The 288,358-nt window shown below is 43.9% G+C and overlaps 7 protein-coding genes across 11 annotated transcripts; 3 read left to right on the forward strand and 4 right to left on the reverse strand.

The window, feature by feature from the left end:
• Nucleotides 1-560: 560 nt before the first annotated feature.
• On the reverse strand, nt 561-32,504 carry Galnt8 (polypeptide N-acetylgalactosaminyltransferase 8). Its single transcript, XM_059258641.1, has 11 exons — nt 32,174-32,504; nt 28,744-28,990; nt 23,006-23,172; nt 19,564-19,747; nt 18,121-18,318; nt 17,529-17,643; nt 13,070-13,255; nt 11,142-11,279; nt 10,645-10,740; nt 8,525-8,680; nt 561-2,341 (listed from the first exon to the last, which is right to left on the reverse strand). Exons 1-11 carry the CDS (start codon nt 32,361-32,363, stop codon nt 2,198-2,200), a joined length of 1,821 nt encoding a protein of 606 aa, XP_059114624.1. The 5' UTR covers nt 32,364-32,504; the 3' UTR covers nt 561-2,197.
• Nucleotides 32,505-49,940: 17,436 nt separating this feature from the next.
• Nucleotides 49,941-76,812, reverse strand: Ndufa9 (NADH:ubiquinone oxidoreductase subunit A9). The gene is made up of 11 exons (XM_059258643.1): nt 76,682-76,812; nt 73,777-73,947; nt 73,330-73,427; nt 71,299-71,390; nt 69,746-69,887; nt 65,967-66,069; nt 64,389-64,456; nt 62,390-62,466; nt 56,929-57,024; nt 53,588-53,654; nt 49,941-50,189 (listed from the first exon to the last, which is right to left on the reverse strand). The coding sequence occupies exons 1-11, from the start codon at nt 76,728-76,730 to the stop codon at nt 50,019-50,021; spliced, it is 1,134 nt and encodes a 377-aa protein (XP_059114626.1). The 5' UTR covers nt 76,731-76,812; the 3' UTR covers nt 49,941-50,018.
• Nucleotides 76,813-80,062: 3,250 nt separating this feature from the next.
• On the forward strand, nt 80,063-107,725 carry Akap3 (A-kinase anchoring protein 3). 2 transcript variants are annotated; one of them, XM_059258645.1, is made up of 6 exons: nt 80,063-80,210; nt 82,972-83,077; nt 83,831-83,941; nt 86,940-87,035; nt 91,272-93,572; nt 107,377-107,725. In XM_059258645.1, exons 4-6 carry the CDS (start codon nt 86,940-86,942, stop codon nt 107,530-107,532), a joined length of 2,553 nt encoding a protein of 850 aa, XP_059114628.1. In that variant the 5' UTR covers nt 80,063-80,210; nt 82,972-83,077; nt 83,831-83,941; the 3' UTR covers nt 107,533-107,725. The 2 variants fall into 2 exon arrangements, with proteins under 2 accessions (XP_059114628.1, XP_059114627.1); XM_059258644.1 differs by lacking the exon at nt 82,972-83,077.
• A 1,910-nt stretch (nt 107,726-109,635) lies between these two features.
• Nucleotides 109,636-149,685, reverse strand: Dyrk4 (dual specificity tyrosine phosphorylation regulated kinase 4). 2 transcript variants are annotated; one of them, XM_059258648.1, is made up of 16 exons: nt 149,581-149,685; nt 144,430-144,523; nt 143,450-143,479; nt 134,979-135,059; nt 134,154-134,270; nt 132,753-132,891; nt 130,573-130,736; nt 127,610-127,746; nt 127,171-127,311; nt 125,441-125,579; nt 122,174-122,255; nt 119,738-119,910; nt 118,486-118,546; nt 114,728-114,857; nt 110,753-110,931; nt 109,636-109,990 (listed from the first exon to the last, which is right to left on the reverse strand). In XM_059258648.1, the coding sequence occupies exons 1-16, from the start codon at nt 149,616-149,618 to the stop codon at nt 109,761-109,763; spliced, it is 1,935 nt and encodes a 644-aa protein (XP_059114631.1). In that variant the 5' UTR covers nt 149,619-149,685; the 3' UTR covers nt 109,636-109,760. The 2 variants fall into 2 exon arrangements, with proteins under 2 accessions (XP_059114631.1, XP_059114630.1); XM_059258647.1 differs by having other exon boundaries at nt 149,489-149,649.
• A 2,552-nt stretch (nt 149,686-152,237) lies between these two features.
• Nucleotides 152,238-167,560, reverse strand: Rad51ap1 (RAD51 associated protein 1). Of its 3 annotated transcripts, none has more exons than XM_059258651.1 (9): nt 167,374-167,560; nt 164,145-164,200; nt 162,407-162,545; nt 159,617-159,726; nt 157,944-158,030; nt 157,357-157,518; nt 156,166-156,327; nt 153,874-154,023; nt 152,238-153,276 (listed from the first exon to the last, which is right to left on the reverse strand). In XM_059258651.1, exons 1-9 carry the CDS (start codon nt 167,388-167,390, stop codon nt 153,131-153,133), a joined length of 1,029 nt encoding a protein of 342 aa, XP_059114634.1. In that variant the 5' UTR covers nt 167,391-167,560; the 3' UTR covers nt 152,238-153,130. The 3 variants fall into 3 exon arrangements, with proteins under 3 accessions (XP_059114634.1, XP_059114633.1, XP_059114635.1); XM_059258650.1 differs by having other exon boundaries at nt 157,357-157,521; nt 167,374-167,556; XM_059258652.1 differs by lacking the exon at nt 167,374-167,560 and adding an exon at nt 166,857-166,946 and having other exon boundaries at nt 157,357-157,521.
• Nucleotides 167,561-167,617: 57 nt separating this feature from the next.
• Nucleotides 167,618-202,766, forward strand: C3H12orf4 (chromosome 3 C12orf4 homolog). The gene is made up of 14 exons (XM_059258649.1): nt 167,618-167,912; nt 170,642-170,836; nt 173,852-173,997; nt 175,576-175,757; nt 179,449-179,548; nt 179,638-179,759; nt 183,518-183,624; nt 183,919-184,116; nt 184,827-184,955; nt 189,335-189,409; nt 192,706-192,908; nt 200,380-200,437; nt 201,325-201,392; nt 202,175-202,766. The coding sequence occupies exons 2-14, from the start codon at nt 170,659-170,661 to the stop codon at nt 202,265-202,267; spliced, it is 1,659 nt and encodes a 552-aa protein (XP_059114632.1). The 5' UTR covers nt 167,618-167,912; nt 170,642-170,658; the 3' UTR covers nt 202,268-202,766.
• Nucleotides 202,767-254,422: 51,656 nt separating this feature from the next.
• Fgf6 (fibroblast growth factor 6) lies at nt 254,423-264,740 on the forward strand. The gene is made up of 3 exons (XM_059256913.1): nt 254,423-254,768; nt 255,831-255,934; nt 264,564-264,740. The coding sequence occupies exons 1-3, from the start codon at nt 254,423-254,425 to the stop codon at nt 264,738-264,740; spliced, it is 627 nt and encodes a 208-aa protein (XP_059112896.1).
• Nucleotides 264,741-288,358: the final 23,618 nt, after the last annotated feature.

A 288,358-nucleotide genomic window follows, 5' to 3' on the forward strand; every position in this document is an offset into this window, starting at 1 on the left:
CAATTTTTTTTTTTTTTTTTTTTTTACTTTCAACACAGGAATGTGTCCTAGGACCAGCCAAAAGTTAACGATCTCCCCTAAGAAGCCCTAATTTCTTCATTCCTTCTATTGAAAAAATATTTAGAAACTAGATCTAAGCTGGGTGTCGTGGTCCACAGCTGGAGTTCTAGTACCTGGGAGTTTTAAGCAAGAAGACCAGCAGTTCAAGGCTATATAACGAGTTTGACTATATAACGAGTTTGACTATATAACGAGTTTGACTATATAACGAGTTTGAGGCCAGCGTAGACCACATGAGCCTTTGTCTTAGAACAAACAACAACCAACATGCATGCACGCGCACACGTAAGTTAAACGAACAATAAAAATAGAAAATATGTGAGATCATTTTTTGTTTACAATCCATTTGAGATTTTCGTCTCTGATTTTATGTGATTTAATTTTGAAAATTTAATTTTGAAACATTGCTCTAAATGTCAAAGCTACATAAACATCTATTTAGAGGAGTTGCCCTGGACACACATGCCTTCTACTACCCGGTCCTTTACACCGCATTCCCAGCCACCACCCATTACCACCATATCTCATTAGTTTCTCCCTCAGTCTTCTTAGTTTGTTTTTTCTCCCTATTCTCTTCTATATAAGACCTTGCTGCATAGCTCAAACTGGCTTCAAACTCACAATCCTCCTGCCTCACCCTCTCGGGTGCTGGGATTACAATTATGAGCCTCCACCTCCAGCTTTAGACTTTTTTGTTTTGTTTTTGTTGTGTAGAAATGAACATAGCATGTCCCCCTTCATTTTTACCAAAAGATATCTGCAGGACACACTTCTTTTTCTTTTGTTAACTTAACAAGATACACTGCTTCTCCCTCCGTATCAGCCACAGATGTGGCTTGCTGGTGTTTACAGCTGTACAGCCAGCCCCCTGCATGGATGCTTCTGACTACTCTGATGTTCAAGCATGTAGTTCACCCCCAACATTTTTTACTCAGAATCAATACTACAAGGGATTACTTTGTGCATGAACATTTTCTTACTCTTTTTCCTTTACATTTGTTCTAATATCTCACATATGTCTGCTGCATCTAGTATTTTTGTGTGTGCGCACATGTGTGGATGGGTCATAGGACAACTTTTAGAGATCGTTTCTCTCCTTCCACTGTGTAGCTTCCTGGAAACAAACAAAGTTGTCAGCTTGGCAGCAAATGCCTTTACCCTCTGAGCTGTCTTGGCAGTCCAAATTCATAATTTTGGAGGTAAATTTCTAGAGGTGGAATTCTTGGCACAAAGAGAAAATGCACATATACTATTTTTAGATCGTGCCAATTAGCCCACCGGGAAGCTGGCACCAGTTTGAAACCCTGGCGCGGATATGTGAGATGACCTGTTTCCCACATCCCTGCCCACAGAATGTGCTGTGTACTATTTGTCTTTTACCAACTTGAGTGGAAAGTTACCTCTGTGCACCTTCAGCCGGCTCTCCACTGGGAATGGAGTCACATGCTTTTCCATGCATCTGAGGCTACTCTGTCTTTGGCTGCTCTGCAGGAGACTCCAGGAGCCTACAGCACACACACAGGATCCTCCTCCTCCTATGTGACCTTGCCAAAGTGGGAGAGACGGGCCATCCAGAGGCACCTACACTGAGGATGTGGTAGAGGGATTTGAGAAAGTCTCTTTCGGGACAGTCCAGACAGGGAGGGAATTGAGGCCACCTGGGTAGCTGTCAGACTTATGAAGAGTATCTAGCCTGTCACGTGGCCCAGCCCACGACTGTCTAGGGAGGGGAGCAGATGACCAGGGGGGAGGTGTGGGACAGGTGGTGGTAGTAGCTGTCGGAATGAAGGCTAAACAGCGTTGGTGGAAATCAAAGATAAATGTTCATCCCTCTCACTGTCTTCACAGTGCAACCAGATGATGCTGGCTATTTTGAGAAGGTTCCCAGAATGGCACTTGATGCATATCACGATCTCTTGAGGCAAGCTGGGGACGAGGCTTCAGAGTTTCTGCCACTCTCCCCAGCAGACACTTTTGACATGTGCTCAAGCCTCCTCTCTGTGAGCTGCATGCTGAAGTCACAGTAGACAAACACACATCTGTCTCTCATCCTCTCCCAGTGTGAAAGCGCTGTGGCTAGACACCATTCCAGCCTGAGGAACGGGGCCCTCCAAATCCAAATCTCTGGGCTCACTGGCTATGAGTGGCCCCAGTTTCTGCCTATATGCTGTATTTTCCATGTTTGTTGGGTACAGGTCTCTAACACGAGCCTGTAGGTACCTGAAGGGTCTCTCTTGATCTCCAGACACCGTGCGGTATCCTTGTTTTTGATGGATTTTCCCTAGATGGAAGAGACAAAGGCAAGGTGTTTATGTGTCTTCCTGGGCAGCTCACCCCCTCACTCAGCTGGGTGCTCAGATTTACACTGCAGAGCTCCTCAGTCCTCTCTCGGAGGAGACAGAGAAAGCAAAGAGTAGAGTAAGCCTGCCTACAGCTGTATGTACAAGCTTTGAAGCGATGGCGTCTTACGGGGGTAAAAGGGCAGCCCTGCACTCCGCTGGGCATCATGGCTGCACCCTGCAGGGCATCCCTTTGCCACTTGCCCTTCTTTGAACTCCTCCACCCTGGAGCCCATCAAACCCCCCAGGACCACGCTTCCTTGTTGTCTCCCTCCATCTTCACAGAGGGAGGTATAGAGCAGAAACCACACAGGAACCTCAGCCCATTTACCTCACTCCTCTGAGTGGTACCCTCCCATCATGTCCTTGGGCCTTACTGCAGAAATGGAGGCAGAGTCCTCACTTCCCAGAGACACACCACAGGACCGTGGGCAACTTCCATAACCTTTCTGAGTCTGATTTCCATGTCTCTAAAACTGGGCTTAGAAGTAATGTGAATTAAGGCTGGAATTGGGGTCACTGGTCCTTGAGTGTCTATGCCAGATAGAAGAAAAATGTATGGTGGATCTAAGTCCACCTCTGTGTACCCCCTCCCTGTCCTGTCTGGGAGGAAAGAAGGGAACGGAGGAGGGAGGGAGAGAGGGAGGGAGGGAGCGAGGGAGGGAGGGGGTAAGGAGGGAAGCTGGTCCTTCTTTTTCTCATGTAGTCTCTCTCACCCCACCCAGTTCCTTCCTTCCTTCTCATGGCCACAGCTGAGCAATGGGGAACTTCACAGTCTGTAGGCATGATCTGCTCCCTGGACCCCACCCTTTGCATTCCTCATCTTCCCCAGGGAGTTCTCTCTTCCGCACTCCCACATCCCGTGGGTGCCGCCTCTGGCACTCCTCAGCCACTGGTGCCCTCCACTCCTCCTACTGCCTCCAGAAGCCCTCTCTGGGTCTTGTACTGTCACCTTGACCTTCACCCATCCTCCTCAGTTTACTCTGGATGCCAGGCTCCCCACAGGACTGTCCATGTGTATCAAGACCTAGCCTCTCCTGAAAGGTTCATTCTCAGTCACGGACACTGGCTCCCTTGCGCTGTTCAGAGGTCACAGCCTCCTCTGAAGGACTCAAGACTCAGAATCATGAGAGTGAAAGTAAACAGAGGGACTATCTAACTATATCTGCCTCTCAGTTCATTGGAACTTTTTAGTAGAATAATTTGTAAGTGGGGCCTACAAAATAAATAAGGTATAGTAGAGACTGGGCATCCAATCAAATACCATCTTTATATCTGAAAGTTTCTGCTTCTAGACCTAACATGGATAGGAAAGGATTGGAGAGAAGGAACTGATGCAAATGAATTTAGCATTACATAATAAGCCAGGAGCCACCCAATCACCTTCCCCTTTAACTTGTAGACTTCTTGGCAGAGAAGCCATATAAACAGACCTGGCCTCAGCCTCAGAGTGGCAGACAGAATGTCCTGTTGTTCTGCAGGCCAGGCCTCCCACTGAGATAAAAATATCTCTTCTTTCATCAACCTCAATGAGTAGGTGACTTGATGGCTTATCTTCCCATCGTCTACCTGAACTGGTTTTGGAATCACCTAGGAGACACACTCTTGGGTGTTACAAGTTAACTGAGGAAGGAAGACTCATGCTAAATTTGGATGGCACCATCCCATGAGTTGGGATCTGAGGCTGAATAAATAGGAAAAAAGGGAGAGAGCAGCACTCACCAGCTTCCTGCATTAGCATGCCTTCTCATGGAGGACTGTGTCCCCTCCAACCACGAGTCAAAACACACCCTTCCTGCCTTAAGTTGCATTTGTCAAACATTTTGTCACAATGCCGAGAAAAGTCACTAATACAGCCATCTTCCAAATTTCTCTTGGGAAGACCACTTTCCAAATGTTTGAATAATTATTTCTTCAGAATAAACAGTATCTTTAATTCCAGGAGCTTTGTCATAAAATATGGCATTAAGGAAACCAAACACATTCCCAAAGATTCTGTATCTATTTGCTACCAGGAGGAATTGTGCTATGTTTAAGACAAGTCAACATCTTTACTAATTAACATTGTGATGCCAATTTTAAGATGTGTCATAGAATAATTGAATTTGTGACTTCATGTTGAGATTGTACTTTGTAAACACTTAGGAAATTAAGGATCATTAAATTTAAAGTTAAATACTGGGAGTGATTTATGAACATAGTCTTCAGTGGGTAAGGAAATTCAATTTATTAAACCATAAAAAGACCTGATACAATTAATGGTTCAGCATTGTTAGGCTTGTACATGAAGTAACAAGTCCATTAAGATTTAAAATCCCATCAGTACACTCAACTTGCCACGTGCTGGGCCTGGTGACTGCCATTGACTAGAGAAGCCATGACAGTCTAAGGCAGCCTGCTCTTGCAGGGCAGGCAAAACCACTGGCCTGGTAGGTAGTCCTTCTCTGCTCCTGTGTTCCATCCTTGGTCTCAGAACCATTTCCCCAGCCACTCCTCAGTATCACTAGGGTCAGAAATGCCCCTCAAGGACCTGTGTGTTAAGGCCTTGTTCCTCAGCGTGGCACTATTGGGAGGTAGTGGAAACTACATATAGGTCTTCAGTTATTGGGACATGACCTCAAAGGGGATTATGAGAGCCCAAGCCCTTCCTCTTTCTCTTCTGATCCTTGGTTCATGATCTGAGTGTGTTTTGATTCACCATGTGCTCCCACTATGATGTGCTGACTCACTCCAGGCCTCAAACCATGAGGACAATTGATGGGAACTAGACTGTGCCAACGTAGGAACTGATTATCTCAGGGACTTGTCATAGTGATGGAGGCTTGATAAGACTCTTCCACTTAGAGAAGGCAGCAGAACACGGTCTCCTAGTTCACCTCTCCAAGCTGATACCCCAAGTGGGACAATCTTGCACTTGGTCCTCAACCACTTGTCAAATGCCTGCCATATTCCAGATGTTGTCACCACAGAATGACAGACAACAGAAAAAACCTAGCCATACAGGCCATAGCTCTGTGAGGCCAGGCATGGTAGAGCACACCTGTAATCCCAGCACTCTGGAGGCTGAGATTTGTAAGTCCTAAGTCCACAGAGTGAAATTCTGCCTCAAAAAAGCAAAGTTCAAGTAAACATTATTCTAAGAGACAATAAGACAAGGATTAAGGGAACCCTAAGAGGGGCTGGAGAGATGGCTCAGAGGTTAAGAGCATTGGCTCCTTTTCCAGAGGTCCTGAGTTCAATTCCCAGCATCCACATGATAGCTCATAACCACCTATAATGAGATCTGGTGCCTTCTTCTGGCCTGCATGCATACATGCAGGTAGAGCACTGTATACATAATAAAATAAATAAATCTTGAGGAAAAAAAAGGAACCCTGAGAAAGTACAGAAGTACTAACCTACTCTTATGGGTCATGGAAGGCTCCCTCAAGGAAAAACTGCCTGGACCCTGAGGAACACTTTCTGGTCCTGGTGAGGAGAGAGTGGGAGAGAATGATGCCCATATAGGGCTTATGAGAGTCTGGCCACTCACTGTCGTTAGAGCTGAGAGTGTTCCTCCTCACCACCCTCTTTTTTCCCGACTCCTCCTCCTTCCTTTCCTCTCCCTCCTCCTCATAATCAATATTGCATAGTTCAGGGAGACTGTAAAACCTCTGAACTTACTTTGCACATATTTTTCCCTGAAGGGGTCTCCATAGTGAACAGCAAATTCTTAAAAACAAAACAAAGCCAGTCGTGTTTGGTTCTATCCTAGGTCTCTGGGCCATCCAGCTTCTGGGTCCTGGTGCTCCAGGCAGTGTCAGGGGTGGGCTCACTCTCAAGGCATGGGTCTCAGGCTAGACCAGCCGTAGGTTGGCCACTCCCACAATCTCTGTATCATCCTACCCCAGCACATCTCATAGGCAGGACAGACTCAAACGTGACTGGAGAAAAAGTGTCAATGTAATGATGCCTAATGGTACTCTGCTAGACTCATAGATTGGTGCCTAGTCCAGTAGTGATCAGAGAGGCGTCATCCAGCAATTGATAGAAACAAATGCAGAGACCCACAGTCAAACATTAGGCTGAGCCTAGGGAATCCTGCTGAAGAGAAGGAGGAAGAATTGTAGGAGCTAGAGGGGTCAAGGATATCACAAGAAAACTCACAGAAACAACTAGCCTGAGTTCATAGGTGCACACAGAAACCAAACAGACAACCAGGAAGCCTGCACGGGACTGACCTATGCCCTTTGCATACATGTGATGGATGTATAGCTTGGTCTCCTTGCAGGATTCCTAACACTGGGAGCAGGAACTGTCACTGGCTCTTTTGCTGGGTTTTGGGACCCTATTCCTTACTGCAGAAACAGAGGCAGAGTCCTCACTTCCCAGAGACACACCACAGGACCGTGGGCAACTTCCATAACCTTTCTGAGTCTGATTTCCATGTCTCTAAAACTGGGGAGGTGCTTAGTCTTACTGCAACTTGAGATGCCATGTTTTGTTGATATCCATGGGAGGCCTGCCCTTTTCTGAATAGAAACGGAGGAGGAGTGGATGGGGTCAGGGGAGGAGGGTAGGGAGAGGGACTGGGAGGAGAGGAGGGAGGGGAAATGTCAGTCAGGATGTAAATAAATAAATACAAAAAATAAATAAATAAAACCACTTTGGCTTTAAGAAGTTATTTATGGAGCTGGAGAGATGCTCAGTTGTTAAGAGCTCCTGCTGCTCAGTCGTTAAGAGCTCCTGCTGCTCTTTGCAGAAATCCAGAATTTGGTCCCCAGCACCTCTATTGGGCAGTTCACAACCACTTGGACCTTCAGCTCCAGATGAGCTGAAACGTACTAATAAATTAAAATAAAATAAATGTAAACAAATAAGTTTTTAAAAGTTATTTGCTAGCTGGGCATGGAGGTTCATGCATATAACTCCAGCTCTCAGGACACTGAGACAAAAGGATCTTGAGTTCTGGGCTAGCCTGGGCTACAGAGTAAGAATGTCTAAATAAAAAAAAAAAGTCCATGTTCTTTCAAAATGTAGCTCCTGAGCCTGATGGAGTAGGCAGGTGTTCAGAGACATGATCACAGGCAGGTTGGTATCTTCCCCACAGGACATCGTGGTCCTACCCAAGTGGCCTAAGACACAAGCCTTTGAAGCATCCTGCACATAGAGAAACTTCACACATAGACTATGGTCAGTGAGGTTCCCCATGTTACTGTCACAGGCCTTCTGGCAAATTCTCTCCACCCTGTTCTGGTCATCCGATGCTGAAGTCAAAGGAGAAGCTTTATTTGTTCTTTGAGGCAGGGTCTCAGGGTGTAGGCATAGAACTCACCATGTAGACCAAGCTGGCCTTGAGCTCTTGGTGATCCTCCTGCTTCTGCCTCCTAAGTGCTAGCATCAAAGGTGTGCACTCAACTGAAGGAAGGGCTTTTATATGTTTCCACCCAGTGCTCCCAAGTCTGATATTAGTACTAATAAAATTAAAGGCAGCGACTCATATGCATCAAATGTTCCTGTTTGTTGGGCATGTGCCAAATGCCTGTCACATGCTATCCCATAAAGTAGATATTTATTGTCTCCATTTTATGTATAAGGGAAACTAGCTACAGAGAGGGAAGGGAACTTTCTAAAAGTAACGAGAGCAGGTTGGAACCACAGCAATCTGAAGGAGTTTTCTCTCTTAATCACTCCTCTGTATTCAGGAGACCCAGCTTCATAGCCAGTACCATTGATGCAAAATATTCAGTTGTCTTAAGGAAGTATCACAGCCATACAACCTTCGTGAAGTGCCACTCTGATGGATCAGAAACTATCAGCCTTGAGGCAACAACACACAGCAAGAAGATGGATCAGAAACTATCAACCATGAGGCAACAACACAACAAGAAGATGGATCAGAAACTATCAACCATGAGGCAACAACACAGCAAGAAGATAGTGGCACAACAAATCCTGAGATGATTGTTAGGGGTTTTGTTGGTGTGTGTGTGTGTGTGTGTGTGTGTGTGTGTGTGTGTGTGTGTGTGGTTTTCTCCCCACATACTAGCATAGAAATCATTTTCATAAAGCGCTGTAGATACAGCCACACCTGAACCTTTCATGCTGTGTCTGGATAACTGCCCTTTCAACCCCAAGCAACTCACCTGCTGAAAGTCCCAATAGATGTGTGCTCCTCTATTCTCTGCCTCAGAGCACAGCTCTAATGTGGGCTTTTCCCCACGGCCAGAGTCCGCCAGGCAGTATTGCTCATTGGTTAGTTCCCCCACGTAGAATTCTCCAGAAAGGAGGTAGTACACGTTCTACAAGAGAGCAAGGACACCATGCTGGGCCCAGCGAGCAGGGAGGCCTCAGCCATTAAACTGTATGCTAGAAAACCTGGCTACAGAGAGGGTTGAGAACATTCTAAAAGTGCCCAGGATAGGATTTGAGCTCAAGCCCTCTGAAGTCACTTAACAGTCTTAAGTATTTTTCCTTCTCAACCACCTTTCTGTGTTCAGGAGACCCAACTTCACAGTCAGTTCCAAGGTGGTAGTTTTCTCCCTAGACACTGCCATAGAAACTTCAGGAACTCGGGGAAGACATGAGGATGGGTGACCTAGGCATGGGGAGAGCATGAACATCCTGGGACATGGGTCTCACTGCCTTTCTCACCAGCCCTGGCACATTCTAGCAAGAAGGGCAGACAGGGACACTCAGCCCATCCTCCTTCCTACAAGGGCTCTATGATGAGCTATAACATATCCCCCAGAGGCTCATAGGTTGAATGGTTGGTGACCAGCTGGTGGATCCAATCACTGAGAGCTGACTGGGTCTTGGGCATGCTAATCAATGGATTCAGCATCTCCTTTGTGGATTCCTAATTTGATGATATTGTTGCGGGGGAGGACTAGTCAGAGGAGGCTACTAGGAACATGTTCTAAGGATTGCATCTTGTCCCTGATCTCTCCCCCACCCTTCCTATGCTTGCACCCCTGCTAACAACTTTGATATGATGTTCTGCCTCACCAGAGGCCCACAACTTGGAGCCATGCAACCATAGACTGGAACCTTGAGCCAAAATAAATCTTTTGACCCTAAGTTGTTGATCACAGGTATTCTACCATAGCAATGAATAGCTGATAAACAGGGTTCTAAAAGAATCATGGCTGGTATGGATGACGGATGGGACTTATCTTTGAAGAATGATCTCAACTGAAGTGAAGACACTATCAATAGAAGCACAAGTGATGTTGGTCATCCAAGTGATGCTGATCCCAGGGAAGCAGCTTGCCTTCAAATTCCCAACCTGACATAGCTTGGATGAGTCTTTGTGGCTCAGGTTTCCAATAGTTTCTGCGGCTATTACCTCTACCAGGTAACCCTGAAAGTTCTCTGCAAGGACAATGTACAAACTAAAAAGCTCACGGGTACAGTGCCTGACTAGCATGCAGGAAACTCTGGGTGTGATCACTGGCACTGCATAACTGGGTGGGTTGGCAAGTACCTGTTGACCCAGCACTTGGAATAAGGTGGATGGCAGCAGGCAAACCAAGATTTGGGGGTGGCAAAGCTGGAGATGTGGCTCAGCAGTTAGGATCTCTGGATATTCTTGTAAAGGACCTCAGTTCAGTTCCCAGCACCCACATGGTGGTTCATAACTGTCTGTAACTCCAGTTACACGGGATCCTATGCCCTCTTCTGTCCTCTGTGGGCACTGGGCACCAAGCACTCATGCAATGCACCTACATGTATCTAGGCAAAACACTCATACATATAAAGTAAATATATCTTTAAATACATTTTTAAAGCAAAGTAAGATAATATATGTCTGTAGTCTCAATAACAAAGTTCTCTAACACCCTCCGCTTGGCGCCACCATATCTATCCCAACCAGCACAGGGATCCCCCTTCTCCCTCTCTTCTCTAGCCAACTTCCTTCTGCAGGAGTGCAGATGGGCTTGCTTGTCCAATTTCCAAGGCACACATCAGAATGAATAGCAGAGCCACAAGTTTAGAGGATAAGAAATGATGGGGGGAGGCTGCCAATAAAACTGTCCCCTGGAGAATGAATGTCATCCCTAGAGCCCTCCTGCCTGTTCTCCCTGCCCCTGTGGGCCTGCCTGTCACTACTGTACTTTTTGAACAGTACATGCTTACACATTACCCAGAATGCTCATCTCCTGCCTTCCCCATCCTCTAACAGTAAGGAACTGCTAACTTGTGGCACAGGTTCTCTGAGCCAGTACAGACCTACTACCTTGGCAGGGATACCAGTGGGAAATACCTGTTCACTGAGCTCACGGCAAGGTTTCATTTTGGGAGAGTTGCCTGGAACAGGTCCTCGGTCCAGGCAAACACTTTCATCCAGTGAATTTTTAATCTAAAGGAGAAAACACAACCACACTGTTGGAAAGAATCATAGAAAGAAGACACCTCAGGCCCCGTGTTTTTTGGTTTGGGTTTTGGTTATACCACCGGATGACAGAAAACACTACCAGCAGAGGGTGATCTGCTCCTGCCCAGTTCAGAGGAGTGAAGTCAAATGTGGGATGGGGAGGTAAGGGCGTCAAGCAAAGGATGCAGAGGTGGAGGAGAAAAAGAACAAGGTATTGGGAAGAATGAGAAGAAAGGAAGCCTCTCAGGAGCAAGAAGAAAGAGAAGTAGTTGGAGGGGGCTTGGGCAGGATAGATTCAGGCCAACTCCTTGACTGCTTTGGGTTTCTAGCCTTGACTTTTTACAATGAAACCGTTCAAATCTGAGCTGTAGATTTCCAGTACATACTCTTCCATAGCAGATGATGTTGGGGACTGGCTTCAGGAGTGGGTAGATATTTTTCAGGTACCAGTCAAAGGATTTGCATTTCAGTTTCTCCTGGAGTGCCTTTCTGGAAGAAATGTCTCCATAGTCGATTCCAGAATTCTGAAGAGAAAATACGGGTGGTATGTGTTCATTAGACTTGAAAACACCCTTGACTCCATCGGTTCCTGTGGACTGTGTGGGCACTGGCTCTTTTCTTAGAACTCAGAGATGATGACTTTGATCTCTTTTATTGACAGAGGGAAAGCAGAAGCCTGGAGCCCTAGGCACCCTGGCTGGCTTTTTATCCTGACAGATCCTGTGTGGGGGCCACTCAAGCTTATTTCTCATGACTGATTTCTCCCGTTTTGAGATGCCACTGGAATCAAAAGGATATAAAATACAGTGGCCAGAAAATGCTTAAACAAAACTTCTGGTACTGTGATGGAACCTTGTGGAAGTGGTGCTTGTGAGGAACCACTGTGAAGGAAGACTAAGGAGGCAGGTAGAGAAGGAAATGCAGAAACTGTGTATCTATCATCTTCCCAGAATTCTTGTAAGGTCTGTTTCTGATGGTACTTAGTTCCTTGGTTTAGGGAACTTCCTTTATGGCTTCCTTTATGACACTACAACACTGCTGAGATAGAACGCTAAGGATGATGGAGGGGGTGCTCATTTGCCCGCCATGCCGCCGGCTACCCTGAATACCAGAAGACTTTCTCTCCCAACAGGGAGCTAACTGCAGGAGCCTGCTGAAACCCCTTTCATGACTTTGAACTCGGAAGGAGGTTCAGGAATTTCTGCTCATTTTTATCTTCTCCTGATCTACTGGTTCCTGAGTCCCACCTCGATCCTGATCTCTAGGCTTTTCCTTCTAGGCCAATTCCACAGCCTATCACTGCCCAGACTCCCCTGCTCTCTGGAGACTCCCTGAACGTATCCTGTGATGGAAGAGGAGTTTGTCAGTGAGGTGACTGGTCTCTGTGAGTCAAACATGCCTCAACAAACAGGATCCAGAGGTCAGGGAGAGGAGACAGCACAGCAGCCTGGGGAAAGTGGGCTCAGTTCAAAGCACCCCCATTCATGAGAATCCAGGAATGCTACAGTACCTCCTCCATTCATCCATGCCGCCTGTCCTACCTGCACCCTCTTAAGAGAACAAATGCCTGGCCTGGGTATGTTGCTCTGTTGGTAGAATGCTTGTCTAGAATGCATGAAGCCCTGGGTTTGATCCCCAGCACTGCATGAAACCAAGTATGGTGGCACACGCTTATAATCCCAGCCCTTAGGAAGTGGAAGTGAAGGGGTCAGAACCCAGGGTCATCCTCAGCTACAGAACAAGTTCAAAGCCATCCAGGGCTACATAAGTCCCTGTTGTAGAGGAGGATGGAGGACAAAAAGGCCCTGTGTTCCACCCCGCTCGGTATGAAATGAAGAACATGGAATCTGAAAGGCAGACATGTTTGAGTTTAGTCTCTGCTCCTCACTATCTGCACCAGTGTTATCTTCAAGAATTTCTTTCCAACTCGCTTTGTGCCTGGGCTTCCTCATCCATAAAACTACCCTGTAGGTGCACTCTGATGGTGAAGGAATTCACCTATGAGCCAGTACCTCTATTTCTCCACACTGAAGAAGCTGAGGCATGATTGCCATGAGCTCTAAACAGTCCTGAGATACTGTGAAGATGCCATCTTAAAAAAAAAAAACCCAAAGGAGAAAAATGGATACATCAAACAGTGTCTGGACACAGTGCTATACTTATATACATACAACTGGGAACTGCTGTCACACTGGGGACCGTGCCTTAATCCACTGAGCCCAGGACATTGTGTTTGTCCCACAGCTTCTCATTCTCCACCATCACTGCTACCTTCTCTTCCTTCCTTTTCCCTTCTATTCAATCCATGACCAACCTTGAGAGGAATGTTCCAGGCCAAGTAGACCATGTATTTGTGTTTGTCCATCCAGGTTTCAGCCACCCGCAGAGCATTCCGCCGCAAGGGAGTATCTAGGTTCATGGCATAGGGCTTGTAGTATCTCCCTAGGTGAGCGATCCGGGAGCAGGGTAAGATCTCAATCTTCCCTCCACACTGCCACACCTGCAGGAGAGAGACAATGCCACCTTCCCTCAATACCACAACCCTACAGCCAATGAACTGGCAAAGACCCTTCTTTCTTTTTGGCTTTTCGAGACAGAGTTTCTCTGTGTAACAGCTCTGGCTATCCTGGAACTCTCTTTGTAGACCAGGCTGGCCTTGAACTCACAGAGATCCTCCTGCCTCTGCTTCCCAAGTGCTGGGATTAAAGGTGTGTGCCATCACCGCCCAGAAAGACCCTCCCCTTTTGAGACAGGGTCTCACCCTGTAGCTCAAGTTGGCCTACTGGCCTCACTGCAGTCTTCCTGCCTTAGTTCCTTAAGTGCTGGGATTAGGAACATGAGCCACCACAATCAGCTTGGAAACCTTGATCTTCCCACTCCCACCACTATGGCACCTCCCAAACTTCTTATATAAATCGACCTAGCCTTTCAGACTGCTTCTCTCCCGGTGTCAAACAGCTCTGTCAATCCAACCTCCTTCCGGAAGTTCTCCTGAGAGGCTCGGAGAAGGGATTGCCTCTGTTACTCAGAACAAGGAGTCCAAGACACCTGAGACACCTTGTCAGGAGCCTCTCTCGTTAGCCAGCTTCCCAGAATCCTTTTCTACTAGCATGCCAGATACACATCTGTAAGGTGGGCAGATGCTGGTAGCCTCCTTGGTCCTTCCTCCTGGGGTCAGCACCCTCCCCCAACCCTTTTTTCTGGAGTATGGGCCTGCCACCTTCCCACCAACAAACCATGGCCGGGACAACAGGGCACTTTTGCATCTGTGTGTCATTGTGTGATAAAAGACAGCAATGCCCATCTTGCTAGAAGACAGAATCTTTTGTTAGCTTTGAAGAAGCAAGCCACGGTGGGATAAGCTACCAAACAGGGAGGGTCACATGACCAGAAACTAAGAGGGGCTTCCAAGTGCCAGGCAGGAAAAAACAAAACAAAACAAAAACAAAAACAAAACAAAGAAGCAAACAAAAACAAAACAAAGAAACACCGAATGTTGCCTCTGTTGGTGTTGAACACTATCAATGACCTGTGACCTTAAAGGCAAGTCCTTCTCCAGTTCAGCCTAAGTGAGAGCCTGCTCCTGACTGAGTATTGGTTTCCAGCCTTGCATAGACCCCTGATCACAGACACGATGAGTTTATAAGCACATCTTGCTAGATGTGATGATGCGCACCTATAAGCTCAGACCTCGGCAGACAGAAGCAGGAGTAGTGTATGTTCTAGAACACCCTGCCTGGTCTACACAGCAAGCTGTAAGCCAGCCAAGGCCACAAAGTGAGACCCTGTCTAGAGGGGGAAAAAGCATGAGAAGAGAAGAAAGGAAAGTGGGGGGGGGGACAAGGGGAGGAGAGACACAGTGAAAGACGTTCAGGACTTCTTGGCTCAGGTCTGTGTAGACTGAAGTTTCTCCGTCCTGCCTGCCCAGGCAGCAGCTGTTTTTAGAAAATAACCACTCAATGGCCATGGCATTACAGGTCTGTAGGCATGTTGCTCCTTGGGCGGCAGGCTGGCATCTCCCCTCAACTCCGTCCTTCTTTCTCCCTGTATTCAGTTCGGTTTTCCCACCTAGCTATATTCTGCTCTGCCATAGGCCCAAGCAGCTTTATTTATTAACCAATGTTAGCAACACATATTCATAGCATACAGAAGACTAGATAATTATAATTATAGTTCTCCTTAGTTATAATAAAAGGTAAATTAGATATAAAACTTTAGACTCACAAAGACAGGATAGATGATAGAATATTTTCTTTAATTTTGCTAAATACAAATAGACTAGATATCATAACTGTAATTCTTGCTTGATAACTATTTTGTTATATGTAATTTTACTATTCTAAAACGAAAACTCTCCTTGTTGATCAGACAGAAAAGGGGAAGTGCTGTGGGATGGTCTTTCTGTGTGCTGTGACTATGTGTTGCTACCATTGGTTAATAAAGAAGCTGCTCTGGCCTGTGGCAAGACAGGTTATAGCCAGGAGGGAGAAGAAAGGCAGAGTTGAGCAGATGCCAGCCCCCTGCCCAAGGAGCAACTTGTCAACAGACCTGTAACAACACAGTCACATGGCAATACATAGATTAATAGACATGGGTTAATTTAAGATGAAAGAGCTAGCTAGCAAGAAGTCTGAGCCATAGACCAAACAGTTTTTATTAATATTAAGCTTCTGAGTGATTATTTTATAAAAACGGATGCTGCCCAGGCAGGACCAGATGGGACCGAGAAACTTCAGGCTACAGGTCTGTCATTCCAGTTACCATAGAGGCTGAGGGAAAATTGGAAATTCAAAGCTTATCTGAACTACAGAGTCTATTCAAGGCCATCCTGAGCAATTTAGTGGATCACATCTCAAGGCCGAAAGTAAAGGGGGTCTGGGAATAGCTCGGTAGTAATGAGTCCTCAGTACTTAAGGAAAAAGGAAAGAATGTGTCTGGCCCTGACACCTGGTTTGAAATGATACATCACTAACTTGAGCAGTTCTTCCCCATATTCCCACGACTTGGGGTCTGAACCAACCTGACGGAGCACCAGCTCACTCGCTGATCGTATGTGCTGATATTTGGCTTTGAAAACATGGGTTTTTTAAAGATTTATTTTCTTGTTTAAATGATATGTGTGTGCCTGGGGTGGTGGTGGTATGTGTATGTGAATACAGATACCCACAGGATCTAGAAAAGGACATCAGACCCCCTGGAGGTGGAGTTAAAAGTTGCTGTGAGCTGCCCGCCATGGGTGCTGGGAATCAAACTCTGGTTGTCCGTAAGCATACCACATGCTCTTAACCACAGAGCCGTTTCTCCAACTCCCCAAAATATGGTTTTGGTGGCAGTAGATGAAAGAATTTTCTCATCCTACTGGGCCTCTATCATATTTCCTGTGTCTTTTCTTCACGGTGACCTCAAGGGGTGGCAATTTCTGGCAAAATTCTGGCAAGTTGCTCCAATTTAGGTTGTCAGCCTCCTGCACCCTTCCCTGACCCAAGAGCTGCTGGCCCACACCCTGCCAATTCAGCTAACATAGCAGAAGTGATAGAAGACTAAGCCTGAGGATTTAGTCTTATTAAGTGACGACATTCAAAATTGGTGACCCCCTCTCCTACCCCTTCAGCTCTTGACCCACAGAGGAGTTTCTCCTGAACAGTCAGGAGAAACTTGGAGTCAGGCCGGCCTGTGTTCACATACTGACTCCTCATCTGGCTGGTTAGACAAAACACCACCTTCCTCGAGCTTCAGCTTGCTCACGCACAGAAAGAGGCAGCCACCACCTGGGCTGTGGAGATCCAAGGTAACCCTCCCTGGGAGTCTCTCCAGGGTCTCTCCCTGAGCCTGAGGCTCATCCACTGAGCTAAGCTGGCTTACCGGACCCCGGGCTACCACTGCAATGAGTCTCGTTAAAGCAGGAAACAAAAACGTTTGTTGAAATCTACTCCTTCAGAGTTTATAAACTTTCCCATGATTGTATGACAGACAGACAGACAGACACCAAGAGCGACAGAGAGAGAGAGAGAGAGAGAGAGAGAGAGAGAGAGAGAGAGAGAGAGAGGAGGGAGAGAAATGAATAGATATAATAAAAGCCTTTTTTAAAAAGCCATCTTATTGAGCCAGGTGGTGGTGGAACACGCCTCTAATCCCAGCACTCAGGAGACAGAGGCAGGCAGATCTCTGTGAGTTTGAGGCCATCCCGGTCTACAGAGTAAGTTCCTGGACAGCCAGGGCTACACAGAGAAACCCTGTCTTGAAAAACAAAACAAACAAGCAAAGCCTTCTTACTTTAAAAAGCAGAATTCAACCTTAAAATTCCTGCTGGAGAGTCTGATTTGGGAAGCTCAGAGAAGCGGAGAAGAATGGCAACTTCAAAGCCAGCCTAGGCAACTGGGAAAGACCTTGCTCAAAACTAAAGGAGCTTGGACTGTACCTCAGTGGTAGAAGGCTTGTCCAGCAAGTCTTTGGACTTGTCTCCCCTAAAGATGGTGTACCCCAGAAATTAAAAATTCCTGGAATCCTCTGGAGAAAAAGGAACATCTTCACAGCCTCAACTCTACCACTGACCACCAAAACTCTCAGATCACATGATACAGGCCTATACCAGAAAGTTCTGCTCCACAGTCCCCTTGCCTACCACTTGCTCTTCAGTCTAGAGACCTGGAAATCCAACAATCTATCCATCTCTTGAGCAATCATTCAGCTGATTTCTAGGATTCCAGAATTCCTATGACTTTCCAATAATCCCCCTCTGCTTGGTCCCTTAGAGAAGAGAGCCAAGTACATACCCTTAAGCTAAGTTCCACATTCTCTCCTCCATAGACTAGCATCCCACCATCCAGAGCTCCAATCTCTGTCAAGAAGATCCTGTTGGCGGCCAGGATACCCATGATGGAAGGACTTCTGCAAAGTACGTGGTAAGAAGGTTACTAATCCCCCTTCAAAAAACAGGTCAGCATAGAGGGGAGGGCTGGGAAGCCCCACAGTGGTCTTCAGAATTCTGCCTAAGTCTTTTCTTATGCTGAAGGCTTTCTGAAATGATAAGGCTAGACTGAAAGTGTGCTCACTGTACCATCACCACCCTTCGCAAATGATACCGGAATGTCATCTTTCTTCATGGTCTGGTAATGCTAGAAGTTGCCTCAAGTACTTTCTAAAATGCTAAAAATTTGATTTTTGTCTGAAAACCTAGATAATGCCAAATGTCTATGATTTCTATTCTAGGCTCAGACCTTTAGGTTTTTTATTATTGTTATCCCTGTTACATGTTTCTCTTATCCCTTATCTGCTCCTCCACCTTGCCTCCATTACAGTCATCAGAGACAGACAAGTCCTGCACAGTTCATTCTGATTAAGCTCTCTCAGCACACGCATGCTTACGTCATTGGAGCAGTGACATCATCCAGCTGAAGCCAGGCTTGTGGTACATGATCATACTGGCACCACAGCTGCCAGTCAAACCCATCCACTGCCAGTTCCTGCTTTTCCAGTTCGAAGGTATTGAAATCAATGTTGTCAAACACAGGAGACACGACCACAGTGTGGTCTTCCTGAATCCGAGACAAAATGGGCTCAGCCCTAGAAGAGAACATAGTAAGAGCAGACGTGTGGCTATGTGGGTCAGCAGTGGGCTGCAGCAGACAGACACTGTGAACCTTGCCCTCACATGGAAGGCATTTTTATTTCAGTTGGGTGGAAACTAGAAAGGACTCTCCAGTGTCTGGAGAATTTCCTAGGTTCTGGATAGCTGGGGCTCCTAGCAGCTGAGCCAGGCCAAGAGCAGATTTGAAATTAGTGTCCAGCTGTCACACCCAGGCCCCTGTGAATGAGAACTGTAACTATCTAAGTTTGCATTATTTCTGTTTCCAAATGGTGTCTGTCTCCTGTGTGATTGTCCACATTTTTCATGTAATCTTTATTTCATGTCATTTAAGAGCTAGGAAAACAAGAGAAATTGCCAGTGCAATGTTTTAAAGATAAATATACAAATGTTTAGTGAAGTGGCTATTCAAAGTCACAAAATATTCAGCAAAGTCAGGGTCTGGCTGTCAATATTTTAAGCCCCTACCTGTTGCAAGATATTTGATTACACTGTGAACCCCAAGACCATGTTAATAAAATCAGCCTTGGCTCAGAGGGCAGAGCCAGCAACTAGTTGATAGGAATTAGCCATAGAGAGTCTGGAGGAGCCAGGAAGACAGATAGAGAGATGCACAGGAAGGAGGAGGGAGGGACTTGGAGTTTGGTGATCTTTTTGGTTTGGGACAGCTGGAGAGATGCTTCTCTTGCTGGGTCTCCAGCCAAAAAAAAAAGTTCAGCTGGTTGCTCCTCAGCCTCTCTGAGCTAGCAGGTTTTCACCCCAACATCTGACTCCCCAGCCTTTATTGGTAAGTAGAACGACAGAGACTTAGTTAAAAACTATATTTGGTGGCAGTTGAGGAGCACCGACTATGGGGGTAGGGGGTGGGGGGAATGAAGATGGTAGTTAAAATATCAGTAGATTCGGGGGTAGTCACTAAGCGGATGGAAAAACAACACACACACACACACACCTCTCTCGTGCATGCATGCAGTGTGGCCCAGACTAGCCTTGACTTTGTGACCCTCCTGCCTCTATATTCCAATCAAGAGATTATGGGCATGTGTCACACCAGGTTTACACTATTTCTTGTGTCCAACAAGACTCCCTGAATGAAAGCTTTACAACCTCCCTTTGTTCAAGGACTGGTGTCAGTATTTCCTGTCTCGACACCATCCTGACTTGCCATATACAATAACTTAGTTCTGTCTTTTCCTGAAAGCAGCAGCCTTCCAGAACCTTACCATCCAATGTTCACTTCAATGTGAGCATCCAAGATGGCAACCACATCAGCTGTAGCAGCTTCCAGGCCAGTGTTGCGGGCTTGAGCAAGACCTCTTCTCTTTGTGTGCCTTATAAGTTTCAGTAGGACTGGAAAGCTCTGGTTGTAAAGCATAATCGCCTCATCCAATCTTCCCTTCAGTTCTCCTACCAACCAGACACATAGAGACACTGAGTGAAAAAAAAGAATGTGATGCGGAAATTATACATTGTCCTGTAATAGCGTGTGGGGGATGCCACTGTAAGGTGAGCAACTCCAGAGCCTTGACCGAGGATGTAGATAACGTTTGCCCAGCATTTTCCCTCCAGACAATTACCATTCCTCATTTCCTTTCCCTGCCCTTGAATCTCCCTGTTTAGGAGATGTGAAGCACTGGTCAAAAGTACATCTTACATACCCAGAAACTCGTAGGCAAAGAAACAGGGCAGGTACTTAAAGTTGTAGCACTGGTGGACAGTTTGCAGAGACAGCCTGGGGAACCACCACAGCTTAACTGCAGGGCTTCCTAGAGAACCCGAATAAGCAGCTTTGCTTTGTTTTAGACATCCCTGTCTGTTCTGATTACGTCACAATGGGTACAAATGCTCAGACTGATCTATGCCAGCATCTAGCTGAATCTAGCTGAGGAGTTTATTCTCAATATTATGCAAGCAAGACTCACTCTTCCCAGACTGTTTACAGTGGTTTTTTTCCTTCCCCCATCCCCTCTCGTTCTGTAAAGCCTGTCTCTGCCTTTGTTAACTCAGGCTACCAGTTGCCTTCTTTGCATATTTGAAAGCAGCTTCAGCTTTTATGCAAATCACTCAGTAGTATGCAAAATAGCTAATCAAATGACCCAGTTATCCACTGATGACATACATTTTTTGGCTTGGTTGGTTTTTGAGACAATCTTACTCTGTAATCTAGACTAGCCTCAGACTCAAAGTAATCCTCCTTCCTTAGCCTCCTAAGGGCTGGTACTACAAGGCATCACTGATAATATTAATTCACGTAATCATTTATAGAACCCTGTGAATGATAGCACTAACATATTCCCACTGTACAGATGAAGGGAAACTTAGGCATGGGAAGAGAAGAAACTTTCCAAATCACACATCCATTTAGTGGCACAGCGGTACTGTCTTTAACCACACACTGGCTCAAGAACCACTGCACAGTTGCCTGAATTCATTAAGCTCCCCACCCCCACCACCAGCACCTCCTCTCTCCTTACATCCAAGGGATGGAATTCTTGTTGGTTCCTCTCTCAAAAGATGAATATATTTGTGAAGTCTCGGGTAGCCAGCTCCTAAAATCAACACTTACATGGCCATGGTACTAACATCAGCCTGGTCTTAGTTTTCATTTATCTTTTCTTTCTTTCTTTGCCTATTTATTCCGTAGTGGGGTTGCACACATACCACTGCACACATGTGGAAGACAGGGAACATCCCACAAAACCAGCTCATTCCTTCTACTGTGTAGTTCCTGGGGAATTAAGTCAGGTCATCCAGTCTGGAAGCAAGCCACTTTGTCTGCTGAGCCGTCTTGCAGGCTCTGGCCCCATTTTGTAACACTCCCGCCATACGTACACAGTGGCATGTGCATGCCCATACCCCCTCACACCATAACAATAAATAGGATAAGTTAACAAAAATGTAATTTGATTCCAGGCCCAAGAGAGAATGATGTGTCCCATGATGGTGGCAGTTAGGATAACAGGAAGCTTTGTCTGTATTCGTGGAAAGAGGGTGGATCTTTTGAGGTCTTCCTTCTCGACCCCTGCATCAGCTCCATGAAGAAACTGAATCCCAGAGATAGTGAGAGGTCTTGTCTAAGGTCACCTCAGACAGCACCAAGTGGGTCCTGGCCTTCAGCTGTCCAGGGTACATGTCTAGATCTCCTTTTTCTTACCATCAGAACCAGACTACAAGTTGGTACCCATCTCCATGACCAGAAACAAATGAAACTAGTTCTCATTCATGATTTCCAGTGAAATTCTGCTCTATCAATTTTATCTTCTCCCTTCTCATTGAATTAATCACACTGGTAGAATGGGGATCTGTGTAAATGAAGAGAAGTATTTTTTCAGAGGCTGAGTTTTCAGCCTCACCTCCTCTCTTTCTCTCCTTGCAATGACCTTCAGACTCGATAATTCTTCTCATCTCTCTCATCCTTAAAGATGCCCAGTGAGAGAACAAATGTCTACTACTTCCTAAGTCCACACGGTTTGAAAATCCTTCCTTATCATTAGCCCAAATCTCTGATTCTATAATTTAATTCTAGTTTCTTTTTATTCAATGTACAAAAGTGGTAGAACTAAGAAAAAATCATGTTAGCTATCCTTCTTAAGATGGTTCTGATAAACAACCACATTTTGCACACAAAGAAAGCAAGTCATGGAGATGCTACAATTCTTAAGGGTCTATCTCTTAGGGGAGGGAGCCAGGGTTATGAATTTAGAAGGCAAAGACTCAGATGCACTGCAGTAACAAAATTGGAGAGAAAGGACAGGGCAGCAAGGCAACCTAAGCTACACCTTCATGGTTGCCTAAGATGCAGGAAACCAGACTCCATCCTCAGTATTGCATGAACTCAATATAGTGGTATATGTCTATCATCCCAGTACTTAAGAGGGAAAACAGTGTAACCAACGTCACCCTTGACTGTATAGTGAGCTTTAGACCAGCCTAAGTTACATGAAGCCATGTCTAAAAAAAAAGAAAGAAGGAAGGAAGGAAGGAAGGAAGGAAGGAAAGAAAGAAAGAAAGAAAGGAAGGAAGGAAGGAAGGAAGGAAGGAAGGAAGGAAGGAAGAAAGGAAGGAAGGAAGGAAAAAAGGAAGAAAGAAAGAAAGAAAAAGAAAGTCCACAATCTGCCTCTTCCCCATGTATCCTACTTAGGTAGGCTAGACCTGGGACTGGGTGGCCAGGTGACAAAATTTGCTGCCACTGAGAGTAATCCCAGGTCCCTAAGCTTTCTCTCCTCCAGGCTTCCTTACCTGATAAATTTGGTTCTTGTGGTATAAGGGGAGGTTATGAATCCCTTCTTGGGGTCTGAGGGCCTGCTTGGGGTCTCATGCACCTCAACCCTCAGGTCTCCACCATAGTGTACACTTAGGGCATAGGTAATTTTGGAGTCACATGGTTCTGCACCTGACTCCAAACCCACACTGGCAGGCCACACAGTTGTGACACCCTGTGTTTTTCCTGTGTCTTACTTGTGCATTTGAGATGATGAACTGTACTCCCAGCATCGTGAAATTTAAATGTGTCCAGCACACAGAGACCCTCTCCAAATTATCCTTTACTTTCCCCTCTGGGAGACGCTCACCATGTCCCAAATGCCCAAGGGACAACCTCTTTCCTGCCAAGCTCAGATGACCAATGGTAATCCTGCTTGCTTATCCTTCCCTCAGGCTCCTCACCGTGGGAGCTAAAGTCATCCACCAGGATGATCTCCTTCAGCAACCGAGGAGGGGTCTGGTTGATGATGCTGGTGATAGCTCTCTGGATGACAGACAGAGCTTCATTCAGGAAGATGAGGATGACACTGAGGGATGGGAGCTGAGCAGGATATGTCTTCTGAAGACACCTGTAAGACATCATTCTTTGTAACACAGTATTCTTTAATTATTTAAACATTGCTGTTCAGTCTTCCTCCTCAGTGTCTATGGTATTCTCTTTATCAACTCACTAAACCTCAAACTGAACGGGTGAAGGAAAGTCTCAAGTCTTTGTCCAAGAAGCCAAAAGGGTTTTGGTTTTTTGTTTTATCTATTTGTCCAAAATGTTTCTGCTTACACGGAGGCAGCCCATCTCCTTTACATTCATCTACAGACATGTTGTCCAGCAGATGCCTAGAATTTAGTCATCTGTGCAACTATGGCTTTGTATCTATTGACCAAGCCCTCGTTTTAAAAACATTATCGAGAAATAATTTACATGCAATAGAATTCACCTATTTAAAAGCATGTGATCCCCTAACTTTGTCAGTCACAGAGTGGAGTAATGGTTAGCATTAATTTTAGGGGAGAGGGGATGTACGTGTAGGTCAGAGGTCAATGTCAAGTGCCTTCCTCAATTGCTTTCAACCTTATTTTGTTAGTATGGAAATTCTCACTAAACATGAATCTTTACAAGTTGGATGGCCATGGAAATTCCATCTACACCCACCTGCTGCCAGTACTGGGTGACATGTGCTGGAGCTCTGAGCCCAGGGCTCTGAACCCGGACTTTGTGAAGCAAGCACTTCACTCACCACACCATCTCCCCAGCCTCTCATTTTAGAAAGTTTCATCATGTATAAAGAAAGCCTAAAATATTAGCAGCTATTTGCTATTTCTTCCCAACCCATCTGTCCATGTTCCCTCAGCCATAGGCATACACTGATTGAATTTCTGTTTTTATAGACTTACCTGCCCTGGAGCTTTCATGTAAGTGAAAAACAAGTTAGATGTTCTCCTGAGCATAACATTGTCATCAGTGCCACAGCAGGTACCAATAGCTTTCCTATTGTGGTCAATAACATTGCATTGAAGAGATCTAGCATATACTGCTTATCCATTTGCCAGAACATAGATATCAAAGATATTCAGGGTTTTTTTTTTGCTTTGGGGCAATTATGAACAGTAATTAGAGGAACATTCTTAAGCAAGCTTCTTTTTTAAATTATTTATTTGTATTTTCTGTGTATGGATGTTTGCCTACATATATGTATGTGCACCATATGCACGTAGTACCTGTGGAGGCCAGAAGATGGCATCAGATCCTCTGGAAATGGAGTTACAAATGAGCCTCAGTATAGGTCTGAGAACAAAATCTGGGTCCTTTGCAAGAGCAACATGTACTCTTTACTGCTGAGCCATCTGTCCAGCCCTTGAGCAAGCTTCTTTACTAGCATGCTTTCATTTCTTTTATATAAAATGATATGCCACATGAAAGTGTTTCAGTCTATGACAGACCACATATACAAGCATGGTTCCTACAACATTATGTTGCCCAATGATGTCTCGGCTGTCTTAGTTGTGTAAACACACTCTATGATGTTTGTACTATGGCAAAAATGACTTCATGTCACATTCCCCCAAACTCAGCCTATCATTAGGTGATACACGACTTTAATTAGAATCTCCAAAGCAAACTGGAAATGTGGAAGAAGTTGGAGGGGTGAGTATAAAGATTTTAAAGGCACAATCTAGAGGAATTATGACATATGACTTTTCTTTTGAAGCCTGATATCCTAGAATTGGCCTGGATCAGAGTGGCTTACTGTTCACACTATGCGGAAGTTGGGACAATGGCCTGAGTGAAAGCGGGCTTCAGTTTAACTTGGATGGATCTGTGTGTAGGCTGAAGAATGGCTATCAGTCTTTCCCATGCTCATCTGATTCTTCCTGTGGGTCCAGTCCAGTGCTAGCACACAGGTATGGTTAGTCCACAGGCGGGAGTGTGGTCCCAGGAGGCTCTTTTTGGCTGTCTTCCCAGCTTCTGTTAGATTTCTGAATGTTCCACCCTCATGCAGGTCACTACCTATAACACAAGCTGTGAGCTTCCTCTTAAATATTCTCCAAGAATGCATGGTTAGCGGGGAGTGTGGCGCATGCTTTTAATCCCAGCCCTAGGGAAGCAAAGTCAAGTGGCTCTCCGTCAGTTCCAGGACAGAGCTACATAGTGAGACCACGACTTAAAAACTGTTCCAAATAAGGCCAGTCCCTTAAAACGAGCAGGGAAGGTTTTCACCCCGAATTTCATCCTAGACAGAGCTTCTGCATTGGTCCTCAGGGGCTAAGGGTACAGACATCAGCTCACTTGCCCTGAGCCAGTGGCCTGCTGTTCTGCAGGCAGACACAAAGCACAGGAAGGCGGTAGGAAGGAGGCAGCAGCCCCTGGGTTTCCTGACTACAGCACTCTAATACAGAGCTTCCTCTGTGTAAGCGAACTGGGGAAGGGACAGCTAGAACCAGTATTCTTGGTCTGAGGCAGGTGGAGTTGAAACTCTACTGTCAGAAACTCTACCATGAGGTGGAGGGTGTCAGTAGATAGAGGATGAGGTGGGGCTGAGGAGGGTGGGTGTCCAGAGTGGCTTCAGCCACCTCCATAGGCAGAGGGCTTGCATCTCAGTGATGGGGAGGAGGAAGGTGTGAAGTGTTTTTAGTTGGCTTGCCCTTCCCAGGGATGAAACGATAGCCCTGTGGGAAATGCAGTGGCAAGGCCCCCCCTGACCACTCCTACCCCAAGTAGAGAACTTGGCATAGAAGAATATCATTCTCCAGAACTGGGGGTGCGGTAGAGGGAGCAAGCAATGGCTCATATGCCACAGACTCCTACTGAGCCTTGTTGAGATTTAGAAAATGTCCTTGCCAGGATGATTCTCCATTTGCTGTGTCTCCTCGAGATGATTTCTGAAAATGTTGCCTGGTGTATATCGTTTTCTCCAGTCAGAGGGTTGTTTTGTTAGAAGGGAAAGATGTTTTAGCATTCTGGCACTCTGGAAGGAAATCTCAATGCACACTTAAAAAAAATGAAAGTGGTTGTCGGTTTCTTTTTAAGTAGCCACATTCGCGGAGCCTCTGATTGTGTTAAGAACTTTTCTCACTGGTGTGACCAAGTGGGGGCAGAGGTTCTACAGGAAGGAGGTTCTACAGGGTGCAGTCCATTGTGGCAGGGAAGGCCTGACAGCAAGGATAAGTGACTGAGACCCCCACATGCACAGATCAGGAAGAGGGGGCTACCAGCACTGCTGGCTTCCTCTCCCTTTTTACTCAGTCCTGGAAACCAGCTCAGGGAGGGAGGGAGGGAGGGAGGGAAGGAGGGAGGGGGAGGGAGGGAGGGAGGGAGGGAAGGAGGGAGGGGGAGGGAGGGAAGGAGGGAGGGAGGGAGGGAGGGAGGGGGAGGGAGGGAAGGAGGGAGGGAGGGAGGGAGGGAGGGAAGGAGGGAGGGAGGGAAGTTACAATTCACTAACAAAAAAAAGTGTCCGAACAGACACTTCTGAAAGAAAAAAAAGACATGCAAATGGAAAAGCACATAAAAAGATGTTCATCATTAGGCCTCAAAAATTTTTAATTAATTAATTAAAACACAATGAGATCCCATCTTACAACCAACAAAGTAACTAGTCAAACACACACACACACACACACACACACACACACACACACACAAACACAAGTTGGAGACTATTCAGACAAATTAAGACTCTTGGAGCTGGGGTTGCACTTCAGAGGTGTCATACTTGCTTACATTCACAAGAACCAAGGTTCAACCACAGCACCAGACCTGGCTTCTGCCAGGCAGGGGTGGTCCATCCCTGTGATCCCAGCACATCCCTGTGATCCCAGCACGTGGGAGGCAGAGATCTATGTAGCCCAGAACTCAAACTCCTTGAATTCCTGATCCCCCCTCAAAAATAATAAAACAAGCAACACAAAAATTGCTCAGCACTGCTGGACAGAACATAAACTAATTATTCGGCCTTTTAGGAAATAGTCAGGTAGACTCTCCCAAGGTTAAATACAGGGTTCCATATGCCCTAGCAACTCCACTACAGGCATCCACAAAATGAAGACGTTTGTTTGTTCTCATACAAACTTGCACATGAAACAACCTTTCTTTGAGAAGCCCACACCCACATTTCTGGTATGTTTCACTTCCTTCTGAGCACCTCTCTCTCCCTTCACTTTTGTGGTTATCTATTAGCATGTCTGTATCAAACCCCAACTCAGCTTCATTAAAAAAGCAAAATACAACAATATCATTCACAGTTGCCCAGACCTGGAAACAATGGAATGGTCATTAGCTAATGACTAAAACAAAATGCCACATATCAACATAAAGGGGAAGTACTGGTGCATGCTATTAGCTATTACATGGATGGTACTTCAGACACATTATAAAAAATGAAAAAAGATACACACACACACACACACACACACACACACACACACACACACACACACACATATACATGATTCTATCCTAAGAAAAGTCCAGACCAGGAAATCCATAGAGATGAGGAAGCTTGTAAATGGTAAAATGGACCATGAAGAGCACAGGGTTTCTTTATAAGATGATCAAAATGTTTTAAGACTGTGTGGCTCATGCACAACTCTGAACATATTAAGAACCATTGCTGGACACAGTGACTCATACCTGTAATACTAGCATGCTAATGGTAAGGGGATCTCCAAAAGTCGGAGATCAGCCTTGACTATATAATGAGATTTGTTTCAGTCAATTTATTAATTGGAATAGAAACCATTCATTTTTGTTTCTTTGTTTTGTTTTTTGTTTGTTTTTCAAGACAGGGTTTCTCCAAAGCTACACAGAAGCCATTCATCTTTTTTACCTGTCAACAAAGCTGTGCCAGGAATGATGGTAGACACCTGTAATCCCAGCACACAGAGGGCGAAGATGAGAAGATCAGGAGGTCAAAGGTATCCTCAGCCACATAGAATCTGCGGTCAGCCTGGGCTACGTAAGATCAAGTCTCAAAAAAACAAAAAGCTTGAGTGGTTTTTGTTTATTTGTTTTGGTGTTTTGTTTTGGGGTGTGTGTGTGTGTGTGTGTGTGTGTGTGTGTGTGTGTGTGTAATGGAAGTGTGTGTATATGAGGGGAGGGCAGAAAGAGCTAGAGCAATGGAGAGGGAAACTGGGAGGAAGGCTTCACCCAGAAAAGAAACTCTATGAGATTCAGTGAGGAACAGGATCCAAACAGAGAACTGAGGAAAAGCCAGAGCAGGAAGCTGAGTGAGGGGGGACTGAGTCAAGCCCTCATTCTCTAGGGTTTGGGGAGAGGATCAGCCCCACTACGTGGGATCTCTTCCTGAGTGCCCTCTCCCTCTCTCCAGGGAGCTAGAGCATTTGAATTAGTCCATTATCTTCTCTGATACGCCATCATAAAGTGAATTAAAAACAAGAACCCAGCTAGGCATGGTGGGAGAGCACGCTGTCTTCGAAGCACTCAGAAGGCTGAGGCAAGAGGGTTTCTAGTTTGAGGCCAGCCCTGGCGACATGCTAAGAACTTACCTCAAAACAACAAAACTAAACTAAATACGGCAGTTGTCTGCTCCCCTCACCCATCTTTCTACCCCTTTACCGGCACGGCTCCCGACGTTCATCACCAAACTACACTGAGGTCTGGCAAAGCCACCCCTGGTCCAGATCACCTGGCGTGGCGGGTGTCAGGGATGCTTCTGTTAAAAGGCAACTGGTTGCTGAGGAACTCGTTGTAACCGAATTTCAGGAACAAGTAATGAGCCTCTTTCTGACGAGCCTGAGAGAGTCCCTTCCCCCATTGCGGGAAGAATTTCTTGGGTGCCAACCTGGCTTTCGCTCCTTTCCAACCAGGGTGGAATTCAGCATTTCCCTGTCTCACATGGCTTTGTTGCTTCATAGCCCATTTCAGACTTTTTCCTGAAAATAAAGAGGATGGGAGTGGTGTGAAAACATTTCAGCCAATCCTTAGAAAGCTGGACACTGCTTTCCAACCTAACTTCCTCTGGACCGTTTTCTCTCTGCTACAGCTTGCACCTCAAATGTTCCTGCAAGAGACTCGTAGTCTGCGGCTTGGTCCTCTTCCCCAGTGCCATGAGGAGGGTAGAGACCTTAAGAGATAGGCCTAGTTAAGAGTCTTCCAATCATGTGGGGCTGCCCTTCAAAGGGGACACCAGAGACCTGGCCAATGTTTTCTTTGCTTCTCACTTCCATGCAGCGATCTGCTTCCACCATGGCACCATGCCATGGTGTCTGCTTCCTCTCAGGCTCAAAGCAACCGGGCCAATCAGCATTGCTGATCAACCGTGTGCTAGACTTTCCAAAGTGTTGAACAAATGTAAACCTTTTCTTTTTATAAGCAGATCGATAGTCTCAGGAATCTGTTACACTATAGGAAGTTGATTGGCAGATTCTCCAAATGTTAGACCTTACAAACTCTTGTCCCAGAGAAGATATTGGTAAAGAGTCCTTGTCAGAGCTGTGCAAGGCTGCTCTAGCAAGACATAGGTCTCTCTTCAGCACCATCAAAACCCACCCACACCTCACCCTAGGGCTCCTTTAGGAGCTGACTTTGATCTCAGAAATAATTTACAATAAGATAGTATTTCTCAGAATGAGACCTAAGAGTCACAAAAGAAATGTCAGCTATGTGTTTTCTTGTGTGTGTGTGTGTGTGTGTGTGTGTGTGTGTGTGTGTGTGTGTGTGTGTCTTAATGTAGATATCCCCCAAATCTACCAAATCAGAGTCTCAGGGCCAGGCAAGTGTACAGAAAGAAGAAGATACTAGAATCTTCATTTACTTTGCAAACATCACACTATTAGTGGCTAGCAAAAACTTTTTAGAGTGTCACACTGGCCACCCATCCCGTCACATCTCACACCGTTGATAGACCAGGAACTTCTAAGCTATGGACAAACCAGGCCTACATTTCAGTTTGTTTGATTACAAGATTGTCTTCAGGCTCTCATGAAAAATGCAGGATCCCAGGCCTTCCCTAGACATACTGATCCTCTGGGTCTGGGATAGAGTATAGAAACTGTTTAACTGGTTTAGCTTGGTTTGTTTTCCACAGTTGCTCCTGATGGAGCTAATAGCCACATTCATTTGAGAATCATGATCTTAACTCAAAATAATGACCAGGTGGTGATGGATACAGGTAGAGGAATCCCATGCAGAGGAGCCCTAAAGTGTCCAGTAGACCAATAGTAGCAATGATGCTTCCCATTCAGAAAGTGGCCTGCAGACATCACTGCTTCCCTCTACCCCTATTAACCTTCCCCTTGACAACCCTGTGAGATTGATTTACACTGCATCACTGCTTCCCTCTACCCCTATTAACCTTCCCCTTGACAACCCTGTGAGATTGATTTATGCTGCAAAATGTAGTCTTAACATAGGCACTTTGAAGACTCTCAAACTGAATCGAGAGAGAGAGAGAGACAGACAGACAGATAGACAGACAGACCTTCTGGCATTAGACCCCACAATAGTGATGAAGGCTTCCCACTACAGAACCACGTGCCCTTCCTCCAGCCCACTTTAAACTCCAACCAGACTGAGAGGACCCCTTTACCCCATCCAGAATCTCCTTGCATGTTAGACAAAGGTATAGTTCTTCTGGATGATTGCAGACCAGGCTTACCAGCCTGGCAAAGGGACCACCCCACTGCATGGCTCCTCTGAGAAATAAGCCCATCCCATGCACAGCACGTGGCTTGTTGAGCAGAACGTGTGTTTGAGTCCAGAGGCATGAACAGCCCTCCAAGATGGACGTAAGAAAGGCTACAACTGGGAGGCAAATGTGTGCAGGGGATGAGATAAGATTGATGTGGTGATATTGTCCCCCAATATATTGTGGACAGAACAGCCACTAGACAGACATAGAGGCCAGAAAATGGTGGCACACACACCTTTAATCCTAGCATTCAAGAGGCAGAGATCCATCTGGATCTCTGTGAGTTCAAAGCCACACTGGAAACAGCTAGGCATGGTGACACATGCCTTTAATCCTAGGAAGTGATGGCAGGAAGCAGAAAGGTATATAAGGTGTGAGGACCAGGAACTAGAGCTTTCTAAGCTTTTAGCTTTTAGCAGCAGTTCAGCTGAGATCCATTTGGGTGAGGACTCAGAGGCTTCCAGTTTGAGGAAACAGGATCAGCTGAGGAGTTGGCAAGGTGAGGATGTGGCTTGTTCCGTTTCTCTGATCTTTCAGCATTCACCCCAATACAGATTGGCCCAAGGAGAAGGAAAAAAGATTAAGAGAGGTGCTCAAGATAAAAGGGGAATGAGAAAAGCAAATTTGGGGAGAAAATAGTGTTTGGTCTTTCAAAGGAGACTGTGCAAACGTCCCGGATATTCGCTCAGGTGGGAAGGAAAAGTGAGAGCTTGGTGCAGAATATTGCACTCGAATTCCACTATTATTCATACTGGTTTTTATGTAGCAAGAATTCTAATTGGTCTTAATAATAAAAACCTGGAGCCAGATATTAGGAGAAATTCTGAAAGATCAGAGACAAGCCACAGACACTGATATCTGGCTACAGGTTTTCAAGACCAATTAGGATTCAAGCTACAGTTTTATACCAAGCACATGCTCACACAATGGTGCTTGTTTCCCCTGGCCCCAAAAACTGTCTCTGAATCTTTTTATTTGGTTAATGTATGTGTGTGTGTCTTTGAGAACACACATGTGCCACCCTTCTCCTTCACTCTGAATGATGATAAATGCTCATGTCTCAATTTATTTATTTGCTTGTTTGTGTGTTTATAGGGAGAGCCTCCTGTAGCCCTGGATGATCTCCACCACTAACCCACTCTTGTCTGGGCTCCAGTCTCATCATGTAATGGTGATATGACAAGTTGTTAAAATTGTGTGAAATCTTTCCCAAGTTCCCTCTCTGGCTGACACCTTTTCCAACTCTCAGCATGAGATTCCTGGGGAAATTCCCTTCTCTTTGGAGTCCATTGTTCCAACAGTGTGATTGTCAGATTGAAGACTTGGCCTCTCCCTTGATTTTTCCCTCCATGCCCTTTTTTCTTAAGTTCCTAAAGCTCCGTCAGCCTGCACACCCTAAGATTTCCCCTCCCAGTGTAGAACTTACTTGAGGGGTGCACATTCTTCTTCAGGTGCAAGGGTCTCTGGGCCACAGCAGCCCCCTCCTTGTGAAGGCTGCCCACAACCAAACTCTTTATGGTCCCCTTGGTGTAAAACACCACCAGCAAAATGTTGGCTGCTACCAGAGTGAGCACAGCACAGAGGACCTTGGAGCAGCTCCTCCGCCAGAGCCTCATCACGAGCCTGGGGAGCCTTGCTCCCTTCGGGCAGAGCCCACCAGACAGGCTGTGTGTCTCAGGTGGGTGGTAGCCTTACAAATGGCACTCTACCTGCTAAGCCTGATGTTCTCTGGCTGGGAAAGCTGTCACAGGCTGCCTGCCTTGTCTCTAAAGAGTGTCAGGCGTGGGCAATGGACCAGGACAGCCACTCAACAATCATAAGATCACCTGGACGCACTTGGCATCACCTCAGAAGTCAGGGACATGCCTGTGGCTCCTGTAACTACCTCAGACTGCCCAGGGGAAAACCTTTCTTCCACTGGATTTTGGAGTTCTGCCTATCATGTGCAAGGATTAGATAGTAAGCCATAATGTCTGGTTAATGTTTTGTTCATCACCATCTCTTCCTATGGAATAACGAGTAAGGGCTGGTCTAGGGTGGGGGGAGCCCAGAAGAGAAGGAGGATGTGAAAGGAACTGTTGCGTGAATCCAATTGGTCTTATAATAAAAACTCAGAACCAGATATCGGGGTAAATGCGGAAAGATCAGAGGAAACAAACCACAGCCACTTCTCACCTCACCAACTCCTCAGCCAAAAGGGGAAGATCCTGTCTCCATGAATCCTCAGACTGAATGCCCCTGAGTCCTCAGCCTAAAGGACTGAGTTTCTGTCTCTTCCAGCCTTATAGGCCTTTCTCTGCCCAGCCATATCACTTCCTGTCTCAACCTCCCTGGTGCTGGGATTGAAGGCGTGTGTGCTTCCCAAATACTGGGAGCAAAAGCATGAGATCCCAAGTGCTGGGATTAAAGGTGTGTGTCACCACTGCCTGGCCTCTATGTTTAATCTAGTGGCTGGCTTTGCCCTCTGATCTTCAGGCAAACTTTATTTGTTAGAGTACAAACAAAATATCCCCACAAGGAACCCATGAAGCAGTGAGAGCCACAATGGCTGCCTGTTCCTATGCCACTTCAGGTCAATGAACACAGCAGGTGTACAATGAACGCTTCTTCAGCTCATTTCAGGAGAAGCTTCAGTCCCTGATGGATCCCCAGGCGGCTCCTGTAAGCAGGTGCAGTGAGCTGGAGGTGGCCCTGGGGTGAGCCTCAGGGAAAGATCCTGCTTCAGTGTGTATGTCCTCCGTTCAACCCTGGAGTCTGGAGTTCTCCTCCACTTCAGTTCTTTAACTCCTTCGCCTCCACACCCCACACTTCCCATGTTTTAGACAACTCACCCAATTATCACTATAAATTCACCGTCTAAAACTGTCCTCCAGGTCAAAAGTATAAAATCCTCAGTCTGGTGTTGGTCCCCTGCATACTCTGTTCTCCATCGATGGGAAGCATGTCCACTTCCCACTTGCAAGTTCCAGTCAAACAAATCAAAAACGCATAACCCCTCTCATTTCTTGGATGAGCTGAGGTGGGCACATTGCTATTTCTTCCTAATCACTAAGGGCAACTAAACACTGTGTACAGCCAAGCACAAGAAGAGGAAGAGGAAAAGGGTGGGGGGTGGAGGGGGAGGAAGAGGGAGGAGCCGAGAATCCCATATCTGTGGGAGCCCGTTTTCAGGTTCCTCGTGGCTTTACCCAGCAGGTCCTCATAGAGAGGATGATTAGGACCACGGGCCTGAGTGCAGGTGTCTGAGATGGTCTGCACTTGGCTGTGCTGTAGGGATGTCTTTTGCTCCACTCCTTGGCATCTCTATAAATACCCTGGGGCAGAGATAGTCAGGGCCCATTGGAATAGGTTCCAGGCTCTCTGGAGGCTATCCTTTATTTCCCATCTGTTTATCTCCACAATCTAAATCCTTCTATCTAATATTTCCTGCTGCTCGAACTCAAGAAAACTCTGGGGAGCTGTGGGGTTGGTGGGTAAACACCCTGCACATATCCAGCAAAAATATCTCCAGGAATGAAGGGGAAACCAAGACAAGAAAAGCCATCACCTTGAAAAAAAGATAAATCCAAAGGTTTCTCCCAATGATGCAACAAGGAAAGAAGGAATCTCTGAACAGCAGAGGGGAAAAGGGACAAGCAGGAACTGAAAAAGTGAGCCAATAAAAGCACTTCCCTTCTGCTGCTTGAGTGTTCTGAGTTTGATGTACTTGTGAGTTGGAGACAGGCCAATGAGATGTTCAAGGTCATCTTTAGCTACATAGTGAGTTCAAGGCCTGCCTGGGCTAGGTGAGGCCATGCCTTAAGAAAACAATAAACAAACAAACAAACAATAAATAAATAAATATTTTAAAATAAGTATGTCCGATATAGGGAGCGGAAATATCACATTGTCTGATGTGGCTCTCAAAGGATGAGAATGAACTATTCAGGGCAATTAAACATGGGTCGGTTAGATTGACTTATAGGGTTTCTACTTGTCACCTGAATTGGCAAATTGAAGAAGCCAGTAGTCAGTCATCAATGAATTGTATGCATATTCTGTTGACAGATTCATGAAGTATCTTGATTGCAGGGTTGGTCACTGGAATCTGTAGGTGATAAAATGGCATACACACACACACACACACACACACACACTGCAGAAAACAGGGTAATAGGAGACCAAAATACGTCACATTATCTTTGCAAAATTTTGTGATCCTCTCTATACCTCAAATTTTAAAAGTTATTTCAGAAAGCAAGATCTGTCCTCTGCACAAACTGACCACTGAATCATGTAAGAATATAATTTTCTAAAATTACAAACCCTTTACTAAAAATACACAACTAAACATATGCTGATTACCTCTGGAGGTGGTGGGTGCTGGCAAGCTGAGGAATGGAGGTGGGAAAGAGAATGGCATTCACAGGACAATATGATCATTTTTTATCTTGTGCATGAATTATATATGAATAACAAAAAGAACTGATAAAAATTACTTAGAGCAGGAATTGCTTGTGGCCTCTGCAGTAGTTCAAGTTCACCTGGCTAGAACGATAAGCACATGTTTCTTTCTCTCGTTCTTTTTTTTAATTAAGAAAATTTTTGCATTCATTTTACACACCAATCAGAGATTCCCCTCTCCCTCCTCCCCCCCAGCCTCCCCCTTCCAATCCATCCCCCACTACCCCCCCCCACAAGAAGGCAAGGCCTCCCATGGGGGAGGCACATCCAGTAGAGGCAAGTCCAAGCCCTTCCCCCTGCCTCAAGGCTGCAGGAGGTGTCCCATCATAGGTAGTGGGCTCCAAAAAGCCCACTCATGCACCAGGGATGGATTTTGATCCTACCATTAGAGGGCCCCCCAAGCAGATCAAGCTACACAATTGTCTTGCATTGCAGAGGGCCTAGTCCATTCCCATGCAGGTTCCACAGCCATTGATCCAACTTTCATGAGTTCGCACTAGTTTGGTTTGGTCGTCTCTGCAGGTTTCTCCATCATGATCCTGATGCATCTGCTCAAGAATCCCTCTTCTCTCTCTTCGACTGGACTCCTGGAACTCTGCCTGGTGTTTGGCTGTGGATCTCTGCATCTGCTTCCATCAGTCACTGGAGGGAAGCTCTGTGATAACAGTTAGGGTATTCACTGGTCTGATCACTGGGGTAAGCCAGCTCAATTTGGAAATCCGCATGGCAGTTTCTCAGAAAATTGGGAATCAATCTACCTTGAGACCCAGCTATACCACTCTTGGGCACATACCCAAGGAATGCTCAGTCATACCACACAAGGACACATGCTCAACTATGTTCATAGCAGCATTATTCGTAATAGCCAGAACCTGGAGACAACCTAGACACTCCTCAACTGAAAAATGGATTAAGAAAATGTGGTACATATACACAATGGAGTACTACTCAGTAGAGAAAAACAATGACATCATGAAATTTGCAGATAAATGAATGGAACTAGAAAATATCATCCTGAGTGAGGTAACCTAGACTCAGAAGGACAAACATAGTATGTACTCACTCATAAGTGGACACTAGATAATCAGACAACAAACCACAACTCCAGAGAAGCTAGTTAACAAGGAAGACCCAAAGAGGGACACATGGACCACCCTGGGAAGGGGAAATAGATGAGATCTCCATGAATAAACTGGGCATGAGGGGTGGGCAATGGAGGGTAGAGGATAGGGGATGAGAACATAAGGGAAATGGATGGTTGAGCTGGAACAGGGAGGGAGGGGAATGCAATGAGAGAGATACCATGATAGAGGGAGGTATCATGGAGACAGAGAGAAATCCAGGGCTAGGGAAGGTGCCAGGAATCCCCAAGGATGACCCCAGCTTAGACTACTGGAAATGGTGGAGAGGGTGTCGTTCTTTTTTTTAATGGGTGTTTTGCTTTGTTTTCTAGACAGGACCTCACATAGCCCTGGCTGACCTTGAACTCACGATATAGCCAAGGATGACTTTGAACCTCACATCCTTCTGTCTCCAGCTCTCAAGGACTAGGATTACAGGTGTGTGCTACCACTGTCAGCACACATGATGCTTTCTCTGTAGCCCACAGTGAGAGTGGTGGGACTCCTCAGGAAGGAGAGGCATGGGTGACTTTCTGACAAAACTAGGTATTCTCATGTGCATCCTGTCCTGCCCAGAACACTCAGGCAGGGTTTCTCCAATGCTGAGGTGGCAGGAATCACCTGAAGAACTTGGCAAAAATGCAGACTTCCAGGTTCCTTCTGAAGAGTCTAACCCCACTGGTCTAGTGTGGGATTCTGACACCTTCATATTAACAAATGCCCCGTACCAATCTCTTCCCTGGCTGTGCTCACAAGTCCATGTAGACTGATTTTCATCAGTCAATGTGCTGACAAGCCTGTAAGGCCCCAGTGTGAGCCAAGGGCCACAGCGGGACAAGGGGGCATTCTGTCTGAGTGTGTGCTATCTTCAAAGACATGCAAGTTTCAGTTGCTCCAGCAAGAGAGAGAGAGAGAGAGAGAGAAAGAGAGAGAGAGAGAGAGAGAGAGAGAGAGAGAGAGAGAGAGAGAAATTAACCATGTGTAAGGAAAGTTACAAAGGGCGGGAGAATTCACATCATTTCATGAAGAATAAATGATCTGTGAAGATCAGAATGTCATGATGGAGACTGGGATAAAACTGAGATGTTTTCACCTCATATTCATTTATAATGCATGAGCATCACCATCACTACCGCCATTATCTCTCTCTTAGGTCCTTTTCTATTGCTGCCATAAAACACCATGACAAAGGTAACTAATAAAAGAAACCAATTAATTTTGGCTTTTGGTTTCAAAGAATTAGAGTCCATGATGGAGGGGCAAACAAAACAAAACAAAACAAAACAAAAACAAACAGAAAACAGCTGAGGACTCACATCCTGGCCACAGTCACTAACGAGGCAGAGAGAAAGCACTGGGAATCCCAGGAGTCATTTGAAACCTTAAAGCCCAACCCCAAAGACACACCTCCTCTAATAAGGCCACACCTCTCAATCCTTCCCAAACAGTTCACCAACTGGAAACAAGATATTCAAAATCCTATGGGAACTATTATCATTTAAATCGCTACATTCACCACCATCACCACCATCATCCCTATATGTCACAACCACAAGAGAATGATCAAATAATTTGTAGTGCTTGATGGGGAGAATGATCAAATAATTTGTAGTGCTTGATTGGTTAATTATGATCACTCTACTCCATAGATTAGATTACCACAGGCCCTGGGAAGAGAGTGCTGGGGAAAGTGGACTGTAGTTTAAGAGAGTGAGCCCTTTACTCACTAGTCAAGGAAACCAAGGCAAGTTAATTCACCTCGCTGAACTTTATTTTTCTTATCTACAAAATGAGGGTTGATAAGACAGTCTGGGGCTGTGGGGGTGTAGCTCATGTTTGCCAAGCATGGGCAAGGGCCTGGTTCTGATCCCCAGTGCTATAGCAAACAAACAGGCAAGCAAGCTAGGCATAATGAGTTTTTCCCTGAATTCACGCACACATGAGGCTGAAGCAGGAGAATTGCCATAAGTTTGGGTTTATCTTGGACTACACAGTGAAACCTTGTCTCAAAACAAACAAACAAACAAATCAACAGTCTTCTCTGTAATGTGGTTATGGGATGGCAGGCAGCCTTGTAAAGGGCTCAGCCTAGTCAGTAAATGTAAGATATTATCATCACCGTGGTTTTCATTTGTAAAAGGAAGAACTTTTGAAAGCTAAACTGTGATACAGAAAGCTGCTCATGGAAAAAGGCTGGCTAGGGATAAATACCTCAATGGTTGACTAAGCAGTCATGCACAAGGCCTTGGGTTCCCTCCCAGCACTGCACCAACTGAAAATTAAAAACAAAATTATAATCAGGGGAGATGAGGGAGGTTAGAATATGATTTGGAAACATCTGAGGTCTCTAAATGGGAGATCTAAATAATGTCACAGGCCACTAACAGCTCAAATAATGTGGTATTTTTTAATACTGTATTAAGGTATCTGTTAAAGGATTCCAAGCTATGCAAGATCTCCTTAAGTATTTCTAACTGTCCCTAGAGGTATCTCAGAACTAGTCCATACAGGCCGCATGTAGCATCACAGACTTTTGACTCTGCCCACATCCCCACGTGGGCAGCCTGTCCACAGCATAGCTTCTGTGTTCTACAGGAGACCTGGGCTCTGGTGCTCCCAGGGAATGTACTCAATGGATTCTTTGCAGTTTTGCTTTTTGACACAGGGTATCAGGAAACTTGGGCTGGCCTTGAACTTGGCATGTAATAGAAGATGATCTTGAGCTACAGAACTTCCTGTGACTACTTTTCTAATGCTCAGGTTATAGGTGCAAGCCACCATGCCCAGCTCTTAAGTTTTGTATTTTTTTGTTTTTGTTTTTTGTTGTTGTTTTGTTTTGTTTTTAGATAGGGGTTCATAGCTAGCTTAGAACTCACCTTGTAGCCCAGGCTGGCCCCAACCTTCTGACAATCCTCCTGCCTCAGCCTCCCAAATCCTGATGTCTTTTCCATTTTTTTCATCATGCTTTTTGGTGTTGCAGTTTGGAGGGTAGCAGACAGCCTGCAAACAGCTCTCCGTTTCAGACAGATCTTTCCTGCTCACAACTAGTTGTCTGTATAATTATCATAGTGTTGAATGCTGTGTATGACATAGACATAATTATTTTGACGGTAGTTTTAGCCAGGAGAGGCAACTGCAGACAGAATGACCCAAAAAAGAAATCCGAAGGTAAGTACAATTGCTGAGAAAAGAATTTCCAGGTTCAAAACAGCTTCACAATGCTCTCTCTGGCAAACACCAAGGGTCCCAGACACGTCTCCACCATGGCAACAAAAGGGAACGAATTGTTCTACAGAACTGGACTGTATCCTCACCAGATGTGTTCACAGACATCATGCAAATTAGGCAAACCAGTGGGGCAGGTGCCGCCGGTATGGCTGATCCACATTTAACTTTGGAAAGTGGCAGGGAAACAGAACTCTGCAGTTAATGTATCAGCCCTGAGTGCCTGTAAGGGAAGAAAATGGCCCAAAGAAAAACATTCATCTGGAAGACAGATCAATATAGACTACAAAATAAGGCAACAGAAGAGAACAGAACTAAAACACAGAGTTTTCATACATTTGTTTGTTTTGTTTTTGTTGTTGAGTATGTTGGTTGGGAGCTTCGCCCAGACACATGGGGGAGCCTTGACCACTACCATCTGAGATGCTCCAGTACATGCAGCTGTATATGGTCATGTGACTCATTTTTACAAGCCTTTAAACTCAGTTCTCAGAGTGTTACTGGAAAAGTGAGAATTTGAAAGATTGCCTTAGCTACCATCTGTCAGTGAATAGCTTCACTTCCATCTCATTCAGACATTCTATGGAGACTTTCAATAATTTAAGGAGAAACTATCAGTTTGTACCAAAATTGAATGATGTACTTAGGACAAGCCACTGTGGACTTTCGGGTAGGTAAAGGTTAGTTTGATGGGTTGGAGAGAAGGCTATCCCTGTACGGCATCACATCGAATCAGTGGATAATTATGAAGAGACAACACAGTACTTTTTTTTTTTTTAATGATCTGGCGTCATCTACTTCCAGCTAAGATGCAACACTTGAGACTGGATTGATTCTCCTGTCAAAACATCAGCAAAACTACACAAAATAGATGAGATAACTGTTTTCAGGTCACAGGAAGCAGAGGAATGTGATCTCTGAGAAGTAGGACACAAAAGGAGTGCTCTGTCGTTGCCCCAGGGGACAATTTCACAGTCATGACTTGGATGGCAAGCCCCAAGAGAGTCTCACTGAGAGGAGAGTCAAGGAGTGAAGTTGTGATCTGCTACAACAGGGCTTGCAGTAGAAAGAACCAAAGTTAAAAGAGCGGCATAAAAGGAAGGGGCCCAGGAGTCTGCCTGCTGTCCTTCCAGATTCCTGGACAAGTGACAGGCTGAACTTGTCCTGAGGGAAACTACATAAGGTCTAGCTTAGAGCTACCACTACAGGGTTAAAAGATAATGGTAACACTAGAGGTCTTAGAGTGCCTGATGATGGTGCCTGCTTCGTCTATTTCTTCCTGCAGTGCTTTTGTCTCATGGGTTTCAGTGCTGTGTTATTAGGTGCACATATGCGAACTTTATTACGCCTTCCTGAAGTAGGGACTCTTACTATGAAGTGGCTGTCACTACCCCTAAGAAGATCCCTTTCAAAACTGAAACTCTCACTTTCTTCAGATTAGTGTTTGCATGGAATGACTTTCTCCATACTTACCCTTTCAAGCTATACATGTCCATGTTCTCATACTTTAAGTGAATTTCCCACAGACAATATACAGCTGGGTCCTGGTTTTGTTCAAGTCTGATGCCTGATGATCTGTCTTTTTTCTAAATATTGGCTCGGGGTGTGTGTGTGTGTGTATGTGTGTATGTTTGTGTGTGCTTGGTGTGTGTGTGTGTGTGTGTCTGTGTAGGCCAGAAAGGAGCACTGGATCCCCTGGAGCTAGGGTTACAGGTAGATCCCACTATTTTGTTCAGTAATCAAGGTCCTTTGGTTTCATTTCCTGGTTTATAAACTGCTGATTGACCCCACTGACTTTAAAGTTTGCTGATACTTGACTGGCTACATAACGTTAAGGGCTTTTCAACCATTTGTTTGTTTGTGTGTGTGTGTGTGTGTGTGTGTGTGTGTGTGTGTGTGTGTGTAATTGTACTTATGTACATGTCAAAGGACAACTTTAGGAAGTTGATTCTCTCCCCCACTCCCACTCCAAGTGCTTTGACTGGCTGAGCCATTTTGCAGGCCCAGCACTTTTTTTCATTTAACTCTTTTAATGAGGCACATGGTAATACAATATTACAGGACACAGGTCCATGACCTCGGATTTCCTGTATTCTAAATGAAATTAGGGAACAGAAATTAGGGAATAAAATGGGTTTATTTGCAGTTTGGTCCAACCAGAGAGAAAGAATCTAATCTCTCTCTTTTGTGTTTGGGTCAGTCTTACAACTACAGAAATCCATGAGATAAAGGGCAGAAGACAGACCTGGCTATGGAATTGGTTCACCATTCTTTGGGGAAGGTGACTGGCCTCCAGTTGTCTTCAGTGTCTCTGTTCTCAGCCTGGAGAATGCTTTATAAATTATGCTATCATAGACAAGAGATTTTTATTTAATCCAGGCTTGAAGAAAATGGGGCAGACATTCCATCTTAAAAAGACACACACCTCTTCCAATTTTCAAAGGAGAAAAGAATCAAAGGATCTTATGGATCACGGGAGGAAGGTCCAGTCCATTATCTGCATGTGGCTGTGGTGTACTCCTGTAATCCAGCTAATTGGGAGGCTGAGGCAGGACGACTGCAGGTTTGAGGTCATACACATACATTCACACTGAAAGCCTAGTTGGTGGCTATTTTAACATACTAATTTGAAAATATTTCTCTATAAGAGAACTGTCTGTCTGTTGGTAACCTTCAAAGCAAATGTTCACTATGATAGAATTTTTGATGCTTACCTGGTTAAAGGCTGCTAACAGACTCTACAATGAGGGGCTTTTGTCCATCCCCATGTCCCCTTAATATTCCCTGTCTGTCTACCCTGCTTCAAAGTGATGGCAGCAAGAAGGACTTTTGGGGCCACCTTGCAGCCTTGGAGCTGTTACTGTTGGTTGCTGGCTCCCATTGTCTGCAGGTCCTTGACATCTTATTCAAAGGACTGAAGAGCTGCACAGACTGCAAAGTAGCAAGCAGGTTCATTCAGAAGCACAGTACTGGTAACAAAGGCAGCACAGGCCAGACATGCTGCCAGCCAGCAGTCAGCTCCTTGAGCTAAAGTACTCAAGGACATTGGTTATTGTTTGGGGCTAGTACAGGATGAGTTTGTTGCTTAGGGGTATCCTGTGGGTAATTGGCAGGCTTGGATGATGAGAGCCTTTGCTCAGCTCACTGTGCATGTCCTTTTTCATCATGCATCATCAAATTCTAATCATATGCATATCCAGTTATGCATAGTCCAAAGAGGTAGAGTCACCCAGCAGAGACTATTTGACTTACTGTGCTTGCACCCAAACTAGCTCCAGTCAGACCAGCCTCCTGTTCCCAGCTCCTAGCCATGTTCTGACCATATCGAAATGGAAAGTGGCCATAAAAGGAGTCACCAAGGGAGCTAGGGAACACTGCTTGGAGTAGGGTGTGTATGTGGCTCAATGCAAGGTCCTAGGTTGCTAGGTGCACTGTCAGATGAGTGTGGACAAAGCCCAAGCCAAGTGGAGTCCCAGGTTGCTAAGTCTTCCCCACACCTGCCTGTCTGCATGCTAAGGCTGATCAATTAGATGACTCTTTGACCAGGTTTGCTTCAGCAAGCACACCTACTGACCTTTGCCTTAATTCTTCTGTTTAAAGTTCATATCAGTGTGGTGATATTGTGTTCCCCAAAATACTATGCACCCTAATAAACTTATCTGGGGTCAGAGAACAGAACAGCCACTAGATATAGAGGCCAGAAAATGGTGGTGCACACGCCTTTAATCCTAGCATTCCGAAGGCAGAGATCTATCTGTATCTCTGTGAGTTCAAAGCCACACTGGGAACAGCCAGGCATGGTGACACACACCTTTAATCCCAGGAAGTGATGGCAGGAAGCAGAAAGGTATATAAGGCGTGAGGCAGGAACTAGAGCCTGGTTAGGCTGGTTAAACTTTTAGGCTTTTAGCAGCAGTTCAGCTGAGATTCATTCCAGATGAGGACTCAGAGGCTTCCAGTCTGAGGAAACAAGACCAGCTGAGGAATTGGCAAGGTGAGGTTAGCTGTGGCTGGTTCTGTCTCTCTGATCTTTCGGCATTCACCCCAATAACTGGCACTGGGTTTGTTTTTATTACTAAGACCTTCTAACAATTCGTTACATATCAGCACCTAAAAGATGACATGGGGGACTAGACTCCTTTATCTGTTTTCTGTATGTAGCCACATGGATGAAATCTGTTTCTCACCTTTAACTGGCATATGATGCGTGGTGAGCCTGGCCTGTTGGAGCTCAGCCTTTCACCCTAAAACTCCAGTTATACTTCCTCCAAATTTCCTCTGCTTCCATCCAGTTCCCCACTGTTCCCCACTCCAACCTCATCCATAAACTCCTCTAATTTACGGTAAGGTGTTAGTGGATAGATGTTTTGTTAATGCAGTATTCTGTCCTCAACATCTATTTCTATAGCTTCAGTTACCAGCTCAAATGATCATTTTACCAAAAGTATTCCCATGGTATCAACTTTTAATAGCCATTGCTTAAGGAGACAAGATATGTGCCTCAAAGATCCTCAACTCCTCTAACCTCCCACTCAGTCCCAGAGAGAGGACGCTTTAGGTTGGCAATCTGGAATGAAGAGAAATGAAAATGTAGGAAGTCAGGCAACCACGTTGCCTTCTTAACTCTCCAGCTGGAGTTCAGAGAGGAGACTCAAGGCTACCAAGCAAGGTTTTAATGACTACAGGAGTTAGGCATCCTAATTACCAAACTGAACCCATTGTAAATTTGAGGTTTTATTATAGAATTTAAATCATTACACTCAATCCTAGCTGAAAGTTTGAAAAGTAATTGCAATTTAAATTCTTGTTACTTGAACAAGATCAGAAAATCTGGGGGTTAGATGGAATTTTCATCTGTTAACTGAGAATAAAATTTAACTTGGTTGAGAACAAGGGAAAAATACATTTAATTGTAGATAATCTGGGAGACACAAATTCAAGCAGCTTTGAAATGTGGCCTAAGGCAGTAAGATTACTGAGCTCCAGGCCAGCTTAGGCACCATACTGAAGCTAGACCAAACCAAACAACCAAAAAAAAAAAAAAAAAAAGAAAAAAGAAAAAAGAAAAAAAAGGCAATGAGCTGTCATGCAAGGGTTTGGGTACAGCCTGGGTCTCTAGGTAGTGGGCAGAATGCAATTTAACAGACCAATGCCTCAGGAAACTTTGTCCTTGCTCACAGACCAGTGCACCTGGGAGAATGGCCGTCTGCAGTCCAAGTCTGAGTGGCTTTCCTAGGGACCTGTCAGAAACCCAGTACAACAATGGTCTCTTGGCTCCTCTTGCCATGCCCCAAACCCATTCTACTCCATTTTTATTCGCTTCCTTGATCCATTTAAATACAAGGAAAGAATCTCTCTGGCTCTCTGTCTTAGGGTTTTATTGCTGTGAAGAGACACCATGACTAAGGCAACTCTTTTTGTTTGGAAGGAAAACATTTAATTGTGGCTGGCTTATAGTTTCAGAGGTTTAGTTCATTACCATCATGGCAAGAAGCATGGTGGTGTGCAGGCAGACATGGTGCTGGAGAAGGAGCTGAGAGTTCTACATCTTGATCTACAGGCAACAGGAGACTTTCATAGGAGACCTAGCTTGAGGATATAAGACCCCAATGCCTGCCTCCACAGTGACACACTTCCTCCAGCTAGGCCACACCTCCAAATAGTGCGACTTCCTAAGGGCCAAGCATTCAAAGTCTATGGGGGTCATTCCTATTCAAACCACCACACTCATATATTTGTTCAATAGATGCCAGACATTCTTAACAAAACACAGACTTGCAGACCACTTTTTTGTGTGCCTTACATTCTGTATAAAGATTTTAAAGGAAGGTGGAGTGTTAAAAAGTAAAAGCACAGAGTAGGGATGTTGTTTAGTGGATAGAGTGCTTGCCTGGCATGCACAAGGCCCTGGGTTTGATATCCAGCTCCACATAAACTGTGTATGGTGGCACATATCTGTAATCCTAACACTCAGGAGATAGAAGCACTGAGGATCACAAATTCAAGGTCATTCTCAGTTAAGTTGTGAGTCCAAGACCAGCCTAGGCCATATGGGACCTTGTTTGTAAATGAATAAAGTCACACATTGCATCTTTGAGGGGCTTTGTTCTATCTGGACACTTGATTGTGACCCTCATGCCCTCTCCAGGACCAGACAAGTGGCAGTGACCATTGGTGACAGCTCACATTGATGGACTTAAAATTTTGCCTCCGCCAACCAAGGTGGTCATAAGCCTACAATTCCCCTCAGCCTAACCACCCAGACAAGCTTCTCCCAGACATGAGGTCCTAGACTCCCTACAGATAGCCATGGGGCTCCTGGACAGAACCTCAAGTGCCCGAAGACTTACCACCCAGCTCACCCAGCCCTTGAGAGTCCTGCCCACTGATCCAGCAGTGCTGAGTTCAGACTTCACTCTGCCCTCTCTCCTCTACCTGTCCCGTCCTCCTTTGCAGCATCTTCCCAGATAAAAGCCCTGGCTTCCTATGTCGGGATTTGTTTTTCATGGATGCCCTCAACCTTCCTGACTACTCACACTTCCCCCTCCCATTCTCTTGGACCTTTTCCTTCATGAGGAAGGTTTCTCCAAACACACTTTTGCTCCACCACACCTCCTGTGCACTTCTAGAATATAAATCCGACAAGCTTTGTCCATGCATCCTTCATGTTTTCCTGAGACAAAAGCCATCATTTTTACAATGAGATTCAGAAACCCAACTGAGCTACTGATGGATGAGGCCATTTGCCTTCTCTTAGTCCTTGTCATTATTCAGAAAACTGGCGTCTCTTCCTCCCTTTTAGAAACAGCCACTGTTGGTTTGTTCTTGTAGTTCTGGAGATAGAACTTGCACACCTAAGTAAGAACTCTAACATCCCAGGCCCTTTGGTTATTTTTATGTGTGTATAAATGTCGTAAGCTACCACGTGGGTGCCGAGGACTGAACCAGCGAGTGCTCGTAACCACTAAGACTTTTCTCTACAACCACCTGAGCTCTTTTTAAAGTGTAGCTTAAAACAAGGTCCCAGTCAGTTGCCCAAGCGGGCACTGAGCTTGAAATTGTCCTGCTTCGGCTTCCTGAGGCCTGCAACACCATACCTGGCATGGCAGCTGCTTTATTAAGTCAGGAAACAACTGTAAGGACAATCCTCGTACTGAAGACCAGAAGTTCATACTGACTTAGGGCATACCATGTGCTACTCTGACCAAGGTTGAGAGCACTCTAATTTATAGGTATAACATAAATATTTAGAAGACAGTTTGAAACATAAGCATTTAGCAAAACCACAGTAGTAGGTTCCCCCTACAGCCTCTGATCCATCCCTGGACTTTCGGCCAGGTTTATGGCATTAGCCATAAATCCTGTCCTGCAGAGTAGGCCTGAGATCCAACTAGAAAACAGTTGGTTATGACCATAACAGTCATACCACTGTTGCACCGGCAGGTACACCTTTTCTGGCGGGCCATCATTGTAGCATGCAGGTCCAGCACTGGGTAAGACTTGGATGGCCTTCCTCCCCACCCAGCAGCCTGAATAGCACCTTCCAGCACTATGAATGCAAGCCCATAGGGAAGAAGGGTCCCTGTCAGTTAAAGATTGATTTCTCTATTCCTACAACCAAGTGTGTGGTATCCTTACCATCTAGTTATGGTGGGCAAGCAAACAAGCTCAGTATTTCAAATGCATTATCTCATTCAGCTCCTCACCACAATCCCAGAATGTAGTTATGGTCATCACCTCATTTTACAGACAAGAAAACCAAGGCTGAGAAAAAAAAAAGACTGGTAGACTTACCCAACTTTTACAGCAAGGAAGTACTAAAAATGCCTACTTATTATTATTATTTTTTTGGGGGGGTGTTTTCAAAACAGGGTTTCTCTGTGTAGCTTTTGTGCCTTTCCTGGAACTCACTCTGTAGCCCAGGCTGGCCTCGAACTCACAAAGATCTGCCTGCCTCTGCTGTGTGCTGGGATTAAAGGCATGCGCCACCACCACCCAGCCGCCTACTTATCTTCTACATTAAAATTTATTATCTATAAAATAATGGACTGTTAGGTATGTGACATTTTCATATACATCCTTGTATCTTACTCATATTTCCCTTTGTCCCCCATTTCCTCCATCCCTGGCGGTCTCCCTCTGCCCTGCCCCCCAATAATAGTGGCTCATATTTGTAATCTTAGCATTTAGGAGACTGTGGCAGGAAAGCTGCTGCAAGTTCAAAGCTAGCCTGGACTACATAGTGAATTCTAGGCCATCCTGAACTAGACTGAGACTCTGCACAAAAGAAAGAAAAGGGTCCGGTGACATGGTGCAGCAGGTAAAAGCACTTTTTGCTAAGCCAGATGACCTGAGTTTGATCCCTGAGATCCATGTGGTGGAAGAGAATCAATTCCTTTAAGTTGTCCTCTGATCTCTAAATGTGTGCTGTGACACACATACACCATGACATGTGCATATGCACACACGCTCACACACTTAAAACTAGACTTGGCATGAGATAACATATGTAATATTATGTCTTTATCCCTGCCTATTATCTTTCTTATTCCCTCCTACCCTCCCATCCTCTCTCCAGCAGTTCCATCCTACTGTCATGTCCACGTATATTGAAGTCTAGAGTCCACATGAGAGAAGATATGATACTGTCTTCTTAAGTCTAGCTTTTCACCTAACGATCTCCAGTCTATTTTCCTACAAATGACATGATTTCATTCTTATTTTGGGCCCAAAGAGAAAAAACACAATCAAAAGCTATCAACTGTACATATGCACCATATTTCCTTTATCCATGTATCTGTTGACGGGCATCTAGAAGACTGTGTACCTTGATTATTGTGAACAGTGCTACTGTACACATGGATGTGCAGGTATCTCTATGGTATGCTGACGTAGGGTCCTTCAGTTGTATACTCTAGAGTGGCACAGCTTGGGCATATAGGTATTCTATATCAGTTTTTTGAGGATCCGTTGGGCCTCCATTTCCATAGTGGCTGCACTGGTTAACATTCCCACCAACAGTTTCTCTTAGAATTCATATTTGAAGCCAATCTGTATAGAGGTCACCTGCCCTGTCCCAGAACACAGTCTCCTCTTGAGAATTACCTTCCCGGTCACGCCACAGGTATCTGTGCATACTGTTCTCTTCACAGAGAATGGATGAGTGATCGGCATGCAAATGACACACACACAAACACCCCATACACATGTAAATACACATTTGCACCCCACATACATTTCCTGGTTAGACCCAATATTTAACTTAAAAAGTTCATTTTCTATAGATTTTTTTCCTGATCTGCCCAGAGATGGACTCTTCCTCATCCTCTCTGAGCTCTTAGCAGACAAGATAGAACTTAGGTTTGCTAATAGGATACAGTATGGGGGATGCTCTTAGGTTCTAAGCAAGGTTGAAGGACACATGAGGAGGGCACTGAATGAACATGGAAGGAATTCAGAATAACAGCAGAGGGTAATTTGTTAAATTACCCAGGTTGATGATAAGTACCAATGACTAATGAAAAGGAAATAATAATGGGGCTGAGGGTCCTGCAGGCTCAAGTCAGCTATGAAGATCAGGTGATGAGTAAGTTGAAGTGAGAGACTACAAGCTGTAAATTCACCTCCATGAGGGCACACCTGAAGTCCCCAGAGGAATAACTTCTATCTATGGAAACTCCACCAGCCCTCTTCCTCAAGAAAAGTCTCCCTAAGTAGCTATCCCAGATCTTAAGCCACTCACAGCCCCCGTATGTGTGATCTGCACTCAAGAGAGAAACCGAATGAGCTTTGGATGGTGAAACTCTTTCTTAACTGATGTGGTTTGAAAAGTGTGTATCCCTCCAAAGTTCATACGGAAGCTTAGTCCGAGTGCAGCAGGACCCCTGCCTGGATTTGGTTTAGGTGACTAGATTTTAAGAGTTCTGCCACCATAAGTGATCACTGTTGTCACAAAAGAGGCTGAGGGAAAGGGTGTAGCTCGGTCTTAGAATGCTTGCCTTACATGCACAAACCTCTGGGTTCCATCCCCAGCACTGCATAAAAGAAAAAAAAGAACGGTTGAGCTCCCTGCTCCCCTTCTACCCCTCTGCCTCTTTCTACCATTAGATGACACAATGTTCATTCCATCATGTGAGAACAACAGCCCAACAAACTCAGACCAGTTTTAAATGTGTATGTGCGCATTTATCCTGAATACTTCTACATAACCATGCATTCCCCGAGATCATAACAATATTTCTACTGTGAAGACAGGGTCTTGGTCTAAGAATTCCAAACCCTCCAACATTTCAGAGAACAGTGACATGTGTCAATATTATATATAGTTATTTAAAGAAAACTAGACTCAGCTCTGAATGCCTGAGAGTTCTCCTCTGACTAATCAAGAAAGAAACATGCAGCAGATTGAACCCTCGGACATTTAATGGTGTGACCCCGTTACTACGTAATGCGTTCTAAAGAACACGGGTGGCCTGGCTAACACTAATAGTTGACTGTCTTGGCAGGCTTTGTTTCCTCGATCTCAGAAGACAGCCAGCGGTAAGTGCGATGTCGCCGCAGCACCTCAATGGCCTTGAGTTCCAGTGGTGTGGCCTGAATGCCAAGATCTTCCAGGCCAGGCAGGTCAGGCATGTTCACATCTGAGATGTGTATCTGTGAACAAAGGACCACAGAGAATGCTGAAACCACCACCTCTAAAATATCCACACTCTCACGCTGGCCCGAGGCAAACACCTGCCGAGAAGCCATGGCAACCTTTGATTCTGGAACAAACATGAAGATCATCAAAGAGCAGAGGCAGGGCTCCCATCACCCAGGACCCAGGACAGACCCTGGACCAGCAGATCCACAGGCATGTGCGTGCAGAACTGAACCTAGTACAGAGAGGCAGGAGCTGTCTCTCCAGCCAGGATTCAGATAGGAGCTAGACTAGAACGAGCCCACCTCCGCTTTCTTATGCGGGGTCTCTGCGTTCCAGCTCTCTACTTAAGTTTTAACTTTTTATTCTGGTTTGGTTTTGGAGTTTTTTTGACAGTGTCTTGTTGGGGGATATTTGTACACTGTGTGAAGATACACTGCTGTGAAATAAAAAGCTGAATGGCCAATAGCTAGGCAGGAGAGTAGAGGTGGGACTTCTGGACACAGAGGGAACTCTGGGAAGAAGAAAGGTGGAGTCACCAGCCAGAAGTGGGAGAAGCAGGATGGGAAGGAAGGAGATGAGGTAATGAGCTTCATGGAAGAAGGTAGATTAAAAAATATGAGTTGCCGGATGGTGGTGGCGCACGCCTTTAATCCCAGTACTCGGGAAGCAGAGCCGGGTGGATCTCTGTGAGTTCGAGGCCAGCCTGGACTACCAAGTGAGTTCCAGGAAAGGCACAAAGCTACACAGAGAAACCCTGTCTCGGAAAAAAAAAAAAAAAAAAAAAAAAAAAGAGTTAATTTCAGTTATAAGAACTACTTAGAAACAAGCCAAAGCTAAGGCCAAGCTTTTACAATGTCTCTGTGTCATCATTTGCAGGCTGGTGGTCCCAACAAGAAAGTACTACTATATTTGGCACTCCATGGGGAGCATCAAATATTGTGGCTTCTTTTATTGTTTATCAAAAAATAATGCTCAGGAGTTAAATATTAGGGAATAACCTGATAGATCCATGGAGCAATGGAGAAATGATCACCTGACCCTCTTCTCCACCTTCCCAGATCAAAAAGGCCCTCACATCTCTTTAAGTCCCTCCTTACTCCCTCTGTGTGTCCCTCTATCTCTCTCTGAATCAGCCAGAAAACTCTATGGTCCACTCTGACCAGCTGAATGTGGACTTCACCCTCCAAAGCAAGGTCCCAATCCACTGGCCATCTCGGAGCAACAACACAAACGAATCTCCACAACAGCGTCTCACATTGTAACCCCTAGGAACCCTTTATGCAACCCAAGCGAACCTCAAACTTGTGATGCTTGTCTCAGCCTCCCAAGTGGTGGGACTGCAGGTTAGGACACGATGTCTGCCCCCATTGCCTTTTTCACTCCAATTATACTCAACCTGGGTTAAGGAATGCTCACTGCAAAGCCAGAAGCCAAACCCATCTTGTTTAGGGATGAACAAAAAGCACCAAAGCAAATAGACCCCCTGTACACGGAACTGGACCAGGTCCCATCCTGTGACCCCCAATGAACAACACGGAAGGACCACAGGGTGTTTACTGAGTGCTCTAGGGCTGTCTGCAAACCAAACCCAGAGACCCTGCCCACTATACTCATACTTTCTCAGTCACCAAGGTAAGAGCAAGTGTCAGACAACGGGGTTCACAAACACAGTAAGGACACCATGGAAATGTCTCTGCTTTCCAGGCAGTCTGTCAGAGGGAGGTTAACAGCTACTGGCTATCTGTTCTCTGGGACTGTTCTCAATTCTTTGCTATGCTTTGGCTTAGGGGACAGTTTGGCTGCATCCTGTCAATAGAAAGAAAATCCACAGTATTCCAGCTGAGATGCTGTCATATTTTTATTTTATTTGGCATCTTCCCAGCAAGATTTGGGCACACAGAGCAAATAATCAATGAGTCAGACAAGCGTGGTAAGGTGAGAAAGAAGAGCCAGGGCGTTGAAGCTCAGCATACTGCAGGCAGACAAGAGCGGCAGCAAGAGGCTCTCTGAGAGGAAGAGGACTGTTGCCTGGGTTACAGTAGGCAGGGACACAATCATGCACTCTGCCCTCAGTACATGGCAAACTTCCAGGATTACTAGAAGCATGTTCCCAATGAAACACTAGATGAACAGGCAGGAGTTAGGAGTGGCCCAACCTGTCATCTACTGAGGGTTGCTGAGGGTCTAGCCCTTTACCATCTAACACAGAAGCCTCTGGTCAAGTGTGATTCAAATCTCAGTTTCAGTGAACTAAAATTAGGTAGAGTTCAAATCTGCTGTCTGCAGCCACGGTAGCCACATATCAAGTCCTCCACATCACACACTGCTGCTGACAATGTGGTGGTACAGACAGGCCACTTTGAACACTGCGGGAAGTCCCATGGGCAATGCTGGATTAGGTCTAGAAGAGGCATCAAAACTGCAGGAGATTACTAGTTGTTTTACATGGACAACACAGAAAGGGCCATCATTGAAAGCCGAGGACAGAACACAAGTTTGCAACAGCTGGGCATGGTGGTGGCACATGCCGTAATCCTGGCACTTGGGAGGCCGAGAAAAGACGAGCTCAGAGTCAGCTCGGGCTGCATAGTGAGCACCAGGACAGCTGGGGCACATAGCAAGCAAGACCCCATCTCAAAACAACAAAAACACCTGATAACAGTAAAAAACAAACAAACAAACAACAAAAACTACACACACGGACACACAAGTTGCAGTTCTAGTTACAACATGTTACTATATCTGCATAGTTCAACAGGAGACTACAAATGGGAGAAAACCTGTAGCATGGCCTTTATCAGCAGCAGCTGTCAACTGGGATGAGCATAATTTACAAACAGAAATGAGAATGGCTGAGGCTGTGACCCCCGCATCAGAACAGACAGCAATCAGGATGAAGGGCAGTGGGAACAGATCCTCCAGCCCAATGTGAGAAGGGAAAGCCAGAGAATGCAGCCCGGGCCAGACAGATGCAAACACACCATTTCAAATAGAAGAAATGAGGTCCTTTAACAAATGCTGCCATAGTAGGAATACGATGAGATCAGGACACTGACTGCGAGGTGGCAGCATTGGGTTGTGGGTAGACTTGGTCACCTTCACCTACACAGTGAGTTTTGGAAACCAAAAGGACTGTAGGGGAACACAACCAATAGCAAAGAGACTAGAGGGCCCCGGGCAGGAGAGCCTGGCCTTCAGTAAGGGACAGGTGACCGTTATGCATGCTTGAATGCAGACAGGAAATGAGAATGAATACACATCAGCCAGAAGCAGAAGAGCTAGCCTTGGCCAGCAGAAATATCCCTGACAGGAGCCCTGCCACCATCCAAGCAAGTCAACCAAACTGAACTTGGCTTCCTCAGCTCTGCAGCGCTCTGCCTGCTGAGAGGCTTGCTATGCCCAAACTTACCCGCTCCACTTTGTCCCTCGATGTCCAGGGCTCAAAGGGACTCATTTCAAAGAGCCTGCCAATCCACCTGGAGTGGAGACATGTACGGCACAGGTGAAAGCGTCTCTGTGCTGGGTTTCAGGGGTCAGACCTCCAGGAGGTTCTGTCATTGCTGTTTTCTGAGAACATAACCAACTTCTTGGCTCTACTGTTGTGAAAGTATATCTAATTCATCCTTCCTCCCGCCCTTGCTTTCCTGGATTTTTAAATCAGGGTCTCATGTACCCCAGGCTGGCCTCAAAGTCACCATGCAGCTGATGATGACCTTGAACTCCTAAACCTTCTGCCTCCACCTCCCAAGTGCCGGGATTAAAGGCATGTGCCACCACACCTGTCTACATCTATAGCTTTTTTTGGGGGTGGGGGTGCTAGGGAGCAAACTTAGGGCCTCACATGTGCTAAGTACTCTACTACTGACAGCAATGATCCCAGCCCTCTTTTGAAAAGCTTGAAAGAACATTCTCACTGATAAAGACATCCATGAAAAAGGAAGCCTTGAGTCTGCTCAGAATTTCTTGGGTTTTTTGTTTGTTTGTTTTGTTTTGGTGTTGTTTTTTGTTTTTTGTTTTTGTTTGTTTGTTTTGTTGTTGTTGTTTTTGGTTTTTTCGAAACAGGGTTTCTCTGTGTAGCTTTGGAGCTTGTCCTGGATCTCACTCTATAGAACAGGCTGGCCTTGAACTCACAGAGATCCGCCTGCCTCTGCCAGCTGAGTGCTGGAGCAGCATATAAAATCCCAACTTAGGCACTCTTCCTAAAAGCAGCTCCCATGTCTGGGTCTATACTAACAGATCTTGTATGGCCTACACAACATCCTCAGTGGGCCATACCACCTGTGCCTACCAACCCTGACTTAATCCTCACCTTCATGTGCAACATGAAATGCCTCCCTGCCACCCGGTTTATAGTCCTCCACTGTACTAAAGCTGGTGTCCCAAATGACTTCACGTCCCTTTGTGGAGCTCTCTTGTTCTTTACATCACTAGCATGCCAGTCCACAAATATGAATGGAGGGGCCATCTGTGCACCAGGCAGGATGCTGAGGCAGACAAGCATAGGGGATAGTTCAGTAACCTCAGACTCTAACTGGACTTGGGTTCTGCACACCTGCCCATTCTCATAATGCACTTGGTCTAGCTCCTTCACCTGCATGTACTATGCATGCAGACACCTCTCCAAACATTGGACATAGCAACTAGGGACCCCTACCTGCATCTAGCTACCCATATACTCCTTTCTGAATGGATAAGTTTCTCCTCCCCTAATGACCATCAAACTTGGGGCAGTTTCTTGTCAAATGTATTCCCAGTGCACTTGGGAACGCAAACTCTGATCCAGCCTGAACTGGTTTTGGGTGCATACACAGTAAAGCAAAATTGTGTCCTCAAGTAAACTTTTAAGAAGAACCAATTTACCATCTCACATCTATGTAAAACTGGGCTTGCATGTGACTAAAATCAGTTGCATTATGGATATAGACATATAGAAAAATGATTATATGACCTAATCTGTTAATCAAAATAAAGAATTCCACTAGCTACTCTCCTTAGCAACCAAATTCCTCCTTCTCTTGAGCCTCCTAAGAGGAATCCCCAAACAATAATTGGTGTCCCTGGTACCTTCTCTGATGTGGCCTGTGTCAATGTTAACAGCATACCCCTCTCTAATCTGAACCACCACTGTGCTTTGAATAGTTGCGTTGCTACTTTTGCAAAGTGAGCCCTTATCTTCCACCCTTAGGATAAGAGGCCAACAAACACCTGCTCTGATTCCTCTGTAACTGCTCTAGATACTGGAGACAGGAGTGTGAACAAAAGGGCAGCATTCTCCTCCTCAGATGCTTGTGCTTTTAATCCCCACTTCCTAGGTGAGGGCTCAATTCAGCGGTGGAATGCTTGCCTAGCATGTAAGAGGTTCAGGGTCTGATCTAGCACCGCAAACCAACCAACCAACCCTTCAAAAAGACCAGATGTAGTGCTACACACCTGTGATTCAGAACTCCAGAGGCAGAAGCAGGACTGTTCCAAATTCAAAGCCAGCCTAGTCTGCCCAGCAAGTTCCAAGCTAGTGCGGTGTATAGATCCAGAAAATAAACGAAATGACTTTTCCTCTTGATCTCTCTTGATGTCTTAAGTATCCTCCACTCAGCAGCTCTCATTGTCTGCTACCTGTTTAGTGTGGCCAGTCTTCTGGTTTCTGGGGCCTTCCTCTGCTCCCTCTGTGCACACTCTATCCCTGTCTACTCTGTACAGTCACTATGAGTGTTAAAGAAGCCCAAGAAAAGTCTCTAAAGGAGAATGCTGTCAATAAACAACCACCAGCATGCTGTGCTGCAAAGTTTTTTGTTGTTGAAGTTCTTTTGTCTTGTTTTTGGTACTAGGGGTTGAAGGCAGGGCCTTGCAAGTGCTCAGCACATTGTACAACCACAGAGCTACATCTTACAGCCTATAGACCACAAGCTACTCAAGTATTTGCTGTAATGTCTTAGGTGCCTAGAACAGTACCTGAGAAATGGAAGGCAGTCAATGAATATTTGTTGAGTAAATGAAGAAATGATTTATAAATCCATCTCTGGCACATTAGATGTGAAAATCTTCCTGCCAAGACTACTAAGATGTGCCTTGATGGGTCCAGGATGAAGAACATAGTGGAAGAATGAACGTATGTGTTACCATGCTGGGGAATGAGTCCAGACCTTGCACATACTGAGCTACCATCCCCAGTAGGTCTAAAATTGTAGTCCCCAAAAAGAAGAAATGAAAGAAAGGAAGGAAGGAAGGAAGGAAGGAAGGAAGGAAGGAAGGAAGGAAGGAAGGACTAAAGATACACAGCCAGTTCTAGGTCAGCATTCTCCTCCCCAGCCTTAACAAAAGATGAGAGCCTTCCCTGGTGGGCATCTAGAAAGAAAGAACAAGAGAGCTGACTGTTCCCTCACACCAGCTCCCAAGCAAGATACTTCTCTAAATCAAAACCCAGTTTTTACTGTTGCTTATTTGTTCAAGACACCGGGGCCCAAACCCAGAGCCTCACACTGCCACAAATGCTCTGCCTCTCAGACAGATTCCCAGCTGTAGGGTTTTAAATTGGAGAATCTGAAGAACTACCCAACAAGTGCTGTCAAGGTCATCCTTGCTTGTTAAGGTCACCCACAGTTCCTTTCTTAGCCAGTATTAAAACAGGAGTAGCCTCATTAGAGGCGTGGAGACTGGCCTTCTGTAAAAGTACTTCTTGTCACCCTGGGAAGGGATTAGGAATAGCATCTCAAGTCAACCTTCTTGTGAGTAGACAGACAGCACTGTACTTACCTATAGGCAAATCGTGGCAAGGGGTAGGGGATGTAGGTCCTGTGGGCCATGCCAAAGATGTACTGCACCAGGTGAAAGAGCAGGTATCGATTAGGTCTGGAAACCAAAACACAGAACTTCACATTATTTGCCCCCTACAATTTTTTTTTAAACAATTAACACTTACAAAAAAGGAAGCACACTGCAACAAACACAATTAAGCAAAGAAAAATCACCTGTTAACCTTACTGCCAAAGACGACCTATTTTACATGCACTTCCCATTCTCGTACATATGTTTAAGATGCACCCTACGCATTTATCTTTTTGTTCCCTTTGACATTGGGTCTCACTATGTAGCCCTCCCTGGCTGGCCTCAAACTCACAGCAATCCTTTTGCCTCAGCCTAAGTCACCATGCCTGGCTTAACCAGAATTTCTTTAATATACAAGACTAATTTTTCTTCATATTTTGGTCATTTATACAACTTTCTTTCCTCTGATAGTTTCTGTCCCTTACAATGACCAAAACCAAGGCCGTCTTCTGACCTGTTGCCCTTTCCACACAGGTTTTCCACACATGACTCTGGGCCCAGGCTTTAGTAACTAACCGTCACTTACATTTCAGCTTCTGCCCATCCTCTTCCTAACGCCATTTGCCTCAGAAAGATCTATTACTGAGAGCAAAGTGAGGAGAATTTGCTACAAACCTTATTATTTCAACAGCTTACAAAAACAAACAAACAAACAAACAAACATAAAAACAAAACCACCACGCAAAAGGAAATGCTGATGTCAGCTAGAGGAAGTATCACACAGAACCCTACATCCCAGCAGGATTTTCAAGGCTCTTGGTTTGTACACTGTGGGCAACACTAGACCACGGCTAAGCTACCTGTGTGCAAGGAGCCTCCTCAAGAGGCTCCACAGCAACACGCTCCAGTAAGTGTGACCAGACTAAGCAAAGACCCCTTGCTCAGAGAAAGGGGCCATGGGAGCCTACATCCTTCCCGGCCTGCATTTCACAGTTCAGCGTTAAGAATCATTGTCAACAGACATCCTCAGCAAAGCCTGTGTCCGAAACTGTGGTGGTATTGTGTTCCCCAAAATATTGTGCACCCTAATAAACTTATCTGGGGTCAAAGAACAGAACAGCCACTAGATACAAAGGCTAGAAAATGTTGGCACTCACACCGTTAATCCTAGCATTCCATAGGCAGAAATCCCTCTGGATCTCTGTGAGTTCAAGGCCACATTGGGAACAGCCAGGCATGGTGACACACACCTTTAATCCCAGGGAGTGAGCCTGTAATCCCAGGGAGTGATGGTAGAAGGCAGAAGGATATATAAGGCGTGAGGACCAGAAACTAGAAGCATTTGGCTGGCTAAACTTTTAGGTTTTGAGCAGCACAGTTCAGCAGAGAGCCATCCGGATACAAGGACACAGAGGCTTCCAGTCTGAGGAAACAAGACCAGCTGAGAAGTTGGCCAGGTGAGGTTAGCTGTGGCTTGTTCTGTCTCTCTGATCTTCCAGTGTTCACCCCAACACTTGGCCTCAGGTTTGATTTTATTAATGAGAACTTTGAAGATCCCTGCTACACGAGACCCTGTCCACTATGTTTGTCAGCCAAATCCCTACACTGGTTAAGGTAAATACTACCTTCTCTATGAAAAAATACCAAAAGGAGAGAAGACCTCCCAACTAACTGGACTCACCTCTCATCTCTCTCAGTGATTTCAAAGGATATTCTCAGGTCTGCCCATTAATTGAGTTCTTTTGGGGAACTGACCTTTGACCTCAGCATTTCCGCTGGCTTTTCTGAGGCAAGCCATCCTGTCTACCGGCTGATATTCTCCTGTCTCTCACAGCGGTCTACATAGGCTCAATTTGTCCCTGGCAAGGTGAAGGAAGGATGGATGGCTTTTAAGGGTGGCTAAGCCGTCCTTTGCACTGTCCCAATGTGTCACTCCTGAAGCCTCCGCTCCCTTTACTCTCTGTCCCTGGAATCATCAACCGTTCACTCTTCGTTGGATCATTCTTCAACACACAAGCAATCGTTACAGTCTAAACCCTGCTGGGACCTCCCCTGATGTGTATCTTGTGTGTGGTCACAATGTCCGTCACGGTGAGCATGTGGGTGTCAGGACAACTTGCAGGAGGCAGTTGTATAAATGACCAAAAACATGAAGAAAAATTAGTCTTGTATATTAAAGAAATTCTGGTTAAGCCAGGCATGGTGACTTAGGCTGAGGCAAAAGGATTGCTGCGAGTTTGAGGCCAGCCATGTGGTGCCAAGTGCCCTTACCCTGTAAGCCATCTGGCCAGCCCCACCACCATCTCTTAACGACGTTCTTGTTGCTTCTCCTTGGAGCTGTTTGCCTACTGCCTCCACCTCCTGTCCTGCCAAGGAGACCCCCGAGTCCAACACAATCGGGTTCGAGTGCAGCAGGTGACCACAGGTCACCATGCTGCCACTCCCCTCTGCAGCGTCCAACGTCACTGTCACTCCCTCCCTCGCCGCCACCTTCTCTATTTACTGGGCTTTCCTTTTGGGGATTTATTATATATGGCTTTGCTTACTACTTATGGGTGTCATAACTAGTCTATCAGTGCCACAAAAACAGAAACCTTATCTGTGTAATTCATTATTTTATTATATTTCATATACTATAAATTTCACCCATTTTAAGTTATAATTCAATTTTTTAATTTATAAAATTGTGCACCCATAACTATAATCCAGCCTTAGACTATTCTCCCCCCACCCCACCTTCATGCCCATTACGCTAACTTTTTTACTTGTTTTTTTTGAGACAGGGTCTTACCATGTACCTCGGGCTGCCCTTAACTTTTGATTCTCCTGCCTTCGTCTCTAGAGTGCTAGGATCCTAGGTGCACCAGCAGGCCCACCTTATGTGGCTAGCTGTGCAATTTTACATTCCCACCAGCAGCAATCTGCAAGATTTCCTGGTTTTTTTTACACTGTCACTGTCATTTGCTATTATCTCTATGATATGCTCCCTCGATGCACTTTACATTTTCCCTAGAAACTACAAGACATCCACATCTCAGTATATGCTTTTTCAACATTCATATTACCGTCTTCACTCAAGTTTCTGTTGTTAATTTAATGTATATGAGCTGTTTGTGAGCATGCATATCTGCATACCATGTGCATGCCTGGTGACCACAGAGGCCAGACAAGGGCACTGTGAGCCACCATATGGGGGCTGGGGATGGAGCCCAGGGTCTCTGGAAAAGAGTGCTCTTAACCACTGAACCATCTCTCCAGTCCCAGTCTTTCCATTTTTACATGGTGTCATTTGAAATACAAAAGTTTCAAATTCTGATGAGTTGAACTTTTTTCCTTTTATGGATTAAGCTTCTGACAATATAGCTAAAAACATCTTGCTTAACCCAAGGTCTAGAATATGTTTCGTTCTAAATATTTATAACTTAAAGCTTACGTTTCTGTTCTTTTCTGCACAGAGTATGAAGTCCAAGTGTCTTTTCTTGTTGAAAAGACGACCCTCTCTCCACTCAGGTGCCACAGTACTTTTGCCCATAGTCAGTCAACAGTCCACAAATATGATTGGGAAGCTGGGCCCAGTGGTGTAGAGTTATAATCCCAGGAAGAGGAAAGAAGAGGATCTGGAGTATGATACTAGTCTTGATTACACAGTGAGTCCTAGAGCAGCCCGGGCTACCGAGGTGGCAAGACCCTGTCATAAACAAGCAAACAAAGGTTGTTTCTGCACGGCCAGTTCTGATTAACCGACCAATCTTACTAATTCAGCACAAACTGTCTTGATGATTACAGCTTTAGAGGAAGTTTTACAATTGGGAAGAGCAAGGGTTTAGTCTATTACCGATTTATATTATCTTTATATTACTGTTTAAATTTAAAGTTTGTCTCTTTCTGCAAAAGGCTGCTAGATTTTGACAAGATTCAATCTAGACAGCAATTTAAGGACAACTACCATTTTAACAATATTGACACGCCCAATTGAAGAATTTGGAAGGTCTTATCATTTATTCCTTACTTTCCTTTCATAGTGTTTTTTAGGTACATGTCTTACTAAATTTACCTTAGTATTCTATTTTTTATGCTATTGTGAACACGATTTTCTGTGGTGCATGTACACATTTAGGCTGACACATGTGTGTGAGTGCACCTGAGCACATACATGGAGGCCAGACGTCCTCCTCTACCACTCTATGCCTTGTTTTTTGAGGCAGTCTTTCACTGAACCTGGAGCTCACTGATTGAGCTAGGCTGACTAGCTAATGAACCCCAGGGATCCTGAGAGCTGGGGTCACAAGCCTTGCTTGGCTTTTTTACTTTTCACCATGTGCCTGGAGAACAAACTCAGGTCTTACTACATCATGACAAGCACTTAACTGCTGAGCCATTTCCCCAGCCTGTGAGTAAGATTTATCCAATTCTGTGTGCAGGTCGCTTTCTCGCTAGTCAATGAAAACTGATTTTTATATTGATCTACTTTGTGTCTTCACTAAGCTTGTTTATTAATTCTCATATGCATGTGTCCCTGTGTGTTTTATAGATCCTTAATTAATGGATGACAGAATAAAGCAATACAACTAATATTACCAGAAACCTAGGAGGAGCTGGGGAGATGGCTCCATTGGTAAGTGCTTGCTGCACAAGTATGAGGACTGAATTTCTATCCCCGGCACCCACATAAGGAAGCCGGGCACAGCAGAGCATGTCTGCAATCCCAATGCTGGGCAGGCAGAAACAGGCGGGTACCTTGGGCTTGATGCCCAGACTGTCTAGCTTAATCAGCAGCTTAGGAATTAAGAAAAAAGGCACATTTTCAGTGCAGACATTTCCCCCTGTGTTTTTTTTGTTATATTTTGCTTTTTGAGGCAGGGTCTTTCTATGTACTCAGGGTAGCCTTAAACTCACTATGTAACTGAGGCTGGCCTTAAACTTGTGGTGATCTCTGTCTCAGCCTTGCAAGCACTAGGGTTATAGGTGAGAGTCACCATCCCTGGATTCCTTGAATATTTTATCAAAAAAGTTGAATCTACAGACAGGAACCCACAGATACCAAGTGCTGACTGCTTTTGTAGTGTCTCAGACTGTTAACAGACTCATGCATGTTCAGGCAGAGTCCTGGGTTCTCCCAGCTGCTGAGTGTGGGCACCAGGTGTTCCGATCCTGTGAGTGACCTGTTCAGGAAGTACTGTTTTATTTTTTTTTATTTACTTATTTTTTAAATTTATTTTTATTTTACATGCATTGGTGTTTTGCTTGCGTGTATATCTGTGTGAGGGTGTCAGGTCCCCTAGAAATGAAGTTACAGACAATTATAAGCTGCCATGTGGGTGCTGGGAATCGAACCCAGGTCCTCTGGAAGAGCAGTCAGTGCTCTTAACCACTGAGCCATCTCTCCAGCCCGAAATACTGTTTTATAAACCCCATCATCTTTTCATAAAGGCCAACTATAGGCACTTACCCAGCGAAGGCAAAGGTTTTTCCTCTGGCATCTGGATCTTTAACCGCATTAACAATCCCTTTGGAAACATCTACAACCTATACAAATCATAAGACATGTTTAAGCAATTGTGGAACTAAGAGATCAGACCTGCAGAACCAGGCTCATAATCTTGGTTACCTGGGAAGATAAGGCCAAGAGAATCAAGTTCAAGGCCTGGCTGGGCTACACATTGGGTTCAAGGCTAGCTTGGGCAACTCGGAACAGCATGTCTCAATTTTTTAAAGTGGGGTGGTAGTACCGGGGTGGGAGTATAGCCCTCTGGTAGAGTGTTGCCTGACATTCTCGTTGTCCTGGGTTCACCCCCGAGATCACAAACGTGCATATGCAAATGTTTGGAAAGAGATGGAAGGACAGGAGGAAAGAGGAAGGCCAAGAGGACCACAGGTGCTGCAGTCACCGGGACGGGACTGAACAATGACACCTTCTCTTCTCAGACACCTTAAGAAACCCCTTATCTACTCGGGCGTTCAAATAATCATAGTCAAGGCTCATCCAGGTAGTGTCCTAGTCAGAAGTCTTATCTAGTTAGCCTAAGGCCTTCTTGACTTGGCCAGGCCACCATCTCAGCCATGTGATCTCTTACCACTTTTCCCCACTCTGTCCTAAACCACCATAACCTAGAGACTAAACCACATGGAGCTGCTGATGCTCTGCCATTCTGACTTTCAAAACAGGAACTATATACAGTTTAGACCCAGAGACCCAGAATCCACAACCAGAAATTGTTTTGGATTCTAGGACTCTTCTGACAACCGTACAGAAGTTTTTGTCATGGAGGGGGTGGGTATGGCTGCTCCTGGCATCTACTGACTAAGGGTCAGAGTGGCTGCTCAACCTCCCACAACGAAGTGAAGAATCATCTGGCTTCAGATACCAGGAGTGCCAGGTGGAAACTGCTAGTTTTCGTGCCAACATGACACGAGGTAGGGTCATCTGGAAAGAAGGGATCTTAATCGAGAAAATGCCTCCATAGGATTGGGCTGTGGGCAAATCTGTAGGGCATTTTCTTGACTAAAGGTTGATGTGAGTGGGGCCACCCCTAGGTAGGTGGTCCTGAGGTATACAAAACAGCAAGTGGTCCTAAGGTGAGCCATGGAGAACAAGCCAGCAAGCAGCACCCCTCCATGGAGTCTGCATCAGTTGCTGCCTGTAGACTCCTGACTTGCTTGAGTTCCTGTCCTGGCTTCCCTAAGTGAAGAACTTACAAGCTGTAAGGTGAAACAAACCCTTTCCTTCCCAACTCACTTTTGGTCATGGTGTTTTGTCACAGCAGTAGAAACTCTAAGACAGAAACCCTGGTCCAACCCAGCCCAACCAGTATGGAACCCAACCTTCTCCTTCCCCTCTGCACCCTAGTATATACTGTTCCCTGATTGTGAAACAGAGCCCCGGGACCATCAACTGACTCTAAACCACTCCAAAGCTGGATTTCATTGCCTTCTCATACAATGACATAAAACATTCTCCTTCTCCTAGCACTTATCACATTGGATGACAACTGTTTTATTTATCTCAGAAGAACCTGAGGACAAAACTGTGTGTCTGACTGGTTATCTTTTTTATGCGCCCAGAAACACAGGGTGCCAGCGCATTATATAAATCATAAGACATGTTTAAGCAATTACTGAACTAACACATCAGAACTGGAGAACCAGGCACACAACCTTGGTTACCTGGGAAGATGAGGCTGTAAGTATCAAGGCCTGGCTGAGCTACACCTTGGGTTCAAGGCTAGCTTGGGCAACTTGGCACAACCTGTTCCAATTAAGCTTTCTTAGGTGAATGGACAACTGAAGACACTGAGAAGACACGCACCTATTAGGTAAACTGAGGTAACCAGTTGAAGCAAGTTGACCAAGTTAAAAAAAGAAGTCAGTAGATGAGAATGAAACCAGAAAATTGAACGAAATCTGAATCAAGCTAACACCCATGCTAAGCCCTCATGCAGGGTACTTACATATACTGGTTGTTTCACTGTCTTAAAACCCAAAGAAATAAGAGGGACACCGATAAACCAACGAATATCTGGAAGAAGAAAAGAGAAACTGTCCTGAGAATGTCTAAGCTGTTTACATAATGAAAACAGTGTAACAAATCCAGCAGACCCTGAGATTCTAGACTGAATAAACAAACAACAAATAAATAAGTAGAAAGGGGGCTGGGTTGTGATGGCTCATAAACAAACAAACAAAAGCAAACAAACAAACAAGTAAAAAGAGGCTACGTTGTGATGGTGCAGGCTGCCTCCCCTCCCTACCGCCATGCCTTCCTCACCGTGGAGGACTGTAGTCCCTCAAGATGTCAGCCAAAAGAAACCTCTCTACGGCACTTCCTGCCAGGTATTCAGTCACAGCCATGAAAACATGGCCAGCACAGCTTCTCCCTGTCCACATGGCTCCCATGCTCTCAAAGCTCTTCTAGCCTACCCTACAGCCAGCTCCAACGCTGCCTTGACATCCTCAGATCCTGTTAGCATTTCACTTCTCCACACACAGATCTGTCTAGTCTGTTCAGACTGTCACAATAAAATACCACAGACTAGATGGCTTAAAAACCCAAATTGTACTTTCTCCTAGCTCTGGAGGCTGAAAAGTCCAAAGTCAAGGTGTCAGCAGGTTCCTGGTGAGGCTCTCTTTCTGGCTTGTAGGTGGTCATCTTCTTACCGTGTCCTCATCACAGCCTTTCTTTGGTGTGTGCACACAGAGACCTTCTTTTCTAGTACATCCACCAACCCCATCAACTAGTACCTAACTCTTACAATATCATGCAGCCTCAAGACCTCCAAATCCCTTTGTCCACATTGAGTTACATCAGGAGTTAAAGCTTTAACCTAAAGAACTAGCAGATGATACGTTTTATATTATATATAGTGTACCGTGAATTTAAAAACAAAGTGGAAGTCAATGCAGAATTCCAGACGGCACAACCAAGAGAGAGAAACAAGAAAACAGCAAAACTGCATCAACAAATGGGTATAGCCACACAAAGGAGTACTATTCAGCTACACAAAGAACAAGTCCGCAAGAGTCAGGGACAAGTCCTAAATGCATATAAGGAAAAGAAGTCAATTGGAAAAGCTTCAGAGTGTGTGACTATAATGTCCCAGTATTTTGCAAAAGATACAATCACCAAGCCAGTAAAAAGATCAGTGGTTGGCAGGCATCCAGGACAGAGATAAGGGAGAATTTGTAGAACTCAAGAGATTTGCTAGTACTCTGCCGAGGTCACAGAGTTACTGTAGTAACTTCAAGTCTCCAGCTCTGAAGCCAAGCTCTGAGCCAAGCATGACCACTGCCTTCAGTGGCTGTGGGGAGTAAAACTGTACCTCCCGAAATCCACACCACAACCTTGAACTAGACCCTCATCACCCAGGGCAGAAAGGACCACATGACGATGAAAACCAAACTCTGAGGGGAAAGGCAACCGCAGAGGAACTAGAACTCGGCCCCGCAGCTCGGGGAGGACGGTCAGCTGGTGCTCAGCTTGCCGCGCTAAGTCATCAGCACTCCTCTCCGCGGGGAAGAAAGACGCGTACTTGCAAAGTGATTGAGGAACCTGTCCTCCCTCCCGAAGATGTCAGATGGCCGTATGATGGTGGCTTCAGGAAACACACTTCTCACTTCCTTCTCTCCCACCGCCTAGACAACCAAAAACAAAAGCATTCTAAGTTCTGCGGCCAGTGCCCAGAGCTTTCCCGCTCCCCACCACCAGAGACTGCTGACATTTCCAAGGCCCAATTGTCATTAGGTAACCATAATTTTCAAGATAATTGTATTACTCATAAAACTCAATTAACACAATGTTAGAGAGAGAGAGAGAGAGAGAGAGAGAGAGAGAGAGAGAGAGAGAGAGAGAACAAACACCCCAGACCCAGAAATTCTGTTGAGGTTCTTCCTATTCTTATGCTAGGAAACCCCACAATGAAGGGGAAAATTGGAGTATGGTTTTTCCAGCCTTCACTTTCTTTGTCTTATTTAAGGACTCTGCTTTGTGTCAATAATCTAGCAGGCTGACAGAGAAAGGTCAGTGTGGTGGCAGTGACAGTGGCCTCCCTTCACTGTCTACAGAACCTGCCCACTTTCCTGACTGTCCACATCTGTCTCCCTCTCTCCACCAACACCTTCACTCCATGTATAAAGGTAGAGCCTCTACCCTTAAAAAAAATCCAGCTCCACCACAGACTCCTCTCTCCTGCCTTCTCTCCTGCCAAGCCAGACAGAACTAAGCCCACCCTTGCTGCGCCACCACCAAGCTCCAGCTCACATGTCACTCACTTTGACTCTGGATTCTGCTCCAACAACTTCAACATCTGATCTGAAACTATTTTTGATAGGATCATAGATGTCCACAGATTTGACACTGCAGTTCTGACTTGGATGACACCCACGGTGCCTCTTCCCTCCTGTGATGCAGGCTTCGGTAACACTGCTCTCTTCCGGCTTCCCGTCTACCACACATGTCCACGGGACTAGCTTTGGGACTTGCGAGTATCCCTCCTCCACCATACTGTAAGCACTGGCATGCCTCTGGCCCATTCAGAGCTCTCTTCTCGGTCAGCCTTCTTATGCCTTCCTGTTCTTCCACAAACAGATTCTGCTGACTTTGAACTTTTACCTCCAGCACAGATCTCTCTTTGGAGCCCCAGGGCCATAAACCCTGAACAAGTGGGACAGTACTGAAACCCAAGTCCAAAACTTGGCCCCCTTGCATTCTCTCAAGTAAAACAGTCCCTCTGACTCTGTGCTGAGTTTGAATGTCCTAGAGAGTAGAACGAGCATCACACTGGTCAAGTTTTGTGTTCTTCTGAGGCTGCTGAGAAGCTGGCTCTGGGAGCAGAGCTGACTCCCCAGCCCTCCCTGAGACACAACATGTTGATGTCAAGTACTTTCCAAACACCCCTTTCTATGTCAGGCTGGACCCTTGGTTCTGTAATGGGAGATGGGAAAACAGCAGCGCCTAAAGGTATTAAAGCATTGCATCCTTAAGAACAGCTAGAGGACAACCAGTTTCCAACAGAGACTACTACTGTTTCTCTCAAGATGTAACAATGTCCTGCAGTGGGAGAGAAGCCGGAAGCTCATGCATGGAGAATGCTCTGCTCAGGCTGGAACTCACCATCAGGAAGTCCCAAGCGACTCAGCAAGGCTTCCCCAGTCATTTCTGCTAGAGACTACCAGAGCTCAACCTGATGATGCTATCTGCTGCTGCCTGTCCTTTTATTTGGAACCTCCTTTCAGGGGATGTTCTGCTCTGCCTGGGTCTAGAGCGTGGTCAGAAATTCCAGCTGACTCTCAAGAGGGCTCCCCAAGTGGGTTTCTGCTGGATGTCTGTCTGTCGGCCCTAGTTTGGTGATGTTGCTTTTGTTTGCTCTCTCCTTTGGGCTACTCCAGCCATTCCAGCTAGACTTTGTGACCACCTGATTTGACGACATTCTGACATCCACCTGCTGCTTCCCTCTATCTGCGAAGTGCTACATAGTCTTGTACTTTTGCTTGCTATATGCTGAATAAACTCACTCATTCAAAACAGAAAGCACAGCTCCCATAGATCATTCTCTAGATCACACAAAACACAGAGCTGAAAAGTACTGACATCCAAGTTCTACCCCAAAAGGTTCTGCTTTAGTTGGTCGGGTTCAGAGCAGGCACTGGAGTTTTGAAAATCTCCCTCAGTGATTCCAATGTGTGACTAAGGCTAAGGATCACTGGCCTAAATCCTAGCCCCACTCAAGTGTTTCCATCTTACTCAACAGTCCCAGCAGCCTCAGGTGCCTTAAAGCAAATACAACATTCCCAACCCTCCAGCAGCTGTGATGTCAAGTGATTCAGTGAAAAGGAGCAGCCATGCTGTGTTTTCACTGCTCCTGTTTTTTCCTCCAGTGTAATGGGGTGTGTGGTCCAGATGAGCTGGAAGCCAGGCCTGCGGCTATGGGAGACAGTGCTTATAAAAAGAAAGTCAGAGCTGAGGAAAATCCCAGGAACAAGCTACAGGCTTGACAAGTGTTGTCACCAATCATGGTGAAGATTACCTAGTGCTGGTTTTACATATGTGAGCCTTTAAATTTCTTTTATGTTTACATCCCATTTTCCTTTTTTTAAAAAAAAATTATTATTTTTTAAATTACGTGAACATGTGTGTGTTGAGAGTGGAGGTTTAGGCACATGAATGCAGTGCCCGGGGAGGCCAGAAGACGATATGAGACCCCTTTGGAACTCGAGTCACAGGCAGTGGTAAGCGACCTCATGGGAACTCAGGTCCTCTGCAAGTGCAGTACATGCTTTTAACTGCCTGGCAATCTCTCCAGCCTCTTACACTGAATTTTCTGATGCTAGCAATTAAATGCTACTAGCCACAGGTGTGATTCTCTTCCACCACCTCAGTACTCCCTGCTCCTGTGGCACATTTGCTACTCTACAAAGCTTCATGCCGCTGGGATCGTTTTGCCTAGTGGACTAGAAACTTAATGGGGGCTAGAATCAGATCTGTTTGATAGGTAACTGCATGAATTTACAGCATAAAACTGGTGCTTAATAAATAGTTTTCTCAATATATACAATGGGTCAAAAGCCTGGAGTCATTATCAAGAACTCTGCTGTCCTTGTCAGGATGACACGAGACAAGCTCCCTGTGGCAGAAGACAAATGCTCACGGATGGGCCCAGACACTAATGAGCCCGGTCAAAGAAGACACTTTCGGTTCCAGATGGCCTGAGCCATGGTGGCCAATCCCAGACTCCAGTGGAGTTCGCAGGAGGAAGAGATGAACTATGCAAAGAGCATCTTCACTAGCACTGTCTATTCCTATCATTCCCAGCCTTCACACTGCCCAAGTGGGATTGGCAGAAACCTGTGACTACAGAAGGTTCAAGAAGGAAACAGGGTCCTGTAATCACAGGCTGTGACCCAGGCATGTCTCCTTTGGCAGGAACCATACTCTACGTTTCCTGGTGTTTGCTGAGTATCTCTTATCAGGTCTCCCCACCACCTCAAGCATCTGGAGGCAGGTAATACGATCCACCCACACTTGAAACTCTTCAACAGACCACTGAACCACAAGGTCACAACATGTATACAGAGGCTAGAGCCATGGTTCAGGGATAGAGCACTTGCCTAGCAAGGCCAAGGCCCTGGGTTCAGTTCTCAACACCAAAAACCAAACAAATTAAAACCACAACACAAGTGCACCTGGTTCTAGAAGGCCAACGAGAAACCCTCTGCCTTCTCAACACATGGTGGAGCTACACTTCTCACTCCCATCAGGTTCCAAAGCACTTCCGTTGGCCTGTGGAGCACCTGCTGAGCTCCCAGCACTAACCTTGCTTCTCAGGTACCTAGAAGAGCTCTTCATACTGGCATTCAGGTGTGAAACATGAATGAATCTCTCAACCCCAGCTTCCTTGGACAACTGAGCTATTACTTGAGGAATCTTCACGAAAACATCCTCAAAATCAAAGTTTCTGGAAGAAAGGGAAACAGTTAAGGATTCAAGAAGATTGAGGATTTCAAAGTGTTCTATACTCTTTGGTTTTCATGACAGTATTAGAATTTGTAACAATTAAACTTTCAAACAGTACTGCCTTAACTCTAAGCCAAAAGTAATTTCTCCCAAGGTTTCCAGCCCTGCTTATTGTCAATAAATTTAGCTAAAGGCTTACTCGAAGTTATAATCCAGCATAGGAAGTACTTTATATTCTCAAGGAGTCTTGAGGCCAAGGCATGTCAAGAAAACCTGACTATTCTAGCTAGAGGGAAGCAGGGATGTACGGGGTCTGAAAAGAGACTCACTTCTCATCAAACTTTGTTTCCCTAAAGAGAAAAAAAAAAACAAAAAACAGTCATGGCTGGGCCTGGTGGCAAGGACCTATATGTTGGCTACTTGGAAGCTGTGGCAGGGGGCTTACAAATTCAAAGCTTGCCTGGGCTACAGAGTGAGTCAAGATTAACCTGGGCAACTGGGCACCTTAGTTGAGATCTTATCTCAAAATTAAGAAGAAAAAGATCTAGCTCAGTGGTAGAACACATGCTTGGCATGAGTGAGGCCTGAAGTTCAGTCCTTAGTATTGGGAAAGAAGAAAGAAAGGAGGAAGGAAGGGAGAGATGGAATGAAGGAGGGAGGGAGGGAGCTGCGCCATGGTTCAATGTCTAACATTAGCTGAATTATTACTCTGTACAAGTCACTGTGCTAGTCCCTACCGGAGACATAAGGTTGAAAGAACCCTGTAAGTCATCAAAGAGTTTAAACTATTTAATGAAACTGGTGCACCAAAAAAAAAAAAAAAAAAAAAATCTAAGTCAGACATTTAATTAATGTTAAAGGGAAAAAAAAGTGTGAACAAAGGACTATGAAAGTATAAGATTAAAACATTATTTGGCCCAGTGTGGTAGCACACACCTATAATTCTAGCACTTGCAAGGTGTAAGAGGCTAACTATAAGTCTAAGGCCAGCCTGGGATACACAAGACCCTGTCTTTTAAGAAGAACAATAAATCATTATTGATAATCCCCATAAAAACTAAACAACATTCAAATTAATACTTACACCGTTTTCAATTAATGATGCAGAGGCAATCTAAAACATTGGTGAACAGTGGGTCAAGCAAATTCTACATCCTAACTCTACCCCAGATTGACAGGTTCAAGCAGAGTCAACACTGGTCACTGTCAAATTCCCAGCACCAACCACACTGACATGATGCATCACCCCCCAACCCCGCTAACATCCACAGGACATGCTGCCAATGGACCTAGTCACCATTACTGATGGTATGACTGAAACCGACACATAATCCCTAGCACACACAAGTCCCTGGTAAATGCCACTGAAGCCTAAGACTTACGCAAAGTACACAGGAGAGACTAAGACTCACCTGGTTTCCCAGTCCCGCCCAATAAGATTGATGACCACATTGCTGTGCTGCACCGCTCTCCGGATAGAATCTTTGTCTCTTGCATCCCATTCCTACAAGAGCAGGAACCAATCAGATTAAAAAACATGGGGTACACCTCAGCACTTGCGGCAGCTTTCAGAAAGGTCATCTGTGGTATGGTTCCATTTCAGAGACTCCATTGATTTTAACAGATGGAGCTGATGTCTCAAACTCCTTACTCACTCTCCCACTCTTCCTAGACAAGGCAGTAAAAGTACATGTCATTCATGAAATCAAACACTAGAAAGAGGAAGTTCATATCTAAGGGTGTATATTTAGTAGGGCATAATGGGTCTTATGAGGCTCAAGCTGACGTCCAGCTCACTGAGGCCAATGATGGAGGCATAATAATTTTTGTTCCCCAAGAGTGTAAAGAAGCATGATTTGGGATGTAAGCAAACCTTCTGGGCACCTACCACTGGAGATGGCCAAAAGGAGCAGCACAGAACTAGGGACAATTTCCTTATTTCTCTTCAATTCTTTCTCTCTTTCTTTTTTCATTCATTCATTCATTCATTCATTCATTCATTCATTCATTTTTATTGCAGTGCTGGAAATCCAACCTAGGACCTCATGCACGTAAGACAAGCATTCTACCAACTGAGCTATTTCTCCAGCCCCTAATACTCTTTATAATATAATATCAGATCTATTTTAAAGACATAAAAACAAGAATTAAAGAAATGAAGTGTCTAAAACTTCAAGTTTCTGTTGTTAATATTGCTTGGGTCTTCCATAGCCCAGGCTAACCTGGATCGCTTCCTGCTCTCCACTGCTTGGACTACAGGTGTGTGCCACCATGCCTAGCTCTTGCTTGTTTGTTAGGGTGGAACCTCACTCTATTCCTGAATGGCCTATACTCACTACGCAGTCCAGGCTGATCTCAAATTCACAATAATCCTCCTGTCTCAGACTCCTACTTTTCATTTTAGTATAGAAAATTCTGTTTTGTTTTGTTTTTTTTCCCCAAGATTACTTAATCCACTAGTCACCATGGAAAAGTTTATGAGTTGAGTTGAACACCTACATGATTTACAAGTAGCTCATCATTCACTGGACAACCAAAGAGCCCACACAACCTAATCATTCCCTTACAGAGATTAGGAAGAGGTAAATCACTCTTTAGCACTCTGGCAACTCCTGGCCTAAAAAGCCTAAAGACCAAAGAAAAACAAGATGGGATGCTGAGAAAGGACTTTCAGAGCTAAATCCATAGCAACTGAACCAAGTTCTGAAACTTCTTCCTTGGGATGCTATTTGTAAACCCACCTTGTAATCATACTATGAGGCATACACATAATCCTAAATTTACTACTTTCAGAATCTTCCACTAGCCACAATTAAAAGAATAAACACAAAATCAAGAGAAATCCATGTTAATATTTTATTTCTCCCATTACATCTAAAATATTTCATTATGTAATAATGAGAAACAAGAAATATTTGCTTATACTGAATATAATTTTTCATATAGTCTTTGAAATCTGTATTTTGATCTTATAGTACATCTCAATTCAGACTAAAAAGTGACAATTCAAGTGCTCAATAGCCACACAGGGCTACTGTCTACCACACAGAAGTGCCTATCTAGAGCAGGGGTTAGCGAACGAGAGCCAACAGACCATAGCTAGCCTACAACCTAGTTTATAAAGTAATTCAGGAGCATAGCCATATCCATTCATTCACATCCTGTCTATGACTGCTTTCGGGCCTTAAGAGGAGAGCTCAGCAGCTCTGACAGAGATTCTATCATCTGCAAACTATAAATATTCATTGTGTAATGCTTTACAAAAACAGTTTGCTGATGATCAGACTAGGGTTTGCATGCTAAATAAGATCTGCAGGATCCTAGGAGAATTGCGGATGTTCTTGGTCTGGGGTTAAACTACTGCTTTATTACACTGCCTCATACCCCTAACAATGACCTCAGAAATTACATTAACAACCCCAATGCCCATTATAAAGGCTTACCAGAAAGATAATCTGGCCCAGGTCACCCATGGGGCGAAGGTGCATGGTGTCATATACATCGCACCGATAGGGTACGATTACTTGTGACCCCATTCGTCCTAAAAGATGAAATGAAACAAGGATCAGCATCAACATAATATGGATATGCCACACAATAGTGACTTATAAAATATTAAATTCGAATATGATAAATTAATTTAACGCTTAATAAAAAGTATATTCTGGCATCTAGAGATGCCATAACTTCTCAGGGTCTTTTATTCCCATAATGTCCTATAGAGGAAGCATGAATGTTCTCTAAATGCAAAGGCAGATAAAATTTATATAAAGCTAAGATAAAAGTAACTTGTAACATCCTTAAAACAAAAACACATGGCTCACAGTCTTAAGTGGAGCAATCTTAGTTCAGGGCAATGGAGCACATTGAACTAAAAGAATTTGACTTACCAAGATGGTTGACCACATACCGTCCCAGGAATCCTGTTGCTCCAAACACAGTGGCCACAACTCCACTGACAGATGAGCGGCCACCTTTCCCATGAGGTATGACAGCATGATGAAGCTGGCGATGGGGTGGGCCACGAAACACAGATGTGGCTGCTGCAATAATGGCAGGACCTTCAGGAAAACACCAGAGCCAGCAAACATGGCACATGTTACCATAAAGCAACCAATAAATACGTTTCTGTCCTTAGAAATTTATAACTTTATTTTGTAAACAGTACCTTAGGGACTTAAGTACCAACAACAGTAAACACAAATTACTGTAGCATAAAATCCACAGGAAATATATAAAATTAGAAAGCAAATACCATGTCATATGGGATATATAACCTTAAGCCATATTATCATAAAAAAGGACTTCTGGGTAAAGTGTTTTGAGAAAGGTTTTTTTTTTTTTTTTTTTTTTTAAATTTTATTTATTATGTATACAGTGTTCTGCCTGCATGTGTCTTTGCAGGCCAGAAGAGGGCACCAGATCTAATTGCAGGTGGTTGTGAGCCACCATGTGGTTGCTGGGAATTGAACTCAGGACCTCTGGAAGAGCAGTCAGTGCTCTTAACCACTGAGCCATCTCTCCAGCCCTTGAGAAAGGTTTTAAAGGGGAATAACAGAGACTAGAATCCCATGAGAAACACAGAACATACACAACCAAGTAGAAGTAAGAATGAGTAAGACTGGAGTGGAGAGATAGCAAAAGACTATCTGGACAGGACTGAAACTTGCAGGCAAGTGAGAAGTAAAGGTGATGATGTGGTTGGAGGCAGAAGACTCTTGGCATCTCAAAAAGGAAAAAAAAAAAAAAAAAGGCTGGAGAGCTAGCTCAGTTGGTAAGTTGCTTGCTATGAAGGTGTGAAGTCTGAATCCCTGACACTCATGTAAGAGAGAGAGAAGAGAAGAAAATCCTGCTAAGCATGCTGACACTCATTTGTAATCCCAGTGATAGGTGATAGAGAGGCTGAGACAGGTGGATCCCTAGAGCTCAGTCAAGCCAATCTAGCCAAATCAGTGTCTTCAAGTTCAGTGAAGGAGTCTGTCTCAGATAGATAGGTAGATAGATAGACAGACAGACAGAGATATACAGACAGACAAGGTGGATAGTGATTAAGGAAGACACCAGACACTGACCTCTGGCCTTCACATGCACACATATTCACATGTATCCACACAAGTATATCCACATACAGATGCTTCTACCCAAAATAAATATACATACAGGAAACAAGATAAACAAAAGGAGTGCAGTTTAGATGTAAAAACCACTGAAAATTAATTTTTGGTGAGGGGTTGGTGAGAATGTAAATTAGTACAACTAAGACAGAGGCAGATATCCACAGCAGGATGCCACCTCACCCTGGGGCATTGGGCTGGCGTTATCCACCGTTAAAAACTTATGTTTTTTGAGACAGGCTATCATTCTGTAACCCAGATTACTCCAGAATTCCCTACATAGTCCAAGCTGCCTTTGAACCCACAATGATCCTTCTGCCTCGGCCTCTCAAGTACCGAGATTACAGGTGTGAGCTACCATGCCTTTCTGTTTTACATTCCTACTCTAAGTGTTCCTTTGATGTTCAACCAGTAAATAAGAAAAGACTGGGGCATAGGGACATCTGACTCCCCAGTTGACAGCTGTTGGACTTTCTCTTGCTGCTCTGATCACCCTGAGCAAAAAGACTATCAAGACAGTCACCTACCCTTACAGCAGCACCAGTGGTTCTGCATATCCCAGGATGCCTTGAGAAAACCACAGGAACAAAGCTGATTGCCTTGACTCCTGAAAGCCCCACTTCAGCCAGCCTACTTGAAACGGTCTGTACCAGACTTCTATGCTATCACTGCCTAATTCTAGATGACCCTGCAAACATTTCCACCTAGGCCAGGGCGTGAGCACAGAGGGCCTGCTATGACTGATACTAAAGAGGATAGCAATAGGCTGTGTTTGCTCCAAACATTTCTTCTCTGCCTCTCTACCATGGCTCATTTTGGTGAGTCTCCTGAGAGACAATTTTCTGTGGTTTTCCCCGGTAGTGTAGCAAAGGGGCCTAATAAAAGGCTTCTTCAGAGTAGCCTTTTCTGTCTGCTTTCAGTAGTGTGGACTAAGTTGGTAACACGAAGAAAGAAGCAGTAGAAATGGCAATGGAAGAGGCAGTATCATAGGGACATCTGACTCTCTGGTTAGCAGCTGTTAGACTTTCTCTCGCTGCCTCCAAAGCTCTTTTAAGTGATTCTGACATGAAGCAATCTTGACAGCGAATGACATTCGGTCATGAGTAAAATACACTCTGGAAATACATAACTGAAGCGGGCACGTTTGTGGGGTGGAGGGTGAAAAGGCGGGGAGGTGTAACGACTGAATGCAATATTTTGGAAGAGCAAATGCAGGTTTTCCATCTGAGGACTGAGACCAAATGCAATCACAACAGAAGAGTAAATAAATAATGCCGCCCAATTCTAAGCTATCCTTCACTTTTCTGCGCTTTTAGCTCTCAATTCTTTCTCCACAAGCATTTCTCTCTGCTGCAGACCCTAGTGCCACAACCTAACAGTCTCCATCTGTAAAGGGGAGGTTTTCCATTGCGATTACTATCATGAAGCCAATCGATGTCCTGCCGTCCGACCCCCTTTTCCTCCCCGAATAAGTATTTCCCTTGACCTCAACCTTCCTAACAATCTCCGCACTATCTCGAGCCTTTAAGCGCCCAGGTTCTCCTCGTCCCTCCCTGCTACTTCAGCTCTCCATCCCCTTCTCGAGTGCACAATTTCACACATGAACCAAGAGTATGAGGAAGAAAGGTTAGATTCCCGTCGCGGAATCGGGCCCCGAGCGGCGGTGCCCGGTGACACTTACGTGACATTGGCAGCGCTCGGACAACCCGGGAGTGGACGGTGGTCGCCATCTTCTCCCACAATGCCCCACGGCCGGAGCTTCCGCCAACTACGGCAACAACGCGGGGCCAAATGGTATCTCACGGACCTCTTTGCGCAGGCGCCAACTGAGAACGGAACTGGCGGGTAGCGGGTTGTGTAGAGAAGGGAGACTGGGAGTGAAAGCAGGCTGGAGGAGAGAAAAAGAAAAGGAAGGGGAGAACAGAATCCTCATTCTGGAATGAGCTGTGAAGATCATTATATCGCTGGGGAGTCTGCATGCAAAATGGCCAGCCTTCAAAGTCCAACACTTGGTGGGCTGTTATCCGAAAGTGTCAGACAGCTCTGCGGGGTAGGGGCTGGGATAAGGAGGAGACGTGGCCCCGCACTCGCCAAGTTGAAGGGAGGAAAAACTGAAAAAGCAAAACGAGAGTCTGCACAGAGTGCACAAGTCGGGGAGAGATACAGGAACGCAGAGGTGCCCTCCTCCGCCCCCCGCTGCCAAAGTAAGTGCACGTGCATGCCGTCCAGAACATCCTTTCTTTGGGGCTTTAGTGCTCACTGTCGCAGTTCATAGAATGCTTACTTAGATATCGATACCAATTCAGATCTGCTGATAGGTGACCTCTCCAGAGACTTCTGACCTTTCCGAGGTGGTGATCAGTCCCCGTATCATGAATTTTGGTTGGCTGGGGTTTATGCGTTTGTTTGGTTTTGAATTTCATTTATAGACGCGCACAGATCACTACCTGTCCTGTGAATCTGAAAGATCTCTTTTGGAATTTTCGGACAGGGTTTCCTTATGAAGCTCTAGTTGGCTTCGAACTTGTGATATTCACGGCACTACTTCAGGCATGAGTCGCCATCTCGGGCTGATCTAGGGATACATAAATGGATTTGAAACGTGAACCTCCTGAAATGCGATATAAAATTGCAAGTCATTCCACACTTTATTTTATGGAAAAAAAAAAACTGATGGTGGCGGTTGTTTGTGTTTTTAAACTGGGTCTCTTTGAAAATCTGTATAGTTCTAGAACGAGACACCTGGAGCCTGAGGATATTCTGAAAAAGTTAAAGCACTTGCATTTTAAAATCTTTTTCAGGATGTGGTGGTGCATGCCTGTAATCCCAGCTCTTGGGAGGCAGAGTCAGGAGGACAGGGAATTCCAGGCCAACCTAGGTGACTTTGTCTCAAATTTTAAAAAATTTAAAACTTCATCCCAGTCAACCTTGATATCCCTGAGTAGAAGACAGCCAATTGTGAACTAAAGTTCCCAGAAAGAAGCTGCAAGTACACTGAGCGTCCTAGAAAAGCCAACTAATTGATTAGAACTTTAATGATAGTGGAGAGGTTGGAATATTGCAGACCCAGATTATCATGGCCCATCCTTAACCTTCTAAATAGCCATTTATTGTCCACCTTTGTGTGCCCTAACATCTTTGTGACCATTGCCTGAAGCCTTTGAGGATGTATCAGGTGACCACTAGATTTCACTAACCCCGAGCAAGAATGTCATCAGAGAGCATCTGAGGTCTATCTGTATCCAGGGTGTCCTGATTTACTATAACCTGCCCACCTGATGCTTCTACACATGTATCTAAAAAATGTTTATTTGTAACTCTCTTTGTTCTGTTACTACAAGAACTTTCATTGTTGGACCATGGTATTTAGGGTAACCTGAATTTAGTCATTCATATTTGGCTCCATAATAAACTACCTCTTGTTCCCCTTTTTATATGGTCACAGTAACCCTGTGAAACATACCTCGGACTTATCAATAAACTGCCTAGTTTGGGGGAATCATTCTAGACTTCATCATTCTTTCAGTGTTCAGCAGTAATAGTGACCATCGTTGGTTTCCGGGAAGAAAGTGTGTGTTGCTGGGATAGGCAGCTGACTAGCAGTGAGCAGGGACTGCTTGTGAGTAGGGTTGGAAGATCTATATGCTCCCTACTGTTGTTTACTTTTTACTTAAGGTACCAAGGGCTGAAATCAGGGCACTAGACATGCAAAGCAAGTGTTTTAGTCCTCTTTGTACTTTGTTTTGAGACAGTGTCTCACTGAGTTGCCTTAACCTTAAACTCTTTGTAGCCAAGGCTGACCTTGAACTTCAGTTCTCCTGAATAGCTGAGGCACTGTGATGACAGGTCTACACCACCAGATCCACCGTACCCTACTGTTTATAAGTGTCATTTCCCAGATTGAATCTAAAAGAAACCCTTTAACCGCAAAGCTCAGTAATGCCAAATTGCCTTGCGTTTCTTGGCCTTATCCTTTCTTGACTCAGAACTCACAATTTGCTAATGCTTGATTTCAGATTGATAAGAATATTAACATACTTTCCAAATTCTGGTAAATTGACAGATCTCACTCCCATTTGCAGCTGTCCTATCTCCCTGTGTGGTAACTGTGTCACTTAACATCTTGGCGTCAAGCACTTCCTCCTGCGCATACTTTGGGTATCAAGGTGATGTCAGATAGTGAAAGAGCACTAACTAATTTTATACCCAGGTATTAGATCCGTTTTTCAGTTCAATACTTAACTGGGAAAGGAACACTTGCTACTTACCTCAAAAGCTTAGAGGCTCACGTGACAATAATAAAAAGGTCCTTGGTCAGCTGCAAAGTGCTGTTGGCAGGTGTGCCTATTCAAACGCCAGGGAAGTACCCAATGCAGAGTGCCTGAGCTGGAAAGGCTCTGCAGAAGCCAACTCGCCTTTTTTTTTTTAAGATGAAAAAGATCAACAATAAAAAAATGATAGTTGACAAATAGCTTTATTGAAGAATGCTGATAACCAACCAGCTACTTTTGAATCTGTTAGGGTTTTTTGGTTTGGGGTTTTTATTTGGTTTGAGGTTTTGTTGTCGTTTGGGGGGGGTGTGTGTGTGTGTGTTGTTTTAGGTCATCTTCATTGGAACTTTTTTCCTTGGTGGCTCATGCTTGTGATACAGTCAGCAGCAACAATTATAGAGACACAGTCCCACAGTTAGGCCATGCCACCAGCTTTCACACACACACACACACACACACACACACACACACACACACACACACAAAAGAATTTCAGGCTGAGCCAGTGTGAAACAGGATCCTCTCCTCTGCTGCCATCTGAATTTGTTGGTAATACTCTGCTGTTTGTTTTAAATGGAATCCATTGCCATGATTTCCCCTCCTGTACTCCCCTATCTCAGACACTCAAAGAAGTGAATTAATAGGAAGAAGCGAGCCCAGTCCTTCTAACTAAATGTCGGAGCCAGTAAGTGTATTTCCACTGCTCCTCTTATCCTTTTGAGCACTCAATCTTAGGCAGCCTCACATTGTTGCTATAGGAACAGTGATGTCACCAGTTGCAATTCTGATGTCACTCCCTAGTCCCAACAAGGAGGAGGTGCATGGAAGGCTGGGGGAGGAAACAAGATCTTCAGCTGAGCAAGAACATCCCAGCATCTTCATTGACTTTAAAAGTATATTCTGGAATCTTCTGTGGTTCACTATTCCAGAGCTACAGAGGTAGGAAAGCCCACTGGGTTGGTAGAACAGCCCATTTTCTGATCCCCTGTGGTTAGAAAGGAAAAGCGATGGACAGCTTTTTTATTTCCAACTTAGCTTCATGATTCAGCCCTGCCAATTTTAATTTCATCTTTGAATACTGTGAAAATAAGTGGACTCCTTCAGCAGCATTCCACACACTGTTCCTCCTCCTCAAGTTCTAAGTTATGTAGCGGTTTGACCTGATATCCCAGGCCATCCTTTTGGAGGCCCGAGGGACTTACTTCTTCTCTCCTCCCACTGTGATGTTGAGAGTAGAGTGTTGCCTTCTCCAACTGTTGTCTGGCTAATTCCCATGCTCTTTTCTCTCCTGTGCTCTTGAGTAAAATCATGCTGGTGTAGCCGAGTCCATCTCTTACCCACTTGAAGCCTCCCATTTTTTTAAAAATTGAAGCTTTAATTAGGCAGCAGAGCACTGGGAATGGGCAAGCTATCTGTAGCTCATGGAAAAGCGTCTATATGAGGCAAGAAGGTACTATTAAGGGACAGTAAAGCTAGAGGCATGCCACACGAAGGCTCAGTGAATACTGAAAGGCACACTCCATTGAAACTCCAATGTCAGTGTCAACAAGGTTTGTTGTGTTTCTACAGTGTTCCAGACAGAAAGAGCGGACAGAGGAGGAAGATGGGACGGAGACTAAGACATTCATCCATATTAAAATGAACACTAAAAAGCTTTGGTTGAAAGAGCTTTAAGATGTGACCAGATATGAAGCAACCCCATAAGAGCCTCATTTATATAGCCTACAATTTAGCTTTTTTATGAGTTTAGAAATCTTGAGAAATTAGGAAATGGGTGTTAGGGGGTGGTGTTTTCAGGTAGAGTTGTGGCCTGGTGTAGAGCAGGCCTAACAGTACCTGCCTCACTCAGCTCTCTGCTGGCATTCATGGTTTGCACTCCTCTTCAGTTTGAGGTAACAATCACTTTGACACCCCCCATCTTTTGGTCTTGTTTTTGATATTTTTTTTCTCATAACTGTAGCCTGGGCTTCTTTAGAGCTCACTGTATAGTCCAAGCTGGTCCCAAGCTTACAGCCATGATTCTGCCACAGCCTCCAAGTGCTGAGATCCAGCTGTCTCTTTGGCATTTGTGTGATGTACATATGTGTGTGAGAGAAAGAACATGCGTGGAGAGGTCAGAGGTTGACATCAAGTATTTTCATCAGTTGCTCTCCACTTATTTTGAGACAGTCTCTCACTGACCCTGGAGCTTACCAGTTTGGTCAGGTACCCCCGGTGCTGGAGTTGCAGATGTGAACCACCACACCCAACTTGTTAGGTGGATGCTGGAGATGAAAGTCAGATCATTATGGTTGTATGGTTATATAGCAAGCATTTTAGTAACTGAGCCATCTTCCCAGCCCCCTCACTGTGTGTGTGTGTGTGTGTGTGTGTGTGTGTGTGTGTGTGTGTGTGTGTGTGCAGGTGTATGTACCTATACCTACATGCCCAGAGGCCAGAAGAATAGTAGTGTGGTGCTAATCTCTCTCTACCTCATTCCCCACTGAACCTGCAGCTAGGCTGGTAGCCAGCAAACTAGCAAGCCCCAAGTTACTGTCTCCACCTTCCCCCACCCCCAACACTGGGTTGGAGTCACAGGTACAAATGAGCAGTCGCATTTAGCTTTTGGGTTTCTAGCTAGAGATTCAAACTCAGGTCTCCTTGCTGCTTAGCAAGTACTCCTGCTCCCTGAGCCATCTCTCCAGCCTCACTTTGGAATTTTTGAGGAACATTTTAAGTCAGTCCTTTGTGACCACAGAAAATGCCACATCTCCTAGGCTGTTAAGATAAAGAGCTAGAATAGCTAAAGAAAGAAGTCCATGGGTTCTAATCTTCTTCTGGGCTTCAGTTTCCCAATCTGTAAGATGACAGTATGAATTAATTGAAAAGTAAATGACATTTACATTTTATATATTGACTTGTTTTCCTCTGTTGATTTAGTAGATAACATAGAGCTGTGACTCCAGTATGTTGTTACTTTCTGATTTTGTTGGTTTGTGACAGGGTCTCACTCTGTCACTCAGGATGGTCTAGAACTGGCTGTGTAGCCCTGGCTGACAGTATCTCTGCTTCAGCCTCCTGTGTGCTCGGATTAAAGGCATGAGGCATCACATGCACTTCCAGTTTTCAACTTATAAATGCAATGTTCACTTGACTCCCTTCATCTTTTTAGATCTTCCTTTATTGTGGGAAGTGCATTAATTTCAAAATCTGAAAAGCATCATGGCTCATGTCTGTTATAGCAGCACTGGGAGGGAGGCAGGAGAATCATGAATTCAAGGCCATCCTCAGTTATATATAGTGAGTTTAAGGTCAACCTGAACTATAATGAGTTCCTCTCTCAACAACAACAACAAAAGGCAAGAAAGTTTTTTACAAGCCTATGTATGTATGTATGCCTCTTCCAGACAACTTAGGGAGTTTTAGCTGACTAAAACAAACTTTATGTTTGCAGACAAACATACAGAAAATAGACTAAAAATACTAGAATATATGTAAGCTAAGAGTTTGCAAGATATACTAAACTAGTAAAACATTTTCTGTGAAAAGAGTAATGAACATTTGGGATGTTGATTTCTTTGCTTTACTGGAATAGGAAGATCTGATCATAAAGTAACTTTCTGTGGTAAACTTACTGCTAAAGCATTGGATTTTAAAAAATCAGAATCAATGGCTTGTCATCATAACTCATTTGAGCAAGCCATTTCTTTTTTGTTCCCAGGTTCTCCAATTTTAAGAAAGAGAAAATGAGCTGCCTGGAATTACAAATGGGCAGGACTTGTATAGTCACTCTTTCAACAGAAAATTACTAAGCACCAACTTTAAAGGTACTAGCTATTATGAAGGATACCAAGATGAGTAAGAAAGTTGCTTTGTCTTCTTGAAGCCATTTAATAAAGCAGACAGGATACATGTGAGCACTTGACATATTAGGTAGGATGGGAATCTGAAATGAATTATGTTAGAGACTTTGATGGAGAAGCAGTACTTCACCTAGGAACTTAAGAAACTTGTCATGGATAGGATAACTGTGGCTTGGGCTCAAGTAGGGGTGAGATTTAGAACATCTTGGAGGCATGTGTACAGTTAATGCTGGGTAGATATTCCAAGAAGAAAATGCATTGATGTCCTCTATTAATGTCTCGGAAGAGATAGGCTAAGGAAGTTAGTTGAACTGGAGACATGGTTTATGAACTCTCTTTATGAGAACATATATTTTCCTCAAGTCTGAAAAAATGCTTACAAAACGTTTTGAAATTCAAAAATTCTCCCTTCCCACTTGCTTATCTTCAAGCTTCCAAGTGAAGTGTGTGAGATTAACCAATTGTTTTCATCATTCAGTAAGCCATTCATTTAAGAGCAGATAATAACAGTAGTCACTTAAGAAATCATTGGCCAAAAGTTGAATGATTTGTTATCTAAGAACTCTTCAGAACACACCAAGAGTAATATGTGGATCCCTCCCAGAAGTCTCCATGTTACTTTGTGCCCCTCACTTCTATGTATACATGAAAATAAGTCAGAGTCATCATTCGGTAATGTGTAAGTTTAGTCATTTTTCTCTGTGTCTTTCTTTACAGAGTCCTTATATATTACATGGCAGGAGGGGCGGGTAGACTTAGGGATAGTGAAGACACCAACAAAGCTCATCTGGAGTCTTCCTTGTATCTCAGAACCCATCCTCAGTAAGAGTAAGTGACTTACTTCTTTGCGCTTAATTTATATCTGTCTTAATTGTAGTATGTACGTAGCCTGAATAAGGCAAACATTCTGTTGATGTAGTTGTTCTCTACCAGACGCAACCCGCTTAGATGAAATATAAACTAGAGATGAAAAGACCATTGTTTGTGGATCTTATATTGTCAACATTCTAGGTCAAGCTGCTACTAAATCTTGCCTTTCTCGGCCAAATAGCAGTGCTGTTCATCATTTTTCTTCATGCCCATGACACAAAGCATAAGAATATGTATATAGAGGTGTGACTCATGAATACAGCACTTGCCTAGCATGTAAGAGACCCTGGACTCCATCTCTGGCATCACTGCCACAAAAAAAAAAAAAAAAAAAAAAGGAGAATGTATATATAATCATGAGCTACTGAGAACAGTATATGGTTTAACTTCACTGGTATAAACTTCTTTGCAAAGGGAACAAATTATTAAAATACAAATCAAAGATTAGAAAACCTTCTAAATTATCTGCCCTACTTTGCTTTCTGTCTCTGTGGTAAAACACTGACCAAAACCAACTTGGGGAGGAAAGGGTTTATTTCTTCTTACAGGTTGGAAGGAGTCTCTCCCCAAGGGAAGCCAAGGCAGGAGCTTGAAGCAGACACCCAGAGGAGTGCTGCTTACAGGCTTGCTCAGCTACATGTCTTAGATAATCCAGGCCAATCTATCCAGGCATGGTACATCCCCCCAGTGAGCTGGGCCATCCTATACTAATTACTAATCTAGGAAGTGCCCCATAGATTTGCCCCACAGGCCATTCTTGTTGTCCATCAGAATCACCCAGAAAGCTTGTGAGGACATTTTTAGTAAGATTTCTTTATTACATGTATTTGGGGGAAGGAGTACCACGTGCCATAATGTGCATGTGGAGCTCAGAAGACAACCTGTAGGAGTCAGGTATCTCTTTTCACCACATGGGTCCTGGAAATTAAATTCATTATCAGGCTTAGTGACAGATGCCCTTTACCTGCTGAGACACCTCGCAGGCCCCTTTTAAGAAACCTAATGCCTAAATTCTCTCAGTGCAAAAACCATAAGAAAGGAGATTTTTATTTAGAATTTTTATTTCTCTCTCTCTCTCTAGATAGATAGATAGATAGATAGATTTTTTTTAATTTAATTTTTTTTTTTTTTTTTTTTTACTAAGAGCCATACCCAGGGCCTTCCACAGCTAAGCAAGCACTCTACTGCTTAGCTGCACCCTCAGCCCCAGATTCAGTTTCTTTCCACTCTTGAGTAACTGCATGAGTTCTTGATTTTGGAAAATCCGTTGTTTCCTCAGATAATCTCTGTCATCTGGATGAGAACAGAGACCGTAGAGTGTGAAAATGAGAATCTCTGTGAGAACAGAAAACAACTCTTGAGTGATTTTATATTTTGATTTTCCTTTAATAATTATCCATAACCTTCCAAAACAAAAGCAACATGCCCATATATTTGTAAACATTATTCTTTTCTTCTTTTTATATTTTTCTTTATTGTTTGGGTATGGCAGTGAGGCGGGTGCACACAGCTGTGATGCTCGTGTGACAGAAGACTCATGGGAGTCAATTTTCCTTACATCATGTGGGTCCCAGGGGTCAAGTTCAGATCATCGGAGCTGGCAGCAGACACCTTTACTGTAGGAGTCATCTCAGCAGTCCTTCCTTTTCATTATTTTTTCAGCATGTGGCTGGTGTACCTTTGCTTTATGTTGGTTTTCATTTTGAGCAAGGGCGCATGCCCCCACGTCAGCCACCATCCTTTCAAACAAGTGTTTCCAGTTAATCAGATGAACGCCACTAAAAATTGCCATGACTTCCAATCAGCTGTTTGTGATCATGATGTCAGCTTCAAGCAAGATGTTGACCTTTACTCTAATGGAATTTTAAAGCAGTATTTTGCTGTAATCCAAATCTACAGATAGATGTCTGTTTCATGAGACTGTCAGGACGTTTGGGGTGGTGGTGGGGAGTTGGGCATCTTATTTCATTCTTCCATTGAAGGGTATGGATGGGAGCCGAGTTTGTAATGAGCTAGGGAATTTTCAGTGTGGAGCCGAGAAGGGGAAGTTGGGGATGGGAAAAGAAAGTGAGGGCAAAGAGACCCTTCTTGCTATTTCAGGTTGACAGCAGGCTACGTAAGTCGCTGTGGTACTGGGCTACATTTTCAAAGACTACAATGTAGAATGCCAGGTGAAGAGTGGATGAGACTGAAAACAAAGAGGATTTGGATTCAGGACTCTCAGGGAGGCAGTAAAGCATCAAGGGTTATGACAATGGCTGGCGACTGGGGGTGAAAGAATTAGCGGCTGGTGAGGGCGGGTATCTTATGTAGAGGATGCCAAGCAAAATGAATCTCAGCCTTCTAGCCAGAGGACCAGGTAGCTGGTACACCACTGCTGAAATGAGTGAACGGATGCATTAGCCAAGTCACCACTGCATCCTGAACCCTGGACCATGGAGTCTGAGCGTCTCCCAGCATCCTTAGCTTATTGGAGAGAGAATGATCTCAAGGAAGATTACTAGTGTAAGTTAGTGCTCTAGAAAGGGATGAGAAACAAAACTTCCATTGTTAAAAATTAGCTCGTGTAGACAGAACAGGCAAGGAAAATGTAAATTAATCCGTTTGATCACATTTAGTTTTGAGTGTCTACTGAAAATCAGAAGAGGGGTGTTGGTAGGGAACAAAGCAAGACACAGCTGGCGGATTCGTTCATTTAACAAATAATTAAGTATGAACAATGCAATCCAGGCATCAGCTTCATCTCTAGAGATATAAGTGTGTTTGAGAAGTTGTATTACAGGTGAGAGCTGAGGCTGACCATAACTGGTTGAGTGGGCTGAAGGAGCTCTTTCTATAGGTCTCTGTGGAAAGCATGGCTCCTGCTTCCTATATCTCTGCCATTCTCTTTGTTTCTCCTACTGTTCATGTAACCTTTTGGTGATTTTTCTTTTTCTTTTTCTTTTAATGCTACCAGATGGCAGATAGGGTTGACTGGTTACAAAGCCAAAATGGCGTATGCAAAGTTGATGTCTATTCACCTGGAGACAACCAACACCAGGACTGGAAAATGGTAAGGTCTCCTTCTTCGACAGCACTAGTTAGGGACGTTTGGACTGGCATCAAGAGCAGCCTTATTCTGACCTTCATTTTGAAGGTGGTTAAAATGAGCTCCTGTAGAACAAAAATTTCCCATCTACTGCAACAAATTCTGCAGCTTATGATATTTGATACTTTAGTTTTTAATTATGTTTTCCGGGGGCATGGCTTGAGCATGTGAGTGCAAGTACCCCAGAGGCCAGAAGAGGGTGTGATTCCCTTGAAACTGGAGCTGCAAGCAGTTGTGAGATACTGTGTGGGCACTGGAAACCAAACTCTGCTCCTCTGTAAGAGCAGCACGTGCTCCTAGCTGCTGAGCCTGCGTTTGATATTTAGTGGAGAAATATGCTATGATTAATAAAAAGTATGTATTACAATGACAGCATTTTACGTTTTAAACAACCACAGATTAGAAGTGTGCCTGTGGACTGGTGAGATGACTCAGTGGGTGAAGGTGCCTGCCATCAGCCTGATGATTTGAGCCAGACCCCTGGAACCCACACAGTGGGAGGAGAGAACTAACTCGGGATAAATTGCCCTCTGACCTCCACATAAATGTTGTGGAATAAACCTTGCTCCCAATCAGTCAGTGTAAGAAATATAATAAATGTTTCCAAGGTTCATCAGAAATAATTCCTGAAATTCGGGATATCTTAAAATTCTGAGAGGTTTAAACTCCGCTCTCAGCCACTGCTCCATGGGTGTTCAGTAAGCACTTATTAAGGCCTTGGTGGGGGAGAAGGAGGGGGGCTCTGTATCCATCAGGGTCCAATAAGAAGATATTACTAAATAATAAATAAAAATAAAGTAATAATAAACCACACCTATGCTTTAATGTTTAAAAATCATTTCCTGAGAAAAGGTAATCCCTGAAAGATACGAGGGAAAGATTTCAGGATTCTAGAAGTAAGCATACAAAATAGCTGTTAAGCTGAAACTCATAAGAGCCTTCACTCAAGGCTGTGTGGACACAGATGGGCCAGGGCACAGCTCTCTTCTCCCTCCTGTCACCATGCAGTGCCCTCTGCTAACAAAGGTCACTGCCCAAAGAGAGAGATGCTTAAAGGGGTCAGTCCAGAGTCACAAGCAAGATGAATTTGCACTAAATGACCATATATGGACCTGTACAGACAGCAGGTTCTGGTATCAGAAACATCTAAACAAATTGGACAGAATTCTCTCTTTTTGAAGTTCTTGGGCCAATGAGATGGCTCAGAGAGTGCAGATATTTGCCACCAAACCTGACAACCTCAGTTCATGTCCCAGAACCCACATGCTGAAAGGGTGAAAGATGAGGACTGTCTCGCACAGTTTGTCCTCCTTCATACTTGCACACGCATGTACACACACACACACACACACACACACACACACACTGTAACACAAAATTAAAGATGACTTAATCCAATGCATACATCATTGTATCCTTGCTCAGAACACTAACATTTGCCCAATACATATTTGCATGTAATGTCATATGACCCATCTTCTTTTATACCAAAAATATTTTCTTATCAATAGGAGCCAAAAACCCTGAGAAATATTCATAAGACCTACAGACACTCATATCAAATTGCCAAAGACCCCCAAACTGCCTGTGTTGGATATTTTATCCACCTCTGCCCTTTTATGTAGAGAAACAAAATACAAATCAGATTCAGTTAAATAAGACAAACAAAACTTCAACGCCTTTCACTAAGCAAGAACTACCCTAGGAGACCCAAAAACAAAACTAAATTCTGCCATGGTGAACCTTACCACTCATGGGAAAATATAATTATAATGTAAAGCTCAAATATAATTTAAGACATGAGTATAATTTGATATCAGTCTGGCATTTGAAGTTATGTAAATAACCATTGGACATTAATTAAAATGGTTGGGCATTTAGCTCAGTGGTAGAGCACTTGCTAGTAGCACGAGGCCCTGGGTTCAGTCCTCAGCTCTGAAAAGAAAAAAAAAAAGCAGTTCACGATCATTTGCCAAGTAATTTTCTGAACAATAGAGTTTAAATAATGGGTCACTGCAAGCAGGACATGGTGACAGGCCTTGTGACTCCAGCACTCCGAAGGTGGAGATGGAAAACAATTGGATTAGGTATCTTTAACGAGCTAGACACGGAGAAGAAAAGCAGGGCTGGGAAGTGAGTTAGCATAAACTAAGCTACTGAAGCATACCATGACCAAGGGAGAAACTAAACCCATTCACCTTCCTGTGCGCTCCATCACGGGCATGAAACTCTTCTGGTTTTGAAAAGGGGAAAGAGTGGTTTGGCATTCTCCTGGCACACAGCTTAGGATACTATTGAGTAAGAAGAAGGGGGCTGCAGGAGCAGCAAACTCTTGACAGAAGAGAAAGTGGGGTGCTTGGTCTCCAAGGCAACTCAGGTGATTTTGTGTTTCCATCGGTACATGCAGCCTAGAGAGTTCTAAAGAGCATTCCCAGAAGCAGAACCAGGTAGCATATATAGTGTAGAGAATACGTTGCGTTTGGACATAGATGATAGACAAATCTATAGTTTTATAGTAAAGCACAACTTTTTTTCTGCAAGTCTCTTCCATTCCACTTGGATAAAAAAATAATAACAACCTCCAAGAAGAATTGTGCTGATCACAGCAGGAGGCTGATCACATCCATGTTGGCCTGACTGCCTCATGGCATCGGCTTTGCTGGGAGTTCTGAGGAAGCTCAGGGTGGACTTGAAAAGGCCCTCTCTCTATTATTTGCCATCATGAGATGAAGTCAAGTCTGAGAAACAGTCTGCAGCAGGCCTGAGCACACTTAGGTCTGACACCTCTTCTGGCCTCTGCAAGCACTCACATGCATGTATGCACACACACACACACACACACACACACACACACACACACACACACACAGGTGCCCACAAAAAAATAATAATAATAATAATTTAAGAAAACTTTTTTAAATTACTGCTATGGAACAAATAGCAGCCAGTAACTTTTTAAGTACTTTATGTTGTTTTATTTCGTGTCACTTTATTTTATGCGTACAGGTGTTTTGTCTGTGTGCCTAGCACATGCCTGGTGCCTGTAGAGGCCAGAAGAGGGTGTCAGATTCCCTGGAACCAGAGTTACAGACAATTGTGACCATCATGGGTGCTGGGAATCAAAGCCAGGTCCTCTGAAAGAGCAACAAGTGCTGTGAACACTGAGCCATGCCCCTAGCCCAGTAGCTAGTAACTTTTACTTTCATAATAAACTAGTAGTTTGATGATACATTAGCAATTTTATAACCAAACATTATTCTTTTTAAAATGGCCATATTTGTAGTCATTCTTAGATTGACAAAATTCTTTACATTTGATAGGAAAGAAAGCATAAATATGTACATGGTACTATGTTCAGGTTTAAAGTTTTTGCCACATACAGATACAGTGAGTAGATATATAACTGTGTGTGTGTGTGTGTGCGCGCGCACGCGCTTATCACAGCTCACATCCATCAGAGTCTATAACTGCAAAAAACTAATCACTCACAGTTATTAATCCCCAATTATAAATTAATTCATTAATATCAATTAGTCATGGGAAGCCACATAGCATGACAAGATTTTGCTGTATCAAATAATTAGGTACAATTTTCCCATTTTTTCTAAAACTGTACTTTTAGTAAAAGACATAAATTTAGAAACAACATATCTAGATGAGGGTGGCACAGGAGGGAGAGATGAGCAGATCTCTGAGTTTGAGGATAGTCAGGGCTACACAAAGAAACTCTGTCTCAAAAAAGAAAAAAAAATGACAATAACAACCCAACAGATAGATCTGAGAAGGCAGTGATGAGCATCAGTGCCGCTCAGTTCAGATAGGAACTCCCCATGGTCATCAGGATCTTGCTGGTTTGCCGCAGTAGAAGCAACAAGATGTAGGAGCTGATGGCCTGATTGGAATTCCAGCTTCATCACCGATTAATGTTATAATTTCAAATGACTCACTAACTTAATCTCCCAGTTCTTTAATTCTCTCCCTGGTGAAATGAAGAAAGCAAGAGAATTAACATGTGAGTTTACTGTGAAGGTAATTTAAAGGGGATGGTAGCCCTCAAATCCTCAGCATCTGATAATGTGTAGTGACTGCACAGTAAATTGTGATGCTGGAGCCAGCTTGGGAGGCTGGCCTTCAAGGTTGTCCTGAATGCCTCATATCTTTGCTGTGCTACAACTGGGTGAAACCATGTCTACTTTTCAGGATGCATCAACAGATCCTGTCCGAGTGCTCAGCTGGCTCCGCAGAGACCTGGAAAAAAGTACGGCAGGGTTCCAGGACTCGAGGTTCAAGCCTGGAGAGTCATCAATTATGGAGGAAGCACCCATCCCGGGAGACCAACGCAAAGGTTTCTGTGTTGACTATTACAATACCACCCACAAGGGCAGTCCAGGGAGATTGCATTTTGAGATGACTCACAAGGAGATCCCTTCCCAAGGCCCCTGTGTCCGAGCTGGTAATGGGAATTCCATAGATGAAGTTTCCTTCTATGCCAACCGCCTCACAAACCTAGTGATCGCCATGGCCCGGAAGGAGATCAATGAGAAGATCCATGGCTCCGAAAACAAATGTATCCATCAGTCGTTGTTTATGGGGGATGAGCCCACGCCCCACAAAAGCTTGAGTACAGTAGCCTCTGAGCTGGTGAATGAGACCGTCTCTGCGTGTTCCAAGAACATCACTGGTGACAAAGCTCCAGGCTCTGGAGACAGAGCCTTGGGGTCAGGACAGAGCCCTAGTCTAAGATACAAAAGCACTTTGAAGATCAAGGAGAGCACCAAAGATGGCAAGTGTCCAGATGACAAGCCTGGTTCTAAGAAGTCTTTCTTCTATAAGGAAGTATTTGAATCTCGGAATGCAGGGGACGCCAAGGACGGTGGAAGATCCTTTCCTGGAGAAAGAAAGATATTCAGGGGCCAGGACAGAACTGATGACTTTACAAGCTCTGTCAGTCAAGGGATTATGACCTATGCCAACAGTGTGGTATCTGACATGATGGTCTCCATCATGAAGACCTTGAGGATCCAGGTGAAAGACACAACCATTGCCACTATTCTGCTGAAGAAGGTATTGATCAAGCATGCAAAAGAGGTCGTCTCTGATCTCATCGACTCGTTCATGAAGAACCTCCACAATGTCACAGGGAGCCTAATGACTGACACAGACTTTGTCTCAGCCGTGAAACGAAGCCTTTTTTCTCATGGAAGCCAAAAGGCCACAGATATCATGGATGCCATGATGGGTAAGCTGTACAATGTGATGTTTGCCAAGAAATTCCCTGAGAGCAGGAAAGCCAGGGACAAGTCTGAGAGCTATTCCCTTATCTCCATGAAATCACGGGCTGGTGACCCTAGGCAACCAAACCTGAACTTTGCGATGAAATCAGAATCAAAACTGAGAGAAAGTTTGTTTGCTGCATGCAAACCAGAGAAAGAGAAGACATGTGCTGAAACTCTGGGCGAGCACATTATTAAGGAGGGACTGAGCATGTGGCACAAAACTCATCAAAAAGACGATTGTAAATCCCCTGGCCTCGATCGTGCCGCAAAGCAGGGTGCCCCTCATCAGCAAGAGGTTTCCTTTGAGTCTCCAGAGTCTTGTGACTTAATCCCTCCTCCACAGCAGCCAGAGACTTTTGAAAATTTTATGTGTGAATCAGACTCCTGGGCCAAGGACCTGATTGTGTCAGCCCTGCTGCTGATTCAGTACCACCTGGCCCAGGGAGGAAGAATGGATGCTCAGAGCTTCCTGGAAGCTGCCGCCAGCACCAACTTCCCCGCCAACAAGCAGCCTGTAGTTCACGATGAGTCCAGACTTAAGTCTCCTCATAAGATATGTGACCAAGAACAAACAGAAAAGAAGGATCTGATGAGTGTCATCTTCAATTTTATCCGGAACTTACTCAGTGAGACCATCTTCAAGGGTAACCGAAGTTGTGAATCCAAGGGGCAGAACGTTAAGGAAGAAGAAATCAATATGTGCGAAAGGCCTATGACCCCTCCTGCCCCGAAATTCTGTGAGGATGAGGAGAATGATGGTGCCTTTTCTGGACTAACCAAGATGGTCGCCAACCAGCTAGATGGCTGCATGAATGGGCAGATGGTGGAACACCTCATGGACTCTGTGATGAAGTTATGCCTCATTATTGCCAAATCTTGTGACTCTCCCTTGGCAGAGCTGGGAGATGAAAAGTGTGGGGATGCCAGCAGGCCAAATTCTGCCTTCCCAGATAACCTGTATGAGTGCTGCTTACCAGTCAAGGGCACGGGGACAGCTGAAGCCCTCCTGCAGACTGCCTACCAAGCCATCCATAACGAACTGAGAGGTTTGTCAGGACAGCCGCCCGAGGGATGCGAGATACCCAAGGTGATCGTCAGCAACCACAATCTAGCTGACACTGTTCAGAACAAGCAGCTGCAAGCTGTCCTGCAGTGGGTCGCTGCCTCGGAGCTCAATGTCCCTATTTTGTACTTTGCTGGTGATGATGAAGGAATCCAGGAGAAGGTAAGAAAGCAAAACCAGAAAGCTGTTCTGAGTGGTAACTTGAGTTTTACAGTCCGTGTGTTTTTCTGAATGGGAACACAGCTGTAGGAAGGGGAGAACTGGACAGAAGGAATTTGAAGATGGTGCCTCTCGGCAGGTAAGAATAAACTGAGAGGAGATCAGGAGTAATCAGAAACACACTCAGAGAGGCGAGAAGGAGTGTTGTCTGTTTTCTCAATTTATTGGTGCCAGGAGCACAAGTGAAGATTCTCCAGGAGACTTGGTGTAGGAATCAGACAAAAGTCTGTACTTTAGGCTGACTTTTTGTTTTCTTTCTTGTGTGTGTACACATGTACTTGGGTTTCATGAGTGCAGTTGTGTGCATGTGTACCTGGAGGACAGAGGACAACATTGGATATCCTCCCCAATCACATCCCAGCCTAATTTTTGAGACAGGGTCTCATTCTGAACCTGTCAGCTAGACTGGCTGGCCAGTGTGTCCTGGGGAATCCTCTTGTCTCCACTTTGTAGTGCTGGGAAGACCGGCATGCACTGCTGCACCCAGGGTTTTTTTTTTTCACATGGGTCCTCAAGGAATCAAACTCAGGTCCTCATGCTTGTGTGGCAAGCACTAGACTGAATGAGCCGTTTCCTCAGCCCCACATGCTGTGCTTTTGAATGAGCAGGATTGCCCAAAACATGAAATGTTACTTCTGGAACAGGTTGAGGAAGAAAACAGGGTTTGGATTTAATGACCTCTTATTTTATCCACTTTATGGTATGTTTGTGTGTGTGTGTGAGAGTATGTGTGTGTCTGTGTGTCTGTGTGTGTCTGTGAGTGTCTGTGTGTGTCTGTGTGTGCGCGCGCGCGTGCATGGCACGCATGGCATGCATGGCATGTTACATATGTGGAGAACGGAAGACCATTTGCAGGAGTCAGCTCTCCATTATTGGGTTCTGGAGATCAAACTGAGGTCATCAGGAGCAGCAGCATGCATACCTCTACCACTAAGCCATCTCACAAGCCTGATTTATGGACAGTTAAACCTGTCACTAGTCGCTCAGCTTGCTGTCTAGTGGTACTGGACTAGATGGTGGATTCAACATATAGTTCCGTGATAGGTGTGGATTTGCATCCAGAGGGGAGCAGCTGGAACTTCCAGGTTCTTACACTTCCACAATGAAAGAGACACTTGAATCATATCAGGTAAAGAGATCCTTTCTCTAGAACCTGTGATTCGGTTCTGCGGAACCATATGTTTAAGAGAGTTAAAGCTTTCTCATGCCTCAGTAGCAACTACAGTGACCTTCCATGTTTGTTGTGGTGCTAAGAACAGGCTTTGGATTGACCTTTCTAAACTTAAAACTCCGGAATCTTGGAATAAACCTTGGTGTACCCCTATTCATTCCTGATCAGTCAATAGTGCATTCTCAGTATTCAGGCCTGCACTAAACTCAAGAATCATTGGTAACCCTGGGGCCATTACTCTGTTTTCTCTATCTGTTTTAAAAGGAGGGTGTAACAGCAAGGTCTGGAGAATAGATTTGCAAGTTGGTAAGATACCCAGAAGTTGGGAAATATTAGGGATACACTTTTATTAGATCTGGGAAGGCAGCTGCAACAGTACATTGGAACCTCACCATCTTGGAAGAGGATAGAAATGCCCTTGTTCCACATAGAAAGTGTCTAGTGCCATATAATCTTATGGCAGTAGTTGACTCTTGGATCCAAATATATTTATGAGATACAGATATGTTAAAGTTCTGAGGTGAGACAGGGATCCTATGTTCCCTGAGGCCCAACAGAAGAGAGATGGTTTCCAAGGAAATTATCTTCTGTGCATGCTGGAGGAGAGGAGGTACCACTGTGGGGAGCTTCACAGGCCACATGCTGATGACAAAGATAAGAAGACTGAATTGCAGAAAATAGCATGGGAGGCTTTAACGTGATTGAATGGTAACAAAAAGCCTTTACCCTTAGAGAGTTACGCAAAAGGTTTGTTCTCGGTACCGTTGACTAATAATGTTGTGTATGAAGAATGCCTACTGTGAGTATATTTAGATACCCTACTGCTCCAGAACACAGGCTAGAGGATTTATAGACTGGGTCCTCATCACTTTCCAGTTCCCAGTATAGTGCTCTGTTTTTTTAATATAAATGGTGCGGTGAAGTTGTACAGGGAGATATTTAGAGTTGGAATGTGTCTCGTAGACCTAGAATTTCTTACTTATATATTATGGATGAGTTGTTGGATATCAGAAGTCTTTGCATGGCACATAGACCAGGAAGGCATTCTTCAAATCATGGTAGATACTAATCTTTTTTCCTTTTTCGAAAACGAGTCCCCTCATTGGGGCTATTTGTTTGGCCTTTGGGGCCAAGGTAGAAGGGAGTAATGAGAAAGATTCAGTTACTGCTCTCTGGCAGAGTCTCACATTCTCCATGTAGAACATAACTGTTTCCTTCAGCAAACCATACTCCTCTGGATGATCCAGGGCATGGTCACTGAAGTCAGCCCAGTGGACAGGTGGAGAAAATGGTCTTAGTGCACAGTGTAGCAGATTAAAAAAGGTTTCCACTGATGTGAGTGAGGCAAGATGTAGAGTACCACATATCTTAACAGTTCCTTCTGGGCTTCTAGGAGGACTATCTGATGTTTCATTTGTCTATTTCCAGTTAACTACATTACCTTTAATTAGTATGACCTTTACCTGGTAGGCTTTTAGGGCTTCTAATGGTTGCCCCCCAAATATCTTAGAGATGTCTTCAACCAAAAGCACTGTGGTGGCTGTCTCAGCTCTGAGATAGGGGGCCACCCTGATGCTACATCTGATTTCTTTGGAGCACTATAGCCCTCCCATTCTGTCCTTAGGCACTGAGTCAACACCAGAACAGCAAAGCCTCACTGCTTTGCCACAGATAACAAGAAGAGCATTTAGAAATCTGTCATGTCCAGTGCCAGGGGCTTCTGTCAGAGCCCACTTTATCTGGTGAAAGGATTGTTCTAATTGGCTGTCCCAGTTAAGGGCTAAGAGCCAAAACCCCTTGTAGAAGCTTTCATCTCAATTCATATTTAATATACAGATTTGATAGAATGCAGCCATTCCCTAAAGGGTCAAAGCTGCTTGTCTTTGGTGGAACTGGCTTAATTATTGCTGTCATTGGAGGCAGGGGGATTGCCATGCCTCCAGAGCCAACATGCATCCAACATGGTATACTTCCTACTGATTACCTGGGCTGTGTGTGTGTGTGTGTGTGTGTGTGTGTGTGTGTGTGTGTGTAGACATGGTAGCCTCAAGAGAGTAGGACATTTAAGACGCTGATATTTTGATCTAAATGTTCCTCAGTAGAGCTTTATATCAAAATATTTACATATTGTAGGGTGGCTCCTTCTGAAAAAACTAGGTCCTTAAGATCTTTTTCTAGTGTCCTGGGAAAAGAGGTTCCTAAACCTCTGATAGAGGATTCTCCACATGTGCTGCTAGAGAATTCTAATGACTGTATACTCCCATTCTAAAGCAAACAGGTATCAGAGTCAGGGTACAAAGAAATGCAAAAGAAAAGAAAAGAGAAAAGCGGCTTTTGAGTCCAAAAAACTGTATTATATACCATCCAGTAGCTTCAGGGACTTGAGTAGTAGAGCATAGGGATTAACCACCCGCTGATGCGTCAGGATTGCACCATGTGGAATTCCCTATTTGGCTTGACTACTAGGAGGATTGGGGTGTTACATGGGACTCAGCAAGAGACCAGTAAGGCATGTTTACTGATAAAAAAAAGTTTAATGATAGGTCATAGTCCTAGTTTAGTGCCTGCCCTTATGGATCCTAGTGTTTCATTAGGATAACTTCCTCCAGGCTTTAAAATGCATTTTATTGGGTAAGCAATCCCAAATAACTAAGTCCTCCTTTGTTAGAATTCCCCAGGGAACTTCAGAGGCTAGGGCTTTCATGACTGAATTGCAAGATTGTCCCTAGGTGACTCAATTTGTCCCTTCCCAACAGGGACTAAAGACACTGAGAAGTGGCCAGGAATGTATGATTGACCTGGTCTTGAGATTGACAGAATACTGGAGGGGGTATAAAATAGTATAATTGGGGTGTTTCTTCTCTCCAACTATATAAATTGACAGGATATTTGGGAGTATAAAATACTGTATGTGGGAGGCTCCTTCTACCCCTACTATCTATAAATCGGGAGGAAAGTTCCAGAGAAAATGGTAAAGACTGAGCAAGAGGCCCTAGTATCTTTGAGCAGATTAACTTTCTTACCTGTCATGTCCATGGCAACCTGAGCCGCTTCAGCAGAGTTGGATATGTCAGGAACTGGATCCAGCCTGTCCCCTGGCACCCTCAGTTCTACAAGGTGGCCATGACGTTGGGGATTAGCCCCTTCCTACTTTGAGACTGTCCAGTCTACCTTCTGGTAGCAGGCCCTTGGGTCCTTACATGTCGGACATGACCACAGGGAAAGGAGATGTTGCTTTAGTAACATTTCTAATGGCTGGGCTTTTGCACTTGAAGCAGGCATGACCTAGGGCCTTACTATAAGGATTCTTTGTGTACTGGTCTAGCCAAAAGTGCCATCAGGGGCAAGTACATCTGGGTTCCTTTCTCTTGGTTTTTCCTCTTTATTGGTTTCCCTCCTGATCTCAGAACACAGTATCCAACTGCTAAGCCTGAGGGGTCTGAGGTCCCATCTGTAGTTTCTGAAGCTTTCTACAAATTCCAATAGCTGTCAGGCTAATAAAATGTTGACCTTAAAGGACTTGTCTTTTAGGAGATGAGAGATCATTTGATGGACTTCCTGAAAGCTTCAGTTAGCCTGTTGAGAAATAAGGTGTGTGTGTGTGTGTGTGTGTGTGTGTGTGTGTGTGTGTGTGTGTGTGTGTCCTCTCTGATACTGTCATAGTTAATAGTTATAAAATGCATATTTATATATGTATTGGGGCTATTTATCATCATTCTGTGCCTGTGGCTCTCTGCTAGCTTGTTAGAATCAGTGAGTTCTTGCACATTAGGACATTGACTAATAGTCTGCCTGCTTTTTAGCTTCTTCCCAGAGTGTCTGTTTTTCCCCAGGGGTACAGCAAGGAATCAAAATTCAGGACTAAAGTTAAGGTCTGAAAGTTACTGTTAAATCTGTGTGGGTCCTTCAAAGCTCCTCCCTGTATTGTTGGAGGTCTTTGATTGAAAACAGGATGTAGATGTGGATAATCTCATGGGATCCAGCACTTGTTTTAAGGGGAGTAGTATAGGCATACGAGAGGCTAGTCAATAAAAGGCTTCACTCCCTGTGGGCTGGCTTCTTTTTTCTGGTGGCTTGGGGAAAATGTAAGCATGGAGTGGAACTCTATGGGGTAGGAGAAGGTATATCCTCTGGTCCCTGTGTTCTGTTGATTCTCATTTGAAAAGTAGAGTTTGGACAAAGACAAGGATCATCTAAGATCATGAGTTTTTCTTTTAGGCTTCTCTTTGCCATAGCCCCTTTCCTGATGGAGAGGCCGTAAAGGCTGGTACATACGCACGTTACACTATTTTCCTGGATGCCTCCAGAACAGATCCATTGGAAGAGTACTTTAACTTAAGCTTCCAGCCTTTGGCCAAATTTTCATATCACCCAGCTTATACTGAGGCCAGACAATATTACAGTTAAAACATTAGCCTCTTATTCTTTAGTTTTCTAACTCTTGAGACTACCTTGTCACAGAGAGTCTAAGAAAACTGAAACAAACTTCCCACGATGATCCTAAGGAGAAAGACAAGTCTCTCGACTCTCATCAATGACGAAGGAAGGAAGGAAGGAAGGAAGGAAGGAAGGAAGGAAGGAAGGAAGGAAGGAAGAAAGGAAGGAGTGGCATTTTTATACCCAGACCAGAGTTTCTAAGCCTTTGGTGCTGACCCTTAGAAGTGTCTCCGAGGACACATGGGGATGAAGTCAAGAGATGGGGGTAGGATGTTCTAACCATCTTGAGTTTTAGTGGCTGTGATCATTGTTATTTGTTTTGAGGCCTAGAATACACAGGGGAGATAGAGGGGTTCAACCTCCAGACCAAACAGAAAAAAATATCCTCTTAGAAACCAGAAGACATGGAGGAAAAGGGCTTTCTCTTTTAATAAGTTGCATTAATCACCCCAAAACTGGGTTTAGCTAATGACTGGGAAGACACGGAACTACACAGCATGCAGATTAGATTGTATCAATCCTATCAAGAAACAGTGGAGCTTAACTTCAGTGTGGTCAGCACTTCCAGTCTTAGCAAGGCTACAGCTGATACCCAGTGAGTGTTACGGAGCATCCTCACTGCAACCTCTGGAAGTCCATTAGAAGTACAGGAGCTTAAGCCTCCTTCCTGACCTACTAGGACACAATCCTCATCTTTAGCAAAATACCCAACTGATGTATGTGCATATGGCCTCAGTAACCAAGTTACCAGGTTGTCTAGTAGCCAGAAAATGCAATCAACCAGTCAGTTACCCGTCATCTTCTAGCTCCGACACTGGATCTGTTCCACAGGGACCCCGGCAAATTCTGTGTCCTTCAGTGTTTCTGGTCTATACAGCGCAATTATTTTGGCCCATGGTGATGAGCAAAAGGAAGGGAGACTAGAGTCTGGAAACAGTTTAGACTAATAAACAAGCAAAAACTAAGCACAGCCTCCATGTACAGTGTGTGAAGAGGGTTCTGTTGTGTAGCCATATTTCTGTTATACCTACCCTATGTAACATGCATAATACATTTTGCTGATAGATTTTGAACTAGAATTCTGTAATGTATTCATCCAAATAGGAAAATAGACTTGTAGACCCTGTACACAGCTTTGTTAATTCTGAAGAAAAGTATATCCACCTATTATTTTATTGAAGGAAAGTAGAAGGAATGCAGTTTGACTTCTTCATGTCATTCCAGTTGAATGAGACATACAACAAAGAAACCAGCTGAAGTGATTTTTTGGGGGGGGGGGGGGCAGAGACTATTGTATGCAAATATCATCATGCTGATGCAGCTCACTAAACCTAGTAAGACTGGGGTGCCCAGGAACCCAATTGCCTTCAACACTATAGAATTTATTTTAATAGGTCATATGGATGCAAGATCAAACCCCAAATTAAAAAAGGATGAACACCAAAAATAAAGGGTGTCTCCTCATTAGATCACTTCTGTATTACTCTTCCTGCAGAAAAAGCACACTCAATCTATTTCTAGTGTGTTCTTCCAGAAATACATATGTATGTACATGTAGAGCTAATGTATATTTATGCCTTTCTTTAGTACAAGTGGTTACATGCCTATATAAGTGACAGAATATGCATGCAACACATACATATGATACATATAATTTCATGCACACATACATTTAAGAGAAACACACATATGATATATACATGCACACATAAATATGATAGAATACCCATTCACACATATGATATAACTTACATAGATGTATATATGTGAAGGTACACGTTCTCCCACACAGAGTTTTCATACTTTTGTTTTCATTTTGCTCTCTAATTTGTTTGTTGAGACAGGGACTTTCTACATAGACTCACTATGTAGCCCAGACTGGTCTCAACCCCCTGCCTCAGCCTCCAGCCTCAGCCTCCTGAGTGTTGGGAGTACAGGCTTCCACCCCACCATGCCCAGTGCCATTAGGTTATGTATTAGCGTTTGGAGTTTAATTTGATTTCACCATATGGGATTTAGTTAAAATAGTTTTTCCTTTTATTATTTCCTGGATCTTGCTTGGGTTTTCTTTTAGTGCTTTAAAATATTTTCAAGTATTTACGGCTTTGTTCTTTTTGCATGCATTCTGTAAAGTGGAAGGTAGGGAGGCAGGTCTTTGTTGTCATTATCTGTCCGTGTTCCTACCCTCTGCACTGGCTTCTGCTTGATTCTTTCTAAACTTTCTATTCTGTGCCATTGAGTTGTCCATTCTGTCTACTCTTAGGCCATTGGCAGACTCTTTATTGTAGTCTTATGAATTTTAAAGTGTCTCCCTAGACTGAAGACTCCTTGATGGTCAGTATCGATGATTGAGGTGGTTGTATCTGTGACTTTTCTCTGGCTGTGACACGAAACAGCTGAAGGGAGGGTGGCTTTATTGTGCTTTACAGTTTAAGAGGGATACAGGCCAAGGCAGAGAAGGCGTAGAGGCAGGAACCGAGGCAGCTGGTCACATGTATCTGCAGACAGGAAGTGGAGCCAGGCCAAGAAATTCAAGTGCCTTCTTCCCCTGTGACTCACTTCCTTCAGCGATGCTTATCTCCTAAAAGTTCCACAGCCTTCCGTAATAGTGCTACCATCTGATGACCAAGGATCCCACCACAGGATCCTATGGTCACATTCAAACCGCAGCACTAGGCTTACCTGGGTGTGTGTGTGTGTGTGTGTGTGTCTACCCCTCCTACCCAAAGACAACTGTTGACCTTTTTATTGTTAAGTTTTCATCTTTCATCAATTCAGCTATAAAATATGTAGTCTTTTTTTGATTTGTTTTTCGAGACAGGGTTTTTCTGTGTAGCTTTGCGCCTTTCCTGGAACTCACTCTGTAGCCCAGGTTGGCCTCAAACTCACAGAGATCTACCTGCCTCTGCCTCCCAGGTGCTGGGATTAAAGGCGTGCAGTACCACCACCACCCTGGCAAAATATGTAGTCTATTGCATCTACTCTTTGTCTTTACCATATTTTTGAGGCTTTTCCATGTCATTTGTATCAGTAGTTCATTCCTTTTTATTGCTGAATAGTATTTCATTTTATGAATATACACTGTCCATTTCTTCCATTGTTTCCAATATTTGCTATTATGGATAATGCCACTATGAGCATTTCCATTTACACCTTTGTGTGGACACATGTTTTCATTAGCTCTGAGTGATAAGGAGGAGTATTGCTATCTTATGATAGGGGCAATTTCTTAAGAAACTGCCCAACTGGACTGGGAATAATGATGCATACTTAGAACCCAGCACTTGAGAGACTGAGCAGGAGGATGAGCTACACAGTGAACTGGAGACTATCTGGGCTATATTTTAAGACACTGAATTAAAATAATAACAATAATAATAATAATAATAAAATGGTGAGATAGATTTCTAAAGTAGCTATCTCGTTTGATAGTCTCACTAGCTGTTTAGATAGGTTTCCACTCCTCCCATTCTCCACAACATGACTTCATTATAGGAATCATAGTGATAGATGATTGTGGATCAATTTGATAAACAAGTTCAAATGACTAAAGATGTTGAACATAATCCGAGGTACTCCTTCACCCACTCTTGAAGATTCCTTGGTGCAATCAATTGCCAGCATGTCTGTGCAGAGCTCTTGCCCACATTCTGGTTGAGTTGTTTTCTTCTTGTTTGGAGTTGAAAAAGGTTTGTTTGCCTGGTTTTTTTTGTTGTTGTTGTTGTTTGTTTGTTTTGTTTTTTGAGACATAGTTTCTCTGTGTAACAGCCCTGGAACTCACTTTGTAGACCAGGCTGGCCCCGAACTCATAGAGATCCTCCTGCCTCTGCCTCCCAAGTGCTGGGATTAAGTGTGTGCCACCACTGCCTGGCTAGTTTGCCTGGTTTTAAAGACAGAATCTCATGTATCCTAGGCTGCCCCTTCTTTCTGTAGCTGAGGATGACCTTGAACCTCTGATCCCCCTGCCTAGCATGTGTTAGGTTCCAGTGTTTGGGTTCCAGGTGTCTGACTGACACCATGCCCAGGTTATGTGGTGCTAGGGACTGAACTCAGGTTTCTGTGCATGGTAGGCAAACACTCTACCAACGGAGCTACACACCCTCCACCCAAAGTTCTCTATATGTTCTAGAAACAAGTCCTTTGTCAGACACGACTCTCGAATGTTTGCTCCGTGTCAAGGAGAGCCTTTTGAAGAGCAACCGTTTTTAATGATGAATTATCTGATTTATCTGGTTGTTGGTTTTTGGTTTTTGTTTTTGGGGGATTCTTTTGTTTTGCTTTTTTTTTGTTTTTGTTTTTGTTTGCCTTTGCTATGTGTTCTTTGTCTTCAAGATAGCCTCACACTACATAGTAGCTAAGGATGACTTTGAACTTCTGATCCTCCTGCCTCCACGTCAGAGTACTAAAGCTATGTGCTTTTTGTGTCATCTAATAATATGAATAGTTTCTGCCCAATTAGTGGTTCTTTTCTTTATCTTTGTTGTGTTTGGATTGAACCTAGGGCCTCATATGCTAGGCAAGGCATTCTACCCCAACTCTTTTCGGTGCTTCTTGGCTGCATGCAGTTTTGTCCCCAGGGGAAATTTGACTGTCAAAATAGAGAAGACAGTTGCTAGTGAAGCAGAAGGCCAAGGACATAATTAAGCATCTATAAAGCACACAGCAGCTTCACAGTGAAGAATTGTGAACCTGTAAAGGGAACAGCGCTGACCGACTTGACCCATCCCAAAGTCAAATGGATTTTCCTCCTTGTGTTCTTATGTGTGCTGATGTGGGATCCTTGCTCTTTGTCTGGTCTTATTTTCTCAGTGCTGGGGATTAAATCCATAGCCCTGTACATGCTGGGCAGGTACTCTACTACTGAGCTACAGCTCCACCTATAGGTGGTCTACTTTGAGTTAGCTTTTGCATACCTGTCAGGAAGGGAACTAAATTTATTCCTTCATGGGAGAGGATATGTGGATGTTTCTGACTTACATTGGCCATGGGTATCCAATCCCTATGAATTTTCCAGCCCCTTCATTAAGAGGTCATGGTGCTAGAGTCAATTGTGTGTTACATTTTTTTCCTATAGTTTTTCTTACAACTTCCCTCATCAGATCTGATGTGGATTCTGTGCACATCATACATTTGGGTCAGTCCTTGTCTAATATTCCTTCTTGTTTTTCTTTTTCTGCCTCTTTTAGTTTATTTGAACATTTTCCAATGTTCCATTATGATTTCTCTACTGTGGCGATATTTGGTGATATTTTCGGAGGTGTCTTGATTGATTTCTTCTTTGCTTGTTTTGCTTTTTTTTTGTAAGATGTGTTACTATGTGGCCCAGGCATCTGTGTTAGCTCCACAGGACTTAAGGACAGTCACCCATTTGCACTGGGAACCACTGCTTCTCCTGCTGGCTTCAGCTAGTGTGGTCCTCCACAGAACTTCCTTCGGCAAGTCTCCTAGAACTCGTTTGCTGCCAATGAATTTTCTTAGTCTCTTTAATCTGAGAATGTCATGGTCTGTTTTGTACTAGAGTTCAAACGTGGGTGTGGCCCACAATACGCAAATACTGTATGAAAATGTTTTTATTTGGCTGTCATTCCCAAGATGTATTTCTGCTGGATGAAGAGTTCTCATTTGGCCTTTCTCTTCTGTTGGCATGGTCTGTCTTCTTTTTTCCCATGTGTATATATGTCAGTTTACACATGGGTGTGCACATGTGTATGGGTACAGTACATGTGTGTACATGTCTGTGGAGACCTGAAGTTGATCTTTCTTGATTCCTCTTCCACTTAATTCTTGGAGGTAGGATCTCTGAATCAAATCCAGAGCTTGCTGAGACACTCTTACAACTAGCAGGTTTGATCCTGTGTTCAAACACCTTACCACTGTCTTCTGAGGCTGGAACTTCAGGCAGGCCATCACACCCATTCAGCATTTATGTGGGTCCTGGGGACCCAAACTCTGGTCTTCTTGCTTGCATGGGAAATGCTTTAACCTCTGAGCCATTTCACCAGCCCCTGTCCCCATCAACATTTTCTGTGTATTCCCCTCCCTCTGACTCCTCTAGTCTTTGATTAAAAACAATGCAATTTCATTTGAATTTTACTTCCCTGTAAGTGATGTTCTAGTTCCGCCTGGCTGCTTTCAGGATGTTCTCTGCTCTAGGAATGTTGCTCAGTGGTGGTGGTGCTTGCCTAGTGTATGTCAGGTCCTCAGTTCAGTCACCAGTTCAAAAATATATTTTTAATGCCTTTCTAAAGGTGATTTTTTTATTTATTTTAAATGTGTGTGTGCATGTGTGTGCATGCCTGTGGAGGCTAGAGTAGGGCATCAGATACCTGGGAACCGGAGCTACGGGCAGTTATGAGCTGCCTGACATGGGTGCTGGGAACGGGATGCAGGTCCTCTAGAAGAGCAGCCGTGTTTACAGGCCCCAAACTAGCTTTTTAAAGACCAAGCGTGGTGGTGCCCATAGTCCCAGCACTTGGGAGGATTGCCATGAGTTCGAAGCCAGCCCAGAGTATAGATAAGACCTTGTAAGATAATATAAGTCTTGTGAAAACTAAGTTAGCTTTGAGAACTCTGTGGTAGGTCTTGGTGTGGGTTTCTTTTGTTTAACTATGCTGAGCTTCTTGACTTGAGGTAAACTGAGGAAGCTTTTGGGCCGCATTCCTTCAGATGCTGTTCCACACCACACCTCCTCTCTGGGATTCTAAGAATAGGAACATTAAACCTTTTGAGTCATGTTCTCAGGCCCTGAGTTCTGCTTATCATGTCTTTGGTCTTGGATAATTTCTTCATTCCGTTGTCTTCCTTCTGTGGTCTCCTCCATCTGATAGCCTCACATTTTATGTGTTTAATGTAATTTTCAGCCCTAACATTTCCACTTAGTTCTCCTTTATACCTGTTATTTCTTTGCTGAACCTTTGCCCTGCCCCTGAACTGGGAATGGAAGCGAGAGTCATGCTCATACGAGGTAACTGTTCCACCCTAGAAATACTTCCTTTTGAGATGGAAGCTCACTGAGTTAGTTACTCAGGCTGGTTTTGCACTCACTTCACAACCCGACCTTGAACTTGCAAAAGTCCTGCCTCAGCCTTCCTAGTAACTGAGATGACAGGCCTATGCTACCAGATGGGCTTGTTTATTTGAAGTGTGTTACCCTGACTAACCCAGAACTCACTTTATAGAACATGTTGTCTTAAACAGAGATCCTTCTGCCTCCATCTTTTGAGTCCTAGAATTCCAAGCAAGCATTGTCACATCAACATCTCCCTCTGCTTCATCACTGTGGAGGCCATGTAACTGACCAGTGCAAGCATTCATCTCCCTCTACTTGGTCATTGTGGAGGCCATGTGACTGGCCACATGACCCTGCTGCCGTGACTTCCTTCCTCAGGAGGATTGCACTCCACAGTGACGAAGTAGGAGGAGATGAGTGTTTGCCCCCAGCTAGCTTTCTTCTCTATGTGCTGCCTCTGGAATGGTGCCGCCGCCCACGTTCAGAGTGGGCCTTCACACCTCAGTCACCCTGGTCCAGAAAACCCCTCACCACACCTGGAAGTTTGATTTCAAAGTGGCTCTAGGTCTTGTCTAGTTGGCAGTCAATATAAACGATCACAAATGGAGACTTGCGTTAGGGTAAGCACTGGAGAACAAGAGCAGTATTGACAAACGCTCACTAAGCACCATCTTCAAGAAGAAAATGGGAAGATTTGACTCAGTGAGAGATCACATCCCATGTCATGAGCAGGGAATACTAACACTTGTTTGTATTGTGGATGACGAGACAAGTTTCCTTTGAGCAAAGTTAAAGTCTTTATATAGTTAAAGTCTTCTTGCGCTGGGCTAAGTGCAAAGCATGCAAAAAGCCCTAGCTGTAGTCCATGAACCATAACAATTAAAATCCATTTGTTCAGAGCAAGCTGGCTCATGTCTGTAATCCTAGCACTTGGGAGGTGGAGGCAGGAGGATCAGCAGTTCAGGGCCAGCCTTAGCTACATGGATCCCTGAGAGTTTGTCCTCAACCCCCGAGTCCCTCCTACTTCAGTTTCCCCATTGGATGGCTTCTTGGTTGCAGTCATGCAGGTTCCTTTTGGCCTGTTTTGGGATATTCTACTCCTCCAACACCTGTCTCTCCGCTCTCCACAGCTACTTCAGCTCTCAGCCGCTGCTGTGGAGAAAGGCCGCAGCGTCGGGGAGGTTCTGCAGTCGGTGTTGAGGTATGAGAAGGAGCGACAGCTGGATGAGGCGGTGGGAAACGTCACGCGACTGCAGCTGCTGGACTGGCTGATGGCAAACCTGTGATTGGGGCCCACCTGGTGTTCCAGCAGTGGGCCATGTCCCCACTCCCTCAGCTCCCCTCCCTGTCACACAGAGCCCTAAAGTTCCCTTCACGCCACCCACACCAGATGCACCATCTAATGCTACTCACTGGATTTTGCAGATTTTCTTGTCCATGCAAGCAAGGACATAAATTAAAAGATTACAATTAAAGGGCTGCATGAGTTTGGCTTACTTTTGTTTGAAAGGTAAGGCTGCACTCTCTCAGAGAAAATCATTGGAGGGAGGAGGGCAGGGACCGAATGGCAGAGAAGAACAGCCAGCAACCCACTCAATTCCCGCCGTCCCCAGCTATGAGCTGATTAAACTGGTCCCTTTAAATAAGCCACAATTGGGTTTACTATTTCGTTTCCATCCTTTAGAACCACAACAACCAGAAAACAGTTTCTAACAGCCAGTCAAAATTATTCACACTGTGCTGTTGTGGGTATGGCCTCATCTGGTCTGCACAGCTGTGGAACCACTGCCCACCTCCAACTGTACCCACAGTTCAAGGTAGAGCTGAAACAGCCCCAGGGGCTGTGGCTGTGGCCGATGTAGCCGTCGTGATCCTAAGTTTCATCCCAGTGACAAAAAAGCAAGCTCTGGTCTGAGGCTGAGTTCTCGGGAGAGTGTGGTAGTTCAGGCTGCAATGCTTGCGCCTGGGCAGTGGAGACAGTATGTTCAGTAGCTTTAAGTGATCCTCTGTCTCATAGCCAGTTCCAATCTAAACTACATTTATTTATGCATTTATTTGGGGGCAAGACGTGCCTACCACAGCGCGGGTGTGGAGGTCAGAGGACATCTTGAGAGAATCAGTTCTCTTCTTCCACCATGTGAGGTCTGGGGCTCTTACTCCTGGCAAGAAAGAAACTCAGACTATTCATTAAGTTTGGCAGCAATCACTTTTACCCACTGAGCCATCTTGCTAGCCCAGACTTTTTTTTTTTACATTTGTTTATTGATTTATTTTAGAGGATGCGGCTAATGTTTTTGGTGGTGAGGTGGGCTCTGAAGTAGCCTACCTCACCCAGAGCTGACTGAGTTCCAGCCACTCGAAACACCACTGCAGCCAGCTTTTCACTTGGGCACGAAGGACCACATTCAAGCCCTCCTGCTTATGTGGCAATCACTCTACCGCCTGAGCTGTATCCCCCAACCCCAAGACTGCACTTTGGAGAGGATGTGTGTAATCCCTTAACTTCCAGGCTGAGCCTGTCATCAGAACAAAGCTAGCTACAGCGGGGGAGAAGTAGAGGGAGGCAAGAGGCAAGGCTAATAGATGAATCCGAACTGTTCCTTAACCATACAAATCAATAAACTGGTATGACAGCAGCCAGCATTTTCAAACAAGAACTCCAGGCTGAGGACCTAGGTCAGTTGGTAAAATGTTTGCCGCATAAGCATAAGGACCTGAGTTCGATACCCAGGACCAATGGAGAAAGACCAGACATGGAGCTACAGAGATGGCTAAGTGATAGAGCGCTTGCTCGTTCTTCAAGAGGACCAGAGTTCAGTTCCCAGCACCCACATCAGGCAGGTCACAACCAAATGCAACTCCAGCTCCAGAGGATCTGATGCCCAATACTGGACTCCTTGAGCACCTGCTCACCCATGGCAGGTTTACACACACACACACACACACACACATAAATCTTAAAAAGGGTGGCATGGTGGAGAACACTTGTAACCCCAGCCCTGGAGAGGTGGAGACAGATCCCCTGCTCAGTGGCCAGCCAGTCCGACCTACTTGGCAAGTTTCAGGCCAATGAGAGATTGCCTCAGGAAACCACGTGGACAGCAAGGAGAATGACACCCGAGGTTATTCTCTAGTCTCCATGTGCACCTGCACACACATACACAAGCACATGAACAAAACAAAACAAGAGAATCCTGACTGACACTGATTGACAGTCACAAGAAAAGATCTGATTTTATTTCGAGTTCCATGAATGAGGCTGTAGCATCTGACACTACCCCCTACACAAACATACACATACCTTAAAAAGTAAGTTCAGGTAAAGCACCTTCCTTCCCCCGGCCCCCGTCAACCTTCACTGGAGGAATCATGCCAACTCACCATGTGAATAGAGTTTGATTTTTCTTACAAACCTTTATGCATTAAAAAAGCAATGTGAAGTATTGTACAATTGAAGTGCCTTCTCTAATACAAATCGCTGGTGGGAAGGAACAGGATGCACCCTCCACAAGGGTCACATGATGGGTGGCAAAATGTTAGTGCTCTTAGGGGAGGAGGTGCATTGTTGTTCTGTGGACACCTCTGAACCAGAAACAGTCTCTGGCTTTCCAGAAGCTTCTGCTAGATGAGGCAGCTGGACTGTGTCAGCTGTGTGCTGGAGAGAGCTCTGCCGTTTCCCTGAATTCTGACCGTGCTTCTCAGGATCATCTTTCGGTTTGTCTGTAGTTTCTTTGGTGGTCTCTTCTGCAGGAAGGAAGGAACAAAGAGAATCCTTCAAACACTAGCCACTGTCTATTAGACGTTGCATCAGTTTAGGGAAATTGAACATTCTGTGGCCAGCATTATTCTAAGCACTTTGTACTTATCCATTTGATCCCTTTCTAATCCCCACAGAATAAGCACTATTGTCATATAAGCTGATACACAGAGAGGTAAACTGCCTAAGAGCCACAGCTGGTAACTGCAGAAGCAGAGTTTAGTCCCACCTGAGTCCAGTGATCTTTCTACTAGGCTGCACTGCAAAGAAAAATTTGCCTCATGCCTTTGTATGTTATTCTGATGACGTAAAAGGGGGTGGAGAGATGGCTTGGCAGTTAAGAGCACTTGCTGCTCTGCCAGAGGACCAGAGCTCCATTCCCAGCACCCACATACAAGGTTACAACTGCTGTAACTCCAGCTCCAGAGACTCTGGAACCCTCTGTGGGCACCAGCACACACATAAATAATAAAATGCATTTTAAAAAGAACATAAAAGGTGGTCATAGGACACGAGGGGTAAGCATAATAAAAGAAAGAAGGAGAAAGGGAATTGAATATTGAAAAATGGAAAGTCCTAATGGCAAGAGGCCAAAAGGAGGAATCCATCTAGAATGAAGTCTCCTGAGAGAGGAAACTCACAAAAATAAGAAATGGTAAGCTCCTGTTGGTGTAGTCGGGGCTGAATTAGCCCACATCCCATTCATTCATCAGGGCTCCTTCACCCGCGCCTGGCTCCTTGGACTGTACCTGTTTTGCTTTTGCTGGACTGATGCTCTTCAACCTTGTCCTTGCTCATCTCAGAAGAAGTACAGACACTGGACTTCCTTAGGATCTGCGGCCTGGGCCGGGTTTTGAGTTTCCGTGGCTCGTGAATCCAGGCATGCTTGAGGGCCTGGTCGGGGGTCATGCGGAGAGAAGGCTCCCATCTGGACACCAAGACAGCCCACCATGAGCCTGTTACTGTTGACGTAACCCTTCTCATAGTAAAATAGTTCGTAAACCTGATCAAGATGTTTTTCATTTTAGCTGTGTTGTATCTCAAAGGTATCAAAGAACAGAGGAGATGACATAATTGTAAAATGGCTGCAAACAGCTATTGATAATTTTTTAAAGGAAAGTTGCATAATGAACCAAGTACTATATTAATACCAAATTGTCTAGAATCCCTACAAATTCTCTTACAGGAAATACTGTTTAGGGCTGGGGGTGTAGTTCAGTGGAAGAGCACCTGCCTAGCATGTGTGAGACCCTGCATATCAGTCTCCAGAACTGCAACAAACAACTTGAAGAAATATTAAAGAATCCTAGCCAATGAAACATAGGATTTGGCAAGTTAAGAAAATGGTAACAAGACGCATGCTTCTCAAACTATGGGATCTGGGGCTCCAAAGGTAAGAGAAAAGAAAATCGTAGGCTATCAGATTCATACGGGGGCAGAGCATGATGGCATATGCCTAATCCCGGCTGGGGCAGTGGAGGCAGGAGGATGAGAAGTTAAAGTCCAGCTTCAAATATGTAGTGAATTTGAGGCTAGCCTGTGCTACATGAGATCATGTATCAAAAAAATTAAAAAAAAAAAATACTACCCATGGGTGTTGTAATTCAAGGAAATTTCTAACATAATAACAAAATGCATTTTATAGAACTTTAACAAACGATTCTACCACTGTAAAATACCTTCAGGAACTATATACTAGCACAGATTTCAATTTTGAAGTTTTCTGAATTCCTTTTGTTTGTTTGTTTCATGCTAGACAACAGACCCAGGGCCTCAAGTACTCTCAGAAATCACTCTACCATTGAGCTTCACCCTAGTACTTTTCAATTTTATTTCAAAAAGGATCTTATTTAGCCAGGGCTGAACTCAAACTTTAAATTCTCCTGCTTCAGCTTCCCAAACAGCTGGATTTATATACATTTGCCATCTCACTCAGCTGAAAAACACCAATCTGAAAAAGGTTTTCATGTTCAATCTTATGGAGCCAAGATTGACTTGTTGCCCTGTAACTTTCATCCAAGTCTAAATTCTGCCCATTAGTGTTATACAGGATAAAATAGCTGACCCTCCCTCTAGGTCCTAGTCCTTACAACTATCTGAAAACTCGTGCTAAAGCACCCTATTTCTCCAGAACAACAGATAAAGATACGCTCTTCTGCAAACTTGAGTCACCACAATCTATTGTCTGTGTGCTGTGGTTCTGTCGGCTGGCCACCTTTCATGGTGGGCACTTCCATCTCTTGTCCAGCATGCTGGGCAGAGCTTCCAACTACAGGGAGGCAGTGTGAACATTCTAGCTTATCAAAGTCATTAGCTACACAAGCTCTTGGTTGCCAAATGAACTGCTGCTGAGCTATATCTCCGCTCTCCTGAACTTCTACAGTTAGTTTCTAAGACTAGGTGGCAGGTCTTAACATGCTCCGTCTAACCCTGCAGGTTTTGGCCCAGAACCTCTAGCCTGCCATTCCAAAGCTTTGCTGCTTAGTGATTTCAGGTTGAGTAACAGGCCCTGTCAACCTTACTGCCTTGTATGAGTTGAGAGCAGTTGATCCTTTAAATAAATAAATAAATAAATAAATAAATAAATAAATAAATAGTCAACCTTGCTGCCTTGTATGAATTGAGAGCAGTTGATCCTTTTAAATAAATAAATAAATAAATAATCTGTTTTGCTCCTGAGCTATGTTGAGTAACAGGCCCTGTCAACATTACTGCCTTGTATGAGTTGAGAGCAGTTAATCCTTTGCAATAAATAAACAAACAAACAAATAATAAATAAATCTGTTTTGCTCCTAAATAGGTTCTAGATGATTAGAGTTCTGGGAAATCCCTATCCCAAATCCATTCTCAGTGTTGGTTTCTGTCATTTTTTTTTTAAGAGACGTTCGTACTATAGACTTAGCCAGAGGTTGGGTTGACATAGGAGAGTAAAGATCAGGTACAGGAGCCCTCTCTTTGATTTCAGGTGGAAAATAGCATGACTGTGTGGTGATATATTGTGCACCCCAATAAAACTTATCTGGGGATCAGAGGACAGAGCCAGCCACTATATTAGACATAGAGGCCAGACAGTGATGGCACACACCCTTAATCCTGTCACTCGGGAGACAGATCCGTATGGATCTCTGTGAGTTCAAAGCTACGCTGGGAAACAGAGCCAGGCATGGTGGCACACACCTTTAATACCAACACTTGAGATCTCATGCCTTTGCTTGGGAAGCACACATGCCTTTAATCCCAGGAAGTAAGATGGCAGGGCATAAAAAAGGTATATAAGGTGTGAGGAAACAGGAACTCGCTCTCTTGAGGCTGAGGATTTCGTAGAGGTAAGAATGTGACTGGCTGCTCTGCTTCTTTGATCTTTCAGCTTCCACCCCAGTATCTGGCTCTGGATTTTTTTTTAATAAGACCATTTAGCAATTCGTGTTACATGACTGCCCCCATGGAAGAGAGGGTTCTTCTTCTAGCAATACTGATTGCCATCTGGACTGCTGCCCGAGTTCTGGAAGGCATGAGTGCCCAGAGTATTTTGCTAAAGTCACTCTGTCCCTCTAGAAGAATGGGCGATTATAAAGGCACACTCTTCTGAAAACACTGAACAGTTGTAGGACTGATGGCTGGAAGGTACCTTAGCAATCCCTCATTTTAGAGAAAAGGAAACAGGCCCAGAGAACAATGATGACTAACTAAAAAGCACATGGCCAGTTTACTTAGACTCAACAGAGACAGGCTGGCAAGTCCTCTTAAAGAGCAGCCACGACCAAGCTTTGCCAAATACCATAGAACTGGAAGAGGGCTACATGGATCATGGGCCACTCCTTATTCATGAGAATGTGACCAAGGTGAAGAACTTGATTTCTCAGATTCTGACTAGACAGCTGTGCATAGTAGCTTATAGCTCACCCTACACCTAACTAACCAGTATGTGGAGATCTGGACACTAACTCTAGGAGATATTCAAAAGGGTCCTGTGCTGGGGATGTCGTCTTTCTGTATGCTGTGAATGTGTTGCTCTGATTGATTGATAAATAAAACACCAATTGGCCAGTAGCCAGGAGGGAAGTATAGTATAGGCGCGATAAGCAGAGAGGAAAATTCTGGGAAGTGGAAGGCTGAGTCAGGAGACGCTGCCAGCTGCCGCCATGAGAAGCAAGATGTAAAGTACTGGTAAGCCACAAGTCACGTGGCAAGCTATAAATTTATAGAAATGGGTTAATTTAAGATATAAAAACTAGATCGCAAGAAGCCTGCCACGGCCATACAGTTTATAAGTAATATAAGTCTCTGTGTGTTTAATTGGATCTGAGTGGCTTCAGGTCTGGGCAGGACCAGAGAAAACTCCAGATATAGTCCTAGAGCTGTGTACACTGCATAGCTTGGCATACAATACAACAGGCCCACTGAAGAGCTGGCTTTAGTTCATGAAGTGTCAGATGGTAGGACTGTCAGGCAGTCCCTTGTCAGGCAGCTTGAGACTAAGATAGTGACAATCTCCACACATACACTTCAGTCCAGAGAAAATGGCTGAGCCTAGACTTACGGGAGAGCAGTGTCTGACCAGACACACGTTAAATGACTTGAATACTTCAAAGCTGTACCATAAGAGCAGTGACTGACTCTTACACCTATCTCCCAAACTTAGACTTTCACTGGCAGACAAGTGGGAAAGCATTAGCACTTAAAAGTTAGGAAACCCACAGGCAAAGACTCCCAAACAAACTCACACCAAGCATCTTCTGAGAAAGTCTAGGAAGCTGGTGTCGTAGGTTTTCAGCACCATCGTGAGATCCTTGGAATCTGGGTATCTTTTCTCTCCCCTGTTGTTGGTTATGTTTTTGGGAAGACCTTTGGAATCTTCAGAGAAACAACATTCTGTATTTAGTTGCAGGCATGAATACTCACCGATGACTTCGCAGCTGTCCACTCAACCATGCTGCCTCTTGACTGCTCTCTGCAGCTTTTGTCCCATCTGACATGCCTGCCCTATTCCACCCTTTTCCACCCACACACATGAACGCATCCAGCAGTCTCAGCCGGGTCGAAATAGTCCACATACGTCATATACTGAATACAACCACAACGTTTCCTACTATCCTGTATATTCTGAGCCTCCTCCTCACCACATGCTTCCCACATCAGGCAAATAGTTTAAATCACTTGCCGCTGACCAGTCTTAGCAGATATTGGGGGTGCTGATGATAACAATAAATTTCAAATGGCCAGAGTATCCACCTCTGAGCAGAAGGATGATACATCTTCTTGGGTTATCTATGCCTTTGCTCACTAGCCCAGTAAAGTAAAAATGAGGCCGTTCAGGGGCAGAATAAAGTAAGACATTTTACAGTGCTTTCAGAGTTCATTTACAAGCCACACAAGCTAATATGCTTCCTTCATTCTTTGGGGTCATACCAAAATTTTGTCAATAACTGGAGTGGTGGGTCTTGCCTGACTCTAGAAGACATGACTTGGAATGGCCTTTCTTCAATTCTTTCTGCTGAGTTAAGACCCATGCCTAAAGTGTGAAGTCCAGAAGGTTCTAAAGATTGCCTGAGGATGTTTTGTACAGTGCTTTGGAGGTGAAACCAACTGCATGTTGAAGTTCTTGTGTGGTGTTCAGAAGAGCTGGCTGTTTCGCGTCATCACACCTTGTAGAGTGGGTGAGCAAATATGTGTGTTTACACATCTGTGTACTTCACTAGGTTCTCAGAGACAGTGGTGTTCATGTGGTGGGTATTATGGAGGCCACATAATGAAGTGCTGTGATTTTCCTCAGCCCCACCACTCCTTTTTCTGAGACATGGTCTCATTAGGTGGCCCTGTCTGATCTGGGACTTGCTATGGAGACTACACTCTCCTTGAACTCGCAGAGATCCATCTGCCTCAGCCTCCTGAGTTCTGGGAATTAAAGCTGTAGACCCCATGCTCAACTTTGTTGCAGAGCCTCCAAAATATCTGCTCTGACTGAATTCCTGAAGAGAGACTTCCAGAAATGTGTGAATGGGAATTTGTGGACGTGGATGTCCTTGTGTTTACAAGGTTATGAATGGACCGGAGGATTACATAGGGCCTATAAACCCACACCAATTCTGTTTCCTCATGGAGGTGGCACCTCCACTCATCTTCTCCGGAAGAATCAAGCTCATGGTCTTGGAAGTAACTTAGCACTTAAAGTCATTGCTGTGCTTTATTTCTTGTCCAATTTTTTTCTCTCTCCTCTGGCCCCAATTACTATCCAGTTCTTTTCCCCCATCTCCTTCTTGCTACCTGGAGCATTTATCACACTACCCTGAGGCAACTTGTCTTTCCTGCTGAGTTGGAGTGTAACCCAGAGTAGCCATGTACCCCCTTAAGTCCCCACTGGGATGCTGTCTCCTGAGGTCAGTGTTAAAGGTTTAAGATATGTTGTGAAGCAGGGAAGTCTAGCAAGAGGGAGGACCCCCATCTCCATTGTTCGTTCCTCAAATTCTTCAAGGCCTAAAGACTCAGTTCTATAAGCAGCTAGTGGGAAGAGCATTTGCAGTCAAAAGCCCAGCTCACATCAGTTCACCAGGGAGTCAGCCAGAGCATGTGCTTGTCCTCAAAGTGTGGGGAGGAACGGTAAGTATGGGGGTGCTGTGCTAAGGGAATGAGGACACTGCCCTGCTCAGAGGCACGGTCTTCAAATCTCTAGCCAGAAATATGAGGTGACACTTGAGAGATTGAAAAACTGGAATGGCGTGGGACAGACCAACCATAATGGAGTACGTCTGCTTGCTGGGCCTTCAATTTTTGGTTTTTATATCATGGAGCATCCAAGGAAACCTAAGGGAAGAGCCAGGAAGTCTGAAGTCATGGCTCGTTACTGAATAGTACAGAGGGGAAATCAATATATACTGATCAGCAGGACTGAAACCATTTTGTCTTAGTGGCCCCCTGTGGGGATAATTTTAACTCTCCTGCTGATGGAGAAGGCTGAGAGTAACCTATGATTTGTCTACTTTTTCTGAAACCACTCCCAGTCAATAATCAGAGAGGACTGAAAAGACCAGGATCCCATAGCTGGTGTGAGCCTGGCAACTAGCCTGATTGACAACAGTGGCTGCTTAGCAATGCCCCCTGGCCTGTGGAGTCTCTGCTCCTTCGGGTCTGGCTTCCCTCTACTTGGATAACCCTCAGAGGCTGAGTTTGTAATGCGCTTGCTGTGCAAGCGTGGGAACATGAGTTCAGATCTCCAGCACCCATGGAAACGGTAGATAGGACAGCACCTGTAACTCCAGCACCAGGGGATGGAGGCAAGATCACACCAGGAGCTTGCTGGCCAACTAGTATAGCCAAAATGTAGGTGCTGGCTTCAGGGAGAGAGATGCTGTCTCAAAATTATGGTAAGAGTGACAGGAGAATATACCCATTGTGTAGCAATCCCTTCCAAGATAAACGTCCATCTTAGAGGGAAACTCCTTAAGACTCAGGGTGTTCCAAAGGGAGGTGAAGGATGTCAACCTACAGCAAAGCTCAATAGACTCAGGAGGCAATTCAAAAGCTTCAGAAGTCTCTGAAACAGATTTGCTAGTCCCTTCTCTCCCCAAACGTATATAAGCTATAAGAACTGCCTGGAGAGAGAACTCTCCCGCCTGGAAGAAGCAGAGACCAGCTGAGCTACCTGGAAGAGGCCCAGACCACTTGGGCTGCCTGGAAGAGCCAGCCAGTCTCCAACCTGTTGAGCTGCCTGCAGGTTGTGCAGTGAGCTTCAGACTTCCAGCTGTCACCCACAGTGGGCGTGTGGTGATGCCGCTGTGTTGAAGTCATTTCTGCCCCTGTGACCCCTCACCCATGCTCCTGTCAACAACCCCAGTAAAACTCATCAGCTCACCAACTGGACTTCGCTCCCCTCCTTACTTTGTCTGTCATCAGTTCCCTGTCTGGGGTGAGTATATGTTTGTTCACACCACCCCAAGAACAGTGTCACCCAACAGGACCAGATGATGCTGAACTCTGGCATCCCCATGTGTACACATGTGCCCATACACATATACCCTACCCCTACACATGCAAACTTAACAATAATAATAATAATAATAATAATAATAATAATAATAATTCTCCATTAATGGGAGACTATAAACAGACTTTCCCACTATGCCAGAAGTTTCTGCCCTGATTTCTTAGCACAGTGCATGGCAAGAGAGGCCAAGTTGTTTGGGGAGCACCTCTAGGAAGGAGTATGTTTTTAATCTTTTGTGTTTGCAGTACTAGCTGATAGATCTGAAGAACAGGGTGTTCCCTGCTCCTGGTATTGTACTGTGAAGACCCCCTTCCATTGGGAGACACCATCTATCACACTGCCATGTACCACTTATCATCTCTTCAGCTCCTCATCACCCTTCAACGTGGGGCCAGGGAAAAGAAAAATATCTGTTAGTCTGTCTATCGGTTTGCCTGGGGTGTCTTCAAGTCCAGTGACACCTCACTGGACACAATGGGACAAAGAGATCATGGGACTTACCAAAGAATATCTGTCTCCTGGAGGCCGTCTGGACGAGGTGGGCAGGTGGCAGACCCAGCACCTTCAACAAGTACAGTGTGGCTGTGTCACTATCATGGAGTCACAAATCCAAAGGCTGGCAAGAGCTAGGTGGGACTGTGGCCAAACTCTGTCTTTTACATTTAAGGCTCAAAAGATTTAAGTAATAGCATCACATCAGTGGCAGAGCAGACCCAGACACTAGGTCTTACAGTTCCTGCTCCAGGCTGCCTCAGTATCCTACAAATGAACACTGGCCCTGCTAGACACGTAAGGCACTGTGGTAGCATACAGATTCCTTGTCAGCCCATGCAGACCACAGGGAATGAGGAGTGACTTCTCCCAGCATGGAGCACTGGGTTGGGAAGGGGGAAGGAGGGAAGCCCTAGACCCTGAGAAGACAAAAGAACATTCTTGGAAAGAAAATTTAGTACTGACTGGTCACTGTTTTCTCTGGGACTTACATGTGTATAAGACAAAGAGAAATTAGCCAGTGCACCCTCCACCCTGGTTGGCAGACACAGCCTAGGCATGACCCCACCCTCTGGTTCTGCAGCCCTTCAGAGGTCCAAAGGAAACAGAGTGGGTCCTGGAGCAGTAGGAAACATAGCTCACACACCCCAGTTTCCCATGTGTTAGAAGCAGGGATGGTTCAAGAGTACTCCATCCAGCCTTAGCAACAACACATACCCTGACCCTCGTTTTCAACAGTCCACAGCAAACAATGTGTCATGCCGTAAAGATAAATCCAAGGCTGGCCCCCTGGTTTCCTAACTCCTAGACCAGTTTAGTACCACTGACTGCCACTTCCAGCTATTTTTAACCTACCTGCCTTTTCAAGGAGAAAGAAGGATAAGGCAAGGGAAAGATGTGGTTACTTAAGAACACAGTCACCTGATTTTTAGGTAGATTTGGTGGGTACCAGATCACACTAGCTTCAGTATGTTATTATCATCATTATGGTGGTGTATTTGGAAGACTAGTCTCACCGTTTCATTTGAAAATGTCAGTATTTACAGCGAGGGAAAGGACATCATCAGCAACTATTTAAATCATGATGAAAAAGTTAGCTCTCAGCTCAGCAAAGTACAAGCAGTACATCACTTCAAAAATACTTTCAGAAGTAGGAGGAGCATGCAGGACACTGCCCTTGCTGGATCTGATGAAACCCAGTATCTGAGAATGAACGTACCCCAGGACATCATCTACGCTGGTGCCTGACCCTCCCCCTCACCTCCATGATGCAAGCCAGCTGCTCGACCTCATTCTCCCCAGGGAACAGTGGATATCCCGTGTACAGCTCCGCCATGATGCAGCCCAGGCTCCACATATCAATGGCCATGTTGTAGGGGTGGCCCAGAATCACCTCAGGGGATCGGTAGAACCGGCTTTGGATGTACGTATACACTGTGGTGCAAAGGGAGAGAAACATTGCCACAAAGCTTCCTCCAGGTGCCTCTGTGGTAACTACTTTAGAGCTTCACCCTCATAAATGTCCCCTCTGTGGGCTTCTCAGGAAGAAGGAAGTGTGGGTCCTATTCCATTATCTACCAATAGATTAATCCTCCTGGTAGCTGCTTATTATTGCCATCTTATTGATACGGAACTCCAAAGTAGCAAATACCAAGGAAGTTCATTTAAATTAGCTGTTTTAAAAATAAAACAAGGGCTGGAAAGATGGCTCAACGGTTAAGGGCATGGGCTACTCTTCCAGAGGTCTTGAGTTCAGTTCCCAGCACCCGCTTGGTGGCTCACAACCATCCATAATGAGATCTGGTGCCTTCTTCTGGCCTTCAGGCATACATGAAGGCAGAACACTATATACATAATAAATAAATAAAACTTTAAAAATAAATAAATAAATAAATAAACGAAATAAAAGCCAAAGAAAGAAAACAACAACCAACCCCCTCCCAGCTCCCAAAACCTACCAACTGTGTGCATGGCGCTATCCACATTTATTACTAGCATTTAGGAGATTAAGGCAGATGGATGGCTACTTATTTAGTTCAAACCTATTCTGGGCTACATAGAAAGACCCTGTCTTAAAAATAAAAATTTAAAAAAACAGTAACAGCAAATGCAAACCTTAAAGCTAATATGAACCAAGTTTTGAAACTTTGGGCGGACAGTTTCTGAGAGTGTTGCTATTTGGTATGGAAGTAAGTAAGTCACAATTGGAAAGGAAACCTGCAAAATGCATAATGTACTCAGAGGCAGGCCAGGTAGCCCATACACTCACAAAGCTGAGGCAAGAGTTGTGAGTTCCAGGCCAGCCTGGGCTACATACTGAGACCCTGTTTTGTTTTGTTTTTTTTAAACAAACTATAATTTAAGTTGAATGTATATTGATACACTATGTATGACTCGTGGTGTAACATGAAACATAGAGACAAAGACTCAGTAAAGCTCAGCAGGGGAGGACACACAGACAATGATGCTGCAGAAACCCTAGATTTTGTAGGTGAGGAGCTTGGAGGCAGAGAGGTGGAACTTTTGAGTTATTTCCACGTGACCATGATTTCTGATTATTGAGTGGGTGTAGAGAGAGGCAGTGGTCCCATAATCACGTCTCTGTTGTTAAATTGGTCAAGGGAAGATGTACTAGTCCCTCAACTTAAAGATTTCATTATTAAACACTAGATCATTCTACCCTACCTGCTTGGAAAAGTGATTTGATTTGTCAAGCACTTATACATACAGACCTTCATTTTGTTTTGCTTGTGTTTGTTTGTAAACAAGATCTCATGTAGCCCAAGCTGACCTCAAACTCACAATGTAGCATTGAATACTACCTAGAATGGTGGTTGTCAACCTTCCTCATGTTGCGACCCTTTAATATGCCCACTTTATGTGGTGCTGGGATTAGACTCACTAATTCCGAGGTGTATGCTAGGCAAGCATTCCACAGCCCCTATCTTACACAAGGCATTTTAAAACATGAATTCAGCTGGGTGTAATGGCACATATCTGTGATTCCAGCATCTGAGAGGTAGAGGCAGGACCTCCGGTTCCCGGCCAGCCTGGAATACATAGCCAGATGCTATCTCAGTTTTGTGAGACAATGTTAGAGTTTTGGGTTCTGTCTTTTTGTATCTAGACTAATGAATGACATATAGCTGGGACATATTCTCTAAATCAGACTTGTGAAAGGAAAAGAAGCAGATGATAAATCAAGTTAAATTGAGTGAAGGTTGGTATGAACCCTGGTATGCTCCAGGGTTCCTTTCTAGGTTCTAGCTTGAAAAGGTCCAGAGGATGACTCAAGGGCAGTGGAGTCTAAACTGTAGTGACTATTTTCTAAAGTGCAATCTCCTGAGCACTCGCCAGAAATTTGGATTTGATATATGTAAGGTGAGCACCTGGGAACTATAATGTTCCAGAGCCCTGGAGTGATTCTAAGCACATCTAGTCAGTTTGGGGACCCAATGTTCATTGGTCATTCCATACCTTTGGACAAGGAGAACTTCAGAGAGTCTGTATGCTCCCTGAATACAACTCTCTCCTTTTACAAATGAAAAACTTGGACTCAGAGATATGAAGCACCTGGCTCAAATGTACACTGGCGGTTGTGATGGCTGAGCCCAGGCTACCACCCAGGTAACCTGGTGTGCATATCAGAGAACTTATAATAGCAGAACTTAGATGAAGAGGTTTGCAAAGGGCCTACCTTTCTGGTGTTCATAACAGCTTGATCCAAAGTCAATGACTTTAACAGTGACTTGGCCCCGCTGGTATAACACAATGTTTTCCTGGAGAGAAGAAGATGTATGTTAAGTTTATTTAAACTAATGTTACCTAGGCGCTCTCGTTACCTACCTGTCACTCCTGTACATGGATGGTCCCGTTCAAAGACAACCACCTCAAAGGCCTTCTTCCCAGTTCTTCTCCACTGCCCATTGTCCTCCCATCCTGGGATTTCCCACTGACTTGTGGTCAGTATCTGATCTGGACCAGTATTCACTGCTTTGCATTCCTTCATTTGTGTGTTTTGTCTCTTCCCTCACTGGCTGTGCAAACACTTCTGACAGTTACCAGTTTATTTACATGTTCTTTGGTACCTGGTTGTTTACCTGTCTTACATAAGGCCTCACAAATGCCATTGGCTGAATATATGCAATGTTTGTAAGAAATGTTATTGTCGACAATCTGCTGTGACAGTATAGAACCAATGAATGGACAGGTAAATAGATAACAGATAGATAGATAGATAGATAGATAGATAGATAGATAGATAGATAGATAGAATGATTTGATGGGGCTGTATGGCTCTCACACTAAGTTTTGGGGGCCAGGTTTTAAGTCAAGTTATGGATCAAGGCAGAGCTCTGGCCTCTTGAGTTTTGTTTTGTTTTGTTATTTTAGCTGAAGATCGAACCTAGGGCCTTGTGCTTGCTAAGCAAGTGCTCTACCACTGAGCTAAATCTCCAACCCTTTGTCTCAATGTGAAACTGTGCTGGCTAGGCCTGGAAGAAAGCTCTCCCGTGTCTCAAGGGTCTCCCTGTCAGAGGATTGCTTACTAAACTAAGGACACATAGGACATAGCAGAGCAAATCTGAAGCCTTTGGCACCTCAGAAGAATGTCTGTTAACCCAGGGAAGATAGGCAGGGCAGCAGAAGCCTTAAAAGAGCAAGAACTTCTTGTGTGTCTCCAGCTCAATGGAGAGGCTCCTTCACAAGATGGGGGCTAGCCCTAGGCTGCGCCTTGAATCTTATATATACCCACCAGCCTGGGTGCTGCAAGCTTAGTTGCTGGCCTGAAGCACTGTGGGGAGATGGTGAGAACTTCAGGAGGTGGGGTCTAGTGGGAGGAAGTTAGTTCCCTGGGGCCTGGCAGTGAAGGTGATACTGAGAAGCAGCCCTTCCCCCACTTTCTTTCTTCCTGGCCACGGTGAAAGGAATAGCTTCACTCTCTGTCCTGATGTTCTGCTTTGCCACAGTTCCGAAAATGATGCTCCAGCCAACCAAGGATCGAAGCCATCGGCCAAAACAGACTTTACCCACTCCTTAAAAACTGATTCCATTGGTATTTTGTCACAGCAATGGAAGACCGACAGACACACCCGCCCCTCTCCGTTCCCACTGGGAGAAAGTTCTCTTAGAAGGGGGAATGCTATAGGCACTCAGAACTCATGCCCTGTAAACACTAAAGACACCAGAATGAGCCCCTGCTTTTTAATACACATTCACAAAACACCCTCCTGGTTCGTGTTTCATTTTCCAAAGGGACACATTTACTGAGTACACTCGACTCATGTCTCAAAGAAATCTGTTACCTGATAATTGGGCTGGTGAAAATCTTGCAAATTTCCTTGGTGGAATCCAGTCCCCTAAATCTAAAGATCATAGGTATTATTGGACCCTTTGGAGCTGGAAAGCCAATGATTTGGAATGGGGTGTGGTGAATAAATCAATATATTTCCATCTTTATGAGGCTCCAACCAGCTATGACAGCATCTACCTTGGAAATCTTTAATCACAAAAATTTAGCCCCAGGACTGACAGTTTTCAAAAATAAATTAACCACTTTTAGGGATAAAGAGAAGAGAGTAAGAACAAGTTAAGAATAGTTGCCCCTAAGCCGGGCGGTGGTGATACACACTTTTAATCCCAGCACTTGGGAAGCAGAGGCAGGAGGATCTCTGTGAGTTCAAAGCTACCCTGGTCTACAGAGCTAGTTTCAGGACAGCTAGTGCTGTCATACAGAGAAACCCTGCCTCGAAAAACCAGAGAGAGAGAGAGAGAGAGACAGAGAGACAGAGAGACAGAGAGACAGAGAGACAGAGACAGACAGAGAGACAGAGACAGAGACAGAGAGAGAACAGTTGCCTCTCTGTGAGTCAGGCTGGTTCATGAACCAGTTCTTTCTAGCTTGTCCCAAGCCATTGCTCTGAATTGACAGCCATTACCCATATCACAATCATCTGTTGCCCTCTGTTTCTGGTACCAGGTTCCGTGTTAGGTCCTAAGGACATAACAAGGAGAAGAAGTGGTCCCTGCTCTTAGGAAGAGCTTGTAGTCCAGTGGGTGGCACGGATCTAAGGATGCCTAGCCAGGCACAGTGGTGCACGCCAGTACTCTTAGCATTTGAAGAAGATACAAGCAAGAGGATCAATAGTTCAAGGTCAGCCTCAGCTAGATGTGGTGCCCGAGAACAGCCTGAGTTATATGAAACCCTGGCTCAAAAAAGAAAAAAAAAAACCCACAAAAAACAACCCCTTCCCAAAGAAGCAATTACTAAATAAAGTGGCCAGTACAGCTATAGAGCTATGTACACAATGCCAGTAAGGATGAGAATTGAATGGAGACCATCTGCCTACATGTGTGCCATGCCCATGTGTCCACCAGTTTTGAATATGCAAAGTATGATATCAGTAGGGAAGTACCTACCTTTACATGTCCTGATGGGCCTTTCCAATGTGGCTATGCATGAGTTTCTCCAGTAAGATTTTACTGGCTTTGTTTGTGGAGGCATGTTATAGAGTAATCTCCAGTTCCCTCATTCATTATACAGTAATAAATATTTGGGAAAGGCAGTCTAAGGCAGGGTGTCAGGTATCTCAGGCTGGTCTTGAACTCGCTAATAAACTGAGGATGATCTTGAACTCCTGATCTCCCACCACACCTAACTGACAAGAACACTCTTAAAGACTGCAGTAACTGGTAATCAAAAGTACCAAAAGAGTACTCCTGGGACTACTTGTAGTACACCTTGATGCTCAAGACATCAAACATGCCCCCACTTCTGTAGGAAAGCCCTAAGGAGTTCCTGTTCCTAGATTCCTCAATATATCACCACCACCCCCCTTTCTCTCCCCAGTATTTATGCGGTAGTCCTCACTGCATCCCCCCCACCTGTAAAGGAACACCGCCCAGCTTCCACCCTGGAACCAGTGATGGCAGCCAGCTCCACCTGCTGGACAGAGTTCGTACTCACCGGCTTGAGATCACAGTGGATGATTTTCTCCACATAAAGCATTTGTAGGCACTTCAAAACAGAAAGGGTGAAGCGCCGAACTATGGACAGGCTGAAGCCTTGAAAACTATTGTTCTTCATCAACTCATACAAGTTGATTCTGAGAAAAAGAGAGAGGGAAAGTGATGTAGATGGCTGTCAAAACACCCTGCTCAGCTGGGACACACATGTATACCCTGTGTCACACGGTTCTCTCTAATATCAAGCAGATCGTAAACCAGGAGGCAAGGCTGCACAGCTAGAGTTCCTCCAGCTCTTTGATAAGACCCAGGGAGCCCTCGACAAAGCAGCCACACTTGCCCCAGCCTATAGGACTCTCCAAGTACTTCAGCATCGTGATGTGTGGGGAGTGAGAATGGGCCAACGGAAGCTCCCATAAACCAGGGAGGCCTCACTCTACCAAAGTATGGCTACTTGGCCCCTTAACTGTGGTCTTGTAAGAATGAAAGCTGGCTCTTCCCATACAATCCTCAGTTTTCCACAGTAGTGGAAGTCTGCAACATTCCATAAACCCATGCTGTATTGTGTGAAATCTGCTGACTTGCAAGTCTTGGAAATGTATACTAAGCACTTTAAAAGAAGCACACGTTTGTGAGCTGGTGGCTTTTTTCTTCTGTGCAGACTTCAAGATGAGGACAGGAAGGAAAGGGCACGTGTATCGACACCGGGCCACTTCCTTCCCCTCTTTCATTTCCGACAGTATCTGTGATAGTATGTAGAAAGCTGTTCAGTCTTGGAGGTACAATACAGACAGGAGAGCTGGTTCTAGACACCCCAACCTTTGACCCTGAGCAACTCCCCAACGTAGCTGGGTTTCTCATAGCTCTTAAATACAATGACATCCTACCTGGGCATGGTGTTAAATGGCTAAGAGGGGTACTTTATCCTGTCTATTTGACCACAGGGGAGATAATTCACTTGTGCATACTGGAGAGTAGATTACATTTTGCAGTCACCAGACAAGGGTAACAGAATGTCCACTCTCTCGTTGAAGTGGAGCAGGTTTCATGACAGTGTCATGGAAGCATCAAGCTACTAAATTAATGACCCAGGAACATCTGGCTACTGAGAGCTCCCTTTCATCATTCTCCTTTGAGAAATGCATTCTGGGTTCCTGCTTTGACTTGAAATGCATCAGTGTTCACTGAGAGAAAGATAATCAAATAAGCATGCCCCCTTCCCACAAGCATGTCTTTTCAGATCCATACTCAGTCATTTGCTGCCAACCACCATAACTCAGGGTCCTATTTTCTTATTTTAAAAATTCTGTTCTTGCCTTTACTCTAGTTCAAAGTCATTTGCCCACTCTAAGTAGCCAGTTGCCTGTGGTTCTGTGTTCTAATACCTGCACCACAGGATTGGGAAGCCAGGACAGGAGGACATGAAAGCAAAGTGATGTCCTTTTCAGCGCATTTCAGTTTCTATCTTGAGAGCAAGGGCTATGATATGTCACTACTGCAATACTGAGCATCCCGGAAGCCCAGCATAAGTATGGATACAAGCAGGTGAAAGCCTTAACTGAGGCATGGGGTGAGATGTCAGTTTTCCATCCCAACCTCCTTTCTATCTGAGTGGCTATTAGGTCCACTCTAGACATTAAGTACCACATCCAGAATCTAGTATTCTGGCCCCAGTTTCTCTTCTGTCAGTTATGCAACCATTTGTAATGGAACAAAGAAAAAGCATCTGACCCCAGGAGTTCAAAGGTGATACAGAGGTGATTCCGGAAGTAGAAGAAGTCCTTCATGTGGACCACATTGTGGCTGTTGTCTTTGTCCTTCCTTCGGAGGGTTTCCAGGATCTTCAGCTCCACCAGAGCCTGATGATGAAATCTGGGTAATTGGGAGTGGTCAAGATGGTGGGCAATGAGAACGGAAAACAAGCATCATGTCACAATGTTGCAGACAGTCCTCGGGCCCGCCCAACGACCCCAGGAATGTCTAAGATGTCAGAATGCATCCAAAACTCCATTTTTGCTTCTTCTTGCCCTTTTGTGGTACCAGATAGGTAGAGAGAGAAACAAGAAAAGCCAAAGAGAGAGATGAGGAGAGCAATGGAGAAGGGAATTGGCTCTTGGAAGCAGCCAGAGTCACACGGTCCAGTGTGTACATGTCACCCGTCAAGCCATACCTCTTTTTATTCCTGATAATTTTCAAGGCCACCAACTCATTGTTTTTGTGATCCAAGCATTTGACCACCTGTCCGAAGGACCCTTTCCCAATCATGTCCAGAACCTCATATCGGTAGGCAATGTGGTCATGCAGGACCTGCGGAAGTCAGGCCAGCAGTGAGGGACAGAACCATGGACTCTCGGATTCACCTCACTCCAGGGCCCCTGGATCCCACCACCCACATACTGGCTCACTATTGGGGAGGAAATGGTTCCGTCCTCCTGCTCTCAACTTATCTCCTCATAAATGATTAGGTTGTTTGGACCCCAGACCACACATATGGTACCAGGAAATGTCCCACAAGGCTTAATCCATGTCTGATAGTGTCTAATAGAGCATGGGATGCTCTTTGGGGGAACTGGTGTTTCTGTAGGATTAGGGCCTGTGGTAGAAAAAGATTAGCTCCACCCTGACCCTTGCTTTGCCCTCAGTCCATAAGAGAAAGCTAAGTGCCTGCTTTGCCATTTCTTGGCCAGACATCTCCTCCTCCATTTGTCTAGATCTAACTCTAGCCTGAGAAAGCAGTAAGGAACTTGGGCCTTTCTTGGCTAAGAATAAAAACATCTTCGAAGAGAGAATTATCATCCAGTTCTTGGTCAGAAAGCAGGAAGCAGGAGTTCAGTCAAAGCCACACGAAGTTATTGGCGGAAGACTCGGGCAGAATGTCTTCAGACATCCCCTTGTTCACCCTGAGCTACAGTGTTCTGATTTATAGTCAGGCACAGGATTCGGAATGCGATGGTGTCTGAGGCCCTCTAGCTGTGTCAGTCTCGGGTTAATAGTGTCAAACTCATGAGTCTGGGAGAACAAAGGATGAGTGTTTGTGCAGATTTCGTGATATGCTTGTGAACATGTATGTATGTAGTGGTTCTGTTCATGCAGAAGGAATCAACACCGTGAGTTTAAGCATGTACAATTTCATCGACATGGAAAAGGGCTCATCTGGTAAAGGCTCATGATGAAACGGGACAGAATCTGCAGACATGCTCATGTAAAAGTGCAGATGTGTTTTCCTGGCATTCTTTTAATCTTCATAGCACTGGTTTGGTTGTATCATGCTTGCTTACATATCCACTTTGACATTAACTGTAGTTAACTGAATAACCACAGTATACTCCCGTGTGATAGATTACTCTCTTTATATTTGCAGAGTCAAGAAGATGCCCAGGCTTGTGATAGGGGAGCAATAAATGGCTATATAGGTAAGATGTTGGCAGGGTAAATGTAAGATTGTAGAGGGGAGCTTATTTGGGTATTTGTTTGTGTGCATGATATGTTCGTGTGTAGAATGGAATAAAGATGCTGATAGGAGCTTATAGAGAACACACATTCACAAACACACCTGCCCCACCCCACCCCGACCACAACATTAAAAAGAAAGCTCTCTACAATTTTACTGAGGTCCAGTGCATTCCCTTAAAGTCCAGGCTAATGCCCTCATAGAGAGATGGAAAGATCCAGGAAGAAATGGGTGATAATGTCAGGGAAAAACTTATATTGATGATTTGTAACCAATGATCCATTAATCTCCTGAAACTTTGTGTATGCACAGATTGCTTTGAGAGGGGGTGGGAGAGGGAAGAGGGACCATAGTTTTTTCTTTCTTTCTTTCTTTCTTTCTTTCTTTCTTTCTTTCTTTCTTTCTTTCTTTCTTTCTTTCTTCTTTTCTTCTTCTTTTCTTCTTCTTCTTCTTCTTCTTCTTCTTCTTCTTCTTCTTCTTCTTCTTCTTCTTCTTCTTCTTCTTCTTCTCCTCCTCCTCCTCCTCCTCCTTCTCCTCCTCCTCCTCCTCCTCCTCCTCCTCCTCCTCCTCTTCCTTCTCCTTCTTCTTCTTCTTTTTTTTCAAGACAGGTTTTCTTTGTGTAGCTTTGGAGCCTGTCCTGGAACTCGCTCTGTAGACAAAGCTGGCCTCAAACTCACAGAGATCCACCTGCCTCTACCTCCCAAGTGCTGGGATTAAAGGCGTGCACCACCACCACCCAGCTGTGAGGGACTATAGCTTTCATCAGATTTCCAAAGGATCCTTGACTTAAAATTGTTGAAACCTGGTGTAATGTGTGTAGTAGAAATGACATGCCTGCTTCTCTAAGTGTGGTCTGGCTGGTACCTTGGGTATCACTTAAATGCTTTTTATAAACGTGAAATCCCTTATCCATCACGTCTTGCCAGATAAGAATCTGTTCTTTAACAAGATCCCTAGTTGATCTGTGTGCACAGTAGCTTGAGAAACAGGGCTTACATGCCATTAAGAAAACCTACTGCTTCTAAGACACCATCAAAGACTGTCGTCTAAAACCAAGTTACAATGAGATGTCCAAAGAGGAGACTCTGGACAACCGCAGTCTGGTGGGTGAAGCATCACCTTCACAATTACCAGGCTAGGAGAAGGCATTGCCCCAGGACCCCAGAGGAACAATAAGAGGTGGAAGAGGAGCTGTTGCGATCAAAATTTGAAAACAAAAGAAAATTAAGTACTGTGCATCAGAGACCACAATAACAAAAGCTTTTTTTCCTTCCTGGTGGGAAAATGACTCTCACTATAAAATAGAAAAAGAGTCCACAAGCGGGGTTTGTATGGAAGAGAATGGAAAAGGAAACACAAAGGTGATGTCTCTTACTCCTTTCTTAACGGGTCCAGGGTTACTCAGAGGAACCCATGGTAGTTCACCCAGCATGCACATCTGTTGCCCTAGAATTCATAGAGAACATTTGTATTCTGACAACAGAGAGTTTTGTAGGATAAATCACATATTTTCCTGTTTTGTTTTTAGTATACCATTTCTTTTTAGGACCCACTAGAATCCTTTGGGAAACCTACCCCCTAGTACATCAGTATAAAGTACTGTAAAATACCCCCCTCTGTTTTCCTCTAGATACAATATTCCCACCTTCACCCCAAGTCCCAGAGAAGTTCTAGCCCAGCACCTTCAGGTAGGAGCCGTGGTCATCATCAAAGCTTGTCTTGCTGAACTTCTCAGGCATCACCTTTAGCTTCTTGGCTTCAAGCCCCAGGTACCACAGCTCTGAGTAGCCCAGGATTTCACTTTGCTCATAAGGGGACAGCTGATTCTTAAAAAACTTTAGGGCCTCTGTGTGTGAAAAACATTGTCAGCTCAGTTGAGTCACATAGGGATCTGCCCTAGATACAGATTCTTTCCAGTTCAGGGCGCATTTTCCCAGCAAACTGGCTTCCTAAGGACCACACACAGGACCCCTCACCCCATGGAAATGTACCAGGGATAAATGTCAAGGAGAATTTAGCAACCCAAGACCAGGGTATGCCACAACATGGAGAAAAGTTTCAGGAGAAAATTCTGTGGCAACAACAGTATTAAGGTGTCATTTGCCCAAGTTCATGTGGAATCATACTACACAAAGAGAGGATTTGAAAGTGATAATGGTTACTGGAGCCAGACTGGTTGTGTAAGTACAACTTTAATATAGTTTCTGTCCTGGCAAGTTTTTCCACTCAGATCTGTGCTGAACAAGCCCAGGTAGCACCTCAGTACACAGGGAAGAATATCTGTACTAGATGATCAGATCACAGCAGGTGTGTGTGTGTGTGTGTGTGTGTGTGTGTGTGTGTGTATGTGTGTGTGTGTGTGTGTGTGTGTGTGTGTGTATTAGGGCAGGGGTGGAATACTCTGAGTAATAGTCAACTTTAATAATTTTTCAAATTTTTATGTGTATTTTGCTTGCATATATGTCTGTGTACCACATGTGTGCCTGGTACCTGTAGAGGTCAGAAGAGAGCATCAGATCTCCTGGAACTGGAATAAAAGATGGTTGTAAATTGCCATGGTGGTGGATGCTGGGAATCAAACCTGGGTCCTCTGGAAGAGCAGCCAGGTATCTTAACATCAGAGCAATCTCTCCAGCCCCAGTGATACCAACTTTAATATATGGGGGTTTCTCAGGACAGAGGGTTCGGGAGGGGCGCTCAGTTGTTTTGCTAACTGAAGAATGACAGAAGGAACTACTGGGGGGGGGGGTAGACAATGAAGCACATGGTCTCTGTCTTCCTACGTGTGACCAGGCAATCACTTAGAGACTAAAAGAGGTTGTTCTCCACCCAGAGGCAGAACCAAGGCTTGAGACAGCAAGAAAGCAGCTATCACACCCTGTAAAGGCAGAGCTGGTTCGCAACAGAAGCAGCTATCACACCCTGTAAAGGCAGAGCTGGTTCGCAACAGAAGCTGTCTGCTTTGGGGTTGGTCATTCCTGGGATGGCTGAAGGAGGACAGCCAATTTCAGCTCAGCTCTATGGCGGAAGAGCGGCAGACTGGACAACGCTGGCACATGGAAGACACTCGGAAGACTTGGGTTCTCTTGCTTTGAGCCTTAAGAAGGAAGCCAAGGAGGAGTCTGGCTTCTGATCTTTCAGGCTCCACCATGCCCAATGATAGAAGCTTTACCTGGTAGGCATCACAGGGCAGCTTCCCTTCTGACTCAAAGCACTTCACACACGTGGTGGTCTCCTGCTAGAGCTACAGCCCAGGATCAGACTTCCCTGTCAGGCAGCATTCTTGTGTACCTCCATGTTGAACCCAGGAGTACTCTCTCCCTGCACCCCACATGCGCTGCTGTTTGGAGCCCTCTACCTGGCCCTGACTGAGGGTTTCCTCAGGCTTCCCTGTGTAGATGGCCCTATCAAGGGGATGTTTCAAAACACCTGACTGTGACAGTTCAGCACTTGTCAACCTTAATTCTAACTCACATGCCTTTCCCCCTTGAGTCCACACAGCAGCACAGTGAGACAGTGCCCTCCCTCTCTCTCCACTGACACAGCCGACCTCGACCTTGTGCAGTTCTATGGTGAGCAATGGACCACAGAGAGCTGGTACTTGCTCCCTCTTAGCCTCCTGCTTAGCCAGCCACAGTGAGAGGTCCCAGGATTAATTTTGTTCATTTTGGTTCTTTGCCTTAATTGATAACTCCAGTACGTGGAAGCTTGGATCACCGTAGCTCAGCTCAGTTTGTCTCAGCTCTCAACATTTTAGACATCTATGACCATGCTTCCCCGACCACTCTATTCCCTCACCACTCTACTCCCCCACCACTCTACTCCTCCACTGCTCTACCTTGCTCCTCTCTGAAAGGCATACCTGCTGCTGTAAGAGGGACCTTGTGTTTCTTTGGTAGTTCGGGATGTGGCTTGGTGTCTTGGGCTTTAGGGTTAAAGTTGAAAGGTATTTCTGAAGTCTTGACCTCAGAGGAGAGCACTTGATTGTGAATATGATTTTCCTGTCCAGGGAAACAAGTTTGTAATAAAAGACTAGATTCTCTTAGAGGTCATAGGTCATCCATTTGACCCAATAGACCTACCTCCAGCCCGGATCATGTCCTACCACTCCCTGGAGAAAACAGTTATGAGTTAAGAGATTGTGGGTCTCTTGGCCCTTCTTCTAGAAAGAGTAGCCGACTCTCATGCGATTCCCTGGAAGAGTCACTGTATTACATTACACAGTTGGCAACCCAGTGGCATGTCTCTGTAGAGAGAGACTCAACAATGTTTACTGCTGCTCTTGAGGAGGCCATGAGGTGGTTACTTTTCATTGTTAACACGACTGGGTTTACAGTCACTATGGAAACACATCTCTTGATTTGTTTACGAGAGGTTTCCTGAACTGAAGAATGAAGACCCACCTTGAGTGTGGGAAGCACCAGTACCATTAAGGGAGAGTTGGGGGTTGCCTGAGACTGAATAGGAAGAGAAATCGAGCTGATCACCAGCATTCATCTCTGCTTCTTGACCACAGACACAATGTGAGCAGCTGCCTTGAGCCCCTTCTGCCCATGGCCTTCCCTGCCATGAAGAACTTCATTGGCTTAAACTTTGAGCCAAACGTAAACCCCTCCTCCGTCAAGTGGCTTCCTTTCAGGCATTTGGTCATAACAGTGAGAAAAGTAACTAATATAGGCCAATTCCAAAAAAGCTAAGTGACTTAGTGGATTACAGGGCCTTCAATGGAGCTGAGACTAGCCTTTGGTCAACTTGTTGCTAGCTCACAGTATCTCATTGGGTCATCCCAGGAAATGTAGAGGAGAGGCTGGTGATGGGGCTCAGAGTGCATATTGCTCTGGCAAAGGACCCAAGTCTCATTGCCAGCACAGTGCCACATCAGGTGACTCACAACTGCCTGTGACCCCAGCTCCAGGGGCTCTGACATGCTCTTCTGGATTCCATGGGCATCTACGTTCATACACACATACCCACAGACATTACACATAATTACATTTTTTTAAAGTAGAGGACACTAGAAGACAATCTTTTGACTAGCTCTGCCATTTATACAGCAGGGACTTCATTTTTCTTTTCCTTGATGAATGCTCATGATGCCACAGAGAGACCATTTTACAGGTAAAAGAAAGTCAAGGCACATTTGTTCAAGTTTTTACTCCTATCGAGTGAGAAGTCTAGAACCCAGACCTCCCCGGACCTGGTACTGCATTGAACTCAGGCTTCAAATCTGCTTGCTTAAGGGCATGGCCATCGTCTTACTCACCTGATACAGCGAGGATGGCTTTGATTGGACTTTGTTGCCAATGTGTGGGAAGTTAATTGTGTTCTTCTTCCCCTTTGTGTCTACAAAAGGGAGTGCAGTGATGTTGGTGTTTGTACTCTACAAAAGGAGAAAGGGAATATGTCACAAACATCCCAGGAAAGGAAGTGTACTCTGGGTTATCTCTTCTATCCTGAACTCCACAATAATGTGACACCTAACTCAGGTTCATAAGAAAACGCAGATTCCAGAGAGCAGAGTAATCAATCAGTTGGGCTATGGGTTTGAATCCTCCCTCTACCACTTATGAACTGTAAGCCTCCAGTAGGTCATATTGATTTCTAAGCCTCATTTGTTACCATGGTGACAAAATGGGACCTACCTCATAAGACTTTTATGGGGAAATATATGTAGAGTGTTCCAAAGGTACTGGCCTTATTATCACCATTGCAGTATCAGGGACCTAAAAGACCTATCTCCAACCAGGATTTATTTTCAGTTAAGAAACAGTAAGTTTCTTAATGTGTCTCTCAAAGTAAGTGTTTGTCTGACTTTCATACAATGCTCTGAAAATGCATCCAAATGTGGAAAAGTTCTTCCTGCTATATGTGCAACACAAACCCTAATCTTCTCTACAGGCACATTATAATTTGATCCCTATTATCCTGTGTTGATTGGTCTATGGATTGAATGGGAATTCACCTATCAACACACAGCCTTATTTAGAGTGTGGTCATTGTTAAACAAAATGGCCTGATAAACTCTATCCCAACTATCCACTTGCCTTCACCCTCTTCTAGAGAAATGGCACTGGCCATCACGTCCTACCTTATGTGAACACCGGGTCATTCTTAGCTTCTTGATCTTGGAGGATGGCTTCTGGACTTGAACCAAAGGCTTACTCTCAACCTGGGTCAGGCGGGAGAGAACTGAAATAGAGCTTGCCTGCTTTCATCCCAAGCCACCTGTGCATTTTTTTCCATTATGATAAAGTGCCTTTGAAGCCAACTCTCCTAACTTTAAAGTTAGGAAAAGTCAAGAGAAGCTAAAAGAAGTACTCAATGAATGCATGAGTGAATTGTTATTCAGTGAATGCATGTATGAATTGTTATTCAGTGAATGCATGTATGAATTGTTATTCAGTGAATGCATGTATGAATTGTTATCCAAACAAATGCTCTTTCCAGAAGTGTTAAGCATTGACTGACTAATTCCTATAATTGCCACACTTAAAAAAAAAGAATGGAAGCAATGTAAAGCCAAGTGGGGTGACACCTGCCTGTATTTCCAGCAGTGGAGTATCTGAGATGGGAGGATTGTGAGTTCTAGGACAGCCTGACTATAAAGCAAATTCTTATCTCAAAAACAAAGTAGTCAGTATAACCTTTTCACCAACAAAACATTATCAGAATCCTTAGACATGGAAAGGAATAAAATCCAAGTTGTTCTTGCTCATTAGATGATAAAATGCTTATAACTCAGAACTGTCTTTACCATCAATATGTTGAAAGCACCTCAGTGGAACCTTCCAGAATCTAGGTGGCCAGCCTTAATGCCCATGATCTGATTAGAAGAGAGTTCACATCTAGAATGGGGTAGGGAGAGTAAAATCAAATCCTCAAACAGTGTGTACCAAGGTCAAAAAAGCCATCATGGAAGTAGACTGCCTCACTGTGTGCTGCACACAGATAAACAGTGGTCCAGTGGCTATGCTTTTCATTCCATGATCCACTTGGGAAGCTATTAGCAGAACAGTGGACCTGAATTTTGTGCTTGTTATTATTAGGGATATGATTAAAATTTAAGTAAAAAATATAGTAGAGACAGACTACCTCTGTAAAATTTGGCAGTTGGGTACAATACCTGAATTTATGACCCTCTAGATAAGCCCTCCTCAGAGCTGTACTGATGGGGACTATTTCAATAGTCAGCTGTGATCTCCTAGACTTTGGAAGAGGACTGAAGGAAAGGGATATACAAGGAGAATAGCTATGGCTTCAGACCACCTTTGCTAATTTGCCAGTGTGTGCTAAATTCAGAATTTTCCTGACCATCAAATGGACCCTAGTGTCTGGGGAAATGCTGCAAATTAATTTTAAAACCCAAAGAATGTTATTAAGTGTGTTTATGGGGGTTAAAACTCATAAATGACCATCAGATCAACAAGCTAGTCTTGAGAATGCAATGGAGAGACTGGCAGATTAAGGAGAATTATATTAATAATATGTAACTCTATCAGACAAAGGGTGGGGGCAATGAGTGCCTTCACCAACAGAGATGCCAGTGTGAGAGCTACGAGCCTGAGGAGCAAGGAGGGTTGAAAGACATGGGGGCTGAGAGGGAGTATACTATGGGATGAAGCGGTAGTGTCTGGCATGTACTAGGGCTCTCCACTGCCCACGCTTGTAGCCTGGGACTGATTTTGGAATGCACGGGAAGCAAAGCAAAGAAACTTGGCCTTTATCCTGTGGGCAACTAAAAAGCACTGGCAGTTTATACCATATGTGCAGAGTGGTACTTCAGAGCGACCCCTTTAGCAGTGATATGGAATAAAATAATGTTTGGGAGCATGAAAATTTAGAAATCACCCCTCCCCCCCACTGCCGCCGCCACTTTTCTTCTTTTTTTAATGCCAGGATGGTGCATGCCTGGTGACAGTTTCTAATTCAACAACTCCACTAATCACTGAGCTTGGGCAGTTATCAGTTGTTCCTTGTGTAATATGGGGATGTTATCCATGAAACCCTCAGAGGGCTGGTGTGAGGAGTAAAGTATACATGTAACCTGCTGAGACCTGTGCCTTACACACACTGAAGTTCATTGTCTCTAGCTGTGAAGAGCATGGGGTGATCTTGCTCATTTTCCCTGAAACAGGAAAAGCTATGAACACAGACCTGATGGACGGTGAACAAGATGATGTGGCCACAAAACCTAAAGGATCATAATGCTTAACCAGAGAAAAGAATAAAACAGAACAGAACTTGTGGGGGACAACAATCAGTCAGATTCTGCCCGACGTGCATTGGAGCTGAATGCAGTGTCTGGAAGGAAGATGGCAGGTTTCTCATTGTTGGGGTGAAGATTTACATTATCAGTGTGGTTCCATCACCATCATGTCATAATTGACTAGGACCAGATAAAGAAGAACTCGTATTTAACTTAATATACCTACAGATGGCTACACAGAAATCCTTCTGTATTGGAGCATATACATAGATTAGCGCGCGCGCTCGCGCGCGCGCACATACACATACACATACACACACACACACACACACACACACACACACACGCACGCACGCACGCACGCACACACACACACACACACACACACACACTTTCTCTGTCCCTGAGAGAACTTAAGAGAAATAACATCCCAGTAGAAATAAACATGCCTAGAACTCACATATTGGTATCTCATACCACTCTCCAATAAGAGGAACCGGAAGTCCTTGGACAAATGGCAGATTCTGGGACCAGGGTAGGAAATAACTTGTAGACATAGAAAGTAAAGAAGTGATGAAAATAATAGACTAATATTTAGTAACAATGCAAGGAAAAAATAGGTATTCATGAGCCCACACTGATCTAAATACAGCAAAGCTTCCAAACCTGTCACATACAGCCTGTCTTTGTACAGCAACCCAGGATATAGAGAAAAGGAAGTTTATAGCCAAGGTTAGAGCCACACTGGGACTTGATGAAGACACTCCCCCCAAATGGTGACATCTGTGTGTTTGCACACACACACACACACACACACACACACACACACACACAACTTGCAGACCACTTTTTTCAAGAGGCATGAGATCTCATCGCACCTCACTCTACAATAGCATCCTCAAGGGACAAGAGGAAGTGACTGCTTTCCCACATCCACAATGCAAAACAAAATTTTCTTTTTAGGTGGCGTACTTTCTGGCATTGTCCTTTGGTCCCTCACTGCTTTGTTCCCAGCAAATGAATCTCTTCTGAATGTAGTGTAGGGGCTGGGGGGCTAAACAAGGGTTCCATGTTAGGAAAACCAGTCCTGGAAAGCCTAAATAGGCAGGTGTTCATTCCCATGTGAGTCACACCGACCTGATCACGTGACCTCTTTGGGAAAATCAAGGCGGGATATAGAAGAATGGACTGCCCAGAACCATATGAGGATGAAATCCTCAGTGCCACCCAGTGACATTCTGTCTTCTCCTCTGGCTTTTATTCACATCACACCAGGTCCCAAGTGAACATGCACACCCTTCCCCTACCTCAGATGAAAAGCTCTGCGCTGTTTACAAGGGCCACAGTGGGCAGGGGTGGGGGGGAACTTATGTCCAACACCATTATTCTGAGAGCTGAGAGACAATGGCTCTTTCCCCCCATTTAGATCTAGTCTTAACAGGATCCCAAGATGCATCTCCTGGTCTTATTACCTTGGACTGAGCCTTGGATGTCCTCATCTGTGACGTCCAGGGAAGAAAGCATCTGGGCTCTAGGTGGACATCAGTTCCCCTGGTCCCATGCCCCTAGGCCACCTAGACTTTTCAGAGGTACACCATCAAACAACACTGCCTTAGTCACTCCTCTCTGGCTACTTCTCTGTTTTCTCAACTGGCTCCACCTCCTCCTTCTCTCCCCGCTCTCTCTCTTAAAAAAAAAAAATCCCTAGAGCTTGGATGGGCCTGGCAAGCAGATGAGGTTTAAGTTCTCTGCTGTCAGCTCACAGCTTCCTCCCTGCAGGCTCCAGAATCTTCTCCCAGAGACCAGGAAAGAAAAAAACCAAACCTGAGTTCAAAACAAATGCTTGATGTAAGGAGAGAGCGTGATGATGAGAGAGAAGAAAAATCACTAGGAATTTGATACTGAACACAATTGAAATGGATGACTAGGCCCATCCAAGCCAGATAAAGAGCTGGGAAAGGGGAAGGTGCCTTGATCCTGCAACCCAGCTAAGGGACTAAGCTACATTACTAGCTGCAGATCTCAGCTAATCAAGGTTTCTATCTGACTGCCATTTCTAGCTAAGAGTCTTTGCTGAAAGCTCCTTTGCTGTGTGTGAGGAAGCCCAGGATGCCTAAGCAGGAAGGAGCTGCCTCCTGGGTCCTCCCACAGGCAAGGAGGGACTCTGGAGACCCATTAGTGGGATGAACGTGACCATTCACATGGGAGCGGCAGCTCCATGTCATGGATGCAGTGTCCTCCCAGGAGACCTGCCTACCAGCCTCCTGGCCATACTTGAGAGAAAGGCAGAAACCGAGGCCTGAAAGCTCAGACACTTGGAGTCATTTCCTACTTCTCAGTGCCTGGCATCGGGGGATACATCTCGTCATGACTTCACTAACGGATCTTGGATAATCATGTTGCCAGGGACAGTCTTTGGAAATATGTCACAGAATGGTCTTGTTTTACACATGGAGAAAGAAAAGCCAAGGTTATCCAAATAAGTTGTCCAAGATGACCGCCCCCCACCAGCCCCTGACGGCAGCAAACTTGAGTCTGGAACCTAAGCCCTCAAGTGCCCTTTTCCTGAGTCATGCTGCTACCCCATCTGACCTCTTCATGGTCTACAAAACCGAGGGACACGGAAAGAGGAAATACTTCTCCTCTGAAACTCTCAAATTAAAAATATGTTCTGGAGGCTGAAGCAGGTAAGAGCACTTTCAGAGGACCTGGCTTTGATTCTCAGGACTCACATGGCATCTTACAATCGTCTGTCACTTCAGTTCCAGGGGATGAGATACCTTTTCTGGCCTCCTTAGGCACCAGACATACACACAGTACACAGACATACATACAAGCAAACATTTATACACATAAAATAAAAGATAAGGGGCTAGAGAGATGTCTCAGGGGTTAAGAGCGCTGACTCTTCTTCCAGAGGACCTGAGTTCAATTCCCAGCACCCACATGGCAGCCCGCACCTGTCTGTAGCTCCAGTTTCAGGGGACCCCGACACCCATGGCAAAAACACAAATGCACATAAAAATTTTAAAAAAAATAAATCTTTAAGTAAATTTCATATTTTTATGCAGATGCTATCTGGATATGGTTTTAGAAATCAATTATCTATTAATTATTACATGAAACACTAAGTTTCCACAACATAGAGGTATGTGTACCACGGAAGCATAAAGGAGATGATGTCTAATATTGTGTTCTGCTCATTTAGGTTTATGCCATGACCTTGCTTATGTTACTTCTGCCTGAAATGCTCCCCTCCACCTCATACGCAGCCTCCTTGAACAAGTCCAGGCAGCATTAACACACAGAAGACAATACAATGAATGAGCCCGATTTCTACACTCTGTGATGATGTTGTGGCTGGCTGGTCCATTAGTGAAACACGATGGAGTGTTCTTGACAGTAGCTTAAGAAGAGGCTCACTGAACTGCCGGAGAAACTTGCTTCTACTTCAGTGAGAGCCCTTATCATGCCTTCCTCAGTGAGAGCCTTTACTGTACTTTGCTGTGCCTGTCTAGTGCATGTTCATGCCCGTCTCTACTGTGCAGTCTGGCCACAAGTGCATCATTTTGTCTCACAGCACTGAGGACAGTACTTTGGCTCTGGTAGAATGATTTCTAAAAGAATCCACCAATGACTGGTCTTTAAGGATTCATATCATAGGGCTGGCAAGATGGCTCAGTAGGTAAAGGTACCTTCGGCCAAGCCTGAAGACCTAAATGTGAACCCTAGGACCCACAGTGCATAGAGAAAACTGGCTTCTAGAAATTGCCCTCTGTCCTTCACACACATGCTGTGCCAAACTCACACTCATCCCCCAACACACATACACACACTAATGTGCATGTGCAGATACAATTAAATAAATTAAATGTAATATGTTTAATGAATCATAGATGAAAGAATAATAGTATATGGACTTTGAAGTTTGTTTCAAAATCAAAAATATACAGACATTAAACAAACATAGGTAAAGATGTTTGACATCCTAAGTCATTAGCCAATTATAAATGTAAACGTGTTAGTCCTATACACACTTTATGATGACTAAAGTCCCAAATGTTGACAATATCAAAAGTCAAAAAGGAAGTGACAATCACAGAAATTCTCACTCACTATTGCTGGGAAGGCAAGATGCTATGGCTGCTTTAGGAGGTAGTCTGGCTGCTTTTGAAAACAGCTAAATGTAGCCCTAACCTACAACCCAGCAACCATGTTCTTGGTATTTACCCAGATGAATTAAAAACTTCTGTCCACACTAAAACTTGCACATGAATGTTCCACAGCAGCATTATTCACACAACTTCTGAAAAAATGAAAAGCAATCAACATGTCCTTTAATTGGTGAGTAATCAAGCTGTTGCATTTACATAATGCTGTATTACTTATTAATAAAGGGAAACCATATCAAGCCACAAAATGTGAAAAGCATTTTTACTGCTAACTGAAAGGAAGCCATTTGAAGAGGCTGCATGTTGTATGATCCTAACTATATGATATTCTGGAAAAGATAAAATAATTGACATAAGAAAAGTGGAGGGTAGGGCTGTCACAGGGGAGAAGATATGGGTGGATAGATAGAGAACGGGGGAGTTTTTAGGCCAGTGAATCTGTCCTTTGTGATATTGTGAACATAAATACATGACATTATGCATTGTCAAGTTTTTGCACAACATAAAGGGCAAACCCACATATAAACTATGCCCTTTAGTTGATAATAACTTACCAGTATTGTGTCATCAATTGTAACAGCTATACATTACCATAGATGCCAATAATAGGAAGACTTCGATGGGTGATGGGGAATTTTGTCCTCCATTTTTTAATAGATCCCAAACTGCTGTATGACTATTAAGTATATAAAAACATTTGAGCCAACAAATGTGGAGATTCCATTTACAACTGGGAAAAGTCTAGTAGATAGACATATAAAATATTCTATAGCCAATATAGAAATGGTGGTACCACAGAAAAACCTTTAAGGGCTGAAGACATGAGCAGGCCTTTTTTAGAAAAGGACACAAATGGCCAATGAGCAGATGAGAGGAAGTTCAATCTCATTAATACAATCAGCAAGTGCAAGTTAAAGACAATTAAAATGTCACTTAGCTGCAAAGTTGCTGTGGGATGTCTTTCTGTATGCTGTGAAAATGTGTGGCTCCCATTGGGTAATAAATAAAGCTACATTGTCCTATGGCAGGGGAGGCTGGACCCAGGTGGGAAAATCCAAAAGAGATAGAGAGAGAAGAAGGGCGGGGCTGGGAGAGAAGAGAGTACACCTCCCAAGGAGCAACAAGATGCCAGCCGACCGGTAATGCCACGGCCACATGCAACATATAGAGTAATAGGAATGGGTTCATTTAAGATGTAAGAGCTAGCTAGCAAGAGGCTGAAGCCATAGGTCATACAGTTTGTAATTAATATAAGGCTCTATGTAATTGTTTTATAAGCAGCTGCGGGACTGCTAGTGGGAGAGATTTGTTATGACTGAGGAGCTGGGCAGGACACAGAGAAACTTCCTCCTATACAAAGTCAGCCCGTGAAGCCTTCACAGGGTATAAACTGATCAAAACGGTGAGGAGATGAACCTTGTGTACAGTGCCAGGGGCAAAGCACATTGATAACAGGGTTGGGAGATTTTGCAATATCTGCTTAAGTTCAGAGTCTTCAAATCTCATCACCCAGGGTGCCCATCCCTGAATAGATAGTCTGGAAACACTATCACATTTGTGACCAGAGATACACGTGAGCATGCACAGCCGGGAGAGCAATGGGATAATAGATGCAAAACTCAAGAGAATGATGATTTCGTAGGGGGACGATGAATGGGATGAAATGAAATGGGAAGGGACACTGAGGTGACCTCTTATACTGTGCTGGATACATGAGAGGATCATTGTGTATTGTTCTTTTTAGAATAGATCTTAAAACACATTATAATGAAAATATTTTTTAAAACACTCATGAATTACAGAATAAATCTTGAGTCCTGATTTCAGCTTTTATTAGCAAGCTAGCTTTAGATACCTTGTTTAATCTCTTTGGGTCTCAGTTTCCTCCTCTGTGAACCAAGGGAGATTATCTCAACACAGATGTAAGGAGAAAATGAGAAAAGCCAAAGCCACACTGCATTTTTAACATCTCTATCCTGTCAACACGCTGTTTCACAATTTAGAGATGCTGCCCTCTGAAGTATGTATTCGCTCTGCTGAATTCCAGCACTCAGAGACACTCTCTTATGGCAGTTTGTGTTCATATCCTTTCCACAGCAATTGATGTAATCTAAAACCTGTGTTCCCCTCTCTCCAAAGTAGGGCATCTGTGAGAGTGAAGGGAGAGGAGCTGGTACTCACCGTGTAGATCTCAGGAGGAAGGGTAGGACCCTGAGGGAGGATGGAAAAAAAAAGATGTAAATGTTCCCCTTCAGGATGCCAAGTTTCATCCAGATGTACACTGGGTAGAAGCCTACGCTGGGCTTTCACCACCTACCAACTCTTGCAGATGCTTTTATTTGAAATGTTCTGTGATCATGACAAACTCTTCCTCTGAATCTTTTGTTTGCATTTAAACTATGAATGGATCACCCTAGATACCAGTGTGCCACGTAACAGAGCTAGATGTCTTTGTCAGGAAAAAGAACATGTTTTCCAGAAGTGATCTTGAATACCTATTGTGAACTCTGGCAGAATGTTCTGAGGTAGTCCCAGGTCGACAGAAGGGAGAAACAGCAACTGTGGACAATTCATTGGCCAGGCAGCTCCTCCAACACAAGTCACCTGTTGGATGGGGGCCTCACAAGTCCGGCTGCTTTTCCCTTGAGTCCACCGTGATGGGTAATCCTGTCAACCTGATGGGATTCAGAACCACTCGGAAGACAAATCTGTGCATAGGGCTGGGAGGATGCTTCTAGAGAGCTTCCCAGGGAAAGATCCCCTCTGAATGTGGTCAGTGATGCTCCATGGGTTGCAGCCCTGGAATGGATAAAGAGGGAGCAAGCAGGACACCACCCTTCATCTCTCTGCTTTCTGACTTCGGATGCAGTGTGACCAGGCACCTCAAGCTCTTGTCACCATGCTTCCCCCATCCCAGTGCACTGTACCTTCTAACTCGGAGCCAAAACAAACCCTTTCTCCTTCAAGTTGCTTTTTTCAACTATTTTGCCATAGCAACAAGAAAAAGTCAGCACTGGCTCTACCATCCAACTGGGTCCTGAATATCTTCACGTCAGTACTATCCTCGAGGTGCTTGGGTGGGAGAATCCCCTTGGGTCCGGGGCTCTCCACATCTTCTGGGAGATATTTCCACTCTTCATGTGGGACCTGATGGTGCTTACCTTCACAGAGGTAAAACTTTGCTTCTTCCTTGCTTTCAAAATCGGAAAGGTTGTCAAACTGCGCTTCCTCGGCTTGTTTCCATCCATCGGAGTCCTGCAGGAGAGAGAGCAAAAAATAAAGTTGACTCTGGGCATGGAGGCACATACTTATAATACCAGAACTAGAGATCTGAGGAAAGAAAATCTCAATTTCAAGGTTACCCTGAGCTGCATATGAAGACTCTGTCTCAAAGATGGTGGTGGTCATGATGGTAATGATGATGATGTTGGAAGCAGTAATAATTCAACAGCAAGGTGGCAACAGGGATAAAATACAAATAAAAGCCTACACATTTGGGGATGAACTAAAGCAGAAGAGCTTAGAGAATATCAGGGACCAGCCTACAGCAAGGACAAGCTCTGATCCTCTTGTATTCCTTCTTGGGTTCAGGAAAGACAAGAGTGCGGAGGGAGAGGCAGGAGCCAAGAAGCAGGGCAGCAAAGTTAGCTGGCAACAGTTAGTTACGAGGGCCAGCCCAGAATCCATTTCCCTAGCTAACTGCAAAGCCGACCTCATTCTCTTAGCACAACTTCCCCGCCCCCATGATATGGATACACCATACATAGAGTGGATAGTTGAGTGATTTAATGTCTACAAAAAAGAAAGGGAGAGCTGGTGTCCTGTCACCATTTTTTTCGCCTTCCTCATTCAAAGCACAACTCAATGAATAATTAACTTGCACAAGATGAGAAAAAAACTTGCGTATGGTTATGGACTCTAGACAGAGCTGTGGTATATAAATGGAAGGCAAGTCTTGGGGAACTCTCAGGACATTTTTAGTTCTTGTTAGTCGTGGAGTACTGTTGAAATCCTGCTGTGTCTCATGGAGTCCCTTTACAGTCTCCAGCTCTGGCAATAGCAAAGGGAACTTGAAAAAAAAAAAATACAAGAAACAGGACCAGAATGGAGATTAGTGTAAAGTCATTATAGTTAGCTTTTGCAAGCATTATAGCCAGTCAGTCATGGCAGCACCATGGTTTTTCATTTATTCACAGAACTGAAGACAAGGCAGGTACACATTCACTGAGGAATTAATTTTTTTTTTTTTTGGTTTTTTCGAGACAGGGTTTCTCTGTGTAGCTTTGCGCCTTTCCTGGGACTCACTTGGTAGTCCAGGCTGGCCTCGAACTCACAGAAATCCGCCTGGCTCTGCCTCCCGAGTGCTGGGATTAAAGGCGTGCGCCACCACCGCCCGGCTAAATTTTTTAAAACAAGATTTTACCTTTCCATATCCAATAAGAATTTAAAAACATGACGTATATGCTTTATGGAATATGATACAGCTAGTTTTAAAATGAGGTGGGGCTTACAATACCCACGGCAAATTGAGTAAAACCAGAACAGTATGTAATAGGATCGCATACTTAATCAATAAAAGGCTTGATGCTAACATCTCCATACAGACATCTGAAAGAATCTAGAAGGAGAGAACTGTTAAAAACTAAAACACAACAAACAAAGATAAGAAACCTTCCTCCAAGGAGTAAAGTTGGAGAATTGAGTGAGCAGAGAGGACAGAGTGAAGAGCAGGTGGGCAAAGGCACACACAGAGAACAAAGTATGAAGGATCATTCTCTGGCTTTTCCAGGAATTGCAAGTAGCCCTGAGACATTCTGAAGGGCTATATAGGTGAAGGGTCACATAGCCCAGGTTAGCCTTGTAGCCTGTGTTATCTTTGTACACCTGGGCTGACACAATAGCTCTGTGTTTTAGGATCATCTCCTAGCAATGCCATGGGGCACAGCTTGGAGGGACTTGGTTAGGAAGCCATTCTGTGAACCTATTGATGCATAGTGAGGGTCTCAGCCAAGGCAGGGACAGAGGGGACATTTGGATTAGGAAATAAACTGGGAGATGAAATAGGCAGAATTTTGGCCTTCAACTGGATACAGCATTGGTCAGCTCCTGACCCTGGGGAGAAATGAAGACAATTTCTCCTGTCAAGGTCCTGTACCACATCCTTCTTTGTCTACTTCACAAGAAAGGTGGGTGATGTAAAGTGCATCCTTCATATAGTTGGGGTTCTTTCCTCGGTTCTTCCCTCCCTGGAAGCTGAAGGTAAAAAGCCAGACCAAGGCCTACAGATGATGCTGAGGGACCTTGGAGCCTCATCTCCATGTTGCCAAGAGGCCAATGAGCCGTTTGGTCTTCTCTGTAATCCATGCCCTCATCTGTAAAATGTTAAGACCAGACCAAATGAACTCTAAAGACCCTTCTAGTGATTTTAATTCTAATCCTACAATATACTGTCAGGCTGAACACACACACACACACACACACACACACACACACACACACACACACAGAGAGAGAGAGAGAGAGAGAGAGAGACAGAGACAGAGACAGAGACAGAGACAGAGACAGAGGGAACTGTAAATTATTTCTTTCTTTCCCTGTGATGATCCAGTGATTACCAAAGATTCTATTCTGTGTATTCTGTGTTTTCATTTATGCTTTATCTGGCTTCTAATTATAACACTTAAGTGGGACTCAAAACCTTGCAAGTGCTTTTTAATCTTCAGAATATGATACGAGGGCTTGGGATGCAGCTCAGTGGTAGAGCACATCATAAGGTCCTGGGGTGCACAGTGCACAAAAATTGCAATGAGCTGAATAGAAAACAAATTAAAATTACTTAATATTTCCTTTGCATCTTATTACAGGAATGATTGAAGATAATAAACTTAGCCCAGAGCAGGAGTGATGACCATTTGAAAAATGAATCTAAAATGTAAACGATGATCTTACATACAGATCAGAATTTCCTCCTCTCCTCACACCATTCTCTTTCCTCCTGGATTTAGCAGCACTTTTCTGTGTGAACTCCCTTTGTCAACAATGTTAGTGTCACTTGTCTTGGCAAGGTGTTGAAATTTTTGTCTCATCTTGATCCTGAGTCTCGTGGGGCCATGGGTGGTGAGGTGGTATTTTTTTTTCAGTTCCTCATAAGCTTGAGCATGGTGGTATGTCTCTATTGAAAACTCTTTGTACAAATTTGCTGAAAGAAGAGAAAACTAAGAGAGTTTAGATTAATTCACCAAAGAACTTAGAGCATCAGCCAAGTGCTAACAACTGTGCTAAGTATGAAGGATGAAAGATAAGGAAAATGGATTTCTTGTTCTCAGGAAGTTCGAAATCTGGAAACCACGGAGGTGTCAGCATTACTAAAATCCTATTGTGTGGAATTTTAAACATATGTATCTGTGGATAAAGGATACTAATGTCCAAAGGGAAAATATATCTCTTGAGGTTACCTATTGTGATTTCATGATTTCTACTGCAGTTGACAGTCGCTTGACCTTTGTGATCTTGGGGTTGTCTTTTGGGCAGATATGGTGGTAGAATAGGGGTAGAGTGACTCTCCTTGCATTTTTTCAAAAAGGGACATGATTATTTAATTACTTAAGTGACACCCCTGACAAAGCAAATTCAACTCAGCCGTTCTACGTGAGTCCTTGAACCCCTCATGGTCCAATGACTTAATTGTAAGAGCTGGAGGTTTAGGGAAACCCTCTCTTCCATGCCCTTATGTAGTGCAGGGACCTTTAGTCTCCCTGATAATCACCTGTCAGAGCTGGAGTGTTCCTGAGACAGTGAATGTTTTTCCCAACAGCCCACTTCATACTGAGCAGTTAATTTACATAGGGTAGGTTCTTGTTAAATATTTGTGAGGAGGGTAATTGATATTACACAAGATATTCTCCCCACCTCTCTTTGTTATCCTCAAAAAAGCACAAAGACCAAATCTATCCTCCTTTCTGTCCAAGAATTCTTGAGTGTTCAGAACATAAAAAAATCTTGTTTTTCTACCCTGTGTGTACCCCATCCCAGGCAGCCTGTGGGGTTTTGTCCAAACTTCTTCCATGATAGAGAATCCCACAGGCATGGCAGGTTAAGATTGCACCATGGTTATTTTACTCTATTTTCTCCTTTTTCAGTGATCTCTTCTAAAGTGGCTACCGTTTCCAGGAGTCTTGTGTTCTTATCATCGCTAGCTCAGGCACTGTGTCTGTTGCAGCCCTTGATGGTTCTGGTGACTTGAGTACAGTCTACACTAGCCTTTCCCCCTTTTTAGCTGGTCACACTAAACTTACATGGGGGCTAGAATCAGCTAAAACCACACTTCGCTGCCCCAGATCCTCCACATTTGAGAAGCATGCATTTTTGCTTGGGTGTAGACAATATGGAGTTGGAGAGCGTAAAGTCAGAGGAATGGTTGGCCTACTGCCAGACAGACCTTTAGGTTCCCATCTTCTTCTGGATAAAGACTGAAATAGAGAAGGATTAAGTCCCAGGACCAGTAAGGCATGGCCCAGAATCTCACTCTGTAGCCCAGGCTGGCCTGACACTTGCTGTATTACCCAGGCTGGCCTCAAACTTACCACCCATTCCCCCTGCTTCTCTGCCTCTGGATACTGAGATTAAAGGCATGGGCCATGTTTGAAGATTCCTTAGAATTCCAACCACCCGCATCTCACCTCTCAAGCAAGACAAAGGACATTCTCAAGAGACGTTTCTATCCAAACTTAAGATTGTGGAAGCTGACAATTTTAAAAACCTATCTGAAAGGACGTAGTTTCCTAAGCCTCAAGTGGCCTGGACATTTCAGATACTAAGTGCTCAGAGTTGTGTGCCCACTACCTCTCAAAACAAACCTATTGCCAATATTGGGGATTTTCCTGCAGTGCAAGCAAGTACCACCACTGAGGAAAGTTGATCTGGGCATGTGGTCCCTACACTCCTGTGTCAAAGGGCTGAGCTGTGTGTGTTTCTCTGTGTGTGTTTGTGTGGTGTGTGTATGTGACAACGACGTCCTCGTGCAGTGATAATGATAACGTGGAAAAGAATGGTTTCAGGCCCCAAGCGGCTGGACTCAGGCCCCGCCTCCCTGCCGGCACTCCGCGGGCGTCCCTAACACAAAGTTCCATTAGGAGGAGGGTCAGGACGCTCACCAGCGTGCAGCTGGCGAGGCCTGAAAGCTCCTCTGCTTAGCGCACCCGGCCCATCCCTCTCTCTTACTTCCTTCTCCCTTTCCACTTGCCCCATGAGGACCCGGCCCTAGCTGGCTCAGGGTTCGCGCCCATCGCAAGCCGCTTCTCCCCGGCGCTTACTCTGTCCCGGTGAGGGCAGGAAGTGGGAGGAGCTGCATCGGGCTGTCACAGACAGGGACCCCTGCAGAGGCTTAGGGTGAGCCAGCAGCCCAAGGAGGGCCACACCCTCCTTCCGTTGCTGTAGAAACGGCTCAGGCCCTTTTTGTGACTCTGAGCTGAACAGGCTTACCCCAGTCAAGGCCCAAACTATCTTTCACATAAGCCAAAGGAATACATCTCCCCCTCACCTCCTCGTTTTCTCTCTTCCCAATTCATGGATCAGCCAAGATATGAAAGAAATTCCAGGACCCCGAGATTATCCAGGACCCTGAGATTAAAGTTGGTTGGACAGACCAGATTGGAAAATTTCCAGGCCCCTTCAGAAACAGTATGTAGAAGTAGATTAAAGCCCTGAATAGAATTTCCTCATGAGATGTTCATGAGTGTTTAGTCTGTTCCAAGTTTCAGAAAGCACCATATGGAATTATAAGTGACAGTGGCTTGTCCTGAAGGCCTCTGATGCAAGGAGGGGACTCACTGAAAAGAAGCAGAGTTGAGTTTTGAGTGTTCCAGTACTTAGCCATTTAACAAGCCAGTAACCGCAGCAGCTTGTGGAGGACAGAGACTGCGGTGTGTTTGTGTGGACTGTAAGCAGGGCTGGTCCATGCTGACTTAATTTTTCTTTTCTTTCCTTTTCTTTTCTTTTCCTTTCTTTGTTTCTTTGTTTCTTTCTTTGTTTCTTTTTCTTTCTTTTTTTTCTCAATTGAGACAGTTTCACTATGTAGCCCCGATTGGGCCAGAACTCACTATGTAGACCAGGCTGGCCTTGAACTAAGGGATGCACCCACCTCTGCTGGGGTTAAAGGTGTGTGCCACCACATCCACTGCTCATGCTGATTTTATTTTGGGAATGCTGTGTCAGTAACAGTATGGATAAGCAAAGGAGTGAAGAGTAGAGGCGAGGACACAGGTCAGTGATGTGTGAGAGGAAGGAACAGGGCAGATGAAGCGCAGCTTTGAGAAACCCGGTTGGTGGAACAGTGGTGGCTGGCTGTGAAGGTGAGCGAATGTACTATAAATCCTAGAATTGCACTTGGGCACTTGTGCTGATGGTGGTACCGGTAACTAACAGAAAGCTATGCCCATTACTATTCTTTCACAATAGCAAGGAAATAAACTCAGCTAGTAGTATACAGCACAGTGGCATACAGACACTGGAATTTTATTCAGCTAAAGAAAAATGAAATTGTGAAATCTGCAGGAAAATGGATGGACCTGGAAAGCTACTTTAAATAACGGAGCTCAAATAGCATGTTTTCTTATGGGGATCCTAGCTTCTGTTATAGTGAATATGTGTATCCAGTAGGGGGAGAAAACATGGGTGAACACCAGGAAATAGAGGCCCATGAGACTGAAAACAAGAACAGAGTGCAGCCTGGGAGAAGAGGGAGATAAGTGTGTGTATGTGTGTGTGTGTGGGGGGGGGGGGAGCAGGAGGAGGATCACCTGAAAGGAAATATGAATGAAACTCACATATGGAAACCTATCACTCTGTAAGCTTATTTTAAAAGTAAAATAAAAATAAATGGGAGAAAAGGAAGGAAGGCAGGCAGGCAGGCTAGCTACTGAACCTGGAAAGATTTAAGAGATAAGTTCTCAACCTATGGGTCATGACCCCCTTGAAGCTGTCCAACAGGGATTGCCTAAGACCATCGGAAAAAAAGATATTTAATTATGATTCCTAACAGTAGCAAAACTAGTTATGAAGTAGCAGTGAAAATCATTTTATGGTTGGCGTCACATGAGGAACTGTATTAAAGGGTCACAGTACTAGGAAGGTTGAGAACCACTGCTCTAGAGACTGATTTACATAAGCTATCAATGGCCTAGGCAATAGGTTATGTTGCAAGCAAGATGTAGTTAGTTTAAACACAGACATGATTCCGTGGCAAGTGGGGTTAGGTAACACAAGACCAGAAAGCTATAGTGGGCAGGGAGGTGCCAGATGAGCCAAAGGAGTTGTTTTCAGGGCATGACTGGAGTAGGTAAGATTGGGTGAGGAAAAGGTTAAGATGTGGTTGGTTATTAATGCTTGTAGCTAGGTGAGATTTAACACGTTGAGAGGGATTCTTATTTAATGTGAGTCTGGGTGTATATATGTATGCATATGCAACACTGAAATGCAGGTGCCCATCAAGTCCAGAAGTGGGTGTTAGATCTGCTGGACATGGAGTTCCAGGTAGTTTTAAGTCACTAAATGTGGGTGCTGGAAATCAAATCTGGAGTCCTCTGCAAGAGCAAGTACTCTTAAGCACTGAGCCATCTCTCCAGCCTCTGAGGAACTTTAAACACAAAGAAAGTAATAATATGAATCACAAGAAAAACCAAATCCCTCAAGTGAGGGCCAGTGAGTAGTTATCAATTAACAGTGGTTATTGCTCAAAGCATAGAGATTAACTCAGTACCAGGTAACTAGGTGCGTGTGGAGGCACCCACCACTACGGAGGCTGTGGCAGGATGACCTTGACTTCAAGAACATCCTGGGCTACACAGGAAGCCCTGTCTCAAATCACACAGAACATAACTGAAGCCTGGGGTTTTAAGGGGGATGGTGGAGCAGGTAAGGTGGTGAATGGTAGTGTACATGTATACACGAGGTAAGACGAAAATGTACAAAATAGGCCAAAGCTCATTTTAATCATAATTCAAAACTGCTTCTTCTCATGGTAACACAGATGTCTCACAGCTGAGAACTAAGCAAGGCATTGCACATTTTATGGTAAACATTAAATTTTTTACTAAAAAGTGATCAGGAACAAGTTGATAGTCTCACCATAAAAATAATTACTTTTACTGAAAATGAATCAAACTTCCTGAAAAACTGCATTAGCTAATACAGGGGTGACAAGTTGACAGCCAGTCTTCCAAGCTCTGGCTTAATCTAAAGTGATGAAGACACTCCTTCCCCTTGCTTATGTTGACCACAGAAGACTCATTTACCAAAACGTAGACAGGTGGATACATAGTATCAAAGAACACATTTTTAAACATTTTTACTTTATTAAAGTCTTGACAATGAAGAGTTCATAAAGTATTATTAAATTCTATCTGCTGTACAATAACTATTTGTTCCCACGTAGAAAACACATGCTGCAGTTATCATTTTACTATGTACAAAAGCAGAATCCTTACTAAGGACAACCTGGATAAATAGCAAGCTAATAACAAACCTAAAGAAACAGAGTAGCGGGAAAGATTTCAGAACCGCCTCCTAAAGGAACCAGATGTCCCCTTGCCAGACACTCTGAAGAGCTGGGAGACATATCATGTGACTATAGATGTGCCAGAGCCCAGTGACAGTGACTTATGAACCATAAGAGAACACAACACATTCTCCAGGAGTGACATGAGGAGAGCCCCCGAGAACCCTCTGCTGAAAGACAGAAAAGCTTTGATGAGACCAGAACCACAAAACAGAGATCCTTCATGTGACTCATTAAAGGGCTCCTCCACGTGCAAGTTGAACACAACAACAGCTTGCAGGACTGAGGGTCCCACAGGTCCTTTCCTGCTACCGTACTTGGCTACTTGTGGCATTTGGGTGCAAACGCTTAACCGGTGCTAGCCGGGAGAGGCCCAGGCGGAGGCTCTGACTTGGGGACTTGGTGGGTGCTCCTGCCAGAGGGCTGCTGCTGGAGCTTCTGCTTCCGGAGGCGGCTGCAAGAAAACACAGAGGCAAACAAGCAGTTAGGTATATTGTTCTGTTCTGCAGAGCCTGTCAAGCGCAGCCCCAGATCAAAAGAATGACCCACACTGGAGCTCAGGAACCCCAACTCCAAAACCTTCAGTCTTCAGTTTTTCTGGCTGTGCGGCAAAACAAACATAAAAACAAGGACAAGTTTGCCATGGCATTTGTATTTGTTGCACGTTACAATGCTCAAATGCCCCAAGCCTGAGGACTCTGAAACTGTGGAGGTCAGCAGATCTTGAGGCAAAACTTTGTTGCCAGGAGAAAAAAAAAAAAAAAAAAAAACTTCACTAATGGCCCTTGACTCTGATAGTCAGGGATGTGTCTGCAGACTTTTGAAATAAGAGTGTCTCTGTTTACTGCTGTTTTGTTTATAGTAATGAAAACAAATCACACTCAACCTTGATGCCTAATAAAGAAATAGGAAGATGGTAAACTGAAAACACTGGTGTGGAAGAACATGAAGTAACATGGGAACCGCTCACAGATAACTCCTGTGACTGACTAGGAGAGAGCTACCACTGGCAGCTTTCTAAGCTGGTGCGCTTGACAGCAAGTTACCATACCTGGCGGGACCCACTTGGGTCTCTTGCCTTCAGCTGAAGGGCTGCACATTTTTGCTGGTTTCCTAGTGGCCTCAGAAGAAAGACCAACTGCCTCGGGTAAGGATGGAGAGTCTGACTTGATTGCAGCTGGAGCCATATCTACTGAAGTCACTGAAAAACATAAAAGAAACATTGTCATACAGGAAGATAAAGTTCAAGTCTAACATATATGTCTAAAAATGATGAAGTCTCATATCTTCCAAAAATTCAAAAGGCACAGATTACCAATTTGAAAAAAAAAGATCACTTACTGTCCAGGTGAGGTAGTACCTGCCTGAAATCCCAGTACTCCAGAGGCTAAGACAGCAGGATTTCAACTCAAAGCCAGCACGGACTACAAAGTGGGATGGTCTCAGACCAAACATCACTTACAACAAGCCTAAGGACCACGACTCTGGGTGAGCATTTCTGTGCCAGGCTGTGTGTCAGTGAGAACTTTCGCCCTTTATGACAACTCCCACCTCAGGATCACTGACCCACTATCAGATAAGCGAACAGAGAAGTTAAGCAATTTGCCTGTAGTTTGATAGCTGTTGTTAGAGCCTATATTAGAAACCAGGTTTGACTTCAAAGGTCATATTTTACAAATAATGCCTCTTCTGTATGTGTTGGAGACAGTGTTGACAACCCTAGGGTTACAAAGAACACACTACGTGGCCAGTTCGTTCTCAGGAACTTACTGTCCTGCACTGCACCCCAGTGGGAGGACAGCAAAGGAAGATCGGTGTCTACTGCAATGTGCTGACAGTCCAGCAATGCTCGGGAGGGAGGGAGGGACCTTGGAACCTCGTGTGTTTAGGAAGTATAGTGGAGACGATCACAAGCTGAGTTGAATCATGGCTGAGGGGAAAGATGAGTGAAAGGACCTTTTCTTGGCAGAGAGAGTGGAGCATGCAATGCCCGAGCACAAGCTCCTGTACTGGTTTAGTCTGGGTGGAGCAGGAATCTGAAGGGCGGGAAAACTGAAGAGTACAATCAGGGGACTGTCATATACCCACAGGCCATGGAAAGGAGTTTGGCTGTTCACAGTATTGTCTTCTCACAAGTGACATCCATGTTAAAAACTTCTTACTGGAATGTGGTGATACACTGTATATCAAATAAAGCTTGCCTGAGAATCAGAGAACAGAACTAGATTAAATATAGAGGTCAAGCAGTGGTGACACACACCTTTAATCCTAGCACTCAAGAGGCAGAGATCCATCTGGATTTCTGAGAGTTCAAAGCCACCTTGGACTACATGAGATTGATCCAGTCTAGGAGAGAAACAGAGCCAGGCAGTGGTGGCACACACCTTTAATCCCAGTACTTGGGAGTCACAAGCCTTTAATCCCAGCACTTGAGATCTCATGCCTTTGTTACCAGTATTTGGAAAGCCACACGCCATTAATCCCAGCACTAAATAGGAAGTGAAATGGCTGGGTGGAGAAAGGCATATAAGGCGTGAGGAGACAGGAACCAGGAGCTTTCAGCTGAGGACTCAGAGGCTTGCAGTCTGAGGATTCACAGAGATAAGATCTCGCATTTGGCCTGAGGATTCCATAGTGATGAGAAGTTTCTCTAGTGGCTTCTTCCTTGTCTCTGTGATCTTTCAGCATTTACCCTAGTATCTGGCTCTGGGTTTTTTACTATAAGACCATTTAAGATTCGTGCAACAGGTCATGGTGATAAGACACCTGCCAGAAGACTGAAGCATGAAGATTAAGAATAAAGGTAGCATTTTGTAATAATCTACTAGGTAATACAGGCTCAAAAATAATCTAACTTTTGAACATAAGAAACAGGTGTTCCATGTCCAAGTTATCACAAATTCTCATTGTAAAAATCACACTAAGATGTTAAAATGGGTCCTTAAAACAGAGATCATGTCATGCAGGAAAGCAAGGACTTAAGCTCATGCAGTCCTCACTGTTTAAACATCCAGACAGCATGGTCCAGCCTCTAAATGAGCAAACCTGGGATGCAGCTCCTGACCCTCACCCCTGTGTACAAACCCCAACATATGCTGAGGTGTTGTGAATGTCAGTGCTCTGATGGTAAGGTGTGGGTGCAGGGCCTTTGCAGAGATGGCTGTGTGCTGAGGGCTGGAGGGTCCGTACTCAGTGCTCCTGGCTGCTAGGGTTCTCAGCTTTTCTCCCCACTCACAATTCCTTCTAACCAGAGATGAGCATCAGCAGAATGCTGCAGGGACGAAGGAAGATCCGGAAACAAGAAACAGGACTCTAGAAAGGACGAGTTTGGGAGCAAGCTTACCTGACGCCTCACACTTGTGTTTCCATTTCTTTTCTTTTCCCACTGCGGGTTTTCTCTGCACTGCTTTCTTCTTCGTTCCTTTAACTTTACGTTTTCTCACTGCAAATTCTTCATCACTTTCTTCACTCTCATCAAAATTAGAATCATTTTCTGAATCTTCATCTAAAACAGAAAATTACATATTCTGTCTTTGCTCTAAAAACTGAGACTTCCGTTGCCTTATCTGCAATAGCCTCATGGTCACTCAACACACTAAGGATGCTCTTGCCTCTGTGAAAGCATGGTTTCTAACCTCAAATGTCAGCCTCTCCTGACCCCAAATAACACGTCCCATTTCACTCCCACCAGCCTTTTATAACCTCCACTATTCTTCTTCTTCATAGTGCTTTATTTTCTACAGTCCCAGGGCTCAAACCCTGGAATCCACACTTGCTAGACAAGTGCCCTAGCACTGAGCTGCCTGAGCCCTTCGGCTTGCATACCATAACTCTCAAAACATTATGTATGTGTTTACCGTCTGTGACCCCCTCATTAGAATTTGAACAGTTTTGCTCATTACGATCTCCCTAGTATCTAGAATATAGTAAACATCATAGGCATCAAGTATTTGTTCAGTGAGTGTTGATGAAGAGGGTTATATGGTGACAGAAGGTTAAATTTAAAATGTTGTATCTGATTGGTATTAATGTACAGACTTATTCTTTTAAATTTTTAACACATTACAGTGTTGTCAAAGTCACCATATTTCCCTTTGTCTTCATTTCTACTAAGTCTGAAAACAACTGATAATAACACTGTTTCACACCACTTTCAACTCAAAATACTTCCTAAGTTTCTGCTAGTTATAGCAAAAGCTGAAACCTGTTAGAACAGGTTAAGCGTTGCTCCACAGCTAGTGGCAGCCCGCCTGCCTCTTCAGCCTCTTCCCCAGGAGTCCCACTGACTGCTCGTCTGTCCCACGGCTCAAGCCTTTCCCTCGGTCAGAAGTGGGACCTCATCCCTTGCTGCCTGTTTGTCCAGACACGGCTTAAAGGCTACCCCTAGACAGTTTCTCCCTCTGTGACTGAGCTCAATGAACTGCTCTAGGAGTTTACGGACTTCAAAGGCTCAGCCCAGTGCTTTACATACGTCCTGCTCTCCAAGAAGTTTTTACTGCACTCCAGAGGACTGACTTGAAGCAGGGTAACTCACCAGCTGCACTGTCCGGCTCGGCGTCATCAGCATCGCTGCCCTCACTGCCTTCCGAGAGTGCCCTCCTCCTCCGCCGTGGCCGCTGAGCCGCGGCTTTAGATGATGCTTTTTCCTCCCCTTCAACACCGCTGGTGTCCCCCTCCTCTACGACCCTGTCCAAACCTTCTGGAGACAGGAACATCAGTGAGAACTCTGGGCAGACCCTATGACCGCTGCTCCAATAACACTACACAGGCCACGCTGGCATGAAGTCCATTAGTCTCCCAGCAAATAGCCTCTGCTTTTAAGGGTTTTTCTGAGACCCTAAAGAGTCATTGCCAAAGAACTTTCCAGATGGCACTGGGAAAATGCAGCCCTTGAGTGGTCACCCATTGTGGAATGGAGGGCCTGAGTAGTCACAACTGTCCAGTAGGGAAGAAAGGAGGTCTGCAGTCAGAACAAGACTAAAGCATAAAAAAACAAAGACCAGGAGATAGAAAGCCTTGAGACATGGGAAGACTTTGTTCTAGCTATGGGCACAGGAACTTAAAACAAGTTAGAAAACAGTACTGTGAATGAAAAGAACTGTTATTAACATCAAAACGTACCTGAATTATCACTGGTTCCACTGCAGTTAGAGACAGGAGGAGACTTCTCTGTTATCTCTGCTTTCCTATTGCTGTGTTCGTCAGTGCCTAGCATAGGACGTAAGCAAAGAGCTTCAGATGCATCCTAATCATTGTCTAAAAGGCAGGAAGATGACCAATGAACCATATGAACACACAACCGGGATGAACCATCCTGGATGAACCACCCTGGACTCCCACAGCCCAGTGGTTTAACTTGGAGGAGCTAGGATATGGCACCAGTTTGGGCTCTACAATAAGACTGGGGTTTATTGTCGGACTCCATATGTAAACTTTCCTATCTCCTCTAGATTTATCTTCCCTGTCTGGAATATAAAGATAATCATGTCTTATGTGATTATTGTAGAAGATTAAGTTCAAGTGGAAACTGCTTATTATATGACCAAATACAGTCACAAATATCACTTCTGTGCGGACAAATCCATGCTCGTGCTACCTTAAGCTCTGTGGTGGCTTGAGAACTGCCCCATAAGCTCACACATTTGAACTCTTGAGCCCCACTGGCAGCACTGTTGGGGATGTGGAGCCTTGCTGAAGGAAGGAAGTCCCTGGAGGCCTCGAGAATTTATAGGCTCAGTCCCCTTCCAGGTCACTCTCTCAGCGCCCTGGGTGTGAACAGAAATGTGATCAGCCAGCTTTCTGCTCCCACATTGCTGCCATGCTCCCCCTGCCTGCCATTGTAGACTCTTAACTCTCTGGAACTCCAAGCCAAAATAAACAGCTCTTGGTCATGGTATTTTATCACAGCAACAGAAAAGCAACTGATACAAACTCTTTCCAATCATTACAACCTACAAGTGATAAAGCGCTAGAATGTTTGCACAGTATGTGTGATGCCCTGGATTTCAGCCTTAGCACCATAAAACAAAACAAAACACAACCAACCTCAAGAATTTAGGAGACCTTTAAATAACGATATTGATAACATTAAGTCCCCATGCTGTGAAGAGCATTACTCAGTGAGGAGTGCTACTTCCAAGAAAAATGCCTGCTATACATTCCAGTCTTGTGAGATGAGGTCTAATCTTCTAATTCGAGATATAGGACATGACAACACTCTTGACATTTCTGATTCCTGACTAATAGTCTTCCAATTCAAAACAGCTGATTATTAAAGAGACAACATTAAAGTAAAAGCCTCATCTGTATCATCATATGCTACAAGGTTACAGCAAAAAAATCCAGAAGTGAAAAAAATCACAGAGAAATCTAGAAGTCATACTCTGAAGTCTACTGAACTTTCTATGAAGGTTGGTGCCTCCAATCTTAGTAGATAACACAAAGTATCACCATTAGGTCATGTTCAAGAAACTCTGATTTAAAAGATAAGGAACTGGACTGTTAGGACTGTCTAGCTCATTTGATCAAGATTGGACTCTTACTGCACAGCATCAACTTTTTATTATATCAGTGTCCCACATGTACATCTCTTTGCTTGACATATAAAGGAGCCTGGGACTTACACTGTGAGGTGGGCTGCTTGATCTAATAAAAAGTTGAATCCACAGAGGCCCTCGCCAAGTGCTCTTTTTATAGATCAAATCGTGTTCTTTCCTCTGTGAAGGCTTACCCTAAAAAGTATTTACAAAAACTGTAAGACACTTTTAAAGATAAACACACAGAAACAGAATTACTTTTCTCTTGAGACTTCTGCACCTGGTTGGTGACTGTTGGAAGTTCCTTCACAGATAAAGCCAGGGCAACTTCTAGGCCTCGCTGGAAGACCTTGTCATCCAAAGCCACCCTAAAACAGACATGTGAACAACAATGGGGTTTAATTTTGATTAGAGCACTAATACCACTAAATCTAAAAAGCAAGTTTCAGATTTTCTCACATTAGTACTGAAGAGCAGCTACCTTCCAAAAATGTTCCTAAAGTGTCCTTGACTGACTTGAGACTCCGAAAATGTAGCAAGAGTACGGGTGTGGCAGGAGTAGCCTGCACCTCTGCTGACTACCGTTCTTGTAACTGTCCTTTCTCTTTACTATCAGTTCTGCCTACAAAGCTCTGGTTTACCCTAAGACAGACTCGTTCACACATCACTCCCACCCAGAGTTCTCTTCATCTCATCCACTGCTGTCTACCTCTGTTCTCCCAATTTAGATTTTAATAAATATTTCACTACATACTATGTAAAGATACTATTCTGGGTGGAATACTAAAAGTACCCCCAAGGAATCTTCAAGGTGAATTAGGAAGGTGGAGAAATAAGCCATACCAATAATTAGCCCAAAAAAGGCAGACTGTAAAGCCTTCCTGCTCAAGTTGACCTATAGTTCTAATGATTATAACAGGAAAACACAAAGACAGATGAGGACAAACTTGAAGAACTTACTTCTTAAGTAAATTATACTGGTGGGGATGATTTTGGTCATAATAATTCTATGCATGGATGAAACTGTCAAAAAAAGTTTTATTGAGATATATTTCATGTATTATAAAATAGTTTTCTGCTTCCTCCTCTTCTCCTTGAGACAGGGAATCATGTATCCTAAGTTGCCCTCAAAACTTAGCAAAGTATAACCTTGAATTTCTGGTCTTCCTGCTGAATAAAATGCAGGAATTATTGCACAGAAGGCAAGAACTCTACCACTGAAGCAACATCCACTGCCCCATAAAATTCACCCTTTTAGAGTAGATAATTCAGCAGCTTTTAGTATCTTCAGAGTTTTGAACACATCATCCCCGTCTAATTTTAGAACACTTCATTATCCATCCCCACCAGCAGCCATTCCTGATTAAGCCATGCTTGCTGGTTTTATGTCAGCCTGACACACTCTAGAGTCATTTTGGAAGAGGGAACTTCAATTGAGAAAATGCCCCCAACAGATTGGCCTGTGAGTGAGCCGGTGGTGCATTTTCTTGGTGTGGGAGGGCCCAGCTCACTGTGGGTGGTGTCATATCTGGGCTGGTGATCTTGGGTACTACAAGAAAGCAGGCTGAGTAAGTCAAGAAGAGCAAGCCAATAAGCAGAACTCCTCCATGGCCTCTGTATCAGCTCCTGCCTCCAGGTTGCTGTCCTGACTTCTCTCAGCGATGGACCAGGCTATGTAACTGTAAGCTGAAACCGTTTCCTCCCCATCTTGCTTTTGGCTGTGGTGTTTTATCCTGGCAGTAGAAACCCTACCTGGGACATTGTTACCCTTCTCTCAGTCCCAAACAACCAGTAATTCATTTTCTGTTTGGATTAGTTTATTCTGGACACTTCATACAAACGGAATAATATTTAATATGTGGCTTTGTGCCTACTATAGAAAGCATGGCATTTTTTAGGCTCATTCACATTATAGCATGTATCTGTAGGTCATTTTTTGTGGCTGTGTCCATAACAGATAACTTATTTAACCAATCGCTGATGGACAGACATACAGTCGCTTTCCTATTTTTAATACAATGAACGTTGCTATGAACATTGACACAAGTGGACGTATTTTCAGTTTCCTTGGGTACTACCTAAGCCATGCATAGAACAGTCCTATGTTTAACAGAATGAAGACTGCTAATCTATTTTCTTGGGTACCTGCACCATTTTACAACCCCATCAGCAAGGTCTGAAAGTTCTGATTTTGCCACATCTTCATTAACAATTATTAACATCACCTAGTGGGTGAGAATTATCCACTTCTGTTTGCCTGACAGCTTAATGATAATGTGCATCTCTTCATGTGTTTCCTGATTACTTCTATACCTTTGGAGAAATGCTCATTCAGAGTTTATACATTGAAATTGGACTATCAGCCTTTTTACCGTAGAGCTTACTTAATATACTTTGGATGCAAGTTACTTAAGTTTTTGTATCTGCAAATACTGTCTCACTCATGGGCTGAGCTTGTCTTATATTTAACATTCCATCCATGACATTCACAAGTAGAAACAACAGTACAGAGCATGACATTTCTCAATGCTAATGAACTTTTCACATTGGAACCCATGACAGTAAAACATTACCTATCCCACCTACCCATATCCTTTCTGTACTATAATTTTGGGGTCTCTTTAGGACTGCTTTCTCCCTCTTGGTACCAAATGATGAGATGTGAGGGTTAGTCTAGACACTATAGGACCTCCTCTTTGTTGGACAAATCACAGTAGGATAGAGAAAATACCTTTTATCTATAGGGGAAAAATGGTTTAAAATGTTAACACTGCCCTTACCCCTCCTTTTAACAAAGTAGCTTTGTGAGATCTGAAGGGGCAGAAATAGGCAGGGTTAGTAACATTATTATTTAATGTTACACAAATGTTACTAATAAAAAGAAAAGACTCCAATGTTTGCAACTCTATTTTTTAAGTCAGAAAGCACTTAATGGCACCTCCCTGTGCAGTGATCAACACTCACTGCCTGCTCAAATCCCCATTTAAACTGAGGTGTTGAATGAACAAGTCTGACAGCAGCATGTGTTTTCTGGGTCTTACCTCTCACCTTTTTTTAGGGGCTTTCTCTGGCAGGATATCTTCTTTTTGGAGATTCTTCAAGCTAGGTTTTGGTTTGTCCTGCTTTAACTCCTTTGGTACGGTTTTGGGCTTTTTGTTTCTATGCATGGTTGAAGAAATAAAATCGTCTATTTTTGTATAAATTAAAAAAAAAAAGGAAAATTATTTTCTTGGCAGCTAAAGTTCTTTAGAGTGTATCCACATTTTATGCATAATCATGTTTAATTTCTACCTTAAAAATCAATAAAAACAATTTGTCTCTACTTTTACTCATCCATCCCAAGATGAATGGCAGCCTGTATATAAAAAAATCAACCTATCAAAAATAAATTCACTGAATACTACAAAGGTAATTTAAGACAGTTCATAAATGTCAGACATAACAACCAACCCAAAACCCACAGAACCATTAGGAAAATTGTAAAAATTTACCTCACCAAGTGGAAGGAAATCATTTTTAAGCAAACTTCACAATGTAGCTGGTATGTTACAAAGGTACATACATCACTAGTAAAAAATCAAGCCTAGGAAGCAGGCAGCACCACCGGCGAGGCAGAGAGGCCCCACAACAGCAGCTGCTGTCGTCTACCCGATGCCGAAGGCCTTCCTATGATCTCATCAACTCTCCCACCCACTGCTGCTTCTCACAGCAGTTTCTGTCCTATAAATCCTCAAAACCCCTGTGGTTCTTCTCAGGATACTCAAGAAAACCCATGTATGACACATGAATGTATACCTGCAGGATCACATACTTTTTAATAGAATTTGTTAACATATTTTTCTTTCATGCTTCCACATACAGAAATATAACTTAGAATTTTCTGCACATTCCACCCCATCTAGTATCATGAACAGAACTGGCAATCTCTAAGTACCTTGTCATACACCTTTGACAGTAATAGAAAGCTAAAAGCTATCTGCTAGACTATTTTTTCTCAAGTTGTAGATATACTTAATGCAAAAGAGATTTCTCTGAACAGAGAAATTATTAAATATTTGACTTAAAGGAATATATGGTAGTCTGGGAAGGAAATACATGTGGAATATACATAATATGTGTATTATGGAAATATATAAAGGAATATATGTTGCTGTGATTGGTTTAATAAAAAAGTTAACTGGTCAATAGCTGAACAGGATAAGCTTGGCCTGGGAGAACCAGACTAAGGACGCTGGGAAGAAGAAGGGCAAAGTCAGGAGTCGCCAGTGAGACACACAGAACAGGAGGTACAAGATGAAAGAGAGGTAAGGCCATGTGGCAGAATATAGATTAAAATAAATGGGTTAATTTAAGTTGTATGAGTTAGCTTGTAACAAGCCTGAGCTATTGGCTGAGCAGCTATAATTAATAGTAAGTCTCTGTGTTGATTATTTGGGAACTGGCAGGTGGGAAAGAAAAGTCTGCCTACAAATGTAACTTACTTCTAGTATGAGACAATAGCTCAATGATAGAGTATTTACACAGCACATGGGAGGCCCTGGGACTGATTGCCAGCACATAAACACACCACATACAGAAGAAAAAATACCCTACTACAAATAAATTGTAATTTAATGAAATGTTTCTCAAACTTTGATCAAGTTCTAACAACAAAAACAAACATAAAATGGCAAAGCTTAAGCCTAAGTTTTCAGGGTCTAATTTTTCCATATCTAACTCATGAATAATAAATTCTGAGAAAATAAATTTCTCAATCTGTTAAGCAAAAGTAAAAAGCTCTACTTACCATCAGAGTCACCACCAGAGTCCTCAAACTGTGAGTAATTGACTGGTTTTTTATTTCTATGATCAAGACAGAAAATTTTCATTAATACAAATATTAATTTTTTACCTTCACCTTAAAGTTCTGAATAGTCTTGAAAAAAAAAAGATAATGTGGTTAGAGTCTCTTAAAAGTACTTCAATCCAAAATATTATTTGTATTTAACACAAGAACTTGGCATTAGCTGAAAAGCCAAAACCATACCTAATACACATGATGTGGAAAAAAATTAATTCAGGAAACCCCCAACATAAGGAGAACACAAATAATTTTCAATTAGAACTTATATTCTGTTGAGTGGCTACTGCACATTCATAAATTCCTCAGTGCTCATTCTTTGCTTACATTATAAATTATCTCTCCAGTTTTACCCAGATTTTAAAAAATCCCTCAGAGGTAGAGTCATAGTGGTTAAGGGTATATACTGCTCCCTCAGAGGATCTGAATCTGATTCTCAGCCCCCACACCAGGCAGCCCACAACCACCGGTAACTCGAGCTCTAGGGGTAAAAACCCTCTGGCTTCCTCAGGCATTTGCAGTCACATACACAACCCCCCCCCCCACACACACACCCCTAAAAATAAAATAAATATTTAAAAGAAATCTCTCTACAATACAAAACCATGTTTTTTTAATGGGATGGACACTTTACAATAGCTTGTCCCCATCATCTCTGTGGGAATTAAAGTAGGCGGAGGAAAAGGATACTCAATGTGAAAAGGTTAATTTCCTCCTCCAGGAAAGAAATGTAAAGTTGTCCAGTTCCCCTTCTGACATCCACTGAATGCCCTGTGCAGACAAGCGTGTTTATCAGTTGCCTGCTCTTTCAGGCAAAACTGGAGTTCTGTGAAAGAGGCTTGTCCAGCTCCTACTTCACACTCGCAGGGATCTCCTTTGGAGAACCACTGTGTGTACTTCCCATGGCGGCACACTCAGGGAAGGGAGGGTGTTCACTTCACTCTCCAGAGTTGAAGAGTTTGACAGCTGCATGAAATACGCCAGCATCTTTAAAAACTCTGGGACAAAAAAATTAGTAAATCAAACCAAAAGCCTCCGAAAGAGTTAAGTGCACTCAGGTTGAGTTATAACATATACATCAATTCTTATTAATTCATGAAACACAAACTAACTATTGTATTCTGGAAACTCAGTAGAGTGAGAGCTATGCAGAAAACTATTACTTTTAAAAATGATTTTAAATTATGTGTATATTCATGAGTACAATGTCTATGAAGGCCAGAAGTGGGCACTGGATCCCCTGGAGCTGGAAGAGCTGTGAACTGTCTGAAGTGGGTGCTGGGAACTGAATCCGAGTCCTCTGGAAGAGCAGCAAGCACCCTTTTAACTAATGAGCCATCTCTCCAGCCCATGAATGCTTCTCTTTTTAAAAATCAGAGTACATGACAATGGAAACCACAATAACTGCTACCACCCCAGTGTGACGTCACTGCCACAGTGTGTGTCGAGGTGCCAACAGTCCTATGGTCACCGCGGTGCAAAGGACCCAAGAGTGCTGACCACCCATGCTTTGGTTTTACTACAACAGAAGTGATGATCTAGTGGTACCCGGCTGGTAACATTCATTGCTGTGCAGTCCAGAGGACCTAACTTTGACCCCTGGATCTAGGAAAAGGTGGAAAGAGAGAAGTGACTTTAAATTACCCACCGACCTCCACATTCAAGACATGGAATGTGTACCACCATCCCATCCCTATCCTGTACACAAAATAATAACAAACACACAGACCATAGTCAAATTACCCACTGACCTCCACATTCAAGACACGGAATGTGTACCACCATCCCATCCCTATCCTGTACACAAAATAATAACAAACACACAGACCAAAGTCAAAATCTCACAGGCCTGAGGATTCTGGGGACCCTAGAGGCCTGCAGATCTGACTACTATTATGACAAATAACAGCATTTATGTCTTCACTACCTGCATACCTGTCCCCTTTCAACTTTACCATGTCAGAAACAGAAATCTAGTCCTACCTTCTAAACCTCATCATCTTAGACTTCCCTATCTCAGTCAATACAAAGACCATCCACTATGAGCTCAGTCCATAAGTCGTCAACCTTGAGTCTTCCCTTGCTTCCTCACCCCCATACCCACTTGTCAGAAGTACCTAAGCTCACCTGCTCAACCTCCACATCCACACACTGTGCCAAATCACAATCTGGCCACTCCTGCTCCCACTCAGGGACTACCAACAGCCAGTGACCTTTATAAAGTAAAATCAGAACAACCTCCACCCGCCTCCACTAAAACGAATGATTTCCCACTGGCCTAGAATAAAATCCTTTCTAAGGCCTGCAAAGCCCTACCTACTTTGGCATCTAACTACTTATCTGACTTAATCCTCGACAATTCCCCTCCATGCTTGTGACTACCACATCTTCAATGTGTCTCTCAAACATGGCCAAGCTCGGGGCCTTGGCTTCTATGTCATTTACTGAGAAGGCCTCTTGTATTTTGCCTAGGTGACCCTCTCTATTTAAAGTGAGGCTTTCCTCCTTCCTACTGTGTTACACTGTGGTGTTTATTTTGCCCTCCCCCCTCCCCTCCATCCTCCACTAGAGTGTAACCTCCAGCTCTTAGTACAGTACAGGACTAAGTGAATTCAGTAAGTTTAGTTTTGTCTGGTTGTGCAGTACTGGGGATCGAACCTGGAGCCTCTCACGTCCTAGGCAATCACTCCGCCCGACTGGGCCAGAGGCTCAGCTATACTCAGTTCGTCTACGAAACGGATGGATGGCCTAGCATCCCGGCTGTGATCACGGAGAGCAGACTCCAACTGTTCCATGGGCAGCCGAGAGGAACTGGAGGCACGCGACTGGTCACTACTAACTTGGACGCTGGACGGTTCCCTTACGTGGGCCTTTCTGCCTAGGGGCTCGAGGGCCATAAAAAAGGCCCGTCCGCTGTTTCTGCCCCGCGGGGCTGCAGTGCTGAACACAGGGAGGCCACATCCGGGGTCGCTCGCTGCGACGGGAGACCCGGAGGCGGAAGGCAGGCAGGGCGCCAGGCCGGCCACCCTCACCCGAGACCGGCGACGATCATCCCCGCGCCGCCCCGCCGCCCTCGGTCAGACCCGGCCCCCTAGGGCCCTCACGGGGAGGACACCGGCCTCCAGCGTCCCCCCGCGCTTCCTCCCCGCCCTGCGGGGCGTCGCCAACCACGCACCTGGCAGGGCGCACCATGGTGCCTGGCCTTCCTCAGTGGACAGCTGCCGAGTCCTGGAGCTGGAGAGCGGCCGTGGCGGTTTCAATTCCCGCCCAAACTCAGACACCGCGCTCCTCCCCGGAGCCCCAGCCCGCCAATCACCGCTCGCCTGCCTCGGGCGGCGCCTGCGTCTTAAGAAGAGCGCGCCTGCGCTCACCCGCCTTCGCCCTGTGCACGCCATTCCGGATCCTGTGGGCCCGGACCCAGTGTTTGTTTTGTTAACGGCACTTTCGTCACCACAGCGGTGTGGTTCCGACTCTAAAATAGAGTATAAAAATAGTAACACGCCTCCAACTTTTATAATTACTAACTTAAAGAGGAATGGAGGAAAGGGCTTTTGGATCGGAGTTTTCCCTTGGGGCTGGAGGAAAGGGGAACCGAGGATAGCGAATCTGCAGAAGAGAATCTGTTGGCTGTAAAAACAAGCAAGAAGTCAGCTGATTTATTGGGCGGCTCGGCGTTGACAGCTCCAAGTGGTGCTTTGGCTTCCGAGGAAAGAGGTGAGCCCATGCCGACCTCGAGGAAACCCCTTCACTGCGGAGGTCTCAGTGAGGGTACCTATTAAAGGCGTAAGGAACTCTAGCTCGACTATCCAAAGCGCGGGAGTGCAGCTTGGCATTGACAGTTCAGTGTATGTGGGAAACTTAAGTTTGTAGGTTGCATGTTGGTGTGACAGAGTGTAGGCACACCCAGAGAAGACTCCGGAGATTTAAACTGGGTTAAGATGAATTTATCCTGAGAGCAGTGGACTCTCATAAGCAAATATAGCATGAAGATGTATTTTTATTGGTTTTGTTCTGTTACATGTATATAATGTATTCTGATTACTCTTTCCCTCACCTTCCCCTATCCCCTTCCCATCCCTACTAACTTCCTCATCCCTTCTAACCGCTCCCCGCCCCCCACACTTCCCTACCAGTCCGCTTTCCAGATTCATGGAATGTTTGGTTTGGTTTTGTGGCCCGTTTAACTTAGCCAGACCTGATGAATGAGCATTGGATTGCATCTACTCTTTGGAGTCTGGTGGGGGCACCAATGGACACACAACTGAAGACAGGGACTCCCCTTTCCCTGAATCTGTCCTTAAAAAACCACACCCTTAGTAAGGCATGGGTCCCTCTGAGTCCCCCCTCCCTTAGCTACTGTTGGGCATGGGTCCCTGTGAGTCCCCCCTTAGCTGCTGATGAGCATGGGTCCCTGTGAGTCCCCCCTTAGCTGCTGATGAGCATGGGTCCCCCTGAGTCCCCCCTTAGCTGCTGATGAGCATGGGTCCCCCTGAGTCCCCCCTTAGCTGCTGATGGGCATGGGTCTCTCTGAGTCCCCCCTTAGCTGCTGATGAGCATGGGTCCTCCTGAGTCCCCCCACCCCACTTAGCTGCTGATGGGCATGGGTCCCCCTGAGTCCCCCCTTAGCTACTGATGAGCATGGGTCCCTCTGAGTCCCCCCTTAGCTGCTGATGGGCATGGGTCCCTCTGAGTCCCCCCTTAGCTGCTGATGGGCATGGGTCCCTCTGAGTCCCCCCTTAGCTGCTGATGGGCATGGGTCCCCCTGAGTCCCCCCTTAGCTGCTGATGGGCATGGGTCCCCCTGAGTCCCCCCTTAGCTACTGATGAGCATGGGTCCCCCTGAGTCCCCCCACCCCACTTAGCTGCTGATGGGTCTATTCTGCAAACCTAGCAGGCATCTGAGGCTGCCAAGGGCCTATGACTGCAATGGCAGTGTCTTGCCCAGGAAATGCCTTTTTGTTGTCCTTCACTCTGTCTTCTGGGTCCTGTATGTTTCTACCCACTCTGCTGCAGCGTCCTTGAGCCTTCAAAACGGGTGCTATAAATGTGTTTGGGGCTGACTCGTCACTTATTCTCAGCACCTGTGTCCCCATGAGTCCGTGCATTCACTACTGTTCACTGGAAAGACACTTACCTGATTAAGGCTGAGATTAGCACTGTCTCTGGGTCCCTCTGAGTCCCAGTATCAATATTTAGAAGGTGGGTTGACACTGTCAGTTTAACTGAACAATGATCTTTAGGTTCCTCCTAGGGCCAATGATCTTCCCTGCTGTGGGTTTTTGACCAGGATTACAGTACCAGGCACGGATTTGCTCCTATGGAGCTGAACTCAAATCCAGTCAGAGCAAACTCAGTGGGAATGAACAGGTGGGCGCATCCTGTCTGGCAGGTTAATGTAGTTCACAACTGGATAAGACCATTCATAATGTTTCTCCCACAGCAGCCTGCATAGTACCTTCCAGGACTATAAAAGCTAGCCAGCAGAGAGGAAACTTCCAGCTGAGTTCCAGCTTGATTCTCTGTATCTTCAACTGAGCTGTGCAGTGTCTTTAGCAATAGAGTTTATCATCTAGTTTTTGTGGGCAACCAAGAATAATGACGTGAATCTGTATTGTATTTTGGGGGGCTTCAGGTATGTGTGTATGTGTATATATACGTATATATGCATATATATGCTTTTTTTAAGAGACAGATTATATGATTTAGGTAGAGAACAGCATAAGAACTGATTTGGTGGGGAAATCCTAGCAATAGGAAGTCCAGGTGGGAGGCTGATGAGTAGATTTTTAAGGGATGTTTATTCCTCCTCTCTTTACTACACTTTCTTTTCTCTGAGTAGTGTCCAGTGTGCCTTGTGGGTGGCATCCTGTATGGTGTGTTCTCCTGTATATGTGCTTCCTACTTGGAGGCCTTTATTGTATTCTTTCACCCTTTCCTATCACATTTCACGACCACCATATCTAACATCTTCAAGATACCCCCGGGTCTTCGTTGGTTTGGCTGCCTTTACCAGTCCCATAAGCTCCACACCTGCATCCCCGCTGTATCTTTCCTAAGGATCCTCTTACCCCTATCTCTGTTCCTTCCCCTGCATTAAGTATTTTTTTATTCTTGCCTAGGAATAAAAGTACTTTCTGAGCATATTGTTGGCCTGAAATTAACTTTTGGGCTGATTGTGATGGTGTACACCTATAATCCCAGCACTTGGGGGTCAGAGGGTGTTGAAGCAGGAAGATTAAATGTTTGAAGCTATTCTGGGCTGCACAGTGAGAACATGTCCAAAATGAAATGGAAGTAAAATAGAAGTTGGAATAGTTGGTTCAGAATCGCGTGGGTACAGTCTCTGAGTGCTGCTGGGCTCTGTTTCAGAGGTGTTGCAGCAGTAACGAAACATGTTTCCTGTGGACGTTTGACTCATGGCTTTTGTTGTTGTTCATTCTACAGAAATCCTGCTGAAGAATATGAAGAAAAACCGAGAAAGATTCTGCAACAAGGAAAGAGAATTCGTGTACAAATTCAAGGTAGGAAATGAGCGCTTTGAACTGAGAGTGCCCCTGAGGTTTCCTGTGGACGAGAACGCCAGCCATCTGCATGGACGTCTGATGCTGCTGCACCATTTGCCCTGCTTCATCGAGAGTGGTGAGGACTGGCTTTGTGTTCCTAATGTCCCTGTCATTGAAGTTTCTTGGCAGCACACAGATTCTGAACTTGGGACCTGACGTGTGAGACTGCACAGCTGGATGTTAGGCTCCTGAAAAAGTGACCAAAAATGAATTCAAAATCAGATGTATAGTGGGTTCATGGTGCACACAGCATGTACACTTTGTACTGCTGATGCCACCGTGTTGTGCTCCTCCAGTAAGTGCTGCCCAAAGCTCCTGGCTCAGATTCCAGACTGCTCTTAGGCACTGCAGTGCTTTTATAGTTTTCTGTTCTTGTAGAAGTAATGGTTTAATTGTGAAAAACAAAGAGTTTAGTATTTTCCTCTCCTCACTCCTCAACATTGAAGTTTTTTAAATCACTATGTCTTTAGGTTGTATTGTGTTAGGATGTTTGAGTTTTAAAACAGTTTTTATTACATTTATTTATGGTGTGCCACAGAGCCTGCGTGAAGCTAGAGAACAGCTTACAGAGTTGGTTCTTTCTTTCCACCGTGTGGGTCCTGAGATCTAACCCAGGTTGTTGGAAGCAAGCATCTTTATCTAATGAGCCATCTCTTTGGCTCTTGAATTTTTGATTTTTAAAAGTTGCTGCTTTAGTTGCTGACTTTAGTTTTATAAAAATTTGTTTAATAAATTTTGACATGAAATTAAGACAGAATTGCAAACAATTTCTGAAATGTCCTTAAACATATGTTTTGCCATTTTATACTACATATTTATGAAAAATGTCATTCTTGTCATTGACAATTATAAAATCAAAATGAAAAATATTAAAGATGCTCTACATCCTACAGTTTAACTATTCAGCCAAGATTTAATTATTTGTGTAAAAATGAACAAGCACATCCATTCCATTAGTATACATCTTTGTTTTAGTCTTTGTGTGAATGTGTGTGGGGTATATATGTGTTGGGGTGTATGTGTGTGGGGTGTATGTGTATGAGATACGTGGGGGGGAAATGTGTATGTATATGGGTATGGGGTATGTGTGTGTATGGGTGTATGTGTGTGAGGTGGGTGTGGATATATGTGCGTGTGTGTTGAAGTGGGTGCAGGAGAACAGAAGTTGGTATCAGATCTTCCTCTATTGTTGTCCACCTTTTGATTTTTTGGGAAGAGTCTTTCATTAGCCCTAGAGCTCATCAGTTCAGCAAGATTTGCTGGTTAGTGAGTTCCAGGGATCCAATACTCCAGCCTCTGCCTCCCCAGTGCAGGAATTATAGGCACACACTGCTATACCCAGCATATTACATATGGAGATTGAAACCATATTTACATAGCAAGCACTGTACTCACTGAGCCATTTCCCCAGCCTTTAATTTAGTCTTTAATAAATAGTAGGATTTGTAGATACCAAGGTAACATAAATTTCCTCATGATTTTTAAACAGTATATATTTGATTTGTATACCTATTGTCTTAGTTAGGTTTATATTGCTGTGGTACAGATCATGACCAATAGTAACTTGGAGGAAAAGGTTGCAGTTGCAGTCCATCATCAGGGAATCAGGGCAGGACCTCAAGGCAGGAACCCCGAGGGAGGAACTAAAGCTGAGGTCATACTGCCACAGTGGGCCAGGCCCTCCCACATCAGTCATTAATCAAGAAAATGCTCTGCAGGCCTGTCCACATGCCAGGCTTATGGCAACATTTTCTCGGTTGAGGTTCTCTCTTAGATGACTGATGTGTCAAGTTGACAAAACCAACCATGAACCTAAATATCCGAGTCGTGTAAAACTTTCTATGAGTGCTTTGTGAGTGTACAAAGTTTAAGAAGCCCTGTCTAGAACACACAACCCCAACAGCATCGGAAGTGTAAAATATGAGTTAACCTTCCAAGAAGAAAAACTATTCGCCAGAACTTTTGAAACTTTTGTTTGTACTGTAATTATTTATGAAGTAATTTAGTGTCTGAATTAATTGGCATAATACAGAATTAGCTACAGTACTTAACCTCTGAGTTTGGTTGTAGGGATTTACCAAGTGTCTCAGCATCACTTGCATGGTGGAGCTTTGCTGCTCAATTGGTCTCTTTTCCTTTGCTCATTGGTTTTGAGGTGCCGAAGTACAGCAGGAGCACTTAGCACTGAACCACCTTTGTCCGCCGACTTCCACAGTCATCTCTTCTAAGTCATTTTGCAAGGGCCATGTTTTTTCACAACTGGAGGAACTTTCAATAGAGAATCTGTTGGATCATTGGTGCTTGGATTATTGTTGGAACATGGACCATGAGTGAAGCTGTGTGAGGAGATTTCTGAGACTTCGTAAGAAAACTCCAAGGAAACAAGATAAGAATCTTGTGACCTCAGTTTCTTCAAAACACAGAATTGATCTTGGAGTATGTTTTTGTGCTCCTCCCAAGTGGAGCGGATAGGATGAGTGTACTTCAGCTGTCGATACTCATATGCACGTATGGAAAAACATGTTTTTTGCCACATGTGGCTCATCCTTGTGATTGTACACTTTACTCAGATGACTCTTCTTAATCCTCAGAGTATAAATTGTCTGTTGCTCTGAGTAAGTTAGCTATTGCATGAGACTTTAGTCTGCCTCATGTTTCGGCTCCACTCTCCCAGGTTCACCCCACTAACTAGAGTGGTAAACAGATAGGGAAGCCTTCTAGCACTGTCATCATATGAACCAGGACCCAGGACACAAAAGGGCAAATGCTTACCCCATTGTTAGTTCTCAAAATGTTGTCCCATCCTAGACAAATAGCATCACTGGGAACTTGTAAGCTTGTAAGAAATGTGAATTCTACTTTTTTAATTTTTTTAAAATTACAGATTTATTTATTTTGTTTTATATGCATCTCTCTGTGTGTGCATGCGCATACCACGGCATGTGTGTGGCAGTCAGAATACAACTTTCAGGAGAGTCAGCTCTCTCCTTCTATCATGTGGGTCCCAGGGACCAAACTCAGTTCATTCGGATGTATGTCCCCTACTGTGTGTATGTCTTGCTGAAGATGGCATTTGTTGTCTCTTGTACAGACTTAAAAGAAGCTCTGAGCCGGTTTGTAGAAGAAGAATCCCTCAGAGACCATGACAGACATGCCGAAGCATCGTTGGATGCTGTGAAGTCAGGTGAAGTAGATCTGCACCAGCTGGCAAGTACATGGGCCAAAGCTTATGCTGAGGTAAGACAGAGGGCAGAGTGTGTATTTCAAAAATATTCCAGACTTTACGAGGATGTTTTCCTTGCTGAAGTCATAGGAAACGAAGTAGGGAACCCATTGCTTTTTTATTTGCAAGCCAGTATACACCATATGTTCTTGCTTCTATGCTTTTATTCTGTATCAACATGAGTTCCCGAGGCAAAGTATTTGTGTGGTGTGTGTGTGTGTGTGTGTGTGTGTGTGTGTGTGTGTGTGTGTGTCATTCAAGCCACCAAACACTCATTGAAGACAGAGGACACTTTAAGGGAATTGGTTCTTTCCTTCCACCCTCTAGGTCCTAAGGATCGAATTCAGAGTGTCAGGCAAGTGCCTTTATCTGATGAACTGTTTTCAGCCCTAGCACCATTTTTTTTAAATGAAATATGTTTGGAATCATACCTTTGGAAACATGAAGCTACTTTATCCTCTGTATTTCTTGGAGCATGTTTACATTTTTTTACGTGTTTACGTTACTCTATCTGGAGTTCCAGTTGAGCTAACACCTTGAATTTCATCTGACAACCTAAGCCAGCATTCCACCTTAGTTTTCGGCTCTGCTTACTCCTGCTTTCTCACTTGTTTTTGTCATTGTTGGATGATGTCATTGGTTTTCTGTAGGGTTGCAGCTAGTATGGCCGTTTAATGAAGTCCAAGATGCTACACACATTATTATTTTATTTACTAACCTATGAATCATTTTAGAGTATGTTTTTAATAAGAAAGTTCTCTTCTGGTTATAGATTACTTCATACAAATTATCTTTATTGTGCTGGATAGTTTTATATACACTTGATACAAGCTAAAGTCATCTGAGAAGAGGGAACCTCAATTAAGGAAAGGCTTCCATAAGATAGGGCTATAGACAGGCATTTTCTACACGAGAGAGGGCCCAGCCCATTGTGAGTGGTGCCATCCCTGGGCTGGTGGTCCTGGGTTCTGTAAGAAAGCAGGCTGAGCAAAACATGGGGAGCAAGCCAGTAAGCAGCACCCCTCCATGGCTTCTGCATCAGCTCCTGCCTCCAGGTTCCTGCCCTCACTTTTTTTGATAATGAGCTGTTACGTGGAACCATGAGTAAAATAAACCCTTTCTTCCCCAAGTTGTTTTGCTCATGGTGTTTCATCACAGCAACAGAAACCTAACTAAGACATTCATAATACATTCACATACAGCCAAGTTAGTGGCTGTGAGAAGTCCCACTATCCCGACATAGCTGCCGTTGGCTTGTTGCTCGTCCTTTGTGCTGGAACATATGTTCATTGTGCATGGAAACGGGATCACGGCATACCGACTTTCTTTACTATTGTAGGCACTTCCATCCTTCGCTTTGTAGGAATACCTCATTCATTCCCCAGGCAATTCGTAATAACAGCTTAGGTTCTATCTCCCCATGTTCTTTTCTGTATTCAGACAGTCCTACAGTAACATCTGCATGTGTGTAAAGGCAGGGTCTCCATGTCCCTGTCTGATGTGTCAAAGCACAGTCATAATACCCATACTTCTCTAGTGGTATGCTAAGCAGAGAAGTTCTGCCAGGACTGAATGTGTGTATTATCTCACAGACCACCTTAGAGCATGCGAGGCCTGAGGAGCCGAACTGGGATGAAGATTTTGCAGATGTGTACCATGACCTGATCCATTCCCCGGCCTCTGAAACTCTCCTTAATCTGGAACATAATTACTTTGTTAGCATCTCAGAACTGATTGGTGAAAGAGATGTGGAGCTGAAAAAATTACGAGAGAGGTACCACTCATTTCTTGTGTTATTATAATTAAATGTTACACTGTGAAATATAATAGTCTGTAAACCAGCCTGTTTGCACTTTCATAAAATTGAAACGCTGCAAAATGCTTGGAGTGAACTGTCTTCTTTGATCTCTACCACAGCCCTACAATTGGTATCTTCATTTTGCAGGTGAGAAAACCGTGGCTTACATAAATCCAGTAGTTATCCAAGGGCAAGCTAGTATTTTAACCAAATGATTGTGACCTCAGAACTATTAGCCACTCCTCCTTGCTCTGTCCCTACTCAGAGCATCTTCTGGATTGCCTTTCTCTAGGCCATGGTGCCTTTCAATTATATTGTAAGCTTCCCACATTAGGAAGAAAATAGAAATAGCCATCACATTGCCCCAAGAAATTGTAATCGGATTTGAATTCCTCTGTATAGTCTACCTAAGACAGCACACGAACAGTGCTTTCTTGGATACAGGTTTCCGAGTTAGTGAAAAGCCGCCGACTCCTTTATGTTGAAGTGTGGCTTTCCAGGCTGCTCCTCTGGTTCTGTTAACTGTGGTGTAAAGCAAATATCCTCCTCCTACATAATCCATTTTGATTTAGCAGATCATTTATTACCTTAAAAGCATTTATTTAAGAGTATGGGTATACATAACATCTAGATGAATTTTAATAATATTACTAGTGTATGATGGTTCTTGTTGTGGAAGCTTGTTAAGACCAAATCATACTTTATTTTTATAACTGATTTAATATAATACTAAAGAAGTCAACTTAAAATGAGATGCTATATGCTCCTGTCTCTAGTTAGCTTCACATTAGAAAACATTAAGACTAACAGTGTGTGAATAATATTTTTATTTTAATTGTTATTATAGTTAAAACATTGAAATATGAAATAATCACAGATGGATTTCTTTTCTTTTATGATGCTGAACAATGAACCCAGGCTTTGAGCCTCATGTGTCTAAGGATTCAGCCAACTGTCAATTAAAAATATGCAAGAAAAAAGAGTCATTCCTATTCTGAACATCCCCAAGTTTTAAATCTTGTAGTTATTCCTAAGAATACAGTATAACAACTGCTTACATTGCAGTAGTTGTTGTAAGCAGTCTAGAGATCATTGAAAACATGCTGGAGGGTGTGCATAGGTTGATACAAATACTCTGCCAGGGACCAGTGCTCTGTGAGTCCCGAGGGCTAACTGTATTGCTCTGTACCCTCCTTGGCTCCTGTGTGTCCCTTATCAGTGCTTCACCCAGCCAGTGACTGCTCTAACCCCTGCCTGCTCCTCAAAAGTCACCCGTGGTTACACTGTTCTCTTTTCAAAATCAGAGGTGATTTCTATTCTGTTTATTTATTATTTTTCGAAACAGCTTCTATTCTACCAGGGACAATGAATTAACAACTTACTAATTATTTACCCTCTTTGGAACTTGATGCTTGACCTTTTTTTTTTTTTTTTTTTTGAGAAGTTGGGGTTGGGGATTTAGCTCAGTGGCAGAGCACTTGCCTAGCAAGCACAAGGCCCTGGGTTCGGTCCTCAGCTCCAAAAAATAAAAAAGAAAGAAAGAAAGAAAGAAAGAAAGAAAGAAAGAAAGAAAGAAAGAAAGGAAGGAAGGAAGGAAGGAAGGAAGGAAGAAAGACAGAAAGAAAGGAAAGTTATGGCATTTTACCGCTTGACATTCAGGTTGCAGAGCTGTCGTACCTGGTATTCTGAGCCAGTCTAAAGTTAGTGTTTATCTGAAATAGAGACGACTTTCCTTTGAATTTAACCTAGGCAATATCGTAAATCATTAATTCTATGATTAACTCCTTGCATTTTGGATACATTCAGGGTGACGTAAATGTTCATGAAATTTTCCTCGAATTCTTTTGTCTTTTTTTTCTTATGAGAAATTTGCTGCTTTTATGAAACCATATTCTAGATAGTTCTTTGAACTTTAGAAGAAATGGCAATAACACTTTTTATCCACTAGAGGGAACACTTGTAAAATATTAGTGCAAATATGTATCTAAGTTTTTAGTAGACATTTTTGTTTCTAAATGAAAACCTCTCTTACATTCATAATCTTCACCTGATGCCTCATACTTTCTAAAATATTAACAACCAGGAGTGGGGGTGCCCACCTAGAATCCCAGTTCTCAAGAGGCAGAGACACGAGGCCCCCAGGACTGCATCATGAAACCCTGTCTCAAAAAGCAAACAAAACAAAAAAGTTTATGGGACTGTCTGCATTGTGTATAGTAAAGTGGAAGCTAAATGATACTGAATATCTACTTCCAGAAGATGTCAAAGTATTCATGTGTATAAGTTGTATGGGTCTTATTTCTTACATCTATATGTCTTACTTAATTGTTATGAATAAGTATAAAATCAGTTTTAACAATTTACTTAACTAGAATGACAATAAAACTTAGTTTGTGTTCTATTCTGTTTATTATATGTTTGTTTAAATTTTCTGTATTTACTTAATTGCATATGTATATGTATGGAGTATGTACATGTTCATATGGGTGTGTTCATGTGTGTAGGTTGGTACAGTGTGTGTGTGTGTGTGTGTGTGTGTGTGTGTGTGTGTAAAGGCCACAGGTCAATATTGAGTGTGTCTTCCTCAGTCTCTGTCCTCCATAGTTTTTGAGACAGGGTCTCTCACTGAACCTGAACTTTATCTATTTGGCCAGGCTGTCTGGCCAATGAACTTCAGGGATCTGCCTGTCTCTGCCTCCCGAGCACTGGGATTATAGATATGTGCCACCTCTCCTAGCTTTTCTGTAAGTACTGGGCATCCAACTGAGCTATCTCCCAACCCCTCAAAATAGCTTTTAGAACAAACTTTGCGTGCGTTTGTATTAAGAGATAAGTTTTAACTTGAGTTTTTACCAGTGTAGTCAGAACGTACAATACATTATGAAAGTACAGCTCAGTACATTGTCACAGAGCAAGCCGACCCTGGTAGCTCCACCCAATCAAGAAATAGGATGTTTTCAGCAATGGAGGCCTTCCTCAGGCCTTCCTGGTCACCGTTTTCTTTTACCTGGAAATGACTGCTGTCTGTACTCGCAACACCATTGGTTAGCTCCTTCTGGAGGGAAGCCATTCTGTACATTGTTTCTTTGGGTAAATGAAGACTGTAGCACTAGGCTACAAAATCAGGCTGTATTTTACATCACTCCTTAGAAGTAATTGCGCGACTTAACAGTTTGTCTCTGTCTTTTCAAACTTAACTGGCAGTTTCTGGGTATAGTGGAGACTAACTTTCAGCGTTGAGCTCAGGTCAGTCCTCATATACTTGTATGGAAAATCTGCTTAGGCTGGGATAAGACTGTCTCCTCAGAGGAACTCTGCAAAGGAGAAGGGGTTGGGACTATTAAACAGTCACTGAGAGTCCACTTGGATTTTGACTGCTTCCATTTATACATTAAGCTCAAATCATGATCTGGCTGCATACGTGATGTGGTTGACACTTTTAAGACATACTCATCAGTATTCACATACTCATTTTCAAGGATTCAGAGTATTTTCAAGGTATTGGAGTTTTACTTCTTAGATTATATTATCTTTCATAAAATAAAAATTAGGTTTTCGGAGGGAAGGAGAAGGAAAAAAATTATGTTTTCATTTTATTCACTGAACTAAAGTGGCTGTATACTCTAAAAGTTTGATGAATTTATCTGATTTATTAATTATGTTTTAGACAAGGTATTGAAATGGAGAAGGTGATGCAGGAATTGGGGAAATCACTCACAGATCAAGATGTCAATTCACTGGCTGCCCAGCATTTTGAGTCCCAGCAAGTAAGTGAAATGAAATATAATGGCTTAAGATATAGAATTAGGTTTTCTTTTCTTGTGAAGAAGTTGACCAGTTGGCACTCTCTGTTTAGGACTTGGAGAATAAATGGTCCAATGAACTGAAGCAGTCAACAGCTATCCAGAAGCAAGAGTATCAGGAGTGGGTGATAAAACTCCATCAGGACCTAAAGAACCCCGACAACAGCTCCCTCAGGTACTGGCCCTCGCTTGTTCTTAGTCCTGTGTGTGTCCATCACTATCCATTTTATTCCAGAAGGAGCCTTTTGGTTGTATATGTTTGGCAATGAAAATGCAAGATTTTGTCCTTCATTATTTTGTAGCTCTGCTGACCTCAAACTTGGCATTTAAAAGCCTAGGATGGCCTTGAATTTGGAGAAATCCTTCAGACTCTCTATCCCAAGTGGTAGAATTACAGGCATTTTCTTTCATTTCATTAAATTGCATTCCACTTGGCATGACTGGATGAATGTCAGACACTCACTAAGCAGAAAGAGAAAAATATCTCTAAGTCCAGTAAACCAATTTCCAGAATATGCTAGCACAGGCTGTAAGCATTGGTAGACAGTCCCAGGCTGGCTTTAGAGGAGCGTTGTCTTTATGTAATGCCGGCCTCCCACTAGCCTTGCCTCAAGGATAAGAAATATGTCTGCTCTTTTTTTTTTCTCTTTCTTCCTCCCTCCCTCCCTCTTTCTGTCTTTCTCTCTTTCTTTCTTTCCCCTCCTTCTCTCCCTCCCTCCCTCCCTCCCTCCCTCACTCACTCACTCACTCACTCTTTCTTTCTCTCTCCTTTTTTCTTTCTTTCTTTCTTTCTTTCTTTCTTTCTTTCTTTCTTTCTTTCTTTCTTTCTTTCTTTCTTCCGTCCTTCCTTCCTTTCTTTCTTTCTTTCTTTCTTTCTTTCTTTCTTTCTTTCTTTCTTTCTTTCTCTCTCTCTCTCTCTCTCTTTCTCTCTTTCTTTGTGTTTGTTTGTTTTGTATACCAAGACAGCTCCTTGCCAATTGCTCTTGACACTGGCACACATGAACTGTTCAGTAAGTATTGAGATGGATGGATGCATTAAGTAAGGCTGGGAACTAGCACAGTTGGTAAAGTGAAAATCTGAGTTTGTCCTCTGAGCTACACATATGTGTACAGCTTTGCCTGCATGCACACACACCTCCCCCCCCACACACACACATGTACAAATAGTTGGTGGAATCGTCTCACGGCCATTTTATTACCGCTTCCCTGCATATGACAGTCTTTCATTTACTTCGCTGTTTTTCCAAACTGCGCCTGTCTTCTAGGGACAACCGAGGTACTTGACTCCCCAGCCAGCATTTTGAGAGCAGTGGGGTTCAGGGGTTGGAGCGTGCCGTGCGTCTGGCTTTCTTTGCACGAATGTATGCAGTGACCCAAATGTGGAGCACATGCTATGTGTTGCAGGCGATGGATTTAAGGAAGCTGAAAAGTTCCTTGCTACACAAGCCGCCTATCTGTTTGCTGCTGTGCTTCCTGGCTCGATGTGTAGGTCAACTCACCGTGTAAATCTGGCCTTTAGTTTCTTCTTTTTAAACCATATGCCTCAGGGAAAATGCTTTTACCATTACTATCTTTGGTAGGTGTTTCCTTGAGCAATAGAAATTCTGTTTTCAACTCCTGGAACACTAGCTTTTTGAGGGATAAGTGACATGAAGTAAAGTCTGCCTATTTTAATGAAGCACAGATTAAGGAACTGAGACTGTCATAGAACTGTCACCACAGTCAAGACATGGCATTTCCTCTTTGCCTTCATGTTCAGCACTGTCCTCTTGCCACCCCGTCAGCCTCTGGGAGTGGCAGCTGTGCGGGGCCTCGCCAGCACCCCAGTGGTTTTAAGCCATTCACGGGCATTGCTGTGACTCATTCCAGGTTCACTGTGTGTTTCCTGATAGCTAACACGTTGAACGGTGTTCCATGTGCTAACTTTGTATCTGTGTCTCTTCTTTATGTTTTCTTATTATTGAGCTGTAAAACTTAGGTTTGTACTCTGGATACATGTTTATCATCAGAAATACGTTTTGTAGATACTTGGCTTCTGTTCTGTGGCTTATCTTTTTGTTTTATTACTTTTAAAAGCAGACTTTGCCATTCGTGTAGATCAGCCTTGCTTGGGCTAGCAGCGACCTTCCTTCTTGTGCCTTCTCTGTGCTTAAATTATAGGTGTATACGCCCATAGCCAGCTCTTCTTCCTCCTGCTTCACACTGTAGAGTGGCAGTGAACGCCTTTAATCCCAGCACATGGAAAGCAGAGGCAGATGGATCTCTGAGTTTGAAGCCAGCCTGGTCTACATAGTGAGTTGCTACTCAATAAGACTGGGTCAAAAGGGAGTTATTTATCTAAATAGTAATTATGTGCAGAAATTAACAGGCCATCACTATTAAGATTGTTTACATCTTGTCAGTAGGGCAGCAGACTTTGAATTTTATCATCTAGATCCCCAGTGCCCGGTAGACTTCATTTTCTATGGTAGTAGCTGGATGCTGTTTGTGCCTGGGTTGGAACTCAGGGTTTGAAAGTGTTTTTCTCTGCACACTGCTCCATTGTTGGCATCCAGCAGTCTTTGCACACCTGTGCCATGGAGTAGGTCCTCTCTATGCCACTGCTCTTCTCTCAGCAATGGAATCTTGTTTCTTCTCACCTGGTCCTAGACTTACTGTGGGTCAAGCCTTCTCCCATGGAGCTGCATCCCAGCCCTTGTCTACCTGTTGTCCAGTTCTGTTGTCTGTCAAGTCAGCTCCAGTCTGGAGCAAGCCTTGTGTCTGGCTCTCAGCTGTCAGTCGTTCAGAAAGGCTTCTCTTGTCGCCAGTCCCCATGTGTCCTTGGACACACTGAGTGAAGACTAATGGGAGGCGTTCAGGTGCACAAGTTATGGCTCCTAACTGTTCCAGAATGACTTGCTAGCCTGCACATGACCTTTCAGAAGTCTGATGTGGTCTTCAGCTGATTTCTGTTGACTTCTTCGATGACAACACCCTTTGACAAATGTGCACTGATACAAACAGGCTATCCCTGTTTTCCGGTCCTCCTTGGAGAGCCATGCCACACCTTGTCATTAAGTTTCCTTCATTGCCTTGTGCTGTGGACTTGACTGGAGCAGTTATGTGGTCACAGCTCCTGGGGCAACTTTTCCAGTAATGAGCAGAGCAAAGAGAGCTTGTCCTGTGAGAGGAGAGTGCTGGCGGAAATGCAGCCAGCAGGAAGTGTGCACATGGACCTCACAGCTTTATGATTTATATGCCCTTTAATTTTAAAAGACTTAACTTTATGAATGATTACTATCACTCTTATCATCATCATCATCATCATCATCATCATCACTGTGTGTGTGTGAGAGAGAGGTGTATGTAAGCAAGCATCTGGAAAGTAGAGGACAACTTTCAGAAGTTGCCATTTTCCTCCCACAGTGAGTCTGGATATAAACTTCATGTCAGCAGACTTGGGAAAGTACAGCCTCTTACCTGCTGAACCATCTCAACAGTCCAACTTCTTCATTTTTAATCTGCCTTGTTCTCACTTCACCTGTTTTATTGTTGTGTCTAGAATTAGCCTCGTCATGAGAACTACTGTATATTTTTAAATATGTTCAATCTGACCTTTAAAGGTATTACGTGCTAGTTCATCAGTTAATCCCTGAATCATTTTTAAGCCGCCAGGAAACAGTAAGCAGTGATGTGTCAGTTGATACTGTAATGATTGAAGAGAATAATCCGCATTGCTCACTGTGAGGAAATGGAAGGACAAGTGGGGCTTTTAGAACCTGTTGCTGCTTATGGTTTGACTTGTCACCATGGATTAAGGATGAGTTTAGGAATAAAGTAAGCTCTGCTGTCAGCTGTTCAGTTCTCTCTCATTTCATGGAGAACTTATTTTCCTCATAGAAAATTTTGGATGAATCTGCACTGAGAGCCTAACAGTCGTTGTATTCATTTCAGTGAGGAAATTAAAGTCCAGCCGAGCCAGTTCAGAGAGACTGCAGATGCTGTTGGGAGGATTTATGAGGAGCAGAGGAAACTGGAAGAGAGTTTCACCATTCACCTGGGTATGGACACTCTTTCAATAGCTGTGAGGAACTTCGGACAATCCCTGAATGGGAGCCGAGTTCATGTTATCTCTAATCTCACATCGCATCCCTCTCCACAAAGGCCTGGAGTTTGTGTGCTATGCGTTTTGTGTTTTAGCTTAGATATTTGCAGATAAATTATGATAGATGGGACACTGAAGGGCCCATTTTTAGTGATTACTTGGAACATGGATTTATCTTGCACAGAAGTTTGCATCATTACAGGATTTCTGTAGCTGTTTCAGTATCTTTCTGTAACTTGTTCATCCCTAGGAGCCCAGCTGAAGACCATGCACAATTTGCGATTGCTGAGGGCAGACATGCTGGACTTCTGTAAGCATAAAAGAACTCCTGGGAGTGGCGTGAAGCTCCACCGGCTCCAGACAGCACTGTCACTCTATTCCACATCTCTCTGTGGCCTGGTTTTACTAGTAGATAATCGAATCAATTCATACAGTGGCATCAAAAGAGGTAAGCAGATGCTGTACATACGTCTCCCATTCAGGTTCGCTTAGTAATACCACACTGATCTTGAACTCAGAGCAGTCTTCCTACCTTTGCTTTCTAAGTGCTGGAATGACAGGTATGGCCCACTACACCCAGTTTTCAAATAAAACCATTTTTATGGAGGGATTATGAGAAACTTGACAGTTTCATGTGTTTAAGTACGTCGAGCCGCAAACATACCTCCTCATCCTGGCCATTTCAAGTTAAAGTGAATAGTAAATAAACTACACAGCCTTGACTGCTTTGACGTTCATAACAGCTCAGTGGTATTTAGTTCTTTCTAAAACATCGTGTCTGGTGCTCCTATAGAAGAAGATTCTTACTTCAGGCTGCAGTTAAAAATAATAATCCAGCTATAAATGCATTTTTCGTTTTAGAAGCAAGTCCTGCTGAGTGACCTTAGTTTACCCAGTGTCTCCTGTTCCTTCCAAATTAAACAGAACCACACTTCTTATCATTTACAGAGCTCATTGTCTGCTACTTAAAGATGACATGGAGCTGTATTAGAATGTTCTGTACTGATTCTTTACTCCTAAGAATAAAGTGTTGATGAAAGTCATTGTACTCTATAACTTAATGCACAGTTATTACCAAAACAAATCATATTTACAGTCTTCAGTCTCTCAGATCTCAGTTTCTATAAGGAATTGATAAATATTTGATGGATCCCTTAGATTTTGCCACAGTTTGCCAAGAATGCACGGACTTCCACTTCCCACGGATTGAAGAGCAACTAGAGGTCGTCCAGCAGGTGGCGCTGTATGCGAGAACACAGCGCAGGAGCAAATGCAAAGAGGCACGGGGTCAGTAAAGCATCCTTAAAGCGCACTTACTCTTGCACCAGGCCATCCTGCTGGCCCGGAGGCGGCACTGAGACACACAGAAGTTCATAGTGCTGGGAGAAAAATTAACAACAGACTTTAACATCTTCAGAAGCTTGGGTTCTATTCCCAGTTTCCTCCTCCTCCTCCTCCTCCTCCTCCTCCTCATCATCATCATCATCATCATCAGGGATGCTGCCAACCACAGGCAGTGCTAAACTTGCACCCACTAGGTTTTCCTACACATACAAAACTAACTGATACGTTTTCACCTTTCACCCAAAGGGAGCAGTTAAGTGGCTTCTCTTTGGCACATCTGAATTGTCCTTTCACTGGTCTCAAGCTTTGAGGCTACTGTTAAGCAAAACCAAAGCTGTTTGAGTACACTGTGATTCTAACATTGATCTGACAACACAGCTGTCAGCTGACTGATGGCAGGTAGAATGCACCCTGACTGCACTGGTCAAGGGGCAGGTCACGTCCTGATGGAGTAGTGTGTGATGGAGTCGTGTGTGATGGAGTCGTGTATGATGGAGTCGTGTGTGATGGAGTCGTGTGTGATGATGGAGTCGTGTGTGATGGAGTCGTGTGTGATGGAGTCGTGTGTGATGGAGTCGTGTGTGATGATGGAGTAGTGTGTGATGATGGAGTAGTGTGTGATGATGGAGTAGTGTGTGTGATGGAGTAGTGTGTGATGATGGAGTAGTGTGTGTGATGGAGTCGTGTGTGATGGAGTAGTGTGTGATGGAGTCGTGTGTGATGGAGTAGTGTGTGATGGAGTCGTGTGTGATGGAGTCGTGTGTGATGATGGAGTAGTGTGTGTGATGGAGTAGTGTGTGTGATGGAGTAGTGTGTGATGATGGAGTAGTGTGTGTGATGGAGTCGTGTGTGATGGAGTCGTGTGTGATGGAGTCGTGTGTGATGGAGTAGTGTGTGATGGGGTCGTGTGTGATGGAGTCGTGTGTGACGGAGTAGTGTGTAATGGCATGACACGCCATCTAGGTACTTGGAATGGCAGGCAATGGAAAAGTTACCAGTTACTTATCTCTGGAATGTTCTGTCTGGTGTCTGGACCGCAGTGGATGGTGGGTAATGGACACCATGGGAAGGAAAAGTGCAGATGGAAGTGATGGCTGCTCCACCTTTCTGTGCTCTCTGCCTGTACCTCCAGATAGATCCATGTGTGTGAGCACATGTGTCTAGTTCTCCTCTTTACACACGGGCACCGTTCCATTTGCTGCTTGTGCACTAGGGACTGCCCTAGAGGTCCTCTCTAGTCTGGAAAGCCCTTGTGCCTTTGCTGTTGTGTAGTAGTGCATTGCAGGGCACCTGGTGCTAGTCACCCCCTCTTCGTAGGTATTTATTCTTCATATTGGATTGTAAGTGGTGGTACATAAATAGTACTGTGCATGAATCATGGTGCACTTGTGTAAGGAGTAAGCATGTCTGTGGTCATAGGGCACATGTACTCCCCTCAATATTTCCAGTGCCAGCCACTGCTCCCTGATTTATCTCTTTACAAAAGGTCTGCTGTGGCAGCATGTGTTCCATTTCCGAGCAAGCCAATGATCGGGAAGTCGGTGTGAAAGTCCTCCTGACAGAGGACTGTGCAGAACAGCTCAGCATGTCCTCTTACTCTGTTGCCCTCCCCCACCTCACTCGGCTGGTGATGGTGGAGTCCGAAGTACTTTTCACATGTGTATTTTAATACATTTTAGTTAAAATATAACGATACCACTTTCCCTTCTCTTTCCTCCTTCCTGCGCCTTCCAGGAATATTTTATTGTCATTGTTAGTCGTGACCAAACACAGGAAGACTGAGATCGTAAGTGTGGTAGAGGGAGGAGGATTGGGAGTCTACCTATGAGAGAGTGCAGTGCATGACAGGAAGTTTTTAAAGCGCCTGTAGTTAAGGCAGCCTGTGTGTGGCATGGTGTTTTGTCCTTGTTACAGCAACTACATTGTGATCTAAAGGAGTCAGTAGAATGAGGCGTTTTTAAAAGACAGCTCTCTTTTGTTGTTGTTTGTTCATTTGTTTTGAGTTGGGGTCTCAGTATATCCCCAGCTTTCCCAGAACTCACTTATTTTGGGATCTTCTTCCCTCAGCCTCTTAAAGGCACTTGTATGTTATAGAAAAGTCTTGTGAAAAACACTTTCTGAGTGTCTTTTTCTGCACACAAGTACATATTTGTTCATTATATTTACATCATGATATACAACTACTTGTTTATTCTGTTTCATTCATTTTTTACTGTGGTTGTTATAGTCAATAACAGCTCATGATAAAAGCTGAAGATTGTCTTATGAACATTATATGTGTGTATATGTATGTATATGTGTGTGTTTAAATACAAATCACCTATTCGTGTTACCATGGAAGATATTACTTATCAAAACATGGACAGGAGAGTAGACTTTGAGCTGTTCTCTCTAGTTTCTTTTTCCCTTTTTATTTTGAGATTATATTTTAATTACAACATTTCTCTTCCCTTCCTCCCTCCAAACCCTCCCGTATACTCCTCCATGCTTTCCTTCAAATTCATGGTTTCTTTCTATGAGTTGTTAGTGCATGCATATATGTATCTGTGTGTGTGTGTGTATCCCAAATATACATACAGGTGACATTACATGGACTCAACAGGTTATGTTTTCAGGGCTGACTGTTTGGCATTGGGCATCCAGTTGGTGTGTTGTCCCTGGGTCTTGTTTCTTTGAAAGGGATTGTTCGTTCCTTGAGTAGTCAGAATTAGAGCGTTTATTCCTGCAGTCTGTGTTGTGACCCACTGCTTATTTGAAGCCTGTCCACTGCTAGGCTCTGCTCTGTTACACGGAGTATTCAACAGTTCAGAGCCTTCTGTCTGTGTGTGCTTCCCACACTTCTCTACTCATTCTTAAAACTGTGTCTGTGTTTAAAGACATAGTGGTGTGAGTCAGTTTGTCAGTGTAGTACTAGGCGACACCACCAGGTCTGTTCAGACAGTGTTTTAGAGTTGATGTTTTGGTGTGTACTGTTTAGTCATTTGAAAGTCTGACTTTTCTAGTATGGAATGCCATTTCAAAAATAGATCCTCAAATAGTTTTTAATTCAATTTGACTAAGTAGATAGCCTCTAAAAGACAGCTACTTTGAAAGGCGTACTTATTTTGATTTTGTGACAAGAGAGTCTTATAAAATCCAAGTGTATCTTCTATTAAAATATTTGTATTATGTAAATAATGTGCTCAGTCTTAATAATTGATAATCAAAATGTCTCTCATTAAATCAACATTTATCCTTCTAAGAAAAATACCATGCCTCAAAAAAAAAAATATTGATTGTCTGAAAAAGTTCTGCTTGAAACAGTATCACATATCTACTTGAAATCAGTTGTATGTAGTATCAAATGAGACAGTAAATTTTAGGAATGTGCTGAATATAAAATGATTCTTGATGTTGCTAGCGGTCGATCTGGTCCAGAGTAGGTTATATCAATGACAGTGAGTCAGAGTCTAAAAATAAAGATGGCCACACCACAGCTATCTAATGAAGTTCTTTTATACGCAGCTAACTTAGTGCCCTGCACTCTCACAAGGAAACTAGAGTGTCGGCAAGTCTAATGTGGTTGAGACCATGTGGGGTCAAGGCTAGTCCCACCTCTTATCTGTGCACCCCACTTATATAACAGCTTACCAAAGCCTTTCTTCTCTTACATAAGATAAGGAGGTGTGCTAAATTATAGTGCACACGTTTAGCATTGGCAAGTCCCTGAGTCCAACCGTAGGTAAGAAGAAAGAGAGTGAGGGGAGCAGAGAGCAGAGGAGGGAAGGGAGCACCATCCCCCCTCCCACACCTCTGGTCATGAGCTCAGGAATTTGTCGGTGGCTGTGAAGCATGGAGCAGACTGCAGGCATGTGGGGCACACAGTGTACTCTTATAACATGGAGCAGACTGCAGGCGTGTGAGGTACACAGTGCACTCTTATAACATGGAGCAGACTGCAGGCGTGTGGGCACATAGTGCACTCTTATAACATGGAGCAGACTGCAGGCGTGTGGGGCACACAGTGTACTCTTATAACATGGAGCAGACTGCAGGCGTGTGGGCACACAGTGCGCTCTTATAACATGGAGCAGACTGCAGGCGTGTGGGCACACAGTGTACTCTTATAACATGAAGCAGACTGCAGGCATGTGGGGCACACAGTGCACTCTTATAACATGGAGCAGACTGCAGGCGTGTGGGCACACAGTGTACTTTGCTATTGTGGTTGTCTTGAAAGAGCATAGAGTACATTTTTATATTGTGGTTGTTTTGAAAGAGGGGGGCTGATATATTTCTGTATGTGGCAATATTCCTTTGTGTTGTATTTTCTTTATGAATAGATTCTGGAAACCAAAATGGAGGAAGTGATGATAAATCTAAGAATTCTGAGAGAAACTATTTGAATATTTTACCTGGTGAGTATCATTTTGTTTTAAATTATTGCTGTCTTATAGTCACACACATTAAAATAGTAGGTTTGAAACATGCTTTCTTATGGTGTTCATTATAAAATGTTTGGCCATACGTCTCTTTGAAACAGCACTTGTGTCTGTGTAATATACTGACAGATGTTCTCCAGTGTAAGCCTCATTTCTATCCTAGTAATGACTTAACTTCTGGATCCATATAGAAACCCCAAAAAGTTACATAGAAGTTTCATGATTTTGTATTTCTAATGTGCTCTTATACATTGTTCCTTAGTCACTAAGTAACGAGCCGAGAGGTGTTTTTAACTCTAAACTATAAGAAGGAGTGCACAGAGATGAACATGCTTGAACCTGTAGCTGGGCCACTTGCTGTAGACTCTTGTTCACATTTCCCTCACATCTTTCTGCCTCTGGGTCTTTATTTCCCTTATTGTTATTGGATGCATTTAACAGGTGGAGTTCAAGCTCTCAGTCTTCCTTCTGGTTGAATTCACAGCTGGTTCTGGTTCTTACAGTCACTCACATGCCCAGACACCACAAGAAGCCTTGTGTGTGCTTTGTAAATGTGGACTCTTAAATACAGTGGTAGGTTTCACAGTCTTAAAAATCATCTTCCTTGAGAGTTTGCTATCCTCTTTTAAGGTAGTTTCTCACATTTCCTTCCACAGATCTTGAACACACAGGCCGTGTCACTAACTTAAGGAAAAGCCATTCCCTTTTCTGCATTCATCTTAGAAGGCATAGCACATCGGATTGTGGTCATCAGCCTCCAAATTTCCTCCTGCCTTCGCATCTCCTGCCTTCATGGATAATATTTAGAATCACCACAGGCTGTTTCCTCCCCTCAGTGGAGCAGGAGCCCATTTATCTATTATTCCTCGTGGGCCTGTGACCTGAGTCATCACACTGTGGCTTTCTAGGAGTGTGTTGGCTGTTACTGTTTTGGAAGAGCCTATCTCTTTATTGTTCTATTTATTTCCTTCCTTCCTTCCTTCCTTCCTTCCTTAAAAAAAAGCCTGTGAGTTAGTGTCATTATTACCGCTGAACAAGGAATGATATGCCTTAAGTCTGAAGTAGGAAAGGAGTTTGAAACTACCCACCACTATACTGACAGCATCTGAATTTCCATAGCCAACATATTGACAGGAGATGAAAAGTATCTCCATCAAAACTTATTTTAAACAGTGAAGAAAACCAGTTGTTTTCATATACTTTTTTCAAAATTTAATTTTTAATTTAAAAATTTTTTGTGCAGTATGTTTTTAATCCTATTCCTTTCCCCTTAGCCCAGGAATGGTTGTTTCTTTATTATGAACTAGGTACTTAACAGCTTATGTCATCTAATTTTCACAATTTCATTAAAAAAAAAAAAAAAAAAAAGCAGTTAGGCCTGATTTCCACTTTTCCTGCACAAAGTACCGGGTGAGTAAGTTGAGGTGAGTTCGCTGCCTCACCTAGCCAGAGTGCTGGAGGGCAGCAGCTCTCCCTCATTCCAACCTAGACCCTTTTCTACAGTGTCTTAGTCATTTGTTACTACTGCCAGTGCCTGGACAGGCCCCATTTTATTAATGGGTAAAGTGAGACCAGAGGCAAGTCATTTAAGGTCGAACAAAGCAGTGCCAGGTTGGGGATTAGGAGCACCTGACTGGCTCACTAAGCCATCCCCCCCTCCTGCTGGCCCACAGCCCAAACCCAGTGCTGGGAGTCCCTCCCACTGCGCGATCAGCAGGCATTTCAGTGGCAGACAGGCACAGGACCCAGAAGATCACTGCCTCACATGGTCGACTCCGTTCTGACAAGCAGTCCATGTCTCTCATTGCCAGACGACTTCCTTTTTCCTTTCTCCTTGACTAGCTTATGTTCTATCTCTGGCCCCATCCTTTATCCATGTTCTTTCTCTAGTTCGTTAGTTTGTTTTTAAAGAGGCGTTTTGCCCAGGCCCTGTGAGAGGCGTCTTGAGTACAGCTTATATACACCGGTAACTAAAGATGTTAAGGTGCAAAACCATACTACATACTTCATGTTCATATTACATTTATTTAGATGTGTGCATGTGTGCGCACATGTGTGTCTGTATTCTGTCTGGGAGGACAGGGCAGAATTTCTCCTGAGATGTGCACATAGATAAATATTATTTACATGTGTCTGCTAGGTTACTCATTGTTGACAGAATAAAAGTTGATGAGATTTTCTTGGCTATTAGGCTGCATAAGAAAAATAATGATTGTAAGAAGCCTGGATTTTACAGTTTAAGGAACACCACTCCAGCAGTCCATTTGAAACACTCCCCATGCATTCAGCAAATCTTTATTGAGAACTTTCTATGTACTAGAGATGGATTATTAAGATAGAAAAGGCCCTCATTAACTGTGAGCCATAAATAGTGCCCTCTTTAACATAATCTACGTAAATAATAGGATGTCATTGTTAAGAGAAAAACAGAGCAGTGGTGGTAAAAACCGTGTGACAGGTGGAGTCCTGTATCAGGTAGGATAGTCAAAGAAAGCCTTGCCAAGAAGGCCACATTTGATCTGAGGTGTGACTGGTGGTGTCAACCGTGCGAAAAGATTGGAGCAAAGCCTTTAGGCATCAGCCTAAATTGGGAAACATCTCTACAGATTTTTAGAGCTGAACAAAGGTTGTGTGGCTAGAGCAAAGAAGAGAGATGAGGCAAGGGGGTGTTGAAGAGAAAGGCCTTGTCCAAGCTGTGTAGGCCTTGTGGATCGTAGTACAGAGCTGGCTGTTTTCAGCTGTTGAACGTGTCTAAGGGAGAAAGTGCTACACAGGGTATTTGAATCATTTTGGACCAGTGAGGAAGTAGGTTTATAGTCAGGCAGGAGTGAGAACAAAGAGCTCATTGGATGGGGATGGATAATGGAGAAGGGGATTCAGTACAGTTTTTGTATTTAGGATCTGAGAGACTGTTAAGCAAAGATTGGCCAGTCAATCAGCTGAGATGTGAGAGAGCAAACTTCGGATGCAGGGAGGCAGGTAGCCAAGTCACATATGTTCACATGTTAAATTTGACATTTTATGTTGAATAGAGATTATAAACACTTATATACCTATTATCCAAGGGGATGCTTCATACCACTCTGTGACCCTCTTGACAAACTGGCTGTTATCTCTTATTTTAATTGTTTTTCTCTGAGAATAAGAAGCAGTGATTGCAGTTGCTTCCTGATATGAAGTCAACACATTGGCTTTCCCCATGGTTATTTATAAAGCTGTGGATGAGTGTGACTCGTGCTTTTGAAAATCATGGCTGCATTTGTTGTTCACAGGAGAATTTTATATTACACGTCATTCTAATCTCTCTGAAATCCATGTTGCTTTCCATCTCTGTGTGGATGACAATGTGAAATCTGGAAATATCACTGCTCGGGATCCTGCTATTATGGGACTCCGAAATATACTCAAGGTTTGCTGTACCCACGACATCACAACAATAAGCATCCCTCTCTTGCTGGTGCATGATATGTCAGAGGTAAGCAGAAAACCCTGCCCTTTACTGAGTTGTTACATAGCAATACTGTTAACAATCTACATTTTAAAGGGTCCCTTTTCTTTTAACTGGTAGACTTATATCTCCTGTCAAGTCAGTTGAATTCGATGACATATAAAACAGTGAGCAATGCTCAGAAAATTATATGTTGCTTGATATTAGTAAGCATGGAATTCAAGAGAATCTTCAACTTTCAATAATAAATGTGTCTTTTAGCCTTTCTTCTACTCACCCTTCCCCTCCACTTCCTTTTCTTTCTCTGGTTTTACTTGAAGAAGCAGTAGATTTATCTTTACATTTACTGTGGAGTTCTTCTCCCTCTCACCAGCAGCTTGGTGGGAGAAGGGTACAGAAGATGGAGTCACGATGAGTTTCCTGGGAAGCAGACTCCAGAGACCAGCATTGAGGTGCAGATCTGGTTTAGTGTGCATGTTCATTGGCATATATGCATATGTTATCCAATCAGCTAAGGTCATACTGAATTACCATCCAGTGGGTCCAAATGGCACGCAACCTGCATTATGTGATGGTGAACAGGGGGAGGGCAGTGTGTTCAGGCAGTGTGTCTGCAGACAAAGGACAAGAAGCAGGCAACACCCTGGGCTTTGGCACCAAATTCGAGTGTCTCCAGTTAGCTGGGACTCCATTATGAGTCATCTAGTGTTCCAGAGGCTCGGGTCTGCTCAGACAGCCAAAGGAAGTGTTGGCGCTTCTCACATTCCCTGTCTTTTCATGACACCATCTGAACAGAGACTGACCCCTCCATTTACACTTGCCTTTGGTCAATGCTAAGATAAGCTTCATTTTCTGGATATGCATTAGTAGGTAATGGAAAGAGACTCTAGACAGCAGAAAGAAACTGTTTTCTCAAGGATGTCTTTTTGATGGTACAGATACTGGCTTACACAATGAAGAGGTGGCAAAATCACTTACCTATTTTATTAGGTGCTGGGGTTTATTTGGCATTTTTAGTTGCACAAGATTTCTTGGGTGCTTCCTTTAGGCTGTCTTCCCTCAGGCATATAAAAACTAAGGATAGGGAATAAGTTGTAGAAATTAAACAGAGTTTAAAATTCAACTTCAAATAAGCTAAAGGAACAAATAAACTGCAACCCACATGTATGCAGATAAGTCCTTTTGTGGGAGTCCCTTGTGTAAGCAAATAAGCCCTTCTTCCGAACAAGCAGATACAGGGTTGCCAAGCAGGCAGAGGCACCTTTTTTTTTTGTTTTGTTTGGGGGAGAGGTGAAGGAAGTGTGGGTATTTATTTATATTTTTTCATTTATTTATTTGAGATAGTCTTGCTCTGTAACCTTGGCTAACCTGGTACTCATTATGTTGAAATGATAGCCAAAAGGGTGTATCTATGAATATGTATCAATGTATTAATGGGTGCTATGGGAAAACAGACTCACGGACACAGGGTAAGGGAGAGCCAGTTGCAGAGTCCTTCTCTTTTGTGCAGGGAAGATGGGGATCAGCACACACCGCTCCACACTGCCTGACTTGGTCTCCACCACCCAAAAGACAGTGACCCTCTCTCTCTCCTCTTTTAAGTGGTCACATTGGCAGACAAGAAGCCACACCCTAAGGCTTGTACCCCACAGCTATTGGGTGGAACAAATTCCCACAACGTTATGTAGTTCAGGCTGGCCTCAATCCTCCTGCCTCTCTCTCCAGAGTACCAAGATTACAGCTGTGAGCCACCGCACTAAGCAGAGGCATTAATAAAAGCTGCTGTCTGCTGTGCAGATTTAATGCCAGGAAGCAAGCTTCACTATCTGATGACTGTCCTAGTTAGGGTTACTATTGCTGTGATGAAACACCATGAGCAAAGCACTTGCAGAGGAAAGGGTACATTTTCCATCAGGAGCTCAAACAGGGCAGTTACCTGGAGGCAGAGCTGATGCAGAAGCTGTCGATGGGTGCTACTTACTGCCTCTCTTCCCCTGGTTTCTTATGGAACCCCAAACCACCAGCCCAGGAATGGCACCACCCATGATCGGCCGGGCCCTCCCCCATCAATCACTAATGAAAATGCCCTGCAGGCTTGCCTACAGCCAGATCTTATGGAAACACATTCTCGATTGAGGTTTCCTCCACTCAGATGATTTTAGCTTGTGTCAAGTTGACATACAACTATCCAGCACAAGACCAAAAGTTATTACCAAAATAAAAATGTGTGCAAATGTTTTATTATAAAAGAAAGTATAAAGAATTAACCCCTCATCAGACTGATTGTATTTCAGAAGGCCGCGTTTTAACCTTGCAATCAATATAAACACTATAATAATCAGTTCCATCTAAGTGAGGAAGCTAGGTGATTTCCAGCTTATACTGTAGTCTGGGGTCTTTGCTCAGCGAGCACACTGCTGTTTTAGTCAAGAGGATTGTGTTACCATCTTGTGGTGGCAGCCCCACACTTCCCTGTTCTCATCCCACTCACTCTCCCCTGTGTGACATCAGGAGAGATAGACAATACTTTGTAAAGTTTCAGTTCTGTGGAGAATGTGTTAGTGATCCTCACTAACTAGTCATCTATAAAAGGTCTTTAGGGAGTGACAGCTACGATGAATTCCTGCCACAAGGAAACAGCCAGACATTCCTGCAGCTGGATTCCTGGTTAACCATCTTATAAAAATGGTTATACGTAGGTGGGAAACAACCTCAAAAACAGTTTCCAAAAGTCACTCAGTTCAGATCGACTTCCAGACATCTGATAGGACGGGGTTCCCTCTCCCACAGTGTTACAAAAGCTGCCCTTCAAACTGGGACAGCCAGCTGCAGAACATTAACTTTGTTTCGGAAGTGTCCAATTTAATTCACAAAAGTAGATTGAGCCACAGGCCTCCATCTGCTGTATTTAAACATCCCTCAAGGTCGGGAAGTTTATTCGACAAACTCAGATGGCACAGCCCAGGACATAGAGGTGTGTGGTGGGTTTTGTGCAGGGATCCCAAAGTGTTCTCAGATGGTGTTTCTCCTCCTCTAGCAAACAGGATTTCTGGATGTGGTTGCCACACATTAAGGTGTCAAAGTAATGGTGGGGTCTGAAATAGTTCCTGATAGCCATGACAGACAAAAAAGCTGTGGAATTGTTTGCAGCTTAAAAATAAAGAGGAAATGAAAAACAAAAGCAGCTTTGGGGGAAACATGTGGCTTTTATCTGTCTGTGATCTAAAGACACTGTCTTATTGGAGTCAGTCTAACCTAAAGTGGATGGATCTGCAAGTCAGGAACCTGAGTTCCCCACTTTCCTCTTTGTTCACTGTTAACCACTGGATCCTTTGGAGCTTGTGACTTTTGTAATTGCTATGAGAAATGAAGAGGTTTGAGTACATATACATAATGTATGCAAGCATTCTGCTAGGATTCTCAGACTGAACACCTGGAACTCATACTCAGATCATATACAGAACAGAACATTTCCTGCACCCTGGGAGCTGCCCATGTACTCCAGCTACTTAAACCCTTTTCCACGCAAGAATATCCCTGATTTTCACTTAAAAGTGGGGTCTAAGGGCTAAGAAGATGGCTGGCTCGCCGAATAAAGGTGCCTACTGCCAAGCCTGACAACTTGAACGTGACCTCCAGAGCCCACATAGTGGCAGGAAAGAACTGATTCTTGATAAACAGATGAGAGGGAGCAGTGTAGAGAGAAGTGTAGAAACGTGTCTGAAATGGGGGTCAGTCAGGTCCATGTGTGTGGTGTTTGAGTTTGGGAGGCACACCCTTGTCTTTTGTGGGCCAGTCGGGTCCATGTGTGTAGTGTTTTACAGCTCTCACTCTTTGCATTCAGTACTACGTTTGTGAGACATGCACATCTTTGTCTTTGTCTCACTGTTATATATAGCATGATGTGGATGGACTGCAATTATTTAACCTTTTACTATTTAAGGACATTTGGGTGTTTTCTAGATTTTCCTTTTGTTAAGTTTAAACCTCCAGTCAGGGTCAAGAAGTTTACTCTACAAACTCAGATGGCATAGCCCAGGATATAGAGGTGTGAGTTGTGCAGGGTCCTGACTCTCTGTTATTACTTCTAGTGCTCCTGTGAACACTTTATACATCTCTTGGCAATTCTGTTATAAATAAACTTAGAGATGGAGCTATTGGTTATTGGGTTTGTTTATGATTAGTTTTGACAGATATGGCCAAAATATCTTCCAAATTGGTTGTAATAGCCATGTTGTATTTTAATGTTAAAAGTAAGAAACAAGCTGGATATGATGGTTCAAAACCTTTAATCCCAGCACTCAGGAGGCAAAGGCAGATGCATCTTTGTGAATTCAAGGCCTGCCAAGCCTAAATAGTGAGATCCTGTCCACCTCCCCCAAAAGAATCAAAGCTGTTTGCTCACCCTCTGCAATGACTATAAAACTTATTTATACAAATGTTTCAAATATCTCAGGGGCACGTACATGAGAAGCAAAGAATAATCTTATATTACTTTACATTGGTATATGAATTTGTATCTAACTTTGAAGACATGGAACCTAACATGACATATTGAGACTTAGGCTTAGTTTCACACACCTGTAATCTTAACCTTCAATAGGCTGAGACAGGAGGATTGCCAAGAGTTTGAGATCAGCCTGGAATATGTAGCAAGATACTGTTTCAAAAAGTCAAAAAAGAAAATAGGCAAACAAACACTCCAGTAATTCAACTTTAACCCTAATCCAAAGATTCAGGTGTCCGTGTATGGGTATTACATTTAAATAAAAGATTTTTTTATTAAAATCAAAATTGAGAGTTAATTTCAGTTTTAGATCTTTAGAATATATTCTTTGTGCAATGCCTGTTTATGATATATAGTATAATAGCATGACCCAGGTTCCTGCCTTGATACCCAATTCCAAAGTGTATCATTTGATCCATTTAGCTTCCGGTGAATTCCCTACACAGTACGTTCACTTAGTCACTTTGCCAATATATAGGACTTATATTCTAAATTCTTTTGCTGTTGCCTGTCTCTATCCCATCTACAACAATATATCCTAAAGTTTGTTTCTGGGAGTGAGCTTGTGTAACCACTGGCCACATCCCATGATAACAAGCAGTGAGTCATGTCTTCTCATGGCCTTCTGAACTTCTGAAGGCTACTCTTGTAGGCAAAGGGTATTTTTTGGGGGGAGGGTGTCTTTAATTTTTTCAATTTTATTTTCTGTGTGTGAGTGTTTGCCTGCCTGTGTGTATGTACATCTTATACATGCTTGGTAACGGGGGAGGTCAAAAAAGAGGGTGTCAGGTCACCTGGAACTGGAGTTACAGATGGTTGTGAGCCACTCTGTAGGTATGGGAATTGAACCTGGGTCCTCTGCAAGAACAGCAAGTGTTCATAACTGCTGAGTCACCTCTCCATCCCCCTTAGGTACTAGGGTTTTTTTTTTGTTGTTGTTGTTTTGTTTTTTTGTTTTGTTTTGTTTTTTTCGAGACAGGGTTTCTCTGTGTAGCTTTGCGCCTTTCCTGGATCTCGCTCTGTAGACCAGGCTGGCCTCGAACTCACAGAGATCCGCCTGCCTCTGTTTCCCGAGTGCTGGGATTAAAGGCGTGCGCCACCACCGCCCGGCTTTTAGGTACTAGTTTTAATCAGAAAAAATAAGTGGTAGAATAAGAAAACTGGCAAACATCTAACTTATTTATGAGATAGAATTGCTACGTAGCAATTGAAAAATGGAAAAATTTGGGGAAAATGTTTAGCTGTCCGCATTTCTTTTTAGACCTATACTAATAAACAATAGTAAGTTAAAAATAAATCGTGTATGACAGTGTGAATCGCCAGTACATTAGACTGTGCTGTGGACTACAGCCTGCACTTCATAGCTCTGCTGGGTTCATGAGCTGGTATTTTGGTATGTCTTCTAAGTAGCATTGATGAAGCTGTCAGTTCACATCATTCTGAAGAGTGTAAAGTTCTTAATTTGTCTCATGCCATATATTAATTAATCACACGTATACAAAGCAGTAAGGAAGCATGGCATAAATGGATAAATGTGGTGCTTTTTGGACAAGAAGGGCAGTGAAAAGGTTGGGTCACTTTTCCTACATTCTTCTGGGCACTCCAGCTGTGCTGCAGCCTTCCACATCACCACTGTTCCCCTGATGATAATGTATTTGGATAACCCATGCTCTAGATGTTGGTGTGCAGAGCTGGCCATTCAAAAGCCCTTTTCTCATAACTCACAATTAGTTGTTTTCCTGACCTTTACCTGGTGTTCATAAGTTGTTCTTCAGGTTGTAAAACAAATTACTGTCTGGTGATACATTTATATATGTAAAACAAGCACTTCATTAAAATCATATAATAATTCATTTAGGCTGTTACTGTGGGGTTTCAAAAAGTGTTGTTTACAGTAATGTTTTACAGTGATGCGAAATCTCAGCTATGCCTTTGATTTCATTCCTGCTTGTGATTTTTAGTAAATGTTTATCATATGTATAAGCCCCTCGAGGCATGCAAGTGGCCCAGCCTGCCCTGGGGACCTCCAACAGCCAGGTTGCATCCACAGAACACTCTTAACTGTCTTAAGGGCTGGACCCAGCCACCTCCCTACCGAGTAAAAAGCCCAAACTCAGGATTTAAAATCCCACCAATCTCTACCTTGGAAATCTGTATTCTGGAAAGCTCACTCCTGCCCCCCCCCCCCACCACACCCCAAGGAACCCTATATAAAACAAACCCTGTCTTCTGCTCAGTTCTCTGCTGCTTCTAGTAGAGGCAGCCACCCACCTGGGGTTTTCCCTCCCAATAAATCTCTTGTGTGGTATGACTAAGTATAAAATATCCTGAATTCCAAAAGTTTAAGAAACACCATAATGAAACAACAAAATGTATAGTTATGAAAAGATTTGCAGAATGGGAAGATAATTCTGGTGACAGTGCAAAGAAACAGAATTGAATGGTATGCTCACTAACTTGCTATGGAAAATCATAAGGTATTGGCATAGACTGATGTATCCATGAGCGTATTGGCTAAAGATTAAAAATTAAATGAAGAAAATGAGTACATCTAACTCATTAGCTGTCTGATGTAGGCTACTTGTTTATTGCCATTACTTCTGTGATAATGTATTATATGGTAAATTAAACATTTTATTTCACTTGCAGTTATTGTATAATCCAACATAATTATCGTGCTAGCATTGAATGTTTATTTGGTGAAGTGTGTCACTAACTGACTTTAAAATTAATTACCTTGGAACTTTTAAGGATATGTTCATTTTTAAGTCCTGTTTGCTAGGCTCGTTAAATCAACTTTGTAAGTTTACTGTGTAGAAGCTATATGTCTAAAAAACCAAGGAAATACAGTTGGGGTGATTAACACATTAGCCTGGATTTATCTTAAACAGGAGCACTCAACATTACAGATAAAGATCTAATGATATGGGTTTTGGTTTTATTTTTTTATATAAAATTTTGCTGAAAACATATTTTTGTGTGTGTTTGTAGGAAATGACTATACCCTGGTGCTTAAGGCGAGCAGAACTGGTATTTAAGTGTGTCAAAGGTGAGCAGAGCCGATGCTTAGCAGCTACTGTGTAAATCCCATCCCAGTTAGTGAAAGAAGAGCAAGCAAAGGGAAGATGTGAAAGTTGCCTCTGTCCCTGGTGCTTCCGTCAGGTGCTTAATCGAATATCTCATAGTAGACTGTGTGTTTTTATCATTTGTCAGCCACAAATAAACAGATATCTAGCCATTCTGGAACACCAGGGTATCTGGGTACTGGATTAGTTATGTCATGTGACGCTGAAACAAAACGCCTGACAAAATCAAATGAAGGAGGAATGGCTCAGACTTGGAAGTCACAGTCCATCACGTGGGAAGACTTGGCAGCAGCAGTGAAGTGTGCCACATCCATCTGGTCAAGAACAGATGAATGTGGGGCTCGGGTGGCCCTCCCTCACTTATGCAGCCTAGGACACCAGCCTATAGAACGAACGATCCACCTACCCTGAGGGCGGGTCATCCCACCTCAGTTATCCCCACAAACATGTGGAGAGTTTCCAGGGCGACTCTAGATCTTGTCAAGATGATGGTTAATATAAACTACCACAGATGCCATTTACATGTTGCTGGTTCTGACTGCTCTTGTCTTTTATTTTCTGAAAAAATAGAGCCAAATACTGAATTAACTTTTCATAATCTGTTTTATCTTCATTCTGTGAAGGCCATATAGGTCTTTGAGCATGTTGGCAAAACTGTTAAACCTCTCTGGCATAGAGAATCAGAGCCTGTGGGTCTTTATCTGTCCCAGAGGCTTAGCCTTTCCTTTGGACAAGTGGCTATCCGAGCGGTCAAGACATGAGGCCACAGTGAAAATCCCGCTCACCTTGAAAGGAGTGTTGGGATGGAAAGCCGAAGCTCCTAACACAGCAGCCTGTTGTTCTGTTTTAGGTTTCATGATGGAGATGGCTTCATGGGACGGAGGAATTTCTAGGACAGTGCAATTTCTGGTACCACAGGTGTGTTATCTGAGCAGATCCCGCCCCAGCCCAAAGCTGTGCTATCTGAGTAAATCCCACTCCACACTAAAGTTGTCTAAGATATTCCTCAAAGACACAGCCAAGTACGCCACCCCAAACTACTCCATATAATGTCCTGACTTTAAGGGGAGAAGTGTGTCTGGATGCCCTGCAAGCACTTAGTGTGCTCGCAAAGATGTGAGCACCTACCACTCTGCAGATCTTTAACCTCCAAACCAAAAGAGACTTGTCTTCCCTTCTGCTAGGAAGATTGGGGGAGGGGGAGAGAAGGAAGGAAGGAAGACCATTAGCAGATGATTCTGAATTCTCTTTTTCGAGACTGGGTCTCACTATGTAGCCTTGGCTGGCCTGGAACTCACTGTGTAGACCAGACTGGCCTTGAACTCACAGAGATTTGCCTGTCTCTGCCTCCCAAGTGCTAGGATTGAGCCACTGATACCACTGATATACCGGTAATGGTTGATACCTTCAACGGTTCTGAATTCTGTTTAGAACTTAGCAAAACAGATAGAAAACTAGTGCTGTTGACTAGGAGTTTTTCTAGTAATCAGAATCTTTACTTGATATTTCTGTAAGTTGCCAGAGGGTTGGAACTAGAAAAACAGTCCCAATCTGTAGTTAGTAAATCAGTCATGCAAGAAATTTTCACATATTATACTCCCTATCTAGAGTGAGATCCACATTTTAAAATACTTTGAAAAGGTGAAAAGGTCAGTGATGGTCTAACAATTGCAAACTCTTTTTCTTGTTTGCTCTTACAGAGTATTTCTGAAGAAATGTTTTATCAGCTAAGTAACATGCTCCCCCAGATCTTCCGGGTCTCCTCAACACTCACTCTGACATCCAAGCACTAAACCCTAATATGCTGACACTCTGGCCGAAGAGGGTTTCTCAGCTCTCCAGGAGCAAGAGCTGTGCTGGAATCCTGTCAAGCAAAAGGTGCCCAGTGGAACCTGCAACTCAACCACTTGTTAAATTATGATGGACCTTGTCAAACATTCCAAAAATGTGTGTGTTCTGCAGACTAGAGATCAGCTCCCAACTGAAGCATTTACTCAGAAAGCCCCTTCATGAAATAATACCTCTTTTTTTCTACTTATATGTCCTATCTATGAATGATAATGTTAAAATTTAAAGTGTTTATTAAACATGGACATTGGTCGGTATGTTCATTACATTTCCATGGAACCCTCTATGACTTTTCCAAGACATGAGTCCTATCAGATACAAGCATAATTAGCATACAAGTACAATTATCCTTCTACATTGTCAAATCAGAATTTAAATATACATTGCAAGTATATATATCTCTTGTGAAAATGTTTTTGTAGCAATATAAATACACAAGACAAATGTGCTTGTTGTTTTAAATTCTCCTGTTTCAAACCCTGGCCTTTAATCTACTCTTTCTAAGGTTGTATAAATTAGAGTCAGAGAAGGCTTTGAATTCCTTACTGCTGTCTCACCTTCCCTCTGTGACCTTGCCCCTGTCTATTAATAACATTTCATGGCTGGGAAAAGAGCCGGCCTGATGTAAGTCAGTCGAAACCTGCACCTGGCAGCATTATAACATTGACAGTCAGGATCGTTTTCATTTCTCCATTTTCCGTCAATGCTGTTTCCTTACCCATTCTTCTACACCGTTCCCACTGAAGAAACTGCATTCAAATTTCCGTCTCTGATGTTTATCCTCCTTTATCAAAATTGGCTTTTGGTACACTCTTTTTTTCCTCAGAGGCTGCTGTATCCCATGTGTAAGTCATTTGCTAAGAGCAGTGACTCTGAGTCTTTGATGCCATGATAAAGTGGTATTTCTTGATTTCAAGAAAGCAAAAACAGCACTTTAAGTATGCCAGAGTATCAAAACGATGGCAGACACTCTCTTGGTAGACAGAGTGCTTTCCTGTGGAGGACTGTCTTAGATTTCTACTCAAGGAAGAGATGGAACACCCAGTCCACACTATGACCAACAAACACTAATTTTTCCAAGTTCTTTGCCAAGGGACTTGGTACTACATATGGAGAATCCCCACTTCCTGGAAGAAATGGTCTTTCAAGTACCATTGTTCTCATTGGGATTAGTTCTGATACAGGGCACACAGACAGAAACTGGAGATGAACAGGTCAGGATCAGAGACTGTTGCTGTTTGTAAACTGACTGATCTAGCTAGTGTAGGTGTAGTGGGATTGATAAAAACCGCTCAGATAGAGGTGTAGCTCTGTGGTAGGATACTTGTTTAGTATGTGTGAACCCCAGCCAGGAGTAAGAGCATTCAAAAAGAGGACTTGAGTTTTTTTTCACAGATGCTGTGGGACTTAAGATATTTAAGGGTATACCAGCAGCTGGAAGGGTGGCACGCAGCTGTCAGGGTACAGAAGTTTGATGAATGCCACTGACCAGTTTTCTTTATCACCTCAAGGCTGTTTTACTAAGTCACTTGTAACCTGAGGCCTTCACTTAATGGCAATGTAAAGTACAACTTGACCTAGAAAATCAAGGCAAATTTATTGAGTATCCATTTTCAGTTAGTGCTATATTATATAATACATATCAGCAATAAGACTGGAAAAATTCCTACAGTTTTATATATCACTGATGAAAGCCAAAAACCAAGCCAGTATTAATACAATTGCTTGCAGTTAAATGGTGGAGATTTTAATCATGTTATAATTAAGGGAACCTGGATTTTTGTATTTGAGCTAAGAACACTAAGATTATAGCCTTTTCCAAGTCTTCTCATCTGCTTCTTAGAGGGGAGCACTTCATGGAAGATGTGTTATCTTCTGTCACCGTGACTGAATATGTGAGATAATCGGCTTAATAAGGGTTCAGTCCACGGTTGCTATTGTTTTGTGTCTGTGACAGCACAGTACCCGCTGGTGGGAGTATGTGGTCACCGAGACCTGTTCACAGTAGACAAGGAGCAAGTGAAGGAAAACTTCCTTTGGCTAGGCCACACCTCTTAAAGGTTCTTCCACCTCCCCATTATACCGCATTCCAGATTCAAATCATAGCAGATGAGCAGAAGATCTCAGCGGTTCCGACGGCAGAAAAGCCAGCAGACATTCAGCAGACATCAAGAATTGCAGACAGTGCAATCGTGAACAGACAGTGTGTCGAGAGAAGTGACTGCAAGTCTTGAGACTTCAAGGGGGTGTGCTTAACACACACGGGTAAGGAATGTCCTAGTGAACATAGTTGTCTGTTGATAAACAGTTGAATGTTCCTAAGGTAGATGACAGTGAGGTCTTCAAGGCCTTCAAGCTATGGTTTGGAGCTAAGGCCAGAATGCTGAGCCCGGGACCTTCATTTTTCACTGTTCCTCCCTTCCCTCCCCACCTGTTCCCAAGTGAAGCAAAGGGCAGCTCTAACCTTTCCATTGATCTAGAAGTGTGGCGCCAGCTGGGTCTCAGCACGACACTGTGACCAAAATGGAAGAAACACATGGAAAAGGAATTTCAGTGGAAGAATCTTGCTGGCCCAGGAGTTGGCAGTTCTTGTGTTGACACAGCACACACCGTCATTTATGTCATGTTAGTTACATCCCACTCTTCACAAGAAAACTCTTCTTGTCTCAGGATCCCGAGGGAGAAGCCACGAAGCCGGGGAGAAATCGCCTAGAGGCTGCAGCTACTTCGGAGTTTCTGTTCACAATGGCTGCTTTTCTGCGACTTCTCTCCTGTTCAATTGGACTTTGCCCAAAAGTACCCACAGCAATGTAAAGATCATTATCATAAACGTGAAACAATAAAAGGATTATTTTTGCAGTCCCTACCTTCAAAAAATGCCATTGTCTTCAGAACCATTTAAATAAATGATTTTTCTGTCGTCTAACCAGCAACTTTCCTGGTGTCCCCACAGAGCTCTGAAATGTGAAAGCTTAGCACACAGTTGAAATTGTTTAAGCTGTCTGTTTTTGTTTGAAAGCTTGTCTGTGAGGGTGAAGTTCTGAGTGCCAGGTGGCACGTAGTCTTATCATATAGGGCTGTCTTTGTGTAATTGTCACATATATTATAAAATAGATTTGTCATTATAGAATGCCAGGAAATTTCACAAAATCAAAACCAGAACCTTGGCATTTGGTGTAAGCTATGGGTTCTTGTCCAAGTGAAATACGTGTTTTGAAGATTGTTTACCTATCTCAGTGGTACCCCTAAAGCACAGAACCCCAAACAGGCACCACAGCTGCAGACAGAAAGATTGGGAAATGGCTGAGTGTCTTCTGAGGTTCCCCACAGATCCAGGATGTGCTTGTGGCCTCACACAGACACAGCTCAGGTTAGTACTGCACACTTGGGAATTTTCTTGCTGTGTTTTTTCCTTTTTCCCATAGGAAAACACTTCCTGCTACATCCTGGTAAGAGTTGGCTGAACTTCATGCCACATACAGTCCATTCTCACCAATCACACATTCCACATTTGTGAACCCACCTACTCACTAAAGTGTAGTGTACCTGCAAAAAAGTTGTTAACAGTAGGGTCTGGGGAGTGGCCCAGTGGGCGGGAGCTCTTGCCATGCAGGCATCAGGACCCGAGTTTGAAGCTGGGTGTGGTTGTGCATGGACCTGTAACCCCACTGCTTTGAGGAGTGAAGACAGGAGGATTTCTGGGACTTGCTCACTACCATCCCAAATCCAGGTTCCCTAAATCCAGGTTCAGTGAGAGACCCTGTATCAATGGAATAAGGCAGAGGATGACAAAGCATTGTACCCAGTGCACCAACATTCATGTGCATACATGTGTAGCTGAAAGTTTTCCTGTGTCCTGCCTGGCCCGCGGTCAGGACAAATCTCTCTCACCCACCAGTCCCTCAGCTGCTCAGACCCAAGTAAACACACAGAGGCTTATATTATTTTTAAACTATGGCCATGGCAGGCTTCCTGCTAGCTAGCTGTTATATCTTAAAGTAACCCATTTCTATTAATCTATGTTTTGCCATGTTTTCTGTGGCTTTACCTGTGTTCCATTACATATTGCTCCTTGGGCGGCTGGCTGGGGTCTCTCCTGACTCAGCCTTCCTCTTCCCAGAATTCTTCTTGTCTGTTTATCCTGCCTATACTTTCTGCCCAGCTACTGGCCAATCAGCATTTTATTTATCAACCAATCAGAGCAACATATTTACAGCATACAGAGCGACATCACCATCATACATGGACAGGTGCACATGCATACAACACACACACACACACACACACACACACACACTCACATGCATGTGCACAGGGGTGAGGTAAGCCAACAAAGGCAGTAGTTTCATCAAATCTAGATCATATATTGTTCTGGTTAGGGTTTTTTTTTTTTGTCAAGTTGATATAGGCCAGGGTCATCTGAGAAGAGTGAGCCTTAATTGAGAAAATAGGGCATTTTCTAGATTAGTCATTGATGTGGGAGGGCTCAGCCCACTGTGGGTGATGCCACCCCTATGTGTGTGGTCCTGGGTTGTACAAGAAAGCAGGATGAGCAAGCCACAGAGAACAAGTCAATAAGCAGCATTCCTCATGGTTTCTGTTTCAATTCCTGCCTCCAAGTTCCTGTCTTGAGCTCCTGCCTCGACTTCCCTTTTTGATAGACTGTGGCCACGTTGCTTTTGGCCATGATGTTTTATCACAGCATCAGAAAAGTGACTAACGAATGTGTAGTAAATTCCCAGTGGAGAGAAATACAAGGCCTTTGGTGGCACTTTCAGTCATAGTAAACAAATAGAGTTGCTCAATACACAGTGACAACTTTTTCCAACAATGCCCTACCTTCTAATCCTTTCAAATAGTGCCACTCCCTAAGCATTCAAATATATGAACCTATGAAGGTTATTCTTATTCAAACCACCACATTTATCATACAGAAACTGAGACATAGAACTCATTACCAAAATAGCAAACAGGTCCACTCTGGAGACATTTAGGTATCCAGCAGGAATGGTATTGTCATAGATTAGGTGTGACCCATGAGGAAAACATATTGAGTGGTATCTCAGTCTTTCTCCCATGCTTTCTAGATTTCTCTCATTTTTCCTTTTATAATGAATTCTGTTTTCCTGTTAGCTCATCATATTCAAAAGTCTCTAATCCAAGTAACAGTATAGCATCAGAAGTCGGGAGCATTGCCTAAAGAGTTACATAAATCTGGTTCAAATGTTGGCTCCAATTTATGCACAGTGGCTTGTTACATTAGGCATATTACCTACCCTTCTTAAGCATGTTCTTTCATTGGTAAGCTGGATGGAAATTAATAATAGTATCTACCTCATTGAGTAGTTGGAAGGGTCAAATATGAGCAGACTACCTGGCATATAGTCATTCTATAAATGTTTGCTATTATCCTTCCTTCCTGCCTGCTCTTCCAATCTTCCTTCCTGTCTGACCTTTCTTCTTTCCTTCCTTCCTCTCATTAGATAAGAGTCACTTAAAACACTATGTACTCAAGGAGTCGGTGAAAGAACACATGGTAACTCAAAGTACGAGCCAATGTATGACCAGGATAGACAACCAGTGCAGAATAAAACATAAGAGTGCTATGGGAGTCAAAATAGAAACATTAGCAATACCTGGTCCAAAAGAGATGTCAAGTCCATTGAGAGCAGTGGGCTTTTAGCCCTGGCTTTCTCTGGCACTGAGTGGGTATGCTCTGAAAGCCCTTGCTATTCTCAGTGGGTCAAGCCCAAATCCTCTTGGCAGGCAGGCAGACAGAGTACCACCTGTGTCGGTAGTGGAAAGTTTCAGATACAAAGGGTTGGGCAGGTTAGAATGTCAGGAGGAAGTCACAGGGTAGGTGACTAACTTTGGATGTGAGTGGAGCAGGAAGGACTGGCATATTTTTATCAGGTGAACCTAAATTTTAGACATAACAATAGGATGAAGTAGTTAGGGAGTTTAAAGTCTGCCCACATAACTGCTACAGTGAAATAGCTGCCCTGTTTCACATCCCTGGTTATCATTTGCAGTTCTTTTGCTGGTGATCTGATTAGATGTTTCCTGCTTTACAGATGAGCAAGTGAGACAAAAGGATTAAGTGCTAGGAAGGAAGAGAGGGGGTGTCCTGGGGTGAGAGCAGGGGACTAGCAGTCAGAATTCACAGTCTGCTTGGGCTGCTTTTTTTGTGGTGGTGAGCTGAGAGAAGTGGGATAGTGTTCTCTGTTCTTTCCCAGAAGCAGCTGGAGAATCTTGGTTAGTGTAACATTTTCTAATTGGATTTTCTCTATTATAAAATGTTTCCAAAGTATAGAAAAGTTCATCGAATTATTGGCCTACCTACCTACCTATGTACATACTTGTACACCCAGTCCTTTTGTTTGTTAAACCATAATGTTGTACTGTTTGTTTAAAGATTCTTTTTTATTTTTCGTTTATTTGTTTATTTGTTTGTTTGCTTAGTAAGGGTCTCACTCTGTAGCCTAGGCTTTCCTGGAACTCATAATCCTCCTGCCTGAATCACACAAGTGCCAGAATTACAGATATGCACACAGTCCTTGACTTTGGACTCTCCTTTAAAAGGACCATAGATCCAGGTGGACCCATGTAGCTTAAGTTTTCCTGCCTGGCCCACAGTCAGGGCAAATCTCTTTCACCTGCCAGTCCCACAGCCTCTCAGACCCAACCAAGTAAACACAGAGACTTATGTTGCTTTCAAACTGTATGGCCGTGGCAGGCTTCTTGCTAACTGTTCTTATAGCTTAAATTAATCCATTTCCTTTAATCTATACCTTGCCACATGGCTCGTGGCTTACCGGCATCTTCACAAGCTGTTTCTCATCGTGGCGGCTGGCAGTGTCTCTCTGACTCAGCCTTCCACTTCCCAGCTTTATTCTCCTCCTTGCCCCGCCTATACTTCCTGCCTAGCCAACGGCCAATCAGTGTTTTATTGATTAATTAGCATCACATTTGCCATACATCCCACAGTACTTCCCCCCCCCCTTTTTTTTTCAAAAAGGAAGGTTTTAACCTTAACAAAGTAAAATTACATATAATTTGGGAATTTGGGCGTAGCTTCTCTTACTACTTCCTGCTGGAAGGGGGCGCTGTATCTTATGGGGAAACAAAGAAAATTTTAGAATTATGGAATAGTCCATGAGGCTGTATCGTCTGAGCCAGATGCCTTCAAACCATTCTGGATGTTGGATCATCTGGGCCATGGTGTCATTGGAGACCTTCAGGGGGTCTTGGCTGGTCAAACCTGATGTATCTTAATCTGGAACAAATCCATAGCCTTTGGCTTTCTGTGGGAACAAAAGCAGAGACTCCTTTCCAAAGTAACATATCCTTATATCCAAATTTTGAAGTCAAGGTACCTTTAAAATATACATTTTGATTTAACTCAACATCTTTTATGATCAAATGTTTTTCTGCAGTTAAAAGTCCCAAAGACAACATAATCCAGATTCTCTGTGTAATATCCATTTTTACATGGCTTATTTTTTATACTTCCTTTACTGTCTCTTTAAAGACTTTATTTTTAAAAACTATTTCTTTATATAACTGTATATATTCCTTTTTCTTTCTCTTTCAAGCCTACGTACATTTTTACACACATTGTAAACTATTACACCTGAATCTGTCTTATTGTGAATCTATTGCTTTAAACTGCAGCAGCTGTGGCTGCTGGCTCTGCCCACCTCAGCTTCCCAACATGGCTACGTTTACCACCAGCTCTGGGAGCTATCGTGGGTCTATGCTTTTATCCAAGCAGCATGTAGTCCAGAAACCTCTTTTTTTGTTTTGTACTGTCAAAGTCTAAATCCACCATGCAGCTTAATGTGCCACTTGCAGAGGCCTCATTCCCGCCAGTAGCTCCAACTGGCAGCTGCCACTCATTTGAGAGAGACAATTAGGAAGCTGGTTTTAGCTCCGTTTTAGAATCTTTTTTCTCAGTTTTTAGGTGGAAACTCTTGCCACCACGTTGGACGCCATTTGTAGCTTAAGTTTTCCTGCCTGGCCCACAGTCAGGGCAAATCTCTGTCACCTGCCAGTCCCACAGCCTCTCAGACCCAACCAAGTAAACACAGAGACTTATGTTGCTTTCAAACTGTATGGCCGTGGCAGGCTTCTTGCTAACTGTTCTTATAGCTTAAATTAATCCATTTCCTTTAATCTATACCTTGCCACATGGCTCGTGGCTTACCGGCATCTTCACAAGCTGTTTCTCATCGTGGCGGCTGGCAGTGTCTCTCTGACTCAGCCTTCCACTTCCCAGCTTTATTCTCCTCCTTGCCCCGCCTATACTTCCTGCCTAGCCAACGGCCAATCAGTGTTTTATTGATTAATTAGCAACACATTTGCCATACATCCCACAGCAGACCCACTTCCATTTTTCTTCTTCCTTGAATTAGCTACTGATAAGCATTTTTGTTTCATGGCTCTGTGGGTCACATTAGCAGCTTTTCTTGGCTTGTTTGTAAGTCTCTGGTCAGCCATAGATTCAGTGGACAACTGATGACCACAGTATCTGCAGTTGGCTGGCAGGAGTAGATGACTGACTTTCTGACGTTCCTGACTTTCTTTCACTAGGTCTCACCCTCTGGGTGGATCATGTAGTGGAAGTTGGAGTGGAGAAGAGAGAACTGACATATGATTGCTTCTACCACATTCTATTGTGTAACGAGCACATACCCCAGTTACGGGGGAGGAATAATCACTCTTGATTCAGACTTGGTATAACACTCATTTATTCACACAGTAAGATTCACAAGCAATATTTATCCCATCTTCCAAATGGAAGCAGGGGTACCTCTCCGGGTGTACAGGTCCGGACTCCCCACGTCTGTTCCTCTGGATCTTGGGTCAGCCTTCCTCAGGTCAGTCAAGTCTGCACTGGGGACAGGATCTCACCTCTCTGGCAGAGGAGAGCCCTCTCACGAGGGTCTGATGAGCTCTGTCGGTCGGGTCTGAGGCTTCATCTTTTATATTCTTTTCTGACTAGGTTTCTAGTCTTATCCCTACTTCCACACATAGCTTATAGCTTATCATTACTCCATTTATGGTTTACTTACATCATTCTATTGCTTATCATGCCTGACCAAGGTTGTTCAACCTAGGCCTTACATGTTTCTTACAAGTTAATTAAAGCAGGTTCAAGAGATGAGCTAGCAGACTCCATATTTTGAATAATCACACGAGAAAAAAACAAGGACATAGGATAGAGAGAGGAATCAGGAATAGCTTTATGTCACTGGGTCACAGCTGTCGCTCTCCTCAGCACTTAGCACTATCTCAGTTTTTGTCATTCTTTATATTCATGGGTGTTTCGTAGTCTCAATGGAGCACTATCAGATGCTGCTGTAAGAAGGGCAGTTGAAAGCTTTGTGTTCTACACGTGACTTGGCTTGCTTTATTAAGATCCAATGTATACTTAGGTATAGCGTCTTTATTAATCCTGGCTGCAGCTACTTTGGGTGAGGAGGGTCCTGGTGATGAAACCCGGGGCCTCACACATGCTAGGCAAGCAAGCACTCCATCACTGAGGTGCATCCTCAGCCTAACTCCTTAGTTTTGAGTACTCTGAGTTACAGGCCTGTGACCCAACTGACTTATTCATTTCTTCTACTCTTTGACCTGAAGTTTTGCCCATCTTGGTGCCACTTTGTCCTGTGCCAGGTACACATTAGAGTCTCTCCACGGTTGTAAGAAGAGTTTCCTGGATTGTAGAGTATAGACATCTTCAGGTTTAACAGATGTGTTCTAAATTTAACTCAAGGGATTGCACCAATTCTCTCTTCTAAGAGGGGTGGACATTCCCCTTTCACAAATCTTTGCCTGAACTGGGTAGGGGTTGGAGTTTTACTACTCTGAGGATAGAAAACCACATTCCCTGCTGCTTTGCAGGTCCCTGGGTCCTGGTGACCCCGAGCAACACTGAGTATGCTTGCTTGGGCACTTGGACGTCTTCCTTTGTGAGGACTGATGAGTGAGTCTTTAGTACTTATTTTTTTCTTGGGCGATGATGTTCAAATTGCTTTTGCCATCACTTTTCTAGATGTAGAAAGTTAAGGTTTTGTAAGCCATCCTTGTCTGTCGCTCTTCATAGGCTATGTGATGTCTTTCCAGTTTATGTAATGTTTTGTTTTTCACAGAGGGTTTAAGTTTTAATGGGACATATTTTACCATTTCCTTACAGTTTAAACTCTGTGTCTCAGTTGAGATATCCTCTATTCCACCCAGAATCATTGACATGTTCTAATGTGTTTTCCTTTATGACTCTTAACATCTTTATTTTTATTGCTTTGGCCTTTAATCCATCTGTTACCTCATATTATATATTGGGAGTTATGCATCCCATTATATTTGGGTCCAGGAAGAAGACTTAGACAAGCCATTGTGGCTAAATATTTTCTAGATATGGTGAACATAAATCTTTAGGTTCAGAAAAAAAGGTAGAAACCTGAACAGAAAATAAAAACAAAATCTCTCTAAAAGTTTTATTAAATCAAGTAGAACCTGACAATTCCTAAGTACATAGACTTCTGAACAATAACAGCATCTTCTCAGGAGACATCAGAAAACAATTCTAAGACAACTGGCAGCTGACTTTTCACCCAATGAGGCAGCCATTTCATCCCTCTCCATCAGTTTGGTTGGAGCTATGACCTTGGACAAATGATGTCTTTGTGTCTTAGTTACAATTTCTATTGCTGTGACAGAACACCATGACCAAAAAGCAAGTTGAGGAGAAAAGAGTTTATTTGGCTTACACTTTAGCATTGTTGTTCATCACTGAAGAAAGTCAGGACAGCAACTCAAATCAGCAGGATCCTGGCAGGAGCTGATGCAGAGACCGTGGAGGGGAGCTGCGTACTGGCTTGCTTCTCCTGGCCTGCTCAGCCTACTTTCTTATAGAACTCAGTATCACCAGCCCAGGGATGGCACAACCCACCATGGACTGGGCTCTCCCACATTGGTCACTAACTGAGGAAATGCCTTACAGCTGGATCTCATGGAGACATTTCCTCAACTGAGGTTCCTTCCTCCTTGATGACTCTAGCTTGTCAAGTTGACACACAAACCAGCCAGTACACTTTGAATCCCAGTTGATAAGTCTACAAGGTATGATTTCTATCTTTTCCTGTTCTCTGTTTAGAACCACACAAGGACAAAATGCTTTACAAATATGAAGTTATAAAAATTATAGATTTAATTCTTCAGAGCAGAGCTATATTTTTAATCTAAAGATCTCCACATCTTTGTAGGAATAAGCCAAAATGCAGATGTGTGGGTAGAAGAAAGAATAGAATTATGCATTAAATAAATATTCATTGAATATCTGTAGTGTACTGTGTAAGAAAATTACATAATGATGAATAAGACAGATAGAAGAAACACTGAACAATATGTTACCTCCATCTAGTAGAAGAGACATCTAGTAAACACGCATGTGGCTATAAGTTATGATCTACCACATAAGAAAATAACAGGAATAATGTAATTTGTATGAAGATGAGTAAATGACATTTAATCTAAGACCTAAAACATTTGTAGTGACCACCCAAAGAATAGAAGCTGCTTTCTCATGCCAAGGAAGCAAAATGAATCAAAGACCAGAGAAAAACAAGAAAACAGCAGCCACAGGATAGATACAACTGAGTGGGGAAAACCCTGGTGTCTGGCGGAAAGACTGAAAACGGAGACTCAATCGAGGTACCAAGGAATCTCAGAAAGGAAGCACTGTACCACACTCCTATGGTGTTTATGAATCCCTTGTGTACCCCAGGGTTGCATCAAAGTGAATCTTCCTAAGATGTTTAGAACTGAGCGTGAGATAGACCACCACCAGACTCCGGACTCCACTGAGTGGCACAAATGTGAGATACATTCTAGTGACACTGTGACATCATTGAAAACTCCAGCACTGAAACCACAACCTCCTAAAGGTGGGTCTGAATGCATGACCTCAAACAAACTAGGTTGATTAGGAGAAGAGGTCACCATTCCTCAGTGGACTGAATCAAAACCTACAGCCTCATAAAATGATAATAAAATTCTGGGTCAGTCATTTTTAACAAATGACATTGGGAAGACTGGATCTCTACATGTAGAAAAGTGAAACACGGTCAGTTCTCTCTCACCCTGTATACAAATCAATTCCAAACAGATCAAAGACATGAAATGCTAGAGAGATTAAATTCTGGAATTTCTAATAAAGAGCACAGAGTACACTTTAGGATGTAGGTTTATGTAAGGATTTCCTGCATAGGACTCCAGTTGCCCAGGAAATTGGATCAACAATCAACAAATTGAACTTTCTGATATTAAAAAGCATATGTACTGCAAAGAAAAATGTTTGACAGAAGAGGCAGCCTACAGAATGGGAAAAATCTTTGCCAGATGTACATCTGGCAGAGGAGTAGTGTCTTCAATATAGAAATAACTCAAAGAACTAAACACTAAGAAAACAACCTAGTTAAATGGTGTGCTGTAGAACTGAACTGGAAGTTCTCAGATAAAGAGATACAGATGGTTAAAAAGTTTTAAAATGCTCACCATTCTCAGCCATCAGGGAAATGTAAATCAAAACTACTTTGAGATCTCATCTTGTCTCAGTCAGAACCGTTAAAATGAAGAAAACAAAATACAACAAGTGCTGGTGAGGTTGGAGAGGAGCAGGGAACACTTCACGCACTGCACTGAAATGTGCAGCCTTTGTGGACATCAGTGTGGTGGTCCCTTAGCAAACTGGAAACAAATCTACCATATAACCTTACCATATCACTCCTGGGAATGCATCAAAGGACTCTATTTCATATTACAGAGACATGCTAACTCACGTTAATAGCTGCTCAATTGACAATAGCTATGATATGCAAATAGCCCAGATGTCTGCTGTGGGATGGTCTGTATGTCAAGTGTGTTGCTGATTGGTCAGTAAATAAATCACTGATTGGCCATTGGCTAGGCAGGAAGTATAGGCGGGACAAGGAAAAGAATTCTGGGAAGTGGAAGGCTGGGAGAGGGACACTGCCAGCCGCCATCAGGACAAGGAAGATGTAAAGTACCGGTAAGCCACAAGCCATGTGGCAAAGTAAAGATTAATAGAAATGGGCTAAATATAAGAGTAAGAGCTAGACAATAACAGGCCTGAGCTAATGGCCAAGCAGTTTATATAATGTAAGAGTTTGTGTGTTTATTTTATAAGTGGGCTCTGGGACTGGCGGGACTTGGTGGCGGGAGCTGGAGAAAAGTTCTCCAGCTACAGATGTCCATTAACTGATGAATGGATAATGAAAATTCGGTACCTATACACAATAGAACTTTATTCAGAAAATGAAATTTTCAGGTAAATGAATGGAGCTGGAAAACATTATACAGAGTGAGGCAACCCAGGCCCAGAAAGACAAATGTTGCATGTTCTCACCTGTATGTGGACCTTACTGTCAAATCTTTAGGTTTGTGTGTTTAATTTGGAGTTAATTTGGAGAAATCCAGTTTAATCTGGATTTCTGTAAAATCCAGAAAATTAGAAAAGGACCATTAGTGGAGAGGGGGGAAAGATCTTAAGGGAGGAGGGATAACAGAACACAAGGGAGAAATGGAAATAATGGAGAGGGAGATTTAAGTTGGGTGAGGGGTGAGAGGGTAAGGCAGAGGAGGAGGTAGAGAGATGGACAAATAACACTAAGGAAGTTTGAAAATGCCACGTGGAAATCTACCATTTAGTAACCTTTATATTTTTTCATCTGAAGGAGTTTTTCTAGTTACCATACACAAAGGTAATATTCCTTCCAGAAGCTATAGGTTGCCAAATAAAAATCCTAGTGCCAGGTGCAGAATACCTCTCCTCAAGTTTTTGATCAAGAGTATCACAGAAGCCCACAAAACAAAAGAAGGCTATTGCCAATCCTCTTGACAGGCCACCAGAACTCTATGGTAAGACATCATAGCTGAAGACACCACACAGTCTTACCACAGGACATGGAAAAATCAAGTTTACTAACCAGGAAGCTTCCTTGCAGGTGACTGGATTTCACAGTGCTGGAAGGTGCTATGTAGGCTGCTGAGGGGGAGAAGCCACTAACATTCTTACCCATCTGTGAACCCCATGAGCTACAATAATGACAGCTGTGGCAAAATATGGCTGAGGGAGCAAAGTGGCAGGAATGCTATGGGGTAATCAATGGTTTTCTGTAGTGAAAAGGCAGCGCAGACAGTCTGCAAGGGAGTGAGTGGGACCGTGTTCAAACAGAACAGGTGACTGGCTGGATGTGGCCTTTGGGCCATTATTACAGTCACCTTTGCTGGAGGGGACTGAACTACTACAGACATATATACAGCCCCTTCTTTCCTGCTTGAGCACTGCACATTCCTCCTGGTAATGCCTCCCTCCTGTTTGGTTGTCCAGCTCATGCCCACACTTCAACTTCGATGCTGCTTCTTGAGGACCCCCTTCCTGGTTTTATAGAGGATTCCCTATCCCTTTACCCTGTCATGGTGTGTTTGCCACAGCGGAATATTTATTTGTTTGTCTATCCTCCTACTGTTTTCTAGATGTTTTTGAAGGGTTAAAATCTCATGTCACATTTTGATCTCTAATGCCTGGCAGAGTTTTAGGCACATGTAGCCCCTCAGTAAAACTTTTACGGTTTTCACTAAGCCAAGAGAAAGCCACTGAGTGGCTCCCTGACTATCCATCCCTAACCTTAAAACTGGAGCTGAGGAAACCCTGTCTGACTAGTGCCTTATCTCCCTGGAGAGGGTTTGTTTGGTGGGACGTCAATCCTTCCCCTTAGCCTGACTTCTCCCAGGGAATCAGAGGTCCCAAATTGAGAACCAGACACTGAATCTTTTCTTGAGCAGTTCCCATCCCATCCATCAGACAGATGAACGTTCTCCAATCTGTTTGAGCCCACTTCCAGCAAGCACTCTCTTACACTGGCTTTAAAAATAAGCCCTCGGGGGAAATTGTTACATTTCTTTCCAGATGCTCTCATGAATGCCAAAAGTGGCGGACAATGAACCATCTGTGGTTATGGGTGGAATGGCTGCCATTCAGCCAGGCATCCTGGGACTGGCTACAGCTTGCTCAGGGTCCTCCCATTTACAGATCATCTCCGATGAAATGTAAAAAGGTCCACTTTCTCAGCCAAGCCCTTTTGTGCTGTCTTGAATTAGCATTCAATCTAGACCCTTCCTCTGAGGTTTTACCTTCTAGTTGAAAAAACTCAAGATAAGATAAGCATATAGGATCCCCTGAAAATGTAACAGAGATGTAATTGACTAATTTACTCATATATTTTTTAATTTGTCTACCCAGTGCCAGATGCCATGCAGGACACTGGGTTACAAAGATGAGAAAAAAAAGTGGTCACTTTTTCAAGAGATAGTATAAAATCTACAACACTAAATGCAAAGAGGGTTTAGACTCAGGAGAGATCAGTAAAGGGTGAGGTTTTCCATGAGGTGGGACTTGAACTGATCTTGAAATGAGTGTGGGATAGGGATGGATAAAAGGAACAATAGATTTCAGGTAGAGGAAATGCGATGTTGAGAGGTCAAGGGAATTGAGTGCTCAGGGTGGAGAGGAGTTCCAAGATCACAGGCCTTGGACAATGAATACATCACTCTTCTGTGGAAGAGACTCTCCTAAGCATTCAATTTTTCAGTAACTCCTAGGTTTAGGTAACCTTGTTCTAGTGGGTGGAAAGCCCCTGGTCATAGTAACTGAGCTATCACTTGGGCAGGGGTAGGTGCAAATGCATGCTTTCTTGAGAGGTCACATACTGTGATTAATGGTATGGTTTCTGAGGCCAGTGAACAATTCCTGCCACCATGATTTATTCATAATTAAGAACTTGAGCATGTGTGGAGTGTCTTTCATTGGACCACCAGCTCCTAAATAATGACATTGAGACTTTCTTATTAATTATGAAAGATTGGCCTTAGCTTGTTCCCAACCATCTCTTAAAACTTTAATTAACCAGCTTATATTAATCTATGTTCTGCCATATGGCCCTCCTCAGTACCATACATCCAACTTCTTCCTTGTCTAGTTGGCAAATCTCTCGCAACCCAGATTCTCTCCCAGAGTTCCTATCTCTCCCTGAAAGTCCCTCCTATCCTCTCCTGCCTAGCTATTGGCCATTCAGCTTTTTACTAAACCAATCAGAAGGTGTCTTAGGCAGGTAAGGATAAATAGACACATCTTCACACAGTGTACAAAAAGATTATCCCAACAAGCATGTTAAACTGTAGTTGGAAGTTTTCCTGTGTCCCAGCTGGCCAGCAGTCAGGACAAATCTCTCCCACTCACATCCCCCAAGTAAACACACAGAGGCTTATATTAATTATAACTGCTCAGCCATTAGCTCAGGCTTATTACTGACTAGCTCTTACACTTAAATTAATCCATCATTCTTATCTATGTTTAGCCACATGACTTGATGCCTTTTCTCAGTTCAGCCTTGTCATCTTGCTTGCTCTGTGTCTGGCTGATGACTCCTGACTCAACCTTCCTCTTCCCAGAATTCTCCTCTCTGCTTGCCCTGCCTATACTTCCTGCCTGGCTACTGGCCAGTCAGCATTTTATTTACCAACCAATCAGAGCAACACATATTCACAGCATACAGAACGACATCCCACAGCATTAACCTCTCTGGATCTCTGTCTTATGACGGAATATAAAATGCCCTCCACACTTTGAGATGAAGCAAGTGGCACTATTTTGGGAGGAAAGTTCTAGAAATCTTAGGATGTGGAGCCTAGGTGGAAAGAGTAGGTCACAGGGTGTGGGGGTACATTTGAAGGCTGTTTGCCTATGTCTCGGTCTCTTTCTTGCTCAATTTCCTGTTCACCACATGTTCTGCCAAAGTGCATGGGTATCAACAATTGTGGGCTGAATCCTCTCTCCTTTAAGTTGTTCTCTCGGATATTTTGGTCATAGGTAAAAATGATAACCAATACATTGGGTTTCCTCCAAATGAGAATGCGAATCAACTATCTTATAGTCATATCTGAGAATTAAATAAATATGTGTGAAGTATTTATAACACTGCTTGGTGTAAAAGTTTTATTTTAGTGTATATGCTGGATAGTTTTATGTCAACTTGACACAAGCTAAAGTCATCTGAGAGGAGGGAACCTCAATTAAGAAAATGCTTCCTTAAGATCGGGTTGTAGGCAAGACTGTAAGGCGTTTTCTTAATTAATGTTTGATGTAGGAGGGCTCAATCCATTGTGGCGTGCCATCCCTGAGCTGGTGGTCTTGGGTTCTCTGAGAAAGCAGGCTGGGCAAGCAGGAGGGAGAGAGCCGGTGAGCAGCACTCCTCCATGGCCTCTACATTAGCCCCTGCCTCCAGGTTCCTGCCCTGTGTGAGTTGCTGCTCTTGCTGCTTTTGATGATGAACTGTTAAATGGAACTGTAGGCAAAATAGACCCTTTCCTCCCAAAATTGCTTTGGTCATGGTGTTTCATCACAGCCATACAAACCTTAACTAAGGCAAGTTGGTAGTAGAATAAAAGGGTATTGCTGTGACAGAGCTGAGCACGTTGTTTTGTGGAGAACGTGGAAGGACTTTGGAACTCTGTACAAGAAAAGCCGTTGAGTGTTCAATGCTTGGTGACCTGTTCTGTATGAGCTTGGAAGATGAGACTATTGAGAACAATGCAGAAGATGGAGGCCTGGCTTGTGAAGTTTCAGGGGGAAGTTTAAAGACTCTATCAGGACCATTTCTTATTTTAGTGTTACTATCATACAATACATCCCAACCACAGATTTTCCTACCTCCAGTCCTTCCAGTTCCCTCACACACACCTCTCCTCTCCCCCAGATTCACTCCTCCTCTGTTTCCCTTCAGAAAAGAGCAGGCCTCCCAGGGATATCAACTGAACACAGCTTAACAAGATGCAATAAGACTAGACACAAACCCCCACATCAAGGCTGGGCAAGGCAAGCCAGTAGGAGGGAAACAGTTCCAAGAGCAGGCAAGAGTCTGAGACTCAGTCCACTGTTGGTGGTACCATCCCTGAATGTAGATGTAACCAACCGTCTTATTAAATAAGAAACACAGGGCTGATTCAGAGAAGAAAGCCAAGAGGTCAGAACTAAGAGCCTTACCCTTCCTGCTTCAGCCAAGAGAGCTCTCTGAAAGGAGCTACTTCCTGTGTGTTTGTCTTTATGAAGACTTTCGGTTCTGCCTTCTCATTGGTTGTAAACCCATGCCTCGTCACTGCCTGTCTGTAAAGACTTCCAGGTCTTCTATGGTTGGTATTGAGATTAAAGGCATGTGTCTCCAGTGCTGGCTGTATCCTTGAACACACAGAGATCTACCTAGCTCTGTCTACCAAGTGCTGGGATTAAAGGCGTGCGCCACCACTGCCACGCTCTTGCTATGGCTCTAATAGCTCTGACCACCGGGCAACTTTATTTATTAACATACAAATAAAATCACATTTCAGTACAAATAAAATACCACCATATTTCCCCTTTTCTATTTTAATAAAAAGAAAAAAAGAAAAAGGTTATAACTAACAAAAGAAAAACTATATACAAAAGTACAATAACTATATACAATATATATAAGTAATGAATATCTAAACAATGTCTAGTCCATTTGTATTTGACAAATTCAGAGAAAATAATTTCATTATCTACCCTATTTTGGTAAGTCCAAAATGTATCTAATTCATTTTCTATCCTAATTAATCTTCAACTATAACTGACTAACCTTCAACTATAACTAACTAATCTTCAACTCCCTCAGAGACCCAAGAAGGAAATAATATTAGCTAACAAAAATAAAAACAGGAAGTGCATGCAAGCAACTTCCAAAAAATTTGTGAGTTGACAGAAACAGCCAACTGCCTGGACAGTCACCTGAGGTTCTCCGCAATGCTGGGGCATCATCTTCAGCCTATAGGCTTAGCATATCTGACAGACTCATTTGTGAAGTAGGATGTACACAAGGTCAACAGTTCAACCTCACATTGGGTGAGAGCAGTCCATGTACCAGAAACACCTGAATTCCACTAGTGTCATGTCATGATTCAGGATTTTAAATTCTGGAAATTGTTGATGGTTTTTTAATTCAGCTGTTCATTCTTCTTGGCTGTGTATATATGGCTTCATCTCAGCATCCCGTTCTTCTCCACATCCCTCTATCAAATGCCAGTCTACTATTGAGAGGCGTGAGCTTAGTTACTCTTCAAGAATAACTGTTTCTGGCCGGGCGGTGGTGGCGCACGCCTTTAATCCCAGCACTCGGGAGGCAGAGCCAGGCGGATCTCTGTGAGTTCGAGGCCAGCCTGGGCTACCAAGTGAGTTCCAGGAGAGGCGCAAAGCTACACAGAGAAACCCTGTCTCGAAAAACCAAAAAAAAAAAAAAAAGAATAACTGTTTCAGCTGTTGTTCCATTGCACATCAGAAGCCATCGGCCCACTGCCTGTTCAGCTGCCTTCGAAGAAAAGGGCACTGTACCTTTTCCAAATTGCGAAGGCCACTTCAGGGATGGTGCCATACTGTCCTGGCCTCAGAAGATGCCTTTTGATAAAGCCATAACCACACTTGTTTTGGCAAGAATCAGTAGTCCTTTGTTTCATGTCCTGTCTGTCCATTTTGTCAGCAGTTGATTCGAGGATACTTTGTTGTCCAGTGGCTAACTTTTGCCACAATGAAAGTTAACTCCATATGTAGTTTCTTCAATGTCCATATTTTCTCTGAAGTAGATTGGTACTGCCAGGATCTGACATGTCTCATAGTCATAACAAAAAAGAAAAATTTTCTAAGTTATTAAAACATTTTAAATGCCATATTCTGTAGATCTCTGAAGGATTTGAAGATGACCTGTCTAAAATATATCTGCTCAATTTTTAAAACATATCTAATATGACTACAAGTTCTATTGTAATGTCTAACTACTAACTTTCATTTCTTTATATCCTAATAGTTGGTAATAATAACATTCAAGGATCAGAAAATTGCATTGTTAAATGAACGGTATAAGTACAATTAGAAATATACATATAGCATTTTCTAACAATATCAATTTCAATATATATAATTTGTATAAAATATAAAACAATCCAATCCAATGTAAAGTATTTAAAACTAGTAATTGTCTTTTCCTTCTTTTCTTTTCTTTTCTTTTCTTTTCTTTTCTTTTCTTTCTTTCTCTTTTTTTTAAACAAGAACCTTAAATCTAATCTCCTTTGCTTAGCCTTTTTCCTAACCCTTGACAACAACTTGTAACCAACCCCCCTAAACAATGAAAATTATCCCAGACCCAAAACCCGTTAAAAAGACCAAAAAACCAACTGCCCCACACCACCTCTTTGGGAATGTGGGCGTCGTATTCTTAAAATTGCTTCCTGCTGGGTATGGGTGAAGTTATCTTTATCCTGAAAGAAAAATTGTAGGTTAATTGTCAAATTCTAGGAAAATTTGTCCTACTGTCAGGACAAATCTCTCTAACCTGCCAGTCCCACAGCAGCTCAGACCCGACCAAGTAAACACAGAGACTTATATTGGTTACAAACTGTATGGCCGTGGCAGGCTTCTTGCTGTTACTACAGCTCAAATTAGTCCATCTTTATAAATCTATACCTTGCCACATGGCTCGTGGCTTACCGGCATCTTCACATGCTGCTTGTCATCGTGTCAGCTGGCAGGTTAGAGAGATTTGTCCTGACTGTGGGCCAGGCAGGAAAACTCTAGCTACACCTGGGCTGATGATCCTGGGTTCTATAAGAAAGCAGGCTGAGCAAGCCATGTGGAACAAGCCAGTATGCAGCTCCCCTCAGTGGCCTCTGCATCAGCTCCTGTCTCCAGGTTCCTACCCTGTGTGAGCTGCTTCCCTCATTGCTATTGTTGATGAACTATTATACGGAAGTGTGAGCAAAATAAACCCTGTCCTCCTAAAGTTCCTTTGGTCATGGTGTTTCGTCACAGCAACAGCAACCCTAACTAAGACAATAGATCATGGTTACTTTTCTTCTTAGTGTGACAGAATATCTCACAAAGACAGCTTTAAAGGAGGAAGGTTTTGGTTTGGCTCCTAGTTTGAGAGGGAAACATCCATCATGGTGAAGAAGGCACAGTAGTGGAGCATGAGGCCACAGATCACAGCACATCCACAGCCAAGAAGCAAAAGGGGGTGGATGCTGGCACTCCCTTGCTTTCTCTCCCTTGATATTCAGTTTGGGGTCCCAGATCACAGGGTAGTACTGCCCAAACTCAGAAAGGATCTTCCCAACTCAGTTAAACTTTTCTTGAAATATCCTCACAGACATACCCAAGGTGTGTCTCCTAGGTGATTCTAAATACCATCAAACTAATAGTCAAGATTAACTGTCACAAAGTGCTTGCTAGCTTGCTAGCTTGCTTGCTTGAATGAATGAATGAATGAATGAATGAATGAATAAGAAGGAAATACTTCATTGAGAGTGGGTGGTAGAATGTAATCCCATAACAAAGAGGAACTCATGTGGAAACAAGGATGAGAAAAGGTTTCCAAAGATAAAGACAAAAACTAGCAAACTAGGGGAAATGTTAAGATGAAAATCCTTTAAAATAATTTTAATGATGAAACCACACGTGTTTATAGTGTACAATGTGGTGTTTCCCTATATGCATGCACTGTAGAAAGACCAAACCAAGTTGACTAATATGCACTCCTTTTCATTTGCCTTCTGTGATGAGAACATTTAAAAGCGACTCCTAGAAGTTCCTAGTCTTTCAGTGACTGACTTTATTGCCCCATCATTGCCAGGTGAGAGAGCTCTGCCCCTGAGCAGCACCCCCAGCTTGTCAATGCATCTTCGATAACTGCAGCCATCACGTCACACAGCCAGGAGAAATGCGCTCCTCTTGTCTAGCTGGAAATTCACATCTTTTCTTTGACATCTTTCTAATCCACCCTCCCAACCCCAGGCCACGTTAACCACCATTCTGTTCTGTGCGTCAGTGGCTTCATGTGTTTTAGATTCTAAATGTAAATGAGATCGTGTGGCATGTGTCTTTCCTCCCTGTCTTGTTTTACTTGGTATAATGTCCTCTAGATTCATTCACAGTTTCACAAATCCTTCTGTAATGATTTGAATGAGAATGTCCCCCGTAAGTTTATTGCTTTGAACAGGCGGTCCCTAGTAGTTGACATTGTTTGGGGAGATGTGGCCTTGTTAGAGGAAATATGTCACTGGAGATGAGTTTAAAGACTGCTCCCTTTGCTCTGTGTGTACCATTCAAGATGTGAACTCAGCTTGATGCTGCAGCTGCAGTGCCCGCCTGCCTCCATGTTTCCCTGCCATGATGCTGATGGACTCTCTTCCCTCTGGAACCACAAGCCCAAACAAACTGTTCCTTTTATAAGTTGGCTTGACCATGGTGTTTTATCTCAGCAATAGAAAAATAACTCATGCGCTTTCTTTTTTCAGGCTTCATGTTGTCCCACTGTGCATATATACCATATTATTTCATCTAGCCATCTCTTCATGTATACTTAGGGTGGTTCTATTATATTGGCTATTGCAAATAGTGTTGCAATAAGTATGGTATCTCGTTGACACACTAATTCGTCTCTTTTGATATATACCCAGAAGTAGGGTTGCTGGATCCTGCAGTGGTTCTGGTTTAGTCTTTCATCACCCTTCACACTTCTTTCCATATAGCTATACTAATTTATATCCCCTGACACTGCCAATAAAGAACTATTTTCTTTCTTTTTTTTTTTTTTTTCGAGACAGGGTTTCTCTGTGTAGCTTTGCACCTTTCCTGGAACTCGCTTTGGAAACCAGGCTAGCCTCGAACTCACAGAGATCTGCCTGGCTCTGCCTCCCGAGTGCTGGGATTAAAGGTGTGCTCCACCACTGCCCGGCTAAGAACTATTTTCTTGATTGCCTCTTAAAATAGTTCACTATTTGTGTATAGAAATATTACTAATTTTACGAGTGGATTTTATCTCCTACAACTTTACTGTATTCACTTACTAATTCTAACAGATTTCGGAAGACTCTTAAGGATTTTGTATATAAGGAGTCCTATGTAGGCAGAGACAAAGGGAGACAGCCACTAAAGAAGTCTCTAAAACGGTATGACATTGGGAATAAACACAGATATTTTATGATATATAGAAGTAAAAATAAATGATCCACAGACAATGGGTAGGGAGATAGTGAAAAGAATTTGAGAGGTAAATAGATTCCATAATGAGAACATTATAGAGACAGAAAATGATGACCAAAAACAGCCAATAAAATTACATAATTGATAGATCAAGTAATATAGAGCTATCATAAAATCAGAACAATTTTTTTAAATTACTTAATAGAAAAAGACAAAGTATGAACTAGGTCATGTCTAGTCTTGGGGGTGGGAAGAGTCTGCTGTTCTAGTCCTACTCCCCTTCCTGCCAATACCACACCCATGCACCTCAGTTCTTGTCTCTATCTGATGTGCAGACCATGGACCCATCTCTCTCAGAGTGGGAATTCCCTGCCCTCTGTCCTTAACAGTTTATAAATCTACTTCCTCCTGGCTGGCTTTCGAGCTGCTTGCTGTGTGCAGTTTGTGTCTTCATTCTGAAAGGCAGTGTCCACAGGCAGCGGGGGTTCCTTCTGCCCTTCTCATCCCACCTCTCCAGGGCTAAAGGATTTACCGAAGACTTAGGTTGGACTAGCAAAGGCACTCCAGCTTCTGGTTGCCACTGTCACCACCCTGTAGGACATCACTAGTCACCCCTAGAAGGGTCATTGCTAAAAGCACAACTTAGAGGGAACTTGTCATCTTGCCTTGATACAGAGGAACACATGTAGGACCCAATCACACATCTCCCCTAATTTCAAGCTTCTTAAGGATTTAAACCCTTGCAACTGCATTGTCCTGTAAATAACTGGACTTCCCTACAAAGCGGTGAGCTCTCACAGGGGCAGAGGGTATGTGGACACAGTTGTAAAAGTGTTACAGAATGAGCAGGTGTTACTATTCTGTACACAACACTTTCAACCATCCATCAATCTCTGTCATCTCATGGCTGATGTGCCAGATTCTGGGGACCAAAACTGTGTGGTTAGGAGAAGGGAGATTTGGGTATAAGAAAAGAGACAGAGAATTTCCATTGCATAAGTCCTGATTATAGGACAAGGGCCCTGGTAAGATCCAGAGAGAGTTCTGGTCATCTCTGCCAGATGAAACTCCCCCAGAATGATCTAAACCAGTTCTTTCCCTCCTGGACAAGAGGAAGGAAAAGTCCCATTCAGAACCACAGAGAAACAAGTCTTCCGTACTGATTATATACAATTTGCAACAGTGTTTCATTTGGTGCCCAGGAGCCTGTAATAGCTGGAATTACTCTTGTTCCTCTTCCTCTTCGCAGAGCCAGAGCTCTGTGATTATATATCAGGGGATGACATCTCCATGCCAAACTTGCTTGGCTCTGGTTTTGTTTTGTAATTGTGTGTGTGTGTGTGTGTGTGTGTGTGTGTGTGTGTGTGTGTGTGTGTGTGTGTGTGTGTATTCTGAATCAAGATGTTCTCTTCTTTTTATGCTTTTCTTCAATTCATAAGTAATAAATTTAAATGTTTTGGCATGTCATTCATTATTGGGGGGTATGAAGTGAACGAGAGAGAGAGAAAGAAGGAAAGAAGGAAAAATAGAGACCCGTGCCTGCCTACTGAAACAATATCCCAGGTGGATAGAAAATACCTATGTGACTGAAACAGGAAGATGGATGTGAGTTGGTCTGTGGTGTACTACTAATTAGGAGAGACTTGAAGATAAGAAGCTGGTGTGACAGTCTTTCCAGATGATGGATGTCATTGTAGGGGGACACCTCAGCCTGGTTCTCTCCAGGAGTCTTTGTAGTAGGGGTCCTGAGTGGAGTAGCACACAGTATAAAATATTAGAAACCTTAATCTGGGGGTGTAAACTATTTCTGTGGAGGATCAAGTAGTAAATAATTTGTATTTCATAAGCCACATGGTTTCTATTAAGGTACTTAACTCTGCCACCATACACCAAAGGCAGACAAAGACTGTCCACGAGCTACAGATGGCTATATCCCAGTAAGACACCGTTTATTAAAATGGGCAAACAGGAGGATTCAGCTGGTGGGCTGTAATTTTCTAAATCCTGCTTCAAGGGACTTAATTTTACGACTTAGTTCCAAAAACTCTTGAAACTTTTAGAATAAGTTGAGAATGATAGAGGACAGAGTGGAAAGGCACAACAGGAGAAGGTGGAGACAGCCAACTGAGGCGTTTGGGCCATGGCCATGGTAGACAGGGGATAAACATTAATTTGTGGAAAAAATTTAGGGATTCCCTAAATTTAGGAACATGGATCTACGGAAGGAAAGTAATTCCGATCGTGAGCTGATGAGTAAAACTGGAGTTCTAACATGAAGGAAATTGATGTCTCTAGTAGTTATTTCTGTGCAGTAAATTAACCTCAAACTTCATGACTTAAATCCTATTGTTAAATTCTTAAATATCTATTGTTTCTACTGCCTTCAAGGGTCAGAAATTCAAGAATGGCTTTTCCATGTGGTCTGGCTCATGGGTTCTAATAAGGAACAGTTCTAGGTCAGCCAGACTACAGCCACCCAAAGGCTTCACAGGGCCCAAAGGCTCGGCTTCACATGCCTGACAGCCAGAGTTGTGGGCCAGATGCCTCGGTATCTCTCCCCGGGAGCCTTTCCAGGGTTTCCTTACAACTTGAGGCTCACTTCCCCCAGAGAAGCAATCCAAAGAGGCAAGACAGAAGCTGAAATGCCCTTCAGGAACTGCCCTGAGAAATCATCTGTCATCGTCTTTACCAGACTCCATTCTTCACCAAATCCAGCCCCAATTCTGCACTGACGAGAGACTAACCAAGGGATAAACAAGGTGGTCGTGTCAGCAGGGTCAATCTTAGAAGCTAGCTTATACCATCATAACCAAGAGAGGCAAAAACTCTAACTCAGGTCTCACCAGTCCTAACACATCCCCTCTCTTTTTCCATGCAATACAAGGTAACAATTTTCCAGTCCTGGGATTAAAACATGGCCATCTTTGGAAAGGTTGTTGGTACAGCATCCCTATGTCCGCCACACCCATGTATTATCCCAACATCATTTACCTTGGGATCATAGAAACCAGTTGCATCTAGCTGTATTTATCACTATACCTGCCTTTTCAATATTTTTATTTTATCCTACTTACTTACTTATTTATTTATTTACTTATTTTTTTGCGTGGGTGCGTATACATTCATGGATGCCCACAGAGGTCAGAAGAGGGCATTGGGCCCTCTGAAGCTGGAGTTACAGGTAGCTGTAAGCACTCTTGGCTGCTGAGCCGTCCCTCCAGTCTCGTTATGTCTCTCTGCCAGTACCCCAGCCTCTTCCTTTCTGTCACTTCACAGATGTCTTGAAATCAGGCTGCAAATTTTCAATTTGTTGTCTTTCAAAATTGTCTTGACTATTTTTTGATTTTTCCTCTTTTTTATTTTAAATTGGTGAGTGTCAATTTTTTTTTTTTTTTAACTAACCCCTTTCGGACTTTTGAAAAATAGTTTTAACGTTATCTAATTTTTATGTTACAGGGCTTACTTGTTTAAGTGTAAAATCAACAAGTTTCAGTGAATTCATAAATGTGCAACAAACCCCACAATTCAGTGTTAATGCTTTTTAAAATTGATTATCATTATGACTCTGTGTGTATTTAATACATGTGTGTGGGCCAGCACGCCCATGGTACTGAGACCAGGAGACAACAGTGTGGAGTCAGCTGTCCCCTTCCACCTTCATGTGGGATCCAGGGACCAGACTCTGGCTACCAGGCTAGTGTGCAGACACTTTCCGGCACCCATGTCACCTTCCCCATAGCCCAATTTTCAAATATTTTCTCTCCCCCAAAGATGTTTCCTGTTCCCTTCTAGCAGCTTCCCTTTCTCACATACCTGTCTCTGGCAATCACTAATCTACTTTCTATCATTAGAGCCACACTTGAAGGATATTTCATGTAAACAGAATTATGCAATGCATGACTCTCTTTCATTTAGTGTGTTTTTCAGGTATTTCCACTGTTTTGTGTCCATCAGTATTTTATAACAGTTTTTACAAAAACATTACATCCTTAGCCTTTGCTACCTTTGGTTACCTGTTGCAAGTTCATTTACCTATTGATAGTTATTTTGTTTCCACTTTTGGTTACTATGAATGCTGCCAAAGCCATTAATACACATGTCCTTGTGTGGGCATACATTTCATTTCTAACTGGCAAATGTAGGAGCGAAATTGAAGGGTCATATGGTAAATTCATATTTAACTTTTAAGAAACTACTGAAGATAGTGAGGTGTTTTTCAAGGCTGTATACTTTTACATCCCCACCAGATAAGAGTTCTGACTTCTTCCCTAACCTCACAAACCTTAGAACTGCCTTTTTTATAGAGCTGTCTCAATAGATGGGGACGGGGATCTAGCTGTGGTTTTAATCTGTATTTCTCTAATGACCAATGATGCCGAACATCTTTCCATTTGCTTTTTGGTCATTTATGTATTTTCTTCCATAAGAGTCTAACTTATTTTTTCTGTCACTGTGGTAAATACCTGGACAAAAGTGACCCAGTTGACACAGAATGTGACAGCAGGACATGAGTCTTGTGCATGTTTTATAATCGGGCTGCGTTTCATGAATTGTGAGGGTTCTTTATGTTGAGTTAAGAGCTTTATCAACTACACGTTTTGTAAGTATTTTCTCCTGGTTTTTGGTGGTAAGTAAATATGTGGGGTAGGAATTTAAAAGATCTTGTTTTGTAGCCCAGACTATCCTTAAACTCAAGCTCCTCCAGCTCAGTCTCCCCAATGCTCATATAACAAGTGTGTTCCACTGTGGCCCACATCTTTTACTTTCCTAATAATATCCTCTGAAACACAAAAGTTTTATTTGTGATAAAGCCTAACTCATCACATTTTTATACATGGTATGAGATAGGGCTTAAATCCATATTATTGCATATGGCCAGTTTTCTCAGAACCACTTTTGGAAAAGGACTACCTTTTCTGTGTTGAAATTTTGTGTTAGCTTTGTTTAAAATTTACTGGCCATACATATTTTAATTTTAGACCTCCATCGCTATTCCACTGAACTCTATGTTTATCTTCAGGAAAATTGTTTTAGAACTTCCTAGAAGGTGCTATAACAATAATTACAATTACAGACCAACATTTCTTATAATCACAGATACAGGCTTTTTATTTTTCCAGACAGGGTTTCTCTATGTAACAGCCCTGGGTATCCTGGAACTCATTTTATAGACCAGGCTGGCCTTGAACTCAGATATCCATCTGCCTCACTCTCCCAAGTGCTGGGATTAAAGGCATGCGCCACCACTACTAAGTTAGATGTAGACATCCTTAACAATGCTGTTTCTGCTTTGAGCCAGGATTTCCCTATGCTATGTGGTTGAAACTGGCCTTAAACCACCCGTACTGGGTACTAAGTCTGTTTGTACTCTCCTACTGAGGGCTGGGGTTACAGATGTGAGCCACCACATCTAGTTCCTAGCAACAATTAGCAAATCAGTTGTTACAATATATATGATATATACAATATATACAATATATATGATATATATATATATATATATCATAATTGCATAAGCTTTTTCTCAGGAGAGCAATCTTAATTTAACATTACAAAAGCAATCAATGCAGTTTACCATTTAACAAATTAAGGATTATGATTACTTCAATGTGTTCAGGAAATAAAGTCTTGTTTTAGTTCCTTCTCTATCAGTGTGATGAAATATCACTGAAAAAAAAGCAAATTAAGGAAGAAAGGGTTTGTTTTAGCTCATGGTTCCAAAGGGAGACGAGCCCATCATGGTGGAGAAGACATAGTATCAGGAACAGAAAGTTGACTGGTCCCATTTCATCTACATACTGGAAGCAGAGAGAGAGAGAGAGAGAGAGAGAGAGACAGAGAGACAGAGAGACAGAGAGACAGAGAGACAGAGAGACAGAGAGAGAGAGAAAGAGAGACAGGGACAGAGACAGAGAGAGACAGGGACAGAGACAGAGAGACAGAGAGAAAAGGTTGAGGACTGCAAACCCTCAAAGCCTCAAAGCACCCTGCCCCAAGGCCTTGCTTCCTTCAACAAGTTTCCACCTTCAAAAGTTCCATAGCCTCCCTAAACAGTGCCAGCCACTGGGGACCAAGGGTTCAAATACATGAGACTATGGGGCACACTCCCGTTCATGGCACAACATACACTTAATAATCAATATCCACTGTTAGTAAAAACTCCAAAAATTGACAAAAAAATAAATATCAGTTGGAAGAAGATACAAGAACCAACTTAGCTTGGCAAAGGTCACCTATGTAAAATCTCTGCTAATATTGTTTTTAACATGGATGATTGGATATGTTCACCCTGGAGCTGGGAACAAGACAAGCTTGTTTGCTATCACCGCTTCTAGTCATCCTTGAGGTAAGAAAAATAAGTACTCTACCCAATTGGAAAGGTAGAGGAAAATCCATTTTTCTATGAAGATGATGCGACCCTGTGTGAAGATACCATAGTCGATTAGAACTACAAACGGGTTCATACGTCATACAATATCAGGATACAAAAAGCAGTGGGCTTTCTATGTGCTAGTAAAGAATGACCTGAAATGAGAAAATCATTTCATTCACAGTAGCATCCAAAAGAACAGAGAAAGATGCTGGAGGCAAAGACACAAGAACATCATCTGGTTGGGGAAGTGATGATGTTGGCCTCAGAGAAAGAACAGAAAGTATTTCCTCTTCATCAGTTTTCTAGAAGAATTTGTATGGAATAGACATAATTTGTTTCTTGAATGTTTGGTAGAATTTACCACTATGCCATGATCTAGTTTGGTACATTTGCCATGTTCCTTTGAAAATAATGGCTATCCTGTGTTATTGGATGGGGTGTTCTACGTTTCCATTAAACGTTGGCTGATGCTGTTCTTCAGGCTGTTTCCAACCTGGCTGATTTTTAGTCTACTTGTTCGGTGAATTGTTAAGTGTGTGGAGATCTGTCACTGTAACTGTAAAGTTGTCTATTTCTTCTTGCAACTACAGTGGATTTTGTTTTATTTGTTTCTTTTAAATTCTGCTCTCAAGTATAACAGCTTCTTGATCATTCGACCCTTTCTCATTATAAAATGACCTTATTTGTTGCGTTTTTGCTCAGAAATCTGTTTTGATCCCAGGGGAGTCCTTGCCCTGGAGGAGATGGGAATGGGGAGTGGGCTGGGGGGAGGGCGGGGGAGAGGGTTGGAGGAGGGAGGACAGGGGAATCTGTGGCTGATATGTAAAATTAAATTAAATTATAAAATAAATTAAAAAAAGAAAATCACAAAAAAGAAATCTATTTTGATAGTTATTAATGTAGATATGATGGCTATCTCTTGATTTATTTTTTATGTGGACATTGTGTGAGGGTGTGTATGGATATGGAGGCCAGAAGGCATTTTCAGGAGTCATCCTCAGGTATATTCTCTGTCCCCTTTGAGACAGAGTCTTTTACTGGCCTAGAACTCACCAATTAGACTACACCAGCTAGGAACTTTCTTCCAAGCAGCATGTATTTTAAAATCAAATACGATGATCTCTGCCTATAAACTGATGCCCCAAACCATTCCAATATAGTCCTCAAAGTCTTGTTTAACCCTTACCTTTGTTTCCCTGTGTATAAGAGAGATATTTCGGTTGCTTTGAGATTTTGTTTGTTGCCATTTTTTTTCAATTAAAGCAATGTACCTTGTACTTCCCTTTATATATCTAGTGTTTTGGGTTAAGTTTAGATTTGTAACTTTGTAATTTTCCTCAAATTTGGAAAAATCTAAGCAATTGTTTCTTGAAATTTCTTTTCTTTCCCACCCCCTCTGTTAGATAATCCAGTTATGTAACTAAGAGGAAATGAAAGGGTGCTGTGTTCAGTTTTTTTTTAATTTAAAAGTAACAACAACAACAACAATAATGATAATAATACAGTTTTTGGATACAGGGTATTATTCCATACTACAGGCTGGCTTTGAGCTCGCTATGTAGCCCAGGTGGCCTCAAATCCATGCAATTCACCTGCACAGGCCATTCAAGTGCTAGAATCACAGGCATGAGACAACACACCTAGCTATAAATGTGTGTGCGTGTGTGTGTGTGTGTGTGTGTGTGTGTGTGTGTGTGTGACTGAAGTTTTAGGTTGACTACAAAACTCCCTGAAAAGTAAAGAATCCCTTGCATGCTGCTTATCCTCATACATGTATAGCCACTATCCTGCCCCAGAGGGGTCCATTTATTGCAGTTAATGAACACATCACTGGCACATCATCCACTGAAGCCTGTACATGGTATGCATTGGGGTTCTTTCATGGGTGTGCTGTGGCCTTCAGCAGATAGTAATGGGATGTATCTACCCTTACATTATCGTGCATGGCAGTTTCACTGTCCTCCAATCTGTCCTCTGTCTAGCTATGCTTTCCTCCTGCTCCCCTGCAAACCACTGCTTTCTGTCTTCACAGTTTTACCTCTTCTGAAATGTCCTATAGTTGGAATAGTACAGTGTGTGGCTCTGGATAGTCACTTTCTCACATAGTAATATTTCTTTGAATCTCTCCCATGTATTTCTACAGCTAGGTGTTCATTTCTTCTCAGTTAACAGTCCATTGCCTGGTTGTGACATGATTTTTATCTGTGCACCTACTAAAGGGCATGCTACATGCTTTTAAATCCTGAGGGATTTTAATAAAGGTGCAATAATAATCCACACTGAGGTTTTGTATGAACATGTTTTCAGTTCAATTAGGGTCAACACCAAATTATATGCATTCCTACAAGCAATGACAAGAATCTCTGTGCTCCACAGCCTCACCAGTGTCAGTGTTATCAGTTCTGTGGGATTCCACTGTCTAATGCAGTGACACATTGCTGTCATCTACATTGTCATTCTATAGTGACGCCTGATGTCAAGCATGTTTTCATGTGATAAGTTGCCATATACATGCACACACATACATAGACACTTCTCCATATATACCCTAACATACACATATATTATATAATGTATGTATACTGTATGTTTATGCATATATGCCATATATGTGGTACATAATGCATACCAGACATAATATATATACCATATCTATGTGTATATGCATCTATATACACGCATATATGGTATATACGCACAGACACACACACACACACACACACACCCCTTCTTTGGTATCTTTTAAGGTCTGTGGCTCAATTTTTTAGTCAAGTTGTTCATTATCTTATTAAGTTCTATTTTGGATAACTGTCCTTTGTTGGATTATCTTTTACAAATAGCTTCTGCTGGTCTGTGTTTATCTTCTCATTTCTTTTACATTGTCTTTCACAAAATAGAACATTTTAAATGAATGAAGTCCAACTTCTTCCCTGAAGTATTTATTTTATGTCACATTTAAAAGTCAACACCCTCATACCTCTCAAGTTTCCCCCTATATTTTGTTCTAGGAGTTTTATAGTCTTGCATTTTACATGTGAATCTGTGAACTATTTGAATGATTTTTTTATGGAGACTGTAAGGTCTGTCTAGACTCAGTTTTCCCCCACATGGATGTCAAAATATCCTAGCACTATTTGCTGGGAACATTTCTCCATGGCATTGACTTTATGTCTTTGTCAAAAGCAGATATCTTAATTGACTGCGCCCACTCTGGGCTCTTTTCTCTTCCACCAAGCTATGTGCATATTCTTTCGCTAATCCCAGTCACAATAACTGAAGCTCCCTAGTTGGCCTTGAAGGATAGTAGCAGTCTACCAGCTTTGCTTTTAAATGTTTTGTTGGCTAATTTTGATCTTTTGTGTGTATGTTAAAGGTGTATAATAAGTTTTTGATACCCAGAAAGGACACAACTTGATAGAATTTTCACTAAGAGTGAAGTGAGTTTATGGATTGGCTTAAGGAAAATGCACATCAAGATACACAGTATTGATTCATTTGTGAACATGGAGTACCTCTGTTTGGCTCTTCTCTGATACATTTTATTAGAGTTTTTCATTTCCTGCATATACCTCTTCTGATGTGCTGTCACATTTGCATGTAAATATATCATGTGGAAGAGTGATTATATAAATGATAATGTAGTTTTAACTTCAAATTCCACTTTTCAAGGGTAGCGTGTAGAAAAGTGATGAAGGGCCAGTGACGTGACTCAGTGGGTGGAAGGGCTTCTAGTGAAGCCGATGATCCGGATTCTATCTCTGGAACCCGCACAGAGGTGAAAGGAGAGAACTGACTCCATAAAGTTAGCTTCTGACCTTTACATGTGTCCTATGACTGCCACTCCCATACACACACACACACACACACACACACACACACACACACGTAATTCATATATATATACACACACATATATATATATATATATATATATATATGCACACAATGACATCAGTAATAATAATAACAACTCTTGTTCATTAACCTGCATCTTTCATTGCTATTATGCTTGTCAAAGCCAAGAAAATTTTTTTTTCATTTTTTTTGGATTTTTCCATCATCTACAAACAGCAGCTTTATTTTCGCTTCCTCATCTATTTGTATTTTCCTTTTGTCTCACTGCACTGGCTAGGACATCTAAGATAGTGTTACAAAGCAATGGAAAGTGAAGTTAGCATTGCCTTGTTTGTGCTTAAATTTGTTTTTTTTGTGTGTGTGTGCATTTTTTATTTTTTTTCTTTTGAGACAGGGTCTCACTTGTAGCTGTGACTGGCCTGGGACTTTCTATGTAGATCAAATTGGCCTCTGACTGACAGAGATCCTATGCATCTGCCTCCCAAATGCTGGGATTAAAGACATGCATAGACCATCAAGCATGAATCCAAATTTTTATTAAGAATCTTTTCATCTACATTCATAAAGAATACTGTTTTTTTTTTTTTTTTTTGTCGTGTCTATATCTGACTTGGGTGTCAGGGTAGTCCTTGGTTCATAAAGGTGAGTTTGGAGATATTCTTTCTCTTTCTATTTAATGAAACTGTCAAGGGCATAGGTGTGAGCACGTCTTTAGAGATGGGTGGAAGCCAGGTGTGGTGGTGCATGCCTCTAGTCCCAGCACTATTGAGACAAAGGCAGGTGGAGCTCTGTGAGTTTGAGGCCAGCCTGATATGTATAGCAAGTTCCAGGCTACCCTGAGCTACATATTGAGACTCTGTCCCAAAATATTAATGCAGAATGAAAAGTCTGGTAGAATTTGGAAGTGAATCTGTCCAGCAAAGGTGTTCTTCTGTTAGAAAGCTTTTTATTATTATTTGTCGTGGATTTTATTATTATCCTCTTGTGGATCTGTTTACATTGTTTATACCCTCTTGGTTTAATTTTGATAGGTAATATGCATATGAGTTTATCCATTCTTCTGGACTTTCCAAGATGTGGAAGATAGTTTTTCAAAGTCTTTCTTTTTTTTAAAATTTATTCTATATGTTTTTCACATCATGTGTCTTGATCCCATTCATTCCCCATCCCTTTGCATCACCTTCCCCCCATCACCCTCCCTCAAATAAAACAAAATTCAAGAGGAAAAAATGAAGAAAATAAAATGAGAAAAATTTAAAAATGGAAGGAATTAAAAATCTTCTCATTGAAGCTGCAGTGGGACCCAAGTTGTGTCATATACCCCTTTGTCTGTACGTCTCTCCTTGCAAGTGTTCATTATAAAGAGTCATTGGTCTGGTTTTAGGTTCTGGTCTTCACTATGCATTTGATGCTGGGCCCCCACTAGGACTCTTCCTGGACATCCTGCTGCTGCCCTGTGTGGTGAAGATCCTGCAGCTTTGGGTCTGCAGGTTGGGTCCCTTTACATGCGCTAGCAGATCATAGATGAGGTGGATGTTGGGGCAGGCCAGGTAATAGCCCTGGGTCTGGGCCTGGGCAGCTGTGGGGTTGGTCTGCCAGATGGGAAATGGGGATAGCTCTCTCATGGTCACAATGTTGGGGCTTGCTCACCCACACCTGTGCTAACAGGGTTGGCTCTATTGTGCTGTTGTGGTGAGGTGCAGGGCCTGCTCTCCCAAGTGTTGCAGCCAGTAGGGGTCAGAAACAGCTCTCTTGCTCTTATGACCACTAGGTCAGCTCTCCCACTTGTCTCCAGTGTTGATGGGTGGGTGGAGAGGGTCAAAGTTTTTCTTAACAATTGTTGAATCTCACTAGTTTCTGCTGTGATGTCAACTTTTTCATTTGTAATTTATTGATCTGGGTCACTTGGTTGTTTGGGTAAACACTGTTGATCTCACTTATTTTTCAAGGAACTGTTTCATTGATTTTCGTGTTGTTTTTAGTCTCCTTTTCATTAACTTCTCTGATCTTTAAAATTGCTTCCTGTCTGGTGCCTTGGTGTTGACTTGTTCTTGCTTTTCTAAGACCCTAAGACCTACTTTTAACTTATTTATTTGAAGTCCCTCTAATTTTCACTGTGAGTACACATGGCTCTAAAGGTTCCTCCCAGAACCACCTTCCCTGTGTCCTACAAGATCTCATAAGTTGTGATTTCATTTTCCTTTTAATCTATGAGATTTCACATTTCATCCTTGATTTCTTCAGTGACCTTCTGATCATTCAAGGGTGTATTGTTCAACCTCAAAGTATCTATAGAGTTTCTGTGATTTCTCTTATTATTGAATTTATAGTTTTCACCTTGTTTGTTTTTTCTGTGTATAGTATAGGCATGTTTATATGTTTCTGTGTATGTGTACATAGAGGATAGAGGCCAGATATCTATATTGACTATCTTCTTCTGTCATTCTCCATCCTATTTAAAAAAAATTCAGACTTTCTCTGTGTAGCCTTGGCTGTTCTGGAACTCAGTTTGTAGATAAGGGTGGCCTCAAACTCAGATCCTCCTGCCTCTGCTTCCCACTTCCCGAGTGCTGTGACTAAAGGTGTGTGACACCAGCTCCATTTTAGTTTTCTCCACCTTGTTTTTGAGGCAGGGTCTCTCTCTGAACCAGGAGCTCACCAATTGAGCAAGACTATCCCAGAGATCCTCCCTAGCTCTAGGAAATGGGGACTGTGCTGCTGCACTTAGGTTTTGCATGTATATTGGGGATCAAACTCAGAACCACATGCTTGTTCAGCAAGCACTGTATGAATGGAGCTATTTCTCCAACCCTTGTTCAGCAAGAACTGTATGAATGGATATAACTCCCCAACCCTTATCTTAGAGTGTATTCTACTATGATCTGATGAGATACAAGAAATTATTTTAGCTATTTTTTATTGTTTAAAACTTGCTTTATGAGCTAGGATGTGATCTATTTTAGAAAAAGTTCCATGCCCCACTAAGAAGACTGTGTATTCTGTAGCTATTGAAAGGAATATTCAATAGATACCTGTTAAGTCCACTCATTCTGTGGTGATCTTAACTCTGATGTTTCTTTGTGACCTTTAGTCTGGATGACATAACAATTGATAAAAGTGTAGTACTGAAGCCACCTGCTGTCATTGTACGGCGACCTATCTGTCCTTTTGTGTCTATTAGTGCTTATTCTAATATACACCCACACGTGTTATATATTCTCAATGGAGTATGTCTTGCATTAACATGTAGTGGCCTCTTTTTTTTCTAAGTGTTGCTGTTCAGAATATTCCTTTTCCTTTTTTTATTTTATTGAAAATAGATTTTTTCATACAATATATTCTGGTTGTAGTTTTCCCTTTTTTTTTTTTTTTTTTTTTTTTTTTTTTTTTTTTTTTTGGTTTTTCGAGACAGGGTTTCTCTGTGTAGCTTTGCGCCTCTCCTGGAACTCACTTGGTAGCCCAGGCTGGCCTCGAACTCACAGAGATCCGCCTGGCTCTGCCTCCCGAGTGCTGGGATTAAAGGCGTGCGCCACCACCGCCCGGCAGTTTTCCCTTTTTCAACTCTTCCCAGAGCCTCACCACCTCCCCTCCCATTCAAATCCACACTACTATGGGGCTCCTTTGGTGGTGGCCTCCCTCTTTTGTCTCATCTGACTAATGTTAGTTTGAAGTCTCCTTTAGCAGATAGTAATAGAACCAAAAACAACTTAGATGAAAATCAAGTGACAGATTTTTTTTTAAAAAAAAAACACAATTGTAATCATGTTTAAAGAGTCCAAAGAATTCAAAGAAGTCATAAACACCTGAATGAACTTAAAGAAGACAGGAATAAACTTAATGAAATCCAAGAAAATAAACAACTGAATGAAGTATTGAAGACAATGAATTCAGTAGAGACAAAATACCAAAGACCACCCAAACTGAAAATTTAAAAAAAAATCAGCAAGTCTATTAAAAACACCCAGTGGAAAACTTCAGCAGAATAGATTATGTAGAGAACAGAATATCAAGACCTGAGGACAAAGTGAAATATTAGATCATTCAAGAAGATCATAATTTTTTAAACCTCAAAATCAGACAGTGCAGTATGTTTGAGACACCATGAAAAGATCAAATTTACAAATTATAATTGGTTATAGAAAATGGAGAATTCCAAGTCAATGGCATAGAAAATGCCCAATAAAATCATAGAAGAAAACTTTCTAAATCTAGGGAGAGATGTACATTCAAGTACAAGAAGCACAGAGAATACCAAATAGACAAGAGCTGGAAATAAACTCTCTCCATAGCACATGATAGTTAAAACACTCACTGTGCAGAACAAAGATGGTGTATCAAAGCTGCAAGAGGAAAGATACAAGTCACGTGTAAAAGCTGACCCATCAGAATGACAGATTTCTCAACGGAAACTATAAATGCCAGAAGAGATTGGAGAACACGCTTCAAGTATTGAGAGATGCCAACCAGACCAATTTACCTGGCAAAACTATCTGTATTCCTGACTTTTCCTGTGATAAAATGCTATGACACAGGTAACTGACAGAAAGAAGAGTTGATTTGGGTTTGTGGTTCCAGAGGGATAAGAGTCCATCATGGCAGGGAGGCACAGCGGCACCCAGCAGGCATGAGAGTGAGAGCGCGAAGTGGAGAGGCCACATTTTAAACTGCAAGCTTGAAGCAGAGAAAGTGAGCCGGAAGTGGTATGAGACTTTAAACTCTCACAGCTTGCCCCCAAGTGATGTATTTCCTCCAGTAAAGCTATACCTCCCCATAACCTCTCCAAACAGTACCACCAACTAGGGACCTAGTGTTCAAGTGCCTGAACCTATAGGGGACATTGCTCAGTCACACCACTACACTATCATAATTGAAGGAAAAAGAAAAACTTTCCATTTTAAAAACAGGCTAAGTGAACTAACTGTGAGAAAACATTGGATCAAAATGATATCGTTGACCAAACTGCTCTAACATATATTTAACAAAGATTCCATTTAAACACTCCATGACATATTCTTCTCAGTCACCCATTGAAGCTTCTCCAAATATACCATATATTAAGACACAAAGCAGATCTTAACAAATTTAGGAACATTGTAATAACTCCATGTATTCTATCTGATTGCAATAGAATAAAGCTTGAAGTTAATAGCAGAAGAAATTCCAGAAAATACAGAAACTAATGGAGATTAAATAACACACTCTTGAATGATTAATATGTCATTGAAAAATCATGAAGGAAGTGATAAAAGACTTAGAATTAAATGAAAACAAGAACAATGCATAGCCCAACCTCTGAGATACAATGAAAGCAGTCCTAAAAGGGAAATGTGTAAGTGTCTACATAAAAAAAAAAAGAGAGAGAGGACTAGAGAGATTTGCTCAGTGGGTAAGAGCACTTGTTGTTCTTGCAGAGAACCTGAGTTCAGTTTCCAGCACCCACATCATGGCTCTAAAGCATCTGTAACTCCAGTTCTACAGCATCTGATGTCCCTCTTGAGACTTCCGTGGGCACTGCACACAGATGGTGGTGCACTTACACACCGGCAAAACACTCATACACATAAAATAAAAATAAACAAAAAGTCAGAAAGAATTCAAATTTAATGTTCTAATTCAAGAGTTTGAAAAACAAAACAAACCCAAAGCAGTTGACAGGAAGAAATAGTCAAAACCAGGGCAGAAATTAATGAAATGGAAAAACATTTAAAAATACAAGGCATCAATGAAAGAGTTGGTTTTTTGAAAAGATAAATAAAATCTACAAATCCTTAGTCAAATTACCTAAAAGAAAGAGAGATATCACAACATACATCAAAGAAATCTAGAAAATCATAAGGATATTTTTAAAAACCCAAGTTGGAAAGCCTAAACTAAATGGACGAGTTTCTAGATATTTCCGACCTACTCAAGTTAAACCAAGATAGCATAAATAATTTAAACAGAGCCACAACAAGCAAGGTCATTAAAGAAACAACGACAAAAAAACCTAGCCCCCACACAGAAAAATTCAGATGGATTTGTAACATGATCCTTAAGGAAAAACTACAATCAAAGCTCCTCAAACTATTTTATAAAATGGTAATAGATAGAGCACTTCCAAGCTCCTCTAGGAAGTCAGTAAGAGAATAGTTGGGCTGTAGGTAGTTTTTCCCCCAAGATTTTTAAGAAATCCTCACAAGTTTTCCTATAGTGACTTCTCCATCACAAACAATGAATAAGGGTTCCTCTTTTCCCACACTGTCACCAGCATTTCCATATTCTTTTTTATTTTGATCTTAGCCAATCTCAAAGCAGTTCTAGTTTCCCCTGATAGCTAATAATGGTGAACACTTTTAAAAAGTGTTTATTAGCCATTTGTATTCATAAAAGGCTGATGAACACTTTTTAAAAGCCCAGTTATTCCACTCCTGGGCATATACCCAAAGAATTTGTATCCTACAGCTGAGATTCTCTCCCATCCATGTTTACTGCATCTCTATTCCCAATAGGAAACCAGCTTAAATGTCCACCAAATGATGAAGATTAGTATAAATATGGTGACAATGCACAATGGAATTTTAGTCAACCATAAGGAAAAATGAAACTATGAAATATGCAGGTAAGTGGATGAAACTGAAAAAAAATACATACTGAGTGAAGTCACGGAGGCACAAAAATCAAATGCCATATGTTCTCCTTCATATGTAGATCCTAGTTCTGAATCTCTAATACTGTGTGTTCAAATTAGAGTTTCTAGAGAGGCTAGAAACATAGAAAGAGGTCACTAGGAGTGGGGAGGACTCAAAGGAGGGTAGTGAGGGAGGGTATAAAGTAGAGATAGGAATACTGGGAGTGGAAAGACTTAAATAGGGAGTTAGCGGGGGGATAAAGAAGACAGGGGATTGGGAGAGGGCCAACAAAATAGACAGGAGTATGAAAAAGACATTTGGAAAACTACAATCTTATAACCACATCCCCACCCCCACCCTGTAAAAGGTTGGAAGTGAGATGACCTATGTTCTAGTTAGCATTAACTGTCAATTTGATCCAGCCTAGAACCACTTGAAAGAGTCTCAACTGGGTAATTGTCCTTATCAGTTTGGTCTATGGATATGTCTGTGAGGGGTTGTCTTGATTGCTTACACTGATGTAGGAGAACCCAGACCTCTGTGGATGGCACCATTTCTTGTGCAGATGCTCCATTCCTTGTACCTGGGCTGTGCAAGAAAGGTAGTTAAGCATAAGCCTGTGAGTGAGAAAGTGAGCAGTGTTCCTCCATGGTTCCTGCTTCCATGTTTCTGTCTTGAGCTCCTACCATGACTTCCCTTGATAATAGATTATGACCTGGAAGTATAAGCCTTTACATTTCCCTCCGCAAGTGGCTTTTGGTCAGAGTGTCTTATCAGAGCAGTAGAATAAAATCAGAACACTATATATGGCTGAAAAAGCTCAACCACAAAGCCAGGTGTGGGATAATTCCCTATGAGTTGTTGGCCACGGAGGCCCTAGAGACCCCTGAAACAGTATAGACTCTTACTGCTCCTCCTTGGTGCTCACTAGAACTAGATGATAAGACCCTATTGCTGAAGACACTTTGGTTGTATGAGATATAGACATCAAGCTGGAACTGGGCTTGAGGCTTCTTCTACGCCAGCTAGTCTTTATAGCATCTGGAGATGCTATTTATCCTGCTGGTGGAAAATGGCATCAATAGTATTACTCAGGGGTGAACCCTATGAACTATGGATCCTGTTGACTTTTCAGCCAACCTGAGCAGATCTTGTCTGCTGGACCTGGGACCTGAGGACACGAAAGAATGGGGTGGAGCACATCTTAATGTAGGCAACCTCACTTCAGTTTCAGTGGGCTTTTATATGTGAAACAAAGAAAGCAAGGATCCAAGGAAGGCTGTTTGAGTTCAGAGAAACATGATCAGAAAAACACATAAATAAACACCAACACACAGACTAAATAGTAACAGAGCAGCCCTTTCCCAGAACTTTCTCAGGACAGACCACTTTAAACACAATTGCCTGGCATGTACTACAGACTGTATCTGGGTAAGCATGAAAGCCAGGCAGAAGACCATATCCAGACTTAGGGTACACTAACCAGATTGGGTTCTAGAGCTATGTTCTGACATCCAACAGGAATAAACATGTCTTATAAATTGAATGCAAATGTTTGTCACAGGAGGCACAGAATCACATTCAAGACCAATCTAGGGAACAAAGTGCACCTGAGGTACCTTTTTTCCTGGAGTCTCCCTCACAGTTCCACAAGGCATTGTTCATCATGGGTCATTCTTTTGACTGTTCTGACAGATACCAACTTGCCAGGCAAGATGTGTTTCCCTATTTAATAATGTCAACAATGTTTGGGGGGCAGGTTAACCAACCACTCTCCATTGGATTTGAGGCCCACTTTGTCTTTAAACCCACTTAGAAGCACATGGCTAGGAAAGTCACAAGACCTAGGAGGTAAGTTCATTCTGCTGTTTCAATAAATTGACTCAGTGTTAAACCACCTTCTAAATATACATATATACATATTTAAGCCCATATAAAATTACAACTCTCGATATTAGTCAGAAAATCCTCTTTACAGTGAACTGTGATGAATGCAGAGACTTATGGATGCACAGAATACTGAAAGTAAGTGACAGTGATTAGCCTTGAACGAGATCTTCGTACCATCTCCTCTAAAGTGCAGGGAACTCTGTGAACTAGAGTGTCAAAGACAGTAGGAAGATGGTGAGAACAGCTCTCTGAAATGTCGTCTTCTGGACAACACACAGCCATTGCAGTCATGACCTCACAGCAGTTATGGACACATACACTGGGTCTGCACAAGCATGGGCCCATCAACAGTCAAATAAGGTTGGAGGAGGGACTCAGGGGACCTTTCCCCTCAATGACAAACCAGTTCCTGTAGAAAGATGCAGGGAAAGAGGGAATCATTGCCTTCAGTGGTGTACCCACTGATGATTCCACTAGGCTTTACTCGATAATCCCAATCCTGGGATCACATAGACAGCTCTAGTTAAACTGAATGGGTCACACAACAAAACAAAAGTCATGAGTCTGAGAACGGGACAGGTTAGGAAGAAAAGTTGTTGATAAAAATGGGAGGGAGATTAAAGAAAATTAGATTAGTCACAATGCATTACGTATGTGTATGAAATTATCAAAGAATTAGCTTAAGAAAGAAAAATAGAAGTAGAGACGAATGCTATAAAAAATAAGAGGGAAGAGCAAGAAATTTTTTTAAAAAGGAAAAATGTATTCCTACATTCCTTAGTCAGTGTTCTATTATTGTGAAGAGACACCATGGCCACAGCAATTCTTACAAAGGAAAGCATTTAACTGGGGTCTGGCTTGTAACTTAGTCTATTATCCTCAAGGTGGGGAGCACAGCAGCACACAGGCAGACATGGTAACTGAAAGTTCTACATCCGGCGGATTCACAGGCAGCAGGAAAAGAGTACCACTGGGCCTGGCTTGGGCTTCTGAAACCTCAAAGCCCACCCCCAGTGACATACTTCCTCCAATAAGGCCACACCTCCTAATCCTTTCAAATAGTGCCATTCCCTGGTGACCAAGCATTCAAATCTATGAGCCTATGGGGGTCATTCCTATTCAAACCACCACACCCAGTAATTTAAAAAATGTAGATTCAACAAAAACAGTTGAATATAAGTAATAAAAATAAAAAACTATGTCTGTGTATGTATACATGTATGTGAGTGCACATGCCCTTATGTGCTCATGTAGAGGCCACAGATTCTCAGGTGTTTTCCTTCCTTGCTCTCCACCTTATGTTTTGAGACAGGATCTCTCACTGATCCTGTGCTCACCTTTTTTGGTTAGACTTTCTGGCTAGCAAACCTCCAGGATCTGCCTGTGTCTGCCCATCTTCCCAGAACTGGGGTTATAGGCTCACACTGCCATGCCTGGTGGGTTTGTTGTTTTTTGTTGTTGTTTGTTTTGTTTTGTTTGTTTTGCACGGGTACTGGGGATCTGAAATCAGATCTGAGGGCTTGGACAGCAAGCGCGTTATCCATTAGGGCATCTTCCTAGCCCTAAAAGCTTTTCTAAAAAAAAAAAAGAAGAAAGAAAGAAAGAAAGAAAGAAGAGAAAAACAAATACTACTAACAGTATAAGAGAAAGAGGGGGAGATGTAAGGGGTTAAAAAGAGAAAGATGAGATCTGAATGACTTTTTTTGAGTCCACTGAAATTGAAGCCTACCAGGTAGATGGGATGTCAGTGAAACCTGTGGGCTTCTGTCTTTCCTGTATTTTCTGCCGTGGCTGAACCTGTACTGGACAAGTGTCAAACATCCTCCAGAGCTGTCTGCCCTCCAATCATGTCCCTGCTCTGTGCACCCGGGGCCTCTGCTGGCACACTCTGTAGTCTGTTGGCTGGGCAGGCTTTCCTGACTCATGGGATTTCCCCGGATATACACCTTAAGATGGCTAATGTTCTATCTGGGCGGGGGGATTGTCTCCCAAATATGTTGAGAATCAATGAAACAACCAAGGACTGAGACCTGGACAGTTAGACCTGTCTCTGTTCTCCCACAACCCACGCAGCATTAAAGCACCCGCCTGAGGGTTGACGTCATGAGTGTCAAGAAGTCTGCTGAGCGTTTAGAGTTCTCAGAGCACCTTGGGAAAGAGAAGTGTCTCTGGAGGTTTGTTTGCCTGTTGGCCACATAAGTTCAAGGCTATCAGATTCCAAATTTATTCTCAAGTGATTGAGGTCAGCATTCAGCCTCTAAGGGCAGGTCCACCTTCTTCTGTAAACTTCACTGTCTGGGCCGAGCCTCGTGATACCTGCACATTTTGGCTTGCCAGCTGATGCCCCTCCTGTTCACAATAACTTCTTCCCGTGGCTGTCTGTCACCCTGGGGCTGTGGTGGGTTGAATTCTAGCTCCCTGACTCATGATTTTTTCCCCGTTACTCAAGCTCTCTTGTGAAACTCACTTTCCAACAACAGCTTTTCTCTCAGGATTCTGCTAGCCCAGCCCTCTGAGCTCCAGGACTCCCTTCCACTGCTGACCCCTCCCTCCATCTATCTCCTTCTGTCTTAGCTGTGAGTTGAGGCCGATGGGTTATCTAGTGCACTTTTTCACACAGGCTATCCGATTCTCTTGTGGAGTAAGGATTCTCCAGGGGAGTCGAGTGGCGGGGGCTCTGTGTCCCTCCCCCGTGCTGAGGCTCCCTTTGCAGCTGTTCTGTCACCCACTCTATGGTTTCCGATGTTCTTCATCTCTTCCTGTCTTGGGAATGCTCTGTTCTTGATTATCCAGACTCTTCTCAATCCTTGTGTAACTATTTTTGATGACAAAATGTAAAGAATACTATTATTGAAGGTGAGTTTTTCAAATTAATGTGTCCCACCAATACCAACATTCCAATCACCCCTCCTCAGAGAATTTTATGGAGAATTTCATAATGCATATATGCATTTTGATAATATCCACTCTTTATTTTCCCCCAATTCCTCCCTATCCACCATACTACTTTTTCCTCCCAACTTCATGTTTTTACTCTCTTGATCCCCCTCAAACCCATTGAGCTCACTTAGTGTGTCAGTGTGGAAGGAGCATAGGCCACCTACTGAAGCCCGAAGAAGCCTCTCAGGGGCCACATCTCTGAAGAAAACTTAATTTCCCACCCCTAGAAGCCAGCATTTGCCAATAGCTCCTCAGCGAGGGGTGGGACTTCATGAGCCCATCCCCCATCCCAAAGTGCAGGTGGCCTGCTCTTGTGCAAGTCTTACACCTGCAGTCACAGCTCCTGTGAATTAGTGTGTGCAGTGGCCCTGTCACATGCAGCAAATGCTGTTTCACTGCACATGCCCACAACCTCTGACCCTTACAACCTTTCAGCCCCTTATCTATAATGGCCAATGAGCCTCATGGGAGACGGGTTATGCTACAGACGTCCCATTTAGAGCTGGGCACTCCACCGTCTCCTATTCTCTGCAGGTTGACCAGTTGCAGGACTCTATATTAATCACCATCTTCTGAAAGATGGAATTATCTAGTCTTGATCATCTTGACTCTTCTCATCCCCAGTGTTATCTTTAATGACAAAATGTTAATAGCTATTATTGAAAGTGTGCTTTTTAAATTAATGTGTCCTATCAGCACCGAAATTCCAATCTCCCTTCTCTAGAAGGCTTCTCTCCTACTTGACACCACCGATCTACAGAAATCCATGGAGTCAAGCCTTCCATCCAATAGTTATGCAGATGACTCATCAGCTGTATTTTGTGACAGGGATGGTGCAGTCCTACACATCCAAAAGTGACTACACTCTGGCTGCCTGATGGAGTTCATTATCAAAGGGAATACTTCATTTGATTTCTGTCAATCAGGTAAGGGCAATGGCAGAGGTGTACACAAACCACCCATGAGATGGGAATGAGGAGTGTGAGGACAGAGCACATAGAGTGGCTAGAGACAAGTGGGAGAATGACCAGGATTGCTTCTGAAGGTGATGTTTATGATGTCCTTTAGCATGGGACTCCATCCACCAGCAAAAAGAGGGTAGTTTGAGCAGAATCATGAGACAAGAACAGTGTAAAATGTGCCTGAGAGCAACAGGCCGTTTGAGGTGGGTGAAGGAAAAGTTCCCAGAGAAGGGGAGCGGGGGATGGAGCTGGAGAGGACAGGGAGGTCAGGGCATGAGAGCCTTCTGTGCCACACTGGGGAGCCTGCCACTAAGGGAAGAGAGCTTTACATAACTCTTCATGACGGCTGGCGGGGGCATGCCCGCCTCAGCACGCACGAGGTATTATTAGATGATGATGACCACGGAAGACAAACCTGAGAAATTGCAAACTCTGAGCAGAGCCAAGGTCCTTTATGTTGTGAAGTTCCAGAAAGTTATCTGACTCCTCTGCCCCTTTGCAGATTCAGCTGAGGAGTGCAGCCATGGTGGCCGTCCAACCCTACACACTGCCTCCAGCAGCACCAGATGACCCTTTGCGTTGGCATAGATAGCTGTGGCATAGTGAGGAGGGGGCACTGAGAGAGGCAAGAGAAAAATGAGACAGCAGAGATCAGATCAGAGAGCTGGGAGCCTGGATGTCAATCACCCTGAGAGACACAACCAGATGGAGACTCGGGTTGAAGGAATGCATCCCACAGCATGCAAACCCCCAAGCAGATGATTTCCGAGGTGGAGCAGAGGAAACAATGTGGTCAGCTATACCACAAAGTGGAACACCCAGGTCTTCCTTGGCGCATCCCCAAGTTTAGGAAATCAGGGATAGAGCATAGTTTCCAGTTGACTGTCCATCAATATTCTGACATGTCAGGACAATGATAGACTGACTATTCCCAGCAGAGAATAAGTCCCTGTGTCTAGGAACTTAGAGACCTATTGAGAAATAAGCCATCCTAAAGGAGAAGGGAGCCCACCCCAATGAGTTGGACCCATGAAGAGACTTAGCCTTCTGCTGGACAGGAAGTCAGAAAATCAATTCAACTGTGTACATCCTTTCGTAGGAGCAACATGAAGGAAGACCCGTTTGTTCTCACTTGCCTAGAAAGGAGACACAGGGTAGCCACAGTGCCTTGAAGACTTTAATAGAGCTGGAGTCATATCCTGGGTGTGTGATCCAAACTGATGCCCATGATGGCCCTAAGCAAGAGCAGTCATGTGCTCAGGTACATATGTGAGGCATGCTTGGCATGTCCAGAAATCCCTTGGAAGTGATCTGCTGTGGGTGAGGTTACACACGAATTAGTAACAGCAATCAGGGGATTTGGGTGAAGACTCTGAACTTACATGGGGCTTCCACGTACATGGGGGAGGCCTGGGGCTGGTGGAGCTCTGCTGGGAAATTGAAAAGCACAGGTTCTCCATAGAAACAGCCACAGGACAGCAGACCCATCTCTTGTCACAAATTTCATGAACCCTAAGTGTCGATCTTTTTTCAGGTCTAAGACAGGGGCCTTTCCTCACCCCTCACCCCTCTACATGCCCATCCTGTGCTGATGGTGCCTGTGAGCAACCTACAGCAGGTGCTGTGTGCCTTTCTGGGCAGAAGGGGAGGAGCAAGGGGCGAGGGGCCCAGTTTCTGAGCCAAAGCAGCGCAAACCCAGAGTCCAAGACGGAGGGTATAGATGCAGTAAGCACAGACTGCTGTTTTGTTCCCTCCCTGACGGTTTTCTGAATTTTCTAACCAGTCGTTTGAAAAGGGTAACGCTGCTTTTTCAGAGCCAACTGTGAAAAGTCAAATAAGCTGCGTAAATGAAGGCAGTCAACAGGCCTGGCTCTTAGGACAGCTTGTGTGTTCTCTTGTTGGCACTCCTGGTATTGGGGGTTGGGGGAATCCTATTATGTAATAAACCAGAGTCTTGAGGGCAGCCAGCATGCTATGCAGAGGTAGCTCCCCTGAACAGCTGATATGACAGGTTGGTGTAGCCCAGCCCCCAATCTAAGCCATCCACAGGTCATGCTGCCCCAACTCATGGAAGAAGATGTGCACGGACATTTTCCCACTCACTCACACTAAGTTTTGGCTCATCAAGCAAGAGTGATTGACAGCCCCCAAAGGCTACTGAGAGCAACTATGTGAAAGAAGGGTTCGGGGAGGCCTCCTCCACCTGTTACTCTTTTCTTTATCACTTCGTATCCAAAGGGTCCCTAAGCCCCGAGTAAAGGGTCAAGTGCAAATCTGGTAAACCAAGCTGCCCTAGCAGTTGTCAGGTTAATTAGCCTTCAGGAAAATTATGTGGCTATCTGAGCAGAGTGGAGTTGCTATGGAGACAGGCACAGGAGGTGCATTTAGAGTGGAGCCTCATCACATCACCCGATAAAAATAAGACTGCGGCTTTTTAATAGAATGAGTTACTTAAGTTTTATATTTAACAGGGGACAACACCAAAGCTATTACTGGTTTTCAGAATATTTTAGGAATCTGGACTGCCTGCTCCTGCATATGTCAACAGCCATCACTACATGGGCCGTGGAGGGCAGCAGCTAAGCACTGGATGGCCATGTACCACTCTCACCCCCAGAAATGAGAGATGGCCCTTCTCACTTCGAGTTTGCCCTTCCTTAATTGGGTGAGAGATTTCCGATGTGTTTCAGAGAATGGTCCGCTGAGAGCTATGCTGTTCAGCAATGTCCCTTTGCATGTGTCATGCTACAAAAACCACACAGGCTGATCATCCCACCTTTCAGATGAGAAGAAATGAGGCTCAGAGAGGTCCAAAACTTAACCAAGATCGCACAGCCAAGAAAGCATACCGTTAGAATTTAAATTCAGGGGTCCCTCTAACAAAGCCCATTGCTTTATAAAATGTCATCACAGCAGTGACATCTGCACAGGAAGGAACGGGAAATGAGGTAGACCCAAGGAGGGGCAGGCACCTGTGTCATTTGGGAGGCAGTGTGTGGGCCTTGCTATACTTTAGTTTCATTTTGAAAGTGAATGTGTTCCAAGAAGAACTCCAGGGATTCTGACTTGTCCTCACTAATGAATACCTCACTAATTATAAGAAATTAATTCCAGACCAACTTCTCTGCATTGCTCAGCTTTCTGTTACTGTAACAAAATCCCTGAGCTGATTAGCCTCAAGGAGGGAGGCTTTGTTTTGGCTCATGGTCTCTGTGGTTTCAGCCTGTGGTGCTTTATATGGTGGGAACATATAGTGGAGAAGGTCTGTTCACCTCATGGTGTCCGGGAAGAAAGTAGGGGAGAGGAGGCGGGAAGAGACTGTCATCCCAATACCCCCTTCAAGAACACACCTTCAACAACCTAACTTCCTCCTCTTGGGCCTTACCTCTTAAAGATTCCTCCATCTTCCAACAGCACCACAGGCTGGGGACCAAGCCTGTTCAACACAGGGGCCTTTAGAGGCCATTCTATGTGCAAACCATAGCATTCTCGAAACTAGCCATCAAGTGACTGGGATGCTGGTTCCCAAGGTAGTTGGAGTGTGGTTAAAGCAAGATTCCAAGCTGAACATCAGTGAGAACGTGCCTCTGCTCTTGCGCATGTCGAAGCTTGATCTATGAAATCAAGCTGGGAGTCTAAAGCGAAATTCTTCCATCTCTGGAGTTACTCTAGGTTACTGCTATCCTGCAGAAGGATGCTTCCAAAAGTCCAACTTTATTTATTTAATTTTTTTTTCTGTGAAGACCTATGTGGTAGACTCCATTTCTGGCCACACAGCTTCAAGGGATCTAAGAATGCATGTCTAGGGCAGAACTAAAAGAGATGATAACCAAGCATCTGTCAACTGAACGAGAGAGGGACAGATAATATGCAGAAGCCATTGACTGGAGACTCAGCCCCAGACCTGAGCAGGAGTCTCAGGACCACAGGGGAGGTACACTGATGTTGCTAAGCCATGGAACTTACAGAGGAGTTTGTCTAGGCTTCCAGCAGCCTTCAGTGAGAGTGTGGCGTGCAGATGAGGTTGGTATGTAAGTGAGGTGGCATCCAGGTCTTACCTACACAGGACAGGATCTGGGATCAGCTGCCACCTACCACGTTGTGTTCCTTATCCTTGGTGCTATTCTCACCCTATCCCCGCCTCAGGACATACTCCTTACAGTTCCTGCACTGGCATTCCACCAACAGATTAAGAACTGGATTGCAGGACAATGAAACTAGATGTCGAACTCAAGTTGTCTCCTCAGGTGGCCTTGGTTAACTTACTTCACTCTCATAGATATGAGTCCTTCTTATATATTTATAACCACGTGTAAGTATCCCTTCTGTTTATTTAGTGTAGCAGGGTGTGTGTGTGTGTGTGTGTGTGTGTGTGTGTGTGTGTGTGTGTGTGGCGTGTACTTCCACATGGGCCATGGTGCACATGGGTAGGTAAAAGGACAGCTTTCAAGAGTCCTCTCCTTCTACCATGTGGGACCCAGGGATCAGACCCAGGTCATGAGGTTTGGTTGCAAGCACCGTTTCATACTTAGCTAACTCACCAGTGCAGGATCCTTTCTATATTCTTTTAAAATAATTTTTTTAACCTCAGGTAATAGACACGTTCTACTTAAATGATACCTGAGAGGATAAAGTGGATGTAGGTTAACTATAGAAATGATTTTAGTAGTTTTTAACTGTAATATTAGCCTAGTGAAAGTTAACTACCCGGGCTGGAGAGGCGGCTCGGCCGTTAGAAGCACTTACTGCTCTTGCAGAGAACTCAAGTCTGGTTCCCAGCACTCACGTTGGGTAGTTCACAATCACCTGTAACTTCAGCTCTAGGGTATCCAGCGCTCTTCTGGACTCCATGGGTACCCATACACAGATGCATATACTCACAGACACAGACACACACATGCACATAATTTAAAAATTTTAAGTCATTTTAAGTTGGCTGAAAATACAGAAATTTTCTGAGACATTTGGTAAATATTTTTTTTTAGACAGAAAAATCATTTTTGCAGGTAGGGCTATAGCTCAGTTGATTGATTGCTTGTTTACATCCATGAATTCCTGAGTTCAATCCCCAGCACCACAGAAAACCAGGCTTGTTAGCACATTCCTATAATACAAGTTCTGGGTATTCAGAAGTTCAAGGTCATCCATGATTACACAATGAATTTGAGGCCACTTGGGATTGATGAGACTGCCAAACACACACACACACACACACACACACACACACACACACACACACGCACCACACACCCCAAAACATTTTGTCCTACTGAAATAGTCATTCAGTGTCTACTTGGTACATAAGGAAAACCGTGGTAGCCTCTGAAAATTGGGCTTCTATTTATAAGCAATGCCGTGAGAAGGCTTTGGACCTGTGCAGAATCTGTAAGCCCCGATTCTGCCACTTACAGTCTGTGGTAAGCATCACACCTTCTCTAGGACTCAACTTTTGCAACTGTCCAAAAGGAACGGTAACAATTAGAGGCCAAGAGCGAGCTGAAGCGGGAGAATGGCATGACACCACTTTCACCTCTGGGTGAAAGTCATGGCCAGAACTGTGAGCAGGAAAAGGTGAGCCCATCCTTCCCTGCCTCCACGGCCTTCGTTTTGCTGGCCAACCCCTCGCCTATACCCCCTGTCCTGGGAAACAGGCCCTCCTCAGCCATGAGCTCTTTCCATGAATAGGTCTTGAGAGTCACTTGTAGGCCAGCATCATCACCCGCCACCACGCCTTCCCCATCTTTCTTTACCCTTTGCCCTCTAAATAAGGAAGCCAGCGTGGTGGGGCCAAGGACTGCTGCCCAATTTGGGTCCTGGGTGGCCTCTGCTCCCTCTTCCCTGGGCCCCCAGCCAGCTCCACCCTCCCGCAGAGATGCTCCCTGCTAACTTCATTCCTGCCTCATAGTTGGAATGACAGTGCCTCTCAGAATCCCTGGGGAGTGGGGAGGGTGGTGGGGGTCTGGGGAGGCAGCCAGGCCCAGGAGCAGGTTAATGTTACAGCCCTGGGTAAGTGAGCTGGGCCGGCTGACGTCAGGGTGATGATGGGTGGAGGGGAGGGCCGGGTTGCTGAACTATAATGATAGGTCAAATCAAATAGGATCACCTCGGGACGGAGCCCGGCAAGCTGGATAGAGAGCGTCCCCAAGCCATGGTCCCTACCAGCCGCAGCTCAGTCCGGGTCCCTCTACTCTCTACCCGAGTGCCCGAAGCAGGCTTTGGTTTCATGTCAGCAGCCTTCATCTGCCTTCCAAAAATAAGCCCCTGCCGCCATGCCGAGGGGAGAAAAACAAGAAGGGCGGTATTTTTAGGGCCATTAATTCTGACCACGTGCCTGAGAGGCAAGGTGGATGGCCCTGGGACAGAGGCTGTTCATCACTATGTTCCAGGGAGTAGGACGTGTTCAGGGCACGCTGCAGACTCTCGTCTTCTTAGGCGTCCTAGTGGGCATGGTGGTGCCCTCACCTGCCGGCGCCCGCGCCAACGGCACACTCCTGGACTCCCGAGGCTGGGGCACCCTCTTGTCCAGGTCCCGAGCTGGGCTAGCTGGAGAGATTTCGGGTGTGAACTGGGAAAGTGGCTATTTGCTGGGCATCAAGCGGCAGCGGAGACTCTACTGCAACGTGGGCATCGGCTTCCACCTCCAGGTGCCCCCCGACGGCCGCATCAGTGGAACACACGAGGAGAACCCCTACAGTGAGTGTCACTAGCAGACAGATGGGGTGCTTGCTGGCTTGGGCACAAGCAGAGTCGGAAGACGAAGGAGCATTGCGCTGGTGGGTGGGGCTGCACTCTAAAGGGAACATGCTGGACAACGTTTAGATGGCTCCATGCCACCCTCCCCTACCCAGATAGAGGTGCAGGCCCAGGAGACCCAGACCTGGGCATCTTGGTGTTCTTAGCCATCATCCCAGGTAACTCCATCCTGGTGGTACTAATTACTCCAGTATTAGTGGTCCATCTCTGGACCTGGAGTCAGCCTGAAAAGCTTTAACTGCACTGGTAAGGGAGATAAATTATGATATTCTATCCCAGTTAGAGCCACACATTTCTATACAGCTGTCCTCTTTGAAAGGGAAGGGAAAGTGGTCTGAAAAGTGCCATTCTGAAGTGCAGTCTTTTCACTGTGCTTCCTCTAATGTCAGGTGCCCGCCTGCATGGACAGTCTTCCAGCCAAGGCATGGTTCGGGCTGTGGGGTCCCAGACAAGCCATCCAGCTCTGTGGAGCTCTGTCTGTGAACTGAGTTGGAGGATGTAGAGCAGACATTAAACAGTGACAATCAAAATTGATTGGTTGATTGGTGTGTGTGTGTGTGTGTGTGTGTGTGTGTGTGTGTGTGTGTTGCTGAGGATTGAACCCAGGGACCCAGGGCATACTATGCAAGTACTCTACCATTCTGAGCTATATTTCCAACCCCCATTCTTTTTCACTCAAGTCAATGACCTCAAATGACAGATTCACTGAAAGCCCAGATTCAAAGCTAATCTTAAATAGATGTTTGAATGTTCCTTGTGATCCCCAATTCCAATGTAAAATTTTTTCATGCAGAACTGAGTGTGCTATAAGGTGTGACAGAGCTGAGTGTGCTACAGGGTGTGACAGGATGTGGCTGGTGTAGTGAAGGTTAGAGAGATTGAGGACAGAAGTGATGGAGAGGCTGAGCCTCTAGAAGGGGGACAACTGGATGTCTCTGAAGGATCTGAGTCTCCTCTCTCGTTTCTATGAACACAAGTGTGTGCTCTCCATTTCTTTGTCAGGCTTGCTGGAGATTTCCACCGTAGAGCGGGGTGTGGTGAGTCTCTTCGGTGTGAAAAGCACCCTCTTCATTGCCATGAACAGTAAAGGAAGACTGTACACCACGGTGAGTTCCTCGGGAGAGGGGAAGCTCCAGGCTGCAGGAAGCCTGCAGCTCACACCACTGAAAACAGCGCACAGACACCACTGAGAGCTGACTCTCTTTTGAAAAGGAAGAAAGAATAGCAGTGAAAGGAGCCCTTGCTAGCCAGGCACCTTGGAGCTCATGCTTCCTCTATTTCACAGAGAAACACCTGCACAGGCCTGGGCTTCTCCCAGCCCCACCTGCCAGGACCCTTGTCCTTAAAGAAGCCACAGTTCAGAGAGCTCTTGGCTAGGGAAGAATGTGCATTCTGACATGAAGTTGTCATGCAGGCTCACAGTTGGGTCTGCGTGGCTGAACTCGAAAGGCACAGAGAGGCAGGCCTGTGGGTCAGCCTGTGTGTGCTGCCCACATGACACACCCCTCCAGGAGACACTCTGCTGGAGTGCTGCAGGAGGTCTGCAGAAGGAGGCTAGCTCTCATCTTCATTAGTGTCTTGAGAGACTTTAGCCTGAGTTTTATGTCCTCTGGTCGCTGATCCCAGGGTCTACAGAAGTATCCTCCTCTGCCATACTTTCCCAGCAGGCATTGGACCCACCCCTCCCTCTGCACCATAGATCACTATGGGAGGGCAAATGCTGAGAGATTGGGCCCTGTGGTGTAAGGACAACCATTATATGTGTTTGTTAAAACCCTGGCTTTCTCTGACTCACTCACTTCCAGGGCTCTCAGCCTGCAACTTGGCCTATTCCAAAATATGTGTTAGGAAAACATTCTAGGGAGTTAATAAACCAAGAGGTCTTTGGCAGAAATAAGGAAGCTGGATCTAGCTACATGGTAGATCGCTTACCTAGTACATACCAAGCCCTGGGTTCAATCCCTGGCACCAAAAAAGATGAAGAGGAAGATGAGGAGGGGGAGCCAGTGGCTAAAAAAGAAGAGGCCTCAGATCCACTAGAGGAGTCCATGGGAGAGTGTAGGGCCTGCTCCTCCCGTCTCTTGGGGGGACAGAAGAAGGGTTAAGAAGGGAAGAACAGACCTGGGACAAGTACTGGGTTCCGGGGGAAATCTCCCAGCAAAGAAAGTCTGGAAAATACTCTAGTGAGCTGGTCAGAGCTTCTCGGCTTCCAAACCTTTAGAGCAAGTGTCTCAAAGTTGCTCTGTGGTGTGTGCTAAAATCAGTTCCTCTCCAGCACAGTTCTGTGGACACCCATGTGCACTCATCATTTGGGGAGCCTGTTAGATGCCGAGGTCTCCAGGACCTGCTTCAGAAACTCAGCAGCACCGGGCTGGAGTCTATCAGTCTGTCTGGTTCAGGGTTCAGGTTCTTGTTTTGTCTTTTATGATTATGTTTTTAGAGGCGCAGGTAGTTGTGGGTGCTACCAGGCTCTACAGCATATGGAAAACAAGGAAGCATGTCAGACCTGCCTGGTGTGAAGCTAGGCCCGAGGGCAGCAGGAGGAGAAGACAGGGCCTAGATGGAATTCTCAGATGCCGGATGCACCACTCTCTGGGACAGTGGCAGGGCAGGAAGCAGCCTGTGACCACCTGAGGCTTTGGTAGAACAGGCACCCCTTCTACGGAGTGAGTCCTCCTGAAAGCTCCTCCTCCTCAGCCCCCATGGCACCCAGAATCCCACCAGCCAGAAGATCCAGGACAGCTGGGTCTAAAACTCCAGGTGGGCATTTCGGCAGGCAAATATGCCAGAAGCCCAAATTCTAGAAACACTTCTGTCACCGTAATTAACAGATTGTTTTTTTTTTCCTCAATTAGAAAGTAATTCAGTTTATGACAAGGGAGAGGGTCATTAAAAACGGTAAATGCATCCACTTTCTGCTCAAAATCTCTGGTTCTAAGAGAAGTGGAGGACTTGGAGCGTAAATTGTGGCTGCCAGAGAAAATGCTCCCGAGGGTCCACCCTCCCATGGCAGCAAATTTCTCTGAAGTCTGAGACACCCAGACTCATCAGGTTCTAAAGGTGTCGGGAGTGCTCACTAAACAGCCGTTGCCAGGGAGGAAGGGGATCTCTCTGAGAGGAAACTCTTTTTCCATACCCAGCAGCCTGGAAGCAGGTGCTCTTGGTGGGAGATTCTCCCTAGACCCCAGCTAGAGATCCGGAGCTGGCTGGACAGCAGTGCCCCAGCTAGGGCACCTGATGCTTTGTGTGTGGCTGGGGACCAGATGCTGCTGAACATCCCTCCCCCTGCTCCCCCCTCTCAGCAGCAGTTATCACAGTCTAAAAAAACAATTGCCAACTGATCCCAGGAGCCAGGAAGACTCCTGCTGGGTGGTGATTTCATTCACACTATTTCCCTTTAAGCCCCCCTGAGCTGCCTCCTCCCTCAAGTAGATCAGCTGCTGTAACCTCTAAATGGCATTTCTCATGGTGGGGGGAGGGGACTGATGAGGAGGAAGAGGCAGCCACCAACGTGTGGTGGGAGAATAAGGGTAAAGAAAAGCTACCTAGAAGTGGTCTTCCTCCTTTCAGATGAAGGAGTATGGAGCGTAAGGCCTGTTAGGCTCTCCCTACAGATGGCATAAGCAGCCCCTTTACTGAGCACATAGATTATCTGGGATCCTGTAGAGTGGTTATAAACATTGTCCCGCAGTGCCCTGGAGAAGCATTTGGTCTTTAGCCTCCCTTTGCAGGTAGAGACACAAGATGTTCACAGTCTCTGGCTCTGTCCCCTCAACCAGTGGCAGCTGTGTGCAGAACCATCTCTAGACTCCACAGATAATGCATAGAAAGCTTGCAGGAGAAGCTCATTTGACCGGATAGACTGGGACTAGCATTCCAATTGCTGCCCAGTCCTACTCTCTAGCTGCTGGACTTACCTCGGGCAAAGTCACTGAGCTTCTCTCAGCCTGGATTTTTGCCATCTTGGATGTAGACTGGAGCAGAATATATGAGTGAACCCCAACATTCTCACTCCCCTTAAAATCCAGAAAGTCATCAAGGATCCCCTCCTGAAGGTGGTTCTGTGGCTATCCATTGAGAAAAATAAATGTTGCACTTTGAAGAGGTTATACCACGTTCACATACTTCTAATCAATACGATCACAGTGACATGCAAACCTCCCATCTCCTCTTGTGTCCAGGAGTAATAGGGACACATGTCCAAAGCACATCCAGAATGAAGACTATTAAAGACAGAGATGGCTTAGCTCTGCATAAAGACAAGAGGATGGGTGTGGTAGCACCGCTCCCCTCCCCCCAACTTTTGGAACCATTTTTACCAGAAATATTTCACCCCAAACACCCAGGGATGCTTTGCTTTGCACAGCACTTTTGTACTGGGGGAGTTAAAAGCTATTTCTTTTTAAATGGATTTGCCTGTGCTTAGCCCTACATGGAATTCAAGACATTGCCATGCTGGTGCTTGAGAGGGGCAGGCCCAGGAAATGTGATCTGGTGGAATTATTTTCATTTGTTCAAGTCATAATGTACGGTAGCTACTTTTATTAACACGGTGTTTGCTTGGCTGGGGGCCTTTCTCACCAAGCCAGAGAACCAGTGTTCCTGAGCCATGGGAACCCAAAGCTCAGGGGTGTGGCACGAAGCACCACCACAGTCCTGTGGAAAACGCCATCAGCCTGGAGCCTGGAGAGGCATCAGTGGGTTCAGGGAGCTGTATTGTGGTGCTGTCATGTCACAAGCCCCCAAGCCACCTGAATGTCCTGCAGGATGGGGAGCTGGCAGAAGCAGGGCCAGGCAGGAGGCTCCTAAAGAGTGTGAGCTCTCAGCCCCCACTCCAGGTCTGTGAGGAGTTCTGGGAAGGCCAGGGATAGAAGATCGGTTGGAGAGAAAGGACAGAATGGAAGCAAAAGCAGTCAACCTAACACAAAACAAACAAGTGGGGGGATCGGGACAGAGTCGGGTCATCAAAATCGGATGGGCACGGCTGAGATGTGGCTGGGGTGTGGCTGGGAGCCGGTCTAGAGCACAAAGCCTTGGGTTCCGTTCCCAGCACTGTCCCTGTCAAATATCTACTGAGCAGAAAGCAAATTGAAGAGTGGCCTCTCTTGATATCTTCAGGGTGTTGGTTCCAGGAGACCCATGGAGCCCCAAATCTCTAGGTGCAGAAGTGCCTCATAAAAATGCTGTAACATCTCCATATGACTTGAGTGCATCCTTCTAGACATTTTGACTCATCATTTGATTACTTTTAACACTTAAATACAATCCAAAGGCTACATAGATAGATATTGTACTGGTTTTTTAGGGAACAATTTATTAGGGAATAAAAAAATCTGTGCATGTCCAATACAGATGCAATCTTTTCCCAAATATTTTTGATTCGTGTTCAGTTGGCTCTAGGGTTACAGAACCCACAGATATACATGGTCATCTGTACATGCACATACAGTGATGCAGATGTTCCAAAAACGGTGGTTCTTAGCCAGACTCATTCTAGACAATGGGATGTGGGCAATGCCCATAGTCCTCAATCCAATGGCTCAGCTCCTCTCCCTTCCTCTGCTCTGCTCTCCACACTAAGGCCTGATTTCCTCTCACCAGTTTGCTAACAACACACAAAAACCTCTCCCTTAACCACTATCCAGATCAGAAATAAATTCTCCTGGAAACCGGCTGGGCGAGTTCCTCTCTGGAGACACCCAAAGTTAGAACAGAGGGAAAGTAGGTGGGTGGAGGGGGCCGCATCACCACGAGAGACCACTGCTTCTGATCAAAACTGCTCCCCCCACTTCCTGGCCCATTTTGTACCCTGTACTCCTCTGCCATTTTAAATAAATTACTTATGTGGGTAGATAGCACATGAAAATGATTTAAGAAGGAAGAAAAAGCACAAAAGATTCCCACAGAACTTAAATTATTTCATCCCTACCATTGTCTTCATGCCTCTGAGTTCCTCCTGAGACACAACCTGTGTGACCAGTTCCTTGTGGACCATTCCATGAATAACCTGTTTTTGCATGCGTGTATGTACTGGCAGCTTTAAAAAGTCACATTACAGAGGTTCAAGGCTTTTTAAATTGTATGTGTGTGAATGTTTTGCCTGCATACATGTCTGTCTGTGTACTACCTGTGTGCTTGGTACCCTCAGAGGCCAGAATAGGGTGTTATTACAGACAGTTGTAAGCTACCATGTGGGTGCTGGGAATTGCACCCAGATCCTCTGTAGAACATGGGTTCAAACTATGCATCTTCACTTGGTAATATGTTTCTGGGACAGTCCAGTGTCAATGTGCAAAAGGTTTTCCTTTCATGGCTTAAAGCACCCCATAGTGTAGCTCGGTCATAGCTGAGACAGCTGCTCCCCTCTTAGTAGAGACTGACTGTTTGGGATTCTTGCTATTAAAAAAGTGTTGTGCCAACTTTTGTACACATGTGGGAATTGAAGGCCAAGATCTGTTCCTTTTGCTGATTAGTCAATAAATAAAACACTGACTGGCCATTGGCTAGGCAGAAAGTGTAGGCGGGACAAGGAAGAGACTAAAGCTAAAAAGTAAAAGACTGAGTCAGAGAGACACTGCCGGCCGCCGTCAGGACAAGAAAGATGTAAAGTACCGGTAAGCCACAAGCCACGTGACAAGGTATAAATTAATGAAAATGGATTAATTTAAGCTGTAAAAACAGTTAACAAAAAGCCTGCCACGGCCATACAATTTATAACCAATATAAGTCTCTATGTTTACTTGGTTGGGTCTGAATGGCTGTGGGTCTGACAGATAAGAGAGATTTGTCCTGACCGTGGGCCAGACAAAAAAACGAAAAAGAATTGCTGATCATCAGTTATCTCCATTTTCAAAAATAATTCAGTAGATACTGTGAATTGTTCTATATAGAAGTAATAACACCACACACCAAAGAACACTGAGAATCCCTAGTCTCTGGGCCTTAACCATTACAATGTCAAATGTCTTTCTCCCTGCAATCTGACCATTGATCCCTGGGATACTTGTCTGGGGGTAGGAGTTGGAGTCTACTGGGAAAGAAGCACACATCCACAGGGCTCAGGTGCTGTTTAATGCTGTTAGAGGCACCTGCCCAGGGGCCCTAGAGTAGGATGGTAGGTTCTGGTGAGGCTGGATGTACAGACTTCTGAAGTATTTATCTAATTATTCTTTTATCAATAAAAACTCAGGAGTCTGATATCCGGGTAAAAACCTGATTGATCAGAGAAGCAGCAGAGAAACGACCAGTTACCTCTGCTCTCTCTCCTTCCTTGATCCAAAAAAGGGCTGAGACTCTTTCTAAGCCTCTCCCTACTACTTCCTGTGTCTCTCTATATGTCCTTGGTCCTCCAAAACCTCTATGGCTAATTCGGGTCAGCTAGCAGCTAGCTCCACCCTCTGATTCAAAGTAAACTTTATTGGCAGTCTCAGGAGTGTCAGAATGCAATCAAAATATCCCACAACATTTCCCCCTTTTGTCTAAATAAAACGAAAAGTTTTTAACTCTAACACAGTAAAACTATATACAATAAGGAGAATTATCAGGTAAGAATTACATTCACAATTTCCAGTCCGTTTGCATTTGGCAAATTTAGAGAAAATACTCCATTATCTATCCTATCTTGGTGAGTCCAAAGTTTTGTACCTAATTCACTTTCTACCCTAACTGTGTTGCCATCCTAAAAATACCTTTTTAGAGCTCAAAACATTTTTTTAGATAAACAACTTAAGCTTTTACGTTTCTTGACTTCATAAACTTTACGTCTCTTATGTAAGTTTCCTTTTTGAATTTGGTAACAAGGAAAACTGTAAAACTATAACTATCTAGTATTCAACCCCATCATAGACCCAAGAAAGGTAAAATATTACCTGAGTAAACAGGAAGTGCAGAGCAAACAGCTTCCAAAACTATAGAAATGACAAAGAGAGCTGGCTGCCTAGACAGTCACCCTGGGTTCCTCTGCAATGTTGGGGCATCCATCTTCAACCTACAGGTCTAGAATATCTGACAGACTATTTTGTGAAGCAGGAATTTTGAAGGATTGTTTTACCTTGTCCTGGCAAAGTTGGCAGTTGACTTCTTATGTGTCCTGCTTGACCAGTTTTGACTGCATTCTGTCAGCAGTCAAGGCAAAAGTAGTTTATTTGTCCAATGGCTAACTTCTCTATAAATGAAAGCAAACTCCACATGGAGGTTCTTCGAAGACCATTATCCTTTTTTGAAATAAATTAGTGCTGTCAGGAGCAGATGTGTCTCACTGTCATAAAAAGCCTTATGTTATTAAAACATTTCAAATGTCACATTCTGTAGATCTCTGAAGTGTTTAAAGACCACCTATCTATCTAAAATATAAAGTATATCTCTGATTGACCTTGAAAACATACCTAACATGACTACGTTTGATTGTTATAGATGACTAACTACTAACATGCATTTCTTAATTTTCCTAGTTTTCAAAGACTAGAACTGCCAGATGAAGCATTTATCTAATTATTCTGTTATCAATAAAAACTTGGGAGTCAGATATCCGGGTAAAAACCTGATTGATCAGGAAAATGGTGGAGAAGCAACCAGTGATCTCCATTCTCTCTCCTTCCTTGATCCAAAAAGGGCTGAGACTCTTTCTAAGCCTCTCCCTACTACTTCCTGTGTCTGTCTGTATGTTCTGGGCCCTCCAAAACCTCTATGGCTAATTCTGGTCAGCTAGCAGCTAACTCCATCCTCTGATTCAAGGTAAACTTTATTGGCAGTCTCGGGAGCATCAGAGTGCGATCAAAATATCCCACAACAGACTTCTTTCAGAAATCCAAGGACACCTCTGGTGCCAGGGAGAAGTCATAGAGCCATTGAACTGTGGTTCCTAGTATGTATGTATATACACACATGCATGTGCACATGCATGCACATGCCTATGCCCACATGACAGCCAGAGGGAGACACAAAGCAACTTCCTCTATAGCTCTCTGCCTAATTCCCTTGGGAACCAGGTTCCTTTTCTCTGTAAAAGTGGCTATTATCTCAGATGCCACGTGACCCCAGAGAATAGTGTAGACTATGAAGCTCCACTCACTTTTTGGGCTCAAAGTCAAAACTGAGAATGAGCCTTTTTTCTTTAAGAGACTGCAGACTTTGGACAGAAGAACTATGGGTGGAAAGAGACAATACTGGAAAGGACTCAAGAGCTCATTTGTCTCTCTGCTCCTCCACCCACTACCCCAGCAGCTCCCTGGCACCACACTGTTTGCATGAAGGAGAACTGAGGCTCTGAGTGGAGGAGACTCCACTCACACTATTGGGAAATAGAAAAGTCACTGAGGGAGCCCTGGGCCTCTGTCCTGCTCTCACGATAGGGTTAGTATAGCTCAGTGTCACCAACCCCCCCCCCCTGCCCTGCTCTCTGCTCTGCATAGAACACATTCTCACCTGAAAACTGGGTAGAAAGCACCCCTACCTGGAAGTCTGGAGGTCTGCTCCAATCTCCCACAGGCTCGGAATATCATCCCTCTGTGTTCCTGGCCTTGGCTTCCTCCTGGTGTAGGAGGGCAAATGAGAGGAACTGTAAGTGCCTCCATTTTAACCTCTCACGTTTCTCCCCCTGCAGTGTAAACCCCGTGGTAGTGTCTTTACAAAGGGAAGGGACGGAACACAGAGGAAGGGCCTCCTCTGCGTGGCTCAGCTGGTGTTTTGGCACTTCTTAATTATCACTGGGTCTCTGCTGTCTGTTCATCTTCACAGCCCAGCTTCCAAGAGGAATGCAAGTTCAGAGAAACCCTCCTCCCAAACAATTACAACGCTTACGAGTCAGACCTGTACAGAGGGACCTACATTGCACTGAGCAAATATGGCCGGGTAAAGCGGGGCAGCAAGGTGTCCCCAATCATGACTGTCACTCACTTCCTCCCCAGGATATAAGGACCCATGGATGAAGGCTCACAAAATGACAGCTGCATCTTTTCTGTTGGAATTTTCCAGAAGAGAGCAATTATGCTCGTATCCTGTGACTTCTGAGTCTGGCTTATCTTGTGCCTCAAGAGACTGGAGTTGGTTTCCTTGGCCACTGGACTGCATGACATGTAACCCACATGACTGAAGGGTTGCACTTGACATCTCAGAATGTCAGTGGATCATGCACTTTGACCTCACCTAAGGAGAGACAGTACAGATGACACTTGTGACATGTGGTCCCATGCATAAGGAAAGGCCGAGATGGGAGTGTGCCTGTGTCCATGCATACCCATACGTCTTTAATAGATCCTCAGAGCAAAGGCATTTCAAAATTTTTCTTTCTCCTGACATTGTCACTGCAAGAACCTGCCTACAAGAGCATCACTTGTCAAGTCAGCAGGATTGAGGTGTGCCTCATTCTGCCTTGTTCTGATCATCCATCCATCCTGAGGCATTAACTGCACCAGTTATTTGAGTGACAGAGAGCATCTGTCTTTTATGTGTAGGGAGGAAGTGGGGGTGTAACAATCAATTGCAAACTAGAAAAAAAATAACCTGGCACCCTGAACTCCATGCCCACTGGGCTTCTGAGAACACTAGGATGCACTGTTAAGGAAGCTGGGAGAGAAGGGGGTCCCCTCCTTGGAAAAAAGTGATAGAACAGTGTCTCTGGCCATTGGGGAGATCTGTGGAGGCAGAGGGATTGGATGTTCTGTAGAGAGCCGTTCTGACTGAAGGTCTTTGAGCTGTGTGTGGCTCTAAGAACAGGCCAGCACCAGGCTGCCTGCCCATAGCGTTTCCTCACTTTGAACCAGGTCTTATTTTAACCTCAGATGACAAGGATCCTAATAATGGCAACCTCCCTGGCAAGGGAGGGCAGTGTGCAAATTAGGGCATGAAGGAAGTCCAGAGGCTTTGGACTCGCCATGGTGATCCCTCTCCAACTATGTCCAGGAAACTTGCCCAAGTTCTCACCCGATACCCTCACTTCCTCCTCACTTGTCCTAATCTCACATACACAATGCCACCTGGATGCTGTAGAATGGGTATTGTGACCTCCATCATGTGCCCCTCTTCCTCGCTACAGTAGGAGAGGCGTGCTAGTCCCAGGATTCAGGCAGCCAAGCTGAAATGGCTCCTTGCTCAACAGTGCCTTCATGCCTCTTGTCCTTTCAGAGTATTTTAAACCGAGGTTCCCCGAGGGACTATAAATGTGGTCTGCCTAGAGCCTGCAGATTCCTGAACTCTTGGAATGTTCCTAAATCTGATACCAGAGAGAGCCGTATCAGTGCACAAATATTTTCAGCATATGTTACAAAATGACCTGACACCCTCAGCTACTCTTGGGAGCCCTGACCTGCAAGACAATCCCTCATCTGTTGCAAATACCTCTGCCTTCAACATACCTCTCTATTCGTAGATCCACCCCTCTCTAGACAGATCTGGACTCAGGGATTCTGAGCTGAAGATGAGGGTTGGCAATGCAAAAGAGAAACACCATTCTGGCTTCCTCCTTTGCCCCGCAAGTGTCAGGGTGGACATATGATAGGTGAGGAGGAAAGGCCAGAGCGAGGTGAGATAAATTGACAGATGGTAGGAGTTCAGTCACATGGACATCCCCAAGCTTTGGATGGGAAGTAGAGAGAACCGAGTCTTGGATCAGGTGTAAGGGGGAGAGAAGTCAGTCCATCTTAAATGCTGGGATGGTGGAGTGCAACTCAGCTGGGAAGGAGAAAGCCACACTCCTTTAAGACATCTTTGCCAGCGCCACCAACCTCCCTATAGGGTTTGTCAGAAATGGGGTCACTTGGAATTTCAAGTGTGTTTATTCCTGATAGAACTATAAGGCCAGGATGGCTGGGGCTGTGGTCTGCGAGAGGGATAGGAGAAAATGTTTTAAGCTTCAAGACAATCAACCACCAGGCTCCCTTCCTCCTTCCCTCCCTTCCTGTCTTCCTTTCTAGACCTTTAAGCCTACATGCCTTGAGCCAACGTACTCTGGAAAGATTGCTAGATCTTCCCCACTTCTTTGTTGAGGCTCATGAAGGTGCTCAAATCCTAAGAAGGAGTTTTATCAATTGCCCACTTCCACCTTTCATGGTCGGGGTAAGAAGGAGGAAATACAGGACCCTGGGGTGGAGCAGACCCGGTGTTCAGCTAGCCGCCTGGGAGCCATACTGGCATAAGGATTTCCTATGATTGGCATCAGTCATGAGAAGCTGGGGTCTCTAGCTGGCCCCAGGATTTTGCTTTATCAGTTTAATGCATGGCTGATAATTTCAACTTTTTCTCATGTAAAGAAATTCTCTTATGAGGTTTCTCTTTGACCTGAGTTGACTTGGGCTTCACCCAAGTTCAACCGAACCACAGGCAAGTTAAGGAGCAGAACACAATCAGTGAAACGTGTTGCTGATCCCTTCTCTCGTGCTACTGTGCACGGGTGGGGTGTTATTCCTACCTGGTCACCTGCCTTCATTGAAGCTGTTGTTTCTAATCCTCTCACCAATGCGCTTTCTAGAAACTGATGGGGGCAGGGCTGGAGAGACAGTGGTTAAGAGCACTTGTTGCTCTTCCAGAGGGCCTGGGTTCAGTTCCCAGTACCCACAGGATGGCCACAGCCATCTTTAACTCTCTAACATGCAACACCCTGTCTCCCTTGGCTCCAAGGGCACTGCACAGACATGCAGGCAAAACGTTTTACTGTCCCACGGCCTTGTACCACCTCTTCGATTCCTACTTCCAATACATTTTTTAACCTCCCCTTGGGAGAGGGTAGGCGATCTAATAATTAATACCCTGCCATTACCCTTTCAGAGACTTCTGCTCTATCACATCCCACAGTTCCTCCAACAGACAAACTTCTCTTCACACATTGCTCCAAGCCCTTGGTCACAACCAAGGTTATGGTTTAAGAAGAATGGGTGTTTTTTTCTTGCCATCTGAATCAATACAACCTGTCTTCTTTTTTAGACATGTAAGTTTATCTCTAAATCAACAGCCCAGGCCTGAACTCTGATCCTGTCCCCAGCTCTAGTCTGTAAAGTTTGGCATTCTTCTCATGTGGTCTCCAGCCCCTTCTCCTGCCCTAAGACCACAGATTCTCCAGGTTAGCACTCCGTGTGAGTTCTGAGGAAGGAAGGACATTGAAGAGTCCATGATGCCTTTTGCCTTTGTTACTACTGCTGTGGTTGCCCGGGCAAACAGAGTTACCATATGCGGTTGCTGGCCCTAAGTCTCCAGCATAGCATCTCTGCTGAGATTCCCTTCTGGCCTTTTTTTGTATAGAACTCTTCAACTTTCTACCCTTACATTTTCCCTTAAGAAAAACTCCGAGCCACTTGTCACAGAACAGGTGACAAGTCCTCCTCATAGTGACTTCTATGAGTTAATCCTACCTTCCCTCTCCACAATGAACCATCCATTCATGTCACTTCCCTTAAAAAGCACCAAAGACAGAAATGCTGGGACAAGGCTAAAACCAACAGGAATACTCCAGGCTGTGTTTACATCGGAGTGAATGGAGCCTCTTCACGGAGCCGAAGGAGAGTGGATACCCCCAACCAGACCCTGACTCTAGGACAGCATGCAGATAGCCAACATGGAGCCATGTTTGTATACCTCATGAACTACTGAAAGCCCAGCCTCAGACACAGTTCTCTTTGTTTCATTGTTAGGGACCTCAGGCTGGGTCCTGGTGCAGACCTGTCCCCAAGCTTGAGGGCAGGGCATAGGGAATCCAGAAGCTGTTCAGTCATGTGCTTGTGAAATGTGATGCTTCTATTTTTTTAATATGTATGTGCTATGCACAACTCATAACCTGTTCCAACAAGAAGTTAACAAGGTCTTTTTATACGTTTCTCTAAACTGTTTGACTTGCCCCTCCTATTAAAACTGACAACCAATCTCTCAGTTTGTAATCAATTTTTATCTCAATTATCTACCCCTATCTGGGAGCTAGGATGCGGGGGCGGGGTGGACACAGGTTTCTGGTGCTGTGGATGATGAAGGCAGGAAGAACTTGTGGGGAGCCCATTGGCCCTATTACAAATGGCACATTTGTCCAAGGAAAGTTCATGACCAAATACAGAAGGGGACTATAGCCCCCTTCCTCTCTGCCTTCGTCTAAGTTAGAACATTTTTCTGTCTTGGAATCCTCTCATTCATTTACCCACCTAGAACTACTTAATGAGTGTCTCATCCTGGTTTGGAGGATGCATGAGGAACATGGTAGACCTCACCCATTCTCTCGTAGATGTGAGTCTAAAACCTTGTGTAGAGGTGGATTAATAATTGAGAGAACTTTCTGCTCTTCCGACAGCCCTGGCTTCAGTTCCCACTACCCACAGCTCACAAGTGTTTCCAACTCCAATTTCAGGGAATCTAATGCCTTCTCCTGGCCCCAAGAGCATTGCATGCACATGGTGCTCTGACATGCATGCAGGCAAAATGCTCATACCCATAAAATAAAAATAAATACAGCTTTAAGAAAAAAACCTCACCTGGAAGGGTGGGAGGAGTTGGGGAGAAGAGATGGAGGAAGAAATGACGTAATCCGTCTCTTTTCCCCAATTCCTCCTATTGCCCCCACCAAGTGATTTTTTTTAAATATTGCAAAAAATAAAAATAATTTGGATGAAGACAAAGCCCACCACTCAAAAGCACATTACCTTGTAGATGCCCAAGCCCACTCCATTGACTCTGATGAGACCCAAAGGGGGTCCAGGAGTCCATATTTCTTATACGTGCCTAGGCAGCTCTGACACTGAAAATTATTGTCTAGCAGGAGGAGTGGAACTGCAGAACATTTGCACAAGGGGAGCCACTGTCGGACTTTTCATAGTAAATTAAGCAAAGACGATAAAGACCAAGGAATGTAAGCCCCTCCCCTCACACGTGCCCACCTCCCACCATCAGGCCCATCCCCTCCCTTGCATGTTCTTACTCCAGCCATCCCCTCCCCACATGCTTCTTACTGTGCTCATCACCTGGGGAGAAGAATACATGCTTTCGTTTGAGCAGGGCTGTGTTCTGCATACATCTAGACACTCTTGGAAGAACAGCGTGGTACTTGGCATGTTTTTGCATTTATTCATGCAACTCATATTTCTAGCCTACTGTGTTCCAGAAATCATACCAGACCCTTAGAATATCATTTTGACAAATTCTACATGGGCTTATAGACTGGCAAGGAAGGTAGATGTGAAACAATTCCAGCAAACAGTAATGAGGATGTGGAAGAAGAAATTCCTGTGTCCTGTGGAGCTTAGAAAAAGGCCTTACCTCACATAACTGGATAAGAGAACCAATCCTTGAGAAAGATGAGCTCTTAAGGGTGTGAGACTGAGGGCAGAGGAGCAGCTGGGAGCTGAAAGGCAGGAGAAAGGGAATGTTCTGGGAGAAGAATACAAGAGATGCTTGAAGGTAGGGCTACTAGGGAAAGGGGAGAGAACACTGCACCTTCCTTGATCAATGTGGCCATTGTTGCAGGTACAAAATGAGAAGAGATCTGGGGGCAGTGTTGGTGGGACTCAAGATGGGTGGTGAGAAACTGTGCCATAGAGTTTTTGTGTGACACCATCATACATCATCTTTCTGAGACTTCCTTCTTCAGATCTATAACCTCCTTGCCACGGTAAGTAAATTTACAGCTCTCAGAATAAAAATAAAATTGTATTGTATATTGTGGTAGGTTAAGTGGGAATGTCCCCCACAAGCTCAAATATTTGAATACTTAATCTTCAGTTGATGGAGCTTTTGGGGTAGGCTTAGGAGAGGTGACCTTGCTGGCGGAAGTATGTCACTGAGGGTCAGCTTGAAATAACTTGGGAAGCAAGAATAATTTGCAGGCTTCCAATTGAAGTGTTCCAGGTCACAGGAGATGCTGGCTGGATAGTAGTGATGGAGGGATTGAGAGACATCTGACCCACCATCTCAACCACAGCCTGACCTCAGGATGCTGCTTACAGGTTGAATCTACGCCTCAAGAGCCAGCCTCCACCACTGCCTGAGATGAACCCTGAACGGTTCACATTCCTTTTCTGACCATTCATCTTTCTTACACGGGTCAAGGAGGAAGCCAGTTTGCCACTTCCATGACAGCGTGTTTGCCTACTTTTGAGATTCTCAGAGCAAACAAGTGTTGACATGAACACAGGCAGAAGGGCCCTTCTGTCTAACCCGAAAAACAGATACCCCACAGAATAACAACTGTCCTGCCCTTCCTTATGTCTTAGGAGAAAGAGTCACGGTGCCAAGAAAGAATCCCATAGCAGAGATTCAATTGTTCTGTTGCTGTGACAATGGTCTCCCAGGGATATTCTATACTCTGTCCATACTCAGTCGAAATATCTGTCCTGTATGCTCTAGTTTTACCCCCACCCCTACCCTTACACCCATCCCTGGAGACAAGCAGAGTCTCATCGCCCACACTGGCCTCAAGTTAAGATCCTCTACCTCAGACTCTGGAATCCTGGAATGCTAAGTGTACACCACCATGCCCAGCTTCTCCTCCACTCCCGTGCAATCAGAAATGCTGAGAATGCGACTCCAAGACCTGCAAAACTTTCCATTGCCAATGGGGTTTTAACACAAAACTTTTGACACACCCCTATCCCCACCCCACCCAGAGCTCAATGCAGTTTAGAAAAAAAAATTATACAAACAAAATATGGAGGTAGATAGAAGAGGTAGTAAAGGGTCATGACTATATGGGGGACTTGAACTGAAGAGGACCCGAGGATTCTCAGGGCTGGCCAAGGGATTGGATTGATTGTCCATATCGATGATTGGTAATTAGTTATTTCATTAAAACCACAACATCCCTTTCCTCATGTTTTGGTGGGACACTTTCTCTTCCATGGATCCTGCAAACATCCCCGAGTCAAGGCTACTCCTGGTCCCCAGGTCAAAGATGCTGCCTCTTTCCCTGACAGTGCATTGAATGCTGATGTTAGTCAGCTTAAGCTGCAACCACAAAATCCCACAGATGGTATCTTAGACAACAGACTGATTTTCTTACTGTCCCAGAGGCTGGAGTCCAAGATCAAGGCCAAACAGCATTGGTATCTAGTGAGTCCTGTCCGACTGGCATGTTTTCTTTGTGTCTGCCCACAGCTTTTCCTCTGTATGTGAGGAGAGGGCCTTTGGTCCATGTCTGTTCCTCTCCTTACAAGCCCACAGTCCTGTCAGATCAAGACCCTAACATATGGCTTTGTTTAAATTTAATGTTCTCCTTAACGATCCCATCTCCAAATACAGTCACACAGGAAATTAGAGCTTCAACCTATGAGTTGGTGCAGGAGAGCAGTCTATTGCAGAGCCTCGCCGCCACCTGGCAAAGTCTGACCTCATGTCTGATGTCATTTTCACAACATTCCAGGAAGGAGTCTACAGTTGGCACATTGATCAGACTCTGAGAGGATCTGCTGTCAACATAAATAGACCCAAACTGGGGATCCTCTTCTTATGGATAAGTAAGATAGGTAGTTACACGGAAAGCAGGGATTTTAACATCTAGAGGGCTTTTAATAATGTCTAAAGACTATTCTGGTTATCACAAACAATTATGGGTACTACTGGTATCTAGGGGGAAATGACTAGGGATACTATTAACACCCTTCATCTGCTGAATAGCCCCAAATAGCAATGGGGCCAAGGTTGAGAAGCCCTTGCTGAGGTGTGACACCCATGTGATTTGGTATGAACTTCTCTATAAAAGACCCTCTCGCCAAAACCCAGACTGGAAAGAAACCTTCTAAGTGCTAGTGTCCATGTTAGCATGGAAATTCCCATCCTAAGCAAGTCCCACCTGGAATTGCTAAGGGTAAGCATTATCACAGGCTGTCTAGACTGGAGGGTTTCTGGGTTGGCCCTGAGGAAAGGGATCCAGAGGGGATAGAGCAGTGTGAGAGGCCAGGGTCATGGGCAAGGGAAGTGGACACTCACTTGCTTTTGGTGCTCACTATCACTTTTTGTTTTACCATATTTGGATCAGGCCTCCACCACGAGCCCTCCTCCCACACCATCTTCCATCATAGGCCAGCAGGGCTTTGTTTATGAACTTTAGTCAACTAGAATATATCTCTTCCTATATAACCTTTTCATTTTTAAAAGACTGCTTATTTTCATTTCCTTTTTAAATTTTTTATTTATGTGTATGGGAGTTTTCCCCACATGTATGTCTGTGTACCATGTGCATCCCTGGTGCCCTTGAAGACCAGAAGAAGGCATTGGAGCCCCTGGGACTGGAGTTACAGATAGCTGTGAGCCCCCAAGCTTCTTCTGGAAGAGCAGCCAGTACTCTTAATCACTGAACCATCTCTCCAGCCACTCCCTCCCCCACCCCACTCCTCTACACACAACGTTTTCCTGATTTTGAAATTAAAACATATTCTTGGTCAAAAATTTAGAAAGCCAAAAAAAAAAAAAAGGAAAGCTCCAGTATTTTGGTTTGTATTAAATGTCCCCCAAAGGCACATCTCCTAAAGGCTTGCTCACTAGCCTGTGGCAGCATTAGGAGGTGGTGACATCTTCAAGAGGTGGGACCTGGGCTGGAAATGTGACTTCATGGTCGAGCACTTGCCTGGCATGCACAAGGGCCTGGGTTCTTTCTCTAGAATAAAAAGATAGTATTTCGTTGTTGTTGTTTGTTTGTTTTTCAAGACAAAGTTTCTCTGTGTAGCCTTGGCTGTCCTGGAACTCACCTTGTAGACCAGGCTGGCCTTGAACTCACTGAGACCCACCTGCCTCTGCCTTCCAAGTGCTAGGATTAAAGGCCTGCACCATCAACCATATCAACTACTCAGCCAAGATGGGGGTCTTAAAGGTACGGACATTCAGGATCGAGGAGTGTGCCTTTGAAGGGGATGTTGTGTTCTGTCCTCTTCTCTGTTTCCCAGTCACCACAAAGGGAGCAGACCCCTGTCCACATGCTTCTGCCATAGTGTGTGATGGACTGGAGCCCCTGCCAAAGTATACATTTCTTATTTTAAGTTGATTTATCTCAGGCAATTTGTCACCAAGCCAGAAAGCTGGATAAAACTCCCAGACATAAGGAATAATTTTCACTCATAATCTCCCCTCCATTGCTACTCAGTTTCCTTCAGCCTCCCATATACAAAGCAAATTTAGCACACGGACAAGCACAGCTGAAGGGTGCCATTGCAGAGCAATTTTATTTCTGTCTCACGTAGCTCTTTTTATATTTGTTCAGCGAGGTTAGTGTCCCGGGATGCAAAACTAGGCAGCTTGGAGAATGATCTGTCCCCTCGTGGCGATCTGCAAAGCTGTGGAGTCTTAAGCTTAAGCTGCAGAAATGCAGAGACAAGTCAGAGACAACGAATTCTGGGAACAGAGCGAGGTGCGCATTGGTCTTCCAATAAGACTCGTTTTCCAGACGCAAGGAGGGAGGGAGGCTGTGACTGCTTCGTCTCTCCCCCGAGCCTTCTCCTCTGGACCGACGGGTACTGGCCAGGAGGAAGGCAGGCAGGCGAGAGGGAGGCTCTCACCTCAGCAGGCCTGTTGGAAATGAGCTCATGCTTGCCGCGCTTCAGAAATGCCGAAACCCTACTCTCTCTTTAGAAATGGCTTTGCGTTACTCAGAGGCCCCGCCTCTGAAGATCCCTTGCTTAGCACATCCAGGACCCAGTGACTTTATCATCTGTGGGGGGTCTTTTCCCTCGCTCTGCCTCCTTAGAAAGCCAGCCATCCACTGCTAGTTTTCTCTGCACTCTACACTACTTCCCTAGGCAATGGTGTTGGACAGGGCCCCCATCACCCTTTCACTGACAAGTGTCCCAAGCTAGGTTCCTGGGAAATACGCAGAAACTCCTCCCACAACAAACCCCATGAATGTGTACAGCTGGGGCAGTAACAGCCTACACTTCACTCTGAACTCTAAGACAGCAGTGGCGTTCCCCTGCCCCCCTCAACCCCCACCACCTTGGGATTTCACAGGTAGGGATCTCAGGGTAGTCCACAGCATCCACCCACCTGAGGCAGGAGGGGGTGAGGTGATGGGGGTGCATATCAAGCTTCCCATCGGGCTCCACTGAAATCTCTTTCAACTCCTTAGGGGATTCCAGGTCCTCCTAACATCCTAAAACAGTTCCTTCTAAAACATCACCTTTCAAACTTCTTATCTGACTCTCACAATAGGTAAATCCTGTGAATTCTTGAATGTAGATCCATACGGTCACTTCACACTGTTCTGTGTCCTTTCCTAGCCTTCTCTGTGAAGCCATGCTCTGTATAATTCTAGGTTTAAAACATTTTAAACTTGTGGATAGCAACAGGGAAGAATGAAGGGATAAGAAAGGGAGCCGAATTAGGAGGGATTGTAGAAAAGAGTTCATTGTTTTTAACCATCCTTAAAGATATAAGTGTGTGCTTTCTGTAAGCATGAGTTTCTTGGTTGGTTGATAAAAATCTTATTTGAGGAACTAAAAATGTGAACCTTTTATAAGGTATAACAAGCTGTCCATCAGAAAATGCTAATGTCCCCCATGCTTTCCAAATATTTTAAAAACTCCAAAAACTTCCCCCAAATTGTGTTTTCCCCAAACCTTCTTTCTGTCATCCTCACATGCTTCACAGTACTGCTTGTCTTTCTGAATAAACACGTTTCGGTTGGTCAAACCTTACTTCCTTTGCCCCAGTCAGGGCAATTCATCTCCAGAGCTGTTAGTTCCGCCCCCTTGTGGTTGTCTCCTAACTAATACTCATCACCAGAGCCTGTGGACTTGGGAGCAGGGACTTGGATGCTGAGTTTAGGAATAAACAGATCAGCCCTTCCTTGCCTGGAAAGATCGCAGTGATGCTTGAAGTCAGAATCCTCTTGAACTTGCTGGAGAGAAGGTGGCTCACTGTGAAGAGAGAGTGACTTGTAGAGGGAGGGCACTGAGCTGGGAGGGAAAGGAACATTCTAGACCCCAGCCTGTGCTCCAGCCCCAGCACAGCTCAAGCCTACAGCATGACAGTGTTAGACCTAAGGAGTGGGCAGCGGGAGACAGAGACTTGGGGGTGCTGTTCTAGAGACACCTGGTCCTGGGTAAGCTATGCAAACCTCAGTTTCCTCTTTCACACAAATGGGGATGATAACAGTGCCTGCCTCATAAGTCCACGTGAAGATTAACTGTTGAGAACTCCGCACTTTACTTGGCCTTATAATGAGTAAAGGTAGCCATTGGTGGCAAGTGGCACAGGGTATTTCTGAGAAAGGTAGATAAAATAGGTGTTTCAATAAAACGTTTGCTGCTAATGAAGCATAAGGACATTTATTTTAAAAATATGCCCTTGGTATTGTCCTAGTTAGCTTAAACTAAAAACTTAAAAATTCTAGCTTGACACAGCCTAGAATTCTCAGAGAGAAAAACGTCCATTGAGGAACTATCTCGCTCAAATCAGTCTGTGAGTATGTCGGTGGGATTTGCCTTAGTTATTGAGTTTGATGCAGGAGGACCCAGCCCATGGTGGGAAGCCCCATTCCCTAGGTGGTCCTGGGCTGTATAGAAAAGCTAGTGAAGTCTGAGCTTGTGAATGCATGGGCTAGCATCATTGTTCTTCCACAGTCTCTGCCTCAAGCTCCTGCTTAAGTCCTGCCCAGCTTCTCTCAGCGACGGACTGTGACCTGTAAGTCGAATAAACCCTTTCTTCCCCACTAAGTTGCTTTTGGTTGGAGTGTTTTTTTTAAAACACATCAACAGAAATCTGTAGCTTAAGTTTTCTTGCCTGGCCCACAGTCAGGACAAATTTCTCTCACCTGCCAGTCCCACAGCCACTCAGACCCGACCAAGTAAACACAGAGACTTATATTGCTTACAAACTGTATGGCCGTGGCAGGCTTCTTGCTAACTTTTCTTACAGCTTAAATTAATCCATTTCCATTAATCTATACCTTGCCACATGGCTCGTGGCTTACCGGCATCTTCACATGCTGTTTCTCATCGTGGCGGCTGGCAGTGTCTCTCTGACTCAGCCTTCCAGTTCCCAGCTTTATTCTCCTCCTTATCCTGCCTATACTTCCTGCCTAGCCAATGGCCAATCAGTGTTTTATTTATTGACCAATCAGCAACACATTTGCCATATAGAACATCCCACAGCAGAAATCAAACTAGCACAGGCATAGATATGACTTTATCATGCGCTGATGATGAGAGCTAATTTGCATACTAATGAGATGGCTGTACTTGTCTGTCTCGCTCAGTCCTGATATATGCTGAAGGCTGACAGTAAAAAAATTACAGGTCTGTTTTCCATAATTAAACCTTTATGTTTCTATGAAGGAGAAAACTGTATGTACTGAAAAAAGCAGTCTATAATATACAGCTATCTGTAATCTAAGCCAGGGGGTTCAGGTAGCATTCACTGGCATGCATAGTGTAAAATATGTATAGTATATGTTTTGATAGCAAGGCTGCAGTGAAGCTGCATGATTCACCATGGGTAAATGCTGCCAGACACACTTTAGATTCATTCTGTGTTTAATTGTGAACTATCTTTTTAGCTAGTGTGTGTTGAGATACTATTTATTGTTGCTAAATTTTTCAGAACTCCCCATTCAGTTATGTGACTCCATGTTGGGTCATGAGATAAGTTTTAGGAAGCCCTGTCTTGGAGAATAGATAACAGACGTGGATGAATGTACAGAGAAATGTGAGTTGAAGACAGAGCTTGAAGGCCAACCTAAGGAGCCCCAAATTACCTTTCAGACAGTGGTGAGCTGCTGTGGGTGTTTGCCACCAAGCAACATGACCTGAAGAGAACCCCGTGAAGGGGATAAAAGACCAGAAAGTGCTAATTCGTTTAGTAAATATTTATCTTTTCTCCTACTCATTTAAAATCATGGCAGAGTGCTTATAAAGAAAGAAGAACAAGAGAGAGAGGCAGCAAGAGCCTGTGTTCTGGAAACCTGTGTTCTAACAACGTAGACACATCCATTGGTCCACCTCACTGTAAAGTAGACACACCCATTGCTCCACCTCACACTACAACACGATTACACATCATGGGAGGCTGTCAGGTAGACGGATCTCACATATGCTCCCTGGGTGTCATATCTCCAGTATGGCTTGGATCCTTACCCGACTGCCTTGCAGAATCAGTAGGTGCAGCTGATGAGACCACATGCTATAAAAAGGTTTCCAGAAGCTTCAGTCACTGTGGGAGCAAGAATGAGAGCGGGTTCATGGTGTGACGATCTAAACTCGCCTCATGGGGGACTCGTCTGGTGGACTCAGCCCATTCAACACAGCAAGATAGAATGCTTCTGCCTCCTTTCATTGCTCCAAAGTAAAGAAATCCAAATGAAGTCAGGGAGAGGAGATCGCTCTGTGAGTGCTGGGTGCTGGCAGACAGGTTACACCAAGAGTTCTCAAAGGAGCCCTCAGGCACTTTGGGGAAGGTGTTTGGTTGTCATAGTGACTGGGGACAGTGATGGTCAGTGACAGACACTGAAAACAACTGTCTCTTTGTAGGCTAGTCTAGTCCTCATGGCGAAGAATTACTCTGCTCAGCCTTCAGAATGTCACATGGCTGAAACACCTACTTAAGAATCTGAGCCAGAGTCAGCCTGCTTCACAGGAGGCACAATCAAGTCACAGTGCATTGAACTTTCTAACTGGAGTGTGAATGGACGAGGAAATGATGATTTGTCTTACTTGAAACTCTTGAGTTGTTTACTACTTTGGAAAAGTTATATTAATATAACCATAGTATCACATTCACAGAGGTTCTCTCTCTCTCTCTCTCTCTCTCTCTCTCTCTCTCTCTCTCTCTCTTAAACACACACACACACACACACACACACACACACACTTTTTCTAAAACTTGTCAGAAAATGTAGATAATTTTCAGCAGAAATTTTTCTTGTTCCTCCTAACTCCAGATGCATCCATTGTAACTCCATGCGGCATCTGTGAAAGCCAAGGTCTTCTCTTCCCTGTTGGTTGAGACAGAGCCTTCTCCTGTGGCCCCTGCTGTCCTGGAACTCCAAGCCTTGAGGCCCCAGTCTTTAGACTGGAATTACAGGCCTGTGCCAGTACACACAGCTTCTATTGTCCTTTAATGTAGCTGTGCCCAAGTGTTTAAGACATCAGACTCCAGAGTGTGTAAAATGACCTGCTTTTTCTTTTTTCCTGCAGTTGAAGCTTTTTAAAAAATTGATATGTATAGGTGCCTTGTATCAACCATAGATTTTATTACATACAGTAAAGTGGCATTAGGAATTTTTTGTTATTAAAAGTGCTGTTGGAGTGGCAGAAAAGAGAGCTGATGAATTAGCTCCTGTCACTAGAGAAGACAGAGACCCATCACCAAGCGATTCACTGCCCTTCCTGGGCTGACCCTGATGCTGCCTTGTAAAGTTTCGTCTTATCAGCAGATAACTGTGTCTGGTCTGGATTTAGCAGAGACTAGTGCCCAAAGTAAGGACACGGGGAAGGTACCAACAGTGATGATAAAAATTTATACTCGCCGGGCGGTGGTGGCGCACGCCTTTAATCCCAGCACTCGGGAGGCAGAGCCAGGCGGATCTCTGTGAGTTCGAGGCCAGCCTGGACTACCAAGTGAGTCCCAGGAAAGGCGCAAAGCTACACAGAGAAACCCTGTCTCAAAAAACCAAAAAAAAAAAAAAAATTTATACTCACATCCAAACCCCACATTAACCCGTGAGGCTTCTGACTAAGACCGAGCATGGATCCCTGAGTCACAGACAGTGTACAGATTTCTCCTGTACACTGGTCTCCTTTATCAGGCCAAAGCAGGCAGTGACCTGAGCTAAATAGCCAGGACTAAATTTGAGCTTACTGGGACCCTTCCTACCCCATCTGGAATCCTTTGGTGATCTGCCCATCACCTTGGAGTTCTGGTTTGCAAGAAGATGCTGTATTTATAGACCATCTTTCTGAGAAGCCTGGAGGCTCTTTTTGGAGATTAGCTCATTGCAGCAGGGGTGGAGGGGAGGGATAGAGCCAGAGGCTGGTGCTCCTATCCCTGTAAGGCAGAAGAACAAGCTAGTGTGGAGGCCAGAGACTCCCTGAGCCTCTGTCTCCAGAGTGACCTCCAAGGAGTCTCATCAGCCCCTCTTTTCCTGGCTGGCACTGAGATCTTAGCCCAGCAACAGGCATAAGCAGCGTTGAGGAAGAATCTGCTGCTTCTATGATTCTGTTTCTCATCTATGATTCTGTTTCTCATGGCCACGGCAGCCTGCAGCAAGCTGGCAGCAGCCCCATCTGGAGCTCTCTATATTGTTCTGTATAAAAACATACAATACAGGATTTGCTTTTTAAAAAAGAAATTGGAGTGTTCTGTGTTAACCAGCTGTCCCTGAGCTCCTGGATGTTGCTGGGAGTTTAGATGCCTCCACCAGGCCTGGCTGAAATGTACTTAAGGTAGCTATGGTTTGGTGAGTGTCTGCCAAGGATTACCATTGAAGGCTTGGTCTGCATGGTGATGTGTGGTGATAGTAGGACCTTTGGGAGGTGGATTCCCAGGAAGTCCTAAGGTAGACCACATTGGTAGAGGATGATTCTGAAAGAATCAAGCCCTACCCATCCTCCTTCTTGGACCTCTTGTTTGATATGTGGCCACGTGTTCCTATAGGTTTCCACCATAATCCTTTGTCCTTACCGGAGGCCAAACCAACAGAGATTCCAACTGTAGCATGAATCTTAAAAGTTCTTATTAATAAGAACAAACCTGGAGCCAGGTATTAGGGTGAATGCCGGAAGATCAGAGATATAGAACAGGCCACAGCTACCTCACCTTGCCAATTCTTCAGCTGATCCTGTTTCCTCAGACTGGAAACCTCTAGGTCCTCATCCAAATGGATCTCAGCTGAGCTGCTTCTCAAAAGCCTGAAAGCTTAGCCAGCTTAGTTCCTGGTCCTCATGCCTTATATACCTTTCTGCTTCCTGCCATCACTTCATGGGATTAAAGGCGTGAGTCACCATGCCTGGCTATTTCCAGTGTGGCTTTAAACTCTGGATGGATCTCTGCCTCTCAAGTGACAGGATTAAAGGCGTGTGCTACCACTGCCTAACCTCTATGTTTAATATTGTGGCTGTTCTGTTCTCTGACCCCAGATAAGTTTATTAGAGTGCACAATATTTTGGGGAACACAATACCACCACATCCAACCATGTCCAATCTTACACTTTGAAACTCAAAGACAGTGAGCTACAAAAATGTTTTATCTGTGGAAGTTAGCTGCTCCAGGTGTTCTGTTGCAGTCATGCAAGGCTGATAGATGCAACGAGGTGGTGGCACTGGGAAGACACTTATCATGTGTAACTGGCATCACCATTCTTCTTCATGACTCACATACTAAACTCTGTGCCCTGTAAACCACGGACTCCCAATTCCTCCTCTCACCCCAACTCCTGGTCACCACTGTTCCATTTCCTGTCTCTGTGAACTGTCTGCCTATTCGAAGTGACTCCTGCAGAAAGGATCCTTCCCAAATCTTTGCTTGTCTGACTTTTTTCCATTTACATTATAACTTCAAGGCTCATCCACCATTGTAGCTGCAGACTGAATCCAAAGCCCTCTTCTCAAATCCAACAAAAGCACCCCGCATGGGGCTTGTAGCTTCCTTGCTTGTAGAGGATGCTGGTGAAGTGGGATGCAGACCAGCTTGACTCCATACTTAGAATGCCACCAAGTTTGTCTTCAGGGTCCCTGGTCTCACCTACTGTGCAGCCTTTCCTATTCCTCACATCAGGTCGTCAGGAGCAGAAAAAGAGCAGGGGGCACTCAGTGGAACCTTCAGGCCAACAGCACACAGTGTTTAGTGTAAGCTTGCTCCCATGTACTGAGGCTAGCCTGGGCTACATAAGACCGTGTCACTTACGACAATACTAACAATTACTATTATGTATTACTACTAATAATAATAAAATTAATTATTCTTTTTAGAAATTTCACTGCACTTTTTATTTGTTTGTCTGTTTATGCAGGTGTGGGTACTGGTGTGACTATATACACGCCACAGGGCATGTGTGGAGGTCAAAGGACAACTTGCAGGAGTCAGTTCTCTCCTTCTACCATGTGGGGCCCAGGGATCAAACTCAGACCGTCAAGCTTGGTGGCTAGTGCCCTTATTGGCTGAGTCATCTGGATAGCCTGAAATTATTCACTCTTTATCCAGAACCCTAATATACCTGGATTCTTGTGTCTTCCCCGATGCCCCTTCATGCTGTCGGCAGTCCCTGCACTCTGCTTGCTTTACCTACTTCAGCTTTATGTACCTGTGAGGGTAGGCAGCTGTCAGTGAGAATCTCAGCTCCATACGCAGCTGGTGGACCATCTAGTCCTGCAGCTTCATGGCAAGGGGCAGCTAGGAAGGAGATCTGAGGATTTTCTCACACACCATTGAAACGCACCCTACCTGGCTAAGTACCAAATTTTGAGTCATGGGATCCCAGTTTGAGAGCCAGGCAAGACTCAGAAAAGCGCCTCAGGCATTTTTCTTTGTTACCCTGCCCCACCGTGAAGCCTCCTCCTACCCAGCCCATTTAGGTTCCTGGCAGAGGGAGGCATTATAGAAGACTTACATCATCACCCTGATGCTAGGTTGCTTGCTGGAAGCATCTCTAAGATGGGACTCTTGGCATCTCTGCTGAGCTCTGCCCCATGGGAAGGGCAGGTGTTCTGGGAGATGTCTAGACCCCAGAGTACTGGGATGTCTGGTTCAAGCCCCAGGCTCATCAGTGGGGCCTACACTTGCCTTCCCCCAGGTGAAGGGACTCTAGCAAACATACGTGCAAGGGGTCTGTCGTAGGGTCTTGAGAGGAACGGCCTGCCCCGATCTCTGCTGCTGACCTTGCATCTGGGCCTTTTCCCAGGCTGCAAGGTCATGCTTGTCCAGCCCTGTGCTGTGAAGTCAAGACCAGGATGGACATGAAGACAGAGAAATTTTATCCCAGAGGGCAAAACTTAAGGAGGGTGTCCAAAACCGCCATAGTCATTATAAATACATTTCAGTGTGATATTTAAAAAATCTAAATGCATAATGAAAAAAATCTAATTTTAAATCAAGACGACAAGCCATATTGTTTTCCTCTGCCCACACTTCCCTGTTTTGCCTTTTGAGGGCAGGAGTTCTCAGTCTTATTACATCCTCACTCCACGGACCCGTACTGATAGGTGCCCACTAAAAAACCTGAATGGGAGGAACACATGAATAGGCAGATACAGCGAGAGCACACAGGTTTAGCTAGAAAATGGTTGGAGAACGAGTGCTCCTAGTCAGGACGTGAAAGAGCCCTTTAAGTCTGTTGAGCCAAGTGCTGAATGAGGTGCGTGAATGATTACCGCTAAGTCAGCTCCGCGTTCTGAGCTGCCTGTGTGGAGTGCCAAGTTTTCTTGTCCAGGCAGCAAGGCTCAGCGGTCCTAAGACCCCTTTGGCTTTCTGCCACAGTGACACTCCCGAGACAGACAGATCCCTTCCCCACATGCCCCGCCCCCTGCTTACAGTAGCTGTGAGTAAGATGAACGGAAGCGGACAGTGAAGCCCTGCGCAGATGTGGGAACCCAGTGGATAGGTGCCTGTGGATGGCTGGGCCACGAGATAACGCCCGGTTCCTGTCACCTTTGGTCCTCTGCTGTGGTTTATGGTAAGCATTTCTCTTTTGGCCAACAAACAGTTCTAGGAATCGAGGGAACACTGAATCCTAAGGGCTGGGGGAAAAAACCGACAGATGGTGGCGGGCTGAAATGTTCCCTTCAGGCTGAAATGTCTTTAGGCTGTTGCTCAGAGTTGCCTTGAAGCATCTGTTCTGGAAGTTTCTAAGCAAAGGAGTTCCCTCAAAGCCGGCACCTTTTCCCATTCAGTTCAAGCCGGCTCCTTTGTTGTCTCCCCGTGATGAGGGAGGAGGCAGAGAATAGGCACACACAGCCCCAGGAGGAACCAAACACAGAGAACAGAGCACAGGTACCAAGCAAAGACCACTGGGGTCCAAGTCCTGGCTCTACCCCTTCTTAGATATATGCTGTTGGACAAGTCACTTCAGAAACTCAGTTTCCCTATCTGTAAGCTGGATGTGACCGTTAAGTAGCTTCCTCATAGAGCTGTCTTGTGAATGAAAACCAAATGGCTTAGAACAGATCCTGGCCCATAAGCAACAGTCAATTCAGGTCAGCCTTCTTGGAATATTACCCTTTATGGAATTCAAATAAGTACAAACTGGTCATCAATAACTCCAGTGGCACGATGTGTATCCTACATTACAGAATAACTTTTCACTCCTAACTCATGTAAAAAGAATAAGCCATAAAGACTGTTTCAAGCTGAGGGTAAGTTTGGAACCTAACATGCATCCATCCTCTTGCAGAGAGGCTTTCTCCCTCATCCACATCTTACTAACAGCAAAAGTTGGAATTAGGTAGCTGGACTCCTTGTTCTCCCTCATAATGTCTGCTTCCCTACACTGTCAGAATGCATACAAACAGGACCACTCACATAGGAGTGCTCATATCCACAGCAGAAAAGACCCAATTTGGCATCCAATTAGGGAGCTGGGGATGTAGCTCAATGGTAGAGCACTTGCTTTGCTCGAAAGGTCAGGGGTGGGGGTGTCCTGTGTTCATCCCTAACACTGAAAGAATTCCCACTGTGAAAAATGTTTTTTCTTGCTCTTTTGTTGGTGGGGGTAGAAACTTGGGGTGAATTACTATCTGTACCATAGGGCCTGGGGAGACACTAAAGTAATGCAGACCCCTAAACAGAGTAAAGACCATGCTCTGCAGAGATATTTATGTCTTAATTATGCGGGTTTAAAAGGCTTCAGCTTTGTTAGGAGGCTTAAATTATAGTCTTGATCCCTTAACAAGTATTGGCTGTGGAACTCTGGGCAATTTGGTCACTTCCTTGGATCTCAGTCTTTATGTGCCTAAACAAACTTACTAAAGCTTATTTCTGACAGAAACTACAGAGTTCAGGAAATGGGTCTGCATTTTATTGCTCCTATAATTTTATAAGGTGGAAAGATACATTTTGGGGGCACATAAAAATAAGTGGTGAATAGAGCTGGAGAGATGGCTCAGCAGGTAAGAGCATGGACTGCTCTTCCAGAGGACCCAGGTTCGATTCCCAGCACCAACATGGTGACTCACAATTGTCTGTAACTCCAGTTCCAGGGGATCCATCTCTCTTCTGGCCTCGGGGGCACTGCTTACATGTGGTGCACAGACATGCATGGAGGCAAAGCACCCATATACAAAAAATGGACTTTGTTAGTTAAAGAAAAAAAAAATTGGTAAAGATGACAATACTTAGAATCTTTTGAGAGTGCTTATTTTTGCCATATATTAGTGTCAAATGACACTGGACTGTGTGATCCTCAGAATGATCTATGATAACCATACTTTTGATTTTTGAATGAGTGAATTTATTGAAAGTGTAACCAGCCACAGTAAAAGGATAAATATCAAGGATGGAGATGGGAGAGAGCATGCAAAATATAAAACCCTGCACTTTGAACATCCAGCAGAAATCAGCTGGGGAAGCCCCTGTAAGGCAGCCAGCTGGAGTTCCCAACCCAGATGCCCTAGTGAAACAATGTCCCCTCAGGTGAGCCTTACCAAAGAAAAGAACCAACAGTAGTAGGAAGATGAGATCAGCAAATTGGGTACTCCTAAAAATCATCATATACCAACCAGGGAAGTTGAGGCAGCTAGCTGAAATTCCTGATCGAACCTTCTCTTCTCGGCTGAACTTGTGGCTTATCATTCTCGCTGTAGCCCTGTTACACCACAGGGTGAAAAACAGTCCCATCTGATGGAGATGGTCTGCATTCTCAAAGACACGTGTCTTTGCTCTTGAGCTGTTTCGCTTTTTTCTTCCCTCTCTGTCACTGAGTTAGAGACCCATGCCTGGATAAGGGGACTTGGAGGACCCTTGACATAAACATAAGGGGTATGAAGTGGGAGGGGCAGCCCCATTTCCAGAGATAGCTTCTCAGTGAGCTCAAGCAGCACACGACAGTTTACCAACATAACGTACATTACATGAGGTCAAATTAATGAATGTCAAGGGAATGTCTGGTGTTTTGATTCTTTCTCTGGAATCAGGAGCTAGAATATTTGTTCATGTGCTGTCAATCATAAAGCAGGCACTGTGTCTTCACCTGGGTACAATGGAGGGTGACAGAAAGCAAAGGGGCAACCCTCAAGGGGCTTACGATACAAGGGTGGAAACAAGCCATGACACAGAACATCAGTCATCAGCAACATGTAAACAGGATGGTGCTGATGAGAGAGCTCAAAACGGAGTTCAGCTGTGTTGAGTGCATAGTGCAGGGGGGAAACAGAAGTCTGGCTTTGACAAGTTATAATTAACATCGCTGAGCTTTGGTTTTTCCCACCTATAAGGAGAATATCCATCCTGGCCAAATCAAGTCTAATGTCATGGACTGATGGCTTGCAGAATGGAACTCTGTTTTTCAGAGATCTGAAGGCTGGAAAGATGGATGGAGATGCCACCAAGGTGAGTTCTTGGCAAGGGATTTCTTCTTAGTTGTGTCTTCAGAGAGAGTTTGAGTCTTCTCTTCCTTTTATAAAAGCCTTCATTCCTTGTGAAGGTTTCATTGAACATTAATCTCCTTCCCCAAACCCAATCTTCAGATGCCCATCACATGGGATATCAAGTTAATATATGGATTTGGAGGTGGGGTTACAAGCATTCATCCAACAACAGGAACCAAGGCTGTTTGCTGGAGTGGTTGGGAAGACACAGAGGCAGCCCATGAGCAGCACAACACAGATGCACACTGAACTGGCTAGTTTTATGTTAACTTGAGACAAGATAGAGTCATCAGGGAGGAGGGAGACTCAGCTGAGAAAATTCCTCCGTAAGATTGAACTTAATGCAAAATTGTAGGGCATTTTCCTAATTAGTGATTGATGGGGGAGGGCCCAGTTCAATGTAGATGGTGCCACCCCTTGGTTGGTGGTCCTGGGTTCTGTGAGAAAGCAGGTAGAGCAAGCCAGTAAGCAGCATGCCTCCATGACCTCTGCATCAGTTCCTGCCTTCAGGTTCCTACCCTGTTTGAGTTCCTACCCTGACTTCCTTCAGTGATGGACTATGATGCGGAGGTGTAAACCAAATAAACCCTTTCTCCCCCACCCCCCACCCATGCTTTTCCTAATGGTGTTTCATCACAGCAATAGTAATCCTAACTAAGGCACACACTGAGCAAGTCTGAGCATTAGCTGTTGCTGTTCTGATGTTGTACAGGCAGAAAGGCTTGTGTGGGTCAAAGGTGAACCTGTACCCTCCTCACTGAAAAATAGGGAATTCATCAAAGATCAGGAAAACTAGGCTAGCCCTGAGACGTGGCTGGTTCTGCTTGCTAGACTTTCTTTGTTGCCCAAAGAGCAATATCAGAAAATGATTGGCACAACATCCTACATAAAGTGTAATCATTTGGTAAATGTTTTGGGTGGATGGACAATTGGGTGGTTCCTAGAAGTTTCTTGTTTACCTTATTAACCAAATTACCAAACATGTCTTAATTGGATTATGCTTTTCTCCCCAAAATAACTTCCAGAGTCACAAGAAGAATGTTCACGTGTACACCTCCACACAAGAAACAACACACTTGGAAACTGGGCCCAAGTTGAAATCAAGACACCACACACACACACACACACACACACACACACACACACACACACATGTCTCTTTTAGAAAGACACCCCACACATGGTCTTGAACAAAAGATACCTTCAATGGGAGTCTTGAATTCAGATGCTAAGATAAGGTAGTCTTCCAACAATTGAGAAAGGCCTGATGGGGGGGCGGGAATGGAGCTAGAAAGTATAGAGAGAGGCCCAGGGAAGAGTCGTGTCTGCAGTAATAGTATCCTGTGTGTGTGGGAAGGGGCAGTGTAAGAGAAAATACTTGCCAGAACCAGCATAAGAAGGAACTCCCAGCATGTATACATCCATGTTCACATGGTGTAGTCCACAACTATAGGAAATAAAACACATTCAGAGTTTAATTATGAATACAAGGATAAATTACAAGAATAGACACCACAGATACAAATCAGGGCTAATAATGTTGTCTTCCCAAAAGAGTATGGACAAATAAGTGTAAATCCAAGATCTCTGCCTCCCTAAAATACAAAACCAAAAAAAGAAAAAAAACAAAACAAAACAGGAGTCTAGACCAAGCATTTCAGACCAAGAGGACCAGAGATAAACCAAAAGGAGGTATGGACAAGTATTTTAAAGTCAGAGAAATGTGGTCAGAAGGGTCACAAGGATCATTTATACCTATTGAACTGGCAAAAGATAAATAAAATAAAAAGAACGTCCTGGATTGATACTATTCCCTCCTCTCCTATGAGCTCTTATGTTGGAAAGTTCAGTCCCTAACTGGTGGCACTATTTTGGGAAATTCAGGTTGTGGGGACTAATCCAAGAAAGTAGGTCATTGGGGGCATGTCCTGGGCCCCTCTTTTCATTCTTTCTACCTCTTGTCCTTCATTTCTTTCCCTCCGCCATGATGGTCTACCTCACCATGAGCCCAGGACCAGTGGAGCCAAGGACTATGGACTGAAGTCTCCAAAAACACACGTCACAAT

Source organism: Peromyscus eremicus, chromosome 3, assembly GCF_949786415.1.
Source record: "Peromyscus eremicus chromosome 3, PerEre_H2_v1, whole genome shotgun sequence".
Taxonomy (NCBI): Eukaryota; Metazoa; Chordata; class Mammalia; order Rodentia; family Cricetidae; genus Peromyscus; species Peromyscus eremicus.

What these genes read in the sequence shown, in the direction of transcription:
- Galnt8 (XM_059258641.1), bottom strand. Translation starts at nt 32,363, where the DNA reads ATGAGGCTCTGGCGGAGGAGCTGCTCCAAGGTCCTCTGTGCTGTGCTC. An exon ending in ATGTGGAACTTAGCTTAAGG is followed by an intron (nt 13,256 to 17,528) that starts GTATGTACTTGG and finishes TCTCTCCTGCAG; the next exon opens with GTGTGGCAGTGTGGAGGGAA. An exon ending in TCTATTGGGACTTTCAGCAG is followed by an intron (nt 2,342 to 8,524) that starts GTGAGTTGCTTG and finishes TCTTCCATCTAG; the next exon opens with GGAAAATCCATCAAAAACAA.
- Ndufa9 (XM_059258643.1), bottom strand. Translation starts at nt 76,730, where the DNA reads ATGGCGACCACCGTCCACTCCCGGGTTGTCCGAGCGCTGCCAATGTCA. An exon ending in TGGGCCAGATTATCTTTCTG is followed by an intron (nt 71,391 to 73,329) that starts GTAAGCCTTTAT and finishes CTGCTCTTGTAG; the next exon opens with GAATGGGATGCAAGAGACAA. An exon ending in CAGTGAAACAACCAGTATAT is followed by an intron (nt 62,467 to 64,388) that starts GTAAGTACCCTG and finishes TGATTTGTATAG; the next exon opens with GTTGTAGATGTTTCCAAAGG.
- Akap3 (XM_059258645.1), top strand. Translation starts at nt 86,940, where the DNA reads ATGGCAGATAGGGTTGACTGGTTACAAAGCCAAAATGGCGTATGCAAA. An exon ending in AACACCAGGACTGGAAAATG is followed by an intron (nt 87,036 to 91,271) that starts GTAAGGTCTCCT and finishes TCTACTTTTCAG; the next exon opens with GATGCATCAACAGATCCTGT. An exon ending in ATGAAGGAATCCAGGAGAAG is followed by an intron (nt 93,573 to 107,376) that starts GTAAGAAAGCAA and finishes CGCTCTCCACAG; the next exon opens with CTACTTCAGCTCTCAGCCGC.
- Dyrk4 (XM_059258647.1), bottom strand. Translation starts at nt 149,553, where the DNA reads ATGGGCGCGAACCCTGAGCCAGCTAGGGCCGGGTCCTCATGGGGCAAG. An exon ending in ACCACGGCTCCTACCTGAAG is followed by an intron (nt 127,747 to 130,572) that starts GTGCTGGGCTAG and finishes TGACTTCCGCAG; the next exon opens with GTCCTGCATGACCACATTGC. An exon ending in CTGTTATGAACACCAGAAAG is followed by an intron (nt 119,911 to 122,173) that starts GTAGGCCCTTTG and finishes TTTGCACCACAG; the next exon opens with TGTATACGTACATCCAAAGC.
- Rad51ap1 (XM_059258650.1), bottom strand. An exon ending in TGGAACCAGTGATAATTCAG is followed by an intron (nt 157,522 to 157,943) that starts GTACGTTTTGAT and finishes TCCTGTCTCCAG; the next exon opens with AAGGTTTGGACAGGGTCGTA. An exon ending in ACACAAGTGTGAGGCGTCAG is followed by an intron (nt 154,024 to 156,165) that starts GTAAGCTTGCTC and finishes TATGTTTTTCAG; the next exon opens with TGACTTCAGTAGATATGGCT.
- C3H12orf4 (XM_059258649.1), top strand. Translation starts at nt 170,659, where the DNA reads ATGAAGAAAAACCGAGAAAGATTCTGCAACAAGGAAAGAGAATTCGTG. An exon ending in CTGAAAAAATTACGAGAGAG is followed by an intron (nt 175,758 to 179,448) that starts GTACCACTCATT and finishes ATTATGTTTTAG; the next exon opens with ACAAGGTATTGAAATGGAGA. An exon ending in CCCGACAACAGCTCCCTCAG is followed by an intron (nt 179,760 to 183,517) that starts GTACTGGCCCTC and finishes TATTCATTTCAG; the next exon opens with TGAGGAAATTAAAGTCCAGC.
- Fgf6 (XM_059256913.1), top strand. Translation starts at nt 254,423, where the DNA reads ATGGCCCTGGGACAGAGGCTGTTCATCACTATGTTCCAGGGAGTAGGA. An exon ending in ACACGAGGAGAACCCCTACA is followed by an intron (nt 254,769 to 255,830) that starts GTGAGTGTCACT and finishes TTTCTTTGTCAG; the next exon opens with GCTTGCTGGAGATTTCCACC. An exon ending in AAGGAAGACTGTACACCACG is followed by an intron (nt 255,935 to 264,563) that starts GTGAGTTCCTCG and finishes TCATCTTCACAG; the next exon opens with CCCAGCTTCCAAGAGGAATG.